Source organism: Capricornis sumatraensis, chromosome 3 (genome assembly GCF_032405125.1).
Source record: "Capricornis sumatraensis isolate serow.1 chromosome 3, serow.2, whole genome shotgun sequence".
In the NCBI taxonomy this organism is placed as follows: Eukaryota; Metazoa; Chordata; class Mammalia; order Artiodactyla; family Bovidae; genus Capricornis; species Capricornis sumatraensis.
The window spans coordinates 40,514,857-40,784,441 of NC_091071.1; the positions used below are offsets into that span (position 1 = coordinate 40,514,857).

Here is a 269,585-nt window from a genome sequence, read left to right on the forward strand (position 1 = left end):
TTTATCTGATTTAATATGATTTCGCTACTAGAACTGACATGCTTCAAGAAGACAACAATTTTTTGTCTTTTCTTTTACCACTGAATCCTCAGACACAAGAGTAGGGCCAGCATGTGGTAGTCAGTCAGCAAATACTGAATGGATAAATAAATAAATTCAAGGGCCGGCAATTTTTGCAGGAATGCAGTCAGAACAGCCATAACTGTGAGGAGACTAAACGCTCGGGATAGCACCAAGTTCCTTCCCTTTTCAGTCTGTGTTTCCCAAGTGTAACATAAGCTTTACCTTTTAGATACGACCACAATGAGGTTTTCTTTTTCAGAAAAATATTTTTCATTGAGGGAAGAAAATGTGTATTTTTCCTTCAGTTAAAGTACCTCTGATGTTGCACATTAGAAGGTAAAGAAACTGGGGACTCCCCTAGTGGTCCAGTGGTTATGACTCTGCTCCCAACGCAGGGGGCGCGGGTTCAATCCCTGATCAGAGAACTAAGATCCCACACTGCCCCACCACATGGCCAAAAAGAGAAAAGACATTAAAGCAACAGCATTGTTTAAATTGTACAATTTAAAATGGCTAATTATGTGCTATGTGAATCTCCCCTTGATGAAAAATAATAGTGAATGAAGTGACTCATTTATTTAAGTCAGCTACTGCTGCCATAACCTTACATGACTAACTCCACACCAGAACTCAGTGACCAAGAGCAACAGGCATCATTTACTTCCTGCCTATGGGTCTGCTGGAGATTTGTGGCTGTCCTGGCCTCTTGGGGCTGGCTGGACCTGTCTACAGGTCTGTCATGGGCTGTATGGTGTCCCCTCAGATTCATATGTTGAAGTCCTAACTACAGTATCCCAGAATGTGACTGGATTGGGAGTTTGGCCCTTTACAGAGGTGAGTCAATTACAATGAGGTTGTTAGGGTGGGCCCTAATCCAATCCGACTAGTGTTCTTAGAAGAGGATGAAGTCTGAATACACCAAGAGGCATCAGGGATGCACAGCACAGAGGAAAGACCACGTAGGACACAGCCAGAAGACAGCCGTATGCAAGTCGAAGAGAAAGGTCTCAGAAGAAACTAAACCTACTGACACCTTGATCTCATACTCCCAGCCTCCAGAACTGTGAGAAAATAAATTTCTGTTCTTTAAGTCCCCCCGTCTATGGTATTTTGCTACGGCAGCCCGAAATAATACCAGCTTGTTCTGCGTCTCCTCAACCAGTCACCCACTGGAGCATGTTGTTCTAGTGGCAAGAGGCCAAGACAAACCACATAGGTACATGGAAAGCCTGTGCTCACACAACACTTGCTAAGCATCCTACCAGCCAAAGGAAACCCCACCCCAAGCCCAGTGTCAGCACCACAGGGGAAGAAACCAGCTCCTCCGGGGAGGGCACTGCAGCATCACATGGTGAAGGGCATGCATGTGAAAGTTCACACAAGCAAAGAGTGAGGAGCTGGGAATAGCACCATCTACCAAATGTCCTGCATTTAAGTCTTTAAAAATTGCCATTAGAGTCTGCCAACCTAAACCCTCACCACTGAAAAAAGGAAACATTTTGGCTCATTACTGGCCCAACACAAAAGGTAACAGCCAGAGACAATGAGAATGCATGGCTTTCTCTGATCACAGTTCCAGTTCAATGGAATGGGACAGCAAAATAGTAAGAGCAGATGGAGGTTTTCATATCTTTTAAAATGTGTGATAATACAGGTAGACTATTTCTTTTGAAAGAACATCTGGACTTCCCTGATGGTCCAGTGGTTAAGACGCCAGGCTCCCAGTACAGGGAGCACAGGTTCAATTCCTTGCCTGGTTAAGTTTCGCATGCTGCCAGAAACGGCCAAAATTTTATAAAAATAAAAGAGCGTTTATTTAGATGCTTGTAATATACAACAGGGTTTCCCTGGTGTCTCAGTGATAAAGAATCTGCCTGCAATGCAGGAGTCCCAGGAGATGTGGGTTGAAACCCTGGATCGGGAAGATCCCCTGGAGGAGGAATGGCTACCCACTCTAGTATTCCTGCCTGAGAAATCCCATGGACACAGAAGCCGGGGGGGCTACAGTCCAAAAGGGTCACAAAGAGTTGGACACGACTGAGCAACTGAGGACGCAGGAGGGCATGTACAACAACCAGCAATCACGTATTGAGGGCACTATCTCTTGGCAAAATGATACCATAAAAAGACTGATCAGTAATGGAGCTCATCTTCATGGAACCCAGTGAAGAAAAAAAGCCTAGGGAAGAAAAAGAATACGTACAAAGGAAAACAGTACAGCACAAGTGCGAAGTGGGAATCAACAGAGATGCACTTCAGGGTAAACAAGCTGACCAACGAAACAGAACACAAGTCTAGAAAGACCTCACAGGTATACAGGCCCTAGTTTCTAACAAAGCTGTCACTACAGGACACAGAGTTCAAAAAACTGCTCGGAGTCAACTGGGCCTCCACCATATACAAAATAGCAACTTCAGATGAAATGTAGCTCAAAACGTGAAAGATAAAACAACGAAGCTTTCAGGGGGAAAGCAGAACATAAGTCTTGACCCTACAGTAGGCAAGCATTTCTTAAGTATGACTCCAAACCACTAAATACAGAGAAAAATGATAAGTGGAATTATATCAAAATTAAGAATTTCTATTCTACAAAAGACGTTATCTATAATACATTTGTTGTTATTGTTGTTGTTGTTCAGCCGCTCAGTCGTGTCCGACTCTTTGCGACCCCATGGGCTGCAGCACGCCAGGCTTCCCTGTCCTTCACCATCTCCCGGGGTTTGCTCAAACTCATGTCCATTGAGTCGGTGATGCCATCCAACCATCTTGCCCTCTGTTGTCCCCTCCTCTTCCCACCTTCAATCTTTTCCAAATGACTGGTATACAGAATATTTAAAGAGTTCCTAAAAGTCACTAAGCAAAAGACAGACATCCCAGTACAAACTCAGGCAAGAAATCTGAACAGATGATTTCCAAATGAGGTACCAAATGGCCAGTAAGCATGAAAAAGTGCTCAACCTATCTGGTCATCAGGGAAGTGCATTTTAAAACCACATAGCTGACACTGAGATGGTGATCTCTGCACAAGAAGTTTATTGAAAAGCACTCTCGAAATCAGTGCTTCGGAGAGTAAAGGAAGCAGGCCTGAGCAGAGAGAAGCCAGGCCTCAGTGGAGTCAGGATGAAGGCCTCAGTCACTTCCGCAGGCTCACAGCATCACAACAGAACACAAAATGTGAATTATCAGCCTCATGCCCAATTATGAGGACTCCAGGATTCAAACAGGTCCCATAAAAGCAGGGAAGGGATTAAGGAAACTCCGTTTATGCTATATTTGGGGAAACAGATGGCTGAGACAAAGAAAAAAGGGCTGAAAATAAGCAACACAACAACTTTTCAGAATTTCTACACGAACACATTGCTAGTCCTTTGACCCACCAATCCCACTTCTAGGAATCTATTCTACAGACACAGCTGCACAAACATGAAATGATGTATGTATCAGGTTATTCACTGCAGCAGTGTTCGTAACAGCAAAGAACTGTAAACAGCCCATGAGCAGGGGATATAAAGTTATATAAACTGGTGTTTATCTAAACAATGAAATGATATGCAATCTTTAAAAGGGTGGGGGAGAGTTCTATGTACTAGCAGAAATCGGGGATCTGCAAGATACATATGAGAAAATATATTTTCTTATTTATAACAAATGTGAGAAAATATATGAGAAAAAGAATAGAGACAAAAGAAAGAGACAAGACTATAGACATAAAAGATGAGAAGATGAGAAAGACGCAGATAATTAATGTCCCTGAGCACAGAATCATGTGCTGGTGCTCTTGGGTGCCATAACAGACAGCACAGACTCCATGGCTTGGGCAACAGAAGTTTATTTTCATACAGTTCTGGGGGCTAGCGGTCTGAGATCAGGATGCCAGCACAGTCCGGTCCCCCCAGTGAGGGCTGACCTCTCAGCTCGCAGACGGCCACCTTCCCGCTGCACCCTCATACGACGGAGAGAGACCTCCCTCTCCCTCCCTCTTCTCACGGGACCAGTCTGTCAGAGTAGGGCGCTACTCTCACAGCCTCATTTAACCTCCATTACCTGAAGACTCCGTCTCCAGGTGAGTCACACTGGGGGTGAGTGCTTCAACACATGAATTTTAGGGGAACACAATTCAATCTGTAGCCCATGGCATAATTAGAACAGAAAATATAACAAAACAGAAACAGACTCAAAGACATAGAGAACAGACTTGCTGCCAAGGAGGAGGGGAAAGGGAAGAGGATGGACTGGGAGTTTGTGGTTGGCAGATGCAAACAATCATATTTAGCATGAATAAACAGCAAGGTCCTAATGTACAGCATAAGGAGGTATATTCCATACCCGCTGATAAACCATAATGGAAAAGAATATGAAAAAGATTGTATTTTTTTAAAAAAGAACAGAAATATATATAGATACACATTTGTATTAAGAGAAAACATGCTTTAAATGATGGAAGAGCTGAATTTGAAAAAAAATTTTTTTTTAAGATCTTCGTGTTCCAGTAAAAACCTAAATAGAACTATAAAAATAGAGACCATCCTGGTGAATCACTGAACATCATGGATAAAGATTCCTACAAGCATCCAGGCAAAAAAAACCCAAAAAATATCAACTCACATCACTGACCAGAAGGGAGAAAATCAGTCCAGCCTCCCTCAGTCCTCTCCCCAGAGACTGTCAGCAAACAGTGCAGGAATCTCCTTGGAAGATGGAGGCAAACAGCACAATTCTAAGACCTTATATCAGCTGAGTTAATAGGCAGATATTTTTAAGCATGCAAACATCAATGGACCCATAAATACCCTGGGGAAAAAGCAAGGATGAAATCAATCAATGCTCAAATAACTCCAAAAAACTCAGAAATGGGTCAACTTTCACAAGAAAAGTACTTTTACTGGGCAGTGAATCTAAAGGGCATCTCAAATTTGAAGTGTCCACAAAGGTACTCTTGATTTTATTCTCTCTGCCTTGTCTACTATCCAGCTCAGTAAACGGTAAGTTTATACCAGATGCTTATGACAAAATCTAGGTTTGAACCTTAATCTCTTTCCCTCACCTCTCATATCAAATCCATCGGTAAGTCCTAATGATTCTGTCTCTGAAAAATATCTCAATATCGTCCACTTCTTTGTTTGTATTTTTCATTTATAAGTATCAGAAGTCCAACTCAACCTAACTTAAGCACTCCCCCCAAAAAGAATTCATTACTCACGTAACTGGAAGTCCAAAGTGGAATAAGCCAGAGAACACAGCTGAATCCAAACGGTCAAATAACATAATCAGAGTTTTTTCTCTCTCCATTCTACTTTCCTCATGTCTTCTTGTCAGTTCAGTTCAGTTCAGTTCAGTCGCTCAGTCGTGTCCGACTCTTTGCGACCCCATGAATCGCAGCACACCAAGCCTCCCTGTCCAACACCAACTCCCAGAGTTTACCCAAACTCATGTCCATCGAGTCGGTGATGCCATCCAGCCATCTCATCCTTTGTCGTCCCCTTCTCCTCCTGCCCCCAATCCTTCGCTGCATCAGGGTTTTTTCCAATGAGTCAAATCTTCACATGAGGTGGCCTAAGTACTGGAGTTTCAGCTTCAACATCAGTCCTTCCAAAGAACACCCAGGACTGATCTCCTTTAGGATGGACTGGTTGGATCTCCTTGCAGTCCAAGGGACTCTCAAGAGTCTTCTCCAACACCACAGTTCAAAAGCATCAATTCTTCAGTGCTCAGCTTTCTTCACAGTCCAACTCTCACATCCATACACGACCACTGGAAAAACCATAGCCTTGACTAGACAGACCTTTGTTGGCAAAGTAATGTCTCTGCTTTTGAATATGCTGTCTAGGTTGGTCATAACTTTCCTTCCAAGGAGTAAGCATCTTTTAATTTCATGGCTGCAATCACCATCTGCAGTGATTTTGGAGCCCCAAAAAATAAAGTCTGACACTGTTTCCATTGTTTCCCCATCTATTTCCCATGAAGTGATGGGACCGGATGCCATGATCTTCGTTTTCTGAATGTTGAGCTTTAAGCCAACTTTTTCACTCTCCTCTTTCACTTTCATCAAGAGGCTTTTTAGTTCCTCTTCACTTTCTGCCATACGGGTGGTGTCATCTGCATATCTGAGGTTATTGATATTTCTCCCAGAAATCTTGATTCCAGCTTGTGCTTTCTCCAGCCCAGCATTTCTCATGATGTACTCTGCATATAAGTTAAATAAGCAGGATGACAATATACAGCCTTGACATACTCCTTTTCCGATTTGGAACCAGTCTGTTGTTCCATGTCCAGTTCTAACTGTTGCTTCCTGACCTGCATACAGGTTTCTCAGGAGGCAGGTCAGGTGGTCTGGTATTCCCATCTCTTTCAGAATTTTCCAGTTTATTGTGATCCACACAGTCAAAGGCTTTGGCATAGTCAATAAAGCAGAAATAGATGTTTTTCTGGAACTCTCTTGCTTTTTCGATGATCAACGGATGTTGGCAATTTGATCTCTAGTTCCTCTACGTTTTCTAAAACCAGCTTGAACATCTGGAAGGTCACGGTTCACATATCGGTGAAGCCTGGCTTGGAGAATTTTGAGCATTACTTTACTAGCATGTGAGATGAGTGCAATTGTGCAGTAGTTTGAGTATTCTTTGGCACTGCCTTTCTTCTTGTCAGGCGGGCTCTAAATACATGGGGCTGTGGGGAGATGGCCCCCAGGAGCTCTAGGCTTATATCAAAACCCCAGAGAGAAGAGAGTCTCCATCCTAGCGGTTTCCAAGAGGACTCTTAATGGGTTAGCTTGAGTCCCAGCAGGGTGGCAGATAGAAGGAGGGTAGGGAAAAGTGGTGGAGAAGAGGTCAGCATCTCCTGAACCATATGGAACAGTTACCCCTTTACACACCCACTTATACACAGACAAAGAAGGTTTCTGTTACCAGCAGAAATGGCGGGGGGGCAATTTCTGTTTTCATCCTGCATACACAATTTCTAACCTTCTCTACCTGATATAAAAAACCATCTACATACAACATAAAACACACTCGCTCCCCTTCCAAAAAGAAGGTCTGCTAGGTTTTGTGCAGTTTCTGCATATAGAATCAAGGTTAGGCTGTCGGGCAACGAGCATTCCTCTGGTCCCGGTGTGCATGTGACTCCCCAGGGTATAGCAATTCATGCTAAAAGATGAGAATATGATCACCCAAGTCACCCAGCGGATATTGAAAAGGGGAAAACTGGTTGAATCTGCGATCCTTCATGACCCTTCACAAGTAGGGAATAGGAGGCAATTTCCCTTCTGAGGTCACAGAACCTTAGTAGCTCACTTCCTACTGGTGTGATTTTGAGAAGCACCTACCTAGAGATTACCTTAGGGTTTGAGAGATTACAGAATTTTATTTATTAACCATTTCCCCCACTTCCAAAAATAAAAGTTCAGCAAAATATCAGTCTTTGCCAGTCGACTTACATTATGTTGGCTCCCTAAGATAGGAATTAAAACCAGATACTCTGCCCAACTACAGTGCTTGAGTCTGAATGGCAGCCATGGAGTTCTGTTTCTTTCCACAGATAAGGTCTCTCAGGTTCTCGGTTTACTTTTAGAAGGCATAGCCCCTGACTCTGAAAGGACTGAGATATTGATGTGGTTCCCTGAAATTAGTTTAGTGGAGTTCTTGTTGAAAATACTTTCAAGATGAAAATTCATCATTGTTGGTATAATTCTACCTTAAAAGTGTACACACAAATCATCCTTGGGATCAAAATGTCCACTATATGAAAACAGGGTTAACATAAGTGAGTCAAAAGAGTTCATACACCTCCACGGACTATTTATGAAAACCCAGTTGTGTAACCATAAAAAAGTCAAAATTCTAAAATGCTGAATAATATTGAACTTATTCCTAGATCAGAATCCACTGAAAATAAATATTAATAAGATAAAAACACTAAGAACAGGAAAAATAAACAAAAAGCCCCACAAACCTTTGAAAATTAAAAACTCTTTCCTAAACCACAAAATACTATATAGACCAAGAAAATGAGAGGCTACAGGCCACAGGCTGGCAGAAAACATTTACCAAAAAACATATGTGATAAAGGACTGTTATTCAAAATATACAAAGAACTCATGTAACTAAACAGTAAGAAGATGAAAAACCAGACTTAAAAATGAGGAAAAAAATTAATGAACTAATGAGATAACAAATAAGTACATGAAAAGAGGCTCAACATCATTGATTATAGGGAACTGCAAATAAAAGCAATGAGATAGCACCACACACCTTCTAGAATGGCCAGACTTTCCTAGTGGTCCAGTGGTTACAAATCTGCCTGCCAATGCAGGGGACATGGATTCCACTCCTGGCTGAGGAAGATTCCACATGTTGTGGGCAACTAAGCCACTGAGTGCCACTGAGCCTGCACACTCCAGAGCCTGTGCTCCACAACAGGGGCAGCCGCCGCAATGAGAACCCCACGCACCGCAACTAGAGTGGTCCTCGTTCTGTGCAGCTAGAGAGGGCCCCCACCCAGCAACGAAGACCCAGTGCAGCCAAAAATAAATAAGTAAATGAATGAATAAATAAAATTATTTTTTTAAAAGGCAATAGGGTATTAGCTGAAGCACAAGCAGGCAAACTATGGCCCATGGACCAAATCCAGCCCACTACCCATTTTTCTACAGCCTGTAAACTAAGAATGGTTTTGACACATTTTAATGGTTAGAAAAGCTGTCCTCAACTACTATTATTCAACACTAAATAGCTTTTGAAGATTAGCTTTTACAGTCCTTTTATGTGAAACTTCTACTGTGGTGCAGCCATTTTTATAACAACCAATGTTGTTTGGTTGTCACAAGCAACCACAAGGTGATCTAAGCACTTCCAATGCTGTCAGAACACAAGAAGTGCAATCTCCATCCCCAGACAAATTTGCAGCAGGTAGATTTTCCAAGGTCAGACTACATTTCAGAAGCATGTTTTCAGACCTTAACAAAAATGCAAAGGAAATCTTCATATTTCAAAATCAATTTAACTGTGCAATAGAGGAGCTTGCACCTAACTTTCTACTGAATGTGATTAATCTGGAATGTAAGAACAAGCTAAAAGGAAAGAATTTAATAGAATTTGATCAATGCCTTTCAAAGTCATGAATGCATTCAAAATCATATGTTCATGATGAAATATGCAAATATCATTACAGATTAACATTTACAGTCAATTTTGATGGTAGGGGACACTATCTTTGAACACAGCTACACAGCAGGCTATTCCATAAAAAAGAATTCCATTCTTCTCACTAGTAGATATATGTTTTGAAAAAACCACATTCAACTATTATATTGAATCCCACTAATAAAAACTTTATGGAAATTTGGTTTGTCTCACGTAACAGGTAGCTATATGATATTTTCAACTCTGCCTCTTGGCATTAAAAGTCAAAAATATTTGCTATCTCACCCTTTGCAGAAAAATTTTCCAAATTCTGGGCTAAAATATCATATACACACAGATCAACGGAACAGAAGAGTCCAGAAATAGACCTACACAACTAAGGTCAATTTTTTTACAAAGGACCAATTCAATGAAAAAAAAGTAATCTTTTTAACAAGTGGTGGAGCAAGTGGAATCCATACAGGAAAAAATAAACCCACTTTGATCTATACTTCAATCCATTAAATGAAATTAATTTCAAATAGAACACAAACCTAAACTCAAAACCTAATAGAAAAAAACAGAACATCTTTGTGACCTTGGATTAAGGAAAAGAGTCTTAGCTATGACACCAAAATCATAAAAGAAAAACTAATAAACTGGACTTCACCAAAATTAAAAACTTCTTCTCTACAAAAGACTGTAAACAGAATAGAAAGACAAATCACAGACTGGGGAGAGAATGTGTGTGAATTGCTTACTGACAAAGGAGCTGTATCCAGAATACATAAAACTCTCAAAACTCAATAATAAGAAAACAAACAACCCAATTTTTTTAAATGGGCAAAAACATTGAAGATGCTTCACCCCAGAAAAGATGTATGTATGGCAAACAATGGAGAAGGAAATGCCAACCCACTCCAGTATTCTTGTCTAGAGAATCCCATGGTCAGAGGAGCCTGGTGGGCTGCTGTCCATAGGGTCGCACAGAGTCGGACACAACTGAAGTGACTTAGCATGCATGCATGGCAAACAAGCCCATGAAAAGATGCCAACATCATCAGTCATGAGGGAAATGCAAATTTAAACCATAATAAAATACTACTACACAGCTACTAAAATGGCTAAAAAAATTTAAGAGCTGGCAAAGTCACAGAACAACTGAACTCTTATACAGAGCCAGTGTCAATGCAAATTGGTAGAGCCACTTGGGAAAATACTTTGGTGTTTTTTTTTTATAAAGCTAAACATACACTTCCATGCAATCCAATAATCCCATTCTTAAGTTTTTACCCCCCAAACTGACAATTTTTATTTTCAAATGTAAAAATTTTCTTTTTACACAAGAATCTGTCACAAATGATTATAAAAGGCTTTACTCATAATCTCCCCAAAATTTAAAACTGACCTGAAAAGCACTTTTTAAAGTATTTTATATGTTTTGATACATTGAATACTCATAACAATCCTATGAAGTGGGTACTGTATCATCCTCATTTTATACATGGAAATCAAGGCAGAGAAGAGTTAAGACATTAAGATCCGGGCTTCATTTCAACACTGTGTGGCCAGAGCCCATGACCAGTTTTAACCACTACAAATTAATGCCTCTCAATCACTGAATGAAGGAGTACCTGTACAGCCCTTGTACATGTATAATTGAGAAGGCATCCCTCAATTATAACATAGTCCTCTGGAAACAACTGGAGAAGCCCTATTCTAAAATTCTGCATTGAATGTCAGTAACTACTGCATACACTAGTAAAGTGATGCTCAAAATTCTCCAAGCCAGGCTTCAGCAGTACGTGATCCCTGAACGTCCAGATGTTCAAGCTGGTTTTAGAAAAGGCAGAGGAACTCAAATTGTCAACATCCGCTGATCATCGAAAAAGAGAGTTCCAGAAAAACATCTATTTCTGCTTTATTGACTATGCCAAAGCCTTTGACTGTGTGGATCACAATAAACTGGAAAATTCTGAAAGAGATGGGAATACCAGACCACCTGACCTGCCTCCTGAGAAACTTGTATGCAGGTCAGGAAGCAACAGTTAGAACTGGACATGGAACAACAGACTGGTTCCAAATCGGAAAAGGAGTATGTCAAGGCTGTATATTGTCACCCTGCTTATTTAACTTATATGCAGGGTACATCATGAGAAAGCACAAGCTGGAATCAAGATTGCCAGGAGAAATATCAATAATCTCAGATATGCAGATGACACCACCCGTATGGCAGAAAGTGAAGAGGAACTAAAAAGCCTCTTGATGAAAGTGAAAGAGGAGAGTGAAAAAGTTGGCTTAAAGCTCAACATTCAGAAAACAAAGATCATGGCATCTGGTCCCATCACTTCATGGCAAATAGACAGGGAAACAGTGAAAAGAGTGGCTGACTTTATATTTCTGGGCTCCAAGATCACTGCAGATGGTGATTGCAGCCATGAAATTAAAAGACGCTTACTCCTTGGAAGGAAAGTTATGACCAACCTAGATAGCATATTCAAAAGCAGAGTTATTACTTTGCCAACAAAGGTCCATCTAGTCAAGGCTATGGTTTTTCCAGTGGTCATGTATGGATGTGAGAGTTGGACTATAAAGCAAGCTGAGTGCCGAAGAATTGATGCTTTTGAACTGTGGTGTTGGAGAAGACTCTTGAGAGTCCCTTGGACTGCAAGGAGATCCAACCAGTCCATCCTAAAGGAGATCAGTCCTGGGTGTTCTTTGGAAGGACTGATGTTGAAGCTGAAACTCCAGTACTTTGGCCACCTGATGCAAAGAGCTGACTCATTTGAAAAGACCCTGATGCTGGGAAAGATTGAGGGCAGGAGGAGAAGGGGATGGACAGAGGATGAGATAGTTGGATGGCATCACCGACTCAATGGACATGCGTTTGGGTGGATTCCGGGTGTTTGTGATGGACAGAGAGGCCTGAACCAAATTGAACTGAACTACTGTATAAAAAGACACATATGTAAGCATATGTAGATATATAGATACTATTTGTGCCCCTCAAATGAAATAGAGCTACAATACTACTTTCATTTTGAAAATGTATATAGTATATATACATATATTACTATATATGTCCTGCGTGTATGCTCAGTCACACAGTCCTGTCCGACTCTTTGCAACTCTATGAACTATAGCCTGCCAGGCTCCTCTGTTCATGGGATTTTCCAGGGGAGAATACTGGAGTGGGTTGCCATTTCTTCCTCCAAGGGATCTTCCCGACTCAAGGATCAAATTTGCATCTCTGTGTCTCCTGCACTGGCAGGCAAATTATTTTCCACTGAGCCACCTGGGAAGCCCCACTATATGTCAGCCAGCTATTATGATGACTAGGCTTACTGATGCTTGTAAAGCCACTCGATGATTATGAGTGTCACTATCCACTTTAGGATTTTCCATCAATCTTGAGCAATGTCTGAGCCATACGAACCCAAAGAAGTTTATCATATAACTTTTAGGCATATATCCATGGTATATGAATGTGACTAATTCACATACCAGAGTGTATTAAAGAGCTCAAGAACTTGAACACCTGGGTTCTGGTCTCAGCTCTATTGTGTACTTTGAGGACCATTATATGGATCTCCCAATAGACGAAGACTAGATGGAGCATTTAGGTTTGCCTTGCTTCTTTAGTGGGCCTTCAGCAGAAGGTTGGTGGAATTTTCAGTGATTGGGGGATATGTGTGTGTGTGTGCGCACACATGCATGTTTAGTTATGTCCAACTCTGTGACTCCATAGACTGTAGCCCTCCAGGTTCCACTGTACCTGGAATTTTCCAGGCAAGAATACTGGAGTGGTTGCCAATATTTCCTCCTCTGGGGGATCTTCCCAACCCAGGAATTGAGTCCTGGTCTCCTGGGTCTCCCGCATTAGCAGATGGATTCTTTACCACTAGCGCCACCTGGGAAGCCCTTAGTGATAGTTGAAGTGAGTCAAGAGTCCAGTTTACTGTTGGCAGCTGCTTGCAAACTGGGAGTCCAGAGCCTGGAATCTTTACATGTGACAATTTGCCTTTGCCAGTGACCTTCACACTCTCCCAGTTCATGATTATGAAAATTGATAATAATTACAATAGCAGGCACCCTAACATGATTAAGAACAAAGATATAGAACTCTCTGCAGTTTTCTGCCTTGATCCGCAAGATCATTCTTCTTCTTGTAGCCCCAACCATAAAAGGGAAATTCTGAGTCAGCCAGTTCTGTTTCTGGACTTGGTTATGCAGAACTGTGATCAGGTTTAGAAAGGGGTTGAAAAAACTCATGGAGTAACCAACTTAAGTTAGAAATGGGAAGGATTGGTTCTTGCAATAAAAAAAGATTAAGGAAGAGAAGCAGGGTGAAGAGAAGGACCAGTCATCCAGGTTCACAGAGCTTTTCCCAATACTTTCATTGTGAGGGAAGGGGCCCAGTATACAAGGTAAGATGGGAGAGACAATTTTTAAGATGTTTGTGACATTAATAATCCACTCATTCAGTAATTGCGTTCAATTTTTTTTTTGAATACTCATTACAGAGACCAGTACAGATTAAATCTCTAGTTATATTCTGCTTGTAGATCCCAGGGCATTGCAATCAGCACTTATGGTTTTTCCCATTTCATTTTGAAATACTAAATACCTTTGAGTTTGGTATTAACATTTTAATTGCAGGAATAGGAAATTGAGGTTCACGAACTTTAAGTGCCAGGCCTGCACTAGTTAGGGAATCCGGGCAAGATCTGAAGCCAGGTCGTTGTGGCTTTTTCATTCAATAAATATTTATCAAATGCCTCCTCTGTGCCAGGACCCTAGGATGTCGCCGTGAACTATAAACAACGTCCCTCTTGGAGCCCACCTTCTGGTGAGAGAGACAGAAGAACAGCAAACAAGTAAATAACACCATTTCAGAGAGTGAAATAAGTTCCGAAGTAAAGACGCGGGGCTCTGTGATGCTCCATCGCTAATCCATTAGGAGTCTGGGGGCAGAAGTAAGCTCCCACCACGGGTCATTACTTTACGGTTCAGAGGGTCGTGTCCGCATCCCAGGGGCGCACTCGGAATAGGCAGGAGCCCGGCTGGTCAGCAGACGGCGTCCGGGCTCAGCGACCTCCACCAGGAGCCGCCCGAGACCCAGCCAAGGGCAGCCAGGCAGCCGGCGGCAGGCGGACGTTGGGCCGCGGGAGGATCCCCGGAATCGACGCGCCGCTGGCCGCGCTCACGACTCGGGCAGTCAGGAGCCGAGTAGCCAGCCTCCGGCGACTGTTGGCCCCGCGCCGTCCCCTCCTCGAGCCCCTCCGCCCCCAGTGACCCCGGCCGGGCCTCGGGACCCTCCCGTCCAAGGTGACCCCTAACCCATCCTCACGACTCTCTCGGCTTCCCTCCTGAGGTGACCCTGGCTCTGACTCTCGACCCTCCTGCCTGAGGTAACCCTCGAGGCCTCGCTACCCCATTAATTGCCCCTGGCACTAACGCCACACCCGGGGAGTCTGGGCCGTCCTACCGACCCCACGGCCGTTTTCTAGAAATTTCCACGCCCTCCATGTTCCCCAGGGCCTCGTCTGCGTAGCCGTCTCCTCGCCAGGCCCATGGTGGCAAAGCACCCTTCTAGCGTCGGGAGAAGAGGCCCAGAGCTCAACGAAAGACCGTGCTGGAGAAGAAATGGAGGATGGCCAGGAAAGCCAGAAGTCGGGCAACGAATACTTCAGCTGCCTGGAAATGCATGTGGACCACGCGGTTCTCCTCACCGGTGGACCCCGCACCCAGGCTCCCGCGTCGCGCGCCCCCTGCCGACCGTGTCGCGGTCGCGCGGAACACTGCGCAGGCGCGAACTGAGCGGGGCCGGGGCGGGCCGAGGCGGGTCCGACACCCGCAGGGGCGACCTGCTGCGCATGCGCGAGCCGGCCGGCGCGCCCCCTGCAGGACCCGGGGCGGCCAGGTCCTCAGCCAGACTCTGGTCGCAGGCGCCCCCTCCCCGCCGCGGCGGCCCGGCAGCTGTCAGCAGCGATCGCCGCCGCGAGGCAAGAGCGGAGCCGGGAGCCGAGGCCGGGGACCCCGCGAGAGGGTAGCGCCGGCCGCCGTCGCCCGGGCGCTGAGGGTCGGTGAGTGCAGCCAGGACCCGCATCTCGCGCGAGCTGGCTCGCTGCGCTCTTGGCTTGGGGGCCACTTCCCCGCCCGGGACGCCCTTCGTCCCGCCGGCCGTCCCCGTCCAGGGCCGGGCACCCGGCCGCTCCTGCGAGCCCGCCGCGCCCCTGCCCTGCCTCCGGCCTCCGGCGCCGGGCCAGCAGGTGCATCTCCCCGCAATGCCAGGCCGCCCTGACTCAGGCTGCCCCTCGGCGAGAGCTTTGGGCGTGTCCCCATCCCCGCAGGCAGCTGCCCAAAGCCGCTCCCCTAGGAGAAACTTAACCTTCCCGGAACTAGAACCTCTGCGGAATCCATTGTGCCGAGCCAAGGAGGGTGGACAGACATTTCCTACCTTAAGAGCCGCTGGCCTTCACCCGGCAGACAGTTTGAGCACTTGCTGCGAAAGCCATGCAGCATCCCTGGCCGGGGAGCCGAGGCAGGGCCGCCAAGGATGCTGCTGGCTCATCTCTCGGTGCAGAGATTCCCAGTGTGGGTGGGAATGCATTCTCGTATCGGAGTCCGCCCTGCTCTCCAACCCTCCTTCTCATGAGCCTCGGGGTGGGCGTCCAGTGGTCCACTGTTAGTGGTGGGAGTTGTGTGGGGAACCGAAGGAAGAGGACCTCCTGGTCTAGGTGGAAGGGCCTTCAATAGCCTCGGTGCCCACGGTCAGTCTGTATTTGGCATGAATTTTGTGTTTACCGCACAGAGTCGGACACGACTGAAGTGACTTAGCAGCAGCAGCAGGTATCCTCTCTTTCCTGAAGTAGACTGTAAGCTTCATGAGGGCAGGGGCTGTCTCCTAAAAGAAGGCTTAGGTTGCATGCCTGGTGCATATTTGTCCCTCGAATGAATGCCCCTCCCCACTTCCTGGGACTTTGCCTGATTAAAGACAATTACCTGCTAGGGTTATTTCTGTTTGCTTGCCTCTCTGCCTCCTGAGCTGTGAGCTCCCTGAAGGCACAGAATGGCTCTTGTTGGGGCTTGCGCTCCTAGCACATAGCCAGCACTTTGGCACATGTCAGGCACTCCAGGAACGCTTGTTCAAAGAGTGGATGAGACCTTGGAGCAGTGTGGAGACCCAGGCAGGCGAGGTGCAGGTGGAAGAGTTAGGCTCTTTTTCACCTGAGCACATGCATCACTTGATTCAAAACACTTTGGTGCTGCTTTTTTTAAGATTAAGAATGTTTTCCTTTAAAAAGTTAAGGTCGTTGGAAAAGTAAAAGAAAGGGAAAACAGGTAAAAACTGATGCCATGGGAATCTGCTCCACCTAACTTTTCAGGGTGTTGTTTTTTTTTAATTGAACAGTTGCTTACTTCGTTCAACAAACAGGATGACATCAACCCTTCGCTAAGGTTATCGATCACCATTCTGATGAAACAGCATTTTGGAACAAGACAGGGAGTTCACATTGTTTTATTTTTTTAAGTCACTAGCTTTCCACAGTGTATATGCCAGGAAGTCTCATGGGAACCTGTTTTCAGTTAGTCTCAACTGGGAAGGCCCAGGTAAGACTCCCTAATTGGCAGTTTCTTCTCCAGCCCTACTTCCTGAAATAACAGTAGACTCCTCTGCTCTTGAGGCTTTTTGGGGTGTGGGGGGAGCAGAGCAGTCTAGAACTCTGGGGAGGGTGATAGGTAAGACGCTGTGCACGACTGGGGACCTTGGGATAGAGCTAAAGAAATTAGTTATTCCCAAGTAACTGACCTCAGACAGAATGAGATAAGTGCCACACAGGACATCCAGAAAAGCTGCTGCAAGTGTGCAGAGGTGAAGGGATGGCTTTTGACAAGAACAGAAAGTCTCAACCCTGGCTGCAGGTTAGAATCGCCCAGGAAAGAGTCCCAGGCCCAAACCACAGCACAGAATCTCCAGGGGTGGGCCTCAGGTACTAGTTTCTATCTTAAAGCACTCCAGAAAATTCCGTCATGCAGCCAAGATGAACCCCCAAACCAGTCAGGGTTGTCAGTGGTGGCTGCATGAAGGGGCGAGGACTAGTCTGGGAAATAATAGGAAGGATTTCGGAAAGCAGAGGCTGGAATAGTGGATGATACTCCAAGCCGACAAAAATCACAGAAGGCCTGTGTCCCAGCCCCAGGAAAGCGTTAGGCGATGTCCGTCCCTGTCCTGGGAGACTTGGGCAGTGCCTGTCCCCCTGCCTCGCTGAGTCGTCCGCCACATTTGGAGAGATCTGGAGTCAATGGGCAGAGAGGCACTGTTGCAGGAGCTAATGAGCTTGCTGCCTTGCTTGTTACAGAAAATCCATGGTTGCCTCTCTCGGGATGCTCAGTTGCCTCGTTACCTCGTTTCCTGCACCTCCAGAGGCAGAAGGCTAGTGGGACGGCAAAGCGGACCGAGGCTGCAGCCAAGGTTAAGAGAGTAGGTGATGGCACAGACTTTGTGGAACTCTCTCCTTGTAGCCTCCTCTGGGCCACACCTTTGGTTTAAAAATATACCCCATCACCTGTTGCTGGGAGCTTCAGTGCAAACTCAGAGCCATGTGGTTCTGAGGAGCCCACCACCACAGATCATGGCACTGAGTGTGAGACTCACCAACTAAGACTCCATTCCAGCCACCACATGACCGTGCCCTTGAAGCATGGCCTTGAACCTGGCCTTACAGGGCCCTGGGGCCGTGACCACGCCTTGTAGATTTGTTCCTACCTTATCCGCAGAAGGGCCAATTGTGTGAATAAGTTCTCCAGAAACTCTTTTCCGGGGCACTGCTATATGTAAAAGAGCTGGATCATGCACCACCATATATTTTATTTGCTTATTAGAAAAGAGAGCCATGTGGGCACTTCCCCGGTGATTCAGTGGTTAAGACTCCACAGGGTCATGAGTTTGATCCCTTGTCAAGGAACTGAGATCCCACATGCCATGCAGTGGCAGAGCCAAAAAATAGGTGAATACATTAAAATTTTAAAGATAGCCATATGCTACTGTCCTGAATATCATGGACGTAGAAGCACGTACAAATACAGACCTATTAAATGGATGAGAGGCAAAGTGAACATGATTAATTTTTTCAGTAGTGCGAAATCTATTGCACAAATGTGTGCTGTTCCTAAAAGAGAGCCAGGTGATCAAGTCTACATCCCGTTTATGAACTCTTGGTGAGGCCTGAGCCCAGCGTCTGCAAGTCTGGTTCTGAGTTCCCTGTATGTCAGTTCCTGGTTTTCTAGCGGTCCACAGTGAACTTCAGGAAGGCACGCAGACTGTGCTGTGCGCCTGATACTTACTTGTCAATCCCAGCCACCAGTTGTGCCAGAGCTCTTGATGAATCTGGGCTGGTGAGTGTTCAGGGGCTCTCAGGTGTGGGGTAGACATTCTGGCTCCCAAAGCTTTTGCTGTTCGGGTACAAGTGTTCATGTGACGGTGCTCTTTCCGCATCTGTGGCAATACTGTCACGCGCTGGGGTAAACATCCCCAGACTCTGTGCTCATAAATGCTGTGTTCTCGGCACAGGTTATTCTGAAAAGCTGTAACTCACGCATCTTCACCTTTTCCTTGAAGGGATAGATTTGAGCACATTGGCTTAAAACCGGTAAGCTGACTGACAGTCTGCTGCACTCCTTTGTCACTAGAGAAAAAAGAAAGAGATTTCCAGGTCTGAAACTTCTCATGAAAGAAAACGTATATTTCCTTTTTAAGTTCTAAGTGCTCACAATAGATGCTCACCAAATCACTGCAAAGTATCATCGAGCTTTGGCTCTTTAAGGGTCTGCTTAAAGCCACGATATCCCGAAGTGTGTAAACTCTAACACACCTGAGAGACGTCAAGTAAGCCAGCAGGCAAGGGCCCATTATCACCCACATGTCACAGAGTGATGACAGAGCCCCTCTTCCATCAGGGAGCCACAGCCATTGACACGCAGACCAGCAAGAGTGCCAGGGTGCATCCATGGATTAAATATTAGTAAAACCAAATTTTTCCTCATTTCTTAAGTAGGATTTCTCACCATTCCTTTACTCCAGATTGTCTTTCCCATCGAGCTTGAAGACCAGCAGTGGGGCTCACTGGTGGGAACCATCCTCTATACATATGCCTACTGTTTTCAGCCTGATTTTTTTATGTTGCTTGTTGGTATTGGGACATTCACCTGTGGAATCCACTGAGTCAGATATTTTCACAATTGAAAGATCACTTAAAAGATCTTTTACTGGGTAAAAGATTAAGCGAAATAGAACACCCTCGAGCGGAATTACAGCACTTCTGGATACCTTTCTACCCACTCTCGGCCCCTACCCAGGTTCCACCCCAGTGCCCTTCCTGGCAGAGAGTCCCAAGGCCTTGGTTGACTGCCCTTCCTGGTTCAGTCCCTGCCACTCTTCCCCCGCCACTCAGAGTTACTTTCTGTTCCCCACTGCTGCTGCTGCTGCTAAGTCACTTCAGTCGTGTCCGACTCTGTGCTACCCCATAGACAGCAGCCCACCAGGCTCCTCCGTCCCTGGGATTCTCCAGGCAAGAACACTGGAGTGGGTTGCCATTTCCTTCTCCAATGCATGAAAGTGGAAAGTGAAAGAGAAGTCACTCAGTCGTGTCTGACTCCTAGTGACTCCATGGACTGCAGCCCACCAGGCTCCTCCGTCCACGGGATTTTCCAGGCAAGAGTACTGGAGTGGGGTGCCATTGCCTTCTCTGTCTGTTCCCTACACACACTGTTTAATTTCTCCAGAATCCTATAATGCCCTCCCCACCCCAAGGAAACTGGTCTCCTGTGTAACCTCCTGTGAGCCTTCCCAGAGCCACACACTCACAAACACACACACACACACACACAAACACACACACAGAATCCAGAGCTCCTCCAGAATCACCGTGATGCTTCATTTGGCTTTAGCTGTAGCGATCACAGGTGGCGCTAGTGGTAAAGAAGCTGCCTGCCAATGCAGGAGACACAAGAGACGTGGGTTCTGTCCCTGGGTTGGGAAGAACCCCTGGAGGAGGGCATGGCAACCCACTCCAATATTCTTGCCTGGAAAATTCCATGGACAGAGGAACCTGGCGGGCTATACATAGTCCATGGGGGCTGCAAAAGAGTTGAACACAACTTTTCAGAACACAATCTGAAGCAACTCAGCACGTAGCGATTACAGTCCATGCGAGCATTTGCAGACTGTGAACTCCTTGGGTTAAGAACACTGAGTTTCATTTCCGAATCCTTAGTACCTGGTATAAGTGCCCACCACACATAAGCACTTAGCAAATGTTTGCTGGATGAGTAAATGTTTTTTTGCTTTGTATATCCTGCAAGGCTGCAGGGTCTGCCAGCATACAATTAAGTACTCTCATGCCTTCTTCAGTGGGTACACACATAGGCTTAAAACCACTGACTGTTGTGGGCTCCCTGTGTCCATCAGGAAATGCTTTCCCAGCTGGGATGGGTCCTTGCCCACCTTGGTCCTCAGGAAAAGTGCCAAGACCCAGCCAATATCACCAACAAGGCCACCTCTCTCTGTTCTGCGTCTGAGTTCAAGAGGGCAGAGCCGTGACTGTCTGCTCTCCATAACGGGGGGGATCTCACACTTTGGCCTTGATGAGACCCCTCCCACCCAGCCATGCCTCCCTCCACGCCTGTGCAGACTTGGCTTCCGTGGAAGGAGAGGTGCCAAGCTTGGGACATACCAGAACATGAGATGGAACGCTATGTGCCTGGCCCCAGGGGCCTGTCCACTTCTTGCTGGCCTTGATGCCTGCTTGGCAGCGACCTTCTCCAGAAGTGTTTTGTTGTTGTTTAGTGGCTAAGTTGTGTCCGACTCTTCATGACTCCATGGACTGTAGCCCGCCAGGCTCCGCCATGGAATTTCCCAGGCAAGAATACTTCCCACCATTCTGTTCTGTGTATGCAGAGATAACAGCTTCTTTTGCTTGGATGCATAGAAACTGGAGGACATATTCAAGCCCATAATGAAAAAGTCCCCAAAGCAGGAAGGGAGGTGTTGGGACTTAGCACGTGCTGGCATGCACCCGACACGGTGCTCCCAAACTGGGACATGGTTTTCAGAGGGACCTGGTACACCCTCGAGAGCATGCTCAGGAGTGAGCAGCCCACGGCTGTACTCACTCTGAACCAGCTCAATTGCTCACCTGAAAAGCAAACACTGAAATAGTCAATGATTTGTGTAATGTTTAATGTTTTAACAGTAAGCAAACAAGCCTTTCCGTGGTAAAAAGAGCTTTCCCTTCCTTCGCTGGCTCCGTCCTGGGAGGTGTGAGGTGAGCCCAGTGAGAAGTTCTCAGATGCTCTTGAGGGGCTCTGCGGGCAGAGCCTGGAGTGGACCCACCTGGCCTGGTTCTGGATCCCAGCGCTGCCCCCACCCCCACCCCCCAGCCACTTCTGGGAGACTCTGAGTGCCGTGGCCTCAAGTGTTTTGAGGAACTTGAACTTCCTTTCCTCGTGTACATTTACTTTCATAACCAGAAAGCTTCCCAGATTTTGTAATTCTGGGAATCTCCTCCTTTAAATTCCTTTTCCACTCAGACAGAGCAGACCACTGGTATGGCACTCAGGGAGACTTCAGATGGAGCCAGGCCAGCGCAGAGCCATGTGGGGAGACAGAAATACATACGATGGGACTCCCCTGGTGGTCTAGTGGCTAGGACTCTGCACTCCCAATGCAGGGGGACCAGGGTCAGTACCTGATCAGGGAGCTAGATCCCACAGCTGAAACTGAAAAAGATCCCGCGTGCTGCAACTAAGACCCGGTACAGCCAAATATATTAATTAAAAAAAGAAATACATATGATGTCTGTTATGGTAGTGAGGCTCCAGGGATATGCTTTCTTTTTGATTTCCAGTGTTAGGTTCTGGGAGAAATGTGTACAGATTTTACAGTGGTGTTTGCTGCTTTTAGGGTACATAAGATTGTAGGGGTTTCCATGGTAAAAACAGACCAGGAGGGTGGGATCCTGGGACAGTCGCTTCCTCCTCATCTGAGAAAGGAGGAGGGTACCAGAGCCAGGGCTGGGTTAGGAAGTTCTGAAATATAAAAGAATAGGAAAGGAAAGTCTCTCATGGTTTGGCACTAGGAGAGAGAACACAGTGCCTCGCCAGAGTTCTCGGTTTCCGCGAATCCAAGTTTCTTTGATAGTATTTGGTTCTGCTGAAGTAAACCTGCTTGTGATCTCTTTTGCACTTTGATTTTCTAACTCAGTGAAAGGTGTTTTATGATTATTTTTTTATTTTTTGAATTATGCCCTGGCGCCCACCCCTCCATTTGCCCAAAGGTGCCGGAGCGTCATGCCAGCAAGCCCCAGGCCCCTCCCGATGTCCCATGAGGTATCCGTGCTCCCGAGCTCCAAGGTCAGCCCTCTGCACTTAAGAGGCCTGCCAGCCCCACCCCAGAGCCGTCCACGCGGGGCCACCTCCTCCCAGCCAGACCTCCCGTAGCCCCAGAGGACAGCCTCAGCCAGGAGCCGCTGCCGGGACTCAGGTCAGTTCCCTGGCGCCACTGTCCGGGGTTGTTCTCATGGGAAGCTAGACGGGCTGTCTCTCTGCCTTCCCAGCCCCCTGCGCCTGGAGAGGTGGAATTAGGCCTGGGGACGTGTCCTTTCTTGGCCAGACCTTTCCAGAAAAGGAAGTCGTCGACTCCTCTGTCCAGAAGACGTCTTTGAACTGTGACCTTTTCACCCTCCGCTCTTGGTCGAGGAGCGATCGTCTTGGCCACACCAGGCGCCCGTCAGCCAGCCGTGCGGATGACCAGCCTCCCTGGAGGCACTCCTTCCCCAGCTTAGCCTGAACCAATTCTTGAAACTGATCACAGACCGCAGGCCTTCGTGGGTAACGCTACACAACTACTCTATTATCAATGGTCTACGATTTCTCTTAAGACAGGTTTTGCAGCTTGTTAATTCTAAAAGAATTCGGATGACTTACTAAGTTGCTGCTTAATAGGACTTCGTACTATTTTAGCTTTTATCGCTTAGCGTATTTTTTAAGTTAATTTGTAAATAACTTCTTACAGTTGTGTTTTCTATTAATATTTATTGAGTGCCCTTTAAAGCATACATTTTGAGGAACTACCATTAGACAGATACGGACAGCCACATTTTTTTTTTTTAAGCAAGAGTTTAATTTTAAAAAGAGCTTTCCTGAAAATGATTTTCAACTAACTGGAGACAAAAGTAAAACTGGCTGTTTCAGAAAACAAACGAGCTCTCGCTCCGTGAGCACTGGGTCTGGAGGTGGGTTACCTGGGCTGTAGTGCTGAAGGGGGTTAACTAGGGAAGGATTTTCCAGCCATTTGTCCGAGTCTCCCTTGCGTCCTGAGCCCCCTGATGGACGGTGTTGGGTCTGTATGAGTGTGGAGCTGGCTGGTCGCACGCAGGACTCTTCCTGTGAGTCATGGGGGCTTCTCCCCACAGGCAGGACCAGGAGCTGTGAAGGGCCCCTCTGTGCTCGAGCTGCGTCCTTGGCGTGGACAGTGACCAGGAGCTCTCGGGTCGCCCTCCTCTGCTGCCCTCACCACCCACCTTAGGTCCAGCCTCAGCCTTCAGGCCCGCGGCTTCTGGAACCACGTGCTTCTAGCCACAGGCATCCTGGGGCCTTCCTGAACTCCTCCGACCCCCTCCTTCTCTAGAGGTTAGTGTGCTCTGTGTCTCTGCTTCTCACACTGCAGTCTCAGAAGGCGAATTTCCCTCAATCCAGGGAGAGCTTGATAAGCCTCTGTTCTTGTTTCTGCTGTCACTGTGTTTGGTGATCCATCTCGCATCAGATTCTCCCAGTTCCATGTGCTGGATTTAAATTAGAACATTCGGAGTGGGATGGGTTGGAGTGGGAGGAGGTTTGAGAGGGAGAAGGAGAGGACATAGGTATACTTACGGCCGATTGACGTTTTTGTTCAGCAGAAAGCACCATGACACTGTAAGGCAGTTATCCTCCAGTTAAAAAAATGTCAACTTTCACAAGTGACTGAGAGTAGTTCTCTCTAGAGGAAAGTGGTCAGTGTTGTCAGGAGGAGGCCCGCAGGCCACTACTCACAGTTAAGGCAGGAAAAACTGGTCCTTGGGGCTCCAGGCGGGAGAGCACGCGCCCTCCGGCCACCTGTGTGTCCTGCGGTGTCTGCTCCCGGATCAGGGCCCTCACCGCTCCCCCACAGCCCTCTCCAGCTCTCAGACATCAGCCCACAGCCAGGACTCTGAGCTGACTTTGCTTTTACTGTCCTAGGATGGTGGAGAGTAAAGCATCAGGGCTGGGATTGCGTCGGCCTGAGTTTCGGCCAAGAAACTGCACATTCAGGGACTTCCTTGGTGGTCCAGTGGCTAAGACTCTGCGTTCTGAATGCAGGGGGCCCAGGTTCAATCCCCGGTTAGGAAACTAGATCCCGTATGCCACAACTGAGACCTGGCATATCCCTATAAATTTTTAAAAAAAGAAAAAAGAAACAGCACATTCATATCAACTGCAGAGAACGTATGAATAGCGTTCATCACAATTGCCACTCTGGTGGTCACGGTGCATCTGGTTCCAAAAGAAACTAAGTCAGCTTCCTAACAGGATGTGTGTTCCTGGAACTCACAGAATAGGACAGAACAGACCTGGTGCCCTCTTCTCCAGGAGCTGGTCTGAGTCAGGCTGGGACACAAACAGGTGCTGAGGGCCTGTGTCTCATGACCGACTGTCCCCCCACCTCCCACCTTCCACCAACACCATTCTCGTCTCACCAGCACCCTGACCCTGTCTTTGATCCATGACTAGTGGCCCCTCCAGCAAGGATGGCGGTGCTCAGGCAGCTGGCGCTGCTGCTCTGGAAGAACTATACGCTGCAGGTGGGCCCGGCTCTGTGGGTGCTGTGCGGGGCAAGGGGCCCAGTGGAGGGGCATCGGTGGGAGGGGCTGTGGGGCCCTCCACCTCCAGCCGAGGGGGTGGTGAGGGGCCCGGTGGAGGGGCATCGGTGGGAGGGGCTGTGGGGCCCTCCACCTCCAGCTGAGGGGGTGGTGAGAGGCCTGGTGGAGGGACATCGGTGGGAGGGGCTCTGGTGCTCCCTCACCCCGCGGTCCCGTCTCTCCCCAGAAGCGGAAGGTCCTGGTGACCCTCTTGGAGCTCTTTCTGCCCCTTCTGTTCTCTGGGATCCTGATCTGGCTCCGCCTGAAGATACAGTCAGAGAACGTGCCCAATGCCACCCTCTACCCCAGCCAGTCCATCCAAGAGCTACCCCTCTTCTTCAGCTTTCCTCCCCCGGGGGCCACCTGGGAGCTGGCCTACATCCCATCCCAAAGTGAGGCGGTGCGCACGGTGGTGGAGAACGTGCAGAGGGCGCTGGTGATCAACCTGCGAGGTGCGGTGTCCGGGTCGCAGTGGGCGGGGGTCCATAGCGCGGCTAGGCTTGGGCCTCAGGGCAGGCCTGGTGGTGCAGGAGCCGGGCAGCGGCTGGGTGGACCCCGCCACCCCCACTGTGGCCGCACTGCCCGAATCCCTCGGCCGTGTGGAGTCTCAGTGTAGCAGGAACCAGGGTTGTGAGGGTCACGCAAAGGAAAGTGCGTGACGATTTGCAGCCCCCAGCTGTTCGAGTGGGTATGGCGTCCACGTACCCCAGCGAAGTTCTTTATCACGAGGGTGAGGCGTGTTTCCAGTGCCCAGTGCCAGGGACCTCTCCTGGGATGTGGTTTTGCGAGGGCGGCTCTGACAAAGGTCAGCAGGAAGCCCACTAAGGAACATCCCCAGGAAACGTGCAGCCACCCTCGTTAGGTCTGTGCTCTCAGAACAGAGAGTATCTCCCCTTTTCTCTTGCCCTTGGTTTGGGCACCACTTTCCCTTGATCTGTACAGGCCAGTGCAGCCAGGACTTAGGGGAAGGTTTTGCTTCCTCCCTGGGGGATTAAGAGTCAAACCCTTCATGTGAAATGGGGTCCCTGAACAGACTATACGTCCACACCCCCTTGGATTTTTAAAGCCCACCGTTATGGTTCTAAGAGAGAGACTGATGCGGGCTGCAGAATCCAGGGCAGGGCAGCCACCCCCAGAGAGAGGCCAGTAACCACTCAACGCTGCTGCTGGCCCAGCTCTGGTTCTCAGCTTCCAGAAGCCCAGGACCCTCTTGGATGGTGAGGTTCTGCCGGTCTTCACTACGGCCCATCTCTGCCAGAAACAAAAGCCTCCTAGAGTCTTAGGAGAGGTTTATAAAGCACTAGAGAAACTTGGGGGTTTTAGTCCTTGATCTGAAGGTGAAGTTTTTTCAAGCAGAGCAGGTGATTGGGCAACTCCAGGTGCCCCTTCTCCCCATAGCTCGCGGCTTCGCCTCCGAGAAGGACTTCGAGGACTACATCAGATACGACAACCGCTCCTCCAACGTGCTGGCCGCCCTGGTGTTCGAGCACAGCTTCAACCACAGCCGGGACCCCCTGCCGCTGGCGGTGAGGACCCCAGCCCCAAGGAGACCAGCTGCTTCTCCAGGAGCCAGGCCGCCGGTGGTCACTGCAGACACTCTGCCTGCCTGGGAACAAACGTGACTGTCCCCTGCATCCAGAAGTTTTAGAGGCCTCGCCTGGCTGAGGACAGTGGCTGTAGACTGTCGCTGTGGCCCCTCTGTCCCGTTGTTCTGTAAAAGGCATTACTGATCTCCCTGGACAGAATCAAATAGGACAAGTAGGAAAGCCACAGATACTTGGAACTTGGTGCCACATGGCATTAAAACTTCAGTCACACATTTAAACAAACAGAAAGAAAGGTTTTCTGGTTCTCCCGCCGGCATTAAGGCTGGGAAGCCGTCGGATCCCCAGCCGTACGCTGGAGGCCTATTGGTCAGTGGTGGTGCGTCACAGGTGGAGTTCCCGTTGGTGACGCAGAGGAGGGTGGTGATGGGTGATGCAGAGATACCCCCGGCTCCCTGTGCCCCAGCCGGACTACTCCATCCCACATCCTGAGACCCAGACCTTGGGGGGCGGGGTAGAGCTGAGGTCACAGGAACAAGGATACCCCAGGCCCCCAACACTGGACACGGACATTTGCTCCTCCGACCAGACCCCTCACGATGCCTGGTTTTCTGTTTACTTCTGCAGGTGAAATACCACTTACGCTTCAGTTACACGCGAAGAAACTACATGTGGACTCAGACAGGCTCCTTTTTCCTGAAAGAGACAGAGGGATGGCACACCACTTCCCTTTTTCCACTGTTCCCGAACCCAGGACCCAGGGAGCCCACATCCCCTGATGGCGGAGAACCTGGTGAGGAGCACTTTCAAGGGGCCTCCTTCCCTCCCTGGGTGCTGGCTGGTGATAGTCACATGGGGGAACCCACTCTGCATTTCTTTGGAGGAAGGTTTTTTTAATAATGTTACTTATTTACTTGTTGATGGCTGTGCTGGGTCTTCGTTGACGTGTGGTCCTTCCTCTAGTTGCGGCTATCAGGGGCCACTCTGGTGCCCAGGCTTCTCGTCACGGTGGCTTCTCTTGTTGCGGACTACGGGCTCTAGACTCACAGGCTTCAGTAGTTGTGTCTTCTGGGCTCAATGGCTGTGGTGCCCGGGCTCAGTAGCTCCGTGGCCTGTGGGATCTTCCCGGATCAGGGATCGAACCTGTGTCTCCTGCATTGGCAGGTGGATTCTTTACCACTGAGCCACCAGGGAAGCCCTGGAAGAAGATTTTTTTATGAATATTAGATCTTCTTTGCAGAAGAACGGGAGCTTCCCAGGTGGCACTAGGGGTAAAGAACCCGCCTGCCAAAGCAAGTAACATAAGAGACACGGGTTCCATCCCTGGGTTGGGAAGATCCCCTGGAGGAGGGCACAGCAACCCACTCCAGTGTTCTTGCCTGGAGAACCCCGTGGACAGAGGAGTCTGGCGGGCTACAGTCCATGGGGTCACAGAGAGTCAGACAAGACTGAAGTGACTTTGCACGCACGCAGTAGAAGGAAGACATCCAGTAAGCCTGGATTCTGAGAGACCAAAATAATCTTTAAAAACACCTAAGGCTGTCTGTTTCCAGGAGACGTGGGCTTTCATGTTTCTGTTTTTAAGGAGCTTCGATTTGCACGGGGTCTTTAGGGGCTGGTTCTGCATTTCCCTTCTCTCCTGCCCATCTCTGTGTACAGTTTTATAGGCTTTGTAAGCTCTGTGGTCCTTGTGTAATTGTCCGCGATTTCACTGAGTCAGTGGAGTGTTTGCAGAAGTCAAATCTCGGCTCGTTGTCCGTCACGGCATGCGTAGGTCTGTCCAGTGTAACGCTGGCGCGTAGTTGGCTTGTTTGTCTCCTCTGACCGTGGTCCTGTCTTAAAACTGAGTTTCTGGGCTCCAGGACTAGGCTTTGCCCTCAGGCCAAGACCTTCAGGCAGCATCCTGGGTGTTTCAAAGAATGTAGAATTCCTAGGTCTGCAAGAGGCAGAACTTGTTAGAGAGTCTGATGAAAAGACCCCAGGAATGTCCCTAGACGGAGCCGGGACTGCAGGAGGCGGCCAGCCTCTGGAGATGCATTTCAGAGGCCAGGGCCCTGTCACCAGGCTAAAGTTCCAGGGGAAAGGTTTAAATCAGAAAGTGGAGCTGGGATAAGCATGGCAGGGTGAAGCGCATAAGGCCCCACAGTGGAACCCCGGGCAGGTCCCCAAGTGGGGAGGAGAAACCACGTCAGCTGCCACGCCCACTGCCTATGGCCAGCGACAGGAAACCCTGGCCATGGTGATCCAGGGCAGCGCTGTCCTTCCTGTTTGTGGGGACAATTTCCTAAGCTTGGAAGCAATAGAGGAAGCAGTTCCCCAAGGAAAGGCGTGACAGATTTCACTGTGTACAAACTTGAAATTTGCTTAAAAAAAAAAAAGAAAGGAAAAGATAGAACAATGATTTTAAAACAAGAGATGGGGAAAACTTTGCAGCAAATGATGAAGAGTGAATGTTTCCTGTGTCATAAAGGACTCCTTAGTCCAAATCAGCTTTAAAAACCCACAAAGACCGGAGAGGCGTGGAAAGGACGTGAACCTGGCACACAGCACCGCGCCCCCCGCCATGAATGAGGCCAGGGTTGTCCCCAAGCCCCCCCACCAAGGGTCCATACCTTAGACCCCTGATCCCTGATAAAGACACAGCCCCTGGAATAGCCTGAAAGAAGGAGAAAATCCAGACACACAAAGATGTTTCCCACAGCATTATTTACGATCATTAAAATTTCAGCTGTGGGGCCATGATTGACCACAGAGGGTAGCCGCTCGTCGGTGTTGAGCAACCGCAGAGGTTGTGGTGGTGAAGACCGTGCAGCAGCATGCGTGGCCTCATAGGGGAACCACATGTGAGCAGGAGGCAGGCAGGGTGTTTCCTGGGGGAGGTGGCGTGCAGCCAGACAGACGTTGGCTTTCAAGCCGGGAGACCAGGGTCCATCTTGGATGCGGCCCCTCCTGCTGTGCGGGGGCTCCACACCTGGGCCTCGGTGGCCCTGTGTGTCCCATGAGGACAGTGTTGCCTATTCTGCAAGGCCTTTGTGAAGACGAGAACTAAACCGCCACCCTGCACAGCGAGGGGTACCGTTCACTGGGCGCCTGCTGTTATCACAGCCATTGAAACCACTTACTTTCAAGGGAGATGGCAGACGTGACGGCCTTGTGCGGGGGTTGGGCATAGAATTGCTTTTCTGTTTTCTAGAGGCAGCTCACAGTTCAGTGTCAGAGGACATTAGGTGTTCCAAACATCACTCACTATTTTAGGGATAAGGGTACCCACGCCACCCAGGCCTGCACCCCACATCCCCTGGGCCTCGGACCTTAAGGACCCAGGCTGCCCTTCTGAGGCTGTGCCTGCGCTTCCGTAGGCTCAGCCCCTAGCAGGCCTTGCTCTGGACTGGAATATGTATCGTCCCTCTCTTTTTCACTGTAAAAGTTTTATCACGGACGCCTGTGAGGAGTCAAACAGGGCTGGCAGAGAGGGATCACCGAGCTCACAGAGGTGTGTAGTGCTGGCCTCTGGTCTATGGATCCTGCCTCCCTGTAAGACGGGAATGAACGTTGCTGATCAGCTGGTCTCAAGGGAGCAAGACTATTGTCGATTATCTCAGTAGGTCCTTAAAAGGAGGCAAGGGAGGCAGAAGAGAGACAGAGAAAGAAGTGATGACATGGAGGCCGGTCAGAGAGATGCTGCCTGGCCGGCTGGGAAGGTTGAGAGGGCTCAGGAGCCAGAGAGGAGTGAGCGGCCCCTGAAAATGGCAGGCCTCCAGGAGACCTCAGCCCGCCACCAGCTTGGTGCCCGCAGCACTCCAAGTGCCCGCACCGGGTTGTGACGTCCCCCGTGCGTGTCGCTCCCACGAGCCAGAACACCCTCTGCCCCCACACGCAGGTTACATCCGTGAGGGCTTCCTGGCCATGCAGCACGCGGTGGACAGGGCCATCATGCATTACCATGCCAATGCCTCCGCGCACCAGCTGTTCGAGAAGCTCATGGTGATCGCCAAGCGGTTCCCTTACCCACCTTTCATCTCCGACCCCTTCCTGGTCGCCATCCAGTACCAGCTTCCACTGCTGCTCATGCTGAGCTTCACCTACACCTCCCTCAGCATCATCCGGGCCATCGTGCAGGAGAAGGAGAAGAAGCTGAAGGTAACCCTTCTGTGTCTGCCTGGAGGGACCCTGGGCTTTGGTTCTGTGCAGCCACAGGCAGTCCTGTCCTGAGTCCTGCTGTCCAGCCTGGGCAGCTGCTGGGCACTGAGATCACCGGGGCAGCTGGACATGGGGCTGACGCCCACGAGGTTCAGCCCATCTTGGGCTTCTCTGAAATCAAGCCTGGTCCATCCAGATTTTTACCACCCTGATAAAGCACCGTGGTTCATATGCTGTACACTAAAGACCTAACCTGGTGGCTCAGACAAGAAAGAATCTGCCTGCAGTGTAGGAGACCTGGGTTCGATCCCTGGGTTGGGAAGATCCTCTGGAGAAGGGAATGGCTACCCACTCCAGTATTCTTGCCTGGAGAATCCCGTCGACAGAAGAGTCTGGCGGGCTATCGTCTATGGGGTTGCAAAGAGTCAGACATGACTGAAGAACTAACACTTTTTTACTTTTCATGTTAAAGACTGAACATTGAAAAGACAGTGTTCTGAATGCATCAGGTTAAGTGAAACACATCATTGAAACTGATCTTACTTTTTGCTTTAAACTTTTTTTTGGCCATGCCGTGCAGCTTGCAGGGTCTTAGTTTCCTGACCAGGGATTGAACACAGTCCCTCCGCAGTGAGAGCACAGAGTCTGAGCCACTGGGCTTCCAGGAAACCCTCCCTTTAAACTTTTTTGATGCAGCTGCTAAAATTCCGAATTATGTGTGTGGCCTGCATCCTCTTTCTGTTGAGAATGTAGGTCAACGGGAGGTAAACGTTCCCCTACGTGGCAAGCAGGAAGCTAACTATAGGGCTAATCAAGGGCGGCCGGAGTGTCTGGCTGCCAGGCAGATGTGTGGGGGCCTGGGAGGTGTGTGAGGTGCACCTCACTGATGTTACGTAGCTGCAGACACCTGGACGCAGCTGCGTCTCCTGCGAGCTCCCAGCACTGACTCTGCCAGAGTCATCAGAATTTACGTGAGGTTCTCCCTCTAGCAGGGCTTCCTTGTTAGCTCAGCTGGTAAAGAATCCGCCTGCAATGTAGGAGACCCCAGTTCGATTCCTGGGTCGGGAAGATCCCCTGGAGAAGGGTAGGCTACCCACTCCAGTATTCTTGGACTTCCCTGGTGGCTGAAGGTAAAGAATCCGCCTGCAGTGCAGGAGACCTGGGTTCAGTCCCTGGGTCAGGAAGATCCCCTGGAGCAGAGCATGGCTACCCACTCCAGTATACTGGCCTGGAGAATCCCCATGGACAGAGGAGCCTGGCGGGCTACACTCCATGGGGTTGCAAAGAGTCAGACACGACTGAGCAACTAAGCACAGCACAGCACTCCCTTTAGCAATGTCTGCAGTGCCAGTGGAAGGGCATTTAGAGTATTCTCAGCAGCGCCAACTCTGTGATTATTGGAGCTTTTAAACTTGCAAATAAGGTGCTCAGGGAACTCATGAAGTGGGTCCTGTTCTCTTAGCGCCTAAATAACTTTAAGATAATGGTGCAGTGTTGAAGCAGTCAGCTGTGGACGAGGACACAGTTCAGGAGAAGGTGTTTGCATGTGTACACACCCCCAGATAACATAGATGGACCCAGCATGACCAGATGCTGAATGATTACAGAGCCCAAGGGGTGGGGGTGTGGATGGCCACTGTTCCAATCGTCCCATTTTTCAGGCCATTTGAAATTGTGAGTAGAAAGCCGGGAAATCAGCCTTGCTCGGTTGCCGGCCCAGGAGGGCCCAGGAGAGACACTTCATCGGCCCTGGTCCCACCTCCCCCAGAGCAGCAAGACCTGGGTCCGCCCCCTCTGCAGGTCCACTGGGCACCTGCAGCAGGCAGGGCTGAGGAGCAAGATTTTTAATCTTAGTTAGTTTCAGCCAAATCAGCCCCAGGTGGCCGCGGGCACAGATGTATGGGCCAGGGCAGGCATGGTGTGGCATGGTGGGGGCACGCTGGGCCCCGGGGAGGCAGTGTGGATCGAGTGCAGCAGCGCCCGTGCACCCCCAGGAGTACGTGCGTATGATGGGGCTCAGCAGCTGGCTGCTCTGGACCGCGTGGTTCCTCCTCTTCTTCCTCCTCCTCCTTGTCGCCGTCTCCTTCATGACCCTCCTCTTCTGCATCAAGGTGAGCGCGGCCCCGGAAGGGAGTCTGACGTGAAAAGCAAGGCATCCAGGGTTGGGGGTGGGGGCAGAGACAGCCGTGGCACCCCCAGGGCGACCCCCAAGACTCCACCCTGGTGGGAGGGAGCATCGTGTGGCGCCTCCTCCTGCCGGTCCCAGCTCCAACGATGGAGACTGCCTGCCCAGAGGGCACGGAGGTGGCCCTGTGTCCCTGTCCCCGCCACCAGCTGCCCCTGCCGCGCAGGTGAAGAAGGGCGTGGCGGTGCTGGCGCACAGCGACCCCACGCTGGTGCTGGTCTTCCTGGCCTGCTTTGCCGTCTCCTCCATCTCCTTCAGCTTCATGGTCAGCACCTTCTTCAGCAAAGGTGAGTTGTCCTGTCTTAGGGGATCCCCAGCTCAGAAGACGGCAGTGTTTCTCTCGGGATGAATGAGGCTCAGGGGTCTGAGGGCATCTGAGCAGAAACGACCCGGGGCCGACGTGTTCTTTACTCTGCGCGTCCTCCACATTCAGCTCTCTAAGTGTTGGTGTACATCCTAGAACAGTTCTTTCAGTGAAGTTCAGCAAGGGGTTAATTCTCCGTGACTTTCTGTGTCCTGTGAAGGCTCTGTTTTGCCCTCACTTCCGAAGGCTGTTTTAGCTGGAGTGTAAGCGTCTCCTTGGCACTTTGATAACATTAGCTTGTGGCCACGGGGCTTCCCTTATTGCTGGGAAGAAGGCTGCTGATGGTCTAGGTCTGGTTTTTCTGTGTGGATGTTTGGATCTGAGGATCTCAGACCTTCATTTCAGTTTGTCATCTGTCAGACTGTGCCCTGTTACTCCCGCGTCTCTCCTATTAAACCTGACTCGGAGCCTCAGTCTGGGGGCAGCCTCAGTCTGCCCTTCGTGTCTTGTAACTAACTTCTTTTTTTGTGTGTGTGGTCGTAAAATACATATAAATTTACCACTGTAACCAGTTTTGTTTATTTGTTTGGTTTTGGTTGCACTGGGTTTTTTGCTGCTCCACGGGGGCTTTCTCTAGTTGTGAGCAGGCTTCTCCTTGTGGCGACTTCTCTTGCTGTGGCTCGCGGGCTCCAGAGCTCAGGTTCAGTCGCTGTGATGGCCGGGGTTAGTTATCTCAAGGCATGTGGGATCTTCCTGAGCCAGGGTTCAAACCCGCGTCCCCTGCACTGGCAGGCAGATTCCTAACTACTGGACCACCAGGGAAGCCCCTGATGTCCTCAACAGATTTTTAGGGCATAAAGAAGTCTTAAGGCCGGAGCCTGTGGTGGTCACTGCATGGACTAAAGCCCCACCCAGCACCCGTGGACACTTGCCTCTTTCACGTCTTTCCCACGTGTCACCTTCCCATCCAGGCCTCCCTTGGCCACCCGGTTACAGTTACAGCGCCCAGCCCAGGGTGCATCTTGTCCCTGATCAGCAGCTTGCTGCCCCTCGCAGGCTGTGCCCACCCAGCATCCCTGCCTTGTTGGCTTTCTTGTCCACCAGCTATGTACACGCTGGTCCTAAGCTCCTCCAGTTCCACCAGCTATGTACGCACTGGTCCTAAGCTCCCCAAATGGAGGGCTTTGCCTCCCTGGTGCCTGGACCAGGGCCTGGCACTGAGCGGGTCCATCGGGTCTCTGTGGGCCGAATGAGTGAACGAGATGGGGCAGGGCTGGGGGTGCGCGGTGGGCGGTCAGGGCTCAGTGCTGGTCACATCAGGTGAAGGCAGCTGGAGGTGGGTCTGTGGGAGAGGGTGGAGCAGTCACGGTGGGGCAGCAGACACGTGCCGCCCCAGGTGGGGTGGTGTTCCCTGTGGCATAGGCATCCCGACAAGGGAGGAGGCTGTGGAGTGAGTGGGGGCCCCCCAGCACTAAACTTCAGTCCCCAGCCAACATCAGGCTGGGGTCGGGCGGCTCGCCCGAGGGACGGTCCTTGGTGCCCCAGGGGGTGCTGGAGGTGCACACACGCGTCTTACCCTCTCTCCATCCACAGCCAACATGGCAGCGGCCATTGGCGGCTTCCTCTACTTCTTCTCCTACATCCCCTACTTCTTCGTCGCTCCTCGGTACAACTGGATGACGCTGAGCCAGAAGCTCTTTTCCTGCCTCCTGTCCAATGTCGCCATGGCGATGGGAGCCCAGCTCATAGGGAAATTTGAAGCCAAAGGTGAGTAGTCTCCTTTTCCACAGCTGCCCTTGCTGGTTCAGTTGCCCCGAGAGGGTCTGAGCAGAGGGCCCTCCAGCCCCAAGGCGCTCGCTCCAGCCACGTCAGCGCAGCTCCATGAGCCAAACACCCGGAAGGCAGGTCCTCACGACGGGGAGAAGGGGCCAGAGCCACAAGGGAGGCAGGTGAGAGACACGTAGTAGACTGGACAGAGAGTCAGTGTGTCCACCGCGACATCGGCCACCCCTGTCCTTGCTCTGAGCTCCCCACGAAGCCCTGCCTGCGACCAGCTGTCACTGCCGGAAGACACCGGACGTGAGAGTCTGCCTCTGCCGGTCGTGGAGCTCGGGCTGGGCACCTCTGAGTCTCCGCCTGCCTCATGGGCTGGGTCCCTAGGCCTGGGGTCTCAGTCTGCGGGCTCCATAGCTCCCAGCTCTCGGTAAAGCGGTGGGATTAGTGTCTCCCCTCCCTCTGTTTCCCTGATACCTCCCACAGGGATTGGCAATGAAGACAGGGAGCCTGAGAGAGGAACAAGGGGTGCACCGGGACATGGCTTTCTCTGGTTTTGTGACATTTCCTAACTTGTAAAATGTCATGTGTTAGTCGCTCAGTCATGTCTGACTCAGCGACCCCATGGACTGTAGCCTGCTAGGCTCCTCTGTCCATGGGATTCTCTAGGCAAGAATACTGGAGCGGGTTGCCATTTCCTTCTCCAGGGGACCTTCCTGACCTAGGGATAGAACTCTGGCCTCCTGCATTGCAGGCAGATTCTTTACACTCTGTGCCACTAGGCTTAGGTGTGAAATGTCTTGGCAGTCAAATTAACGCTACTGGGCTGATGCTGGCCTGGGGACTCTCGTTTTTGCTCAGATTTCACTTGATGATGGAGTCAAGGCTCCTCTGAAGGGCTGAAAGTGCACCTGGTCTTACCCTTCACCCCACACCTGCTGGGAAATCTCCAGTGGCAGAGCACTCACCTCTCAGGAGAAAGCCCTGATCATTCCCATCACTCAGACCCTCTCAGGGAAGGGCTTGAAGAGGCGAGTGGACCCAGACGTGGCCCACCTTCCCGCTTCCTTGGCTCTAAGCAGAGGCAGGAGGGACAGGATGGGTTTCCACGTGGCCCATGTTGTGCTGGCATCCATCCTGGGATAGCTGGCGTTGCTCTGCTCCCAGGAGGGGAAATACAACCCCGCTTCTCAGCCCCACCCCACGCAGACATCCTTTTTCAGGAGCAAAGCCTGCGTTTCTTCCAGGCCTCAATTCCTACTTCTCATGGCTTCCTGTCTGTGGTCTAAGGAGGGAGGGCGTGGATGTCCACAAGAACATTCAGTGTGGCTTTATCCTTCATTAGAATATTTTTCTTCAGCTAATACTGGGACTTTTAAATATATGTGTCTCTCTGTGTTCAGCAGTGTGTGATAAACTGTGAATTTTTTTTTTTAATGCACAGTACCTTCCAGGGCTCAGATGCTCTTTAAAATAGACATTTACAAAGAGAAGTCAAACTAGATGGCACTGTTTTTAAAATTCTATACTGAATTTTCCTAAAACAGACAAATCTGTAGTTGTTTGGAAGTTAACAGAGCACAAGGCTGGAGACCAGCCATTTCCACCAGGGGCCCTGGAGTCAGCCACACGGAAATCCCCAGGCATGCTTTGGACGGTGATGCCACAAACCAGTGAGAAGACAGGATACCACTAGCACTGCTAAACAGAGCTTTATGTGCACTGACATGTTTCCCTTCTCTGAAAAGACCTGTATTAAATGCACCTCATACGTGTATGTGTACATGTATCCGTGTGTCTGTGTACAGGTGTGTTGTGTAGATGGACACATTTGCACACTTATATGTCGCAAACCAAACATGAGCCCCTCTTGTCAGTTCATGAGCTTTGCTGGTTCTGTGACACCGATCTGGTGACCTGCTCTGGTCTGAAAGGCTTGGGGAGAGCTGTCGGATTTGCTAGGAGCGGGGGGCTGCCACGCTGACTCTGCCCTGTGGGTCCGCATCAGGCCCATCTCCTGGCATGTCTTCCAGGCACAGGCATCCAGTGGCGAGACCTCCTGAGTCCCGTCAATGTGGACGACAACTTTACCTTCGGGCAGGTGCTGGGCATGCTGCTGCTGGACTCTGTCCTCTACGGACTGGTGACCTGGTACGTGGAGGCCGTCCTCCCGGGCCAGTTTGGCGTGCCCCAGCCCTGGTACTTCTTCATCCTGGTGAGTTCTGATGGCCACCTGCGTGCCCCAAGCCCTTCCAGCCCCTGACCTACAATGCCCAGGTTCGAGAGGAGGAGCTGGCACTGGCAGGCTGGCCACAGGGCCTGCACGCAGCCCCACCCAAGCCACCTTCCTCAAAAAATATCTGGTTGGGTTTTCTGCACGCAAAGTAACAGAGCTTCTTGCAAAACTGATCATGTTGCTGGAGTGAACAGCACAATCCCACCACCCAGAGAGGAACGCCACTGACACTCTGAGTGAGTTCTTCAGATGGTTTCCTGTGCGTGTGCGGCACACGTGATGTTATCTGACATCTATATGTTTGTTCTTAGAAAAGGGGATGATGTAAAAATGCTTGACACTTGCTCTTTTTTCCTAGGTACATTTTATAAAGTATTAGTCGCTCAGTCGTGTCCAACTCTTTGTGACCCTATGGACTTTAGCCCCCCAGGCTCCTCTGTCCATGGGATTCTCCAGGCCCAAATACTGGAGTGGGCAGCCATTCCCTTCTCCAGGGGAGCTTCCCAACCCAGGGATCAAACCCGGGTCTCCTGCATTACAGGTGGATACTTTACCATTTAAGCCACCAGGGAAGCCCAGGTATTTTAAGTACATATACACATGGGTCTATTTACAAATACACTTTTTGATTTTATCTGTGCATATTTATAATTTTTTTAAATGTATTTGTAAATATATTTCTATTTAAACATGCATTTTTCTCAACCAGCTTCACTTTTTAACAGCTACACAGTATTCATGCGTGCACCACCAAATTGTTAACAAATTCCCTGTTGATTAGCTAGGTTAGCCAGGAGCCACTTTATTGTTTATCTTTGGTTCAACTAATATTTATCAAGGGTCCATTCACTTTGTTCTTGCTGTTCAGTCACTAAGTCGTGTCCGGCTCTTTGTGACCCCACGGACTGCAGCACGCCAGGCTTCCCTATCCTTCACTATCTCCTAGAGTTTGTCCAAGTTCATGTCCATTGAATCAGTGATGCTATCCAACCATCTATCCTCTGCCGCCCTCTTCTCCTTTTGCCTTCAGTCTTTCCCAGCATCAGGGTCTGCTCATTATTTCATCAAATCTAAGATGGTCCTGATTCTTAGAGGCACCATCACTTTGTCACCAAGAAAGAAAACTACTGGCCATTGTTCTGTGTGGTGGTTTCTGTAATTCATAAGACACACTCTAATTTCAAAGTCACTTAAAATGGGAGACAGGTGTCCCCCCAAACCAATGGAATGTGATGCGTTGGAACCGCCCCATTGGCTGTGGGGTACACGGGGAGCAGGGCTGGAGCTGTGGATGACATATTCTCCCCCAGCAGGGCTTCCCCTGGGGGGCTTCTCCCAGAGCCCTGTGGTAACCTCTCCTGTGACCCTGCCCACACCACTGTGCCAACCGTGTGCCACCCTCGAGTGACCCCTGCAATGCGGGAGCCAGACCATTGGGAGAGAGGCCGGCCCGCGGGCGTCTCTTGTTTGTTTCACGAGCACTTGGGAGAGAATGCAGCCAGCAGCCGGGCCTCCCCACGTTGCCCTGGGCAGCAAGCTTTGTGACCTGGCTTTGTATTCAGTTTCTTGGTTCACTTTCCCTCGTATCACCTCTGAGCTCTGTGCCCGGTGAGCCCTTGTGGCAGAGCAAGGAAGACTCCGCACTTCCCAGGGCAGTGGGTGCGGAGCTGCGCGGGGTCTCCGTCGGACCCCAGGACTCTCAGCAGCGCGTTCTCTGCAGCAGTGCCTCATGGGGGAGGCTGGGGCTGGCAGGCTCGCAGCTCCAGCGTGTCAGTCAGCGGTTGCTCTGTTTGTGGCAAAGAAAAAATGAGCTGACGTGACTGGGCCGATCGCGATTTCTGTTCTAGCCCTCGTACTGGTGCGGACGCCCGAGGACGGTGCTTGGGAAAGAGGAGGAGGACGACGACCCTGAGAAGGTGCTCAGGACTGAGTACTTTGAAGCTGAGCCCGAGGACCTGGTGGCCGGGATCAAGATCAAGCACGTGTCCAAGGTGCCACGCCTGTGGGGACTAGACTGTGGCGTCACGGGGCAGGGACCATCCTCTGGGCCTCGCTTCTCCTGGGTTCCTGGGGCTGCCCTCTGACCGGCTCTCCCAGGCACCGGCCACCCCGGCTGTGCCCCAGGGCCCAGTGTGGAGGCTCAGGATCGAGTCAGAACCCGCTGTTGCCCCCCTTAACCTCTGACCAGCTTGGCAGTGGACACTGTCTGGGCTAGCTGTATGCAGTGCCTGGGTCTTCCAGACCTTCTAGTCCTGCCGAGACGCTGGGTTCTAGGGGCCTGGGGACGGGCAGATGGCAAGCCACAGGAAGGAAGGGGCCTTCCATCAGCACTCTGGCCTCGCGGTGCACTGGGCATGATCTCCACCCGACACCCTCGGGTGGACAGGGATTCCTGGGGGAGTAGGATGGAGGGCCTCTGCAGCGAGGGCCCCGGGGCTCCTGATGCCCAGGGCCACCCCTGCCTCTCCCACAGGTGTTCAGAGTGGGGAACAAGGGCAAGGCGGCCGTCAGAGACCTGAACCTGAACCTGTACGAGGGCCAGATCACCGTCCTGCTGGGCCACAATGGCGCGGGGAAGACCACCACCCTCTCCATGCTCACGGGTGAGGACCCGGCCTCCATGCCCCCTCCCCACCCCTGACCGCCAGGCCACTTGCCCTCAGGTGGCCTGTCTGTGCTGAGAGCTGCGGAGGCACAGGGGCCCTGGGACAGGGCAGAAGCCCCTTAGGCCACATTTACGGGAGTCCTGCGCCCACTCTCCTAAAAGCCATCCTGGACACGTCGGCCCAGCTCTGGCAGTAACCCCGTCCTTCATGAGCGCAGGCTTGAGTTGGGACCTGGGCTCCAAGGGTGTGGGGGCATGCCACCTCATCCCTAAGAAGCTGAGGTGGCCGGGATCAAGATCAAGCACGTGTCCAAGGTGCCATTCCTGTGGGGACCGGACCACAGGATCAGGAGGTCATGGGGCAGGGACCATCCTCTGTGCTTTGCTTCTCCTGGGTTCCTGGGACTGCCCTCCGACCTGCTCCCCCAGGTACCAGCCACCCCATCTCTGCCCGAGGGCTCAGGGTCGCGTCAGCACCCAGGGCTGATGACCCTCCTCTGTCTCTGGAGGCCCACTCGGTGGGGCGGGGTGCTCACCACGCGAACCAGGGAGACTCAGCCCTCCTCCTGCTCCTGGAGGGTGTTTGCATTGACCTCAGGCCCTGGGGTCTTCTGCTCGGCCCTAGGTCTCTTCCCCCCGACCAGCGGACGAGCATACATCAGTGGGTATGAAGTCTCCCAGAACATGGATCAGATCCGGAAGAGCCTAGGCCTGTGCCCACAGCACGACGTCTTGTTTGACAACCTGACCGTTGCCGAGCACCTCTACTTCTACGCTCAGGTGAGCCAGCAGGGGACAGGATTTGCGAGCTGCCGTGGAGGTCCCATCACCCGCGAGGCAGCCTCGGGAGCCCTTAGCCTCGCAGCAAACCAAACCTGCCCCAGGGAGCCGTCAGCAGACTGTGGGGTGCGGGGTGGTCAGGGCATGAGGTCCAGCACGGGGAGGGACAGGGACAGCACCAAGGCTGGTGCCGCCTGGACGGGCTGGATCTCCATCCCTGCCGTTTCAGCTGAAGGGCTTGCCGCGTCAGAAGTGCCCTGAGGAGGTCAAACGCATGCTGCACGTGCTCGGGCTGGAGGAGAAGCGGGACTCCCGGAGCAGGTTTCTGAGCGGCGGGATGCGGCGCAAGCTCTCCATCGGCATCGCCCTCATCGCGGGCTCCAAGGTAGGCCCGGGGGGCCTGCGGCATGACCTGCAGCCCAGGCCGGGGCTCTGCCGTCCTCACGGGGGCCGCCCCTCCGCCCTCCAGGTGCTGATGCTGGACGAGCCCACCGCAGGCGTGGACGCCGTCTCCAGGAGGGCCATCTGGGACCTTCTGCAGCAGCACAAGAGCGACCGCACCATCCTGCTGACCACGCACTTCATGGACGAGGCCGACCTGCTGGGGGACCGCATCGCCATCATGGCCAAGGGGGAGCTGCAGTGCTGCGGGTCGCCGCTGTTCCTCAAGGAGAAATACGGTGGGCGGGGCCGGGGGGCAGCCGGAAGTCCGTTCGGCACGGGGTCCGCGTGGCTGGCCCAGGAGCGGGAGAAAGTGTCCACCAATCATGTTCCCCAAGGGCCCCTGAGGTCAGGTGAGGAGCGGCCTTCTCTAGGCGGCCTGTCTGCTCCCTGTGGGTGGAGACCCGAGGCCCAGGTGGAGGGGCTGTGAGAATGATGAGGAGATCAGAAAGTCTTAATTTGGAACATTGTTTGGCCTTGACTGGTGGACTAGCAGTCAATGCCGAGTCTGCCAAGAGCAGGGGTGCCATTGGAGGAGCCAAGTCTGCTCGCCAGCATCACAGCTCCCGAACAGGCGGGGGTCCCTCAGCACTGCCCACGGCGGATGGGCAGTGGGTGCAATCAGCCCCCTCTTTGGTATGTGAGTGCAGTTTCCCTGCTGGAGGACTGCTCACCATCCGACGTGTCCTGGCAGGCCAGGTCTGCTCACGTCCCACCGGCAGAGGAAGCAAAGGCAGAGAAACAGCACCCCTCCCCCAGACAGCCCAGGAGGTGCACCCTGGACTCCCACGGCTTCCCCTGGCCAACACACAGCCCTGCAAGTGGCAGGCGACCCGAGTGCTCACCATCAGGCTGGGGGGAGGCTGGAGAGTACGGCCTTTGTCCTGAGGCTCTGTTACCAAGGAAGCAGGGAGAAGAGGTCTTGGGGACAGTTTGGACCCAGCCTCTGCCACTTGCAGTCTGAAGTCCAGCTTGCTCTCACCTCCTTGTGCTCAGTACCGCGGGTCCTCCAGCATCTCTCCCCAGCGAGGGTGAGGGGAGGGGAGCTGAGCCCCTCATGACAGCCCTGAGGCACCCTGAGGGGCATCGATTCCACTTCACTTGCCCCCACTCTGCAGCCCCTTCCCTAGGAGCCTGCCCCCTCCCCAGGGAGCCTGGGGCCCTGGGTGAACCTCACTGGGTCACTGGGTGAGCACTGAACACTCTGGGGTGTTCAGGCGCAGGCTACCACATGACGCTGGTGAAGGAGCCTCACTGCAACCCCGAGGGCATCTCCCGGCTGGTCCAGCACCACGTCCCCAATGCCACCCTGGAGAGCAGCGCCGGGGCAGAGCTGTCGTTCATTCTTCCCAAGGAGAGCACGCACAGGTACATACATGTGCCCCAGATCACACAGAGATACATACGTGTCCCAGAGCATGCACGGGCTCGTCTATGTCCCAGAACACACACGGGTATATATGTGTCCCAGAGCACACACGGGCGCATCTGCGTCCCAGAACGTGCACAGGTATATACGTGTCCCAGAGCACACATGGGCACGTGTGTGTCCCAGGGCATGCACAGGTACATGTGTGTCTTAGAGCACGCTTAGGCACACATCCTAGAGAGAGCACACAGAGGTACATACATGTCCCAGAACACACATAGGCGCAGATCTGAGAAGGGGGCTCAGTGGGACTTAAAGGGGCCTGTGTGTGAGACACGCACCCTGCACCTGTGGGCTTGGCCAGGGTCCCTCTCAGCTCCCGGGCCAGTGATGGTTGGTACCTGGTGAGTCTACTTGCTGGGCCCGGGGTGCCAGGCCTCCCTGTGCGTCAGGGCTGTACCCGAGGAGAAGGGTGGTCATCACAGGGTGCTGGGTGCACTGGCGCTCTCCATGCGTGGCTTGCTCCTCACGCTGTAGCCACTCAGGGTTGTTGTGCAGCTGTGAACTCACATATGTTCTTGGTCTTGTAGTCTGAGCCGTGGACACATGCCTCATAAACAGAGCAGACTCCCCATGTGGGCAGGTAAAAACGAAACTTCTGATTCACATGCAGAAACTTTGCAATAGAAAACTTACAAGTGCATTAATCTTGCTACAGGCCTGACTGAGCAATGTGGTTTTAATCACGGCAGCATTCCCTGACTTAGATGTACTATAATTTAACACCCACTCTGTCATCACATATTCATGTTTTACAGACACACGCACACAAATATGCTAATGCACATCTTTCTAGAAAACTCTGTTGAGGTCTCCAGTGGCCCTTTGGGGTAGATCCCCAGGAACGGGGTACGTGTTACCAGACTCCCCCCGGACAGGTGTTGAGTTTGACTTCCCCAGCAGCAGGACGGGGAGGGTCCATTTTAGGGACGCCAGCTTTGAGTCAGACTTCTCTTCATTACTTGTGTATCTCATGGGTGGGAATGGCCACACTGCGTCCTGATCATCTTGTGTTTCTTCCACTCCTGCTGGCAGGAGATTGACCACTTCCGGTGCTTACTGGGTGCTAAGCGTAGCTTCTTCTGGCTGTTGCCTGTCTCAGTCCTGTGTATACAGTATTAACATCAACCATTTCTGTTGTTTTTCCAATTCATTGCTACCTTCTAATTTTGTGAGAGGTTTTTCCCTCACAGATATTTTACGTCAAATGGGTTCTATCTTTTCCTTTGTGATTTCTCCTTAGAAAGGACTTCTGTGTCCTACAAGTCCATGAATATTCCCCAACTTCTTTTGGTTTGGTCTGTGACTTCATGTATGTGTGTGCTATCAAAGAGTGCTTTACAGGCCCAAGTACCCCAAAGAGGTTGTGTGGGGACTTACCTGGCAATTTGACAGTTGGGATTCAACGCTTTCACTGCCGGGTTCAATCCCTGGTCAGAAAACTGAGATCCCACAAGCCACACAGCATGGCTGGCCAAAATAAAAAGATTATTCTAAAAACTGCTATATTGGGGGAGGAAGGGGGACAGGGAAAGACAAAGCTGAACTTTTTTACTGAGACACCATCTCCAGGAGCTCACCTTCCTTTGCCCCTCCCCCCACTGCACAGAGGTGATTATTTAGGAACAGATCATCTAGAAAGTCACTGAGAAGCAACTTATCAGCCTGGTCTCTTTTTTTTTCAGGTTTGAAAGTCTTTTTGCTAAACTGGAGAAGAAGCAGAAGGAGCTGGGCATCGCCAGCTTCGGGGCCTCCGTCACCACCATGGAGGAGGTTTTCCTCCGGTCAGTACCCGTGCATCCGTCAGGGTCTCAGCCCTGCGGGTGGCTTTTCTAAAGTGTGATGATAAAGCAGTGCCCTTGACTGTCATCTGGAACACCCATCCGAGGTGGACCCGCATGCTGGGGTGGCAGGAGGGCAGCGGGCCGGCCCTCAGGGCCTGAGCTCACATCCGCAGGGCCCTGTTAGTAACACCGGCACAGACTCAGCCAGGTGACTCAGACCAGACCGCAGAGCAGTGGAACTCTGATACCAGGACACTCCACCCCCACCTTGTGTGTCGGCCCCTCCCCTGGGCCCCTCCCGGGAGCTCTTCTAGAGTTCAGGTGATCATCCTCAGGCATGCTTCTGTAGTGAAGATGTGAAATTTAGCCTTCACTCCTCAGAACTGGGGCAAGGGCTCCAGACAGTTAACACATTGGTCAAGCATTTCCTGAATGCTTTATTCAGCAGATACAGTGCTAAAAACAAGAAATACAAAAATAAATGTTATGCAGATTTTTTCCCTTGGGGCTCACGCAGCCTAGAGGCGGCAACACCATCAGCAAATATAAATACACATGTGCACAGGTTGGGTGGCTTCTAGCCTCAGTGCAGCCCCCCACGCAGCCCAAGGCCGTGACTCCGAGCTCTGCCACCCGAGGACCTGCCAGCTTTGCCCCAACCCACCTCCCACATGTACTTCTGAGTCACTCAGTTGGTAAAGAATCTGCCTGCAATGCTGGAGACCCAGGTTTGATCCCTGGGTCGGGAAGTATGCTGGAGAAGGAAATGGCAACCCACTCCAGTACTCTTGCCTGGAGAATGCCCTGGACAGAGGAACCTGGCGGGCTACAGTCCATGGGATCGCCCCCCACATGCACCGTCATGCCTGCCCTAAGGCGGCCCCTCCCAAGCTGCATTCTTCTGCCTCCTGGTCTCGGCATACAGTGAGCCCCGACCCACAGGTCTCCACACTGTGGCAAGCCCTCTCCACACTGCCACTGTGCCCTGTGCCCCGTCCTGTCCCTCTGGACAGTCTGGGGCATAAATGCTGACCGTAGTCAGTCTCCCCAGGAGACCAGGGTCCTCAGGATCAGGGCCTGCCTGGTTGTCTCTCTCTCTCCTGGGCTTTGCCTGGTCTTCGCAGCTGGCATCCTGGAGATAGGCAGGGATGAGTGTGTGAATGGGCACACGACGGCACAGCTGGCAGAACAGATGGCCATCTGCCTTAGTGCCCCTGACAGTCACTGGCTTTCCTCCTCTGCTGCCCCCTCCCTCCCTGAGGAGCCTGTTCTGACCCAGCCTTCGTGTCTCGGCCAGGGTTGGCAAGCTGGTGGACACCAGCATGGACATCCAGGCCATCCAGCTCCCTGCCCTGCAGTACCAGCATGAGCGGCGGGCCAGCGACTGGGCCGTGGACGGCCACCTGTGCGGGACCATGGACCCGACCGACGGCGTCGGTGCACTGATTGAGGAGGAGTGCACTGCCATCAGGCTCAACACCGGGGTGAGGGCGTGAGAGCATCAGAGGCTGTGAGGGCAGACGCGGGCATCCAGAGGGTCTGGGCCCCCGGGAAGAGGGCAGGTCACAGCTCATGCTCCTGAAGGCTGGCCCAGAGAAGGAAAACCCGGAGCGTTTTAACTGAGCACCGCCACTTCTCGTTGTTCTAACTTGCCCACTCACGAATAAGGGCAAATGCCGTTCATAAGGCTGACAGTGCCCCGTGTACATGTGCCCTGTACCCAGCAAGACAGAGGCAGCCGTGGGCCCGTTTTACAGACAGGAAGCTGAGGCCTGGGCCAAGGTCGCCTGGGCAGCTCACAGCGGAGCTGGGCTCTGGTCCCTGCCAGCCTGACTTGCACAGTGAAGGACTGAGCGTGGGGAATACAGGCAGCGGGAGGTTTGTCCACCTGCTCTGCTGTGAGCGCGGCTGGAGTCTTCCAACCAGCAGGGATGGAAGGCCGAGGCCTTGGCTCCTCTCTGGGGTATCACAGAGTCCCCTAACATCCTTGGATGGTGGAATAGCACCTGCCCTGGCGCCACAGCTGGTGTGAGGCCCCAAGGCCCAGGGGGTGCCTACAAGGAGGTGCTCTCATGGATCCTCCATGTCAGGGGAGGACCTGGGGGAAGGCCCAGGACCCAGCACGCCACTGTCAGCTAGAGGCCCCAGGCCCACTCGTGCTGCCGGGGGCAGGGGCAGGGCCGGCTCGGGCCAATGGCCGTGTCACCCCGGTGCCCCTCTGTTGCAGCTGGCCCTCCACTGCCAGCAGTTCTGGGCCATGTTCCTGAAGAAGGCCGCCTACAGCTGGCGCGAGTGGAAGGTGGTGGCGGCCCAGGTCCTGGTGCCTGTGACGTGCCTCACCCTGGCCCTCCTGGCCATCAACTACTCCTCCGAGATCTTCGACGACCCCCTCCTGAAGCTGACCCTGGGCGAGTACGGCCGCACCGTCGTGCCCTTCTCAGTCCCCGGGACCTCTCGGCTGGATCAGCAGCTGTCGGAGCATCTGAAAGACATGCTGCAGGCCGAGGGCCAGGAGCCTCGAGAGGTGCTGGGTAAGGGGCGTCTCGGAGCTGTCCCAGGGAGCTCGGGGGCGTGGCTGGTGCTGGCAGAGCCCCCTTCTCACCCACGTGAGGGTGCAAAAGGAAGAGCTTGTGGCTATGGGGGTGCCCCCCCAGGCCTGCAGCCTTGGGTCCAGTGGCTCCCACCCCGTGGCCCTTCAGCCCCTGGACAACGTGCGGGTGAAAGGTGATGTGTCCTTTCTGTGGTTCCTGTGGCCCTTCAGGACAGGCACTCAGAGCAGGGCCTTGGCGGGCTGCCAGCCTTGAGCCGGTCATCCACGCCACTGACCCTGCCATTGCCCCTGCCGCCACCACACAGGTGACCTGGAGGAGTTCCTGATTTTCAGGGCCTCAATGGAGGGGGGCGGCTTCAACGAGCGGTGCCTGGTGGCAGCATCCTTCAGAGACACAGGCGAACACACGGTCGTCACCACCCTGTTCAACAACCAAGCGTACCACTCTCCAGCCACCGCACTAGCCGTCGTGGACAACCTCCTGTTCAAGCTGCTATGCGGCCCCCGAGCCTCCATCACAGTGTCCAACTTCCCCCAGCCCCGGAGCACCCTGCAGGCTGCCAAGGACCAGTTTAATGAGTATGTGCCCCGTCCCACCTCCCCAGGACTCCGTCCCCAAGTGCTCAGGACCTGCTCCTAGCACCAGGACTGACCGCCTCCACACCCGAGGCACTGCTGGGCTCCCCCCCACGGGGACCCCAACCCCACACCCTCCTCAGCCTTCCACATACAACCTTTCCTGGGACAGCAGAGACTTTGGGGAGACCCCAGCCCACACACACCTAGGCCCCACCAGAGACTCCTGTAGATTTGGAGGGTGCTGCACCCTCTTCCCAAATCTGCACCCAGCTCTTGCCGACCTATGTCCTGGGGGTGCGGCCTTCAGTGCCCTGCGTGTGTGTGTGTGTCACTGCCCCCCAGTGGCCTCAAGTCTGGGACCACCTCAGGCATCTCTGTCCTCGGCCTTGTCACCTTCATGGTGTAGGACTCTCCTCTTCCCGGTTGCAGAGAGAGCCCCTAAAACTCTGGGGACCGTCCAGATGAAACCAGAAAAGTCTGTTTATTGCAGAACAGTCACCCCACCTCAGGGCAGTTCATTGATGGGGCTTTCATCGCCACCTCCCACTTTAGACTGCCTCCTGGCCCTTCGGTGTCCTCCGCCCCCTCTCGACCCCACTGTGAAAGCAGAGACTGGGTGGCAGTCCTCTGTTCTCGCTGCACCAGGGATCAGGCTAGGGAGTTGGGCTTAGCATGGTGAAACTGGGTGAGAACAGGAGTTTTTCTTTTCCTAGAACAGCTCTAGGAGATATGACCCACCTGCCATATGGTTCTCCTGTTCACGGTGCACAATCGAACAGTTTCTAGTACACTGAGTCATGGAGCCATCACCACAATATAGTTTTATCGAATGTTTTCATTATCTTCAAGGAACCGCGGCACTGTGGCAGTTCCTCTTCCCTCCACCTCTAAGCAGCCGGGGGTCCGCTCTCTGTCCCCGTGGTTTGCCTGTCCTGGACATTTCCCATAGGTGGAATCAGACACCGTGTGGCCTTGAGTGACTGGCTTTCACTCTCGAGACTCATCCACGTGTGCCAGCACTTCATCAGTTCAGAGCATTCCCCACCCCAGCACCGTGTGTTGAGACGCTCAGGGGGTGGGAAGGGGGCAGTTTAAGCTACAGAATGATGCTGTCAGCGCTGGTCTCTGATAGGTGTTGCTGGCACTTGAAGGTCTTGCCCACTCGAGAACGAGAGTGGGGAGACTGCCACTACCCTGATGCCATGCCCAATAGCGGGTCTGACCTGGGCCACCACAGAGCCAGGTGGAAGTGTCAGATACACACCTGAGTGTCTGTGGGGAGTAGGTACACAGGAAACAGATGGAAGGTCACTGGGAGGGCGGCAGTGCCATCACTGCGGACCGGATGCCCGGAAGGGGAGCTGTTCCTGGGCAGGGTAGGGGGATGCAGTTTTCCTGGTGCAGACCCCCCCGAGGCTCTGGATTCTTCCTTAACCCTCTTTAGTGGCTGAGTCACTGCATCACCTGCTTTGGACAGTAGTGAGCCAACACTGAATGGTCCAGCTGCCGGGATGTGCTGTGCTCTATCCCTGACCTGTCTTGTGCCCTCCCCGCTTCCCACCACAGGGGCCGGAAAGGATTCGACATCGCCCTCAACTTGCTGTTCGCCATGGCATTCCTGGCCAGCACATTCTCCATCCTAGCAGTCAGCGAGAGGGCCGTCCAGGCCAAGCATGTGCAGTTCGTGAGCGGTGTCCACGTGGCTACTTTCTGGCTCTCGGCTCTGCTGTGGGACCTCCTATCCTTCCTCGTCCCCAGTCTGCTGCTGCTGGTGAGCTGCGTGGCCCTGGGGCCTTTCCCCGCGCGTCTGGGGTTGGGGGGAGCCTGCAGAATCACCCTGGGCTCCCAGCAGGTGCTGGCGGCTCCACCCCTGCTGCGGGAGGAGGGTGGGAAGGCCCTGGCAGCCCCGCCCTTCTTCAGCCCCGCCCCCCTCCCGTCTTCACCTTCCGCCCCCACCTGTCTTCGCGCCCCCCACCCGATCCTGGCTTCACCCCCCCGGACCCCGCCCTTCTTAAGCCCCGCCCCCTCCTGTCTTCACGCCCCAACCCCTCCCTTCTTTGCGCCCCACCTCCCGTCTTCGCGCCCCACCCCTCCACTCTTCACGCCCCGCTCCTTTGGGAGATGGGGCCTGGGGGCTGCTGGGCCAGGACTCACGCACCCTGTCTGTGCCGCTGCAGGTGGTATTCAAGGCCTTCGACGTGCACGCCTTCACGCGGGACGGGCACGTGGCTGACGCCCTGCTGCTGCTCACGCTCTACGGCTGGGCCATCATCCCCCTCATGTACCTGATGAGCTTCTTTTTCTCTGGGGCAGCCACCGCCTATACGCGGCTGACCATATTCAACATCCTGTCGGGCATCGCCACCTTCCTGGTTGTCACCATCATGCGCATCCCAGGTGGGCGCCACGAGCCCACCCCCTCACCCACTCCGTGACCCGCAGAGCTGCTCAACCAGCTGGCACCCTGGCCAGCCGTGCTGCAGCCGCTGTGCCCAGCGGCCCTGCCCCACGGCACCCGCACCAGCAGGAGAGCAGGCCCGGTGCCGGATCACTGGGGCAGGCGCAGCTGGGCTGCATGGGGAACTCCGGACACCAGCTCTTCCTGCACCGCCCATGCAGGTGCAGTGTGTCTTCCCACGCTGACTGGCCTGTGCTTCCTCCTCACAGCGGTCAAGTTAGAAGAACTTTCCAGAACCCTGGACCGCGTGTTCCTGGTGCTTCCCAACCACTGCTTGGGGATGGCGGTGAGCAACTTCTATGAGAACTACGAGACCAGACGGTACTGCACCTCCTCCGACGTGGCGGCCCACTACTGCCGGAAATACAGTGAGTGTCCAGGCCTTACTCCGGACAGCTGAACCCCTTGCAACCACAAGGGCCACCTCAAAGGTGAAGCCACCGAAACGCAGGCAGTGCTTGGGTCCCCATGTGGCTGTGACACGCCCTTAGAGGCCCAGTGGGCCCCACCTGTGCAGCCTTCACCCAGGGGTTGTACACAGGCACTTCGGAGTCGCAGAGAGAGGGCTGGAGGGGCTGGGACCCCCGGAGGGGAGGGGCGCTCCAGGCCACGGGTGCAGCACCCTGTCCTGTGTTGCACAGACATCCAGTACCAAGAGAACTTCTACGCCTGGAGCACCCCTGGGGTCGGCAGGTTCGTGACCTCCATGGCTGCCTCAGGGTTTGCCTACCTCACCCTGCTCTTCCTCGTGGAGGCAGACCTGCTTTGGAGGCTGAAGACCTGCCTGTGTGCCTTCCAGAGGAGGCGGGCACTGGTGAGTGGCCTGTCAGGCTCTGCAGGGGGGCACCCTACCACTGAGGTCAGCCTTCCTTGGGGCCACTGCGCAGGGAGTCCACCGGCAGCGCTCACAGCATCCCCTGGGGCTCTCTGAAGCCATGGGTCGAGGGAGCCTGGGGCCTTGGGGATCTGAGTCTCCCCGGAGACCTGGGGACCCTGGCGCCCTCGTGTTTGTCATATACGTTTCCTCCCCAAACAAAACCTGCCAAGACAGTACTTGTAGGGCAGGTGGCCCCAGGACTAATGGGGCGAAGACACTAAGCTTTTCTAAGGAAAGGGGTGTGTGTCTCCTCGGGGCCAGTGTCAGCCCTGATGGCCGCCCAGCTCTCCTTGTGAGAGACCTGAGTTGGCCCGCGTGGGGCTGAACTGGACTGAGCGGCCTGGGAGCCCTCGAGGGAGCTCATCCCGGCGGTCTCTTTTCCAAACAACTAGACAGAATTGTACCCCCGGACGGCGGCGCTACCTGAAGACCAGGACGTGACGGACGAAAGGAACCGCATCCTGTCCCCCAACCTGGACTCCCTGCTGGACACGCCTCTGATCATCAAGGAGCTCTCCAAGGTGAGGCGGCCCGCCCTGGATAGCCCCGCCCCCGGATGGCTCCACCCAGACTGCTCTGCTCCGCCCCACCCCGGCTGGCCCTGCCCCCGGCCAGCTGCCCCCGCCTCCTCATGGCTGTGTTCTCCGCGCACGCGCAGGTGTACGAGCAGCGGGCGCCGCTCCTCGCCGTGGACAAGGTGTCCCTCGCAGTGCAGAAAGGGGAGTGCTTCGGCTTGCTGGGCTTCAACGGAGCCGGGAAAACCACGACTTTCAAAATGCTGACCGGGGAGGAAACCATCACCTCTGGGGACGCCTTTGTTGGGGGCTACAGCATCAGCTCTGACATCGGGAAGGTGGGTGCGGCCAGGGAGGCAGGGATGAGGCTGGCCTCTGGCTCGAGGCTCAGGGACAGCAGGACGAGGCAGTGGCCACGGCCAGAGCTAAGCAAGTGATGGAGAGAGGGGTGAGGCTATATCAGAGCGCCCGGGGCCGGAGGGGACGAGGCGCGGCAGGCGGACAGGCTGAGACTGGGTCCCCCCCAACCCCGGACTGGTGACATCTCTGGACCTGGGCACAGAGCAGCACCCACAGAACTCTGCCCTCTCAAAAGGACTCCAGTCTGTGTACACAGTGATGGCAGTGGTGCCCTGGGCCATTCAAACCAAGAACCAAAAGCTGGATGAAAGGTTAACCTTAAACCACGTGGTTGAGATCATGGAAGAGTGAGAGGCTTAGTGGCGACCCCCAGCTGGAGTCTGCAAGCAGGGGCCACCCCTGCACAGAGGCCACTCTGGCCCCTGAGACTTGGGCGTATGTTAAGGACCTTATTGTGTGTAGGGGGCAGAAACGAAGAGCCACCCCTCTGGGTTAGCATGAAGCAGGCCATCCTGCTCCCGGGGACTGTGGACAGTTCCACGTGTGCTGAGCATGGCAACGGAAGGAGCAGAGAAGGGCCTGTGCCTGGGAGTAACAGCTTGTACTGAACCGGCATCAGGGGCTCCCAGTCAGCCATGCCCCGACTGCAGCACGCAGAGCACCCGCTCTGCAGGAAGGGTTTCATCCTGGACCTCCGAGAACCCCTCACGTAGTACTTCAAGGCCTGAACAGCACACAAGCAAAGCAAACAGAGGAGACCCCATGCTGTGGCTGGAGCCCACAGACACCAGGGCTCTGTAGGGGGTCAGGCCCACCACTTTGGATTTGCAGTTACCAGACCCAGATTATAAAACAACTGTGTTTCCTGTGTTCAGAGAAATCAACAAGATTAAAAAGGCATGCAAGGAAGAGAGATCTATAAATATGGTCCAGGAAACGCAGGCCAGGGTGAGGAGTCTGAAACACGTTTACTCTGCGCTCCAGTTGGAAGGGAGAGAATAGGGAAGAGATAGTAACTGCCACGGTCACAGCCAAGAAGGTCTCCAAACCAGTTAAGACCAGATCCTGGAAGCCTGAGAACCCAGAAGAGGTTAAAGAAAAAGAAATCCCATCTCTGGAATCCACAGAACCGAGGCATGCTTGTGCCCACCAGCTGCCGAACGTGGCTGGAGCTGGAGGCCAGCCATGCGGCGTTCTGGCTTTGCCAAACGTGTCCACTCACCTGAGACCAGCTCTCATGCCGTCTTCTTAGGCTACATCCTGCCCCAAAGGTGTCGCCAACAAACATCTCTTAACAGAGGGAGAAAAGGAAGGTCCCAGCACACGTTAGGTGTTTGTTAAACATCCGATGAACTACAGAGTGCATATCTCTCAGCTGTAAAGCATTGCATAGACACGGTCACTTTGTACAATCAATGTATTCCTGTAGCCGTCTGCCCCCTTGCTGCCCAGGGTAGACCAGGCTTTGGCCAGTCTCTGACCCCTGGTTGGGGGGTAGTCTGGGTCCTAGTGCTCCCAGCCCTCACTGAACCAGGCAAACCTCTCTTAGTGTCCCCACCGAAGTGCCCCTTGGCAAGTTCTGGCGGAGAGTAGCCACCAGGGCCAGTGCACCAGCTGAGGGACCACCTTGGGGAGATCTCCTGAGAGTAGGCTTCTGACCTGCCAACTCCCTGCTATGCTCCAACCCCAGGTGCGGCAGCTAATCGGCTACTGTCCCCAGTTCGATGCCCTGCTGGACCACATGACGGGCCGGGAGACACTAGTCATGTTCGCCCGGCTCCGGGGCATCCCTGAGCGCCACATCGGCGCGTGCGTGGAGAACACGCTGCGGGGTCTGCTCCTGGAGCCGCACGCCAACAAGCTGGTCAGGACGTACAGGTGTGCCTCAGTCCCAGTGACCCTAGACCTTCCCAGGGTGGGGTTGGGGTATCCCTTACCATAGAGCAGGGGGCACATGGGTCAGGGACTCCCACCCATTGTTTCATGATCCACAGGGATATGGCAGCAAGGCCCAGGCAGTGCTAGATGAGAAGGGCTACCCTGCAAGTACTCCCCACTGGAGGCACTGCCGGGCCCCCAGTCAGGCCCCCTTGGGTGCAGACAGGCAGTGGTACCGCTCTCTGTGGGTTGCAGGACGACCCCCTAGGCACAGCTCTTAAGGGCCTCCTGCTTCCACCTTGTTCTCCTTCCCGGGGGCTCTGCCATCCCTGGGCTCCGTCCTCTGCTGGGACCTGGGACCCCACACTAACTGTCAGCCTCGCCTTCTCCCACGTCCCTTCGGCCTTAGCGGTGGCAACAAGCGCAAGCTCAGCACCGGCATTGCCCTGCTGGGAGAGCCCGCGGTCATCTTCCTGGACGAGCCATCCACTGGCATGGACCCTGTGGCCCGGCGTCTGCTCTGGGACACTGTGGCACGGGCCCGAGAGTCTGGCAAGGCCATCGTCATCACCTCCCACAGGTTCAGCCAGGACGGGGGCTGTGGGCCAGGTGGGCCGGGAGAGGGTGGGTGGACAGAAGATCTGTCAGCCTCTGGTGAAGAGTCTGTGAGGCGAGTGGGCCACACCCTGAGCATGGGAATCAGGAACAGCTTGATCTGGGCATCAGCACTTTCCCAGGTGCACGGTTTTGGCGTGGAGGGCGGGCATCAGCATTCCCCGCTGCTATATCAGGCTCTGCCCCCTCTCCCCAGCATGGAGGAGTGTGAAGCCCTGTGCACCCGGCTGGCCATCATGGTGCAGGGTCAGTTCAAGTGCCTGGGCAGCCCACAGCACCTCAAGAGCAAGTTTGGCAGTGGCTACTCCCTGCGGGCCAAGATCCGGAGTGACGGGCAGCAGGAGGCCCTGGAGGAGTTCAAGGCGTTCGTGGGCCTGACCTTCCCAGGTATGTGCCGCAGAGGGCGCCATGCGTCTGTGCATCCCTGAGCACTGGGCTGGGAGTCATGATTCCGGGGCCAACTCCACCCTCCCCCGGCCGTCCAGCCTGGCCCTCAGGGGGACATGGTCTCTGCTTTGTGCAGGCAGCGTCCTGGAGGATGAGCACCAAGGGATGGTTCATTACCACCTGCCCGGCGATGACCTCAGCTGGGCGAAGGTGAGCTTGGGCCCCAGCAGGCCCCCAGCAGTCACTCCTTCTCCAGTCAGCTCTTTCCAAGGAACAATCACTTTCAGTTTCTGCTCTAACACTCACCCCAATACTTACTAGGTTTGGGGTGTTTATAGCCAAAATATCTGAGATGGGGGAAAAAATTGGATGAAAAAGGGAACTTGCAGAGGGACCACAGCTGGGATGAGTCAGGGTGGGGAGTAGCGCCCAGGCCCGCTCACCCCAGGCAGGGGTGGGATTTCTGGTGCCCTTCCCACCCACTATGGCCAGAGGACTCCCAGACCCACCGAGGTGCCGGGCCCTGCCTGGCTGGCCTGGCTGACAGCGGCTTCTCCACTCCCCCAGGTGTTTGGCGTTCTGGAGAAGGCCAAAGAGAAGTACGGAGTGGATGACTACTCCGTGAGCCAGACCTCACTGGAGCAGGTCTTCCTGAGCTTCGCCCACCTGCAGCCACCCACCGAGGACGCGGGTCCATGAGGAGCCAAGCGCTCGGTGGGCGTCCTCTCCCTCCACGCCCACCCCGCCCCACACCTCTCTTCTGATCGCTGTTCTCTACGATGGAGATGAGAATCAAGGCACAGCATGGACCGGGTGTGTCGCTGCCCTCAAGCCGAGAAGCAGCCCAGGTGGGCCTTCGTCTCAGGTGGTCCCAAGCCTGCTCTCCAGAATGTCGATCGTCTGTGCAGGCAGGCCGCAGGTCTGGGCGGAGGGCACAGCCACACCCCCACGTTCGCACCTGGTGAAGCGGGTGGCCAGCAGGCTGGGGCAGCCGGCTTATGGGCTGCCTGGGTATGGACAGTGGGGTGCCCGTCGCATCCCCAAGGGCCACGTGGCCGGATTAGGTGCTGAGGTCTTGGCTCCCAACACGGCTGCGTGTCCTGGGAGCCCCTCTCCAGAGAGCGTGGACGCTGCACCAGACAGAGCCAGCCCTGCACCCGGCATCATCCCACCGGTGTCTTCCAGGGGGACGCCACGGGCCGGGAAGCCAGTCGGGGACCACCTGGGGCCCAGCGGCCGTCCGTGGAGGGCGCACCTAAGGCACAGTGATTGTCTGGGAAATAAAGGCTGGGAGGGAAGGCAACCGTGGTCTGTGAGTCACGAGATGGGCCCGCAGCCCCAGCACCACCCAGCCCCAGACAAGCCTCCTGTATCAAGTTCTGGATGAGAGCAGGGGGAATCCTGGTGGTCCAGCAGTTAAGACTCCACACTCCCAATGCAGGGGGGCTCAGGTTTGATCCCTGGTCAGGAAACAAAGATCCCGCATGCTGCAAGGCATGGCAAAAAAAAAAAACAAAAACGAAAGCAAGAGCTCGTTTTTCTTAATTTGCAGTAAATTTACAGAACTCACTCCTGTGGAAGAAGCCTAAACTACAAGTACAAAAGCAGGTTGGATAAATGGCCACTCGACAGACCCTCCATCCAGGGTGAGGAATGAGGAAGGCAGGGTTTGTGGAGGAGGGTGCGGATCTGGGTGAGCCAGGGGCCTCTGGCTCCAGGGCTGCTCGTAGCCTCAACACCATTTTCCAGAAGTGTCTTCTTCAGCGTCAGCTCCTTTTTGGTGGGTGCATCCTTATTTCTTACAGCTTTCTAAATTCCTGTGATTTGAATCTCTGAGCCTTTTACAGTCCATTAGAATTCATGGGCTTAGAAAAGATTTGGTTTTGTTTCATCTGGTACAGTTTCAACTTTGCATTTTTATTAGTCTCTCAAAGTTTATGAATGCTGAAAATAATTTCCAGTAGCTGTCACTCCCTTTAAGGATCTTCAGAACATTCTCATTTAGTTACATGTTATAAAGAAAATACACACAGGGGTCGTTGTGGCCCTGAACGTTGCCCAGCAGCAAACGTCCGAGAGGTGGGCTGCAGCCTTGTCTGCAGGTGTGTGGCTGCTGCAGCCTGGTTGGGTTTGCCAGCCCTGAGCAGAGGACAGAGGCCAGCAGGGCATCCTGGCCTTGTTTTTAACCTTAACCCCTACACTAAAAATTCAGAAATTCATCATTTTTCCCTCACACAAAACACAGTGTGAGGAAAGGTGCTCAGGACTGAAGGACAGCGTGTGTGAGGCACATACACTGAGATCAGACGGCACAGGCCCGGGAAGAGGTGAGTTTGCTGATGGGAGATGAGGTGGAGACGCGCAGAGGAGACTGGCAGGGTGAAAGCGGGGCTCTGGTGATCCGAAACCCCGTCAGCAGGTGTGGAAGGGAGGGTGTAGGCACAGCCTAGCTGCAGCAGCGGGGACCAGAGGGGAGGCACACGGCAGGTGGGAGACGAACCACGCTGCACAGAGCTCTGGCAACTGTAGGGGAGTCGCTTAGGAGACACCCCAAGAGCCACAGATGGGTGCCACTGTTAGGGTCCACATGGCACCCCCGGGTCATCTGCGAGGCTGCTGGGAAACCAGCATTGGAGCCACGTGTCCTCGAAGAACCAGGATTAGGGCCTCAGAAGCCCCCACCACAGCCTTGGTGGTTTGCTTTGAGCTGTGGCAGCTCCAAGCCCAGGGTTGGGGGCAGGACCCGCAGGCTCCCCAACAGGAGGGTCAGCCTGTTCCCCCCACCCCCACCCCCAGCATTGTCCACTCTACTCATACCTCCCAGTCCAGACAGTCCTAGAGACACTGACCCCAAACGGCTGCCACATCCGCCAGGGCCGAGGTCATGCCTTCCTTCCCTGCACGGCCTGGTCTGAGCTCCCAAGGGCTAGAAATCGCCACAGGGCTGACAGCCAGGGCTGTGGAAGAGTCCTGCCCACAGTGTGGCTCAGCTGAGACCGTCAGTGGACACAGGGGCCGTCCTTCAGCCTGACGGCCGCACCCAGAACCGAGGGCCCTCAGGAAGGAAGGGGGGCCGATCGTGCCTGGGGTCGGCGAGTGGGCCTGAGGCCGAGCCCCTCCTCTGCCTTCACCATGGGGAAGGGCTGCCAGGCAGACGGTCACCAGAGCAGCCCCTGTAGAATGAGACTGCACTGGGCCTGCTGCACACACCAGAAAACCACACCACAGGGGTTTACGAAGAACAAGAGTTTATTTCTCTGCTGAGTACAAAGTTCAGAGAAGGCAGGTGTTCCGTCACCGGTGGTCAAGGTCTCAGGGAGCCAGACTCCCCTGCCTGCTCCAGCAAGGTATAAGCCTCCCTCCTCAAGGTCACTTTCCAGGGCCCAAGGTGCCACCGAAATCTGGGATGAGTGAGCAGGAAGCAGGGGGCCGAGCAGAAGGGCAGAGCTCCTGACTTACATGCTTTGTCCCTGTCATCGTCTAGAGCGCAGGTCCATGACCGCACCAGATGCAGGAAGCTGGGAGACACAGTCTTTTATTTAGCCAGGCACCCTCCGCCAAAAGAACCCCCGATACCAGGAGACAACCACAGTCTCCACAGTGACAGTGCTGGGCAGGCTGCCTCATAGAGGAAGTGACCCCCCCCCCCACCATGACTTCACTGTCTACCTGGGCTGATGAGACCCCGGCTCAAGCCAGGAAGACCCGGGTGTGGACACTCTGCTGGTCTGTGGCCAAACGCCAGGGTCCACTTCCCCATCCCACCCCTACCAGAGGGCCCTAGCCCTGGGGCTGCAAGGGCTCGGAAAAGCAAAACAAACTGGACAGTTTCTGGGCAAATTCCAACCCCAAATCTTTAGCCCGGCACTTGAGAGGAAGCCAAGGTAACCCCAGTCAGGTGACCTTGGGGGACCCCTGTGCCCAGACTCACAAAGCAGCAGAAAGACTGAGGCAGAGAAAGCCCAGCAAAATGGGGGAGGGCGCCAAGGTCAGCACCTCTAGGGGAAGGCTGGAAGGCAGGTCCCAGGCACTCCGAGACTGGGAACGACCACACAGGCAGGTGGAGGAGGGGCCACCCCTGCCTGCCTGGGCTGGACTCACCCCCAGCCCAGCTGAACTCAGTCCGGTCCTCGAGCAAAGAGGTGGTGGCATCCTAAGGCCCCAGGGCACTCAGACTTGACCTTTGTGGGGCCAGAGCCTGGGAACACGGCGGGGGGTGGGGGATGGGGGTGGAGGGTTCCAAAAGTCCAGACCACAACTAGACTGCCAGCTGCAGCAGTCAACTCCTGCGGCTCCATCTGAGGGACACCCCACACCAGCTGCTGTTCAGTTCACCTCTGGGGACCAGCGCAATGCTCATGGCATGAGCTAGCAAGGCCCCCGGGACCCCCACACCCACACAGATCGGTCAGTGTGAAGGTGAGTGCCACCCACCCTCATCAACACCCCGCTGCCCGGGCTAGGGGTCCAAGCTGCACCTGCAGAAGGCCCATCCTGGCTTGAGAGAGGCTAAACTCCACCCATTTCTGCATCAAGGAGAAGACCCACAGGGGCGCCACGAGGTATCCCCAACACCAAGGTCAGGGTTAGGTTGTTCACCTGACTCCGCAGCTGAGGCCAGCAGGCCAAGTATACAGTGTCCACTCTCCAGAGACAACGCCCCATTCCCTGAACCCTAGCTCAGGCCCGACCCCAAGCTCCTGAAGTCCCTCTCCCTTCCCCAGGAGAGGGCAGGGCACTCAAAGGAGGGTTCAGAGTAAAGGTGGGCCAGGAGGCTGCCTAAGGAGAGGCATCAGGATGGCAGATCCCCGCAGGAAAGACAGCCAGGAGGCAGCACAGCACCGGGCCCAGAGTCCCATCACGCCTGACGGGCACACATGGCCTGGGCTCCAAGCCGGCGGCACTGAAGCTGGGGTCGGGTCTGGGGAGCGGGGGCCCTGCCTTCCTTCCTCAACACACAGGGCTGCCCAGGCCCCACTCCTGGGGCCCAGCCCACACCCCACGGGTGCCAGCATGAGAGGCCTCCAAGGTCGGAGAAGCCCCAAGTCCACTGGCTGCAGATGGCCAGAGCAGGCCTGGAGCCACAGCGGCTCACCCAGTGATGGGGCACACCCGCTCCCTTCTCTGGCCGTGCCCTCCCTGTGCCCTGCCCCAGGGTAGGCAGCTCAGATATAGTGATACCTGGTGCACCTGACCTCCCTGGGGCAGAAATGGACATGGGGTTCCAGGCATGAAAACCAGCACAAGCCCCCAAGCCCATCACTCAGCGGCCCCCGGCCCCGCAGCCCCTCCTTTGGGCAGTCTGTCTCTTGCGGTTGGGGGTGCTCAGGATCTGAAACCCCCATACCATGGAAACACAGAGCCAGGGAGGCCTCCCCACAACTACAGACCCTCACAGCTGGCTGGCTCTTTCAGATCCAGCCTGGCTCCCGAGACGGATAGGCCGGCACCTCCCCCTCCAAGGCTCCTTTGGGGGTTGCAGGCATTCACCCCTACAGACAGGAGTTAGTCCCCCTTGACCCACCCCCTCCTCTGATGGCTCTCCCAGGGTCACCAATACAACTGCCCTGACCCCACCCAAACCTCTTTCTTCTGCTTGGCTGGACCATGCCTGCCCTTGGCACAGAGTCTGTCAGCAGTGGGCAGACATGCTTCCTTGACGTGCTTTACAAGTGGATGTAAATGCCTGCTCAAAGCTCCTGTGTGGCCCTTGTGACCTCCAACACAGCCCAGGCACTCCCTGGCCCTTTCAGTGTGCAGGGTACCAGCCTGGAAGGGCAGACACTGCAGAGGCCGCCAGACTCACAGCAGATAAAGGGAGGGGGACAGTATGCCTTGATGGGGGCATGCTCCTCAAAGTGAGTGAAGCCCTATGTTATCAGCAGGTGGGCCTTGACCCCGGGGGTTAAGGGAGAGGGGCTCAGGATACTGGCCAGGGCCACAGGATGCCTATGGTCTGGAGCTCCAGGCCTGGGGCTAGCTGCCCAGGGCCCTGACCAGGGAAGCCCTGCCCACCCCATCCATTAAACCTACACCAACCACCTCCTGAGGTCCCCAAAGGCCACAGCTCCCAGGCCTTCAATCTCCGCGGCCTCAGCAAGTTGGCACTGGGGGCTGGGTGGAAAGGAACCCAGGACTCCTGGAAGGCTGGGGTTGGGGGACCTCCAGAGTTTTATTTTCTCATGTTGCTTCCGAACACATCCTGCTGAGTCTCAAAATGGCAAAAGCCAAGATGCTCAAAATTTTAAAGCTCAACAGCTGATAACACACTTGATAATGAAATCAACAATATTTAGAAACAAATTGGATTAAATTCGTAAGTGAATAAATCACGCTTTTACATTTAATATAAAATGTGTTAAAAAAAATTTACTTGCATGCCGAATTCTATTACTCTAGAGCATTAACAACAACAACAACAAAAACCCAGATTGCAGATGGCTGTGTCTCCACCCTCCTTCCACCATGGTGATCACTGGCTTGCCCTGTCCCCACTTTGGGTGTCACTGTGTCCCTGGGCAAAGGCTCTGGATTCCAAGCCTTCCCAGACCCCCCTCCCCAAACCTAAATGCAGAGGGGAACAGGGACCCGGACTGACCGCCAAACCCCACCACCCAGGGATACTGGTGCCAAGGCAGAGGACACAAAAGGCAGGCTGCCCACCCCCCCACCCCTGGAACTGTCTTCCATCCCCAACTCCTCAGATGCCCCTCAGCCCAGGCTAGTTTTAGGGGCACACTTGACACCTTGGACAGGGCCAGAGGAACTGGATAAAGGGAAGGGGCCACCATCCACTGGCTGGGAAAACTACATGGAGAAAAAAGCAATGACTTGATTTCAATCACAGATCAATCCATCCATCCGGAGCCACCAAGCCCCATGTTGGTCTGTCTTGTCTTTTCCCCTGATATTTGATCCATCTCCAAGCTACACTGGTTCCTTCCCCCACGAAGGCCTTGAATCTGATCCCTTCTTTTCCTTGTGGGACCTACCTGTTCACATGCCCATCAAGAGTGGGAGCGCACCTTCTCTCCTCCCACTGCTGCTGCTGCTAAGTCGCTTCAGTCATGTCCGATTCTGTGCAGCCCCATAGACGGCAGCCCACCAGGCTCCCCCATCGCTGGGATTCTCCAGGCAAGAACACTGGAGTGGGTTGCCATTTCCTTCTCCAATGCATGAAAGAGAAAAGTGAAAGTGAAGTAGCTCAGTGGTGTCTGACTCTTAGCAACCCCATGGACTGCAGCCCACCAGGCTCCTCTGTCCATGGGATTTTCCAGGCAAGAGTACTGGAGTGGGGTGCCACTGCCTTCTCCGCTCCCCCCACTAACACTCACGAAACGTTGACTGCCTGCCAGGCGCTGCTCGGAGAGGGGAGGGACACAGCGGTAAACACATCCGCAAGCCCTAGCCCCCTCAGCGCCGGGTTTTACTCCGACAGCCTCCTGCCTGGTCCTGGGCCTCTAACTCAGCTTCCTGCCTTTGCCAGGAAGGCTCTGACAGTGCAGGATGAAGCCTTGGCGCCGTATGTTGCACAGGTTCTCTGTTCCTCCAAACGCTAGACTCCACCTTCCTAGCCCCGGTTTCTTCCAAGGAGCCTTCGCACCATTTGTTCCTTCTGCCGGACATGCCCTTCTACTGCAGGCCTCAGCGGCAGGGTCAGCGCCTCGGAGGCGCGTTCCCTTTTGCACACTGTCTTCCACCCTGCCTTCTGCAGCCCGCTCGTTCTGGCTGCACTACCCGCTGCCTTGTCCTCCTGGTACAATTCCGCCAGCACAGAATCTGCGCCTGCAGGATCACCCCTCACGCCATGAGCGGTAACTGCAAGAACACATTCCCGCAACTGCCCTGCTCGCGAAGACACCTCCGCCCTACAGGTGCCCACGGCAAGCCGCCAGAGCGTGCAGCACCTGTGCACCCTTCCTCCAAGCCCGCCGCCGGGCCGCCCGGGACCTTCCACGTCGCAGCGGGGTCCGGAGCCCAGCGACCTGGGACGCCACCAGGCCCGCAGCCCGCCCGGTGCGCACGCGCACGGAGAGGGGCGGGCCCGCGGCCGCCTTAACCCTCTCCGTGCCAGCCAGCAAACTGCTCGCACGAAGTAGCCCTCCCAGCCCCAAAGAGCTGCCAGCTTGATGGCCCCACGAGGCGTGCAGCCCGCCCGGGGCAGCCCCGGTCGACCCTCCAGAGTAAGCGCCCCGACGCGTCTCTTCCTAAACAGGCCTTGGCCCTTTAACACTCTCGCTCGCGCCCATTGGCCGAGGGGCTCGACGTCATCGCTGCGCGCCGGACGACCGCTCCTTCCCGCTCCCTAATCCTGACGCCAGAGCCGCGCCGCCCTCTGAGGCTGAGAAGAGCGGGAGGAGGTCGCGGCGGCGGGAAGATGTAAGTACCGGGAATCCGACCCCATCCGAGCTTTGGGGCCCGCCCGCCATGTTCGGCGGGGCGCATCGTGGAGCCGGCCTGCTCCTTGGCCACGTGGTGGTGACGGTGGGGCCTGGGGCGTCGCTCCGGGTTTGAGAAGAGAGAATGTGGCCCGGGGCGGTCTGAGTGGGAGGCGCCGAAGCTGCGGCCCGGAAGTGGTCGGGGCCGCGGCGGGCGGAAGGGCGCCCTCGTTTCCTCGGCTCTGCAGCGGGACCAGTGAGGCCCGCGGGATTTGGAGCGGCCGGGAACTCGGCCTCCGCCGTCCGGGCCCTCTCACCGGGCTGGAGACCCAGGCCTGCAACGCCGGGCCCTGCCCTGGAAGCGCCCGCGGCCCGGCTCCTGGACTGGGGAGTTGTGAGTGAACGCGGACGCGGGGCGCCGAGGTCGCGTGCGGGGCCGGGGCCGGGGCCGGGGCCGGTGGGTACGAGATGCGTTTTGGGATCCCCTGGGTGACCGACTGACCCTCCCTTCGAAGCCATTAATTTCAAACATCGACTCCACGAACGTCTGCGGGGTTCCTGTGTGTCGTTCCCGGTGCTAGCCCTTGGGGATACGGCCCCTAATGTCTTGGAGCCCAGTTTGACGGTAACCCCAAAAGAGAGGATACGGAAAGGTTAAATCGACGGAGCAGAGGCGTGGCCTTTTCCAATCTTTCATGAATTGTGCCTGAAATGTACTTGTAAATGGAGAAGGTGCTCCGAAGATGTGAGCTGAAACGCCATGTACTCGAGATATGACTAATTGTTCTCTCCTATTTTTGGCTGTTGGACGCGCACCTTTCCAGAGGATGGGGGAGGTAACCACGGTCCTGTTACCTGCACTTGTGTAAACATAATCAACCTTTGCTTTCTAGCCCTCTGGCCACACCCAGAAAAGCCTTCCTTTACTCTGTGGTCTTAATTGAGTTTTAAGAATAAACGCTGGTGCTTGTTTTCACAAACTACAAAGAGCAGATCTTTAGGACTGGGATGGGGCCCTGGAATATGTATTCTAGGTCAGCTGTGTAATAAGGTAGCTTCTGGCCACACGTGGCTACTGAGTACTTGAAATGTACCTAGTTCAAATTGATGTGTTTAACACGCTTAGCATGGGGAAGCATGGATATTTTATTAATCATTTTGTATGCTGACTGGTGAAAAGATTATGTGTGGGGTGTAGTGTGTCAGATAAATACGTTACTCAAAGTTAACTTCATCTGTTAACTAATGCTTTTTTGGAACTTTGCTCCAAGAAAATTTTAGAGTACTCTTGTAGCTGGCTCTCTTTCTATTGGACAGTGCTACTCTTGGTGATCGTAATGGGGGCAGTCCAGGGACCCCTGCTGAGCATTCAGAGGCTGTGTGACTTAAGAGCCAAGAGTTTGCCTCAGAGAAAAACCTCCAAAGCCTTTCTCCTAATATTAGCTAACATCTGTTGAGCCTTAACTAGGTCCCCAAGACTCTTTTATCGGTTACTTTGGTTTATATTCTTGACCGCTATGAAGTGTAGGAACTGTCTGTCTCTCCTTAATGCTGATGAGAAATTGAGGCTCGGAATGATTAAGGGATTGATACAAAGACACAACAAAGCTTTGAATCAGACTCCAAGCAGGGGAACTTCAGACTCTTAAGCACTGAATTATACTGATTGTCCAAGCAAGCCCGCTAACCGTTACAATGTTGCTTAGTGTTACAGACACCTTACTGAGTGTCTGTAGTGCCTTTTTTCTTTTTTAATTTTGGCTTATTTTTTTGTGTATGCCCTCTCATTTTAAGACATAATGTCTAAAAAGACTTTATAGCCCTGGAAAAGAACAGTGCACTCTTATTTGTTTGTCCACAGCTGGGCACTCTTTCTTGAGTCAGAAATTTATCCAGCATTTTGGCAGCACTGCGCACATGGAAACAGGATTCTGATTGGTGGGCTGTGTCCAGGTTACTTACAGGAAGGTGAGATAGGAGTAGTTGAGGCCAACATCCCGAGATCTTTGCTTCTACAACTCAAGCAAATTGCGCAAGACCTCACTGGAAATACTTAAAGGCAACAGCCCCAGGAAACAGAGCACATAATGAATGAATAGTTTGTTCTTGAGTAGTGTTTACTGATGACCTTTTACTGAGTACATGCTGCAGCTCTGGAACTTAGCTAAACCCTTACATGTGAATGCATCCATTTCCAAAAATGGGAGCATACAGAAAAGCTGAAAAAATTTACTGCACCAAATAGTCACAGAACCACCACCTAGATTCTACAGGCTACATTTCTGTTATGTTTTGTCTCACTTTACTACTTTTGAAATGTTCATGGGGGACGTTTCATTTGTTTGGTTATTAAATGTTTTGATACTGGTACCAGTCACTTGAAATGGTTTTTGCTTCCAGTCATAATATCTATCCAATGTATCCTGCAAAGATTCCAGCAGTGAAGCGAGGTCGAATCCTGTCACTTAGGGTTTGCTCTGCCTGCCAGTGTGCTCCTGTAGTGTCTCTAAAGGACTGTAGAGGGCTTACCGCAAAACTGGTGAGAAACGGGCATTGTACTACCTGTCAAAGAACAGGACCCCACCACCCACACCATTGCTTAAGAAAAAGACAAGCTGAGCCGACAGTTCTTCACGTGCGTCCTGTGGGGGCAGGATCCCCTGAGGAAATGGACCCGGCCCAAGTGTTCCTGGCTTGGTAGATGCACACTGCTGACTGTGTTCCTTGTTGCTTGCTCCTATGCTCAGCTTTTGACTGCAAAGTAGATTTGTTGCCTTGCCAATTTACTCTGTGAATCCTTTTATCTTGTTATTAGGCTGCACTTTGGCGTAAATTGCAATCGATTAGGGATCGTTTCTCAGACTCAAGTTAGACGTGAGAGTTCAGATAAGTGAGGCCACCATTGCTGCTTTGAACACCTCAGAAGGGGAGAATGGATTTATCAGGAGTGAAAAAGAAGAGCTTGCTAGGAGTCAAAGAAAATAATAAAAAGTCCAGCACTAGGTAATCCTTCTGTCAGATTTTTCTAGTGCTACTTTCGGGGTGCTCGTTGTTAGGGACCCTCAGAAAGGGGGACATTGGAAATATCTTGAATTTTATAGTGAAAGTGTCCTAAGCCACAGACCCTTTTGCTCTGTGGTGGTCTGGGGTTTCTGTAGCCCTTTGCATCCGCTTTTGGGTTGTGCTGTGGTTTCAGGGTTCAGCCCAAGGGGCATGTCATCTCACACTCTCCCTCACTGTCCAGGGCGCCTTCTCCCACCAAACGCAAAGACCGCTCTGATGAGAAGTCCAAGGACCGCTCTAAAGATAAAGGGGCCACCAAGGAGTCGAGCGAGAAGGATCGTGGCAGGGATAAGACTCGGAAGAGGCGCAGTGCTTCCAGCGGGAGCAGCAGCACCAGGTGGGGCTGGCAGGTCAGGGCCTTGCCAGGGCCTTATTTCCAAGGCCATGGCCCTCTTCTTTCCCAAAGAGCCTGCAGAGTGTTCTTTCTTTTTATTGATAAAGAAAGCACTCAGATTACTAATTTATGGCAGACTGGTTTGGGCTTTGCTCTGATCATACAGAGGACTGTGTTGGTATGTTTGTTTGTTTTCTTTTTTGGAGGTATTAGGAATGCAACATCTTGAGTTATGCTTTTCTCTCGCGTGCTTTTGATTTGGAGTTGTGGTTGGATCATCCTAGCCTGGCTCTTTCCTTTTCCTTTTGTTGAAAACCAGCCTGTGTCAGTCAGTAGCTGCCTTCCAAGCTGAGCCGGGGGCTCTGATTTCCCAGACTGCTCCTTTTCCTCCCAGTAGGCAAGGCTTCTGTGTAGGTAGGAAGCAGTCCTGTCACTGCATGGTACATATGCTGTTTCTGTCCCTGCAAGGGCTTTGTTAGGATGGGGCTGGAGGGTGTCCGTGGGTGCTGGGGAAAGCCTTGAGGCTTGAGAATACGAGCCCAGTGGTTCCCCTTGACTTGTCTGCGGTGAGGCAGCACTGCTTCCACCGGTGACCCCTCCCTCTCGGCCCTCAGGTCCCGGTCCAGCTCTACCTCCAGCTCAGGCTCCAGCACCAGCACGGGCTCCAGCAGCGGCTCCAGCTCGTCTTCGGCTTCGAGCCGCTCGGGAAGTTCCAGCACGTCGCGCAGCTCCAGCTCCAGCAGCTCCTCCGGCTCCCCAAGCCCTTCTCGGCGCAGACACGACAACAGGCGGCGTTCCCGCTCCAAGTGAGCCCCCTTCCAGCCCCTCTTCTCCACGGGGGACTGGTCAGTTCAGGGGATTACCTCCAAAACTCATGAATTATCTGGGACCTAAATTTACAGACTGGGGCTAAAAGATTACCATTAGTTATTACCAAAGTAGACCAGAAAAGGAGTTTCACTGTCTTAATAGGATTTTGTATTTTTCAATTAGGTCCAAACCACCCAAAAGAGATGAAAAGGAAAGGAAAAGGCGGAGCCCTTCCCCTAAACCCACCAAAGTACACATTGGGCGGCTCACCAGGAATGTGACCAAGGTGAGGAATCTGCTTCTGTCCAGTGGACATTGGGGTGATTCTTGCAGATGTTTAAAATGGAAAACGAGAAGCCCGCCTCTGCCAGAAGGTGAACGTAGAATGCAGCATTTCTTAGGGCTGAGTTGGTGGCATGTGACCAAGTAGAGCACTGGTTACTTCCTTTTAACAGAATGTATTTTGTGTGTGTGCTTAGGGTGCTGAGGGTGTGGTCATTGCGTGGCGAGTTCTCTGACTTCTACACGAGTGATGGGAGGGTGAGCCTAAGTGACCCTTCTTCCTCCCTAGGATCACATCATGGAGATATTCTCTACCTATGGGAAAATTAAAATGATTGACATGCCTGTAGAAAGGATGCACCCCCATTTGTCTAAAGGCTACGCCTATGTGGAGTTTGAGAATCCAGACGAGGCCGAGAAGGCGCTGAAGCACATGGACGGAGGTAAGTCCAGCCTTGCTCTGACCTGTCCCAGACCAGCTGCCCACCATACCTGGTGTGATGAGAACCGATTTCCAGTCTGGCTGCATGTGAGAATTTCCTTGGAGCTCTGTCAAGATTCCAGTTCTTACTCAGTGGGTGTGTCTTTACCAAAAACATGTTTTACAGAGCATTATTCTTGAAAAAGTATTCATCAAATATGAATATATTAGCATTTTAAGAATATTTCAATCTGTTAAAACTTAAGGATCAAATGAACGACTTTTTTTTTCTTCACAAAGTATTTGACTATAATGAAACATTTTTATATGGGAATGTTTTCTTTAATCCTGAGTTACTTTCTGTTTTGCTAAAACTTAGCATTTTTAAGATAACTTTCTAAATCCACAGATTTTACCTCTTCCTAAAATGCATCCTAACTGTTGATGACGTTTACAGCCACTTTGTATTGGCTTTGACAACCTTTGAAGGACTGAACATTTGCCAGTCGTTTTGCGTCTCGAATAGGCAGCATTTTAAGGAGTGTAGGTTTGGACGCTTGGTGCTTCTGTCCTCCAGGCAGCTGGAGCTGAGCCAGGAGTGCCCGAGCCCCACGTGGGCTGCCAGGCCGAGTGGGGGGAAGAGTCTGAACCCCTGAGAACCTTGGCATCCTTGGAGGCCCTCTTACATGTTTGAAAGATAATTGCCCTTGAACCCTGGTAGAGTTTGTATAGTACAGAATTTTCCTTGGTACTCCTAAGTCTTTCAATCTCCTTAAATCCCCCTGGAGTGTTTTTAGGAGTTCAGCATAAACTGGGATCTGTCACTGTGCAGGCATCAGCTCTTATTGAGTCATGCCTTTGTTTTAGAGATTGTCAGTCTTGTGTTTGATGGAGTCTGAGCACTTGCTAAAAATTTAAGAGGCTTAGATACATTCAGGACGTGTGTGATGATAAACATTCCACCTTGTCTTAAGATTCTGGTAGGACTTTTTCTCTGTCTCTTTGTATTGTGCTGAATGGAACCGCTCAGTCTCCAGAAAGAAATGGAAGGGCTTGGTTTTTACTGGCAGGTAGCTAGAGGATGAGAGAAGACAATGGCACCCTACTGCAGTACTCTTGCCTGGAAAATCCCATGGACAGAGGAGGCTGGTGGGCTGCAATCCATGGGCTCACGACTGAGCGACTTCACTTTCACTTTTTACTTTCATGCATTGGAGAAGGAAATGGCAACCCACTCTAGTGTTCTTGCCTGGGGAATCCCAGGGGTGGGGGAGCCTGGTGGGCTGCCGTCTGTGGGGTCGCACAGAGTCAGACATGACTGAAGCGATTTAGCAGCAGCAGGTAGAGGATGACCTTTCTCCTTTTTTTCCCTTTTTTTTTTTCTTTGTTGTTACATAGTCAGTGCCCATGCAATACCTTAACCAGGAATAACTTTTGGCCTGGGCTTCCCTGGTGGCTCAGATGGTAAAGCGTCTCTCTGCAAAGCAGGATACCCGGGTTCGATCCCTGGTTTGGAAAGATCCCCTGGAGAAGGAAATGGCAGCCCACTCCAGTATTCTTGCCTGGAAAATCCCATGGATGGCGGAGCCTGGTAGGCTACCGTCCATGGGGTCGCAAAGAGTCCTATGCGACTGAGCGACTTCCCTTTCACTTTCATGGGCCAGGGCCACCTTAGGCTGTATCTACTTAAGCCTTTCAAGTATGTTCCGTGAAAGCAGAAACTGAGAAGGTAGAAGAGCCTGCCACCCACCCTTGGGAACACACTGGCTGTGCTTGGTGCCCTGGGATTGTTGGGTTTCTGCCTCAGTTTCCTTCATACTTTCTCTCCCTGAGACCCTGCAGTTTCCTCATGCCCCATTCTGAGCTGCCTCCCCTCGCAGTTCTGCAGTTTCATTCACTTGCGTGGCTTTAGTACTGACTGTACACAGACTCCCCTCCCTGAGGCACTTTTTGCATACTTCCTTTAGACAGACTTGAAGTCTCCTGAATATCCTGTCCTTTGTTTCTTACCCCCGAATTACTTCCTTCTTTGTCTGATGCAACCCTTCCCCCCTCCCCTCCACCCGCAAATCACAGCTCATCCGGACACCTGGTGCCAATCATCCTTTACCTGACCCATTAGCGGGCTCCCAGGATTGTCCCTCCGTCATCCCTTGAGTTCTTATAATTTCACCCCATCTCTGTCCTGCTGAAGCCCAACTGGTCTCCCTGCTCCTCTCTTCTGCCCCCTTCCCGTTGCTTGCAAGGACGACGTCCGGGGCAGCACCCGCTTCCAGCTCAGGGTGGGGGCACAGCCCTCCCCTCGCTAAGCAGGCTCCAGCCTGTTCTTTAGGTGCCAACCTGAGTGGGCTTCCCCAGAAGGCTATCCAGCACACCGAGATGGAGTCCTGGGTTGGGGTCCTGCCCCATGGGTCTCCTGATGAGACCTCCAGTGAGAGTGATCATGAGCTGCTTTTTCTCTATGACCAGAGTGCGTTGTCCTTGTTCCCTCAGACTCCTTTCTGTCTTGCCCACCAGGGTAGGTGCTTGTTAGATAGGGATTTTGTGACTCTACCCTTTTTTCAATAGGACAAATCGATGGCCAGGAGATCACTGCCACCGCTGTGCTAGCTCCCTGGCCCCGGCCACCGCCCCGGAGGTTCAGTCCTCCCAGGAGGATGCTGCCGCCGCCTCCTATGTGGCGCAGGTCACCCCCGCGGATAAGGAGAAGGTGGGTCACTCTGGAGTTTCATAGGGGGCTGATTAGGACCAGTTTCCCTGTATTTATTGACAAAACAAAGTGAGGGGGCAGTGACTTCGGGGCCTTGTCCAGCCCTGCCTGCCCCCTGATGGGGGTGGGGAAGCAGCATGGGTACTGGTAGCCTTGGAGGTCTCGAGTTCCTTCCAGCCCGGGAAGGGAAGAGCTGCCCAACTGAGGGACCCACAGAGGTGCGGCCCCTCCCTGCCCTCTGTGAGAAGACCCGAAGGGTCAGAGGAGTAGGGAACAGCCTTGGCAGAGGCCGGGGTTGAGCTGTCCCTCCTCTGCTAACGCTGGCCAGCTGCACCGCACAGCCCGCGGAGACAGAACCCTTAGTCTCCGGAACGGTTCCGGCTTCCCCAGGGCTTCTGTCGGCGCCACCCAGAGGGATCTAGCTTGTGTGACTGGCAAGTTAGAGCCATGCCGCTCTGTGTGAAGGCGGCTGCAACCCTGTGGTCATGGGCGTGGGTTTCCGGGTTTCCCCATCTGACACTGTGTCTCCTCTCCCCACAGGTCACGCTCCCCACGCCGTCGCTCACCCGCGCGCCGTCGCTCCCGCTCGCCTGGCCGCCGCCGCCACCGCAGCCGCTCCAGCTCCAACTCCTCCCGATAGGCGGGGCCCGGAGCTCCGCCCCTGCGACTCCCTCCCACCGCTCTTGTTGGTTTCCAGAGGGGTCACAGGGAAGAAATCCCTCCCTCGGGGCAGGCTTCAAGGTGGAGGCAGCGATCAGACGTCTCCCCAGCGGCAGGGTTCCAGCGGCAGGAGTGTTGTGGGTCTGGGGTCGTGCTTGTAAAGATGCTCTCCAGTTTTCTAGCTAGAGCAATTCCACGTTTCTAGTTCCTGAGAGTCAGTTTAGTGGCAGAGCCAGCAGGGGTGAGCTGGGGACTCCAAGTGGGGGGATAGCCCCAGCCTGGGAGCCCATTTTCCCATTCCACAGATGACCTGGGGCCGGTCTCAGGGCCCCACAGGAAACGCGTGCTTTTAGGCAACTGCTGTTCCTGTTAGCTTGGCCCAGCCTGAGTCCTCTTCTAACCTCTAGAGTCAAATACCACCCCCACCCCCGTCATCTGCCCAGAACGGTTCTTTACACACGTAGCCGTGTGCAGGGACACACACAGAGACCCCCTCTTTCTGAAATTGTTGAGAGCCAGCTCTGCCAGGTCATCACAGAACCCCACCCTCACCCCAACTCTGCTGTGTTGGTTTTCTTGGTGGTCTTCCTGGTTACCTTGGCAACGTGTACATTGCTTTTTCAGCTTTTATTGTACAGTCAGTACTATAAATTTTGTTTTGAGTTTTGTAACTTTGTAGCATTTTAGATGATGTTGTGTTTGTACTTCGTTGTGTAGATTAAAAGAACTGTGTTGAATAAACCTAGGATTAGAGTGCAATGTCTGCTGGGTTCACTGCCTCCTTCCTGCCCCTTGCCCCCAAAGGCCGCGTCAGTTGTGAGGGAATTAAACACAATTGCCTAAAATAAATGTTTGGTTTCATTTCCAAAGTCATAGCTGCAAAACACTTTAACCAGGAAAACTTTGACAGTGTTTATCTTAGTTCCCTGGCCAGGATCCTGCCTCCTGCCTTGGGAGCACAGTCTTGACCACTGGACCACCAGGGGAGTTACCAACTGTGTGTTCCAGGAGCCTTGAATTCTGCCCGACCAAAAAGCTGGATCTCATTCACTGCTGTGTTAGATGGCCATGGAAAAACTTCCCCACCTCAAAAACGGGTTTGTTCCAGACGGAAGAACGCTTAAGACATAATCCCTTGGCCCTTACTGTGTCCAGCGTTTTCAAACTGAATGCCAGCACAGTGTGTGCTCAGCAGGATTGAGGGCAAAGGGAAGCTGTCGCCTCCTCCACCCCCAGGAGGAGCCCGGGTGAAATGAGCTGCCTCTTGAGAAGGTGAAAGGTCAGTTCTCTCTCACCAGGCTGTTCTGCCCCCGGCTAAGCTAGCAGCTGCAAATCTGGTCGCCAGCAGGAAGTGGCGCTCTAGTGCCCACGCTCTGCGGGGTGGCCGGAGCCAGGTCCCCGCAGCCCCTGGCCACCGCTGAGCGCAAACCTCTGGCTCCGTGATTTACGTGCAGTCGGATCTGCCCAGACGTCCTGCTCCGCGGAGCCCGAGGCTCCGCCCTGGAAGAGCGGCCCGGGCCCTGGGGGCGGTGCAGACGGCAAGATCACACCCCCGCGCCGCCACCTGCCCATTCTCGGCCAAGATGGCGCTGGCTTCGGGAGTGCGCTTCCCCGCGCGCGCCCTGCTCCGTCCGTGTGCGTGACCGGCGCGGGGGCGCGGGGGCGCGGGGGCGCGGGGGCGCGGGGGCGCGGGGGCGCGGGGGCGCGGGGGCGCGGGGGCGCGGGGGCGCGGGGGCGCGGGGGCGCGGGGGCGCGGGGGCGCGGGGGCGCGGGGGCGCGGGGGCGCGGGGGCGCGGGGGCGCGGGGGCGCGGGGGCGCGGGGGCGCGGGGGCGCGGGGGCGCGGGATAACCGATCTCTCGCCGACCTCCGCAGGGTTGCTGCTCCGAGACACGACCCTTGGGCGCTCGGAGCCGATGGCCGGCGGCGGCGGCGGCGGCTGGGACGGCGCGCGGCTCTTCGGAAGCCAGAGAGTGCTGGTGGAGCCGGACGCGGCCTCAGGTAAGCGACCCCGAGCGCCCGGCATCCCCACGGTGGGGCCCGGCTCCGCGGGGCCCCCGGCTCCGGACCCAGACCTAGAATCCGGACCCGGGAAAGCGCTCGAATTTCTAAAGATCCCGAGATAAAGCCTGATTTTGAAGTAAGTTTCTGTTGAGTTCAAAGCTAAGGGTCATCTCCAGTCGAGTTGTTTCACCACGACCACCACCACCACCACCAGCGCCCGCCCCAGTTCATTATGAAGATAAACATGTTTCTGTTTTTAACGTTTGGAGTATGTGCTCCTTATATAAGCTATTAACTTGGGAAGTGAAAATAATTGGAAGCATCATGGAATAACATTTTTAACTTTTTGTTAATACTCCCAGGTGGCACAGAACCCAGCAGATATTTTTTAATTACAGCCAGGAGCCACAAGTAAAATCACTCCTACCCACCCCCATCAGAACACCTCTTAACAGTCTCCAAGGTGGGTAAAAAAAGAGGTAGAAAGAGCACTTTTGAAAGAGAAAGCTGTGTTTTCTCCACCAGAGAGCCCTTCAGAGCTAGGTCCTGAGCGTGCTTGGGGGCAGAGACAGACAGATTCACATTTTAAGACAAGCTGTCTTGTGGCCTCCCACCTCCGAGCCTCCTAAACATTGCCAGCTTATCCTGGTAGGAGGTTGAGTTTGAGGTCAAAGCCAAGCATGGTCTTGTCCTCATTGCCAGACCCAGGTGGCCTTCAGGCATGTTGAGACTTGGAGGAATTAATGGAGTAAAAGTGCGTTATAAAATGTTTTCATTTAAGTGCCAAAGTGCTATCATGTTGATGTATGGCAGAAACCAACACAATATTGTAAAGCAATTATCCCCCCATTAAAAATAATATTTTTTTAAAAAGCTGATTTTGGATTCTGTTCAACATTCAAGAAACATTTATTTTGTACCCACCCCATGCCAGGGATGTGATTATTTACCTGGTGATGTCCAAGTCCATCTGTTCACCTTTGGTCTCTACCTTTCCCCCAAACTCTTAGATATTGTCTTACTAAACAACAAAGATCCAGAGTCAGCTTCAGAAACTTAGCTCCGCACCACGTTTGGGGAGCTCACTTCTGAAAGTTCTGATTGATTCTTCTGCGTAGGATGACATTTCTGAAGCCCCTAGGGTCTGCCCTTGGGCCAGACAGTGGGAACAGACGGCCTCACCCAAGCCAGTAGCCACACTGTCCACAGGGGCAGGCCCTTCACTCCCGCTTTTCCTGTTGCTGGCAGAATGAGTGTATAAACGGAGAGTTTTAAGAACATCCGGCCCCTGATATTCTTACTCTTGATCCTTAAACAAGTATGAACCAGAACCCCCAACTGGAGTTCCTCCTCACACGTCTAGTTCTTAGAGTTGCTCACTTACAATAAGGCTGTCTGCTCCCATGAGGATGTCAGACTTGGTATCTCGGAGAAAATTGGACTGATATCATCGTGAGCTCTTCATTTGTTTTGAACATTGATTTATTTGGAGCGGAGGCATTGTTTGTGAGGGAAAAAAACGTGTCATGTAGGTTGTCTAAAAGTAAAATGCTTTTAAACCCCCCAAAAAAGATCAACAAAAATGTGTATGTGAGTGCTCCCAGCAGCATTACTCTCAATAGCCAAAAGGTAGAACTAACTCAAGTATCCACTGGCCAGTGAATGGATAAGCAGAACATGCTGTACACAGACCATGGAAAGTTATTTGACCTTGAGAAGGAATGAACCACTGACACCTGCTACTTCGTGGATGAACCTTGAAAACATTCAATGAAAGCAAGCAGACACAAAAGGTCACATATTTTCTATGATTCCGCTTCCATAAAATGTCCACAGTTGGCAAGTCCTTAGGAACAAGAAGGAGATCAGTGATTAGTGATCCCTGGGTCAGAAAGATCCCTGGAGGAGGGCATGGCAACCCATTGCCTGAAGAATCCTATGGACAGAGGAGCCTGGAGGGCTTTGGTCCGTAGGGTCTCAAAGAGCCGGACATGCCTGAAGTGACTTAGTACACAGGCATAGGGGCTGGGATGGAAGGAATGGTAACTGCCGATGTGTACAGGGTTCCCTTTATTATAAGATACGTGAATCTCACCTCAATTTAAAAAACCCATCAGCTGTATGTCTTCCCATGGCCTTCCCATAGGTGACTGGGGGCACCCTTCTTGTGCTGGCACAGGCTTTGTCCTCTTTGTTTTCAAATTAGGGGTAGCCGTGATGAAGTTCAGGAATCCCCCCGTAAACTCCCTCAGCCTGGAGCTGCTGACGGAGCTGGTCATCAGCCTGGAGAAGCTGGAGAACGACAAGACCTTCCGCGGCGTCATCCTAACTTCCGTGAGTGCTCCTCAGCTTCCCACAAGGCCCCAAGCTCAGAAAGGCCTCCACACACATCACAGGCTGGAGAAAACCCAGGCGGCCCAAGTGCAGGTGTGATCGCAGGCCTTCCAGGGGTCATAGCCCTGGGTGTGACTTGAAGGAGCCAGGATGTGGGCAGCTGGTTCGCCCGCAGGCAACTGATGCCTCTGTCCCTGGCTGCCTCCCAGGCCCACGTGGTTGTGGGGCCAGGCCCCGGGGCAGGCCTTGGTGCTCCATACCCGGGCCTGGATATAGGTGAGAGTGGGTTCCTTTGGGCAGGGGTGACCTTGAAACCACGTGACTTCACAAAGTCTGGACCCTGTGCGGACTTGGTTTTCAGCAGCTTCCTGGCGCCCAGGCTGGCCCCCAAGACTGTGCTTGTTCCAAGAGCAGTGCTCCCCATCCCTCTGCAGGCAGGTCCTAGAGCTGAGGTCTCAGAGGGCAGGCTTTTTCCTTCTGGATCCTCCTTGGACCCAACAGTCTTAGTCGCAGGTTTACATCAGGCAGACAGCAGCGCACCAGACAAAATGCAGCATAAACCATATGCCTGACAAAGGCTATGAGAAAATGAAAACCTCCTGGCAGAAGACTTTTTATGCCTGCGACATCCAAGAGAACAAGCTAGAGAGCCAGTTTTCATTTCCTTGCCCACACTGAATGGCAAGGATTAGTAGGTAACTACCTGTGGAAGTCAAATGGCTTGTTGACAGATTTTCTTGGCATGGGTTTCTACCTGGAAGGAGGTGTTAACTTCATATGTGACAAAAAGTATTGACAGTTGCACAAACCACTCCTTTTCTGCTCAACATTCAGAAAACTAAGATCATGGTATCCAGTCCCATCATTCATGGCAAATAGATGGGGGAAAAATGGAAACAGTGAGAGACTTTATTTTGGGGGGCTCCAAAATCACTGCAGATGGTGACTGCAGCCGTGAAATTAAAAGACACTTGCTCCTTGGAAGCTATGACCAACCTAGACAGCATATTAAAAAGCAGAGACATCACTTTGCCAACAAAAGTCCGTCTGGTCAAAGCTATGGTTTTTCCAGTAGTTGTGTATGGATGTAAGAGTTGGACCATAAAGAAAGCTGAGTGCCGAAGAATTGCTGCTTTTGAACTGTGGTGTTGGAGAAGACTCTTGAGAGTCCCTTGGACTGCAAGGAGATCAAACCAGTCAGTACTAAAGGAAATCAGTCCTGATTATTCATTGGAAGGATTGATGCTGAAGCTGAAACTCCAAAACTTTGGCCACCTCATGTGAAGAGTTGACTCATTGGAAAAGATCCTGACGCTGGGAGGGATTGGGGATAGGAGAAGGGGATGACAGAGGATGAGATGGCTGGATGGCATCACTGACTCGATGCACGTGAATTTGGGTAAACTCTGGGAGTTGGTGATGGGGAAGGCTGGCATGCTGCAATTCATGAGGTTGCAAAGAGTCAGACACGACTGAGCGACTGAACTGAGTCAACCCCTATCAGGTACAATCTTGGCCAGGTAATCTAGCCTCATTTAGGGTTTTGCTTCTATGAGATGTAAATCTCGGCCCCAAGTCCTCTTTCTTAAAAAGTACGATAAAAGTGTCCTTTCTTTCCAGATAGCTGCATGGGCATGTAAAAGAAGGAGGGCGTATTTTGAGTGTGTACATATGTTTATAATTCTTCCCTCACAATTTTTCTCCATCCCCCCAACTTACATAAAGGCCAGGCAGTGTTAGAGTACAGTTTAAGTTTTTCCCTTTTCAGCCCATCTGTTTTTTCAGATTTCCAGTTTTTAAGGATACAGTCCAGAGGTGTTTCTTCTGGCTTAGAAGAGGATCCTCCCATGTTGAAAACCCTTCGGCCGAGAGCGCTCCTAGAAATGAAGTCCCGGGTCCCAGAGGCATTTCACCAGGAGGCTTTTGTCAGAAGGGGTTCGAGGGTCCTCCAAATGCCTTCTCACCTTCTGGGGTTTTGAGTGTCCTCTGCTCTCCTGTCGATTCCTAGCCAGCCATCTCTGGTCATTGGTCCCTCACACGAGGGGTTCCCCAGAGGGGCCCTCCCAGCCAGTGCCAGCGTGCTGCCAGGTCTCTCCGGAGGGGGATCTGCTGTCTCTGACGTTCATGCCTTATGATATATGTAACAGTGTCCCTGATGTGGGGGTGACCTGCTTGAGATTGTGCATGTGAAAAGGCAGAGGAACCAGAGATCAAATTGTCAACATCCGCTGATCATCGAAAAAGAGAGTTCCAGAAAAACATCTATTTCTGCTTTATTGACTATGCCAAAGCCTTTGACTGTGTGGATCACAATAAACTGTGGAAAATTCTGAAAGAGATGGGAATGCCAGACCACCTGACCTGCCTCTTGAGAAACCTGTATGCAGGTCAGGAAGCAACAGTTAGAACTGGACATGGAACAACAGACTGGTTCCAAATCGGAAAAGGAGTATGTCAAGGCTGTATATTGTCACCCTGCTCATTAACTTATATGCAGAGTACATCATGAGAAACGCTGGGCTGGAGAAAGCACAAGCTGGAATCAAGATTGCTGGGAGAAATATCAATAACCTCAGATATGCAGATGACACCACCCTTATGGCAGAAAGTAAAGAGGAACTAAAGAGCCTCTTGATGAAAGTGAAAGAGGAGAGTGAAAAAGTTGGCTTAAAGCTCAACATTCAGAAAACGAAGATCATGGCATCTGGTCCCATCACTTCATGGGAAATAGATGGAGAAACAGTGGAAACAGTGTCAGACTTAATTTTTTTGGGCTCCAAAGTCACTGCAGATGGTGATTGCAGCCATGAAATTAAAAGACGCTTACTCCTTGGAAGGAAAGTTATGACCAACCTAGACAGCATATTCAAAAGCAGAGACATTACTTTGCCAACAAAGGTCCGTCTAGTCAAGGCTATGGTTTTTCCTGTGGTCATGTATGGATGTTAGAGTTGGACTGTGAAGAAGGCTGAGTGCTGAAGAATTGATGCTTTTGAACTGTGGTGTTGGAGAAGACTCTTGAGAGTCCCTTGGACTGCAAGGAGGTGCAACCAGTCCATTCTAAAGGAGATCAGTCTTGGGTGTTCATTGGAAGGACTGATGCTAAAGCTGAAACTCCAATACTTTGGCCACCTCATGAGAAGAGTTGACTCATTGGAAAAGACTCTGATGCTGGGAGGGTTTGGGGGCAGGAGGAGAAGGGGATGACAGAGGATGAGATGGCTGGATGGCATCGCTGACTCGATGGACATGAATTTGAGTGAACTCTGGGAGTTGGTGATGGAGAGGGAGGCCTGGCGTGCTGTGATTCATGGGGTCGCAAAGACTCAGATACGACTGAGCGACTGAACGGAACTGAACTGAACTGAAAGCCTAGGAAGTGGGCTGCTTGGACGTGGCCAGCCCAGTGGGTAGTCACAGTGTCTGGGCTGCCGGGCCCTGGAGGGAAGGAGATCCTGGAGGAACTGGAGCTGGGCGCAGTGGGAAATGTCATGGGGCCAGGACCTGAGGGCCTCGAGCTGGGAGTGTTCCCACGGGGCTTTTGGACGTAGAGTAAGGGGAGAGACTGGACAGCGGAAGCATCCCAAGCCCCCTCCACATCTGTTATGGTGGTCGCGATAAAACTGGGGAGAGCCCGATGGTCCCATCTGAGACCAGCAACAGTGAGTTTGGACAGTGTTTCCCACGGAATTTAACACACCCAGTGAACCCATTTAGCTTTGGTTCTCTCTTTGGGGACGTCAGTTTCAAAGTTAACCTGGACATCAAAAGAACTGTAATTTCAATTTGATATTTGGAAAGTCCACCCAAAATCTCACAATGTTTTAGATAGAATAGATAGATAGAATCGTAGGTTGATAGAATCGAGGTCACTGTGAAACAGTTATTTCTTGATCTAAGGTGGAAAACAAAAAGATTTCAAAGGTCGTTAGAGATCACTTAAAGGCACAGAAACTCACACAATCTGATGTCAAACGCGGCATTCCAGGAAAACTTTGTTCTCTTATGAGAGACAGAAACCAAATCACGTCTTGCATCAGCCTGCCCTGAATAAAACCCATTTACCCAATTAAATTGATTTCAACCTTGGAAAGGCAGGACTACATAAAAACTCGGATCTCCATATTTCTCTTCCGGAGACCTTTTGCAGCTTTCATCAGCCATACTTTGTCCCTTGCTCTTTCCGTTGAGAAATAACCAGCTTTAGGACAGAATCATTCTTTTTCCTTTAACAAACAAAATGTATCTCTGCTCCTCATACACCCTTCTGAAAACACACACCCAACTTTCCTTAAGCCGCCATGAAGGGCCTTCTGCACTGGCATTCTGTAGTTTGGCAGAGGCCATCTCAAGGTAGCACCAAACGGCTTCTTTTCTCTTTCACAAGAAGACAAAAGTAGGTCAGCTTACACATGCTTAGCCAGCAGTGTTCTCATTGTTTCATCTTATTTGAAATGGTCCTTGAACCCAATGAATTCCTTTCATTTTACTTAGTTTTAGTTTTTAAGTTACCAGCATTGGGAGGGACTGCTTTAGATGGATGCTTTCAACACAAAACTATTCCTCTAGAGTTTACCAAAAAGCTCTAACCCCACTTACATTTACTTAAAAATTTAATCATGTCAGGTTGTTTCCCTGGTGACAAATTTTATAACAGGAACAGTATGCACTTCCTTTCAGTAACCCTGGTGCTGGTGCTACTGCTAAGTCACTTCAGTCGTGTCCGACTCTGTGTGACCCCATAGACGGCAGCCCACCAGCCTCCCCCATCCCTGGGATTCTCCAGGCAAGAACACTGGATTGGGTTGCCATTTCCTTCTCCAATGCATGAAAGTGAAAAGTGAAAGGGAAGTCACTCAGTCGTGTCCGACTCTTCACGACCCCATGGATCGCAGCCTACCAGGCTCCTCTGTCCATGGGATTTTCCAGGCAAGAGTACTGGAGTGGGGTGCCATTGCCTTCTCCATCAGTAACCCTAGGTACAATGAAAGTGTTATACTTAATGTGAGTGACTCTGAAGTACAGGTCTGTGTTAATTAAACCCACAAGCTTAAGCCAGCACTAATACCAGATATTAATTAAATATTGACTATTTTCCCAGATCACAGGAGCCCAAAATGTATTCTGATGAGCCTCTTCTGTGTTTCTGAGAATATATAAGGGCTCAATTGCCTTTAAGCTAATTGAAGACAGCCCATTTACAAGTTAATTTTTACATAAAGACAGAACCAGAGGCCTGATAGTTTTCCCACTTGAATTTAAAATGCCTTCCCCGCACCCCCACCCCCCCGGCTTTTTCCCTTCATTCTGAGAGACTACAGATGAATCAGGTGGTTCCTGAGCATGCAGTCAGAGCAGTTCCATTGCAGAGGCAGAGGGGGGAGAAACGAAAGCTCCTTTCTTTCTGTTCTTTAAAATCCCACCAAGTAACCCAAGGTTGGAGTCTCAAGCATTGTTTGAGATATACAATACAAGGGCTGCTTTTGTATTTCAAGGCTTACGTCCTCCACCGCGCCCACATCAGCAGGGCAGCTGGACAGACTAAACGACCTAAGGTGAAGATAGCAATGACAAAAGCTTATAGACACGGGCAAGTTTTCCAGATTGAAAAAGGGTGGGAGTGCAGGTATGAGGACCAAGGGAGAGGTGAAACGGGAGGGACAGAAGACTGAAAGAGAGAGAGCGGGGCCTTCCAGCCGCTGCCCAACGTGAGGACTGAGCCTGTCACTCTCGCGACTCTCTGGGCAGGGATGGCCCGCTAGGTCAGGGTCTGCACGGGTGAGGCTAGCCTCTCCGGCCTCTGCTGGCCGCAGGTCGAGGTGCACCGTGGGCGGCCAGAGGTCTCGCCAGCCGAGAGGAGTGTGGCTGTGGCTGCCTGGCATGCACTCTCGAAAGCAGGACAGAGAAGAGAAGCAGAGAAACAGCAGGAGAGGGGGAAGGACGAGGAGGCGGGGACAGTGTTGCCTATGAGGGACCTGAGCCCCCAGGGTCAGGAAGGCAGGGTTCAGGTGGCCACTTGCTGCCCACTGGGAAGCTGCATTCAGGGGCCCCAGAGGTGCCCAGATCCCCTCCGCAGAAAGGGATGAGCCACAAACTGGGGGCCATAAATCTGATACCAACCAGGGTTCTTGGCCTTGCTCATCCAATAGAAATTGACTAGAGGCTCGACAAGAAATTCAGGCAAGGCTTTATTAGAGCCCCTGCTACAGTGGAGTCGGGGGAGGGAGCGAGAACAGACAGCAGGTTCCCTTGCTCGCTCGCTCCTGACCTCAACCCGCTGCAGAAGAATCACTGAGGTCGGAAGTCACAGAAACAGGCCAGCCCCCATGCCTTCTGTCTGGCAGAAGTCGCCCCGGCGGGCATCGATGCAGTTGCTTCGCTCGCATCCAGAATAGAATTGTTTGCCTTTGCTTCCCTCCAGTGCCAGGACCATGGGCCGCACCGTTGGCCCGTCCACTTCGGTGCTGAGAACATGTGTTGAATTTGGGGGGCAGCGGGGAGGAGGAGCCAGGGGCCCGCGGTGGGAAGAGGTTAAGGAGGAAGGCTGGAAAGCTAGTCCTGCCACATCCTCGGAGCAGGGCGGCTCACCACCACCCCCCAAGATTCTGGCTGGTGACGGCCCAGCTTCCCATCCCCAGGGGTGCTTTTTAGAGGCAAGAGTGGCACGCGTTCCACGCAAACAAGGCCAGCCTGCAGGTGCCGTGCACACACGGGCACCGTGTATATGAGAGGCTCGGGGCACATTTACAGCTGCCCTGCGTTTGGCTGCAGTCAGTTTGTATGAGGATGTAGGGGATGTTGAGTGTGGCCGCCCCTCCTCATGGACACTGGGGGGCGGGGGGGAGGGGGGCTGTCGTCTGCAGCAGCCCATGGTGACCGTAGCCAGCTCTGCTTAGCGATCAGCAACCTCACAGCAGCCTCAGGCGCCGGACACGCTCCAGCGAGGGCTTGCGGGAAACCCAGGCGCGGGGTCCCCGTGTGACAGCCGGGGGTCCCCTCCTGCCCCGGCCTACATTCTTCACTGAGTGCCCTGAACCTGGTGTCCACACTGGGAGCACTGGTCCCCTCTGTCTTGGTCTGCACCCCCACCCCAGCCTTCAGTCTTACGAGTTATGGCCCGTGGCAGAGGGGAGGGGTGTCTTCTTGACCGCTCGCTGCTCCCTCCTTCTCTGGCGGGTTTGTGGTTTGCTGGCCCTTTGGGGTTAGCCAGAATGCTTGTCCTCTCTGATGTCAGGAGCCTCCCCGACCTCTGACTCCTTTGCCTGGGCCGTGCTCATGGGTACACAGAGCCTGCATTTTAGGTCCCTGGGGAGCACCTGGCCCTGCTGCCTGCCCGTCCTGTTTGAAGCTAGAAGGGGAAGAATATGGCAGTTCAGGGGGTCCCAGCTGAGTCCCCGGAGCCCCCAGCTCAGGGCATCTGGGGGCGGCATCCTGCTGCTGAGCGTGACCTCAGTTCCTCTGGCCCTCAAGTGCCTGTACACCCCCTGGGCCCCTGGGACAGACTCTGACAGTGCCCCCGCCCCCCCAGGACTGCCCCAGGGTCTTCTCCGCCGGCCTGGACCTGACGGAGATGTGCGGGAGGAACCCAGCTCACTATGCCGAGTACTGGAAGGCCGTGCAGGAGCTGTGGCTGCGGACGTACCTGTCCAGCCTGGTGCTGGTTGCTGCCATCAACGTGCGTGTTCCTCCTGGGGGGCCACCTGGGTTGCTGATTGTGGGCCAGCCCTTGGGGTGGGTGGACGTGGCCCTCCCTTAGAAAGCCCTCAGGGAGGAAGGGGGCAGTCAGGGAGGCCTGCAGATGTTGTCAGCTTACCATTACAGACCAAGTGAGAAGAGGGGGTCATGTGGTGGTGGTGAGTGTGGGGACAGGAGCCAGGGCCCATGGTCACCTCTGGGGAGCATCGCTTTGGCCTAACCTAAGGCAAGGGTGGGGCGGAGGCCGGGGCCCTGAGCCAGCTGGAGAGGAGGGGCTGGGCAGCCAGCCACCTCCTCGTGGACAGTGGGTGCGAGAGATGAGGAGAGTGGTGGCCCCGGGCCATCTGGGGCAGGAGTGAGGTGACAGCCCAGGCCCGAAGTGCATTTGGCGTCTGAGGGACCGGACAAGAGCAGAGAGGAGAAGCCGCTCGCAGCCCCAACGTGAGCCTGAGGGAAGAGGGGTGTGCGGGCTGATGGGTGAGCAAGTCCTGCTGTGCACACCCCCAGATGGGGTTGGTGCAGCACGGGGAGTGGGAGGGAAGGGGGCTGGAGGCACCCAGGAGCTCACCACCGCTGGGAGCGTGCTCAGAGGTCTGGCTCTCCCTGCAGGGAGCCTGCCCCGCGGGGGGCTGTGTCATCGCCCTCGCCTGTGACTGCCGGGTCCTGGCTGACAACCCCAAGTACCACATAGGGTTGAACGAGACCCTGCTGGGCATCACCGCCCCCTTCTGGTAAGGCCAGGGGCCAGGCCCACCACCCCCACCCCCTGGCCAGGAACCCCAAGCCCCCACTCCAAGTCGGGTGTCTGTTTCCAGGCTCAAAGACACATACGTGAACACCATCGGGCACCGCGCCTCGGAGCAGGCCCTGCAGCTGGGGTCACTCTTCCCGCCGTCAGAGGCCCTCCAGGTGGGCCTGGTGGACCAGGTGGTGCCGGAGGACCAAGTGCTGAGCACGGCACTCTCAGAGATGGCCCGGTGGCTGGCCGTCCCAGGTGAGGTGCGGGTGGGGGTGCCCGTGGGCCGGCAGAGCCCCCTCCTCTCTCAGCCTGAGGCTCCTCGTAAGCCCAGGAGTTCTCAAGCCATACACAGATGAGCCGCTCACAGTAGCAGACTGACTTTGTGTCCTGAGGCTGGTATAACAAGTGACAAGACAGGGAACTGAGGGGTGAGGGTGCTTAGGTGCTTAAAACAAGAGAAATGCATTCTCGCACAGTCTGGAGGCCAGAGTCTAAAATCAGGGTGTGAGCAGGGCCTTGCTCCCTGCAGAGGCCCTGGGGCGGCGCCTTCCTGCCTCTTTCGTCTTTAGGGGCTCCAGAGACTCCTGGGCTGAGGCTGCATCACTCCAGCCTCTGTCTGTGTCTTCACACACCTTCTCTACATGTTTATCTATCTCAGACCTCCAGTTCCTTCTAAGGACACTCGTCCCTGGATTCAGGCAGTGGTTATGGTGGTTTAGTCGCTAAGTCATGCCCGACTCTCTGCAACTCCACAGACCGTAGCCCACACAGCTCCTCTGTCCATGGGATTTCCCAGTCAAGAATACTGGAGTGGGTTGCCATTTTCTTCTCCAGGGGATCTTCCTAGGTCTCCTAGGGTCCTGCATTGTGGGCGGATTCTTTACCAACTGAGCCACCAGGGAAGCCCTCCCTGGATTTAGGGCCCGCCCTAAATCCAAGATGATCTCATCTCAGTTACCTCTGCAAAAACCTTTTTCCTAATCAGGCTACTTACACATGCCTTTCCAGGGTCCACTGTTCAACCCACTACACAGACAACTGGAAACGGCTCTTAGGTTCCACATCTGGTGATAAGAGTGCTTATGTCAGTGACAGTAGAAACCAGGGGTCACCTGTCTGTAAAGGGCCAGGGAGATGCCCGGCTTTGCTGGTCACACGGTCACTGCCATAACCACAGCACCGGAGTGAGGCCTATGGGTGTGTGAACTAGGAAGTATATCTAGTGTTACTGGAACACCACGCCACTGAATTCTGAATTTCAGATGATTTTTACATGTCACAAAATACTAGCCTTTAAAATGTTTTTCCCACCATACATAAAAATGCAACCACCGTTCTTAGCTCTTGAGCTTTGGGGGGCCAGGTTTGCTGATGCCTGAATACCACATAGCCAGCCGTTAATGACGTGGTAAAGAATAGTTAGCGACATAGAAGATATTCCTGAAGCTATAGCTGAGGGAAAATAATGGGCTGACAAGGCAGTTTTCACAGTATCATCCTGTATGTTTTTAAAAGCAGTCGGCGGACAGCAGGGGACGGGTGGTTTTCCTTTTCTTCCCTTTGCTCCCTTGAGTTTTCTGCTGGCGTTTCGGCTGGAACCTTCTGGGGCAGCTCGGCAATACTGCTGTCCCGGCGCAGAGCCCAGGTCCTCACAGGGGGGCCCCATCTTCTTCAGATCACGCACGCCAGCTGACCAAGAACATGATGCGAAAGGCCACCGCAGACCGCCTGCTGAGGCAGCGCGACGCTGACATCCAGAACTTTGTCAGCTTCATCTGCAGAGACTCCATCCAGAAGTCGTTGCAGGTGTACCTGGAGAAGCTCCGACAGAGGAAAGGCTGAGGGCAGGGCTGCCTGCCGGGGTTTTGGCTGAACCCACCCTTCTGGGCACTGTGGCTCTAGAGGACTTAAGTCCGGTCTTTGCCCATTTAAAATTACTTCCAGCTCTTTGTTTGGCCCATCTCCCTAGAAGGCCCTGATCCTCACAGCCACAGTCCCAAGACCTGCTGCCACTCCCAGGTGCCCTTTGTGCCTGGCGGGTAGGCAGGGGTACAGCTGGCAAGCAGTGTCTTGACTGGGAATAATAAACTGGCAGGCGGGCCCCTCCTGGACCTTGGCAACGTCACCACTGAGCGTGCGTGCTGTTTTTTCCCAGAGCAAAGCCCTCGAGCTTCCCGTTCTTGGCTGTGGGATGCCTCATTGCTAGAGGCATAAGGCCAGGTAGTTGGTGCTGATGAGCCCCACGAGAGAAGGAAATGGGAAAAGACCTTGGGCCACCATGTTTGGATGGAAAACCTGTACAAATTTCCGAGAAACTGGGTAACTTGGAGAGGAAGAAGGGAGGCATTTTACATTGCAAGTGTCCTAAATGTTATTTCAGAAAGATCTAACAAGAAAAGGTTGTCCAAACTCTTTTGAAACAAAAGTTTTACTCTCCAGTATAATTCAGGCCAATTAAGTCTTGCCAAAGGTGAGATGCTTCAAAAACCAGCAACCTCATCGGGTCCCTGTCAGTTACACTGTGTACCCCAGTCTGCTTGTCCCCCACCCTTGGGATGGGCTTATCCCAAGTGCAGGCCTCCCTGGCGAGCCTCTGCCCAGTGAAGGGCTCCTGAGGAGGAAGCTACCAGGAAGGCACTTTTGAAGGGGTTGTACCAGTGAGTTGCTGGGGTTCTATGGGCGGGACCCTAACCCAGCCTGCCTGCTCCACCAGTGAGGGGGCTCTCCACAAGTCCCAGGGCCCCCAACCAGGTGGGGGCAGGGGGACAACCTTCCTGACCTCCCCCCGCCAACTGCAGTGCTGGGTGGGACAGGACCCTCGTACCCACAAGTGCTGCTAGAGGCCTGCAGACCTGGGAACCGGGGCTGGAGGAGGGTCACTGAGGATTGAGAGGTTGACCTTGCACATTCACACGACGTGTGTGAGAGCACTTACCCCATGTGCACTCAGTTCAGGTGCTTGGAAGCACTTAGTTTACACAAGCACTGTCTTCTGGAGCCAGCCAGGTCTGGAAGTGGTCGGTTCCCAGCAGAAAAATGTGGTATGGGCAGGCCACGCTGTCCTTGTCCCCTAGGTGGGCTGGGACCAGGGATCTGCTGGGTGGCAGGACAAAGGTCTGTGTCCCAGAAGTCCTGAGCCCTAAGAAGGAACCTGGAGGAGTCAGAGCCCACATGTGTGTGGGGCCCTGGCTGAGTGTGTGCTGTTTATCGAGCTCAGCTGCGTGCCCAGCATGCTGGAAGATGTTTCTCATAACCTTATGAGGTAGGTGGTGGCAGCCCATTTCACAGATAGGGAAATGGGGTCCGAGTGGTCCCATCACTTGTCCAGGCCCAGCTGCCTCTGCCCTGCAGACTCGCTGGGGGTTGGCTGGCCACGCTGGAGGAGATCTGTGGGGCTTGCTCCTTGTGGCCAGAGTCTGCAGGCAGTGTGCCCCAGCCAGGCCCCAGGGCTGTCAGTGGGACTTGAGGGTCACCTCCACAGGAAAATGGTCACTGATGGTCAGGGCCTGGAGGGTGAAGGGGCCAAGCCTGAGACCCTGGTGAGCAGCCAGTCCCTCAAGCACCACCCCGGAAAACTGCCCCCCATCCAGGAAGGGGCCCACTGGGTGTCCAAACAAACCGCTGCATCTGGGGGGAGGTGTTGACGTATACGCCAGGTGTGGCCTGTGGGTGGGCTGGGAGCACAGTCTCAGGACCCCACTCCAGGGACGAAAGAGCTTCCTGCACTGCTACCCCAGGTTTGTTCCATTTGGCCAGACCTGAACCTCTAAGGGCCTTTTCTAGAAACGCTAGTGCAAGGAGGGGAGTGCCTGATCCCCTGAGGTTGGGATCCGGGTCCAGCACTGCCCTCGCCCCCTGTCCCGCCCCGGCCCCAGCACTTGCCTGAGTCTGGTCCAGGCCGAATTCCTCCTGGAAGTCGTGCACGGTGGCTGACTGATGCTTCAGGGTCTTGCGCAGGTGGGAGCCGCAGACCACGATGCGGTCGTAAGCGCAGTCCGAGTTGCCCACCGTGGTGTCGGCGCTGTCCGGTATGAGCCACTTGAAGACCTCGCTGCTGCGCAGGCGGATGGCCGGCCAGTCCTGCGCCCTCACGTATTTGCAGTCGGCGTTGAAGTCGCCCAGAAACAGGATGTCCTGCGGGGCACGGCGGGAGCCGGGTCTGAGACTCTGTGGCCAACCCAGGAGCACGACTCCCTCCCGGGTGGGGTCGTGGGGGCGAGGCGGGGCCTTGCGGACGCGGGGCGCTTACGTCGGTCCCCCACTTGTCGATCACGTCCAGGTACACGTCGTAGAGCGCGTCGATCTCGGCCACGGCATGGTGCGGAGCCGCGTGCAGCGGAATCAACACGAACTCCTTGGCGGCTGCAGGAGGAGCTGGGTGTCAGGGGCCGGAGGAGGGGCGGGGCCTGCGGGGGCGGGGCGGGGCGGGGCGGGGCGGGGCCGGCGGCGGCGGGGGGGGCGGGGCCTCACCGGAGCTGGGTGCCGAGAACTTGACCACGAACGGCTCCCGGCTGAAGGCGTCCTCGGCGTCCGGGTACTGGTACGTGTCCACGACAGACACCGTGTCCTTCCTGGGGGCAGGGGGTAAAGGACGGGTGGGCGACGTGAGGGGGACCCCCGCTCCGCACGCCCCGCGGCCCCTCCCCTCACCTGTAGACAAACAGGTACATTTCCTTATACTGGTCCCGACCCAGGGGCTCACTGCTCACGAAGCTGTACTCGTGCTTGGACACGCTGCGGAGATAGGATTCGGGTCGGGGGTCAAGGCATCGCTCCGAGACCTGGGGTCTGGGCCGGGGCTTGCCACACTGGGCCCTGCCCGCCGCACCTGTTGATCTGCTCTATGAGAGCGGACACGGCGCTCAAGTCGGGGTCTCGCACCTCCTGCACGAGCATGACGTCATAGCCAGCCAGGATCTGGGGGAGGAGCCAGCAGGTGCAGGGTCAGGCGCCCCGCAGATCAGCCCGAGGAGCCCAGCCGGGACCCCGCCACAGGCCCCCAGCCTCACTTGCGCGATGACGCCGCCGCAGCCCGGGTCCGACACTTTGCTGTCTCCGAAGCTCTGGATGTTGAAAGCTCCTATGCGCAGCGCCTGGGCTCTGGCAGCCTCCAACGCCCAGAGCGCGGCCAGTAAGGTCAGGGGCCCGCCCATGGGCGGTCTTAGAGGGACAGACACGGCCGGGTGTGAGCGCAGACCTGGAGTGGGACACACCAGCCCACTCTTCATCTTGTCCCTGTGAGCCGGGGCAGGCAGGTTCTACTGCCTACAGTCCGCCGGCAGGAAGGCATCTCCACCGGGTGCTTCTTTCCAGGTCTCCCCAGGGTGCTGCTGGGCTCACAGCCTTGTCCATTCTCCTCCTCCATGGGGAAACTGAGGCCCAAATATTGGGAGTCCATTCCCATCCAGCCCCCGCTCAGCACTCCCACACCGCACTCACCTGAGGGCTGTGGATAGACTCAGGATCTGGGTCCCAGTAGAGGTCTGAGGTTCAGGCTAGGGGTGTGTCTGTGGCATAAGACAGACTGCACGGGCTGGTGCAACAGCAGCGCTGGTGCCCGGGCTCCAGGGGTATTTGTAGCCCTGGCCCAGGGAGGGGCCAGACTGCCTGTGTCCCGCCCCCTCCATGAAGCTGGTGGCTGTACTCCTGGTTCTCGCCTCTCATTCTACAGAGGACTGCCCCCCCACACACAGGGGGAGGTGGGGACAGCGAGGCAGGACATCCACCCTGAGACTGATCTGGGGCCCCCACATCAGAACAGGGGCTTAGATGGCTCTGCCAGCCCAAGAGCTGCATCGGGACTGGAAAAGAGGGCCAGCCATGCCCACAGTCCAGGGCTTCCTCTTGTCCCCACCCCCGAGAAACTAGGTCGCCCAGAATCTCCTTCAAGCTGCATCCCCGCAGGGAAACGAAGGCCACCCAATCAGGAAAGACCAGCCCTGTTTACAGCCCCGCATCTTCTGCTGCTTCTCCATGTCATCACTTCAGGGATAAAGCCAAGACTCCTGGCTCTCCCGGCCTCATTCCCCAGCAAGCAGCATCCCCACCCACCCACTTTGATGGGCCACAGGAAGTGGGGGTCACGGCTCCAGCTGAGCAGGGCAGAGGCAAGAGGCTGCCTGTCCACATGCCAATGACACCCACACATCGCCAAGGTGCCGCCAGCCCCATGGGAACCCTGGGTGGACTGGCCAGGCACCAGAGCCTTGAGGGTGGCCTGGGCAGGCAGGGACTGCCCTGGGGGGAACTGCCAGACACCAGCCCCTGAGGCTGCTAATGCCACAACATCACAAGCGGTGGATTTTCACATTTTATTGTAAAGCAACCAAAAACTCTATTTACACTCCCGTATCGCCTCTCAAAGTCTGAGTTCTAAGCCCCTCTTGCCTGTACTCAGCCAGGCAAGTACGGGCAGGGAACCCAAGGTCCTCAGCTCCTGCCCCAGACCGGCCCGCCAGCCCCTGCAGGTGCCCGTGCTTAGACAATGACCGTCTGCACCTCAAGCTGGCCCTCTGGGGAGGCGATAACTAGCTCGCCAGCATGCTCCAGGATCTCAATGTCCTCGGACGAAACCATGGTCACAGTGGCCTGCTCGGCGCCACTGGTGCCCGAGCGGGCCGTGAGCACAGTGCCCTCGCTGATGGCCGAGGCCAGCGTCATGGCCACCTGCTCCGTCAGGCTTTCGGGGGTGGCGATGGTGATGGTGTCGGCAGCGGCCGCCTCCGGGCCCAGCCGCGCCTCCTGGTCCATGGTCACGTTCTGCACGATGATCTGGTGCCCAGCGCTGGCCTGGTGCACTATCTGCTGCACCACCTTCATGATGTGACTGTCCACCTGTGGTGGCCCATGGCTCAGCCCGAGTCCGAGGAGCGTGCCAGGCTGCCCCTCCGCCCGTCCCCCAGCCCCTCACCTCCGTCTGGGTGCCCTCGATGATCTCTGTGGCTTCGCTGGTCTCTGCATCATCTGCGGTGGCCTGGATGGGGGTCAGAGGTCAGCCCTGCCCTCCCCAGGCCTCACCCCAGCCCGGCGGGCCCCCGCCCACCTCAATGATGTACTCCTGCGTGTCGGCTACCACGGATGAGAACTCAACCAACACAGTGTGTGGGTCGTCGGTCAGGACGGCGGCGGCCGCAGTGGGGCTCTCCTCGGACACCAGCAGCTCCTCCACCTCTAGCAGGCAGCCCCCTGTGGCGGAGAACTCAGTCAGTCAGTGCTGGTTGTGGGCATCCCCCCAAACCCCGCCTGCCAGCTCCCGGCCCTACCTTTGGTCCGCAGGTGCCGGTTGAGCGTGCCATGCTCGGCGAAGCCACGGCCACACTTGTAGCACTTGAAAGGCTTCTCCCCTGTGTGATGCCGCACGTGCCGCACCAGCGAGCCCTTCTCCCGGAAGCCGCGGCTGCAGAACGGGCACACATGCGGCTTCTCCTCCAGGTGTGTCCGGAAATGCACCTGCTGGGCATTCTGCGGAGACTGCCCCCCATCAGGGCCGGCCTGGCCTTGGCTCAGCCAGCCCCCTCTGAGGACCCAGGCCAGGGCGAGGGGGCAGGGAACCAGGGACAGAGCGGGCTCAGGGAGTGGACAGCCATGGGCAGGGGGCCAGGACCCACCTTGGTCTTGTAGCGCTTGCCGCACTCAGGACAGGGATAGGGCCGCTCATCTGAGTGGACGCGCCGGTGGCCACGGACGTGGGCGATGGTCTTGTAGAGCTTCCCGCAGTCGCCGCAGCGGAAGCGGCGCTCGTGCACGTGGACCTCCTGGTGCTTCTTGAGCAGGTAGGCCTTGGGGAAGGACTTGCCACACTGCGGGCACGTGAAGGGCCTCGGCCCTGCGGGCATGCTCCACGTCAGGCTGGGACCATCACCCGAGGGCCCCACACTAGCCACTGGCCACCCTGCGCCCGCAGCTGTCCAGGACAGTCACCCCGCCACCCACCTGCATGGCCTCTTTTGTGGGCCTCCAAGGTGGCTGCCGTTGGGAAGGTCTCACTGCACTGAGGGCACGGGTGGGTCCTGGGCACAGACAAGGCCTCGCCAGCCACCTGCTGGGGGACCACAGCACCCCTCCAGCACCCATGGCTGCACCCCATCAGCAGGGCCGGAGTCACACCGAGGCACCCCCACCCTGGGAGGTGGTAAGCAGTTCAGGGGACGAGTCACTGCACACGGTGAGGAGCTTCCCACCGCCAGGATGGCCAGGGAGCCAGCAGTGGCCGGGCTAGCGTGTGACTTGGCACCCCAGGTCCAGCCCCCCTAGAAGCAGCCCACCATGGGGCAGGGACCTACTGTCTCCGCCTGCTCCACCTCTAGCAGCGGCAGTTCCGGGGCAGCGTCTCCTGGCGACTGGGGATTGGATACGGTGGGGGTGGCTGGCCCCAAGGTCCCCTCCTCCCCTGGGGCCCGCTCGAGGACAATGCCGGAGTTCTGCATGGCTTGGTGCAGAAGGTTCTCTCGGCCACCCTCACTGGAGCAGGGAAGCTCCTGGGGGCTGGTGGGCTGCAGGGGAGGCAGAGGGAGGGGGCTGGCCAGGCAGTCCAGCACTCGGCACCTCCTGCCAGCTCCACGGAGGGCCACCCCAGGGCCCCATGCACACCTAGCGCCTTCACGTGGGAAGGCTCCCTGCACCTGCCCTGGCCCCCAGCCCACTCCCCCTCACCACTCCCGGCCACAACCTTGGTCTCTCATCTCCCTTCCCCTGCAACCAGACCGAGTGCCAGGAAGGCAGCCCCAGGTCAGTCCCATTCCTAGCGGAGCTGGTGCCCAGAACAGGGCCCGGACTGAGCAGACAAGGGCTGCCCCTGACCTGCCCCCACCTCCGGGGTGAGGGCCTTCATGCCCAGGGGAAGCTCTTGCATCTGGACGTGGACTTCATGGATGACGGTGCCCTTGGCATCTGTCACCAGGTGAATCACCGGCGACGTCTCCATGGGCTCACCTGCCACCGACGATGGGGTGACAGCCCCCACAGTGGAGGCACCGGACCCTTTAAGGCAGAATCAAGAGAGCCCATGAGGACACATGGAGCAGGGTGTACCGAGAGCAACCAGGGCCGGCCGCAGAGGCCCCCAGGCTGACCTGCGGGCACGTCCTCTTTGCCGACGACCACGTCTTTGCTCATGCTGAAGCGGATTTTCTCTGTACACGGGGTGAGAGACTTCAGGTGCCGGGTCAGTGCCCCCGACTCCCGGAAGCTCTTCCCACACTTGGCACACTTATAGGGGCGCTCGTCTGCGGAGAGAGCGGTGTCAGCCCCGGCCTCACATCTCCAGGAGTCAGGGGCCACAAAGCCCAGGAGCCGAGCCCCCGGGGCCAGCGTCAGCGAGCTGAGGCTGGCTCACCTGTGTGCCTCCGGTGATGCCGGATGAGCGAGCCTTTGGTCCGGAAGGAAGCCCCACACAGTTTGCATTCATGGTCCTTGCGGCTGCTGTGCGTGACCATGTGGGCCTTGAGGATACTGCCCTGTGTGGGAGGGGTGGCAAGGCTCAGGCACCGCTCAGAGAGGGAGGGGCCGGAGGCCCGGCTCCCCACTGGCGCCCGTGGCCCCGGGGCCTCACCGTCTTGAAGGTCTTGTGGCAAAGCATGCACACGTAGCGGCCATCTTTGTTCACCAGCAGTTTGACCTGGGTCTGCTCGCCCTCTGCAGCGAGCCCGGGCCCCCGCCGGCTGGGGCTGCCTGGGCCCTCGGCCACCTCGCTGTCCCCCGGCTCCGCCTCTGAGGCCACGATGACCTCTTTGATGTGTCCACCTCCTGAGGAGAGGGAGAGTGCCCTGAGCCCCGGGATCCACCAGCCCTGCCGCCCTCGGATGGAGCCTGAGGACCCTGCTGGGGTCAGGGGGTTCGTCTCAACTGACTCCAGCCCAGCACACGTCACCTGCTTGGCCAGAAGGGATGGCGGGAAGGGATGCTCAGACTCCATGGGGCAGCCCAGAGGAGCTCCAGGCCTCTGGAACACAGTTAGCCAAGATGTGAACACAGATGCCCTGCCCCCAGCAAAGAGGCACACAGGACAAGACATGCACAGGCTTCCTGCTGTCCCCAAGGGCAGCCGAGCACCGGTGCAGAGGCAGTGAACAGGCCAGCCTACCTCCCTGGTTCCTGCTAACGTGAAGAGGAAACACCCCTGAGACTGCCCACCAGCATGGGTTTCAAGGCAGGTGGGCCAGGGACCCGCCTGGAGAGTGATCACTCCGGACACACCTGGGACAGTCAGGGCAAGGAAGCTGGGCCTTTGCAGTTGGGCCTTTCAGCTCTCGTGGGTGTTGAAGAAATATGACAATGTTCAAAACTAAGCTGTAAACATACTTCATTTCTGCTCAGGAAGATGACGTGTGGAAAACGGCTATGAAGCCGCTTCTTAGAAACCATCTCACTCAGGCCGGCGTCGTGTTTTGACAAGCCATTCTTCCAAAACAGAACGGAAGCTCCGTGACTCAGAAACAATTAGGGCATCTGGCACTCCTGCGGGGCTGACAGCCTCCCTCCACCCCAGAGGCGAATTCCTAAAAGAACAGGGCCTTCCGCCAGGCTCAGACCTGAGTCTGAGTGTCACACAGCAGATGGAAGGGTTGGAGAAGGGCAATCGTGGTTGCCCCGGGGCCAGAGATGAAAAGCAAGTTTGGTCCCAAGGAAGAGGCAGGGGACCTGGAGTGAGTATCTGAAACCTGTGTGGTCCCCGTGAACCATGCGCCGGTCCTGCGAGGGCTGGGAACCATCCTAGGATGATGCCAGCAGCTGGCGGTTCAGGACTCTGGCCTGGGCTCCAGATCATTGAGCCAGGGGGACATCTGGGCCACCCAGGACGTCTGCAGAAGGGAAACTCCCGGGGGCAAGAGAGGCAGAGGGTGCCCGGAGAGGAGCCCCTGGAGTGTAGGGTTGGGCCAGCTGGAGGCTGGGTGGCAGGCAGGGCTTCCAGGGTGCCAGAGCCTGGAGGTGCTACCTGAATCTAGGGCATGCGTTTCCCCACATGACACCCTCCCACCCAGAAACCAAATGCCACATCAGGGCTGGAGCCCAGCCCTGCCCCACACGTCCACACTCCTGTCCTGGAGGAGCGGCAGGCAACCGTCCTCGTCCACAGGAATGTTGGGGGAAAGGCGGCATGGAAACAGGGACAGGTCCCACGGCCTCCCTGGAGAGAGGGAGGCTGCCTGCTCTGAGGTCCCCGTCCCCCAGGCCACCTCCACCCCTCTTCCTGCCCCAGCTGGTCCCCAGGGCCTCCCAAGGCCAAGTTCTCCTCATCACCCAAACCTTCCTGTCCAGCTACCGACTCGCGTACCTTCCACAGCCCCTGCCCATTTCCTTCCCCACCTCCAGTGGCATCAGGCCAACCCAGCCTCTCTGCTGCCACGCTCACACCCAGCCACCGGGCCCCTCAGGCTGCCCTTTGAATGGCCCAGCGGCACGCTCCCTGTCCCCTGTAAAGGAGCACGTGACCCCACCCAGACCTCCCAATGGCCCCTCCCCTCCTGCACATCAATGAGACACTTCGGCTTTAAAAAAGCCATCAAAGATCGTGACTTGGCGTTGCACGCTCTTAACAGCCAAAGCCGTGTGGGAAGCAGGGTGGGAACTGCTGGAGGGAGGAAGCGCCAGGGAGGTGACGGCCAGGGCCAGGCAGCAGGTTGGGGCTGAGCCAGGGCGCCCACGCACACCCCAGCCTGACCCTCCAGAGCTGACGGTGGGTCGGGAGCAGGCACCGGGGCCAGGGTGAGGGCTGGCAGAAAAGTGGGGAAGATTCTGGAAGGACCAGGGCAGAGAGTCTGGGGACACAGCAGGGGAGAGCAGCCAGCTCGTGGTCTGTGCACAAAGCGAAGCTGCCCCAAGGCCCAGCATTCCCTCGGGGCTGCCAGTCTCTGGCTCCCCTTTCAGGGCAGGGCGGGGCCTGGTGCGCAATGCTCGCTCCTCCGGCAGGCCCTACCCTGAGAAGGCGCACACAGGGCCCAAGCCCCTCCTCAGCCAGGCCCCGCTCCCAGGACAACAGACGGGCATGGGCAGCAGAGGTCCCAGCCCTGCCCACAGACGACTACTGGATCAGTGCTGAGAAAGCCGCGCGTGGACAGCCACGGTGGGGCCAGACCGGCTTACCAACTATGTCAGGCGAGTGGTTGATGTCTCCTGCGAGTGTGGCCGCCTCCACCACGATGTGGGCCACGGTGATGGGCTCCTCTGAGCCGGCCGCTCCTGGCGCCACCTGCCATGGGACGGAGGGATGGAGGAGACCCGTCTTCAGGCTCTAGGGCTCAGGTGTGCGTCCACCTGGGGGCTCGCATCTCCCCTCCAAAGCACTGCTACCAGTCTGCTCCCAGCCTGAACCCCTCACCCCGGGCCCAGAGGTCAGCCCCATCACTCCAATGCCTCTGGCCAACGAGGGCTCCACGCGAAGCCCTGAGCAGCCCGGGAAGGACTCCAGGATGAAGTGACCAGAAGCTCCAGCAGAGCCTCTACAGAGAGGAAAGGAGGACTCCCACCCACCGGCCCAGCCAGTAGGTCAGGAGAAAGGGCCCCCAGAGGAAAGGGGCTGGGGACCCTCCCGAAGAAGAAGACACCCCGGGGAGGGGTAGGAAAGACCACAGGGCAGAGCAAGATGACTCTGGGCCCCGTCCTCGGGCCCTCCCAGGGTGACCGGAGGCACTGACTTCTCTCGGACTGTCCTCGCCCACTCCGGTAGGCTTAGGATGTCAAAAGCGCGCAGCCCACGAGGGCGCCACGGACCTCGTAAGACTGTGCACAGCTCCGGTACACACGGCGTGCAAACAAAGGTGGCCGTTTTCACGACAGAGCCACGCTTCGTTTGTGGGATCCCCAGAAACCACATGTATAGGCCAGGAGGGCAGACAGAAGGACAAAAGCCATCGTGATGTCCCTGAGTCAGGATGGGCCTCAAGGAAGGAGAGACCCCAGTCCCCAAAGCGCGGGCTCCACACAGAGGCTGCTGAGCAGGCCAGTATCCCAGGCCGACCAGGGGAGCCCAGAGCACCCCCAAGCCACGACCGGATGCCACCCTCTGCCCGCCCTCATGTCACAGGGACCCAGCTGCATGGGTGTGTCCTGCCACGCCACCACCTCCTCATCTTGCTCTCAGATGAGGGGCAGGGACGTGTGTGCACACCTGTGTGCGATGGTGGGGGGGGCTCACCTCCCGACCCAGCAGCGCAGCCGCCGGGGTGGCGGGCAGGGCCTCCTGAGGCGCCCGCTGGCAGGCCTTCTGGAGCTTGTGCTGAACGAAGTTCTCCAGGGCGGTGAACTCTGCCTGGCAGCGGCCGCATCTGTGTACGTCGTCCTCATCTGCAAGGTGCCCACGGTCAGGGGGACTGGGGGGGTTCCAGTCCTAGGCACACCCATCCAGGGGTGGCATTAGAACAGGGGCCCACCCCAGGGAGAGTTGCATATGGGAGGAGGCAGCCCTGACCATCCACTTGGGCATCAGGGTCCAAAGCCCCTACTTCAGAGAAGAGGGCAGAGAGGCCCAGGGAGCAGCTGGGAAGCAGGGGGATTCAGCCATGCTGGTTTGGGAACGGGGGAGGACCCGGGGTTCACATGTGCCCTCGGGCAGCTCAGCAGCCATGTCTGGGTCTGTTTCATCATCTGTAAAATCGGCCTACTTGGTGTGTGTGCAATTCCAGCTGAGAGGCCAGCACCCAGCAAACACGGGACAGATGAGGCGCCCTGACCCACACCCACTCTTTTCTCACTCTGACCTGACGCTTCACTGGTTCCAAGCGGGCAACACCTCCCTACCCTGGTGAAGACGCCTAGGGGGTGCTTCCCAGAGGGGCTCCACACTCCAGGGCCAGGGGCCATTGCCCCTGAGCCGCTCACCATTGAGGCTTACCAGCCAGTCCCCGCCCCAGGTTCTGCAGGAGGACTTCTGGCTCACTGAGTTCCCTACAGTGTGCCAGGCACCTCCCTGGGGATATCACCCAATCCGACCAGCACCCTGAAGAAATGGAAATGACTATTCCCACTCCAGAAAAACAACTTGAGATCAAGGGTACCCTGCTGTTGAGTGTTGGGGCCAGAACCTAAACTTGAAGGTCCACCCCAGACACCCTGCTGTTTGCACCACAGGATGGGAGATGTTCCTTCTGCTTTTGTAAGAGTCTATCCATTCCCACCGCCTCATGTGCAATCCCACTTCAAGGTCAAACCCAGGCTGGAGCACAGAAGGAGCCCAGATGATGCCTACTGGATTAATGAACAAAGGGCCAAACCACAGCTGAGACTCGCCCACAGAAGGCCACCTGGCAAGGGCGGTCACCCCTCAGATGGCACACAGTCACCGGCCAAGCACTGAGGTGCCTCCACCCTCCTAATCCTCCCAGCCCACTCACCGAGTCTGACTCGGCACCAGCATGTTGCCATTAAAGGAATCCTCGCCGCAGAGGGGAACACTCCCAGCCCTGTAACCCTGAGAGAAAGCCCTGGGCAAGCCCAGCAGGGCATAGCAAGCTCCAAAGAGACCCCTTGGTAGGTGGTACTGCCCCTATGCAAGCTGGAATAAGAAGGAGCAAGGAAAGACGTACCGAGAATACAAACCCTGTGGGAACAAAGACCACCATCCCAGGATCACCAGCCAACCCCTGCCTGCCTGGCCCAGTCTAGAGTCTCCTGGGACAGGCTCAGAGGGCAGAGACCAGAATTCTGGCTCCAAAAGTCATCAGCGCCCCTGTGAATGCAGCCCTCAAGGGTCCCCAGAACTGCTCTCAGAGATGCACGTGCATGCTCTCCTTTGAGTCTCACCACCATCCTACCAGAGACAGAGCCCCAGAAGTTAAGGGAGTGTGTTGAGGGGTCACACAATCCTGGCATCCAAATAATACGTGGTATTAAATAACTGGGTGACCTGATCACTTTCACATCTTTGAAGCTCAATTTTCCTCATCCACGAAATGGGAACAACAACAATAACAATAATGGCATCTAGGGCTGGCTTGAGAATGAAAAAGGCTGAGGCAGGATGAGTGCTCCGTACATTATCGTCAACACCGGTGTCTCCATTCTGTAAGCGGAAATGGAAGTATGTGGTCACCTGCGCAAGATCAAACAGCTAGAACGTGGCAGGTCTGGGGCTGGGCGGCCTGCACCTTTGCAGCACTGGGCTCTGCCACCTCCCTGTGGGTGCGGGAGAGACCCGAGGCCCCGCCCACCCGGAGCCTCAGCCACACCCCGGCTAGGGCCCTGGTGGCCTGTCAGGTGAGGTGGGAGGGGGCGCAGAGGAGGGCCGGGCCCTGTCTAGACGGCCCCAGCGGGGCCGGCAGGCGGCAGAGCCTATTACCAAAGTCTCCACGGACAGCCCGTGTGGCTTGGACATCAGTGAATATCCGCGGTGGGCGCTGGAGCCCACACCGGTAGTGATCGGCGCCCCGCAGGGTGAGGCCCGAGGGCCTCCGGAAACCAGAGGGCTCGTGGAAATCTCTGAGGCGTCCCGCGGAGACCCACGAGGTCTGCAGGGAAGCTGGCCCGGGAGGGTGTGTCGCGCCCGCAGCTCAGGCCGTCGGGGCCTCCACCAGCCAGGCTGAGCCGCCCCCAACCCGGCCGCGCCCGGCCCCGTGCGGCCCTGTTACCTTCCTCGCTGAAGGGCGCCGGGAGGCCGAGAAAGCCACCAGGGGCCAAGGCCGCCGCCGCCGCGACCCCGCCCTCGCCCGCTTCCCGCCCGGCTTCGGCCCGGGCTTCTGCCGTATGCGCGGCCGTCACCCGCACTGCCATCGCGCCCTCCATGTCGCAACGCGCCGCAGGAAGATGGCGGATTTACGACCGTGTCGTCATAACAACGGGCCGCGCCAAGGCGAGCGAGCGAGAAGAGAGTAGGACGACGGGGCGGGGCCAGGGCGGGTTTGACGGGCAGGCGGCGGGGCACCTTGCGAGGGTGTGGCCTGGAGGCGCAGAGGCCCGACCAAGCGTTGAGACATAACATCGGGCGGAACTGCCAGGAGAGGTGTGATTAGGGTGCAGAGGACTGACAGGCGGGGGGGCGGAGCCAAGGGGCGAGAGGGGCGGGGCCACGCCTGAATTGAAATGCTGGGGCTGCCGTGCACAAGTGGCATTTAGGCACTAGAGCCTGAGGAGACGGCCAGGTCTCCTGGCGGCGCCTCCTGCTCGGCCCTGAGCGCGTTCAGCTGCCGGGATTCGAGCTCTAGAGGGCCGCTGCCGGGACACTGCCCCAGATCGGACCGGTAGAGTAGTGCTCGCTGCCCGCCTCTGACCCCCTCGGATGCCAGAGCCTCCCTTACTGGTTGACACAGTCCAAGGACAAAACCCGAATTGGGGATGGCTTCACTAACTCTTTCATTCTTTTGTATAGTTTTCAAGTTGTGATAAGTACACATAAAATTTACCGTTAGTGACAGTGCCTTCACAATGTTGTACAACTATCACCACATGTAGTTCCAGAACGTTGTCTTTATTCCAAAAGAAAATCTGTACCCACTGGCAGTCACCCCTCATTGTCCCCTCCCTCAGCCCCTAGCAAACCTCTTTCTCTGTGGATTTGCATTTTCTGGACACTTCGTATAATCAGAATTTTACATATGGTAATGTTTTGCATCCCGTGTCCTTTACTTGGGAGAAGGCAATGGCACCCCACTCCAGTGCTCTTGCCTGGAAAATCCCATGGACGGGGTAGCCTGGTGGGCTGCAGCCCATGGGGTTTCGAAGAGTCGGACACAACTGAGCGACTTCGCTTTCACTTTTCACCTTCATGCACTGGAGAAGGAAATGGCAACCCACTCCAGTGTTCTTGCCTGGACTGAAGAGACTTAGCAGCAGCAGTAGCAGCAGCAGTCCTTTACTTAGCGTGATGTTTTTGAGGTTCATTCAGGTTGTAGCATACAGCAGTACTTCATTTCTTTTGATGGGTGAATAATATTCAATTATATGAATAGACCAATTTTCCCTTTGCCTATTTGGGTTGTTTCCACCTTTTCTATGATTGTAAATGGTGCTGCTATGAACATGAGCATACAAATTTTTTTAATTCTTTTTAAGGTAGTATTTAAGTAGTTTTTTGAAGCTAAGTGTTTTACAGGATTTTCTCATTGAAGATACCAATCATCCCCATTTTGAAAATGAAGAAACTTCAAGAACTGATGGAACACTTGCCCAAGTGCTGGCCAGAGGTCTGTCCAGAGTCTTGGGCTAGAAAGTCAGAGGGTGTGCTCTCTCAGCTTAGTTATTCTCCGTGGCTCAGCTCAGTGCTGGAGACTCAGGTGAGTCCGACCCCATCCCTCCAGAATGGACAGTCTCTGGGGGAAACCAAGCAGGGATACAAGGGCCCGGGCAGAGAGTGGGCAGCTCTGCCCCAGGAAGGGCACCAGCAGAGACATCCCCATTCTGAGGCTGCCCAGCTCAGGAACCCAGGACCCTTCTGCACCTGGCAGGAGCTGGGATGTGTGAGACACAGGTTAGATCCCCAGAGGTCAGGCCAGGGTAACAATGGGGCTGCTTTCTGCAAGGGGTTTGCTCACCGTTGCAGGGGTTTAAGCAGAGGGAGTGACAGTGTTTTAGAAGGATCCTTCTGACAAGCTGGGCAAGGAAGACAGTCTCTGAGAGGGACAAACAGGAGGAGGAGCAGGTGGGTGCTTCTGCTGCAGGAGGCATCTGGGAAGCACCTGAGAAGAAAGGACCAGGACACCTCTCTTGAGGATGTTCTTGGGAGTGATGGGAGAGCCAGCAGCAGAGAGGTAGAGGGAAACCCCCAGAGAAATGGAATGGGGGCAGACTTCAAAGACAGAGCACAGCCTGGGTGTGGGTGGACAGGAGGAGGAGGTGGCCCAGAGGAGACCGACAGCCTGCCCTGCTCCGTGCTCCAGAACCTGTGTGACAGAGTTCTCAGCAACAGGTCAGGGCTCCTGCCTAGTTACTCTCTAGGGGTCAGAAAAGGAAATCCCGATCCGGGAAGCTCTGGGCCCCACTTCAGCTGAAGCCTAGGCAGACAATAGACACAGGAGTTGATAGGCCTGAAGTCCCTGGAAGGCAGAGTGGCCAGGGCAGTCCCTTCCCCAAAGTCTCCCTTCCCCCAGGTGGCCTCCTCTCCCACCCTGCCCTCACATGGGCTCCAGCTGCACACTGTGTGTTTGACTGTTGACACTAGCCTATCTATGGCCAAAGCCTGACAAAAACTCCATCACCCTCCAAAGTGAAAGTGAAAGTGTTCGTTGCTAAGTCCTGTCTGACTCTTTGCAATCCCATGCACTGTAGCCCACCAGGCTCCTCTGTCCATGGAATTCTCCAGGCAAGAATACTTGAATGGGTTGCCATTTCCTTCTCCAGGGGATCTTCCTGACCTAGGGATCGATCCTGCATCTCCTATATTGGCAGACAGATCTTTTTCCGAGAGCCACCAGGGAAACCCATCACCCTCTGTGATCGTGGCTAATCTCCAATCCTCGGATGTACTTATATTTACTCAACCAATCCCACGTTGAGAAGTATTTAAGTTGCATTCTCCCCCCCACCTTTTTTTTTTTTTTTTTTTTTTTGCCACTTCAGTCCCTTTTCTTTGTTTTAAAGAGTTTTTGTTTGTTTTGTTTTGGCCGCAGGTGCATACTGTGGGATCTTTGCTCCCCAACCAGGGATTAAACCCACACCCTTGGCAACGAAGTCTTGTAGTTTTAACCGCTAGACTGCCAGGGAATTCCCTTCAGTCCTTTTTCAATGGCTTCCCCCCCCCCTTTTTTTTTTTGCTTAGCTCATTAGAAAGGAGAACATCTGTGAAAACACAGATTTAATGGCTATTGGTAGTTTCAAATATAATTTAGATCATTTATTTACTTTTGGCTATGCTGGGTCTTCATTTCTGCATGCAGACTTTCTCTAGTTGCAAAGAGCTGGGATTACTCTCTAGCAGCAGTGTGCAGGTGTCTCATTGTGGTGGCTTCGCTTGTTGCAGAGCACGGGCTCCATGGTGCACGGGCTTCCATAGTTGCGGCTCTCAGGCCCTAGAGCGTGGGCTCAGTAGTTGTGGCATGTGGGCTTAGTTGCCCCGCAGCATGTAGAATCGTCCTGGACCAGGGATCAAACCTGTTTCCTGCATTGGCATGCGGATTCCTAACTACTGGGCCACCAGGGAAGTTCTCTAATACAATTTAAATGCATGGACTGCTATGAAGATTACTGTATGTCCTTGAACCATCTAAGTCCATGCCCCACTCTGCTTGTGGTCCAGCTTCCTCACTTGGGAGGACCCTGGCACTGTCCATTGGCAGGTATACACTGAGCACCTACTGTGTGTCAGGGACACAAAGCCATCATGCTGTGCACCTCTCCCATCCAGACGTATCGCCACTCTTCCAGGGACAGTCCTCCCCACTAAAGGGTGCCATCCCTTCCAGCCTCCTTCAGGACCTTGTCCATAACCATCCCCTCTCTTGATACTGGCCATTCCACCTCTCCTGCCATGCCAACTCAGACCCTACAACCTACAGGGGATGTTAAAGCAGAGCTCAGTTTTGGGGTCAACTGAGTTTAATCCCAACTTTGCACTGTCCAGTTGGTGACTGTCTGTGGCTCACGTTCCTCATCTATAAATGGGGACATTAATCATCCCCGCCTCTGGGAGTTGTCCTGTGATTCTGACAAGGTAGTGCAGCGCTCAGTGCCTAGATACTTACTGACTGCCAGTAAACCAAGGCAGCCAGCAAGTACTGCGCCAGCCAGCCCTGGCGAGACAGAGCGGTGTCTCCCACTCCTGCCAGTGAGCCACACACACTGCCTCTGGGTGGCAAAGCGGGATTTGTGACCTCCTGTCAAATCAATTCTTCCCATGGCCAGATCCACCAATGAAACTGAACGGGAAGACACAGAAGGAAGGTGCTAGTGGGTACTAGCTACTCCTAGCTAGTGGGTACACCAGGCAGGAACACTGTATACCATGCCCTTACGGCCCATGGTCCCTGTCCTCAAGCGGTTCCCAGACCAGCCAAGACCAAACAACAGGCCATAGGGGAACAAGCAGGGCCTTAAGGGTACTGAGGTTACTGGCTTTACCTCATGGGTTTGGGGGTGAGGCAGAGTAGACTATGGAGATTAGGGACCCAAGAGAGGAGCAGAGATTTGACACACTGGAGGTCTGGATCGCCTGGCACAGGGTGAGTGCTTGGGAAGCTGGGACCTGCTGGTCTGCTCCCTGGGCCTAGTGAAAGTAATGAGAAAACTACACCGACTGTATGAACTGGCAATTCCACGTCTAAGTGTCTACCCAAGAGAAATGAGGGCCTGTGTCTGGAAATGAACATGTAGGAAGAACCTTCATAGGGGCATTACTTACAATGGCCCCAAACTGAAGCCACCCAAATGCCCATCAAGTGAGGAACAGGGGAGTAAATTCTTACAATGACCCATGTGGCAATTAAAAAAAAAAAAAAAAAAAACACTGAGAAGAATGGATTTCATTGATACTATGTTGATCCAAAAAAAGGAATAACCAGGAGTACACAGGGCAAGCTCCTGCAAAATAGTCCAGGACAGGCAAAGCAGGCTGTGACTCACTCTTTGGTGACAGAAGTCAGAAAAGCAACTGGAGGGGTAACCTCTAGGGACACCTAGCAACTTGAGAGAACTTTCTGGAGTGATGGAAATATTCTATACCTTGATCTCGGCTGTTTACACAGGCCTGTTCAGTTGCCCAGTTGTGTCCAACTCTTTAAAATCCTATGAGGCTGCACACTTAAGATTTATGCACTTTATGTTTTGTGTGTGTCCGACTCTGCAACCCCATGGACTGCAGCACGCCAGGTTTCCCTGTCCTTCACTATGTCCCAGAGTTTGCTCAAATTCACATCCATTGAATCGGTGATACCACCTAACCATCTCATCTTTTGTCGCCCCCTTCTCGTCCTGCCCTCAATTTTTCCCAGCACCAGAGTCTTTTCCAATGAATCAGGTCTTCTCATCAGGTGGCCAAACTTTTGGAGCATCAGCTTCAGCAACAGTCCTTCCAATGAATATTCAGGATTGATCTGTATGTTTTATGCCTCCATAAAAGTTAGTAATACGTAGTAATGATGAGAGCGACCAGTTACTGAGTGCTGTGTTCTAGGCACTAACGTCCTTCTCTTAGACCCTGATCCCACTGCCCTGTAAATTATTCGTCCACATGACCACCAAGCACAGGGAAAGCGGTTTTGCAAAGGCCTGGAAACGCCTTTCCAGAACGCAAGGCTTGTTAGGAAGGAGCCTGGGCCTGCCTCTCAGGAAAGGCCATAATCGGCCAATGTGCAGACCCAGCGCCGACCCAGCAAAGGTGCGGACGTGACTCCGGCCCAAAGGGGAGAGCGGACCCCTCCCGCCGCAATCCCGCGGAGCGCGCAGCCTGCAAGATCGGAGACAAGCCAGCCATTCACAGCCGGCCCGGCGCGGGGGTCACTCGATTCAGGGCCTCCGTCACCTAGGCTGACCAAGCGCCTCCAATGGGCGAGCTGTCCCCCAGCAGCCAATGAACAGCAGCCTTACGTCCTGCGCCGGCGCTCCGGTTCCTCGGCCGAATTTCCGCAGTGAGCGCTCCACGCAGAATGCCGGTTGGCTTCCAGCCAGCCAATCATCGCAGCGCCTAGGCGCTCCAGCCAATGGCCACCCGCCTGCCCGCGGCGGACCGTGACGGTTGGCCCGGCGCTCCCGCAGCCCGCGGGAAGCGGGGGCGGATTGGCGCAGGCGGGGCCCAATGGGCCGCACGCGCGAGGCGCGGGGCCTATGAGCGCGCCGGGGGCGGGGTGGGCCCGGCAGCAGGCGGCTGCGAGGAAGAGCGGGCGGCCGGTGGCGGTGGCGGCGGCGGCGGCGGCGTCGGCGGCCGGTGGCGGCGGCGGGCGGCCATGGCGGAGGCGGAGGGGGAGGCCGGCGGCGACGACGGCCGCTGCGTGCGGCTGAACGCCGAGCGGGCCCAGGCGCTGCTGGCCGACGTGGACACGCTGCTGTTCGACTGCGACGGCGTGCTGTGGCGCGGCGAGACGGCGGTGCCCGGTGCGCCCGAGACCCTGACGGCGCTGCGGGCCCGCGGCAAGCGCCTCGGCTTCATCACCAACAACAGCAGCAAGACCCGCGAGGCCTACGCTGAAAAGCTGCGGTGCCTGGGCTTTGGCGGCCCGGCGGGGCCCGACGCTGGCCGCGAGGTCTTCGGCACGGCCTACTGCACCGCGCTCTACCTGCGCCAGCGCCTGGCCGGCCCGCCGGCCCCCAAGGCCTACGTGCTGGGCAGCGTGGCCCTGGCCGCCGAGCTGGAGGCCGTGGGCGTCTCCTGCGTGGGCGTGGGCCCCGAGCCGCTGCGGGGCGACGGCCCCGGCGACTGGCTGGACGCGCCCCTGGAGCCCGATGTGCGCGCCGTCGTGGTGGGCTTCGATCCGCACTTCAGCTACATGAAGCTCACCAAGGCCGTGCGCTACCTGCAACAGCCCGACTGCCTGCTTGTGGGCACCAACATGGACAACCGACTCCCCCTGGAGAACGGCCGCTTCATCGCGGGTCCGTGCGCCCCGGGTGGAGGGAGGCTGGAGGGCGGGCAGCGAGCCCCTCCCGGCCTCTGACCCCCGGCACGCGTCCCCTCCCTCTCCACCCCCGCAGGTACCGGCTGTCTGGTCCGAGCCGTGGAGATGGCCGCCCAGCGCCAAGCCGACATCATAGGGAAGCCCAGCCGCTTCATCTTCGACTGCGTGTCCCAGGAGTACGGCATCCACCCAGAGCGCACCGTCATGGTGGGCGACCGCCTGGACACAGACATCCTCCTGGGCGTGACCTGTGGTCTGAAGACTATCCTCACCCTCACGGGCGTCTCCAGTCTGCGAGACGTGAAAAGTAATCAGGAAAGTGACTGCAAGGCTAAGAAGAAAATGGTCCCTGACTTCTATGTTGACAGCATAGCCGACCTTTTGCCTGCCCTTCAAGGTTAAAGATTTAGTGTCTTTAATCTCCAGAATAAAAAAGAAAATTGAAAATCACTTACCCAAATTAATAGGTGGGGCTTCAGCATCGCTCAGCTAGGTGGCTTCAAGTTTGCTTACTTGGAGTTAAGCAGAGGCGCTAGTTGTTAACCTTGTAAGTAAATGTTTGGGGCACGACTTTGTTTACAGATACTTACATTTTAAAATGCACTTTTAAGCTTGGAGGGCATTGTGGGGATCCTGGGCCTTAGGTGCCAGTGGGCCTTGCTGTTGGGTTCAGTGTGTGTCCAGGATTCAGGTAACCTCAGGGCCTACTGGTGAGACTGAGGTGGGTCTAGGGGTGTCATGTATTTATTGAAAGTTTCAGGAATCAGTGGGGAGGAGGAACTGATCATTTCCACTGTTGTGAGCAACTTGTGCAAACCAAGCCAGGGCCCCATCGGTGTGGTCCTCAGAGGAACCTGCTGCCGCCTCAGGTCTTCACCTGCAGGGTGGAAGCGAAGGAAGGGGCTGGTCTCGGGTGGAGCCTCCCTGTCCATGGGGTCTGGGGTGCTGCCCTCACCACCCCACACTTCTTCAAAACCACTCCGATGTCACAACTGAGTGGCTGTTCCGTTTTAGAGACGAGGGCTGCCACCCACGTGCAGTCGTGCATTTCTGTAAACTCAGCCCGGCTGAGCCTGGTCCTTTCCAAACGTGCATGTAAACCCAGGTGGTCTGGACTGAGCCTGTTGCTTGGCGAGCAGCCAGGAAAGCATGAATGCGGTCGTTGAACTCAGGGCTGCCGTTCAGGGAGCTCAGAGCAGCATTGGTACCAAAAGTTTTTGTTTTTTAGCTTTCTAACAATTTTGTCAGGTGGTGGACTTGAAGCGTAAGCGTATGATTAATAGCTGTGCTCTGTCTTATAGGGAAAATCCCACTGAAGAAATCTGCGGGCCCGATAGCCAGCAGTTGGGCCAAAGGCATGTGCTGGCCAAAGAATGCTTATCACCCAAGGCTCCCTCTGGGCAGGGGAGGAAAGAGGTGTCCCCCAAAACAGGAATTGAATCTCTTCCTGTCTTCCCAGACACTTGGTTGGGATAGGTGTCATATGCCAGGGGTCCCTGAGGCCATGTGTTTTGACCCTGAGGTACCTTGTCATTTGCCAGTGGGAGAACTGGCTGGGTCCACTGACTAGCCAAGGGTTCTTGGCAGAGGGCCGTGGCCTTTTCTGCCTGCTCCCTGAGTTGCTGACCTTTGAGGATGGGCCACTGGCTGCACTTGTAGGGGAGTGCCTGGGAAGCTGTTCCTTTTGGCCGACTACTTCCTGGTGCCTCGCCACACACCCAGCAGCTTCTGCTCAGAGCCCATGGTTCTCTCCTAGCCTCAAGATCACCTTGCTCCTTCACCCACCCTCTTAAGAGTTCTCAGAGCAATAAGGCGTGTCCTGAGCCTTGGCTCCTCCCAGGCCTCAGCGTCTGGGGTTCAGACTCTGCCAGGGGCGACGTGAGGGCAGCGGCGCCTGTGAGCTTGGTGGTGCTGACGTTGGCTCTGCGAGGTCGGCTCAAGGTGGGTCTGGATGTTGAGCAGGCCTGTCAGGGCGTTGTCACCCACACCAGGAGCATGCGGCAGCCGGCGACACCTCCCTCTTGCCTGGGCAGCGGCCCAGGAGCCTGTGCATCCTATCCCCCCACCTCTGTTGCACTGTGTGAACCCAAAGGTGTATTAAACTCTCGACTGAAGCTGACTCTGGTGTTCCTTGCTCTCGCCTGGACAGCAGCCTCTGCGTGGAGGGTGCAGCTGTCTCGGCCACAGCCAGATGGCCAGGGAGCGGGAGGGGGTACCCTCAGGACAAGGCCATTCTGGGACTCCAATTCAATTTGGGACTCTGAGCACAGGAACTCCGCCCTGTCTGAGGCCCACTACAGAGAGGCGGGTTCTGAAGAATGAGGAAAAACAAGGCACACAAAAAATAACCAGAGAAGGAAGAGATCATGGGGTAAAGCTGGTGAAGGACACGCACTTCCTGAAACCTGCCAGTCCTGGGAGCTACTGGGTTTTGGGATCCATAGCCCAAAGCGGCTGGAAACGCATGGCACCGGTCAGTTAGGGACAGCCATGCTGGGCCAGGCAGGGGTCTGTGGGCATGAGGCTGGCCTCACCATCCTGGAGTATGCAGGCAATCTAGGAGGCTGCCCCTCCAGCAGTGGAACCTCCTAGAAGCTGCCCTGGTCTTGGGCAGGCACCTGCAGGCTGCTGTGCATTGGTGGGGACTGGGAAGCAGCTGGGGTGCATGGGAGGAAAGGGAAGTGGCAGAGTCCTATGAAACAGCCACTTGCTGATGGCCTGCTGTATGCCAGGCCCCGTGCCCAGAGTGTAGAGGTAACCTGAGAGACTGGGAACAGGCATCTACAGGAAAATGAAATCAGCCCCCAGCCAGACTTTGTATTATAAAGTCCTGGGCAACCTGGGCTGCCCTCTGCGCCAGCCACTGGGTCTCCACTTCCACAACGGCTCTTGCACTGCCAGGCCTATGTGCGCTCTGGTCTGCGCAGACCAGGCATCAGGAGAGCCAGGCAGCGATGAGCAGCCCCTCCAGGCGTCTCTGAGCGGGATATCAGGTGGCTGGGCCGGGGAGGAAGCAGGGGGGTTAGACGGGGAGGGGGCCAGAAGGACTGGCTCATCGGAGGTGTCCTGAGGTTTCCCAGCTGACTCGGGAGCAGCAGACAATCCCGCATTGTCCCCTGGCTGCAGCATGGGGCAGGGGAGCCACTGGGCCCAGCACCCCACACCTGCGAGGGTGAGCGCTTCCCCCACTCACACCCTCTTGGGGACAGAGGCCCAGGGCTGCCTGGCAGGGCAGGAAGAGCATCTGTCTCCTGAACTTCCTCAGCCTCCACCTCCCCTGAAGCAGCCCACTGCCTGGCCTCCACTCTGGGCCCTATTGACTCCGATGTGCCTCCAGGTGGAGACCAAGCCCTGCCACGGGCGCTGGAGAGCTCCTGGCTTGCTGCTGCTGCTGCTGCTGGCGCTGGCCACCGCCGCTGCTGTGGTTGGAGGGCTCCTTGGTTTCAGCCACAGCCCTCCTCAGGTGAGGCCCTTCTCAGGACCCAGGCAGAGGCTCAGACAGTCGGGAGGAGGAGGAGACCAGCCCTCCAGTGGGGCCAGGGCAGGGAGCAGACATCAGAAACCCAGAGGAGTGGTGGGTCAGAGCCCTGCAGCTGGGCTGGGGGTGTGTTGAGGCAGCCCCAGCCTGGCCAGCGACCTCCCGCCTCCCACTCAGGCCCCTCTGCAGACGCTCCGCCTGAGCCTCCCGAGCCCAGGCATGCCCCGGTCCAACCAAACCGAGCAGGTGGATGTGGCTCAGAACGTGGCAACCATCTGGGTGACTCCAGCCCAGAGTAACCGCAGCTCGGCAGTGCTATTCGATGGGCAGAGCGTGAGTGGACTGGCAGGGCGGGGTGCGGGGGCGGGGGGGGGCGGTTCAGATGGCCCTGCCTCACCTGCCTGCCTGCCCAGGGCTGCGTCTGTTACCGGCCCTTGGAGCACCAGGCCTGCTTCCTGCGCCTGATGGAACCCCAAGACCGTGAGACTCTGCAGCTGCTGATGAACACCTCTCAGGTGAGGAGCCTCCGGCCAGGGGCCGGACAAAGGGTCCTGTGTGCAGCCTGGGGCCAGGGCGGGCTAGGGCTCCAGTTTCAGGGGAACAGAAGCTCTGTCTTCCTGTGGACGAGGGTGCTGACAAGAGCCGGGGCAGGGCTGGCACGCCACCAGCATGTCCTGGGGTGCATGGGCCCCACCCCACCAGAAGCAGCGCGAGCATCCTTCTCCGCAGTTCCAAGCAACGCAAAGCCCCAGCCAGGACACCCACTACGCCCAGGAGCTGCTGGCAGTGCTTGGGAGCCAAGAGGTGGACCCTGCCCAGGTCGGGGCTCCCGTGCAGCACCTTTGTGCCAAGACTCCCATTTACTGGGCCCGACGTGCAGAGGGTAAGTTGGGGCAGGCTGTGCGGAGGGGCCTGGGCTCCCTTAGGACAGTCTGGGGACGGAGCGGGAAGGGTCCTTTGGGGTTCACAGAGACCCCTCCTCCAGAGCCCCAGAGGCAGCGGCTGATCTACCTATGTATCGACATCTGCTTCCCGAGCAACATCTGTGTGTCCGTCTGCTTTTATTACCTCCCGGACTGAGCCCCCAGTCTGGTCCCACAGGCCGGTCACCTGGCCGACCCTGTCACCAGTCCACAGAGGGCGGACAGGGATAATAAACCACTCCACCTGGCTGTGACGGTATTCTCTGTGGCCTTGGGGACACAAAACAGGGCTGGCGGGGGCAGGGGGGGGGCGGCTGAGGAGGCCCCAGCTGGGGGTAAGCGCCAGCCTTGGACGCCCTTGGTGGCTCTAGGTCCCATGGGTCAAGAGTTTCTGAAGGAATGAGCCCTGCTGCGTCCACATAAGCAGCCAGGGCTGAGAAAGTCCCGGAGTGGACTGGCCTGGCCGGGGGGGCCAGGGTCACTCAGTCCAGTCCGGCGAGCCTCGGATGAAGCAGCCAGCCCATGGGTGTCACATTGACCTGGGCAGCTGGACAGACACACCCGGCTGGTGCCGCCTGGACGGCTGCCTGCAGTGCCCAGGAACGAGGCTAGCCCAGCACGCTGTCATTGAAGGCCAAGCACACGACGGCTTTCTGGTGGCCGCCGTACTCTCTCTTGATCTCGCCTGTCTCCACGCACCAGAGCCGGGCCAGGTTGTCAGAGGAAGCTGCAGGGAGGGAGGGAGAGCACGGATGGGGTTCGGGGAGCAGCCCCGGGCCAGGCCAGTGGGGAGGGGCAGGGCAGCGGGGCCCACCGGTGACGATGTACTGCGAGTCCCCCGAGAAGGCGCAACCCCACATCCAGCCCCGAGATGATTCTCCGGGGTTGCTGCTCTTGATGCTCAGCTCCGTCATCAGGGAGAAGTTGGACGTCCTCCAGATCTTGCATGTCTGGTCAGCCGAGCAGGTGGCGAGGAGCCTGGGGGCGGGGGTGAGTGCGGCAGGGATGCCATCAGCAGCCGCTCCCATCCCGCACTCCTGTGCTGTCCTCCAAGCAGACCCCAAAGCATCAGGCCCCCAGCCCCAGGCACACCACCTCCTGCCCCCCAGCCCTGCACACACGTGGAGTCGGGGCTGAAGCGGCACTGCAGGGCATAGCGGGTGTGCGCCGGGATCTTGGTCTTGGGGATGAGCTGTGTCACCTCATCGCCAATGCCTCCGGTCAGGTTCCAGACATAGCAGTTCCCCTGCCGGGGAGGAGGGAAGTCACAGGAGGCCGGGCCTCCAGTCTGATGGGTCAGGGAGGATACCCAGCAGCAAGGCCTAGATCCAGGGGCTGCCACCCAGCACTGCGGCTACGCACAAGGACCTGGGGCGCGGGGATACGTGACAAGGAGCACCTGGGAGACCTGGCCCTGAGCAAGGGCCACACCTGATGGGCTGAGGGCAGGAGGTCATGCCTGGCCTTCCTGAAGGATGCGCCTGGCCAACAGGAATGTGCAGAACAAGACGGGATGAGGGCAGCCAGACACAGGGAACTGCAGGGCAAAGGCTTGGGAGTGGACAGTTTGGAGATGTCGAAGGATAACTGATTCGCTGAGATCGAATGGACATTAAAGGGAGAAAAGGAGGCTGGATAGGAGTCCAGGGGTCAGATGGCAGGGTCCTGAGGCCCTGGTAAGGAGCCCGGGGCATCTCAGTGTTAACCTAGGAGAAGGAGGTGGTCAGGCTGCTCCTGCTGAAGGATGCTCTGCATTGGGACAGGGAGATGTCACAGGGGAAGGACGTCAGAGAGGCTCCAGCCACTGTCAGGAGAGAGGAGGGAAACTGGGACCAGGAGGAGAGAGGGAAGTGGACAACTGGAAAGAATGGAGGTGGAGAGGCCCCGTCTGCCGCATGGGCCATGACCGGCGGCGAGAGGCTGCATCGGGCGTGACCCCCAGGGTTCTGGCTCTGAGGGCTAGGTCAGAGCTGGAGCCCCGGTTGGGGAAGCAGGACTCGGGAGGAGAGGGGAGAGGCCACAGGGACACATGGGGCATGAGCCCACCTGCAGGAACAGGGTTCTAAAGAACAGGGCACCGAACTGCACCCTCTCCCCGGGACTCACAGTGCTATTGACAGCAGCCATGTAGCTGGCGTCTGGGTCAATGTGGGCGGATGTGATGGAGACCTCTGGCTCCGGGATCAGCTGCTCATTGTGGTCGGTTTTCAAGTCCCAGATGTGGATGGCGCCACTTTGGTCACCCACGATGAGCTCCGCCTGAGGAGGTGCCGGGGAGGTGAGGCCGGGCAGCACCCCTGCCCTCCAGAGCCCCAGGGTGCCCAGCCCCAGGCGGCCCCCTCACCTGGTTGGGGTGCAGGCACACACAGTTAATCGGCGCATTCACCTGGAAGATTCGCTGACACTGCAGGTTCCGGGACCTTCGAGATGGGGGGACACACCCCGTCCGTGGTGCGTGGCCGTCGGTGCCCCCCTCCTCCCCGAGAGACCCTTTCCTTTGCTCTTTGGTACAGCTCATTCCAGACCCCTCTGTGGGATCAGGCTAGGGATCTGCTCGGGGCGGGGGTGGGGGGGGGGTCTTTGTGGGTCTGCCTCCCTGCCCTACCTGCTTTCCTCACCTGCCTTCAAGAAGTCACCTGCATAGACAGTCTCCTGGGCTGGCCCTCACCCTACCCACCTGGGCAGCAAGCTGCTCCCCACCCACCCACCCCCCGCGCCCACACCTGAGGTCCCAGATGCGGGCGGTGCAGTCCTCCCCGCCCGTGTACATCCAGCGCCCGTCCTCGTGGAAGCCCACCGACGCGACGTTCTTGTTGACCCCATCATAACTGATGATGGGGTTGGGGTTATTGGAGTTGAGGTCATACATGCGAATGTGCTGGTAACCTAGGAGAAGAGGCCAAACAAGTGAGGCTGTGCCGACGGACCTAGGAGAAATCAGGGGTTGGGGTGGAGGGCAGGGTACCTGCAGCTGCAATCATGGTGCGGTCGGGTGTGATCTCCAGCGCGTTCACCTGCTGGGTCTGTTAAGGAGGGTGACCAACAGGGGCCTCCGAGGCCTCCACCCCGGCGGGTTCAGGGCCGCGTCCTTCCCACCGGGCATCCTGTCCGGCACCACCCGCCCCATCGCCCCAGCGGAGGATACGGAGTCCTGGTGCTGCACAGTTCGCGTACAGATCCCGCTGTGGGCCTGCCAGAACCGCACCGTGTGGTCATAGCCTGCAGTGGCCAAGATGACGGGGTCACTGCCCACTGTGCCTGGAGACGTATTCATGGTGTGGCTGCCGGAAGGGCTCCTAGCGACACAGGGCACTAGGTCTGACCCGCAGGGGCCAGAGATCAGAGCATCTAGAGCAGAGATAGGGAGTGCAGTGTTTAGAGAATACCCTACGTCCTAAGTACGTTACAGCAGATTACTCGGTGCTGGGGAATAATGAAATCATCCCCATTTTAGACACGGAGAAAACCGAGGCGCGGAGAGGTTCAGGGCAACCGGCAAGGGACAGCTCCGCGCTCCGAGCCGCGGCCTCCGTCCCCCGCCCCGAGAGCCGCCGCCGGAAAGCCCTCCCACCAGCGGCCTGCAGGGGGCAGTCGCGCCGCGGTACCGCAGGGGCGGGCCGCGCATGCGCAGCGCTGCGCACTGGCCAGCGAGCGAAGCCTGAGCGCGGCGACCGCGCGTGCGTAGTGGGCCTGCGGCGGGCCCTGTGGGGCGGCGTGGGGGAGCTCCCTGGCTGGACCCTCGAGCTTCCCTGCGCTCCGCCGACCGCCCTGACTCTGTCCCGCGGAGCCAGCGCCCCCCGGGCCCGCTCTCCCGGCCCCTGGATATCTCCTTCCAGCCCTCGTCCCGCGCCCCCCGTACCTTTCATGCGGCTCCGCGCTCCGCCGCGGCCCAGGACGGCTAGCGGAGCCGGACCAGGTCGATAAAGGCAGAGCATCGAGTTATCGATGGGCTAGTAGGGCGACACCAAGGGGCGCGAGGGAAGGGGGTGGCGGGGACGAGACTGAAGCCCTGGGGTAGAAGGCTCCTGTCTCCTGGGAAGAAGCGGTACAGGCCCCGAGACGAAAGCACCGACCCCAGCCTTTTCCTCTCTCGGGGACCCCACCCTCCCGAGAGCGGTTCCCTAGGCCGGGTGGTACGATCCACCCCCCACCCCCCATCCGTCTGGTGCCCACTAGGATTCCCAGGTAATTTGCAGGACATCCAGTTGCATTTGATTTCAGGTAAGCAACGTGTTTTGTTGAGTACAGCCTAAATATTGTACGGGATATACTTATACTAAAAAGTTCTACGTTGCTTGCCTAAAATTCAAGTGTGGTTAGGTGTCCTGTAGTTTTATTTGCTACATCAGGCAACCCCTAGTCTGGGCCCTGTCAGGCCTGTGCAGACCCATCGGACCCTCAGGTCCCTTCACTAATCCTAGTGACCCGTCCATTACTGGGGTCCCTCGCGGCTTCTCTTCCATCCAGCCTTCCCACATTCTACACACGTGGCCTCAGAAAAATAATAAAAAGAATCTTGCGACAGCCTCTCCCAGGGCGTCTTCCCACCAGGCTTCTAAATTGAGCTGCACCCCTTTTCCTTCCTCTGGCCCCTTGACCAAGGCCATGTCCGCTGCCTATCCACCCAGGCCCTGGTCCCGGCAACCTTCCTCCCTGAATCTTCCCTCTTTCCTTCCTGTCAGCGTTTCTTTTTCTTGTCTTTCTTTGTTTAATTTTTTGTCTGTGCACCATGTGGCTTGCGGGATCATGTGGTTCCCCGACCAGGGATTGAACCTGTGTCCACTGCAGTGGAAGCACCAAGCCTGAACCCCTGGACTGCCAGGGAAGTCCCTCCCTCAGCATTTCCACACCATCCTTCCAGACGGCACCCTTTCAGAAATCCAGCCTCACTTCTCACTAGCAGCTTGACTCGCTGTCAGCTGTCATGTTTTACTCCCAGCTCTCCAGTGAGAGTTTCACAAGGTCACTGGCCATCTCACACTGCCAAACGCAGCGCATACTTTTCTCATGCATCTTGCTACGTCTGTCTACACAGTGGCTGACAGCACTGCTCCTAGAAAGCTCCTGTGACTTGCTAGCTTCTTGCCCCCCGCTTTCATTCTCTTTCTCTGTCTTCCCCTCGAGGCTGGCAGCCTCCAGAGATCCTGTGTCCACCCTGTCCCTGGGGCTCCTGCCCACTCTCCAGGGATTTCAGTACCTTCCTTGCTCCGGGTCCTTCCTTCCCTGTCTCCAGCTCACAGCCAGCTCCCTGTTTGATATTGTTCATCAAGGGCCCCACAGACCCCTCTGCTTCCCATGGCCAAGACAGTTCATGATAGACCTGCCCCTAAAGGCTTTCTCTTCTGTGTGTGGTGCCCACCCATAATTGACAGCCAGACGGGATCCCGTGGACCACCACCCCCTCTCAGGAGCAGCTTCCCCATCACCCTTCTCCTGCCCCCTCCAAGCTGTCCTTCACATTATAGAGTGGTCTTCTGTAAACCTAAGACTGAGGACTTCCCTGGTGATTCAGTGGTTAAGAATCTACCGTCTAATGCAGGGGCTGCTCCTGCTGCTAAGTCGCTTCAGTCGTGTCTGACTCTGTGCGACCCCAGAGATGGCAGCCCACCAGGCTTCGCCATCCCTGGGATTCTTCAGGCAAGAACACTAGAGTGGGTTGCCATTTCCTTCTCCAGTGCAGGAAAGTGAAAAGCGAAAGTGAAGTCGCTCAGTCCTGTCCAACTTTGCGACCCCATGGTCTGCAGCCCGCCAGGCTCCTCTGTCCATGGGGTTTTCCAGGCAAGAGTACTGGAGTGGGTTGCCATTGCCTTCTCCCTAATGCAGGGGGTGTGAGTTCAATCCCTGGTCGGGGAGCCAAGATCCCACATGCTGCAGGGCAACTAAGCCCACGCATTGCAGGTACTAAGCTTACAGCTAGTGAGCTTACATGCCACAACTAAGACCTGATGCAGCCAAACATAAATAAATATTTTTTAACTAAAAAAAAATCCTAAGCCTAAACCTTGTAAGAATCCTGCAAAGTGTCACCCATCACCCTTCAGACTCCTGGGCCCAGCCCCTGCCAGGGGAGGCTGGGCCCAGGAGTCTGGGAGAAAGCAGGGGAGAAAGCCCCTGCAGCTTTCTCCTCTCCACTGCACAAGCCACGAGTGAATGGCAGTCTCAGAATTCACTGCACCCTCTCTTTGAACCCTTGCCCACACCTAGGATGTGTCATCTCTGCCTCTTTACCTGCTGAACTGATTTTTTTAACACCTTTCATAGCTTTGAGAGCTTATTCTGTATGAAGGGGCTATACCGAATGTTTTGTTTGAATTGAGGTGAAATTCACATTACATGAATGTTGCCATTTTTAAGTGAACAATTCAGTGGCACTTAATGTTGTGCAACCACCACTTCTGTCTAGTTCCAGAACATTCCCATCATTCCAAAAGAACCCCTCCTCCACCACCACCCGTTAGGCACTCACTCCACATCCCCCACCCCACCTCTCCTCAGCCCCTGGCAGCCAGTGATCCGCTTCCTGACTCCATGGATTTACCTCTTCTGGACAGTTCATAGAAATGAAGTCATACAATATATGGCCTTTTGTGTTTGGTTTCTTTCACTGGGCATAACATTTTCTAGGTTCATCCAGGTTGTAGCCTGTGTCAGTGAAAGTGAAAGTCGCTCAGTTGTGACCGACTCTTTGCAACCCCATGGACTGTATAGTCCATGGAATTCTCCAGGCCAGAATACTGGAGTGGGTAGCCTTCCCCTTCTCCAGGGGATCTTCCCAACCCAGGGACTGAACCCAAGTCTCCTGCATTGTAGGTGGTGCTTTACCAGCTGAGTCACAAGGGAAGCCTGTATTAGTACTTCATTCCTTTTTATGGCTGAACAATATTTCATTCTATGGATGGACCATATTTCATTTATCCATTTCTCCATTCATTGATGGACACTTGATGAGATGGTTTCCACGTTTTAGCTAGGACAAATAATGCTTGCAATGAACGTTTCTGTTCAAGTACTTCTGAGTACCTGTTTTGATTTTTCTCGAGTATATAGTAGCAGTGGGGCTGCTGCGTCTTGTCATTCCACGTTTCAGTTTTTGAGGAACCACCAAACTGGGCTGAGCCTTTTACCCACATTCTGCATTGGGTCTTCGCAATAACCCTGCCAAGGAGGAACCACTCCCATTTTGTAGGTGAGAAAACTGAGGCTTGGGACTTCCTTGGTAGCTCAGTGGTAATCCACCTGCCAACGCAGGAGACGTGAGTTTCGATCCCGATCCAGGAAGATCCCACATGCCACGGAGCAACAAAACTACTGAGCCCACATACCCTAGAGCCCATGCTCTTCAACAGAAGAAGCCACTGCAATGAGAAGCCCGGAACTGTAACTAGAGAGTAGCCCCCGCTCGCTGCAACTAGAGAAAGCCTGCTCTGCAATGAAGACCCAACACAGCCAAAAATAAATTAAATTGAAAACCCCCGAGGCTCACAGATGTAGAGTCACACATCCCAGGGCACGTGGTTAGAACGCGGCAAAACCCACCCCACTGGGCTCAGCTACGCCCTGACCTTGCCCCTTCTGGCTGGGCGACTGCATGCGGGCACACCCACCCCACAAACATGCTCATCTTCCTCTTGAAGTACAGGTGCTCCCCAGGGCCGCTCCGGGGAGTGGCAGATGGATATGCAGGCCTGGGAATACCTGAAGGATATCCAGAGCAGCATAAAGCCTGAGAGCCTGAGTGTGGGAGAGAGGCAGGCTCGGGAGAGGGCTAGGGGACACAGCCAGGTGTCTGAGTCCTGAGCATTTTTGTGAGGACTCGGTGGGGGGCTTCCCAGGTGACACCAGGGGTAAAGAAGCCCCTTGCCAATGCAGGAGGCATAAGAGACACGAGTTCGATCCCTGGGTCAGGAAGATCCCCTGGAGGAGGTCATGGCAACCTACTCCAGTCTTCTTGCCTGGAGAATCCCATGGGCAGAGGAGCCTGGCAGGCTACAGTCCACGGGGTCACACAGAGTTGGACATGACTCAAGTGACTTGGCACTGGGGGGAGGGCTGCATATGTCCCATGCCTAGGGGGTAACTGAGACCCGGCCAGGCTCCCTGTCCCGCCTGAATAGCTCCAGCATCCCTGCTGGGTGGAAAAGGGAGACTCGACCCATAGCTGAGGATCCCTTCCATGTACTAAGCATCAGCTGAGCACTGTACAGAGGCGGCATCTTTGAGAATGATAGAAACCGTGGTAGCTCTCAGACTTCACGCTCCCAGCAGTCCACCGGGAGGGGACGTTCACCATCACCATTTTTTACATAAGGGGCTGGACCTCAGGGCCCTGGAGGGCTGGGGCGCACCAGGGAGCCCCAGGCAGGGCATACAGTTGGTGGGCAGGAGCAGGGCTTGTGCTGCGGCCAGGGGAGGGGAGAGGTTGCTGTGCAGCTGGGCAGGGGGCCAGCCCAGGCTGCGGTGAGGCAGCCGCTTCACTCCAGGCTGAGCCTCGGCAATTCTGCTGGTTCAGCGGCCCCTCCTCCTGGGATCGTCCTCCCAGGCCCGACTTCCTGGAGGGCTGCCCAGGTCCCACGCCTCTGTATCCTCATATCCCTGGCCAAAGCGGATGGCCCGCTCTGTCGCCCCCATCCCTGGGATGGGGGGACCCCAGGAAGGTTCACATCTCTGTTTCCAGGTGGACCCTCCCATCAGCTGTGGACTGTGGGCAGAACTGCTGGCCCATTTTACAGATGGGAAAGCTGAGAGTAGGGAGCTTGTCCTGGGTTCTCTGGGCTGGTTGGTAGCGGATCTAGAATGCCTGATTCCTCCTAGGGCATTAGCCTCACCTATCAGAACGAATCTAGCAGAATCTGTCAGCTCTCTTCCCAGGTCTGTCCTGAAAGGATGATGGGCCACACAGCAAGCTGCCCACTCCCAGGTCTATCAGCTACCTGTTAGTTGTCTAGAGTGGAGGTGGGCAGAGACTGGAGGCGAGGCAGCTAGAGGCAGGGCCAGTTCATTTTCCAGAGCTATGTGATCATTCTAAACTAGGACTTGGCCTTTCAGGTATGATGAAGGTGTATTTGTCAAGGTAGGATGATAGAACATATTTTATTTAACATCTTATTAGCACGACTTATAATGTTTAAATTCTTAGACATTTGGTGTGTGGGCCTCTGCTCATACTCCTGCCCCAGGCCCTGAAAATCTTAGGCTCAGACCAGAGTGGTTTGCTACAGACTCTGCAACCCCATGAACTGCAGTACGCCGGGTTTCCCTACGCTTTACCATCTCCCGGAGTTTGCTCAAACTCAGCTCACATTCATAGAGTTGATGTGCCATCTAACCATCTTATCTCTTCTTTGTCACTCTCTCCTCCTGCCTTCAATCTTTCCCAGCATCATCATCTTTTCCAATGAGTCGGCTCTTCGCATCAGGTGGCCAATGTGTTGAAGCTTCAGCTTCAGCATCAGTCCTTCCAGTGAATATTTGGGGCTGATTTCCTTTAGGATTGACTGGTTTGATCTCCTTGCTGTCCAAGGAATTCTCAAGAACCTTCTCCAACACCACAGTTCATGGTTTGTCTCAGCCAGCCAAAACATAAAAATAATGGTAAGGACGCTAACTAACTTTTTTGGGGTTTTTTGGTACTGTTTCCTGTGTGCTAGGCACACTGTTAAGCTCTGCAGATGAATAAAATGCAATTGCTACCCAGATGGGGAATTCACAATACCCACAGAAGCGATTTGCTGAGCACTTACTAAGTTCTACGGCAAAGTGCTTTATAGGTAGCATCACAGTTAATCCTCAAATAATCTACAGGGAGGTATCACTCCCTATTTTACCGAGGGGGAATCAAGATGCAGAAAGACAAAGTGACTGGAAAAGCAAATCTGGTAAGAGGGAGAACTGGGACAAATGCAGAGGTGGTTGTAGGTTCAGATATCAGACTCATGAACTGGAAACTCTGGGACCTCAGGTGAGTCACTTGGCTTTTCTGAGCCTCACTTGAATCTTCATCTGTGAAAAGGATACAGTAAGTCCAGGTTCACCTAGGAAGTGACCAGCATGGTGCCTGACGCAGCAGGTGCCCAGGAATTGGTAACCATAAAGGGTCGGGGGAAAGGCCCTTGTGTTTAGGGACCCCCATGGATGTAAGACATCGGCTTGCTCTCTAGCTTCATGGGAGACCCTACGGGGGGACTGACCAGCTGCCCAGATCAGGGAATCCCAGTGCCTGCTGCTCACCCTCCTCCACCCTCTGGCTGCCTCTTCCTGGACCAGCTTGATGATCTGGGTGGGAGAGGGGTGTCCCGCCATCATGTGTGTGAACCTTCCCAAAGCTGCGTGGAGGAGGGATCATCTGCCCATCCTTGCAAATGAGGAGAGTCTGAGCAGCTCTGTCTCTCGAATGCTGCAGCCATGCCAAACAAGGTGAGGCCTCGAGGAGGCTGAGGTCGGAAGGATGAGACCTGTGTGTATAGGGGGAGTGGCGGAGCTGTCAGAAGCTGTGGCTGGAGGCTGGGGGGGTAAGCAGGCTTGTGTGGGGGGCCAGGTTGCTGCTGGGCAGGGCTGTGACCCCACTGGTGCTGGGGGTGGGGGTATTGAAGCCCCCTTACAGGCCCCCCCACTCCCTCCCTGCTCGCTTGTGGATCTGAAGAGTTACCTCCCACTCGGTGCTGGGGATGAAGTAACCCAGTCCCTCTTAGTGGAAGGCATAGGGGGCTAAACCCCAGCTGGTGATGGGCAGGTGCACTGAGGTCGGGGTTCAGATTGAGGCGGGGGTGGGGGTCGCGGAGCATTGTTTATGGAGAAAGCTGGAGACAGCAGGGCGTGAAGGTGCAGTTGCGGGGCCGGGGCGGGGGGGGGGGGGGTGTGCGGGTTCCCTGACACCGAATTCATTACTGGGAGATTCCTCTTCACAGTCCCTCGACACCTCCCACGGGAGCCACGGGCCAGAAATGTCTGACAGCCTCTGGCGGCCCGGCTCCCGCGCCCGGTGCCCGGGTCTCTCGGTGCCCGGGTCCCCGCCCGCCCACTGCCAGAGTCCCTCCCCCCGTGGGTCCCGCAGCCTCTGGAAGGCTCTCGGGCTCTGCCTGGCGTCGCCGCCGAGTCGGGGCTCAGCGTCCAGTCCCCCGGCCATCGCCCGGGCTGCGGGGTGTCCGCAGAGGCCAGGCCGGAGCCGCGCGGCCGGCACGTGGGGAGGGGGCGTCTCGGGAGGACGGAGCCAGAGGTAGGGGCGGAGCCAAGGAGCCGGGCGCGCGGCTGGCGCGGGCGCACCGAGGTCAGCGGCCGCAGGAGGGGGACCCAGGCGTCCGGGAGGCGGCGCCAGGTGCCGCGCCCCCGCCTCGCGCCCGCCGCCGCCGGCCCCCGCCCCCGGGCCGCCCCCCGCCCGTGACGCGCTCCCCGCCCCCTCCGCGCCGGGAGCCCGATCCCTAGCCGGAGCCCGAGGACGGCGAGGGGAGCGGGCGGCGGAGGAGGCGGGGGAGGGCGGAGGAGGCGGCCGGTGCCGCGGGGCCGCCGCCGCCGCCGCCGCCTCGGAGTCGCGCCGAGAGCACGGAGCGCAGCCGCGTCGCTGCGGCCCCGGCCGCGCCATGGGGAAGGAGCAGGAGCTGGTGCAGGCAGTGAAGGCGGAGGACGTGGGGACCGCGCAGAGGCTGCTGCAGAGGCCGCGGCCCGGGAAGGCCAGTGAGTCCGGGGGGCGCGGGGGCGCGGGGGGCGGGCGGGAGCGGCGGCGCGCCCGGGAGCCGTCTCCGGCGCCGAGCCCCCCACCCCGCCCGGCGCCGGCCGCGGAGGGGGATGCTCTCGGGTCCCGGGGGGCGGGGCGGGGCCAGCAGCGCCCGGACCCTCGGTCCGCGCCCCCTGCGGCCAGCGCTGAAGGAGGGGCGGCCTCGAGCGTCCGGCCGTCACCCCGAGCCCCGCAGCGGGCACCTGGCGGCATCCGCCTCCCTGGCCGCAGGCGTTCGCAAACGTCTCTCCCGCCTGCGATCCCCTCCCTTCCCGGGCTGCGGGCTGACAGCTGGAGGTCTCTGCTGGGCCTTTAAAGGGCGAGGCGGCTCCCCCCCACCACCACAACGCCATGGAGAGAAGGAGGGGCGCCTTGCGGTGAGGGGCGACTACAGGGCCGACAGTCTCTGTCAGACCCCTCCCCGCCCCGTGTTTAATAACAGGTTTGGCAGGGAGGTGGGGAAGGACCACGCTGGGGGTGTGGCTGCCCAGGCATGGCCGGCGGGGGGCCGTTTACCGGAGGGGGAGCCGAGGCCCAAGGTCGCCCAGCCCCAGGCAGGCTGAGTTGCAGGCAGGTGCCATCCTGGCCCTCTCTGGCTTCCCTGCTGGGAAAGGGGGCTGGGAGGGGAGGGGGTCTCCCCACTGGCCTTCCTGAACTGGGGCTGTGGGTGCCCCAGGGGACGCTTAGAAGCTTGGAGCCCTGATCCTAGCACTCATCCCAGCTCAGCTCAGAGCCTCCCCGGGGACGCTGGGGATGGACGGAAGGGCGTGTGCGGCTGCGCGTGTATGGCCGTGTCAGTGTGTCAGGGCACCTGTGAGGGCACCGGCCGGCCTCCTGTGGGTCGCAGGTAGGGTCTGAGTGGCCGACGCCCCATGCCGTCCCCTGGGATGGTGTGTAAGCAGGGGAAGCCCCCTCCCCTCTCTCCAGGCGAGATGCTGAGAACTAAGAGGGCCCCTGGAGCAGCTGGGGAGCAGCTCCTTGAGCCCCAGGAGGACCCCTCCCACCACAGCCCTGCCTGGCTGCTCCTTGTCTGCCCTGTGCAGTTAGAGAGCTGCACTTGTGTGCTTCACAGGCACAGGCCGGCCCTGCCTTCCGTACCCGGGGCCCAGGGACGGGCTGCCACTGAGGACCAGCTTCAGGGCCTCAGGGCCCAGAAAGGCAGGGCTTTCAGGCAGAGGCCGCCTCAGCTGAGCCTCAAAAGCAGGAGCAGGGATGAGAGGTGAAAGCAAGGCAAAGACTTCCACCTAGTGGCCAGCCAACCTTGGGTGCAGACAGCTCGGGTCTCCTCATCTGTGGGATGGGACCCTGGTGGTCCCTGCCCCACAGCCTTGTTTTTTTTTTTTTTTTTTAGCCTCGTTTTAAGAACAGTGAGAGTGTGCAGGGAGCCCAGGCCTTCGTGTGTTCTCAGGAAGGGCTAGTAGTGATAGTGGTGGTCACTCAGTCGTGTCAGACTCTTTGCAGCCCATGGACTGTAGCCCCCCCAGGCTTCTCTGGAAGGCTTCTCTGGAATCCATGGGATTCTCCACGCAAGAATACTGGAATGAGTTGCCATTCCCCTCTCCAGGGGATTCTCCCGACCCAGGGATCAAACCTGAGTCTCCGGCATTGTAGGCGGATTCTTTACTGTCTGAGCCACCGTGGCCATTTCCTAGACAGCCCAGGGTGGGTGCGTGGAGGAAGTGGGGGCGTCAGGTTTGGGGACTCCTCTCTTCCACTCTGGCCCCTGGGGGGATGTGTGGGGCTTTTACTTCCACCCATGTCCCCACGTGGATCTTTGCATTTGCCCCTGTGTGGCTTGGTTCCCCGGGTAGGAGAGACACCTGCCTGCCCTGGCCCCTGAATCTGGGCTCTCTGACTCACAGGGGCGGGCGTAATAAATCAGATGGAGAAATCCCTCCATGAATTAGCTCAGTTGTCATGGCAACACTGGCCTGCTTTGGAGTAAGATGTATTTTGATTCAGCAAAGTACAGCTGGAGTTTGGGCCATGGGACGGGGGACATCCAGCCGTGTTCCCTGGGGCCCCCCAACTCTAAAGGTGTTCCCACAACCCTTGTTTCTGCAGTCCCTTCCTGGCACTGACACCTTCACTTCAGCCCACCCCCCACCCAGCATCACCCTGGGCTCTGGCGGCTCCCCCATCCTGCCTGAAGGGAGCCTCCGCTCACATGCACGGGCTGCCACCCTTAGCAGTTGTCCTTGGAGGGAAGAAGAGACCGCTCTGCTTGGAAGGGAAGCTACTGGAGTGGGGGCTGGCCTTCTGGGGTGCAGTGACGCCCTGTCTTTCCTCCAGGCCCCGCCTCCCCTTTCTTCAGATTCACTGGAGACCACAGGCCGGTGCTCCCGTGCTCGCGCACCTTAGCCCCCGAGAGCTGCCCTCCAGCGCCTGGCTTGGTGCTGCCTGCTCTGGGGGTGTAGGGGGGCCTCGCCCTGCTGGAGGCTGCGGGGTGCAGCCAGGCTGACACAGGAGTAGAGGAGGCCGAGGCCCCTCCCTGGAGGGCACGGATGTGGCCTGTGCGTGGCTTCCGTGGCTGGAGGAGCCCCGGGCAGAGGGGTGGAGGGAGGCTACGAGGACAGGGCAGAAGAGGGTCTGGGGTCGTCTCCCCGGAGGCCTCTGCAGCTGGAGTTTGCAACTGGCCTCCCAGGTTGGGGTGGTCAGAGGAGAACAATTAGAGGTGGGAGCCACAGGAGAGCCCGAGTTCTGGGGGTCAGGGGCCAGGTGCGTGCCCTGTGACTGGCGGTGAGCCGTAGGACTCCGTGCCTCGTGGGAAGGGTGAGGAGCTCCTGGGACCTTCCGCTCTGTGCCCACCGCCCCCAGGCCCGGGCAGCCCTGCTCTGCACCAGCTTCACTCAGGACACCTGTCTCCGCAAGGTGCAGCCCCCAGCCCCAGGCAGGCTGCCGCTGTAGGGGCTTCCTGGATGCCCAGTTTCCCCATGGGGGTGCTCCAAGGCGTCAAGCCCGCCTACATCCAGTTCCAGCACTTTGAGGAGACCAGCCCAGGGAGGGGCGAGATCACCTTACAAGAAGCCTCCTCCTCCTGTTGGGGGTGGTCCCCTTCCAGATGCAGACGCCCCCTCCCCACTAGCATGTGTCACTTCCAGGCCTTGACCTCCACCCCCTCTGAGACCTCAGCATCTGCGGGCATGGCCGGGCCTCCGCCTCTGCTCGGAGCTCCTGGAGCTGCTGCCTGGGTACCCGCTGCTGGAGAGAGAGTGAGCTGGCCCGGGGAGGCTCTGGGGAGAAGCTGAGCCTGGCTACACTGGAACTAAGGGCATGGGGGCAGCAACATTAGAGTCAGGTAGAGCCTTCTGGAGCGAGAAGGTGCTGAGCATGGCCCTGAGTACGGCGGGGTCCCTAGTGGGCCACCAACACCTGGGCTCTGTTCAGCTATGCAGCAGGGTTTGCGGCCTACCTGGCCGCATAGTTCACAGAGCCCAGTGCCGGACGAAAAGAGGGGCTGCCTTGTCCAAAAGATAACAGTTTCTAGACGGCGGCGGCAGAGCATCCACCCAGTGCAGGGCTCCTCTTGAGTGGCCACATGGGTCTCATGCTTGAAGCTGGGCCTGGCAGGTGGACAGAGTATGTGGGATGAGGGTTCAGTTCAGTCACCAGGCACTGAACTCCTCGTTTGTGCCCGGCACTGTGTTAGCTGAAAGGATAGGGCAGTGGGCAAAGTAGATAAAGACCATTGCATTCTTGGAGCTTGTAATGTAGTGATGGAGGTGGATAATAAAAAAGATAAATGGGAGTTAAAGAGAAAAAGACAACAGACACGGGATGGGATGGGGGGGTTACCATTTTATTTATTCATTGGAAAAGACCCGGATGCTGGGAAAGACTGAGGGCAGGAAGAGAAGGGGGCAACAGAGGATGAGATGGTTGGATGGCATCACCATCTCAAAGGACATGAGTTTGAGCAAACTCCAGGAGATAGCAAAGGACAGAGAAGCCTGGTGTGCTGCAGTCCATGGGGTTGCAAAGAGTAGGACATGACTGAGCAACTGAACACGAACAGTTTTTTAAATTATTTGACCATGCTTCGTGGCTTGCAGAATCCTTAGTTCCCCAACCAAGGACTGGACCTGGGCCTGAATCCTAACCACTGGACTCCCAAAGACCTCCCAGATAATTACCATTTTAGATGGGAGTGAGGAGGCTTTGACAAGCAGGTCTTGAATACAGGCCTGGAGGATATGAAGAGGGAGTCATGGGAAGAGGGAAGAATAATGCCTGCCCCCTCCACATACACAGCTTGTGCAAAGGCCCTGTGGCGGCAGAGGCAGGTGTGCTGGAGTGCCGTCAAGGAGGCTCAGGTGACTGGAGCAGGGGTGAGGGGGAGCGTGTCTGGCTTCGGCCTCTAACCCCAGTGAGACGGGAGCAGTGGGATCGGACGCATGTCCTCAGGGGGCCCCACCGACCTCAGCGGGTGTGGAGGCGGCACTGGAGGAGGCAGGCTGGAAGCGGGGAGGCCAGTGGCGAGGAGGTGGCTGTGGTCCTTCGAGAGATGCTGACCTGGTCCGGGATGGGGATGTTGGTACTGAGAAAGGATAGGATTCCAGGTGTGCTTTAAAAGGGTTCTAAAGGCAGAGCCCACAGGATTTACCGATGAAGACGTAAGGACCCAGGGCTGCCTCCAAAGTTTTGCCCTGGACCACCAATGGCTGCACTGGTGCAAACTTAGACAGACTTCAGCATCAGCCACATGTCTGAGCAGGGGCAGGGGCGGGGGTGGAGACACCGCTGGTCCTGGGGCCTCTGCTCTTAGGCTATTGGCTGGAGAAGCCCCTCCCTGGGGAGGGTGGGGAGGATCCCTGTGGAGCTGTGTCAGCAACGGCCACGTGTTGAGCCCTTGGACCTGCGAGGTTGGCCCGTTAGACCTTCCGAGCTCATGGCCCAGGCCACAGGGCTAGTAAGGGGCAGAGGCCCGTCTGACTCTGCGGGCCTTGTGGGCCACCAGAGGCTTCACACCCCACGTCCAGCAGCTGAGAACCAAGGCCGGGGGTGGCTGGGGCTGCCGTGGGTCACTAAGCGGGCCCTGCAGCAGCCCCTCTGGGCCCCGATTCCCTCAGGCTTCCGCCCCCCATCCCTGTCCTGGGCCTGGACAAAGGGACTTCTGTCCTGCCAGCCCCTCCCTCACAGAGTGACTGACCCACAAATGGGTTATGTAACCACGGCCCAGACAGGCAGGGGATTGGCCCAAGTCCTGCTGGACCTGAGCCCATGGGGAGGGCATCGGTGGGCTCCGCTCCTCTGGCCGGCGCCCAGTGGAGGCCAGGACTGTGGAGGAGACCGGGGCGTCCGAGGGAGGGCCGGAGCCCCGAGGGCTTCAGGCAGGCCGATGAGGGGGTCACTATCGCGTGGCTGCCCAGAGGCATGGGCCCACTTGTCGGCCTCCCCTTCCCGCCTGGCTGGATGGGGCACATCCACACTGGCCAGGCCTGCAGCTAGAGCTGGGGGAGGCTGCACCCTGGAAGTGTGGCTCTCCCCCAGAGATACCCCGGTTTCCGGGTGTGGCAGGCCGCCCCCAGGCCCATCTGGGCCCTTCTGAGAGACAGATTGGGCTGGCTCTCTCCCTCCCACCATTGGCAGGGGCTCAGCCGGTGTCCCCAGGGAGGGCTTCGTGTGCACGTGTGCGCCTGTGTGGGCGCCCAGCCCTGGCCTCGCAGACAGGGCCTGGCCTGGGGAAACCTCCCAGTGTCTCAGTTCAGTCAGAAACCGAGCTCCGAAAGCTGGTACCTGGTGCTGGGTTATGGGAGCAGAGCTGAATGAATGAACGCTTCTAGACTGAAGACCTAGATAGCTTTGGCTCTAAGCCAGGGAGCTAGCCAGCTGCTCTTGGGCCGCCTAGAGGGGGCTGGGCCCCAGGTGGGCCTCCTTCACCATGTCTCCTCCCCCCGGCAGAGCTCCTGGGTTCCACCAAGAAGATCAATGTCAATTTCCAAGACCCTGATGGGTGAGTTCTCAGCCCCAGGAGGCATCCCCCCGTGTGGGGGTCAGGGACTCCTAGGGCAGGGGGGTGTCTGGCACCTGCCCACATGTGTCCATCACCCGTCGCAGCTTTTCAGCCCTGCACCACGCGGCCCTGAATGGCAACACAGAGCTGATCACCTTGCTGCTGGAGGCCCAGGCTGCTGTGGACATCAAGGACAACAAAGGCAAGGCCTGACAGGCAGGACATGGCAGTGAGCGAAGTGGATAAAAACCACTGTCCTCTTGGAGCTTGTAATTTAGTCATGGAGGTAGACAGTAAAGACCAGGGATCTTGGAGCCAAGGGCAGGGGGGTTAAGATCAGAGCTTAACCCTGGAGGGACCCTGGAGGCCTCAATGTTCCCTCATCTGAGGTCAGCCCGGGGTCCTGGTCTGGGTCAAGGCAGCTTCTCGTGGGGTCAGCATCCTGGAGGTCAGGGTTGGGGTCAGGGTCAGGGTCTAGCTCCAGCTCCCAACTTCCCCCGTCCACCCCCCAGGCATGCGGCCTCTGCACTACGCGGCCTGGCAGGGCCGGAAGGAGCCCATGAAGCTGGTGCTGAAGGCGGGCTCGGCGGTGAACATCCCATCTGACGAGGGCCACATCCCCCTGCACTTGGCGGCCCAGCACGGTCACTATGATGTGGTAAGGACTGCCCCTGGGGGTTACAGGGCGCCTGGGGCAGCAGGAGCCTGATGGACACCCCCAGGCCTGACCGCGCCTGTGGTCCCTGCAGTCCGAAATGCTGCTGCAGCACCAGTCCAACCCCTGCATGGTGGACAACTCAGGCAAGACGCCCCTGGACCTGGCCTGTGAGTTTGGCCGCGTCGGGGTAAGTCTCCCCGGGGAGCTGAGTGAGACTCCATCTGCTCTGTCTTCTCCTGGGGCCCCCCACCCCATTTCTTGGGCCCCCTACTCTTCACCCCTCCCTCCAGGTGGTCCAGCTGCTGCTAAGCAGCAACATGTGTACGGCCTTGCTGGAGCCCCGGCCGGGGGACACCACTGACCCCAACGGCACCAGCCCCCTGCACCTGGCAGCCAAGAATGGCCACATTGATATCATCAGGTATGGCCGGGGTGGGGGTGGGGTGACGGGCTCCCCGCCTCGGGGTGCCTGCTCCTGGCTTGGCAGTAAGACCAGAGCAGCCGGGGAGCCATGGGGATGTGGTCAGGTCTCCAGTACAAGGGATGCCTCCAGCCGCCCCTGTAGAGGATGCCCCAGTGGGGGTTGGGGGCTTCTACAGCCCCTCAGCCTGTGCCACCTGCCGGGTGGCCCTGTGGCGACTCTCAGCGTCTCTGAGCCTCTGTTTCCCCATGTTCAAAGTGCGCATCACAGCACTGCTTGTCCTGGGATGAGACGAGACCAGAATGTGAAGGATTTGCACCGGGAGGGGGACTCCCACAAGTTCCTGGTCACTGGCGGAGGCCATCCTGTTGGGGAGGTGGGGTCGGGTTGGCTCATTCTGGGCCCCCAGGAGTCAGAGGCCGACTCGGGATGCCAGGCCAGTGGACTCCCGTGCAAGGCCCTGCCTGCTTCCCCTGCCGCCCCGCCAGACTGCTGCTCCAAGCCGGCATCGACATTAACCGCCAGACCAAGTCTGGCACCGCCCTGCATGAAGCTGCGCTCTGTGGGAAGACGGAGGTGGTTCGGCTACTGCTGGATGTGAGTTGGGGCAGGGGTGGGGGGCACGGGGGTCAGGCGAGGGCGGAGGGGGCTCCTGACAAGCCTCGCTCTCTGGCACGCTCAGAATGGGATCAATGCCCACGTGAGGAACACCTACAGCCAGACCGCCCTGGACATTGTGCATCAGTTCACCACCTCCCAGGCCAGCAAGGAGATCAAGCAGCTGCTGCGAGGTGGGCTTGGGCGGGGCTGGGGGGCCGGGGCAGGGCCGGGGCGGGGCCGGCTCACAGGACCGGGGGGTCTGCCACCTCCTGTGTCCCCAGAGGCCTCGGCGGCCCTGCAGGTCCGGGCGACCAAGGATTACTGCAACAACTACGACCTGACCAGCCTCAACGTGAAAGCTGGGGACATCATCACAGTAAGGACGGTCTGGGGCTGCTGGAGCAGGGCTGAGAGGGGCCTGGGATGCTGCCCCCAATGCCTGGCAAGAACTGGGGGGGCCCAGGCCACCCATCCATTTGACCCAGAGGGGAGTCCCCCCGAGCGTGCTCCCCTCACCTTATCCGGCCAGGTCCTTGAGCAGCACCCAGATGGCCGCTGGAAGGGCTGTATCCATGACAACAGGACAGGCAATGACCGTGTGGGCTACTTCCCATCTTCCCTGGGCGAGGCCATCGTCAAGCGAGCAGGCAAGTCCAGCCCAGGCCAGGGGCTCGTGGCCAGACGGGAGCATGTGCATGGTGTGCTGCAGGGTGGGCTGGGGCCGTGAGCTCCCGCCATCGCTGGGTGTGAGGTCCGGGGTTTGTCCTGCCAGCTCTTATCCGGGTCTGCAGGTCCCCAGACCTGGTCCTCCATTGATTCAGCAGACACTGCATGCCAGGCTCGAGGAATAGACGGTCACCCAAATGGCCTTGTTCCTGCTCTCAAGGAGCTTGCCCTGGGGGAAGGGGAGCACAGGACAGTGAAGTCAGCATGGAGGGAAAAGTGCCGACCAGTGACCCAGACATTGCAGACAGACACACGCTTCAGACAGTTGTCGGACAAGGCCCTGAGAAGGGGGAGGGGGCAGGCTGCAGGCGGTGCCTTCGGGGCAACGGGAACCACACATGCAGAGACGCTCAGGCAGGGCAGAGTGTGACCTGTGCGAGGGTCCAGAGCCCAGGGCGGCTGACTTGGTGACAGAGCGAGGGGTGTAGGAGGAGGCCACAGGGCTGTGGAATGGCTTCAGGTGGGTTATGGGTGTGATGGGCTTACCCTGTGCAGAGGACATGGAGGTTGATAGGCTGAGGAGAGGGCAGAGAGGCGCCAGCTAGGAGGTGTGGTCAGTCCACCCAAGGTCATCGAGTGCCCTGGCCCCAGGCTCCTGGGGACCTCCTCCCCCTGCTCCCCTGTCAGAGGGGTTTGTACCCTCCTGTGAACCCCACCCCCACATACAGGACCCCTGGCAGAATAGCCTGGCCTGCACCCCGCTCTGCCCTGCTCTCCTGCTCACCAGTGTCCAGGGTTGGGAAGGGTCTTCTGACGGTCTCAGCTCCTCGGAGACAGCCGGGGAGGAGGAGGTGGCGCTGAGCCTCCCGGCCTGTGTGCGCATATGTGCACACATGCGTGTGTCTCTGTGTGTGCATGTGCACACGTGTGTATGCGTGTGTGCACACGTGTCTCTGCACGCATGCGTGTCTCTGCACGCATGCGTGTGTGTGTCTGTGTGAGCGTGTGAGTGTATATACTCACACGTGTGTGCATGTGTGTGTGCGCATTTGGCCTCTGCTCTACGCAGGCCCTGGAGCTGGTCCAGGGCTCAGGGCAGATGTGCTCGGCCTGCAGGTCCCCGAGCAGGTGCCGAACCAAGTCCACCCCAGGGAGGCAGCTCCGCGGGGCCTGCTGCGCCCCCCGAGGAGATCTGGGTGCTGAGGAAGCCTTTTGCAGGTGGGTGGGGGGCCTCAGGGGGAGGCGGTGGGGCGGGGCGGGGTGGGCGGCGGCTGACCTTGTTCTGTCCTGTGGGCAGGTGGGGACCGCAGTGGCAGCTTGAGCAGCGCGGCTGGGGGCCGGAGCAGCGGGGGCCACGCCCTGCACGCTGGCTCTGAAGGGGTCAAGGTAGGTGGGGCGGCGGCAAGGCAAGGGTTCCTGGGTCTGGGGCAGCACTGGCCAGCCAGTCTGTCTGGGTTCCAGCTCCTGGCAACGGTGCTCTCCCAGAAGCCAGTGTCCGACTCCAGCCCTGGGGACAGCCCAGTCAAGCCTCTGGAAAGCCCTGCAGGTAAGGGCAAGGACACAGCGCTGCTGGCTGGGCACGGAGGTAGCCCCCGGGCAGCCCTCGCCCCTTCTCACCCTCTCGTCCTTAGGTGCGACCCGGGCCCAGCCTCCAGTGGCCCACGCGGGTCCTGGCTATGGGGAGCAGCCACCCAAGAAGCTGGAGGCGGCGTCCGAGGGCAAGGTACAGGGCCAGGGCGGCTTCAGGGGCGGGGGCCGGGGAAGCCCGCCTGGCTGGGCCACAGCACGGCCAGCGCCGTGGGCAGGTCCGTCCTTCTGTCGGTCAGTCTGTGTGTGTAGCTGTTGTCTCCTGTGCAGGCTGTGTGTGTAAGCCAGTGTGTCTAAAAGTGTGACACAGCGTGAGGCAAGTGGGGGGGTGTGTTTGTGTGTGGCTAGTGTGACTGTGGTCTGGGCATGGGTGCACCTGTGTGTGCGTGTGGAGGGCGTGGGTGCGAGATGAGTGGAAACGTGTGTTGGGGTGAGACTGGTCCATGTGCGTGCACCTGCGTGGTAGGGCAGGCGTGACCTGCTGGCTGAGTCCTCCTGCGTCCCCTTGGGCATTGCCCACCTCCCACATTGGGGGGCAGCAGTCAGTGGCCCCTCCTGAGGCCCCGTTCCCAGAGCCCCTGTCACCGGCCACACGGCAGGGTGGCCCTGGTCCAGGAAAGGGGGGCGGTGGGGGAGGCCTGTGATATGGACAGCGGCAGGACCCTCCTGGTGGAGATCACAGCAGGCAGCCGAGACATGTGGGACGACGCGGACACAGCGGAGCCCCGGACTCAGAGGGAGGAGCACCCGGCCAGGCTGACGGGAGCCTGGTGGCTGCAGACGGCCCAGCAGACGGCAGCTTGCGCCGCGTGGTCTTCGGCTGAGCAGAGAAGGAGGCGCTGCAGTGGCTGGGTGCACGCCTGGCCAGGGGGCGGGTAGGCGAGCCTGCAGTGGGTGCCTTGTGTCTTCCAGGGCGCCGAGGCTGTCAGCCAGTGGCTTGCCACGTTCCAGCTGCAGCTCTATGCCCCCAACTTCATCAGCGCCGGCTATGACCTGCCCACCATCAGCCGCATGACCCCCGAGGTGAGCTGCCCAGAAGGTTGCCCACCAGCTGGCCTGGAGATGGGCCCCCAGCCTCTGGCTAACAGGCATCTCCACCACCTAGGACCTCACTGCCATCGGGGTCACCAAGCCCGGCCACCGGAAGAAAATCACTGCGGAGATCAGTGGTCTGAGCCTCCCTGACTGGCTGCCCGAGCACAAACCTGTAAGGGCCCCTGCACCCTGGTGGCCAGGCCCAGGAGGGGCAGACCGACAGACGGACAGATAGCCACAGCCCTCCCTGCCTTCTGGGGAGCCCAGGGAGAGGACAGCGGAGGGTGGTCTCTGTTTGTCTGTCAGGGGCCCCGGGGCCAGGATCCCTGGGCAGGGGCCGGGATGACCTCCTCTGAGGGCTGTTCGGGCAAGGGGAGCCTGGAGCCCGGAGCATCCCCATCTCTACTACCCACTTGCCACTCAGGGATGTTGGCACCACCCGGCACCCTGCAGTGCTGCCTGATGCATGCCCACCCGACACCGCAGGGGGCTGCCACGCACCCAGGCACACACCCAGGCACGTGCACAGGGAGGGCGTGTGTGAGCACAGGCCTCAGCATGCAGACCACACGTGTGCGCTGAACACATGCCCAGTGCCCACCGATGGCCACAGCGGCCTCAGCCTGTGCTGTCATGCACAGGTGCCCTGCGGAGGCACAGGCCCTGGGATGGGAGAGGGGGCCTGGGGCCTGTCCCATCTGCACCGCCTCTCTGGGCCTCGGGCTGCCACCGTCCAGGAGGGAGATGCTGCAGCCACCAAGGGCCCCTGGGGTGCGACAGGCGGGTGCACGCTCACCCATGCTGCCTGTCTCGCCCCACTCAGTCCATGGCTCAGGGGTCCTTCCAGCCAGCTTGCCCAGGTCCCGGGGGCTTCACTCTGCTTGCTCACCCAGGCGGTGACTGAGTGTGCTGAGTTGGTGCGTGAGTGACATCCAGCTGGGAGTGTGGACAGGTGGATCCCAGTCAGGGCTCCACCGGCTGGTTCTGGGTGAACACCATTACGGATACTTGCACACGCATGTGACAAGGCTGTGTGATGTGTGCCTGAGGATGGTGGGGAAATGGTGAGAGGGTGTGAGTGTGACTCAGGGGTGTCAGTGCCATGGATGACTGGGATGCAGGCTATGCGTATGCCTGTTGCTGGTCGGTGGTGCTGTGTGTCTGCGTCCGTGACTTGTGAGGAGTGTCCATGTGGGTGCTGTCCCTAGGGCTGCCTGGCCTGCCTGGCAGGTGAGGAAGTGCCTTCCTCCCCCGCCCCGCAAGGGCATCCCGTGGAGAGGGTCGCGCCTCTGTGTGTGTCTGCCCGTGTCCGCACGTGTGTGTGCGCTGGCCTTAGCTGTGCTGACCCCTCCGGCCTGTCCATTTGTCCTTCCGTCTCTCTGTGCCAGGCTGGCCCAGCGCCCACCCCTCCACCAGCTCCAAGCAGCAGGCAGGGTGTGGGCAGCCAGCTTGGGCTGCCCTCTGTGTCCCCCGCCCCGTAGGCGAACCTGGCCGTGTGGCTGTCCATGATTGGCCTGGCGCAGTACTACAAGGTGCTGGTGGACAACGGCTACGAGAACATTGACTTCATCACTGACATCACCTGGGAGGATCTGCAGGAGATCGGCATCACCAAGCTGGGTGAGGCCCCGCCCCGCCCCGCCCCACCCCGCCCCGCCCCACCCCACCCCACCCCGCCCTCAGTGTGCTCCCGGGCCTGACCTGCGCCCCGCCCCCACTCAGGCCACCAGAAGAAGCTGATGCTGGCCGTGCGGAAACTGGCGGAGCTGCAGAAGGCAGAATACGCCAAGTACGAGGGGGGACCCCTGCGCCGGAAGGCACCGCAGTCGCTGGAGGTGATGGCCATCGAGTCGCCACCCCCACCGGAGCCTGCCCCGGCTGACTGCCAGTCTCCGAAGATGACCACCTTCCAGGACAGCGAGCTCAGCGGGGAGCTGCAGGCAGCTTTGACCGGCCCGGCCGAAGGGGCTGCTGCTGCCACCGCCCCAGCTGAAAAGCCCGCCAACCACCTGCCGCCCGCCCCTAGGGCCTCGGGGAGGCCGGAGCCCAGCCTGGGGGGGAGGGCGCGGCACATGAGCAGCTCCCAGGAGCTGCTGGGCGACGGGCCCCCGGGGCCCAGCAGCCCCATGTCACGGAGCCAGGAGTACCTGCTTGATGTGGGGCCGGCCCCCGGAACTCCCCCGAAGGAGGCCCGGCCCAGCCGCCACGGCCACAGTGTCAAGCGGGCCAGTGTGCCCCCCGTGCCTGGCAAGCCTCGGCAGGTCCTGCCGCCAGGGGCCAGCCACTTCACGCCCCCCCAGACACCCACGAAACCCCGGCCAAGCTCCCCGCAGGCCCTGGGGGGGCCTCATGGCCCAGCGCCAGCCACAGCCAAGGTGAAGCCCACCCCTCAGCTGCTGCCGCCTACAGAACGACCCATGTCCCCCCGCTCGCTGCCTCAGTCACCCACTCACCGCGGCTTCGCCTATGTGCTGCCCCAACCAGTGGAGAGCGAGGCTGGGCCGGCTGCCCCAGGGCCCGCACCTGCAGCCGCACCCACGCCGGTGCCAACGCTGTGCCTGCCGCCCGAGGCTGATGCAGAGCCAGGGAGGCCCAAGAAGCGCGCCCACAGCCTGAATCGGTATGCAGCATCGGACAGCGAGCCAGAGCGGGACGAGTTGCTGGTGCCGGCCGCCGCTGGGCCCTACGCCACGGTCCAGCGGCGCGTGGGCCGCAGCCACTCGGTGCGGGCGCCCACTGGTGCAGACAAGAACGTCAACCGCAGTCAGTCATTTGCCGTGCGGCCGCGGAAGAAGGGGCCGCCCCCACCCCCGCCCAAGCGCTCCAGCTCCGCCATGGCCAGCGCCAACCTGGCCGATGAGCCAGCGCCAGACGCGGAGACCGAGGGGGCCGGGGCTGAGGACGGCCGGCTGGGGGTCCGGGCGCAGCGCCGGCGGGCCAGTGACCTGGCTGGCAGTGTGGACACAGGAAGTGCCGGCAGCGTGAAGAGCATCGCAGCCATGCTTGAGCTGTCATCCATCGGGGGTGGGGGCCGGGCAGCCCGTAGGCCCCCTGAGGGCCACCCCATGCCTCACCCTGCCAGCCCGGAGCCAGGCCGGGTGGCCACGGTGCTGGCCTCGGTGAAGCACAAGGAGGCCATTGGACCTGACGGAGAGGTGGTGAACCGGCGTCGCACGCTAAGCGGACCTGTCACGGGACTCCTGGCCACTGCTCGCCGGGGTCCTGGAGAGCCAGCGGGGCCTGCAGACCACGGCCAGTTGGTAGAAGAGGGTGCTGCCCGGCAGCGGCCCCGAGGTCCAGTCAAGGGCGAGGCAGGTGCAGAGGGCCCGCCCCTAGCCAGGGTGGAGGCCAGTGCCACCCTCAAGAGGCGCATCCGGGCCAAGCAGAGCCAGCAAGAGAACGTCAAGTTCATCCTAACTGAGTCTGACACAGTCAAGCGCCGGCCCAAGGTCAAGCAGCGGGAGGCGGGTCCCGAGCCTCCCCCACCGCCGCTGTCTGTGTACCAGAACGGAACAGGCACTGTGCGCCGCCGGCCAGCCTCTGAGCAGGCTGGGCCCCCAGAGCTGCCCCCGCCACCCCCGCCTGCTGAGCCCCCGCCCTCTGACCTCATGCACCTGCCCCCACTGCCCCTGCCAGACAGCGATGCCCGGAAGCTGGCCAAGCCACCTGTCTCTCCCAAGCCTGTTCTGGCTCAGTCCATACCCAAGATCCAGGGCTCGCCCACACCTGCCTCCAAGAAGGTGCCACTGCCAGGTCCCGGCAGCCCAGGTAGGTGCAGGAAGCCAGCTGGGGAGGGGCCCCACACCACGGTCTGCAGGGTTTTCTGCTTCTTGGATCTGATGAAGGCCAGGGGGAGTGGGGTGGGAAGGTATAGTCAGACTCCCTCATCCAGCCGCCCCTGGACTACCCCATCAGCCCAGAGCTGGGACAGTTGTGGTCTTTAGGTCCTCAGTGGAGGAGGCACAGGTGCATAAATAGCAGCACCTGTGGAAGGAGGACAGGCCCAGGAGGCCGGAGGGCTCATGGGGGGACTCTGACATGGCTGTAGAGTGATCCCAGCACGGGAGAGAGGGGAGAGGCTTCCAGACAGGAAGGTCAGAGGTGCAAAGGCCCTATGACATTCAAGCAACAGAAGGGCCAGTGGCTACAACAGGCCACACCTGGAAGGGGATGGAGGTGGAGGGCGGATGGGTTGGGGTTTGGAAGCAGTGACCCAAACAGGTGTGCACAGGGAAGCGCCCCCCCCCCCCCCCCGCCCCGACAGCCTCAGGGAGACCCAGGGCGGAGGGGCACTGAGGGCTAGAGCTAAAGCCGGGCTTGCAGTGCAGAGGGCGTTATTTTCGCTCCCGGTTGCGAAGCAGAGCCCTTGAGCAGTGTTTCGGCAGGGCTTGGGTCGGGACGGGCAGCGCGCGCTGCGCGACCTCCCACCCCGGTGCGAGTCTCCTCCTCCCCGCAGAGATGAAGCGTGCGCACGGCACGCCTCCGCCCGTGTCTCCCAAGCCGCCGCCACCGCCCACGGCGCCAAAGCCGGCCAAGGCCGCGGCGGCGCTGCAGTCGGGCAGTGCCAGCCCGTCGCCCGCGCCCTCGCCGGCGCGCCAGCAACCTGCCGCCCTCGCCAAGCCGGTCAGCACGTCGCCCGCGCTGAGCGCCAGCCCCGCCAGCCCCGCCAGGCCACCGTCGCCCGGTGCGCCCGCGCTGCACGTGCCCGCCAAGCCGCCGCGCGCTGCCGCCGCGGCTACAGGGCCCCCAGCTGCTCCAGACGGCGCCTCGCCGGGGGACAGCGCCCGGCAGAAGCTGGAGGAGACGAGCGCGTGCCTGGCGGCGGCGCTGCAAGCCGTAGAAGAGAAGATCCGGCAGGAGGACGCGCAGGGCTCGCGGTAGGTGCGGGACCCGATGCGGTCTGCTCGAGGCCTAGGCTGCCGCTCACCTGTAGGATGCCCTGTGAGGGAGGGATCGAGTCACGCCGGAGGGGCATGGCCTTTGAACTAGCCCCGCCCCACACTGCGGGGCGGGGCCCGGCATGGGCGGGGTCTCTGAGAGGCGCCCGGTCCCCCCGAGGCGGCCGCGCGTGGGGCGGGGCCGGAACTGGCAGATGTCGTGGGGGCGTGGCCTTGAACTAGCCCTGCCCTACGCTGCGGGGCGGGGGCAGCATGGGCGGAGAGGGGGCTGGTCGTGCGTGGGGCGGGGCAGCCGTCGTGGGCGGGGTCGGGCGCGGAGCAGCCGCCCTGGGGCGTGGCCTACCCGGCCCCTCCCCGCAGGCGGGCCGTGGTGTCCGCGAGCGGGTGGCCTTCGCGCGGAGGGGCGGGACGCCCTGCCCCGGGCCCTCCTGCTTACGCCGCGCCTGCCCGCAGCCCCTCGGCCGCGGAGGAGAAGAGCACTGGCAGCATCCTTGACGACATTGGCAGCATGTTTGACGACCTGGCCGACCAGCTGGACGCCATGCTGGAGTGACGCGGCCGCCCACGTCGGGCCCGCACGCTGACCTTTACCTCAGGATGGGCACCTCTGGGCGCGGCGTGAGCAGGCAGGCGGGCGGGGCCGCGAGGGCGGGGCGCAGGGGGCCGGGCGCGAGGCTCCTGCACAAGCACAACTCCTGCCGCCGGGCCCAGCCCGGACGACTGCCTGGCCGGGGGACCCAAGGGCTCTGGTCAGATGCTGCTGCCCCCTCCCCCTGCAATAACTGCTGGGCCGCCTGCCCCCACCGCCAGGCTCTGCCCGCCGTGGTGCGGGAGGGGCGGCTCCTGAACCCCTGCCCCGAGCCTGGGTTGGGCCCACCCTGGGGGGCAGCTTCTGTAGCCCCCTCCCCATTCTGGGGCAGAGCACAGGCCTATGCCCAGCACAGAACTGCCCGATGGGGACCTCCGCCAGCCGCTCCTGCGCAGCACAAGGGGCTGGGTTGGGCCCCCTGCCCCAAAGCACCCCCCCTCCCCAGAATATAAGCTATCGAAGAGTATTAATTTATTGGGAATGAGCTAAGGCAGATTTCCCCAGAGATACAAAAAGGTATAACTTTAACAAATATATATTTAAAGAAAAAAAATATTATTGATTCTATAGAAAACCATTTACCAACTGTAAGGACGCTGGAGTCTAGTTCAAGACAAAAGCTGTCAAGAGGCCCTGGCCATCTGTCTGTCTATCCGTTCTTCCCTTGGTCCCAGAGTGGCCAGATCCCTGGCCCAGTAGCACAAACAGGAGGCTGGGGTCCAAGGAGGGGTCCATGCTCCACCAGGGCCTCCCCTCTGATCTCTCTCCTAACTTCTCTGCGTCTGAAGAACCTGAAGGATGTGCCTTGCTCGCCGCTGGGCTGTGTCCTCTGTGTGGTGGAGACAGTGGGCAGGGCTCCGTCTCTCTCTGGGGTGCTGGTGTGAGGGTGCCCCTGGGTTCCAAGGGAGCTGTGTGCACAGCGTGGGTGTGTCAGCCGGGTGACAGCAGTGGGTTGCAGGGCGTGCATGCCAGGCTGTGTGTGGTGTGTGTGAGGGTGTGCCCGACCCTCCCTCCCGGGGGCCCCAGCTGGCCCCATGCAGCCAGCCAGCCCCGCCCCTGCTCCCAGACGCTCTGCTCGTGGGCCGAGGCCGTGTCATGTGGCCCTTCTCGCCTTCTCTCTCCCCCCCACTCCAAAAAAGTACTGACTGGCCTCCTCTGTCGTGTTTGCTGATCCACGTGTGTTGGGCCCAACTTTGACATTTCTTAAAAAAGAGAATTAAAAAACGCCGAAAACCAGCGACTGTGATTCGGGTGGGTGGAAGGGTTCTGCCTAGGTGGTGTCTGGGCATGTGGGTCCCCTCCCAGCAGTCACATGCTAACACGTCCCCAGGTGGGTGGACCTGGGCATCCGCCTGGCCTCTCTGCAGTGGGTGGCCCGGACCAGGGCTAGCAGGTGGGGAGGGGGGTCCGGGCAGGGAGCTACTGTCAGCTGTCAATAAACAGCAGAAAACGGAGCTGCCTGGCTTGTTTTTTGGTGGGGGGCTGCATATTGGGGTGGGGGGCTTGCCTGTTCCTGGCAGGGGGAAGCAGCCACCAAGAGGACCACATCCTGGGGTTGTCAACAGGCACCTCTATGGTCCCTGCCCAGCTTCCCTCCCGCTGGCCAGTGCCTATGCCCCCGCAGCATGCTCAGGTGTCCCCCATCCCCGAGGACCATCCCCACTCAGAACCACAGTCTGTGCAACTTTTATTTCAATCAAGAAGTAATCAAATCTATGTACAGTCTAAAAACAGTGTAGAAAAGGTGAGTAAAAAGGCCCACAGTCCATCTGGAGTGAGGATGGAGGTGGGGCTGGCGAGCGTCGTACCTGGCACCCAGACGGGCTGGGCACTGTCCTGGCAGTGACGGTGCCAGGGCCAAGCAGAGGGAGGCTCACTGGGCACAGGGCAAGGAGGGTACTGCCTGCCTGGCTGAGTCCCCACAGGGCAGGCAGAGACCCCAAGACCAGTCACGCAGCCCACTGGACTTAGACAGGCCTAGGTCAGGCCCAGAGGAAGCCGAGAGCCGGCATGGATTCTGTTAGCAAGTCCACACCTGCAGGGGGAAGACTCCATTTCAAGTGCCACTTTGGCCATGCAGCCCCCAAGCCAGCTGCCATCCAGACCCGCCCCCAGCTGCCCGGGCTGCCAGCTCCCACCCGCCTCCCTCGCTCCCACTTCCCCACGCAGCCCCTGTGGATGGCCTGAGCCATGGTGCTGACCTTCACAGTGCTGTCCACGGCTCCGGAAAAGAGCCGGCCCCGGGACACGGCCAGTGCGGTCACACTGCCCTGGTGACGCAGCAGAGTCTGCGTGCAGATCATGTTGTCCATACTCCAGACCTGGGGACACACGGGACATGAGGACCGCCCAGGCATGGCACCCGCCCTGAGCTGCCCCCTCCAGGCACTCGGCCATCTCGTACCCTGAGAGACCGGTCATAGGATGCGCTGAAGACTTTGGTCTGGTCTGGCGTCGAGATGACTGCCAGGGCGTACACGGTACCAACATGGCCCGTCAGGGTCCGCACCTGCTCCTTAGACTCGATGTCCCATACCTGGGGGGCGGCACCGGCAGGTCAGAGGCACAGATGGGGGCAGACAGGGACCCAGAGTCAGATGCCAACCCCTGCGTTTGCTCTTACATGGATGAGGTTCTCGTAGGTGCCACAGACGATGTGGTGATTGGTCACGGCAATAGAGTAGACACTGCCGCCAGACGTCTGCAGGACGTGGATGCAGTCAAGGGTCCGGATGTCCCAGATCTACGGGCAAGCGCGGGCCACTTGGTCCCCGGCCAGGCCGCCCACTCACGACCCAGAGTGCATGTGAGGGTCTCCCTGTGCCAGCCCGGTGGGGGCAGGGCAGACAGAGCTGGTTCGGGGTCGGGGGGCCCACCTTGATTGTCTGGTAGGAGCCGCTGTACAGGTAGCTCTGGGCGGCCACCAGGGCTCGCACCCAGTGGTTGAGACCGGTGAGCTCCTTCTTCAGCTTCAACTCGGTGCCCACGATGTCCCAGACCTGTGGGAGTGGCCGTGAGCGCAGGCCAGAGGGGCACGCACTGGCACCGGCATGCACACACACTGCCCGGCCTGACCTTGATGGCCTTCAGGGAGCCGCTGAAGAGCATGTTGTGTGATGACACCAGTGTGCACACCGGGTTGTCGTGGGCCCGGATCGTGTTCACTTTCTGTAGGTTCTGGATGTCCCATACCTGGTGGGAGACAGGCGCGAAGCCTGAGGCCCTGCTGAGCCCAGGCCCCAGTGGCACAGAGTGCCTGGGGCTCTCAGGCACGCGTGGGGCCCGAGCCCGCCAGCCCGCTGGCCCCACTCACAATGATGGTGCAGTCGGCCGAGCCACTGTACAGCTTGCATCTGGGGAAGCAAAGCCAGGGTGTCAGAGTGCAAGACAGCAACCCTGCTAACACCGCCCTGGCCGGGCCAAGAGAGCACTGGCCACCGGAAACCAGAGGCCTGGGCTGTTGCTAGGACCACTACAGCTTCCTTGAGCCCAGCGTCGGTCTTCCCACCTCAGCGAGAGGACCTTGGACACGCCTGCCTGGCAAGCGTCTGACAGCTGAGCCGGGAGGTAATTACCCTCGTTAGCATTGCTGGGAGTCAAGCTGTTGCTTCCTGTGCGCCAGCATCTCACACGCACACACACACACGCCCACAGCACACAGCCTCATGACACGTGCCAGGAAGGACGGTCTACAAGGGGCACTCTGGGCTAGGGGGTGGCTGGGCCTGCCTCCCCTCCAGTCCTGCCTATCCTTGGCCACCTGAGGCTCTCCGGGGTCAGGGCTCTGCTCAGGGAACACACAGCGTCAGAGACAGAGGCCCCACGTACTGCCACCCATGACTCGGCCCTGCTCAGGGTCCCAGGAGTGGCAGACAAAGTCACGCTACGACACATGCAGCCACAGTCCACGTGGGCCCTGTGCTCAGTGGATACACAAGCGCCCTGGACTCACCCCTGGATGCAAAGGGCTAGCACGATGCCGTCATGGCCCTCCAGAGTCTTCTGGCACTTGTAGGTGGTACACGTGTCCCACACCTGCAGAAACCAGGGTCAGGCCAGATCCCAGCAGGACCAGCCCAGTGGCAAGGGACACTATGGCACGAATGATGTGAGCATGGGGGAGCAGAGAAAGCCCTGTCCATGGGCAGGCCTGGAGCTGGCAGAGTTTGGCGTGCCGTGCCCAGCCCTGCTGCTCCAGGCTGCCCGGGCCCTGGACAGGCCCCTACCCACCTTGATGGTCTTGTCAGAGGAGCCGCTGAAGAGCAAGTCCCCCATGGAGTAGACGCAGAGACACCAGACGGGGCCCTGGTGGCCCACAAATGTTCCCTTGCATTTGAAGATCTGCTGTGGGTCATAGGCTGCAGAGACAGAAGGTATGAGGGGTCTGGGGGCCTGGGGACAACGGGGCGGGTGGCAGGGGGCCCACACTCACAGCCAAGGATGCCCATGTTCAGCCGCGCGTTGATGTGGGACAGCTCGTCCTGCGGGGCCAAGAGCAGAGCAGAGTGTGGGGTGGGTGGGGCCCCAGTGGCCTTTCCTACCCAGGCAAGGGCCCCCAGCACAGACATCTAATCCTGAGTGGGAACAGGCCTCCTGCTGGGACCCACCCCACCTGCTCCCAGTACCCGGCCCCGCCCGTGGCCCCTGCCCGCTCACGTTCAACATGGACGCATCCCTCCGGAACTCCATGAGGTCCTCGCTGAGCTTGCTCTGGTTTTCGTCCAGGACATCTGAGCAGCAGGGCAGGGGGTGTCAGGGACCCAAAGGGAGGGCTGAACCCCTGCGCCCCCTGGGCCGGGCTCTTACCAAACTTGAGCTCTAGGCTCTTCTCCAGCTGGTCGATCTTCTCCGAGAGCTTGCCCAGCATGGAGCGCAGGAAGGCGATCTCCTGGTCCTTCTGGGCCAGCGCCACATGCATCTCATGGAAGCGGTCATCTGTCTGCTGCAGGAACTCCTTCAGGCCCTCAAAGCGGCACGTCTCCAAGTGCGTCTCGTACGTGTCCTGGTTCCCGATGAACGTGCACCTGGAAGGACGGGACAGCTGTCCTGCCCACCTGCCCGCCAGGTGGGCCCTTCCCTCTGCCTCTCCAGCCCAAAGAGTCTCCCACAAATCCCACTTCTATGCTGGGCCACTGCCCTGAGCATAGCCACTCGCCCACCACCTGTCCTGCCTCCCCCAGCAATCCAGCCACTGCACTCCGGCCCAGAGCTCCTCCAGGGCCCACTCCCCCTCACTGGCTTCCGCCCCGAAGAGCCAGCTGCCGCCTCCTCTGCCGGCCCCTCTCCCCTCTGCCCTCAACTCGCTGCTGCTGGTCCACCTGCCGGAAGCCCTCTCCCAAGTCCAGGCCGGGCTTGTGCCCTCACATGCATCAGTCCCCAGCTCCCCGGGCGCTGTGTCCCCATGGGGCTCGGGTCTCTTCCTCGGCACCTGTACCTCAGTTTGTAATTACAGAGTCGACGGTGTGGCTCCCGCTAAGGCCGTCTCCCCAGTGCCCGGTACTCAGGCGGATCTCAGCCAAGGTTTGCTGAAGGAGGGACCGTGAATGCCAGCCCAGGCCTGCCGCCCCCCGCCCGCACGCCCCCATCCAGGGTGGCCCCTTGCACCCACCCCCGCCCACTCACCCGTACTTGGAGTGGGGACACTTGATGTGCTCGCACTCCTTGAGGTGAGCCTCCAGGTTCATCTTGAGGAGGGGTGGACAGCTGGGGTTGTTGGGGCAGCGCACAGGCCTGTAGTCACAGCTGCCCTCGTGGTCCCTGGAGGGGCGGCCGGGCGGCACGGCATGGGGGCTGAGTCCCCAGAGGCCCCAGCTCTCGGGGGCCCCAGGGGGGCGGGGACTGGGGGCGGACGGGGGCCCTTACTTTCGAGCACTAAGCTTGATGGTGAAGGGGCACCCTCGGGGATCCACCTCGAAGATGGAGGGCTTCCCGCCCCCTGCCGCCCGACAGCCGTGCCTGCAGTGGATGAAGAGCTCGCCGATCTGCTCGGCCACCGCGATGTTGTTCACCACCACCGTCAGCTTGGCGTTGTCCACGGGGCACTTCTCTGGGGGGGAGGGCACGCTGACCCCACAGCCTGCCCAGCCAGCCCCGCCCCGGGGAGAGCATGCCCTGGTGGGTGGCGGGCCTGGAGCCTGCTCCCCTGCCGGGTGGGCTGAGCCTACACCGGGGGCCTCATCCCCTCGTCTACCTTCCCCTCTGGGGCTCCCAGAACAGGAAGGGACGCTTGGCTGGGCCACCAGGGATGACCACTGGGTGAGCGGTGGCAACAGAGGCCTTTTAGTGGACCCAGGAGTCTGGAGGAGTGCCGGGGCGCTTGGGACAGAGCGTGGAAAGGGCCAGCGGCTAAGGCCTGAGTCCGCAAGGCCGGCAGCCCTGACAGCGGGCGCTGCACCCAGGGGTCTCGCCCACGCCTGCTGCGGGGAGGCCCTGAGACTGGCCTGAGCGCTGACCCGGGAACTGCCGGTGGCAGAGGACTAGGGGGCTCCATCAGAGCTGGGCCCCGGGCGGACCTCCCCAGAGGGACCTCCCCACCGCTGGGGACCTGGGTGGCCAGGCCTGGGCTGAGAGGGTCCTACCTGACTTCAAGGCGCATCTTCGGCAGAAGGTGTGCTGTGGGGACAACGGGCAGGTGGGGGCGCGGCCACAGGGACCCCACCCCTCGCCCACTGCAGAGGGCACGTGCTGGGCGGCCAGACCGGGCGCCCCACGGTTCGGGGCTCCCGCAGCACACAGGCTGGGAGGGCAGCTCACCCCACACGTGGTGATCACGGGGTCCTTGAACACACTGCAGCAGAGCTGGCAGCACAGCTTCACCGAGGGCTGCTCGGCGAACACCAGCGGCTCCTGGGGCCAAGCAGGGCGGGGTGAGGGGCACCGGGGCTGCGGGCACCCAGCTCCCCGTCCCGCCGGCCAGGCTGCCCTCCTGGGGCGAGAGCACCTCGGCCGCGGTGTGTCCTGAGGAGAGCCTGCTGAGGCCTAGGGCTCGAGGGGACTCACATGTGGAGAGGCCCTCCAGCTGTGCCCACCCTCACCCTAGGACGCAGACCAGAAGGGGCCCCAGGTGAGCCCTCCCTTTCCTGCCAAAAGCTGGTCCTTGGGCAGCCCCCGGAACTGGGAGTGAGAAGAACGTGCCTGGGGGACCCAGCCTGGGCCCCCGAGTCCCCGATGTGGATCTGTGTGGATGGGGGCCTGAGGGGAAGGGGCCCCCACTGCCCAGCCCAGGGAGGGGCCCCCACCGGCCACACCTACCGGCTCCTCCTCCTCCTCTGGCAGTGAGAACGTGGAGCGGAGGGACATGCTAGACTCGGAGTGCAGGGAGCGCACGGAGATGGCCGAGTCGGAGCGGCGAGGCGTGCTGATGGGGGGCTGCGGGCAGGGGGGCGACCATCAGCTGGTGAGAGGGCCGGGCCCGGACCCCCAGCCCAGCGGGCGCCCGCCCAGTCCCCAGCGTGCCGAGGGCGCAAAGCTGGCCCCGCAGTCCTGGCCCTGCAGTCGGGACTGCCGCTCACATCTGCCAACTTTCTTTGTGTAAATGGAGAGACTTCCTGCTATTCAATTCTACGAGGACACGCTCGGCCTGCTTCCTGCTTCCCGTGAGGGAATGTGGGCCACAGAGGGGGCACCTCCACCAGCCAATCCTGGGGTGGGGGCGGCCACAGCCCCCAGACTGCCAGAGGGAGGGGCTGGAAGGCTGGCTGTGGGGCTCCAGGGGCCCAGGGGCCGTACTGCCTGGGGACAGTAGCCCAGGCCAGGGAGGCTCCCAGGGGAGGGTGGACACCCCCACCAAACCCCAGCCCAGCTTCTGAGAGCAGGGGGAGGGGCACAGGTGCTGGACTCTGCCTGAGCCCCCAGAGACACAGAGAGGGGTGTGCCAGGACAAGGGGCACTGTCTCTTCTTTCCCTCAGGGCCCAGAATTCTCCAGGAGAGATCCTACGAGAGCAACTGCTCCAGTCACTCCCATGCTCCTCTCTCACTCTCCTGAAGCCTCATCAAGAGCCATAAACCGCCTGCCTCCACGCCCAGCCCACCGGCCCCTCTGGGCCCAGCCCCCTCTAGGCCGAGCTGCCTCCTTCCGAGCCGCGGGGGGTGCTCGGACTGTTGGAAGGGTCCCCTCCCCACCAGCCCGAGGCACGAGACCCCTGTGGGCCCAGGGAGGCTGGCCGGGTAGTGCCAGGGCCCGGCTTCCTGGCGTGCGGGCGGCAGAGATCCATGTGCCCAGCGAGCCCACAGACAGGCACCTCCCTGACCAGGGCAGCACCCAGCAGCCCAAGTGGCACGTTTGCATGGAAACGCCACGTGAGGAGCGAGAGGGGAAAGTCAGAGGAAGTGAGTCAAACCATCCCCAGGGCAGCAATGGAAACCAGAGGGCAAGAACAGGTCCAGGCGGGAGCGGGGCCAAGCGCACGGGCTGGCTGGGCTCTCTCTCCCTGGCCACCTGCCCGCTGTGGGGACCCCACTCCGCCTGAGTGCAGGGGCAGCTGCAGGCCTGGGCCAGGGGCAGGGCCTGGGAAGGCCTGGCTCCTCAGGGCCAGCAGCGGGCGTGGCCGGGGGCCTGGCAGCCGAAGACTTGGCATCCAGGTGGCCGTGGCTCAGGGCCCTCACAGCACGCGCCCACATCCCGAAGCTGCCGAAACCCAAGGATTTCAGACACCACAGGGGATCCACTGTCCTCACGGCCCAGCTGAGCAAGCGGGCCTACTGCTTCCAGCCTTGCTCCATGAACACATCATGGGCCCTGGGCATGTCACAGGCCCTGGACACGTCACAGGCGCCAGACACATCACAGAACCCAGGCATGTCACAGGCCTCAAGACACATCACAGGAGCCAGACATATCACAGGTCCCGGGCACATCACAGGCCCTGGGCACGTCATGGACCCCAGATACAGAGGCAGGCAGAGCCCAGGGGAGGGGGTGAGTGCTTGGGGAGGGCCTAGTGCTGTTCTGGGCACATGAGTGTGTTTTTTGAATAATTAGAAATACTTTTTTTCTCTCTATTAAACAGAAAACAAAGGCTGGCCACTGAGGAGTAAGCTTGGGTGCTGGGGGGCTAGCAGGGCTGGCCAGCTGGCCAGAGGGACGTCCAAGAGAAAGCAGAGGCAGCCCAGAGAAGTGGGCGAGGGTGAGGGCCTGAGGCTGACTGTGCCCCATGCCCGCTACCCGGGCCCACCTTTGCTTCCCCCTGCAGCCCCAGAGCCTAGCGAGGGGCCAGTGGGCAGACTGGCAGGGAATGGCCACTGTGACCCTGGCCCCACTGCCTGGGCTCCAGCCAGCTCCAACTCTGCCCCAAACCCCTAAATCAGTAACCCCCACCAGGGCCTGTCCACACTTCCCTACCTGCTGATTCCTGTCTCTGGTCAGGACCCCCAGGCTCAGGGCCCCTGCCTGCACCCGGCAACCCCCACACACAGCCTCCACTCAGTAGAAGAGAAAGCTTCAAAGATGGGGATCAGACCTGGTCACGCTCCTGAATGAACCTTCCGTGGCTCCCACCACCCCAACACGACGGAGTCAAACACCCAGACCTGCGGACGCTGCACCCCCCAGCCCGGCTGCCCCTTGCCCCTCTGGAAACCCAGCCATAGGGGCCCAAGTCTCGGGGTGTCACTGCGCTGGACCCCTGCCTCACCACTCTCTCCACCCTCACCCCTGAGCTCAAGGCACTCCCTGCAGCTCCTCCCGGCCCCTGGGAGGGAGGGCCTGGCGAGAGTGAGGCCCACTCCCAAGGGCAGAGAGAAGCATGGCGCAGACCTACCATGCTGTCCTCCTCGTCCCGCGGGGAGTAGGCCAGGGAGCTGGAGGAAGAGGGTGTCCTGCGGTGCTGTTTGTATGTGCTGGTCCCATCGGCTGCAAAGAGAAAGGACCACGGTGGGCCGTACAGGGAGGCCGGACCGCCAGGGCGGGCTGCGGACGCCCCTGCTCTTGGGCCAGGCAGGGGCTGCCCCGGACAGCCCCAGCACTGAGCCTAGAAGCCCCCTGCCCCCGCCCTGCCGCACCCAGGCAGAAAGGTCTGCAGCCCCTCAGCTGGTACAGCAGCCTGGTGGTCCAGGCCCCTCTCCGCCCACCTCCTCCTGCCTGTCACCCCAGCTACCCAGAGAAGGCACTGGTCAGGGGTCCACGTGGGAACAGGGGTTCCCCTCTGAGTTGCTGCAGGCAGCAGCCGGAGGCACACAGTGGCCCCCACTGGTCTCTGGCCCAGCCGTGCCCAGACGTCACAACAGCCCCCAAGGCATGGGGTGCACAATCCAGGCTTCAGTGGGCTGCCCTGTGAGTGGCCGTGGGTCCCTGCCTGTAATCAGACGGCCTGGGCAGGGCAGCTGGTCAGGCCTGGTCGCTGACTCTGCCCCACCTCGACACTGAGGGGGTACTGGGTGGAACAGGCCCCGTCTGCCTCTGCCCGGGAGCTCTCCTCCACCAGGGCAGTGTGCCCTGCAGCTTCTAAAGGCAGATGAGAAATCAGGGACCCAAGAGACGCGGGTAGGGGGGGATGCGTATTTGCTTTTCCCTTAGAAAGGAACATCTGAGGAAAAAAAGAGGGCTCTTTCAGAGCCCCCCGGGGCAGGGGGTCACTCGGCAGGAGAAAGGAGCCTGGGTGAGCAGACGTATGCAGCGGGCTGGGGGCCCCGCCACCAAGTGTATCCAGAGAAAACCCTGGAGAAGCAGCTAAAACACTACTTTAATTAGCAGCTGGTGCACCCTGAGGTGGGGCTTCCCACCGGCTCAGTGGTAAAGAACCTGCCTACACGCAGGAGCCATAGTAGACATGGGTTCAAACTCTGGGTGGGGAAGACTCCATGGAGGAGGGCACCACAACCTGCTCCAGTGCTCTTGCCTGGAGAATCCCAAGGACAGAGGAGCCTGGTGGGCTACAGTCCATGGGGTCATGGAGTCGGACATGGCTGAGGCGACTTAGCACGCACGCGTGTACTTCGAGGAGGGCAGAGCCCTGAAGAGGCAGAAGGACGAGCAGTCCTGCCCGGAGGGGCCACGTGCAGTCCCCAGGGAGGAGGCTGCGCCTTTGTGTGCTGGCTCCTCCCCACCTGCCGGACACATCACGCTGGGGGCTCCCCAAGAGACCGGACTCCAGGAAGGAGCCCAGGAGTCTGTCCTGCCACTGTCCCCGAGCTTGACCCTAAGAGCCTGGGCTGGGATGAGTCAGGGAACACTTGATCAGGGATGGGGTGTGACGTGGCACCCACTCAGAGAGGCGGCAGGCAGGGCTTCGCGAGGAGGTGCAGGGGGACCTGAGGGCAGGCAGCGGGATGGCGGACTGCTTCCCCGGCCCAGGCTGGTCTGGGCTCCCGGGCTCACCTTTAGTGATGGTGGTGACAGCTGAAAAGGCGGGCCCAAAGGTGGTTTCCATTCTGGTCTGGAGAGAGAATGAATGTGACTCGTCCCCGACCCCACAGAGGATGTGGACACACACGTGGATATGGGCTGACACACTGTCCCACTAAGGACCCCGCGTGCACACACACTTGCAGACACACCAATCACACACATGGCACGGCCCACCCGAGGGACCTCCAGGGACGGACTGGGTGTTCTGGAAAGCCCCCCGGGGCCCTGGGTGTGTGGGATGGGCACGGGGCGTGCCCAGAGGCGACCCTCCTCGGGGTTGGCCCTCACCCCCACGGTGTCTGGGGTGGGAAGGTTGCTCGGCCCCCCGGAGAAGCGGTTGTAGCGGGCGCCCTTGCCCGAGCTCATGCTCTAGAGCGGCATCCAGGCTCCTCGGGTGGCGTCCCCTGTGGGCAGAACACAGACACGGGGCTCCAGACGGCGGCCCAGGCCCCGCTCGTTGGCAGGGCTGCTCCAGCTGGCCTGGCTCGACCACCAATCCCAACAAGGGTGGGCTCCTGCGGTTGAGGCCCTCTCCCCTCCTGCCCGCCCCAGGTGTGGACAGGCCGGAGGAAAGGAGGCGGCCGGGGGGTGGGCGGCAGGAGCTGGTGCTCAGTCCCACCTTGCTCCAAGGCTTAGCCCTTGGGAAAAGCCTGCCAGCTCTGCCCCCCAACCCGCCCCCTCACTCCTGCTCTGTCTGCTCCTCGGGGGCCAAGGTCAGGATGCCGCTGGGACCAAGGCTGGGCCAGCCTCAGGCTGTTTATCCACCAGGGCAGGTGTGGCCACGCCCCAGGAGACCTGTTGGGTGGTGCCCCACCCCTCACCAGCCGCACCACACATAGAAAGCCCCTTCAGACAGGAGAGGAGCGCAGAGCTTGGGCTCTTGATAGTGTACAGGTCACCCACCCCAGGAACAGAGCGTGACTCTGCTCGCCCCCCAGGGTAACTCAGTCTCAAGGGCTGGGGTAAGCAGGTAGCAGGGAGACAGTGCTGTGGGCATCACCCCCGGTTTCTGGGGACTCCCACCCGATAAGAGAGGAGCTAGGGTGGGCCCAGGGAGAGCTAGCCAGGCCTGGGTGTAAGCAGACCCCGTCAGCCGCCCACAGAGGATGTGCCCTCCGGGAGGGCATCTCCACTCCTAAGATAGTGCCCACCCTGATGGGGCCATCTGATGTGAAGAACTGACTCACTGGAAAAGACTCTAATGCTGGAAAAAATAGAAGGCAGGAGGAGAAAGGGGCGACAGAGGATGATGGTTGGATGGGATCACCGACTCCATGGATGTGAGTTTGAGTAAGCTCCGGGAGTTGGTGATGGACAGGGAGGCCTGGCCTGCTGCAGTCCATGGGGTTGCAAAGAGTCAGACACGACTGACTGAACTGAACTGAACTGAGGTGGCCATATCAGCAGACCCCACCCCCCCCAGAGCGGTGTGCCTGATGTCAGGACCTGCTGAGTCTGCAGCCAGGAACACCACGTCCCCCACGGCGGTCAGCTGTGTTGAGAGCCCTGCACAGGGAGGAAGGCCACACGCCCAGGCCCTATCACCAGGCCCGCATGAGCTCTGCACCTTGGGAGACCTCCAGCAGCCTCCCCTGGACACGAACCACGGGCTCATCACCCGGCGCCCGGCCCAGGCATCACACCGGCATCAGGAACTGCTCTTCCCACGCTGCGGGGCAGGCAGGGGCCCACCCGGTGGTCTGGGGGTCTTGCAGGACCCTGAGGCTCCAGGGGGAAGGACAACCCAGCCCCCCACGAGAAGGTGGGAAATGCTCTATGCCCCCCATGTGAGTCCAGCAGACAGCAAGGCACAGTCCAGTTGGTTCTGGCACTTTCCACGCCAGGCCCCCCTGACCTGGCCCATCCAGCGACAACCACGCCCCCCACAACGGCCAAGCAGTGTGTCCTGGGGCCCAACCCGGCAGGACAGCAGGGAGGGGTTGGCTCTAAAGCTCTCCTTACTTCTCCCCAGCTGCACCCCTCCCAAGACCACCTCTCACCACTGGCCCAAGTTTTGAGACTCAGGCCTTGACACGGGGGCTCTCAGCCCCCACAGGTGGCACTGCCATGAGGCACCTCGCCCGCCTGCAGGGCTCTGAGTGCCTGAGAGGGTTCCCCAGAGCTTGGCCAAAGCCTCCCCCTCCTGCCTGCTGCTGGCCCTGCTGTGACTCAAAGTGCTTGCCCCCCCATCCAACGCCCCTCTCTGTGGCTTGTTCTCTAGGGTTAACAGGGGCTCTGGAAGCCCACCTCCAGCGCCCCTGTGGGTCTCCCTGTTAAGAAGGAAGTCCTGGGGGCTGCCCTGCTAGGAGTAAGGCCACTGGGCCGTGGCTGCGTGAGGCCCAGCCAGCGCCAGCAGTCAACCCATCCGCGCGAAGCGCTCCACCCCTTTGGGGAAACCCGCGGCTGGCTCTGGGAGGCCGCCGGCTGACACTGACCTGGATTTTACAATCATCTGCTCCCTCCGCTGCAAGCTCTCCGGGGCCACGAGGCCAGCTGCTGGCTGCAGAGAGCAGCGCCCACGGTCCGGGCGGCCGTGACCCTGGCAGGCGCTTCCCCCCGGGCCGCAGCCAGCCTGCCCGCCCCCTCCGGGCTGCCGGTTGCCTGAGCGCCTGCTGCGGCGGCTGTCTGGCTGTCCCGCTCCGAAAGTGAAGTAAACAGAAAGGCACGCAGGACTCGCAGGCAACATGCAAATCAGCCGGAAAGTCCCCAGACAGCCAATAGGGTCAGGCGGGGCGAAGACACAGGACCCGGCAGGGGACGGACGGGACAGGACTGGCCCCGTGAGCCGGGCTGAGAGAGGGAAGGACGGAGGGAATCACTTCCCGGTTCACGGGGTTCAGTGCACCGCCCCGGCCCTGGATGATGGGGGACCTTGGTCGTCCCGCCCACCCGTGCACCCTGGACGGTGGGGGTACTCTGGCCACCTGGCCCACCCGTGCGCCCTGGATAGTGGGAGGACCCTGTCTGTTCCGTCCACCCACGCGCCCTGGATGGTGGGGGGAACCCTTCCGCCCCACCCACTCACGCACCCTGGAAGGTGTGCGGGGGCGGGAGGGAGGGGACTGTTGCCCCGCCCACCCTGCTCCCCCCGCCCACCAGGAACGCTGAGATTGCATCCAGAGCTTCTTGGAATTGAGCGAGATGCCACCCGGCCCGCCCTCAGACTGGCCCCCCAGGGGCTGCATTTCGTAATAACAGTCCTCCCTAGTATCCTCTTCCTGGAGGCCAAAACCCCAGGAACGCAAGAGCACAGCTCAGCACTCCGCGGGCTGGGGCTCCCTGGAGGCCAGCCCGGGGTGTGTGCCCTGGCCCTGGGGCAGGAGGCCCCTTCCCCACCCCACAGTCAGCCTGAGGCTCATACACAGGCAGGACGTTGTTAACAGAGAATGAAACAGACTCCTCACCCACGCCAGAACCTGGCCCTTGATAAACTGGGAAAAGCTGTGGGCTGGCAGACCAAGGAGACCCCACCCGGTGTGGGGGAGGGCCAGAAGCGTTCCCCCTCACCCTTCCTCCTTCCCGGCCAAGGCACCTCAGCACAGTCTGGGGGCTGGATTCAGAGATCTTATCCCTGAGAAAGGCCCCAGTCCTGGTGGAAATGGGGTGTCCACCTGGGGTGAGGCTGGAGGGCCGGGAGACCAAGAACAGCCCCGCCCCTGCCTTGCCTGAGCTGAGGTCAACGCCCAGGGGTCCCTGGCCACCCACACCCATGTCTAAGGGTCTCCTGGGGCCTGGGGTGCACTTACTGCCCAATGAGGAACTAGAAGTTCGCCCCAAATGCGCCAGCGCCTGAACTTCTCCATCCACCCGGCTTCAGGAAAGCCCCCCGCCCACTCCTCTGATCAGCCCCCTTGGGAGGGAGCCCAAAGGGATCTGATGGGGCGTCCCCTTCAGGAGTGTGGGACATGATGCCCCTTCCCCTCGGGAAATACCCAGAGGGCTGTGGGGGCAGCCATGGTCAGCGGGGTGGCCAGACGAGGCCGAGATCTGCCTCCAGACAGCTGCTCTGACAGCCCGAGCAGGGGGTGTGCTCGGGTCCCCCGAACAGCACCTGCTGAGCCAGCAGGGGGTGGACTGGCCTCTAAACGCCATCAAGCCACACACTTGATGCTGACTGCCCCAGGGAGGGGAGTGGGTGGCTCCGAGGAGCTCTGTGTGCAGCCTTGGCCTCACCTGTAGATCACACAGCCCCAGGTAAGTCCTGCCCCGGGGCCCCCTGGCCCAAGCCCAGGCCAGGCTGCCAAGTCCTATGGAGACAGGCCCGGTTGCCATAGCAAAGCTACACACACTTCCCATCACTGTTCCCTGTGTCTCCTTAATATGCTTTTTCCATCCCAGACAGGCAGGCTGTGACTGTCAGGGGTCTCGGACCCCAGCGCACCCTGGTCTGGGGCCTGCCCAGCTACCTTCCCTCCCAGCGCTCAGCCCAGGCCTTTGCCCTCTCCTCTCCATCCTGCCCCTGGCACCCACAGCCCAGACTCTGGAGGTTTCAGAGCTGCCGAAGACACCTGCTGTGGCCTGCCCTCCCCAGGGCTCTGCCCCCTTGCCTCCTCCACCCAGCCTCCTGGCCTTTCCTGTCCAGGGGCAGCCTCTCCAGCCTGGCCATCCCTCCTGCACCACAGCCCAGCCTTAACCTCTACTTGGCAATGGAAATGCCTTCCCATCCCCACCTGCCCTGGGGGGGCCAGCCTTATCCTCCCAATCCTTTCTTCCCCATATCTGAGGACCATGTATGAAGTCAGGGCCTGGCCCAGCCTGGGGGACAGCGCAGGGAAAGAATGTGCTGGAAAGAGGTGGGATTCATCCTCCTCTCTCAGTGTCCAGCTGCAGGGCCGCTTTTTCCGGCCCACACCCTCCCTCCACCTCAGGGCCCAGCCAAGCCCCAATGGCTGTCCTAAATCAGGGGGTCTAAACTCGTGGAGACAGGCCCGGGGCCTCGACCTAAGAGCCAAGTGGCTGGTAGTCCCTGGGCCCCATGTGCACCTTCAGGCTCCCCTGGACGTTGTCTCATTGCTCCCTGTGTGGGTTCTGTCTCCTGGGTTTCCTCCTTCTTGCTTCCCAGTGGAAGTCGGGAAGGGCATGCAGGCCCTGGGCCAGATCTGGGTCTGGAGGTGACCAGCTCAGCCCTCGGGCACACCCCTCCAGTCCTGGTTTCTGCTGGGCTGCTCCTCCTTGCTCCTGGGGGCTGCTGGAAATGTCCATCCCCCAAAAGACTTTCAGACAGCCCACTTCCTCCTGCCCAGGCGGCTAAGGGCTAGGTGTGCACAGTGACGTCAGCACCAGCCCCACCTGACTCGACACTCCCCTGGGGAGTGACCATCTCTTCTGACTCAGGGCTAGCACACGGGGACACTGAGGACACCAGCTGAGAGGGATTGGTGGGTCCGTCTTCATGAGTCCCCCCGCATGAGCCAGCTAGAGGCCTGAAATGCTGGGTGCCCACCCACGAGTGCCAGGCTCGGGGAGACCTGAGTTCAAACCCCACCTCTGCCACTTGGCAAGTGTGCAACTTCGGGCAAGTTGTGTGCCTGCCTAGTCCTCAGGTTTCTTCACCCGTTAAATGGACTGGCTACACCCAAGCCTGGAAAGAACTGTGAGAGATGCATGTGAGTTAGCAACGAAGGCTCCACTGACATCAGCTCCTTCTTGAGAACTGAAAACAGAAGCTGCAAGGTCACCACAGGCACAGCCAGCCAGCAAGAGGTCAGGGCCGAGGCTGACCAAAGTCCTATTCCTTCTGCTTCCTCTGTGGTGGCCAGCAAACCAAGGGGCCCCACCTTGCAGGTAAACCAGCCCCTCCCCAAGCCAGCAAGAGGCTGGATCATCGTGTCTGGGCAGCCAAAGCCTCCAAAGTGGCTCAGGCCCTTCAGCCACATCCTCCTCCATTTCCCAAACTGCCTATTCCTTTGTCCAGCCAACTGGCCAAGATTCACACCCGACTCTGGAGAAGCCAGGAGCCGGGGTGGGGGGAGCAGGCGGAGAGGAGGCAGAGGGTCAGAAGTACCACTGAGCTGCTCAACCTGCCAGAGGCACTTTTCTGGGGGTTCCTGTCCGCCCTTAGGCAATACTGAAGACTGTGATCTTTTCCATTTGTTTCCAGAGAGGTCATGACACACAACCATAGTGGAGTCACTCCACAGAGAACCTCAGCTCAAGCTCCTCTTTCCTGGCTGGGCTCTTATCAGCCAGGTAGCCCATGGCCTGGCTCTCCCTGCTCCGAGGGAGGAGGGTCTGGGTTCCTGGAGGCAGTGCTGTTATAGCATGCAGACACCTTGAGACACAGGGACTAGGGTTTCCATAGAGAAGCTTGGATGCCCAGAGCAGTACAAGGGGGGGATTTATGACAAAGAGAAGAAGAGGTGTGGGAAGGGAGAGGCCCAAAGAAATGAAATGTGGAAGAGAGATGCCACATGCTTCCCAAAGGCTGGGGGTGGGCAGCCCCCAGGAGAGGGGGCCTGCGTGTAGATGAGGAGAGGTCTGAGGGATGGGAGAAGGGGACACTGATGAGCAGTGCAAAGCTCTAAAGCAAGGGACATAGCACAGGGGGGTGGAAACCCTCCCCCTGCAAGAGCAGGACCCCAGACTCAGCCCCAGCTGACCGTCCTGACCTGGTTCAAGACAACCTGGCCCAGGCAGCCAAACCCAGGTGAGGATTAGAAGAGGAACCGCTCCCCCCCACCCCCTGCACACAATCCTACCTGACGCCTACTCTCCTGTGCTCCGAGTTCCCCAACAGCCTCCCTTGTGAGCACCACGCAGCCTCCATCCTGCACTCTGGCCTGGCCTTACCACTTCACCTCTCACCCCATCGCCAGAACCCGCTGGCATCCTCTGAGCTTTCTCATCCTGGGCCTTTGCAGTCCTTTTTCTCTGCCCAGCACGCTTTTCCAGCAACTTCCCAGGACAGGCTGCATGCTGGAGGTGCCCCTCCTCAAGCCTGTCTCTTTCTCAACGCCCTGCTTCTTTCCGTTTTTCATAGCACCTGTCACAGATCCCCATGACTATGTCTGTGTATTGTGGGGGACTCCCGATCACCGGTTCTGAAAAGAGGGGACGCTTGGAAATGGCTGGAGACATTTTTGGTTGTCACACCGGGGGCGAGGGAGGCTACTGGCATCTGGTGGGTGGAGCCCAGAGATAGTGATCAACACACTACAAGGCACAGCGGGCAATGACGATGGGCACGAAGTGCCAAGAGGGGCGAGGCTGAAAAATCCTCGAGAAGAGTACAGGAGAACTGGGATCTCGCTCTCCGCAGTCTCCCCGCGCCTGTTACAGTGCTGGGCACCCGACGGCGAACCGTAAACGGAGGAAGAAGCGAATAAAGAATGGAGGACAGGAGCAAGCGATGGCCCAGCTGACAGACAGACAAACGCACGGACGAGGGAAACCCCGGCGCGCCTGAGCCCCGCCCCCCAGGCCCGAACCCTTCCCGGGGCCCCAAACGCCGGGCCCCTCGATCCACCGCGCGGACCGAAGGCGCGAGCTCCGGACCCGGCACGCCGCGCGGACACTCACCCGCCCGTGGACGCTCGAGAACAGGAGCACCACTCTCTCGCCTCATCGTGGCCCCTCGGCCGCCGGCCGGGGAAGGGACGGGCCGCTCGAGCCGGAAGCGAGCCGGCGCGCTGCCCGCCGGGAATTGTAGTTCCCCAGCTCTCGGGGCCCCAGGCGGCCGCCTTCCCCTCGGCTCTTCAGGAACTACGACTTCCGGCGGCTTCTACGTCGCAGGGATGGATTGGTGGCTTCGGAATCACTCTATGTTGCAGATCGGGCTCTGATTGGCTGGGTGTATTCGTCAGTCACAGCTAGGTTCAATGGCCTCTGCAAAAGGGTGGGGCTTAAGGGGTCGGGCGCTGGAGCCCGCTCTCGAAAAAGATGCCAGGGCTCGGTTGGTGGAGACAGGAAGAGTAGAAAGAAGAGCGTATCAGCGGTGACGGGGGCGGATACTTCCTCCGGGATTGCCCAATCGCAGAATTGGGACAGTTTCTATAAATGCTTGAGTTTCGCGGACCCGCTGTCTTTTAGGACCAGGCACGCGGTGGTTGATGTTGCTCTAAGTTCCCAGTGCTGCATTTTGGAGGGAGGGATCCTGGCCCGGCGGAGCCTGGGGGGGTGCCCCAAACTCGTTGGCCAACCTGGCCTCCGGGCTCCTCCGTCAGCTCGAGTCCCCACGTTGGTCTTTAGCTCTCTACGCCCGTCTACTTCCCGCTCGCCCCAGTTCCGTCGGAATTCCGAATTGTTTCTGCTTCCCAGAGGTAAGACTGGACTGAGCCTGGCTTCCCAAATCCAATTCCGAGCCTGTGATGAATTGCTTTAATTTCTGACACCTCGTATGAAAACTGCATGTGCAGTCTGATTATATTGCAAGACTGAGGCTTTAGGGTGCCCCCACCGTGGAAGGGCCTGGGGGTGAAAACACGTCTTGCAGGATAGAGCATGGGCTCTTTCTGACTTTCAGGACCGTCAGTGACCCGGCTGGAGACCTTGAGTTTAGCGTCTTTCTAAGGGGCCTTGGTGCCCTGACGGGGATCCTTGGATTCCAGGTAAATCCAGGGCCTTTGCCAGCTGCGGCTGGGAAATGTCTGGCTTCTCCTCCTCTTCCCCCTTTCTGCCTCGCTTTTTTTCTAAGACTTCCCTCTTGAGAGGAAGGCTGGTGTTTCGTGCCTTTTGGGAAGATAATTTCTTGAACCTCACTCGCAAACTGTGCCTTGGTCAAACTCAATGCTATGTCGGGTAGAATTCATACGTCCCTTTAGGCATCATCAGGATCACAGGGTGAATGACTTGGGACCCTCCTGTTGCTCCCACCTCAGCCTCTGCCTTCGTGCCACCTTCTGTTACTCCAATTCCAGTTCCTCCAAGTTATTTTCATTCCCTCTGGGACCCCCTTCTCTTCCAGCCTGTGCAGTGTATTCCCACCTGCAAGTACCCTATTGCCTGGTCAGGTCCATGCAGCCCAGTCCCTGGGGGATATACTCAAGTATAGGAAGGTTTTCTAAAAATCCTTCACAGGCTGTCCCTGAAAGAGAACAGGGTTTTCTTCCTCTTCGATCACTTCCTTGATCTTTTTCAGTGTTAACTGGCTTTCAAATACTTTCTCATTCCTTCTAACAGGTTGACCTTTCTGCTCCCTAGGGTTAGTCCCCCTGAAACTAGGCAAAAACTCAGTTACAATTAGACCTACGAATACAAATGCCATAACTCCTAGAGGTGGCCTTCGAAGTATTTAGTGATGGAGAAGGAAAGGACTCACCATGAAAAAGCTAGGCCAAGGCTCAAACTAAATAGATAGCCTTTGCTCTCAGCGGCCATGCTTCATACATAACCTCAGGGCAACCCAAAGTGGGCAGGAGGGGTCAACGATCAGTCTGGAGGTGAGACCAACAAAATGGGTTTAAGTGTAAGCCAACCAGCCATTGGCCAGTGAGTACCAGGAGCTCCCAGGCCATCCCCAGTCTACACACAGGCCAGTCACTGGGGATGGGACTGCCCTTGGTCGCTAAGGAGGGGGGCCCTTCTCCTGGGATAGCCATGCTGGAAGCCCAGGGATTCTGGTTGCTCCCCCGCCACAAGATGTCTGTATCCATCGAGGAACCCCTGATGGCAGGTAAGAATTTTTTTAATACAGGAGCCACTTTGTCAAGATTTCTCATGCTGGGCCTTCTTCCTGGTGGCTAGCTGATGGAAGTCCTTGCCCCCTTCATGAGCCTCTCACATGCCTTTTGAGTTGAGTGTCCTACCCCACTATCAAGGAGAGACTTGGGCTCCCTCAGGGCCACATGGCGGTTAGGAGGCCTTAAGCAGCCTCTAACCTTGACCCTGGCTAAAGCTGATCAAGAAGAGCAAGGGCCTGTTCCCAACCAGAGTCTACAAGCTGTGAACCCTGCAGTTTGAGACAGAGGAGTCCTTGGAAGGCCATAAACGGCCAACCGGCAGAAACTCGCCTTAAGCCAAAAGCTGCTTACCCTAACTGACAATAGCCATAAGATTAGAGGGGAAAGGTTACAACCCTAAACAGATGCATTCTTAAAACATAGGCTCTTGCTGTCCGAATCCAAGAGTCCCATTCTGTCGCTTAGCCAAATGAGGGATACAGGATGGTGTGAGACCTCAGCAGGAAGATGCAGTGGTCCCTATACACCCCCTGTGGCCAATCCTTATAGAAGTCCCTGAAGATGCTATGAGGTTCACTCTGTGACCTTAAATCCCAGTCGATCCCTCACAATATCAGATTGCCTTTGAGTGGATTAACCCCAACTTGGACCAGATGCAACAATGCACTTGGTGGACAGGAGTACCCACCATAGGGGTGTTGGGACATCCCAAACCCTAAGAAAGGAACTAAAGAAGATATGCTAAAAGGGACTGTCCTACAGTCTGTAGATAACATGTTGATATGGAGGCTCAGATGAGAACGACATTGAAGTTTTTAATTTCCTTCAAGCCCGGGGTTACTGGTTCTTCCAGAAAAAGGCACAAATTTCATAGCAACAAGTTCAATACATGGAGTATATTATAACCCCTGGAAATAGACAGCTGTCCCAAGAGAGAAGAGCTATATTAGGCTTGAGTGCCCCTAAAGATGTTTTTTTGTACTTAAAAAATTTGCCCTCACTAAAGCTCCTGCTCAGGGTCTCTTTAAAAAGCCATTTTGTATCTGGCCGGAAAGGGAGGAACTACTCTGGAGGGTAGGGTTCTAATACAGAAGCTGGGAGACGTTCCTCAGCCAACAGGCTATTTTTCCAAGCAACTGGATTAAGTGGCTCCAGGTTGGCCTGGCAGTAGCTGCTGCCAATTTGATTACTGGAGGAGGCTAACAAATTTAACCTTTGGAAAGTGAAAGTCACTCAGTCTTTGCGATTCTTTGCGACCCTATGGACTATACAGTTCATGGAATTCTCCAGGCCAGAATACTGGAGTGGGTAGCTGTTCCCTTCTCCAGGGGATCTTCCCAGTCCAGCCCAGATCCCCCGCATTGCAGATGGATGCTTTACCAGCTGAGCCACCAGGGAAGCCCTAACCTTATCACTGTTGAGAATGTAAATTAGTGGGAGTTCCTCCAACTCCAGCAGTCCAACTCCTGGGCGCATACCCAGACAAAACAGTTATTCAAAAAGATAACATGCACTCCTGTGTTCATAGTGAAGAGAAAAAAAACAGTTGCTTAAGTTTATTGCTATGCTCACCACCTCTGCTTCTGTGAACCAGCCTACTTACTGGGTCAGCCAAACTGCTTAGTGGGGAAAGTCGCTAGGACCCAGAATCCCATGCCATATAAAAGATAGCCAGAAAAAAGCCTGTGCACTCAGCCTCTGGAGGCAACTCTGCGGAGTCCAGACAGGTGCTAAATAAACTGCTGTTCTGCATCTCCGAGTGTCACTTGTCTCTTTCCCTGCCATGGTTTCTGTAACAAGACATGGAAGCAACCTAAGTGTCCATCGACAGACGTGGTACATATATACAGTGGAACTAAGTCCTGTCCAACTTTTAGGGACCCCATTAACTGCAGCTCACCAGGCTCCATGAGATTTCCCTGGCAAGATGACTGGAGTGAGTTGCCATTTCCTTCTCTGTAATGAGTTCTAAGCCAGCCTTTTCACCCCCAAGTGGCAAGTTCCTCTTCATTTTCTGCCATTAGGGTAGTATCTGCGTATTTGAGGTTATTTCTCCTGGCAATCTTGCTTTCTCCATGATCCAGTGATGGTTGGCAGTTCTGTTCTGCCTCTTTGAAACCCAGCTTGTATATTTGGAAGTTGTTGGTTCCCGTACTGGTTTTGAGCATACCTTAGCTAGCATGCTTATTTCACGTGCTACATGGTTATGAGCAAAATCCTTCATCTCACAATGGAATACTGTGTGCTCATTCGTGACCACATGAAGTGTGTAGCCCATGGGATATTCAGTCCTGTCCAACACGTCCTGTCTCCCAACTCTTTCAATGTTACTTGGCCATAAAGCATGAAACGCTGTTTACAGCAACGTGGATGGACCTAGAGATAGATGTATGATGGGATCACTGTGCTGTACTTGAGTAAAAATTTTAAAGAACTTGCCACACCTTCAACCCTCCTAAACCCCAAATAACAGTAACACATTAGGCTTGACTCAGCTTGACAACAAAATCTGACCATGGACTGTCCATGGAATTCTCCCAGCTGAGCCACAAAGAAGCCCAAGAATACTGTGAGTGGGTAGCCTATTCCTTCTCCAAGGGATCTTCTGACCCAGGATTCAAAACGGGGTCTCCTGCATTGCAGGTGGATTCTTTACCAACTGAGCTATCAGCGAAGCTCAGAGGAAGGAAACATTCAAAGTGCCATGCAGCTGTAGAGCATGTAAGAATCCCCTATAAAGTATGGAGCTGAGATATTGCGGCCTGAAAACAAGCAGCCACGATTCACTGCCGTGGACTCCAAAAGGTCCCAAGTTAGGCAAGGGAGCAGCAGGGCAGATGGTCCAGCAGAGGAAGCTGTCCTGACACGCACAGCAGATGATGCTGACCCCATCCCTTTTACTTCTGACAGCCCCTGAGGAAACCCCGGGCCCAGAAGTGAGGGTCAAATAGGGATGGATAGTGGCACTTCCATCACAAATTGCTTTCTGACCAATGGAAATTTACTAGTGGGCTGTGAGAAGGAACAATGCAAAGAAATACTAGGGAACAATGGAATGGGTAAGACTTAAGAGATCTCATCAAGAAATTGGAGTTAACAAGGGAATGTTCCATGCAAGGATGGGGAGGATAAAGAAGAGAAATGGTAAGAATCTAACAGGCAGAAGAGGTGGCAAGAATACACAACTATACCAGAAAGGTCTAGTTAACTGGATAGCCAGGATGGTATTGCCACTCACCTAGAACCAGACATCCTGGAATCAAGTGGCGTATAGGCATTACTACAAAGCTAGTAGAGGTGATAGAATTCCAGTGAGCGATTTCAAATCCTAAAAGAATGCTGTGAAAGTGCTGCTCTGAATGTCAAGAAATCTGGGAAACAGGTGGCCACAGGACTGGGAATGGTCAGTTTTCATTCCAATCCCTGTGAAAGTTGCTCAGTCATGTCCCACTCTTTGTGACCCCATGGACTATACAATCCATGGAATTCTCCAGGGGATCTTCCCAACCCAGGAATCGAACCCAGGTCTCCTGCATTGCAGGTGGATTCTTTACCAGCTGAGCCACAAGGGAAGCCCAAAAGTAGTGCTAAAGAATGTTCAAACTGCAGCACAACTGCACTCATTTCACCTGATAGCAAGGTTTCAGCAGTACATGAACTGAAGACCTGGACAACCTGGGTTTCGGAAAGGCAGAGCAACCAGAGATGAAACTGCCGATAGTGGTGCCCCCCAGGTCAGCTGGCCCAATGGGATCTGTATCTCCTGGGTAGGCTTGGCACCAAGCACCTAGTACAGTTTTTGCCTCCACCAAAGCCTTTGGAAAGGCTTATACAACCATATTCAGTGGTGGGATCTCAAACTGCACCAGAACCCCCGCCCAGGTGGACTGCTGAAGTGGCTTAATTCCACAGCAGTGCCCCAGGCCTGTACCCCTCCCAGACATCTATTTGTAGTCTGGATATAAACCAACTGCCCTCTTTAACAGACCACAACCCCTCTTTCCCAGGGTTAGCTGTGGCATTTGCTTGTATGGACCATGATCTGTTTATGAGACAATGTATACTAGGCCAACTGAGTAACCAAACGAACCTAGTATCACTGTCTATAACATCACCCACCCTGGGGGAGAAGGGCAGTTGGCCTCGTTTCAGCAGGGGTTGGAACTGTCTGTGGTGAGGCCACCCGAGATGTCCTGTCTGCCATGAGTGAACCACCTGGAACTCCCTGCAGACTGTCATTGTCTCAAGTTCCTGGGCTGATAAAGTGACTGATAATAGACTGGCCTTGTTCTTCCTCCTGGCTGAACAAAGGAGGTGTGTTACATCATGACACTGGGGTAGTAAAAGAAAATACACGACCATGCCAAGTGGCCTCATCCTTTCTGACGGGGTAACCCAAGTGCTGACTGTCTAGACTGTACTTTAAAGGGATGTCACTGAGTATTGTCTGGTTTTTAACCTCCATTTGGGCCTCTAGTTGCCATAATCCTTTTACTAGCATTTGGTCCCTGCCTTTTTAACCTGTTGAGTTTGTTTCTTCCAGTTTGCAACAATTCCATGTCAAGGTGATGGTGAGGCAGGGGCTCCAGCAGAAGTCACCCTAGACGAGGCAGGGATAGAGTTCCATGGCCCTGGTTAGGTAGGGGCCGTGAGCCTAGCACTAGGCTGAAGAAGCTGCAGAAGACCTTTACCTCTCAACCTCTCAGTAAAGATTTCTTGGGGTCCAGCATGTGTGTGTGTTTTCACACCTGTTAGCAACCCCAGAGGACTCCCTAGGATGACAGCTCATCCCCGGGCAGTCTTGGAGCAACATGAAAATGGAAGTGCATGCCAGTGATTTTCCACCTACTAGGACAACCTTCTCTAGGTTTTGGGGTTGTCTTTGCCTTGGGGTAGTTTGTGAACTCTTAATTCCCTATGGATGGTCCCAGAGCTTGTGGATGTCTTTCAATGGACGAGGCAGGCACTCCAGAAAACAAACTTTTATTCACCAGGACTGGAAACAAAAGCTTTTGATCAAAAGACTGACTTGGAGGTTTTTCTTTAGTACAAGGTGGAATGCCCTGCCCACCCCTGTGACTTGACCTCACTGAGCCCAGGCTGTGTGTCAGCCTGCTAAAGTGGTACCCTGGTCCACAGGCAAGGCTGGTGGTCCTGGTTTCCCTGACATTTCTGTAACTTCCCATGGCCTGAACACTGCGTTACAAAGCCATAGCCTTGGCATCCTCCAGGGGAATCTGAAAGACCCTGTTGATGTGGAACTGGGGCCTCCCATTGGGGGGCTGGCAGCAGGCAGTTGTGGTCCTTGGGGTGCAGTGCAGGATGGGATTGGCGGTGAAGCCCTCTGCCCCGGGTTTGGGCCTCCTTCCCGGGCAGCGAGTGCAGCTGAAGACATGGCTTTCTAGGCAGTTAGGCACTGTACATAATGGTGTGGGTGCTGCAGCCCAGCCTGAAAGTTGGGTGCCCATGGGGGGATGGAGGCGGCAGAGCCCCGTGGCCAGAGGGCCAGGTCCCTGGCAGTCTACCCTTCGGTGTCCCTCCTGTACAGAAGACAGTTGCCTTGGGGCAGCAGCCAGTGAAGGACTGCAGATGCTCTGGCTTTGTGCAGCCTGTTCGTTGGGACCTCAGCTCTGGATTGCTGCCCAGATGAGGGGTGGGTGAGGCTCAGCCTGGAACTGACTGCTGTAGACTGTCCAGTCTTCCAGGAGGATGCCCGGTGGCCGGGCCCCACAGGCTCAGGGTCTGCAGCAGGAAGACCCCTGGCCCTCCCTCTTGATGTAGTCGTGCAGCCGGAAGCGGGGCTCGCTGGGGGCCTTGGTGGAGCGCTGTTTCAGCTCCCTGTGGGGCAGGGATGACTGTGGGATGGGGCAGCCTGGACCCCCAAGGAGGGGGTGCAGAACCCTGGGTCTGGGGCCCCTGGTGACCACGAGGACTCACTTGGCTATGGCTGTGAAGGCCAAGTCCACATTGAGGCCTGTCTTGGCGCTGGTCTCCATGAACGGCAGCCCGTAGTCCTACAAACAGCCGTGGACAGCCTGGCAGGGGCGGCTCAGGTGCCATAGCCCTGGGGCACTTGCCCGCCACCCACCCCACCCCAGCTCACCTTGGCAAGCTTCTCCGCATCCTCCCGCTTCACCGCACGCTCTTGGGCAGAGTCCACCTGGCGTAGGAACCTTGGTGAGAGCTGGCCCCGTCACCCCCCACCCCCACCCCCGGCTCCCCTGCGAGGCTAGAGTGCCCACCTTGTTCCCCAGCAGCATGAGAACCACATCGTCCTGGGCGTGCTCCTGGATCTCGGTCAGCCAGGCCTGCAGGGGCGGAGCTGAGGCCAGGCTGGAGGCCGGTGCTCCGGGCCCCCTGGCCCCTCCAGGACGCACCCCCAGAGTGCCTGATGGTGCCTGACCAGCCGAGGGGCCCCGGAGCTCATGCTCCCTGGGCACCATGCACAGGCAGCCCAACAGCTCCCTTTTCTAAGCTGTTGGACTGGAAAGTCCCCCAGGACCCCCACTTTGGCTCGTTCAACATGCACCTTGGCGGGGCAGTCTTTCCCCCTCCCCTGCTGTCAGGAGGGTCCTCAGGAGTCTGGGACCCTGAGGCCGTCTGTGACCGAGGGGGTTGGGACCCCATCCCGGCCTTTCTCCCCACCGCCGACCCCTGGAAGGAAGCCTCTGACCTGGATGCTGTCGAAGGAGGCCTTGTTGGTGACGTCATAGAGCAGCAACAGTGCTGGGGGGAAGGGCAGTGAGGACCTCCTGAGCCCACAGCGTCCGCCCTTTCCCTCCGCCCGCGGGTCAGGCTCTTCCCGCTCCTGCCCCCGTCACACCCCGGGTGCCCTCCTGGGGCAGAAGCCTGGGGGCCGTGGCCCTGTGCTCACCATGGGCGTCGCGGTAGTAGGCGTGGGTGACGCTGCGGAACCTCTCCTGGCCTGCCGTGTCCCAGATCTATGGCCGGGGTGCGTGCAGCCATCAGCGCTGCCCGGGCCTTCCCGGGGGCCCCCTGCCCTCACCCCCTCCCTCACATCACCCCTCACCTGCAGCTTCACCTTCATGCCGTCCACGTCCACAACTTTGTTCTGAAACACAACCAGCTAGCTCCAGCAAGGGCCTGTCCTAGGTGGTGGTGCCCCTAGGGTCCGAGGACCTGTGCCCCTCTGGCGGGGTTGGGGGTCGGGGGGTAGTGGATGGGGTGGGGGGACAGGCAGCGCCAGGCCAGGGCTGAACCTGAGATGAAGAGCTCCAGTGTGCCCCGAGCCCACTGCCCCACACCTCCGCTCGCCAAGCTCTGCCCTCAGGCCCACCTCCTGCCCTCTACCTGCAGATAACACGTCCCCTTAAATCTGAGTCCCCTCTTGGTGGCCCAAGCACAGCAGGTACCCAGGCCACTCCTGCCCAGATGGCCATCCTGATGGACTTGGAGGTTGCCCCCCTCCATGGCCAGCTGTGTCCAACTCTGGGCCAGGTGTTTCTTCCTCTGCCCAGCCTGGAGGCCTGGCACACAGCCCCGCCAGCTCCCCTGCCCTCCAGGGACCCTGGTGGCCAGTCACTGAGGCCTGTTGACCTGCACCCCCAGCCCATCCCCTCTCCTTCACCCCAGCTGGTGCCAGCCTCAGCTGGCTTCCCTGTGCCCACTTGCCGTTTCAGCTTCGCCCTGTATTCCTCTCCCCTGTGCTCTACTCCTAGCCGCCGGGCCCCCAGCACCTCTCTTGCAGGGCTTATTTGAAGTTCCCCACGGTGAGACTCCAGGCCTATCACCCACACTATGCCTCAGTTTCCCCATCTACAAATGGGGATAGCCAGGGTGTCCATTAAACGGTTGCCCCGATTACTCTATGAGCTCTGTGTGCAAAGCACAGAGAGAGAACTGAGTCTGGCCCAGAGCAGGGCTAAAGTGGTCACTTAAAAGCCTCTTTTCTGCAGGCCCCTGGGGATGGGCTCCAAGCAATAAGCGGAGAGCCCAGGACCTGGCCCAGTACCCAGTGGGCGCTCCCTGTGGGCTAGCTGGCGACGCGCCCTTGCAGAGCCCTCCCAGTTCAGGACTAGGGCAGGAAGTGGCTCAACTCCGGCTCCCATCTGCCGAGGTGGGGGCAGGGGCTGCCAGTCACCAGCTGAGGCTCCAGGAACAGCACTTCCTCCCTCTACACCAGCTCCTGCTGTCAGGGTGTTTCTGGGTCTACAGGGAACGGGTGCAGCCATCTGCCCAGCTGCAGGGACATCCCACCTTCCCTGGCGCCCCGAACAGGGTGTGAACCAAACCACCTCACCTCCCTCCACACCTGCCCTGGAGCCAAGAGGTGACAAGAGGGAGGTGAGGCCAGGGCCACCTCCGCTTCTGGTGCCTCAACCCTTACTTCATCCCAGAGCACATGAGGGGCTCTGCCCCCCCAAAATGGGATAGAGAGCGGCTCCCCAGACTGGAGGGAGCTGCCCCCTCTGCCCCCGTCCCCAGAATGGGCCTCCCTCCCCACCTTCTGCAGACTCGGTCTTAATTAAAGGGTGAGAAAAACGCAAATCTGGGATTTGCTGAGAACACATCAGTACCCCAGGACATGGAGTTCAGACGGGTGCCAGAGCCCAGCAGGCCCAAGGTTGTGGTCCCCCATGACCCTGCAGGCTGCTTGGGGTGCTCGAGGGCTCTTGGGGAGCCGAGTTGAGGGCCATCCCCAAGAAGGACCCCAGGACACAGCCCTGGCAGGGGTTGAGGTGGTGAGGGGGTTCTAGCAGGGGAAAGCAGTCAGGGCTGGGGGGCCGGGGATCATTTCCCAAAAGCCTCCCTGCCCAAGGGCACGGACTTCTCCCTGGCTCTGGGACCGAGGGTGTGCTTAAGCGCCACAGCCATCTGTCTAGTAGGACCTAGCACCTCAGGGCCCCTCTGGGCAGTGGGCAGTGACGCTGGCCTCCCCAGTGGCCATGGGTTTTGAGTTCCCATGGGGGCACCAGGACGCACCTCCTTCAAGGCACAAGATCCAGGCCCCAGGGTCGTGCCAGCCCGGGATGCAGGGGTACCATCTCTGCTTCAATCATATGCAGCTGCCACCTGTCCCCAGAACCCTTGAGGTGTCGGGAAGCAGGCAGCTTAGTGGTGAAGGTGTCCCAGCTTAACTACCTTGACTGTGGGAACCAGGTGGGCCAGCCGGGGGCTTCACCTCATGAGGCCACCGGTCCCACAGGGATAATGGAGAACCAGCTACCAGGGGTGTTTCAAGAAGCCATGAGCTGGTGTTGGGGGCCCAGGGCATGGCTGGGCCCAGTTGGTGCTTGGGATGTCAGCCCCCTCTCTTACCCGGAAGTCGATGCCCACGGTGGAGATAAAGGTCCCCGCCAAGAAAGCCCCATCCTTGAAGCGCACGAGCAGGCAGGTCTTCCCCACGCCTGAGTCCCCCACCAGCATGACCTGGGGCACGGGGAAAGGGCAGAGGGCACCTGGGTATCTGGGAACCCCTCCAGGGGAGGGGCCAGTCTCCCCTGAGCTGGCCTGGCCAGAGGGTGCCCGTGGGTGAGGGGCAGAAGTGGAGGAGGTTTGCAGGTGCACCAGGGCCTGGGGAGACATAGGGCCTGGACTTCTAACTGCCTCCTCTAGAAGGTTCTGTCTCCTCTTCATCAGTGGAGGGACAGGAGCTGCTGTCTTCATGCAGGGCACTACCTGGACACCATGCTTAGTCTGGAAGGGGAGCAACTGGAGTTTCATGGGGAGCAGAACTGGAGTGTTGGTCACTGGGGGCCTCCTGAGAGGCCTGGGGTGCTGGGGGTGGGGGCTCTGCACCAGAGGGCTTCTTCCAGTCCTAGCAAGACTCTAGAGGAGTCTGCCAAGTGAGGGTCAGATCTTGGCGTGAGGAGGGGCTCAGGCTAAGTTTGTGGGCCAGGAGGGCATTCAAGCCCTTCTCCCCTCCCCCACTCTGTTAACCAAAGGTTCCCAAACCCAAGGATGGGCCTGCCACCCCCACCCCCCAGCTTCTGCCTTGGCCTGAAGGAGGCCCCAGCGTGCCTCACTCAACCTGTGAACCTCGTCCTAGTCTCTCCCCCTAGAAGGAGACTAGAAGACCCTGTGGGCCAGAGAAGGCAACATATGGGAAGATGAGGCTGGGGCCTTTGTAGGGGCAGGAGCATCAGGGAACAAGGAGAAGACACCTGCCAGGCTCTGACTTCCGCAGGACCGCTTGTTCGGCCCTGCCCGCCGGGTGGGGGTCGCGGAGGGGGAGGGGGGCAGCCTTGCCATATGTTGGGTATCCAAAATCCGGGTTTGACAGCTGTGTGTGTGTGTGTGTGTGTGTGTGTGTGTGCGGAGGGGGAGGGGGGCAGCCTTGCCATATGTTGGGTATCCAAAATCCGGGTTTGACAGCTGTGTGTGTGTGTGTGTGTGTGCGGAGGGGGAGGGGGACAGCCTTGCCATATGTTGGGTATCCAAAATCCGGGTTTGACAGCTGTGTGTGTGTGTGTGTGTGTGTGTGTGTGTGTGTGCGCGCGCGCACGGTGCACCGCGCCAGCCTTGCCAGCTGCGGGGTGCCGCTCGGGGAGCCAGCTCGGTGCTGAAGCTCCGCAGGGCCCTGCACCGTTTCCCCGGATCCCCTCCCCGCTCAGCTCGGGCCGGACGCCACCTGCTGCACTCGCATCACCTGGGGCTGGGGGTGCCCGGCTCACCTTGAAGGCGACGTCGTAGAAGTCGCCGCCGCCGCCGATCGAAGACCAGCCGTGCTGCGGGGTCCCGTTGGGCGGTGCCTCGGGGCAAGGGCGAGCAGTCCCGGGTCGCACCGGCCGGGGCCCATTGGCGGCGGGCAGGGCAGAGGTAGCGGGTGCGCTGCCCGCCTTGCTCTTGGAGGTCTTTTTCCTGGACATGGCGGGCGAGCTGGCGGGAGCTCAGTGCTCTCCCGCCGCAGCTGCCGCGCCCCAGGAGGCCCTGCTCCCCTCGCCGTCGGAGCCAGACCCGGAGCAGAAGCCGAAGCTGCCCCGCGGCGGCGACATCCCGGGCGCCAGGCTCCGCGCCGCCCCGCCCCCGACGCCCCGCGGCCGCGCAGCCACTCTGGCCCGGCCTCCTGCCGCCGCCGCCACCAATGGCCGCCAAGGGGCGGGGTCATGCAAATGAGGCGGCCGCCCTGGGGCCGGGGTCCGGGTCCAGGAGCCCCGTATCCCGGCGCCTCTGCGCCTGGGGGGCCGTTACCACCCTGTCCTGCGCCCAAAGGCCCCTCTCCGTAACTGCAGCCGGGCTTCGGTGCGGGTGCGGGGCGGTGAGCGTGGGTGACCGAGCACTCGGCGTCCTGTCGCTCCTCTGCTGTGCACCGCCCTGCCCGGCGCTGCCCCCTGCCCGGTGACCCCCGCCCTCGGATTACCTCCAGGCCCGGGACGAGAAGAGAGGGCGGCACTAAGGCAGCGGGCCTGCGTGGGATGGGCACCTGGGACTCGATCCCTTCTCAGCCGGAGGTGCCACCTGGCCTGCTGTGGCACCGCCCCCTCCCTTCCAGGGCAGGCAGATCCAGGAAGCTCCAACACTCCGTGTTTGGCAAACAAACCGGGCTGCGCCCGGCCACCTGGGGCTCAGCTGACAGCTGGTTATCAGAGGCAGGACGTAGGGGCCAGGCTGAGCGGCAGGGCCGAGGTGGCCAGGTGCTCTCCCCTGGAGCGTCTGTCTGCTGGGCTCAAGCTTCAGGATCTCTGGGAAAGGGGAAGTCAGTGTCACAGCCAGTGGCAGGCCCTCTGAGCATCCACTCTCCTAGGGCTCTCCCCTTAGGGACCCGGGAGGTGAAGAAGGTGGGAGGCCAGGCTGTGCCTGGCTCCTGGGCTTTCCAGTGCTTTCAAGTGCTGACAGTCAAAACCCCCCGCTGGGTCCTGGCAGACCCCTCTGCAGGGCCTGGCACCTCTGTCCCAGAACTGCCACCCAAGATGCTCCAAGTTTTGAGGATGAGGCTGAGTTGGTCCTGGAATCCTGGGAGTGGTGAGCCGACATGCCCTTCTCCCAGGGCTTGCAGGCAGCAGGTGCAGACAAAAGGCAGCTCCTTGCTCTGCACTTCTCTGTCCTGAGACGTGACCACTGTCACTGGGACCCTGGGCCCTACAGAGGCCTGAGCCCTCTCAGCTGGCAACGCCCAGAGTCCAAAAAATCACAACGGGCAGACGCTGCCTCTGGGGCTCAGAGGTCTGGGCAAACACAGATGGAAGGATGCCACCCAGCCAAGCGATTCCTCGAGAGACCTGGCAGGGCCCTGCATGAGAGGGTTGGGGCAAAGCTGCCCTGCACTGAGTGCCATCATGTGCTAGGTTCAGGTGGGTGCTGCTCTGGTGCCCTGACGATCAGATGGGAAACAAAGGCTGGGGGTTGGCAGGAGGGGTGGGGGGAGAAGGACCAGGAAGGGAGCGGTCTAGTCACCAGGCAGGAAGCTGCAGAGCTAGGATATCTATGTGGGAACTGGCTCCTGAGAGCATAAAGCGGGGCTTGCCTAGAGGTTCCCTGGAGAAAGACCCATCCCTCAGGGCCCCGTCAGAGCTGGGGACCCACCTGAGGGCCCCCTGACCTTCTTGCCTGTCTTGCTCCTCTGGTTCCCCAGTTCTTCCAGGTCAGTGCCCAGACGTGTGGTTGGTGAGACCTGAGTTTGGGGTGTTGGGTTCCCACAGCTGTGGCCCTGGGGACTCCAGGTATCTCACTCCCATGAGGCTGGCCCAGGGTCTCAGCATGGCGGTGCCCACTGACCCTGGCATCCTAGTCCATGGGCTCTCTGCCTCTTCCTGCCAGCTGCTGCCAAGGCATAGGAAGCACCAGAGGTTTGAGTGCCTTAGGGCTGGGGCTACAGATGAGGTGTCCTGAGTTGGGGAGAGAGAGGTGGCTGCTGGCAGGGTAAACAGAAGAGAGGAGGCTGGCAATCCAGAAAGAGTGGGAAGCTAGGGGCGGAGGGGACTGAAAGCAGTGGAGAAAGACTTGACCCTGCGACCTTTAAAATTGAGAGAGTATGTGAAAATTCAGGTCTCTGGTTTCTCTTGGAAAGAGGGAATTCTGAGTCCCTGGGTTGCAGGCCCCCTCTGCCTTCCCTGCCTTCCTGCAGTTCTCCTAATCTTTGATCATCGTGTCTTTTGGTTCCTGTTTGCCATCTGTCTCACTCTCTGGGATGTAAGCTCTCTGGGCACAGGAAGCAGCTTGTCTTGGTCACTGTCATATCCCTGGCAGCCAGCTCCAGGCCTCAATAAACAGTTATGAAATTGGTGAAAGAAGTATGAGCTAGAAATGTGGGCCCCATTTCAAGAGGACACGTCGTTGGCAACATGGATTTGAGGGAGAACATGCCTCCAAAGGCAAGAAGAGTAACTCTAGTGTGTTGCGTAGTGAGAGCAAGACCTTGTGAGAGCAAGAGCTTGTGGAGGTGGGGCATTTGCACTGGGCTTTGAAGATTGAGCAGGAGTCCAATACTAGTGGAGACAGAGAAACTTGCCAGGTGGAGGGAGTATGTGTAGATTCAGAGAGCCGGGAGGTGGGCACTTTGAGCAGAAGAGGCCGAAGTGTGGTCCAATTGCTTGGAAGAAATGAGAGCTGATTCGATAGGTGACAAAGGAGGGGGCTAGATTGGAAGGTGAGTTTAAATGTTTTTCCTAGGAGCTTGGAAGTTGTTCGGTGGGAAGTAGGGAGCCATGGGTGGTTTCTGAGAGCAACAGAAAGAGGGTGCTGCTAAAGGAATAGTGGGTGTGTCCAGGGGGAGCTGGGTGGCGCAGCGTGCGGACAGGGAGGTGAGTTTGAGGGGATTGCAGGAGCCCAGGGAGGGCTAATGAGGACAGAGGGGAGACAGAGTCTGAAGGCCTGGAGGGGAGGCAAGAAAGAATTCAAGACCCTGCGGGGTGCCCGGCTAGACTCAAGAGGACAAGCCCTTTGCTGCTCTTCCCAGTGAGGGGAGGGTCTATGGCAGCTGTCTGTGACTGCGGTGACCAATGCAAGTGACCCTGAGCCTGTTTCTGGACCATGCCCTCCAGGCTGGCAGCTCTCCTTTCCTGTCTCCTCACACACACTTTCTTGGGACCCAGCTGCCCCCCTGTGAGAAAACTCGAGTGACCTGGCAGAGAAGCCCAGGTGGAGGGGACCTCACTTGCCAGCCTTGTGAGCCAAGAAGACACTCTGGCAGGTCCCAGGGAGAGGAGGTGAGCCCGCCCTCGCTGCAGACGCTGAGCACATGGAGTTGTCTGTCACACAGCCCTGGACTTGGGCACCCAGCAACGGGAGAAGTGGGCCCTGTGGTGGGAAAGGTCAGCAGGGTGGCTCTGGCTGAAGCTGGGGATCTTCAGACCTGGAGAGACCTCCCCAAGGCAGGCTAGGTCCCCGAGGTGGGGGTTGGAGCTGAAATGAGCTCTGGGGCTGAGGTAGAGGTGAGGATGAGGGCTGTGTCTCCCTGGAGAGGGGACACCTACCAGCGCTCGGCACTTCTGGCTTAGGGCTGGCCCTGCCTGATACAGAATCCGCCTGCAATGCAGGAGACCCCAGTTCGATTCCTGGGTTGGGAAGAGCTGCTGGAGAAGGGATAGGCTACCCACTCCAGTATTCTTGGGCTTCCCTTGCGACTCAGCTGGTAAAGAATCCGCCTGCAATGCGGGAGACCTGGGTTGGATCCCTGGGTTGGAAGATCCCCTGGAGAAGGGAAAGGCTACCCACTCCAGTATTCTGGCCTGGAGAATTCCATGGACTGTATAGTCCATAGGGTTGCAAAGAGTCGGACACGGCTGAGCAACTTTCACTTTCACTGCTGGGCGGGAGGGGCTGCACAGTTCCACATCCCAGCAAATGGATGGAACCACCCCAGGCGCCTCTCCTGGACCCTCTCTCCAGCACCCTCTGCCAGCCTGGACCCCTGTCTGGGGACTTCAGCTCCTGCATTCTGCCTTCTGACTTGCCCATCCACATGTCTGACCCCCTAGTCCTGGAGTGATGTGCGCTGTGGCTGCCCAGCCATGAGAACCCTCTGGAACCGATGGCTTCGAGCAGTCTTTCTCTGGTCCCTGATTTTCCAAGCACTCCGGCTTACTGTTCAGCTACAGGGTGTGGCCCTCAAGCCAGGTAGCCTTAGGCAGGAATGAGAGTCCTTCCTGACCTTTCCAGGCTCTGCTTGGATCCTCCTTCTCCCAGCAGACTTCCTGGGCTTCTCCCACCCCCAGTCTTGTACAGGCACAGAGACACTCACATTTGCTCTCCAGTGGTTCCTGGGGGACTATGCTGCCCCCGCACCAGTCAGTGAGGTTCCTGAGGACAGTGTCTGTCCTGCCCACTCCTGCCCTCACCACACACTGGGGGGGTCAGCCCAGGACTGAGCAGAACAGAGGGAGGCTGGACTTCATGCTCCTTTAGCCAGAGGGGAGGGGCAGAGCCCCCAGAATACCTCTCAAGAAGACAGTCCTGCAGAATTCAACGGTTTGCAATCTCAGGGAGAGGGACCCTGGCTGGGAGTGGTGCCCGAAGGCAGGGGCCCTGCTGGGTGTGTGGCACCCACTGACCGCCCCCCTCAGGTGAGTGGCGCACACTCTCTGAGCCCCCCCTCCTCTCTGTGAGCTGAGGAGGTGGGAGGAGCTGGTCTTCGAGGTCCCTTCCAGCTCAGACACCTTATGTTCCATGAGATCCGCGTGAATGTTGCCATGGAGACGTCGGAGAGGAGCTGCAACAGCACAGATGTGACTGAGGAGTCACCTAAGGAAGCGGCTGGTGTCAGAGGAGCCCTGCCCACCCCCTGCCGCCCCCGAAGCCCTGGTGCACAGGGGCCACACTGCGTGACCCGTGCCAAGAAGACACGCCATGTGCCCTGCCATGTGCTTCCATGAGGCCCAACGGGTATAAGGAGTGCATGTCCATCCCTGCCTGCGGGGAGAAGGACCGACTGGCACGGGGGCGGGGGGGGGGGGGCGGTGTTTGGAACACAGCATTGTTCCCTTGCAGGTGTGGCTGTGAGGTCCGCCCCCTGTCCTTGCTTCCCACGGCTGCTCAGGAACTGGCATCTGGCTGCCCTTGGCAGTCTCAAGACAAAAAGCATGCCAGTCACAGTGTGGAGAGTGTGGGGGAGGCCTCGCTCTGATCCAGCCCCTGCACTGAGGCCCCAGGTGGGTGAGACCTCTGGGCTCAGAGCACCCCCAGCTGTCGCGTGGCTCCTGAGTGCCACACATGGCCTCCTGGCAGGGGAGGCCTCAGTGTCGGTGGGAATGACTAAAATGAACCCCGTGTAACCATGACAACCACTGAAGTCTGCAGCTGGCTGCCCCTGGAGTGGGCCAAGCTCTTCACTTGCCTCATCTCTTCTTTTTTCTTAATTATAAAAATAATATATATATGAGTTTTGCAGGCACGTCAGCCGCACAAAAGGGAAAGGCAAGAGTAAAAGTCCTTGCTCTAGGACTTCCCTGGTGGGCCAGTGGTTAAGAATCTGCCTTCCAATGCAGGGGACTCAGGTTTGATTCCTGGTCATGGAAGTAAGATCCCACATGCCTCGGGGCAACTAAACCTGTGTGCCACAGTGAAGACCCAGCTGCTGCTGCTGCTGCTAAGCCGCTTCAGTTGTGTCTGACTCTGTGCAACCCCAAGAATGGCAGCCCACCAGGCTCTTCCGTCCCTGGGATTCTCCAGGCAAGAACACTGGAGTGGGTTGCCATTTCCTTCTCCAATGCATGAAAGTGAAAAGTGAAAGTGAAGTCGCTCAGTCCTGTCCGACTCTTCGCAACCCCATGGACTGCAGCCCACCAGGCTCCTCCATCCATGGGATTTTCCAGGCAAGAGTACTGGAGTGGGGTGCCATTGCCTTCTCCGGAAGACCCAGCACAGCCCCTCTAAAAATGTCTCTCCCCCCAACAGATTATGTCCTTCAGGGTTAACTACTGTAGCTTTGGTAACGGCTCCTGGGTGAGTTCCTTACAGTGGCTGTAACAAATTCCCACAGACACACCAGCACAAAGCAACTCAGCTTGGCCATCCTGTGCTTTGGAGGCCAGAAGTGTGAAATGAGCCTCGTGGGACTGAAGTCAAGGTGTCAGCAAGGCGGGTTCCTCTGGGGGCTCCAGGGCAGAGTCCCTGACTCTTCAGCTTCTGGTGGTCTCCAGCTTTTCTTGGCTTGTGGCCACATCACTCCAGTTTCCACTTCCACAGGCACCTGGCCTTCTCTTCTGCCATCGAAACTTCTTACAAGGACATTTGTGATTACAATACATTTAAGTTCCACCTGGATAGTCCAGGGTCATTCCCCATCTCGATCGTTCATTTAGTCACATCTGCGTTAACTTTTGTCCTATGAGGTGGTCTTCATACCTTCTGGGGATTAGGACCTTGATGTCTTTGGGATCCTTCATTCAGCTGAAACAGGGCCATTCAAGTTTTTATTTTGGGACTTTGAAACAAGGTTTCTGTGACTGAGCAAACCTAAAAAAAAGTCACTGGATTACAGATTTCTTTTTCTATCTTATCTTTGTCCCAGTTTTTTTAGGTATCCAAATTATGTTTACTAAGTACATTTCATATTTATGCATAAGCATGCATAAATTACATTGAGATGTGATCCTTGTTCTCTAAGAGTATAAATAAAATCACGACTACCTGATCTTTCCACATTTGATAGGACTTTCCCATTAAAAGAGCTGGACAAGGAACTGCCCTGTGTAGGAGTTCCATCTGGAAACTAAAATCCCACATACTGCAGGGTGTGGCCAAAAAATGTTTTTTTAATTAAGGAAAAAAAAAAAGATCTAAGTGTCTTTTTCTGGCAAGGCTCTGATATATTTTCAATTTCTTACTTGGATGTTAATTTTTTATTTTTTCTTGAGTCAGTTTTTATAGTTTATATTATTTCAACATGTTTTTAGGCAAAACGTTTTTAGATAAAAAAAATTGCACATAATCTCATAATTTTTCATTCTTTATTTCTGTGAATAAACCTTCATTCTTAATCTTAACGTGCTGTATTTTATTTTCATCTTTCGGCTATACTTGCCAGGAGGTTTAAAAAAGAACCTTAATAGCCTTGCTTATTAAACATAGCTCTTGATGTTATTAATCAATTCGACTTTCTTTTATTTTGCTGCTTGACTTTTGGGTGTCCTGGGTGTTTATTGCCGCGCAAGGGTTTTCTCTAGTTGTGGCAAGTGGGGGCTACCCTTTGTCGAGGTGCATGGGCTTCTCGTAGCAGCGGCTTCCCCTGTGGAGCACAGGCTCTAGGCAAAGGCGCTACCAGTTGTGGCGCACAGGCTTGGTTGCCCTGCAGCAGAGACAGAACCTGTGTCTTGCGCGTTGGCATGCAGATTCTTACCCACTGTACCACCAGGGAAGTCCCTCTACTTTCGTTATTTTTTTTAAGATTTTTTTATATGGACCATTTTTTTAAAGTCTTTATTGAATTTGTTACATTATTGCTTCTTCTTCTTTTTTTTTTTTTAATGTTTTGGGTTTTTTTTTTTTTTGGCCAAGAGGCATGTAAGATCCTAACTCCCTGACTAAGGATCAAACCCATACACCCTGCACTGGAAGGCAAAGTCTTAACCACAGGATCACCAGGGCAGTCTCTACTTTTTCTTTTTAAAATAGCTGACTGATACTCTTAAGTTTCTAATTTCCTTCCTTCTACTTTGCTTTGGTTTATTTTATAGTTGTTTTTCTAGAATGTTGACAAGGATGTTTAACTTATATACTAGTTTGATATTCCATGATCATCAATTTAAAAAAGTAATGTTATCAGTTTCTCTCCATATATAACTGCGTACCACAGATTTGGTAAGATGTGTGCTCATTACTAGTCATGTCTATAGATAATCTGATTTTAATCTTGATTTTAAATTACTAAAAGTTAAAAGATTGAAAAGAGGGTATTTCAATTTCTAAATGGTAAGATTTTTAAATATCAGGTTTATTGGGGCATAATTTATGTACACCTGTTGGTTTAGTTCCTCAGCCATGTCTGACTCTTGTGATCCCATGGACTGTAGCCCGCCAAGTCCCTCTGTCCATGGGATTTTCCAGGCAACTCACAGGAGTGGGTTACCATTTCTTTCTCCAAGGGATTTTCCTGACCCAGGGATTGAACCCATGTCTCCTGCACTGGCAAGTGGATTTTCTACCACTGAGCCACCAGAGAAGCCCTTCTGTATACCGACATTCATCAATTTTAATTAAACAGTCCGGTGAGTTTTGACAAATATCATTTAAGCATCATCATACTCCTGATATAAAACATTTTTGTCACCTCCAAAATTTCCTCATGTCCCTTTGCAGTAATGCCCTCCTTCCACCTCTAGCTCCTGGCCACCACTGACCTGCTTTCTGTCACTGTGAGCGTTTAAATATGTAAGAAACAACTTTATGAATGTCTAACACATCCAATAACTGCACATTTTCAAAGTGTGCAGTTTGATTAGTTTTGACATAAGTGTACACCCATGAAACCATCACTGCAATTAATATTAATGGACATATCCACCCCTTCCACATTTACCTTTCAATTGCCTGAGTCATCAGGATGTCCACCCTTGTCCCAGACCCTCAGTGAATGGCTCTTCAGGTGTTTACCCAGGTGAGCATCCCTGGGTTAAGGTGGGTTTGGGGAAGCCCCAGCTGTGAGCTAGACTCATGATGTGGTTAGCAGATGAAAGGACCCAGAGCACCTCTAGGGGGCAGTGTTTCCTAAGGCCACTTAATTGCGTAATCTTTTCCAGATCCTTGGCAAAAGTCCTGTTACATAAACTAGAACCTATTAACTGTGTGGTTCAAACTCTCCATATTGTTAATGAACTTAAAAAAATTGTTCACTTGATTTGTACAGTTCAACGGAAGGTGTAAAAAGTCTTCCACAATGATTTTGTGAATTTTTAAGTTTAGCTGTGTTTGCTGATGTTCTTTTTTCAGGAACACAACGGTTCATTGTATGTTCTACATAGATTGTATCTTTAATTAGTGCAAAAAAAATTGGACTCATTTCTCATTTACTGTCTTTCACTTTAGGTTTTATTTTCCTAGTATTAATCCTGCCACTCCACCCTCTTTGTGTCTTCATTTTCTATTTCTTCACTCTCAGCCTTCTAGGTTGTTTGTCTTAGCTGTGTCTCTGTAAACAACATTTACCTGACTGAGTGTGTCTTCTTATGAAAATCTTTGCTCTTTATCAAGGGAATTTAACTCATTTATATTTGTAATGTTCACCCATATGCTTGGTCTTCTTTTGTGTTCTGGTTAATACACTAATCCACTGTTTCCTTTTTTAATTCTTTCCTTCCTGCACCAATCAGGTTTTCTTGTTTCTTTCCCCTCACTTCTAGTTTCCCCCTTTATTTTAAACTAATAGTTATCATTAACTATTAATAAAAAGCATTTAAATCTATATTTTATCAAGAATTAGACATTTCTTGGACTTCTCTGGTGGCACAGTGGATAAGAATTCGCCTGGTAATGGGTTTGATCCCTGGTCCGGGAATATTCCACATTCCAAGGAGCAACTAAGCCTGTGGGCCGCAACTACTGAAGCCTGAGTACCTAGAGCCTGTGCTCCACACAAGAGAAACCACCACAATAAGCTGGTATACCACGACAAAGAGTAGTCCCCGCTCGCAGCAGCTAGAGAAAGTTTGCTTGCCGCAGTGAAGACGCAATGCAGCCATAATTAATTAATTTTAAAAAAGAAACATTTCTCCAATGTCCCCCTCCCTGAATCAGGGAGGATCTTTGGCACATTTCATTTCCTCTGACTCACCAAGTGTTTTGTTGAAATAGTGTAGAATTTCATCTCCAGATAATTAATTTTCTTCTTTATACATGCCTTTCCAGGGAACTTCCCTGGTAATCTAGCAGTTAAGACTCTGCTCTTCCAAGGCAGGGGGCCCAGGATTGATCTCTGGTCAGGGCACTAGATCCCACATGCGTGGGGCAACTAAGAAGTGCAGTGAAGATCCTGTAAGCCACAAATAAGACCCAGCCCAGCCTGAATAAATAAAGTTTAAATAAGGACTCCCTGCTTCCAATGCAGGGGTTTCAAATTCGATCCCTGGTCAGGGAACTAAAATACCACATGCCCTGGTGGCAAAAAATCAACCGGACTATATATATATATGGGCTTCCCTGGTGGCTCAGATGGTAAAGAATCTGCCTGTAATGTGGGAGACCTGGGTTCAATCCCTGGGTTGGGAAGATTCCCCAGGAGCAGGGAACAGCTACCCACTTCTTGCCTGGAGAATTCCATAGACAGAGGAGCCTGGCAATCTACAGTCCAAGGGGTCGCAAAGAGAGTCAGACACGAGTGAGAGACTTTCACACACACAAACGTATATATATATAATTTTTTTTCTCTTTCAGAAATCCTTTTCCATCAATTGCATATATTCCACAATGACATTTAAGCAGTTCTTTAGACTTGGTTAATCTGTTTTGCTTATTTTGCATCACTCTTTCTTATGGGTGTATCTTCCCTCATCTTGAGTCCTTGAATCTTAACTGTTGCTCATTTGACTGGAATTTAAAAACTTTGAAACGTTTGAAAAGTAATCTCAGTCCTTCCACTTACTTGCTGTGTGACTGGGCAAATTTCTTAACCTCTCTGTGTCTTAGTTACCTCATTTAATAAGAGGAATAGTAATAGAACCCAACTCCTAGAGTCCTGAAGAGGTGACAGAATAAGGCCGTCAGTGAGTGGGTGGAGAGGTGAAAGATGTGGGTTTCCTCCCTCCAGTCTCTCAGGAAGTTCTCGCCACTAACCCTTCCATTTCCTGTGCACACACACTCTCTCTTTCTCTGCGGTGTATTGCTCCTGCTCTGTTGGTACTCTCCCCTTAGCTTGGAAATTGGTTCAAGTCTCTCCCGCATTAAGAGAAAACCTTGGATCTCGCTCTGTGTCCTTCTCCTGTTCCTTGCCTCCCTCTCCTTTCATATCTAAGCTTCTAGAAACAGGGAAACAAGCCATGTCTACACCCGCTCACTTGCTAACATCCTGCGTCTCCCTTCCTGCCGTCCCCTTCACTCAGAGTGCCCTCAGCAAAGGTCACGGTGAACACAGCACCTTCAGTTTCCTGCAGCAACACAGCAAGGTGGAGGAAGCATCGGGTGACCCTGGGGAGGTCTGTCCTGTAGGATAAGCTCGGAGACAAATGCTTGTGGCCCCTGAATGGCTGTGTGATGTGAGTGAGCATGAGATGGGGGCTGGGGAGGCTTCCTGGAGGAGGAGTCACCTCCACTGAGTCTGCAAGGGGGTGGGACAGAAACGCATTCCAAGCCAAGGGAAGAACATGGGGCAAGGCCAGGAAGTGCGAGGCTGCAGAGGGTCCTGGAAGCCCCACGTGGAGGTGCAGGGGGAACAGCGAGGGACTGACAGCTGCACCCACCCAGCCCGGCTCTGTTTCTGCAGCACAAGCCCCTGTTAGCTTCTCCCCTGGAGCTCTTCCCCCAGCTTCCTCACAGGGGGCCTCAGTTTCCTTCTGCTTCTCTGGCTCTCTCACTTAGACTCCCTCCGAGGTTTCCCCGTCTCCAACTCCAGGTTGGGGTTCTCTGCCTCTGGATTCTCCCACCTGCCCCAGGTGTGCTCACCACCCCTCTTCCAGCTTCACACCCCACCTCCAGCTGCACTCAGGACACCTTCTCCAGTGGCCCCAGCCCCATCTGTCCAGAAGCCCCTCCTCACCTTTCCCCCTACATCTCTTCTCCCTGCCCACCCCGACACCAGGCCCCAGACAACAGTCTCTCCACCCATTCCGACACTTGCCCCCAGGTAGGGCACCATCTGAGCCTCCTCCTCCTCCCCTGCCCCCAGCCAGACCTGAGACTGTTCCCCACTTGGGCCTCCTCCCCTCACCTTGCTTCGTATCATCGAGCCCACCGTGGCTCAGCCTCCATGCCAGTGCTTCCAAGTGCGATCACCAAGCACTCCCTCTGTGACTCTATGTCAAAAGGTCCGCAAGGCCCAAGAGGTCTGTTGGCTTCACGATCCCTCCCTGTTAGGATTGAAGCTCCTCCTTGGGTCTAACTTAAGCCCCTCCCCAAAACTGCTCTAAGGTACTGATTTGGGGACAAAGTGGGTTGTGAGAACTGTCTTGAGAATGGACCCCACTGCTGGAGCAGGACCATCTGCTTCCCCTACCCTCCAGAGCCTCTGCCTGCTCCTGGGTCGTGGGCCTGTGAGGCTGGCAGGCTGTGCCCTGTTCATCTCCAGCTGGGGCCTGAGCCGGGAACCTGTTCTTCCTTGTGTCTTTCCTGGGTGTGATCCTCTGCCAGTCTTAAAACAGGTTTGCTATGCCATGGCCCACTTGAGAAAGGGAGGTACCTGTGCCATTTCACCTCCCAGGGAATAGCAGAGTTTCAGTGTGCCCACACGGTGGTCTTACCGGGACTTCCCCAGAAAGTGGCCTCAGGACCTGGGCCTAGCACCTGTGGACTCAGTTGAGGCTGCCAGCTAGCTTAAGACGGAGCAGACGGAGGGAGCTGGGAAGTCTCCAGACACAGCCTGACCCCAAGTCTCAGGACAGTGGGACAGGGGCTTAAGTGGGACAGAGGCCTTGCCCCCAGGGCAGTCTGGGGACTCCCTCCCTGTGTCTACTCTGTCCAGGCTGTGGTGGAGGGACTTAATTGACCAGCTTGGGTCAGGTATCCACTCATGACCGAATGGTCCAGCAATTTTATTTTTTATTTTAAAAGTTGATTCACATACCATAAAATTCACCCTTTTAAGAGCACAGTTCAGTGATTTTAGTGAATTTGCAAGGCTCTGCAACCATCACCACTAGCTAACTCCAGAACCTCTTATCATCTCCAAAAGGAACCCCATAGTCATTAGCAGTCGCTCCCCATTTCCTCTCCCTCCAGTCCAGGGAGCCACTAATCTACTTCTTTTCTTTATGGATTTGCCTATTTTGAACATTTTTAAATAAATGGAATCGTATAATATGTTGTCCTTTGTGTCTGACTTCTAACATATTTTCAGGATTCATCCACGATGCTCGGTTTGGATTCATCCCACCAAGTGCGTTAGTTTCATAATTATGTCCTGAGCACAGAGAGGAACAAAAGCTCCCTTGGCAGAGTCACAGCACCGAAAAGCGATGCGCATTTATTGAGTGCCTACTGTGTGCCAAGCCCTCGGGAAACCGCAGTGGTGGAGGGGGACAGAGGCGCTGGGAGCGGATGAGCGCGCATAGCCGGGCCTCTGAGGTGCAGGCTGCTGTTTTCAGTGCTGCTGTAACTGCTCCCGGGCCCTGAGGGCTGGGAGGCGCACGCAGCGAGGAGACCCGAGAGCCGGGAGCAGCGGCTTGCGCTCCTTGGGGACCAGAGCCGGGGGCCGGGCCTAAGGCCTGGAGCGAAGAGCGGAGCTCAAGACGCCAGGCCCACCTAGCACCGCCCATCGCCCACTACCCCGCGAGGGGCGGAGCCTCCAGAAGCCCCGCCCCGGCACCCTCCCCGAGCCGCTCCCGACTCTACGGCGTGGGGGCGTGGCCTGAGGGCGCCCCGCCCCGCGCCGCGCCGGGAGGAGGAGGAGCCCGCGGCCGGGCCGCACTGCAGCGCCAGCGCGCGAGCGGGCGGCAGAGGACCCGGCCGACCCCGAGCGCCGAGAGGCTGTCGCGCAGGCAGACAGGCCGCGGCCGCCGCCGGATACAGTCCCGCTGCAAGCCATGCCGTGCGGGGGCTCCGCCTGAGCCGCGGCCGCCGGGGCCGGGGGCCCTCGGGAGCGGGCCGGGGCCATGCTTGCGCTGCCCTGAGGATGCCGCCCGCAGCGCCCGCCCGCCTGGTGCTCGCCTTGGGCCTGGGCCTGTGGCTCGGGGCGCTGGCGGGGGTCCCCGGGCGCGGCTGCGGGCCGTGCGCGCCCCCCTGCCTCTGCGGCCCGGCGCCCGGCGCCGCCTGCCTCGTCAACTGCTCAGGCCAGGGGCTGCGGACGCTCGGGCCCGCGCTGCGCATCCCCGCGGACGCCACCGCGCTGTGAGTAACGCGCGCCCGCCGCGCGGGCCCGGTGGTTGCCATGGCGCCCGGCGGCCTGTCGGGGCGCGGAGCGCCTGCACCCTCCGGGGAGAGGCCGGCCGGGCAGGTCGCCGGCCTGGCGGCCTTCGCAGGGCGTGGGCGCATCCCCGGCCTCCAGAAGGGGAAACGGGGTGCGGGCCAGGCCTCTCCCAGGGCGAGGCTCCAGCGTAGTGAGGGCGGCCCGACTAAATAAGGAAAACCTGGGCCCACGGCCGGCTCTCAGCCCGCCTGGCCTCAGCCAGAGGGAAATAGGAAAATACCGGATTTTGTGCAGGCGGAGACCGCGCGCCCGGAGGGGCCCGGCGAACGCCAGCGGACCGGGGCCCGTGGGCTGGGACGGGGCGGGGCTGTCTCCCGCACGAACTTAACATTGCTGCTGCTGCTGCTAAGCCACTTCAGTCGTGTCCGACTCTGTGCGACATCATAGACGGAAGCCCACCAGGCTTCCCCGTCCCTGGGATTCTCCAGGCAAGAACACTGGAGTGGGTTGCCATTTCCTTCTCCAATGCATGAAAGTGAAAAGTGAAAGTGAAGTCGCTCAGTCGTGTCCGACCCTCAGCGACCCCGTGGACTGCAGCCCTCCGGGCTCCTCCATCCATGGGATTCTCCAGACAAGAGTACTGGATTAGAGACTAATAGGATGCGGCTTGGCCTGGGGCGATACCCAGCACCTGGGAGTCCAGGAGGAGGAAGCTGGGCTTGGCCGGGCCGTGGAGAGCTCTTGATGGATGCTTAGAATTGGCCTGATGCTTGAAGTGGAAGGGGAAGACCAAGGGGGTGGACTTCGTCGAGCACGGGTGTAGGGTACACCCCCATTGTGGCCGCTGTAGGGGGACTGAGGGCAGGATGGGAAGTGGGTTAGGGTCCTCGCGGGCCTCATTTGCCCTGTTCAGCGCTCTGATGTTATCCTGGGAACAGTGAGTGACTGATTGCCGTGGAGGGGTTTAAAACGCTGAAAAGTCATCCTCAGGTTTGCATTTTGGAGGAAATAATAACACGCAGTCTTTATGGAGAGCTCACCTCCAGCCTCGGCCTGTGCCAAGGTGCGATTGTGAATTGTCACGCTTAACCCTCAGCCTGCCCTCTGAGGTGAGGTGCAGCAGAGATGCCCATTGTACAGATGGGAACACAGGCCGGAGGTGACAATGATGTGCTTTGTCCAAGCACAAGTGACCAGTAACAGCCGATGCCTGGCAGAGGCAGCATTGGATTGAAAAGGGTGTGGGGAACTGAGATTTTCAGACAGTTGACCCCAGAGCTGGGGACAGTCTCCCAGCCTGTGATACACATCCTCACGACCCCGTCTGGGTGTTTCCAGACATCTCAGCCAGGACTCCTCGGCTCCCTGGCTGCACGCTGGAATCCCTTGGGCAGGGGGGCGGGTGGGTTCAACCTCCCCAGGCTTATTAAACCTTGAATTTGGTTTTGTAACAATCCCTGGGTGACTCCAGTGTGTGGCTGCCTCTTTTTAGGGGGACCCGTGTGGTCTGTGTTCAGGCGAGTTTGGATGTTGAAGGCAGAGCAGGGGCGGGTGCTTCTCCTGGAGGGCTCCTCCTTGGGGCTCTGCTGGGTGTTGTGGGGGAACTGGTTCTCCAGGGGCAGCGGCTGGGAGCCTTGGGGCCATGCTGTTGTCTTGCTCCCTGACAGCTGGTGTTTGCCGTCACGGCTGTCTCTGGGGAGATGGGCTTCCTGTCTGTGGCCAGTGCCCACGTAATCGTTTTGGATCCACCCCTGGCCCTTGTTTCTGGATGTTGTGAGTGAAGTTGCCTCCATCTCTGTTGGGCCAAGAGCTCCTGGGGGTCAGGCCCCAGCTCCTGCGGGTTATTCCTGCTTCCTCGTCACCTGGCAGCAGGCTGGCCTCCAGGAGCTGTCCAGGAAATAAACGGTACTGGTAGGTTGGCCAGAGGCCTGCAGCAAGGAGCAGGCTCCTGGGCACAGCAGTGGAGCCTGAGCCTTGCATGTGTCCACTTAGCCTCTGGACATCCAGGGAGCTGGCGGCCTGGCCTGAGCCAGCAGGATTCCAGGGCTGCTGGCCCTGCAGCCCGGGAGGAGAGGTTCGGGGAACCGAGGAGACTTCACGTTCCACTCGACACTCTGAAGCTGCCTCAGAGATTTCTGCAGGGCTCAGTGTGAGGAACCCATGGGAAACCAGACCCTTGACTGCAGATGCTAAGGCCTGCCCCCACCCAACCACCCCCCCTCGCCACCATCTGTTCTCTGTGGGCTGCCCCAGACATCATCCTTGTCTGTCCACTCTGCAAACCGTGCCCCCCTCAGAGAGAGGGAGGCAGGTGACCCTTCTCTGAGGGCGCAGGAATGAGGTCTAAGATGCCAGGGAGCCCCCTGTGGGAGGGTGTACACGTCCAGGGGCCCTGCCTCCTGGGTGTCACCCCTAGCTTGAGCCTAGGGGACTCGGGCCCAGCGTCTCTGTCATCAGCATTGGGCAGGCACCCCTCCACTTGAGACTCCTTGGCCAGCCTGAGGTGCCGCAGGACAGCTGTGTCCTGACTTGGGAGGGGACAAGGGCTGGCTGGTGGGGGATTCGGGGCTTGCAGGATGGCCCAGGGTTTTGAGACCCCAGCCTCCTTGGGTTAAATGATGCTTGCTGCTGGGAGGTGGCAGCCTGAACAGGATGACGTCACTCAGTAAAAGCTGGTTGCGCTCCTGTTTTTAAAGCTTTTATCCTGGAGAGTTTGAACTTACACAGAAGTGGGCGGAAGAGCGTGATGAACCTCACAGACCCACTGCCCTGTGGTCTAGCCTGCTGCTCCACCCTCACCCCACCCCTTTTGGAAGCAAACTCCAGCCATTCTACTTTTGATCTGGTAGCATTTGGAAATGCATGGCGACCCCTCGATCACACCCAGAACAGTGCACAGTTCCCTGGTCCCTTCATGTCTAGTGTGCTCAAATTTGCGGTTGTCTGTGTTTTCACTGGAGCCAATTAGGATCCAAACAAGGCCCACGCGGCAGCAGTGGACTCACTGAAGAGACCGGCTCCCACGGCACCTGGTGTGCGGTCGTGTCTCTGTGTGTCCCTCTGCCCTTGCCGTCCTTCCCCACACTGCTGGTCGGGCGCAGAGCTGTGCTGGGTGGGGAGCCACGTTTCACGTGCTCGAGCCACAGGACCGGCGGCTGCTGTGTTGGCCAGGTTGGCGCAGAGAGTTCTAGATGGGGCAGTGCTGCCCCAGGTGCTGTCGATCATGTCCAGTGTGGCTGACTTTAGCCGGCCGCTTCTCGGGTGAGGGCCAGGGGCTCACCACCAAGTGGGCCTTGTACTGTCTCACGGATGTCGGGTCTAGGACCAGGCTCGGAGCAGGGACTCAGTAGGGATTTGCTTTGCTGACTAGGTAGGATATTGGGGCCTTGGGGTCTGCCATTGGCTGGGGGCACCCAGGGCCTTGCCCTTCCTCACATGTCCCCCTAACTGATAGGGGGTGTGGGGGGCTCTGGGAGATGCAGCCCCCAGGGAGCTGCATGGGTGTCAGGGAAGGTGGGCGTTGGGGAGGGGACCCCTGGGCTCGGCGTGAACCTGGCCTGTGTATAACGCCAGGCACCACGTAGGCAGCCATGCATGTGGCTTCCTACACATGCATGCATGTAACGCCAGTGATAGAGAGGAGGCCGTTTTGCAGGGGCCCCTGGAGGGATCTCCAACACAGGTGACACTGAAGCCAGTGCTCAGCGCTTGTGCAGGTGTCACCCAGCGCCGGGAGAGAGCATCCCACATAGAGTGGACAGCCTAGCAGAGTCTCAGAGGTTCCAGGTGATGGGGGGCGGCAGATGGGGCCTCTGGAGAGAGGGCAGTGGGGGCAGCATTGAAGGACCCTGGAGAGAAGCGTTGTGATTGGCGTCTTCCAGAAAGACCGCTGGCTGGGGTGCAGAGGCGCCTTGCGTGCTGAGCTGGTCTCCCCCTCAGGGTCCCTGAGCCACCCGCACTGGGAGAAGCAGACTGCAAGTGCATGTCCCAGAAGCTGCCTGGCGAGGGCCGGACGGCAGGGCTGTGCATGCCGGGGGCCACATACACACCGCTCCTGTCTGTGGCCCTTGGCAGGGCGGCAGGTGAATGGGGAGGCTTCAGCTACAGCTGTGACACGGCGGACCTGAAGGGACGGACAGCAGAGCGCTCCCAGTGCCGGGAGCAGTGAGGACAGCCACCAGCCTGGAGAAGGGCGGGGAACACGCGTCATGTCGTGTCTGATGAAGGACTCGTAGCTAGAATAAGGAAAAACTCAGTGACTCAAAGCTAAAAAGCGGGCAGAGGATCTGAACAGACCAATCTGCAAAGAGGCACACCAGTGACCAATAAGCACGTGAAAAGACGCTGTGTCTAGCTTTCAGGGAAACGCAAATCGAAACTCCAGGGAGATACCATTTCACACCCACTGGGCTGGCTGTCCCCAAAAGACAGACAGTACCGGGTGTTGATGAGAATCCTCGTCCGCGGCTGGCAGGGATGGGGCACACCTGGAAGACAGTCCAGCAGCTCCTCGGAAAAGTAAACATAGAGGGCCCGGCCATTCTGCCCCTCGGTGTAGACCCGGGAGAAACGAAACCTACGTCCACACAAAAACTTGAACGCAAATGTCCACAGCAGCTCTGTTCAGAAGATGTAAGAGGTGGAAACAGCCCCAGGGTGTATTGGAGATGGGTATGTGCACAGAGTGCGGCCTGTCTGTAAAATACTGTTTGGCCATGGGAAGAATGCGGTGCTAAGGCTTGCTGCAACATGGGTGAGCCTTGAAAATGTGTTCCGTGACAGAACTCAGATGCAGAAAACCACGTGTTGTGTGATTGTGCTGATGTGAAACGTCCAGAATGGGCAAGGCCATGGAGCCGCAAGTGGACGAGTGTCTGCAGCTAGGGTGGGGCTGGGGCTGAGGGTGGTGGCCAAGCGCGCTGGTTTTCCCCCCGGGGGGGGGTGAAATGGTCTTGGAATTACGGGTGGTGGTTGCCCAGCCCTGAGAGTATACGGAAAACCACTGAACTGTATGCTCTGGAAGGGTGACCTGTATAGTTGGTGGATTAAAAAACAGATCCCTGAAGAAAGCACCCAGGGGGGCACACCCCCTCCTGCTGCTGCCTGGCCTCCCTGCCTGGCCTCCCTGCCTGGCCGCGGTGAGCAGGACTCTGCTGAGCTCTCCGTCCAGCAGTGTGGTGCCGTGGCCTGGGAACCGCACTCGACTCCATTTTACAGACCAGGAAACTGAGGTTGAGTCGCTTCCTGGGGTTGCCTGGCTGGTGGGCTGTGGCAGAGAGATGGTCTGGGTGTGCTCAGGGCCTCTCCCTGGAGCTGCACTTGGGGGCCTGGGGTTTGGGGGCAGTGAGGGTGTCCCCAAGGGGGGCGGGGTGTGTTCGAAGGGGACCAGGTGGGCTCTGACTCAGCCCCAGCTGCTCAGCTGGCCCTGCCCACCAGCCTCCTCCTCCCAGTTCCCTTGGCTGTCCCTGCTCTGGTCCGTCCCAGCGACCCCCCAGGAGGAGCATGGGCAGACCTGGCTCCCACTGCAGCCCCTCTGCTCCCTGTGTGGCCGTGCCCAGGTCGCTCAGCCTCTCTGAGTTCTGGTTGCCTGCCCTGCGTTTGGGCACTGTGAGTGGATGCGACGTGTGGTTGTGGGCCTCAGAGGTGAGGGGGTGTGGTGTCCCCACAGCACTTGGTTGATGGTGGCCGCGTAATCCTAGCTGCTGCCAGAGTGGCCCCCCAGGCCCTTCTGAATGAGCTCAGAGTCCACCACTGGTCCCCAAGTGCTGGCCGGGAGTTGGGCCCCAGGACCTGTCCTGCTGCAGAGCACACAGGCCTGAGGAGGGGCACCCTTGCTGGCGCACGTGTGACTGTGCTGCTCAGACCAGACACACAGGTGCACCTTGGGCAGGCAGGCTCCTACGCACTCTTCAGCACCCAATCCTGGAGGCCCCGTGTCCAGAGGCCTCCTGCCTCTGGTCTGGCCTCAGAGGTGCCTTTACTACAAAGCCAGGCGGCCAGTGGGATGCATCATGCCAGGCACGCTTCTCTAGTGGTTTCATCTCAGTTTTACATGTTTGTGTGTCCCACACCTTCCCGTGTGGATGTGTAGCGTGGTGAAGGTATGAGGCATCTTATGACAGCTGGCCAGTGGCAGTGCCACCTGTGAGTGGGCATGTGGGGACCCTGGCTCCTGAGGGGGACCTCGACTGGGGTTTGGTTTCAAGTGAGGAAGCCATTTTGGACGAGACGTGCATTTTCCTTTCCGGAACATTCTGCTGTGCCAGCGCCACAGTGGGAACCCAGTCGGGCCCAGCCCGCTGAGCGCTGGGGTGAAAACAGCCCACTCCTGCCGCGCTGTCTGGGGAGGCAGCAGCCCCGGGCCCGGCGCTGGGCTGACCGGCGGGCTGGGTGCCGGCAGTCTCGCTGGAAAATGTGGCTCACGTACGTCCTTTATTCCCGGAACACCTTGTTCCTCGTGGCTTGGCAGCCGCCTGTGCTGAGGGGCCCAGCCATGCCCAGGCCCGGTTGGGGGGCTGCGTTTGGGGGCCTTCTCCCCAACTGAGGCGCCCACGGGCCCAGGCCAGGCAGAGCATGTCCCCAGTTCTGAACCCCTGGGCCCTGGAGCCCACCCTGGGGTCCTGCAGGGCCGCCCTGGAAAGAGCTGTGCCCTGTGGTGGAGGCCAGCCTTACCCATGCCCTGGGCGAGGCTCGCAGACCCTGTGCCCACAGGCCAAGCCCTGGAGCTCCCTGGGCGACAGCACTGCCCCCCGCCAAGCGGGGGAGACCCTGAGGACCGAAGCGTGGCCCTCAGTCCCCAGCTAGGGGGCTCCTCTTCCTCGGCCCCTCGCCCCATCCTGGCCTGGTTAGTGCCCTGATGGAGGCCACCTCTGGTGGGCTGCCCTGGGAAGGCCCCTCCTCGGGACTCCCTTCCCCACCTCGGCCTACGGGTCCAGGGGCTTCCCGGGTAGGGCAGGGCAGCCCCGCCCCGGACGCCTGTGCCTCGTCCTGCTGACAGCTGAGCTGCGGGCTGGCCACGCCCCACAGGGAGCCTCTCCACGCGCCCTGGAGACGAGGCCCCTCCTTGTCTGACGCCCGAGACGGGCGCCTCTCCCCTGTTAGAGGCCCGGACCCCCCTCTCACTGGTCCCCGGGCCTCGTCAGGAGCCAGATGGGGGTGGGTGGCTCCAGCCAGGCCTCCTGGGCCCCTTGCCTGCCTCTCACCCTCTCTGCATGTTTTTCTTCAGATCAGCTCTCTCCCCAAAACTTGAATTCATTAATTTAAACATCATTTCCGGCCCTGGAAGCCAGCCTCGCTCAGCATAAATAGAAGTGCATGAAGACAGAGCTAGGTTACCAGACTCAGACTGACCCACCCCATCCTGCTGCCAAAGGGAGCCGTTACTGCCGTGTCAAGTGGGAGCACTGGGTCTGGACCGGCCTGCAGGGTCCCTGGGGCCGGCCTGCGGCCTCTTGCCCCTTCCACCTGGGCCTGGCCCCTGAGGGGCCGTGGTGGGGGTCCCTGTTTCCCTGGAGCCCTGGAGCTGCCGTGGAGAGGACGGGGCAGCGGGGGCAGGGCCGTCCCATCCCGTCCCGCCAGGGGGGAGGCGGCCGCTGGCCCACCGCGCGGTTACGTAGCGTGCAGGCGGCCCCTCCGGAGCCCTGTTTCCAGCGTGGCGGCCAGCGCTGCAGGGTGGAGTGTGGGCTGGGGCCTGGCGCCCGCCTCCACTGCTGACCACACGCGTCTGGAATGTGCAGATGTTTCCTCGGGGGCTCTGGCTGGCCCCCAGACCCCGCCGGGCATCTCGACTGGGGAGTGGGCACCCGCCCCCCACCCCCGCCTGGGCAGAGGGGGAAACTGAGGCTGCCGGGGGCGGTAGGGCTGGTACCTCCATGACCCCAGCTCCAAGAGGCAATGCCCTGGGAGCCACCCGGGCTCAAGAAGGACCCTGTCCTTGGGCTCTGCATCGGGCACCTCTTCCCTCAGTGTTGCCCCGTGGCCCTCCCCATCTCTCCTCTGGGCCCTGAGGCATCCCTTCCCCTCTGCAAGGCCTGGGGCTGGAGGCATGGGCTGGGCCCTGTGGGGGGAGACTGAGCCGCCAGCGTCCACAGGGTGGGGGGTCAGTGCCTTACCCCGACCCCCCCGGCTGGTGGGAGCAGGGATCCCTGCCCCAGCTGCTGCTACAGCAGGAGAGATCGGGCTGGGAAGGACATACTCCCCCAGGAAGGCTGGGTGTGTGACTCGGGAGATGGGGAGTTGGGCCTGCCCCAAGGCGGGGTGCGGGGCAGACAGGACTCTCCAGTGACTACTAGGCGCTGGGGGGAGGAGGGGAAGGCCGGGGCCTAGGGGTCGAACAGGGGTCTTCCTCCCCAACACCCCCACCTGTCCTCAGTCAGGAGAGGGAACAGCGTGGTGGTTAAGAAGCCTCCTTCCAGTGCAGGGGACGCAGGTTTGATCCCCAGTCAGGGAGCTGAGATCCCACATCCTCTGGGGCAGCTGAGCCCGCACACCACCACGAAGAGTCTGATGCAGCCAAATAAATACACAAGTAAATAAAGAGAGGGAACAGCAGGGGAGGGGCTGTGTGTGAGGACACCGTCGTCTCAGTCCAGGGCTGTGGGCAGTTGGGGGCCAGCCTTGTGGCCTGGTCCCTGGTGCCCAGGGAGCTGACTTGGCTCGTGCTGGTGCGGGTGTGTGGGCCACAGGTCACCCTTTCCCCTCCTGCCGTGGGGTCCCTGAAAGTGGCTGGTCTGGGCCTGGGAGGTCCGGATGACCCAGAGGGTTGACGCCACGTGGCCTAGCCCCTCTCAGATGTGAGCTCTTCTCCCCGTGGGGACGGCTGCCCAGAGTGGCGCTTGGCCAGCCGCCCTGCTGGGCTCCTGTGGGTGGCTCCCTGGGCTGGCCGTGTTCCTCATCCCAGACTTGGTAAGACGGGAAACCCGAGTGGGGGCAGGGCGCAGAGGAAACCCGAGGGGCTGGAGCAGAGTGGGGCTGGCCCTCGGCAGCCGTGGCGTTCTCCGAGAACGGTGACGACAAAAGCAGATGGGGATGTGGAGAGGTGGCCATTCAGGGCTGGGAGGCCTCAGCAGAGTCCGCCTCCAGGGTCCCCCCTGCCCAGCATCCCCAGCTCGCCCTGTTGCCCTTCCGCGTGCCCCCAGGCATCTCTGGCCGTGGTGGTGTGCCCGGCTTTGTGCTGGCCCTGCTTTCCGGCTGCAGGGTCTTTTTCTGCACCTGGGCCCTGGGCAGGCCCAGGGGAGTCCTGGGCGAGGGACTCCCTGGGGCGGGGAGCATGTGGCTGCGCCCCTCAGGTGGGGGAAGCCTCCTGGGGGCAGCTGGGCAGGACTGGGTGGAGGACTGAGCTGGGCCGTGGGTCAGTGGGGCCAGGGCGGCGTCCTGGGGGTGGTGATGGCCGAGTGGCCGGGATGCCAGGGTCGCCCTGCCCCCCTCCTGCCCTGGTTTTCTGGCACCACGGTGATCGGGAGCCAACCACAGATGGCTCCCAGGAGCTGCCACTAATGATGGATTTTCCAGAAAACGGGATGTGGAAAAACACTGCAGGGCTTGTCCTCCTTTCCCTTCCGCTTGAGGCCCTGGTTGGGACGCTGGCCCTCGTGCCCCTGGTGGGGGCCTCAGGCCTGCACGCCCCCTTGAGCCCCACTGTCCCCAAGGCCCACCTCTGGGTTCTCCGACAGCCCGGGGCTGAGGCTTCTCCACCCCCACCCCAGAGGCTCAGGCTCCACAGCTGTGTCCCCTTCAGCCCCCGCGTGGGTCTAACTGAAGTTTCTCTTAGCCTGCCCTCCCCCACTCGGGGATGCCGAACTTGACTTCAGGTGGAGCCTGGCCGCGTCCGCTGGTCTCCCGGCCTGTCCCTTCCCACCCCGGGGACGGCCTGGGAGCCCCAGCAGCCTAGTGTGGGCTTGTGTGCAGTGGTGTGGGAGGCACCGTGTCTCCCTGTTTTTTTAAGTAGATGTGACTGTCCCCAGCTGTTCATAGTGGACACTGCTTCCGTCAGCAGCGTCAGTGGTGCGGGGGAGCCTTCCCCAGGCCATCCGGTGAGAGCCTGGCGTGCTCCGGCAATCCTCTGGGTGTTAGGACTCCTCCCGGTAGCTTTGTGGGACAGATCAACAGGATAAACTCAGAATCTGCCTGTGGAATCTTCACCAGCCATTAAGAGTCTAGGGTTCAGTGGCCATGCAGTGGCATCCAGCTCGCTCCTCAGCAGCAGGCTGGAGGCTTGGCGAGAACTTCAGCAGCTTAAAGTGATGATGGGCAGGCCAGGGGCTCCTTCAGGCCCGCGCGGCTGCAGCCGGGCCGCATGTGCGTTGCAGCGTCTCGCCCAGTGTCTCTCCGCCACCAGCTCCCGCCGCGTCTCCAGGCGGGCGTGCGGTTGTGCGCCGTTCCTGGGTGGCCTGTGCTGTGCCATTGGAGCTTGTCGCCAGGAAAGAACCTTTGCCAAGTCCAGCGTCCCCCTGCCCTGCGCGATCAGGTCACTGGCAGAGCCGCGGTAGGGTTGCTGAGCCTCCGGGTTGACGCCTCCACCCTGTCCGATCCCAGCAGGAGCTCTAGCCCCAAGCCTGGGGACCCCCGTCCAGGTTCAGGGGTCCCACTGCCCGGAGGACCCAGCCCCGGGTTATGCAGCCCTCTTGATGGTGCCTGAGGCTCTCTGCTCACAGCCCCTCTTGACGCCCCCAATTCAGTAGAGGCTTCGGTCCTGCCCACCTGCTGCTGTGGGCCCCTCCCTGGGGCCTGCGCCCCCCCATCCCAGGCAGGCTGCAGCCAGCATCGGTGGAGCACATCATGTCCACGTGCTGTCCGCTCAGCGCCCAGTCTCCTGATGGCTGCCCACGATGCCAAGGACGAGACCTGGCTCCCAGGGGTTAGCAGAGTGCCTCCAGTCCGCCTTCCCTCACCCCGTTGGTGGGGCCTGAGGGGGATGGGAGCTCCCTTCTTTGGCCCGAGCTCCCTTTGTTAGTCACCTGCAGGCCCGCTGGTGACATGAAGGTCAGAAGCCCCCCAGGCCATGTTGGGAGCCAGGGTCATGTGGGTGTCCCGGCTGAGACCCGGCCCCCAGCCCTTGGTGCATAGCCAGTTTCTGGGCAGAAGTGGCCACAAGGCCCTGCGTGGACAGCCAGGCTCCAGGAGGAGCAGTGGTCAGGACCGGGGTGGGGGTCGCTTCCTGAGCCTCGTTCCTGGAGGTCGTGAGCAGGGGTGAGGGGTGGCCCTAGGTACCCCAGCACCGCCTGAGGCATGCGCTTGGGGTGCGGGCTGCCCTCGGCCTCGACTCCCAGGAGGGCCTTGTCTCAACGCCAGCCAGTTCTTACTAAGCTCTGTTGTGCGTGGTCTGGGGGAGGCGATGGAGCTGCACTCGGGACACCCCCCAGCCGCTGAGGGAGCTGGGACAGCAGGGCTGGGGGGCATCTGGAGTGGGGGTCTGGACTGGGCTGTGGCCGGGGTCACTGGGCTGGCGGGACCTGGAGACAGACAGGCCTGGCGGAGGCACTGGCGGGCCCGTGGCCTGTGGTCATCACTGGGAGGGCTGGGCTGGCGAGCGGCATTCTGGGACATCAGAGGGCCAGCGTGACACCTGGACGCACAGAGGCTCAGAGGGCGGGAGGCCCAGGCCACGCCAGTGTGGAGACTGGCGTCCCCATCCTAGGAGCTGGACCCGTGGGGCGACTGGCTTCCGTCTCCAGACCAGGAGGGGAGGTGGCACCGGTGGTTGGAGAGTGTCCCCGGAGGGACTCGCGAGGGGCTGGGGTCGCGTCGCCACTGTGTCACCACGTCGCCAGCGCTGTGGGTGATGGCAGGTCAGGGGGCTGTTGTGCTGTTTTCTTGGTGTTTCTCCAGGTGTTACGAGAATGGCCGTTTTCTTGTACATCTGTGACATTTGTATTTCTTGTCCTATTCTCATTTCTGGCCTTTTTAAAATTTTCTTTCCTGGAGTAGCTTGCTTTCTTCACGGTTTGTTAACAGCATATATGGAAAGAGTATTATGAGCCTTTATGGCATCACCGACTCCATGGACATGAGTGTGAGAAAGCTCCAGGAGATGCTGATGGACAGGGAGGCCTGGCGAGCCGCAGTCCACGGGGTCGCAGTCAGACACGACCGAGTGACTGAATGACAATCCGTGGTCTTCACTGCTAGTGCTTTTCCCGGCTGGTAGTTTGTTTTCCGATATATTGTGTGGATGTTGCGTGCTTTGATGCAATGGTATCTTCTGGCTTTGAGATTTTCCTTCTGCTCATAGTTTCTGCTTTGAGAACCTGATTCCTCTCCTGTGCTTGCGCTGGGGTTGGTTCTTTGACACGGTTCTGTTGACCTTGAGTGCCTGGGTTTATGGGAGTCCGGCTCTACGCAGTGCCCTGACCCTGGAGGGTTAACACAGGCTGTTACTGTTGCTGTGCTGCGGGGTCCTCCACCAGGGTCCCTCCCCCTTGGTCTGGTCTGTGCCCCCATTGCGTCTCAGGACACCCCCCACCTCCCCAGCAGCATCTGGATGCCCGGCCCTGGAGACCCCGGGGCTGCCTTGTGTGTTCTGACCCCGTGTGGAAGGGTGAAGCCTGCCCCCCACAATGCACCCAACCCTGCTGGGCAGGAGGGGCAGTGGAGGGCGTGGACACAGTGCTGAGGCCAGCTCCTCCTGCCTCGGGTTTCCAGGATGGGCAGCAGCATTGACCTGTGCAAACGGAGCTCCGGGTGGGTGGCCGTGGGCAGAGGGCGTCTGGGCCGCCCTGTGCTGACCTCTGTCTGTCGCACTCTGCAGGGATATCTCCCACAACCTGCTTCGGGCGCTGGACATCGGGCTACTGGTGAACCTCTCGGTGTTGACAGAGCTGTGAGTGTCCACCAGGGGTGGCTGCGGGCTTCCATGCTGCAGGCGGGCGGCAGCTTGTCCCCGTGGTGGTTCAGGGGGCTCATGTCAAACCACGTTGAACCCCTCCTTTCTTACAGGGACATAAGCAACAACAAGATTTCTACATTAGAAGAAGGAATATTTGATAATTTATTTAATTTAAGTGAAATGTAAGTGTCGATGGTTTTGGTGGCTCTGGGTGGCTGGGCCAGGGGCCCCGCACTGCCTGCTCAGCCTGCCCCATACCCTACAGAAATCTGGGCGGGAACCCGCTCGAGTGTGACTGCGGTCTGGCCTGGCTGCCGCGCTGGGCGGAGGGGCAGCGGGTCCACGTGGTACGGCCCGAGGCAGCCACGTGCGCCGGGCCTGGCCCCCTGGCTGGCCAGCCGCTGCTTGGCGGAGCGCTGCTGGACGGAGCCTGTGGTGAGTGTGCCAGGCAGCACGGCTGAGTGGCCAGGCGGGACCCCTGCAGGTCCTCTCGGGTGGGGGAAGTTACTGACTGGGGAGGGGTCGGGAGGGCCCTCCAGCCCAGGGGACGGTGTGCGCGGGCTTGGAGGTGATGCAGTCTGGGATGGGGTGGGGTGAGGGGCGCACCCTTGCAACCGGCCTGCCCGCCCTTGCAGGTGAGGAGTATGTTGCCTGTGTCCCTGACGACAGCTCGGGAGCCGTGGCACTGGTGGCCTTTTCGGCTGCCCCCGAGGGCCCGCTGGCCCCTGAGGCCTGTGGCGCCCTCTGCTTCGCAGCTGGCCAGGCCCTCGCGGCCCTCTCGGAGCAGGGCCGGTGCCTATGCGGGGCGGCCCAGCCCCACAACTCCTCTTCCGCCTGCCTGCCCTCCTGCTCTGGCCCCTCCCTGCCCCCTGCCCCCGCCTGCCGGGGGCCCAGCCTCCTCCAGCACGTCTTCCCTGCCTCCCCGGAGGCCGCCCTGCTGGGGCCCCAAGGACCCCTGGCCTCTGGCCAGCCCGCAGCCTTCCACGTCACCGCCTCGCTGCCGGTCAGCTCCACGCACTGGGACTTTGGCGATGGCTCCCCAGAGGTGGATGTTGCGGGCCCCGATGCCACTCACCGCTATGTGCTGCCCGGCCGCTACCCCGTGACGGCTGTGCTGGCCCTAGGGGCGGGCTCTGCCCGGCTGGGGGCAGAGGTGCGGGTGGAGGCGGCCCCGGCTGACCTGGAGCTCGTCTGTGTGGCCTCGGTGCACAGCGATGAGACCCTGCAGCTCGGTGTCCGAAACCGCGGCGGCTCGGGCCTGGAGGCCGCCTACAGCATCGTGGCCCTGGGCGAGGAGCCAGCCCAAGGTGGGGCCTGCCCCAGCCACGTCGGGTGGGCGGACCGCCTGGGCTGGGCACACGCCGATGCCTGTCTCTGCCCTCTGCCCCCAGTGGTGCACCCGCTCTGCCCCTCGGACACGGAGATCTTCCCCGGCAACGGGCACTGCTACAGCCTGCGGGCAGAGAAGGCGTCCTGGGCGCAGGCGCAGGAGCAGTGCCGGGCTTGGGCCGGGGCCGCCCTGGCCATGGTGGACAGCCCTGCCGTGCAGCACTTCCTGGTCTCCCGCGTCACCAGGTGCCTGCCTGGGCATGGGGTGTCTGCAGGGGCTGCGTCTGGCCGGCCGGTGGGCTCCAGGCAGCAGCCGTTCCTGTCGGCTCTCCTGATGCAGCCGTGGCTTCAGGGGTGCCCGCTGTGGTAGTTGCCCGCCCCCGGCCCTGTGTCCTCCCTGTCTGCCCGAGCTGGGCCCCTCCTGCAGAGGGCGGGGCAGGTCTGGTGTGGTCAGTGCCTCCTGCACCCTAGGAGCCTCTTGGGCACTCTGACCGTCCAGGCCTGTGGGGGACTCTGCTCTGCAGCGGTCACCAGGGGTGGCCCTCAGAGCCTGCCGTGGCCAGGGGTGGGATGGGGTGGAGGCTGGCCCCCTGCTCCCCTGGGTCCCTGTGGGAAGGGGCTGATGGGCTGTGGGTCCTGCTGAACATCCTGTGTCCCGAGGGGAGATCGAGGCTCAGAGCGGTCACAGCCCTTGCCCTGGGTCCTGGGGTCCCCGGGTAGTAACGCAGCCCCAGCACCTGGCTCTGACCCCACCACCCGCCCCCACGCCCTGCCTCCAGGAGGGTCTCTGCCTGCAGAGCTGTGAGGCTGGCCCATCTGGGGGCCAGTGTGTGGGTGTCTCGGTACCTCCCCTGGAGGCCTGCTCCTTCGCTGGACGCACGTGGGTCCTGTGGCCGGGCCAGAGTGAGGTGGAGCCCCCTGTGGGTCTCAGCTGGACCCCGGCCCCGTGGGATGGGGCTGGGCGGGTGCTGGCCTGGGCCTTGCTTGCCAGGTCCAGTCTCTGAGCCTCAGTGTCCCTGTCTGGAAGTGGGGGTAGAGGCGGAGCCCCTGACGGGCTGCTGCAAGGCGAGTGCCCATCCCTGGGGAGCCCCTGAGCGCTGGCCCTTCGCTGTCTGCCACAGGAGCCTGGACGTGTGGATTGGCTTCTCGGCTGTGGAGGGGGTGGCAGCGGGCCCTGCGCCCCAGGGCGGCGCCTTCAGCCTGGAGAGCTGCCAGAACTGGCTGCCCGGGGAGCCGCATCCTGCCACAGCTGAGCGCTGCGTGCGCCTGGGGCCCGCTGGGCAGTGCAACACGGACCTGTGCTCAGCGCCGCACAGCTACGTCTGTGAGCTGCGGCCCGGAGGTGCGCGGGGCCCAGGGTGGGAGGGTGGGAGCACCTGCTGCCCTGGCCAGGAACCCGGGAGTCCTCCTCACCTGGCCAGCACAGCTGCTCCTAGCGCCGGTTCAGTGCTCGTCACATGTCTGCTGGGCATCCCCTGTCTGGACTGGGCCCGCAGCCGGTGCGGCTCAGTCCCAGGTCCCTCAACCCCTGGGCCCTCAACACTCTCCTCCCGCCTGGGCCCAGCATCTCATTGCATGCTTGCACCCCAGGCCCCGTGTGGGATGCAGAGAACTTCCTCGTGGGAGCGCCCAGTGGGGACCTGCAGGGGTCTTTGAGCCCCCTGGAACAGCAGGAGGCCCTCCTGGCTCCCCAGGAGCCCGTCGAGGTAGGCGGGCCCTTTAGGCTTCTTGCTTCTAAAAAGCAGGAAGACTGGGACTGCCCTGGGGGTCCAGTGGCTGGTACTGCACACTCCCAGCACATGGGACCAGGTTTGATCCCTGGCGGGGGAACTAGATCCCGCAGGCCGCACGGAGGATTGATCCCACATGCGCAGCGGAGACCCAGTGTGGCCAAATAAGTTAGTTTGAAAAGCAAGACAGTCCCTCCACAAAAACCCCAAGAAGCCTTTTTATGGGCCTTATTAACATCCTGTGACCAGTGGGGAGAATTTAGAAAACCCACCGCAGGGCAGAGGAGAGGAGCACCCTGGCTGGCACCCGAGAGAGCCCCGAATCTCCCAAGCTTTCTCTCTCCATCTGGGTGTATTTTTTACAATTGAAGGTGGGATTCCTATTGCTCAGAGATGGTTTTGGCCTGATGTTTTTCTCCTGAGCAATGTGGTCTCCCGCTGTGTGAGACGAGGCCCCTGGGGGGCTCCTCCCCTCTGACTGGAGGATGTTAGGGTGTCGGGGTGGGGTCAGGCTGAGGGTCGGGGCCTGCAGAGCTGAGTGGCCCCCTGCCCTGCCAGGTGATGGCGTTTCCTGGCCTGAGCCCGAGCCGCGAAGGCTTCCTCACCACTGCCGAGTTTGGGACGCAGGAACTGGGCCGGCCCGCCCAACTGCGGCTGCAGGTGTACCGGGCGGGGCGCAGAGCAGGTGGGACCCCGTCCTGGCAGCAGGACTCAGGGGGCATGAGTGGCCTCTCTGGTCTGTCACGTCTTGTCGGTTTGTTGCCCACTGGGCTGGTATCCAGCCTCAGGGTGGACAGTGGGGCCAGGAGACACCAGTTCATGCTGGGCATGCCAAGGACGGTGGCTCTGGAGGGGAGCTTGCTGGGGCCGGGGTCAGAGGGGGAGAGGAGAGGCGCTGGGGGCTGGGGACACTGGCTGGCGGGACCCCGTCTCCTAGCGAGGTGTCCCTGTGGTCTGTAAGCACGCTGGGGCCCCCGACACCCCTCCTTTCCTTGTAGGGTCCCCAGAAAACAGCAGTGAGCCCCAGGGTAGGTCCCTTGAAAACAAGACTGAGCTGGCCCCTGTGTGCACACCAGAAGGGCCCCTGCGCCCCCGAGCCAACGTCTGCCTGCCTCTGGACACCCCCTGCCACCCTGGGGCCTGCGCCAATGGATCTGTGCCAGGGCCGGGCCTCCCTGGGGTCTCCTACACACTGTGGAAAGAGTTCCTCTTCTCCGTGCCTGCGGGCCCCCCTGCCCAGTACTCGGTGCGTGCCTCTGGCTCCTGCTTCCTGCCTCCCTCCACCCCCGAGGCCCTGGCTTCCCGTCACACAGATCAAATACAGACCCTTCGGCCAAGCCATCCAGTCCCCTGCCTCGGTAGTGCCCTCCTCCCCTGCCTCCACCCCAAGGCCTTTGCACTTGCTCTCTGGGCATAGCTAGCCAGCGTCTGGCAGAGGCCCTGCCCCTGTCCAGGCAGCCCACCCGTCCTGCGTCCTCTCTGCCCGTGTCCCATCCGTCCCTGCCCTGAACACCTCGGAGGCCCCTGGGAAGCTGGGTGCCCCGAGTGACCAAGGAACATGGAGGCCCCTGTGGGGAGTGACTTAGTGCCCCTTCCCATGTTGAGGACGCGACCCGGCCCTGCCGCCCTCTCCCACAGGTCCCCTTCCACGGCCAGGACGTCACCCTGCTCCCTGGCGACCTCATCAGTTTGCAGCACGACGCGGGGCCGGGCGCCCTCCTGCGCTGCCCCCCAGCACTCAGCTTCCCAGGCTCTGAGGCTCCGTACTTCTCTGCCAACGCCTCAGTCTGGCTTGCCCGCCTGCCTGCCCAGCTGGAGGCGGCCCCAGCTGGCCCCGCCTGCGCCCTGCGGTTGCTGGCCGCCACGGAGCGGCTCACTCCTCTGCTGGGCCTGGGCCCCAACCCGGGGCTGCGGCGGCCAGGGCGCTATGAGGTCAGGGCCACGGTGGGCAATGGTGTATCCAGGCACAACCTGACCTGCAGCTTCGACGTCCTCTCCCCAGTGGCCGGGCTTCGGGCCATCTACCCGGCCCCCCAGGATGGCCGCCTCTATGTGCCCACCAGCGGCTCTGCCCTGGTGCTGCAGGTGGACTCGGGCGCCAACGCCACCGCCGAGGCCCGCTGGCCTGGGGGCAATGCCAGCGCGCCTTTCAAGGCTGCCTGCCCGGCCGCTGTGGCCGCCCTGGCACCTGTCTGCACCCAGACCAACGGCAGCCTGTTTTCCATGCTGATGCTGTCTGGGCTCCGTGAGGGTGAGCACGAGGTGGAGGTGGTGGTGGAGAACGGTGCCGGCCGGGCCAACCTCAGCCTGCTGGTGACGGTGGAGGAACCCATCCGCGGGCTCCGCGCCACACCCAGCCCCGAGGCCCGCGTGCTGCAGGGCGTCCTGGTGGTGAGTTGGGTCCCTGCCCCCCTGAGATGCGGCTCCCCGTGGAGGGCCACCCGTCCCCAGCCTGGAGCGTGCCTGGCTGCTGGGACACTGGGCCCGGTGTTGGGTCCTGGGTAGGCTCCTGTGGGTGGCCCTGTGCGCAGATGGCTCGTCCATCCCCAAGTGACGGGAGAGTCACCTCTGGAACAGTTGTTCTGAAAATGCTTCTTTCTCCCATGCTTCCTGAGCCTGCTGTTGAGCTCTTCACCTGCCTCTGACCTCCCTCTTCCTGGGTGTGTTTTGAGACCCCCACTGGGGTCTCACCAGACGAAGTGAACCCTTTCTAAGGCTGGGGCACTGCCACCCGGCCAATGTCAGGCCACTCCCGTCCTCTGGGTGCCCGTCTCGCACACAGGCCATTGCACAGTTGTGCCCCATCTTCCTTGCTTACACCTGTCAGGTGACGCAGGGGAGCATCCAGAACCACGAGGCCGTGGAGACACGTGTGCCTCCCAAGTGGGAGCCCGGGATGGGGGTGCAGGCCATGGTGGGTTGGCCTCTAGTCTTGGGCACTGGGCCTCTGAGGTACAGAGAGGTTGGTGTGTGGCCAGGCCTGGGCTCAGCCCTGCACAATGTGACCTCCATGACCAAAAGGGAAGCCCACAGACAGCCTTGTCCAGGCGGGTGAACCTGGGCTGGGGGCAGCATCCATCCCCCAGGGACCCTGGCCTGGGGCAGGTCACGGCCAGCTCACATGATGCCCTTCTGCAGAGGTATAGTCCCGTGGTGGAGGCCGGCTCAGATGTGGTCTTCCGCTGGACCATTGACGACAAACAGTCCCTGACCTTCCACAACGTGGTCTTCAATGTCATCTACCAGAGCGCAGCCGTCTTCAAGCTCTCGGTGGGCGGGGGTCTCGGGCGCAGGGGTGGGCGGGGCGCGGGGCGGAGCTGTGTGTTGCTCACCTATGCCTTCTGCTCCCGAGGACCTCGTGGCCCGGGTGGGTGAGGGCGGGCCTTGGGGGACTCTGTCCATAGCGCCTCGCGGCTGGCAGGCAGCCTGCTTACTGCTGCCTGTGTCCACAGCTGACAGCCTCCAACCATGTGAGCAGCGCCAGCGCGCACTTCAACGTCACCGTGGAGCCGATGCACCGGATGCGGGGCCTGCGCGTGTCAGCAGTGCCGCCGGTTCTGGCCCCCAACGCAGCGCTGGCGCTGGCCGCCCACGTGCTGGTGGACTCGGCAGTAGAGGTGGCCTTCCTGTGAGTGCGGCATCTCCCCCAGCCCCACCTCCCTTCCAGAATGTGCTGGGGACGCGGGCCCTTCGGAGGGGGCCGCAGCAGGGTGGTGGTTCCCGGGAAGGGGGCTGCAGCCAGGGCAGCGGGCGCTGCAGGGGCTCAGCGGGCCCTCCCCAGGCTGCTCACTGCCTGCTCCCTGCCCCGGCAGATGGATGTTCGGGGATGGGGAGCAGGCAGTCGGCCAGTTCAAGCCTCCGTACGAGTCCTTCGAGGTCCCAGACCCCACGGTGGCCCAGGTGCTGGTGGAGCACAACACCTCGCACGTCTACACCACCCCAGGTGAGGGCCGGCGGCTCGGGCGCTCTGCCTGGGGCAGCACCTTCCCTGTGGGGTGCTCCCCGGGTCCTGCCTCCAGAGCACAGCTGGGGCTGATGGCCTGGGGCCCCTACTAGCATGGAGAATGGAGGTGAGGGGGGACTGGGCCTCAGAGACCCGTGATGCGAGTCTGCTGGCCAGAAACAGACCCTTTCCATCCCTCCCGCCCCATCCCTGAGCCTTTTCTGGGGGAGAAGGGGAGATCCTTGTAAGTCGTTTCTGAAGTCCCAGAAGCCTCACAAGGAAGTGTAAACAGCCCTGTGATCCTGGCCCTGCACCAGCCTGTCACCCAAGGGCATTTGCACCTGAGTTCCCCTTCACCTCCTTCTGCCTCACCCCATGTGGAGAGCACGTGGCCGAGGGCCACCTATATTCACACTTTGCCTGGGGCCCTTTCGCCCCACGGCCGCGCCCACAGCCTGGGGCCAGGGGTGGGTTGCGAGCAGGGTGGCAGCGCTGGCTCGGCCACACTCTCGCTTGGGGCCTGTCCACCAGGTGAGTACAGCCTGACCCTCCTTGTGTCCACCGCCTTCGAGAACCTGACGCAGCAGGTGCCTGTCAGTGTGCGTGCCGCCCTGCCCGCCGTGGCCGTGGCCGTGGGCAGCCAGGTCCTGGTGGCTGGCCAGCCCATTGCCTTCTTCCCACGCCCGCTTCCGTCGCCGGGCGGTGTCCTCTACACGTGGGACTTCGGGGACGGCTCCCCAGCTGTCACCCAGCCCCAGCCAGAGGTCAACCACACGTTTGCCTCGAGGGGCATGTACCATGTCCGCCTGGAGGTCAACAACACAGTAAGCCACGTGATGGCAGGCATCAGCGTCCGTGTCTTCGAGGAGCTCCGAGGCCTGACGGTGAGTCTGAGCTCCGCCGTGGAGCAGGGTGTGCCTGTGGTGGTCAGCGCTGCCCTGGATTCCGGCGACAACGTCACATGGACTTTCGACATGGGGGACGGCACGGTGCTCATGGGCCCCGAGGCCACGGTAGAGCATGTGTACCGGCGGGCGCAGAACTGCACGGTGACGGTGGGCGCATCCAGCCCCGCCGGCCGCCTGGCCCGCAGCCTGCCCGTGCACGTGTTCGTCCTGGAGGTGCTGTGGATTGACCCGGTGGCCTGCATCGCCTCCCAGCTGCATGCCCGGCTCACAGCCCATGTCACCGGGGACCCTGCCCACTACGTCTTTGACTGGACCTTCGGGGACGGCTCACCCAACATCAGCATCCAGGGGGACCCGACCGTGATGCATAGCTTTACGCACAGTGGCACGTTCCCGCTGGCGCTGGTGCTGTCAAGCCGCGTGAACAGAGCACACTACTTCAGCAGCGTCTGTGTGGAGCCCGTGCTGGGCAACGTCACCCTGCAGCCAGAGAGGCAGTTCGTGCGGCTCGGGGATGAGGCCCGCTTGGTGGCCCACGCCTGGCCCCCCTTCCCCTACCGCTACACCTGGGACTTCGGCACTGAGGATGCTGCTGCCCGCGTCGGGGGCCCCGAGGCCACGTTCACCTACCAGCTCGCTGGCTCCTACCTCGTGACGGCCACCGCGGCCAACAACATCTCGGCCGCCAATGACTCGGCGCTGGTGGAGGTGCAGGAGCCCGTGGAGGTCACAGGCATCAGTGTCAACAGCTCCCACGCTCTGGAGCTGCAGCAGCCCTACCTGTTCTCCGCTGTGGGCCGCGGGCACCCCGCCAGCTTCCTGTGGGAGCTGGGGGACGGCGGGCAGCTGCAAGGCCCCACAGTCATTCATGCCTACAGCAGCACAGGCTGCTTCCGAGTCAGGGTGGCCGGCTGGAACGAGGTGAGCCGGGGCGAGGCCCAGCTGGACGTGACAGTGCAGCAGCGTGTGCGGGGGCTCAGCGTGAACGCCAGCCGCACGGTGGTGCCCCTCAATGGCAGCGTGAGCTTCAGCACCGCGCTGGAGGCCGGCAGCGACGTGCGCTACTGCTGGGTCCTCTGCGACCGCTGCACGCCCATCCCTGGGGGTCCCACCATCTCTTACACCTTCCGCTCTGTGGGCACCTTTAACATCATCGTCACAGCCGAGAACGAGGTGGGCGCCGCCCAAGACAGCATCTTCGTCTACGTCCTGCAGCACATCGAGGGGCTACAGGTGGTGGGCGGCGGCTGCTGCTTCCCCACCAACCGCACACTGCAATTGCAGGCTGTGGTGCGGGATGGCACCAACATCTCCTACAGCTGGGCCGCTCAGCGCGATGGTGGCCCCTCCTTGGCCGGCAGCGGCAAAGCCTTCTCGCTCACAGTGCTTGAGGCCGGCACCTACCATGTCCAGCTGCGGGCCACCAACATGCTGGGCAGCGCCTCAGCCAACTGCACGGTGGACTTCGTGGAGCCCGTGGGGTGGCTGGCCGTCACCGCCTCCCCGAACCCAGCTGCTGTCAACACAAGCGTCACCCTCTGGGCCGAGTTGGCTGGGGGCAGCAGTGTCAGTTACAGCTGGTCCCTGGAGGAGGGGCTGCGCTGGGAGACCCAGGAGCCATCTACCACCCTCAGCTTCCCCAGCCCCGGCCTGTGCCTGGTCACAGTCGTGGCCGAGAACCAGCTGGGCTCAGCCAATGCCAGCGTGGAGGTGGTCGTGCAGGTGCCCGTCAGTGGCCTCAGTATCCATGCCAGGGAATTGGACGGTGGCTTTGTGGTGGCCGGTTCCACGGTGCCCTTCTGGGGGCAGCTGGCCGCAGGCACCGAGGTGAGCTGGCGCTGGGCTGTGCCAGGTGGCAGCAGGCAGGGCCAGCATGTCACCTTGGTCCTCCCTGATGCTGGCCCAGTCTCGGTCCAGCTCAATGCCTCCAACGCGGTCAGCTGGGTTATGGCCACGCACAACCTCACGGTGCAGGAGCCCATTGTGAGCCTGGTGCTGTGGGCCAGCAGGAAGGTGGTGGAGCCCGGGCAGCTGGTGCACTTTCAGATCTTGCTGGCCGCTGGCTCGGCCGTCCGCTTCTTCCTGCAGGTCAGTGGGGGCAGCCTCGAGGTGCTGCCCATGCCCCACTTCTCCCGCAGCTTCCCCCGGGTCGGGGACTACACAGTGAGTGTGCACGCTGAGAACTGCGTGAGCCGGGCACAGGCCCAGGTGCGCGTCTCGGTGCTGGAGGCCGTGGGTGGGCTGCAGGTGCCCGACTGCTGCGGGCCGGCCATCGCCACGGGCGCAGAGCGGAACTTCAGCGCCCGCGTGCAGCGGGGCTCCCGCGTCGCCTACGCCTGGTACTTTTCGCTGCAGAAGGTGCAGGGAGACTCGCTGGTCATCCTGTCGGGCCGCGATGTCGCCTACACTCCCGTGGCCGCAGGGTTGCTGGAGATCCATGTGCGCGCCTTCAACGAGCTGGGCGGCGTGAACCGCACGCTGCTGGTGGAGGTGCAAGACGCCATCCAGCATGTGGTGCTGCGCGGCCCCCGCTGCTTCGCCAACCGCTCTGCCCACTTCGAGGCGGCCACCAGCCCCAGTGCCCGGCGCGTATCCTACCGCTGGGACTTCGGGGACGGGGCCCCAGCAGAGGACACAGAGGCGCCCTGGGCGGCACACTCCTACCTGCAGCCCGGGGACTACCCCGTGCAGGTGAACGCCTCCAACCTGGTGAGCTTCTTCGTGGCGCAGGCCACGGTCACTGTCCACGTGCTGGCCTGCAGGGAGCCCGCAGTGGACGTGGCCCTGCCCCCGCAGGTGCTCATGCGGCGTTCCCAGCGCAACTACCTGGAGGCCCACGTGGACCTGCGGGACTGCGTCACCTACCAGACCGAGTATCGCTGGGAGGTGTACCGCGCCGCCAGCTGCCAGCGTTCTGGGCGCGCGGCCCGGGTGGCCCTGCCTGGTGTGGACATGAGCCGGCCCCAGCTGGTGGTGCCACGGCTCGCACTGCCCGTGGGCCACTACTGCTTTGTGTTCGTGGTGTCGTTTGGGGACACCCCGCTGGCCCGGAGCATCCAGGCCAACGTAACGGTGGCCCCCGAACGTCTAGTGCCCATCGTGGAGGGTGGCTCCTCCCGCGTGTGGTCAGACTCTCAGGACCTGGTGCTGGACGGGAGCAAGTCCTACGACCCCAACCTGGAGGATGGCGACCAGACGCCCCTCAGCTTCCACTGGGCCTGTGTGGCCGCGACGCAGGTCAGCCATGGGGGCACGCGCCCTGCCCGCCCTGCTCGGGTCTGCATGATGAGCCCGGCAGGCCTGGGCTCCAAGTGCCAGGGGGGTGTTGGACCGCGGTCGGGGGTAGGGGGTCTTGCTGCTGCAGGCCAGAGTGGCTCTGAGGTCTCACGTCCCACCCTGCCCCGTTATGGGCTGCAGAGCGAGACCGGCGGGTGTGTGCTGAACTTTGGGCCCCGCGGGAGCAGCGTGGTCACCATCCCTCGGGAGCGTCTGCGCGCCGGTGTGGAGTACACCTTCAACCTGACCGTGTGGAAGGCTGGCCGCAAGGAGGAGGTCACCAGCCAGACGGTGGGTGCTGCCGTGGCCCAGCCTTGAAGAGCCCTTGGCCCTGGGATGGGCGTGGCCGGTGAGGCAGAGCCCACACAGTGCCCAGCTCCCGTTCCTAAGGGGTTTTTTTACGTTTCGGGGGTTTTTGGAAGACATCGGTCCTGAGTTACCACTCCTTTCGATGCTGTTTCTGTTTAATGAGACGGCCGTCGGCTTGGCTTCCCCCCAGAAAGGCCATAGAGGAGTAGGAAGCCTCGAGGCACAGTCCTAGGCCGTCTCCTCCCGGCACGTGGGGGCCCCTCCCGGAACGGGGAGGCCTGGCCTCGCGTGCGTGGCGTGCTCTCCCTCCCTGAGCGTGGCGCCCTCCCTCCCTGAGCGTGGCGCCCTCGCCCTCCCTCCCTGAGCGCGGCGCTCTCCCTCCCTGAGCGCAGCACCCCACCGGCTGTGACAGCAGCCAGTGCACCAGGCCCTGCTGGTGCCCGGGATGGGGTGCATCCCCCATGCCAGGGGGGTGCCAGGCCTCTGCCCGGAGGGGTTCCTGCCTAGAGGGGCCATCTGGGGTTGTGTGCCAGGGACCCCCCAGGGTGCACAGCAGCAGGGGGCTCAGACGGAGCCACACCTGGCTTGCTGTCGTCCCCGCACAGATGCGTGCACTCGCTCACGCCTTCTTGCCTCTGCTTCTCCATCCACTTGTGTCTGCGCCCCTGTCAGGGGCCCTGGGGGCTGCAGAAAACAAGCCCTCGTGATCTGTTCTCCTCGAATCCCCTCCCCCAGCCTGGGAGTCACAAAACCACACAGAGTCCTGGGTGAGAGCTGGGCCTGAGAGGAGCCTTGGCAGGTGGAGCTGGCAGGGGCGGAGGCACAGGAGGGCTGGGGCATGACAGGGTCTGCTGCTGCCCTCCGCCCGGGCAGATGGGAGGGTCTGGCATCGCAAGCAGAGCCCATGCGGGTGGCAGGCCCCCTCACCCCACCGGCTTCCAGGTGCTGGTCCGCAGCGGCCGGGTGCCCATTGTGTCCCTGGAATGCGTGTCCTGCAAGGCGCAGGCGGTGTACGCAGTGAGCCGCAGCTCCTATGTGTACCTGGAGGGCCGCTGTGACAACTGCGACGGGGACCCGGAGCGCGGGGTGAGTGGGAACGGGCTGGGGGCGCTGGGTGGTCCTGGGGAGACCCTCCCCTGAGCCCGTGGCCTCCGTTCCCCCTCAGTTGTGGGCTGCGCGCAGCTTCAGCAACGAGACACTGGTGCTGGATGCAACAACCACGTCCACGGGTGGTACGGGCATGCGGCTGGTGGTGCGGCGGGGCGTGCTGCGTGACGGCGAGGGCTACACCTTCACGCTGACTGTGCTGGGCCGCTCGGGCCAGGAGCAGGGCTGCGCCTCCATCCGCCTGGCGCCCAACCGCCCGCCACGGGGCGGCTCCTGCCGCCTCTTCCCGTTGGAGGACGTGCGCGCACTCACCACCAAGCTGCACTTTGAGTGCATGGGTGAGTACGGCTGGCCGCGGGGCGGGTGGGCTGGGTGGGGAACCCGCTGACGCCCTGGGCCCACAGGCTGGCAGGACGCAGAGGACGCAGGTGCACCGCTGGTGTACGCCCTGCAGCTGCGGCGCTGCCACCAGGGCCACTGCGAGGAGTTCTGCGTCTACAAGGGCAGCCTTGCCTCCTACGGGGCCGTGCTGCCGCCCGGCTTCGCGCCCCACTTCATGGTGGGCCTGGCTGTGCTGGTGCAGGACCAGCTGGGGGCCGCCGTGGTCGCCCTCAACAGGTGAGCCCGTGCCCACACAGCCAGCCAGCCAGCCAAGGGGCAGGAGAGGGCCCAGCCCTGTTCACGCCCCGCCTCTGCCCCTAGGTCTCTGACCATCACCCTGCCAGACCCCCCCGGGGACCCTGCCGACGGCCCCCCAGACCTCACAGACTGGCTGCATAGCCTGGCGGGGAGCACGCTGCCGGGGCTGCTGCGGCAGGCTGACCCCCAGCATGTCATGGAGTACTCGCTGGCGCTCATCGCTGTGCTCAATGAGGTGGGCACGATCCCCACAGGTCCCGGGAAGCCCCCTTTGCTGGTGTCCGGCCAGCACTGCCCGCTGACAGCCCTGTGCCCGCAGTACGAGCAGGCCCTGCCCGTACTGGCGGAGCCGGACCCCAGGCAGGAGCTGCGCGCCCAGATACGCAAGAACATCACGGAGACATTGGTGTCCCTGCGGGTCAACACAGTGGACGACATCCAGCAGGTGGCAGCCGCGCTGGCCCAGTGCACGGTAGGGTGGACCCAGCCCCACGGCAGCCTGGCCCCCCACACCCCAAGAACTCCCTCCTCGGCCAAGCCTGCACGGCTGCATGCCCCCCAGGGCGGCCCCCAGGGCTCTGGGCACAAGGAGCACCAGGGTGGGGTGCGGAGTGGAGATGCTGTTCTGTGCCCCCCCCGGGCCTGTGGTCCCCTCCCCGTTGCCCAGGAGTCGGCGGCCAGGCTGGGCTGGGCTCCATTCTGATGGGGGCATGGTGCCAGGGGAGGCCAGTGGCTGCTGCTGAGGCCTCAGGAGGGCAGTGCAGGGTCTCTGCATTGGCTGTGACTACCATCTGCTCTGTAGCTGGCTCAGCCGTGTGAGGGGCCAGGATGGCTAGTGGGGCCACGTTACCTTGAACTTGGCCTACATGTGAGGAAGGGTCACTGAGGGGCTCCCAGGAGAGAGACTGGGGGCAGAGGTGTGTTCAGCGTGGATTCTGCAGAATGCAGCGGGAAGGGTGCTTTGAATCAGCCGGAGGAGGCGGGGAGGCCCCTGCAGTGGCTGCGCTAGGGGCAGCGGGGTGAGCCCCACCTGGCCTGGCCAGCTGGCTGGACGCGGTGCGGGCGCCCTGCAGGTGTCCAGCCGGGAGCTTGTGTGCCGCTCGTGCCTGAAGAAGACGCTGCACAGGCTGGAGGACATGATGCGCATCCTGCAGGCGGAGACCGCCACGGGTGCGGGGACGCCCACCTCCATCGCAGACAGCATCCTCAACATCACAGGTGCACCGCCCCTGCCGACCTCTGACCCCTCCCACACCCCTCCCCTCACTTGCTTCCCCCGACTTGCCTCCCCTCACTTGCCTCCCCCCACCTCCTCTCCCGCCCACAGGTGACCTCATCCACGTGGCCAGCTCGGACGTGCAGGGCCCACAGCCCTCGGAGCTGGGGGCGGAGCCGCCCTCATTGCTGGTGGCGTCCAGGGCCTACCAGCTCTCGTCCGCCCTCGTGGGCATTCTCACACGCTCCCGCGTGCTCAACGAGGAGCCCCTAACGCTGGCGGGCGAGGAGATCCTGGCGCAGGGCAAGCGCTCGGACCCGCGGAGCCTGCTGTGCCAGGGTGACGCCCCAGGCCCTGGCTGCCACTTTTCCATCCCCGAGGCCTTTAGCGCGGCCCTGCCCAACCTCAGCGATGTGGTGCAGCTCATCCTGCTCGTGGACTCCAACCCCTTCCCCTTTGGCTACATCAGCAACTACACCGTCTCCACCAAGGTGGCCTCCATGGCCTTTCAGACGCAGGCCGGCGCCCAGATCCCCATCAGGCAGCTCGCCTCAGAGCGCGCCATCACTGTGAAGGTGCCCAATAACTCGGACCAGGCCGCCCAGGGCCAGCGCGTCTCTGCCGGTTCCGCCGTCATCCAGCCCCGGGCCTCGGTCAGCGTCGTGGTCACTCCTGAGAACAGCAACCCCGAGGCGGGGCTGCACCTGCAGCTCACCTTCACGGTGCTGGATGGTGCGTGGCTGGCGGGGCCCTTGGTGGGCAGCCGCCTCCTCTCTCGGCCCAGCCCGTGTGGGGCTGCAGGGTGGCCAGCTAAACCGGCGTTTCTCACGGGCACCCCCAACTTGCGGTCTATGTCCTGCTTCATGAGGCTCTAGGGGCCCGGCCGGAGGGCCATGGGTGGGCTCCCAGGGCGTGTGGGCTGCCTGGGCAGGGGTCTGAGCCTGCCTGTGCCGCCGCCCACAGAACAGTACTTGCCGGACGAGCCCGAGCCCTTCCTGGCCGCCTACCTGCACTCGGAGCCCTGGCCCAACGAGCACAACTGCTCAGCCAGCAAGAGGATCAGCCTGGAGGCCCTGGCGGGCGGCGACCACAGGCCCTACACCTTCTTCCTCGCCCCGGGGTGCGCGCGCAACGGGCCTCAGAGGGTGGGCTCCCCGCGGTGGGAGTGGCCGGGTGGGTGGGGCAGGGCCTGGCTGTGACATGCTCCCCTCCAGGTCCCGAGACTTGGGCGCGAGCTACCACCTGAACCTGAGCAGCCACTTCCGCTGGTCGGCGCTGGCGGTGTCCGTGGGTCTGTACACGTCGCTCTGCCAGTACTTCAGCGAGGAGCACATGGCGTGGCGCACAGAGGGGCTGGCGCCCCTGGAAGAGACCTCGCCCCGCGAGGCCGTCTGCCTCACCCGCCACCTCACCGCCTTCGGCGCCAGCCTTTTCGTGCCCGCCAGCCGCATCGAGTTCACCTTCCCTGTGAGTGGCGCCGCACCCAGACGGAGGGGAGCCCGGCGCCATGGTGCGCGGCCTCGGGGCTGACGGGCCTGTCTCCCTAGGAGTCGGCCTCCGGCGTCAACCACGTTGTCCTGCTGACCTGCGCCGTGTGCCTGCTGACCTACGCAGTCATGGCCGTGATCCTGCGGAAGCTGGACCAGCTGGACATCCGCCGGGTCCGCGCCATCCCGTTCTGCGGGAAGGGGGGCCGCTTCAAGTACGAGATCCTGGTCAAGACTGGCTGGGGCCGGGGCTCAGGTGAGGGGCTTCCAGCAGGCCAGGTCCACATGCAGTGGCCTGTGGGCATGCAGTCCCACTGGCACGCACAGGCGGGCAGGACCAGCCGAACCATCAACTGTGTGGTGGTTTAGTCACTAAGTGGCCCCACAGTCTGTAGCCCGCCATGGGATTCTCCAGGCAAGAATACTGGAGTGGGTTGCCATTCCCTTCTCCTGGGGATCTTCCCCACCCAGGGATAGACCTGGGTCTCCTACATTGCAGGCAGATTCTTTACCGTTTGAGCCCCCAGGGAAGTGCATCTATCGGTATGGGAGGTGATTACTAAACGGTAGCAGGTGGTCTGGGTGAAAAAATTGTTTTCACAACGTCGCTAGCTCTCTGACCATCAGTTACAGCCATCAGAGAAGCAGGTTGGCGTGGGATCAGTACTGCGTGTTGGACGCTGAGATCAGGCATCTTGTTTCTTTGTGGGAAACTGAGCAAGTAGTCTGAGCGGTGTTCCCGTCAGTGAGCGCTGCCTTAGGGGCGTCCTTGTGTTTTGGCCAGAGGTCATTTTACTGCCCACGTCGTCCTTGCTCCTGCTGTGAAGCACCTCTGAGAGCTCGTCTCACGTGAAGAAGCATTTTCCGTATTGGTTGCTCTGTGGTGTCTTCATCCTTTTTGTTGCAACCAATGTCCTCACTCGTGTCGGCCACTCATTGCCACTGGCGGCGTTTTTAGGGCCTGGGGCGGCAGCAGGAGCCGCACAGTTGGCTGGGTCTTCAGTTGGGTGTTTGCCTTTGATTCAAAGTGCACTTTTTCGGTACCAGTTTTCATCTCTTTGTTGTGCTTTCATCTTTATCACCAGGTCCCCTCTCTTATTAGGAAAGTGCTTGTTTTCTTAAGGTTTTGTGTGTTTATCCTGAAGCTGCCCCAGGTATCAGTTGCTGTGTGGGCTTTCTCTAGAGGCGCGGGCGCTCCTCTCTGGCTGTGGAGCACGGGCTCCCTGGTGCTGACTCAACAATGCGGCTCACGGGCTCTAGAGCCCAGGCTTCGTCACTGAGGCGCCCGGGCCAAGTTGTCCCACCGCATAGTGGAATCTTCTGGGACCAGAGATCAAACTTATGTCCCCTTCATTGCAAGGCAGATTTTTACCACTGGACTGCCAAGGAAATCCAGGGAAATTTTCATTTTTGACGTTTTTTTCTGTTCCTCTCTATGACATTCATAAAGCGTCATGTGGGTTTATTGTGGCCGACACAGGGCGAGACCACTGTGTGCTTGGTGGTTGGAGTGAGACGGGGGCTCGATGGCTGGTCAGCAGCAGGCTCTGGAAGGGGCGGTGCCAGCAGTCGCCACTTGGTGGTTGGTGTGAGACAGGTGGGCGGTGGCTGGTCAGCAGCAGGCTCTGGAAGGGGCGGTGCCACCAGTGGCCACTTGGTGGTTGGTGTGAGACAGGTGGGCGGTAACTGGTCAGCAGCAGGCTCTGGAAGAGGCGGTGCCACCAGTCACCACCAGGACGCGGGTCCCTTACGCAGCAGACTGCAGGCTGGCAGCCGTGCTTCTGGTCCATGTGGCCACTCACAGTTAATGCTCCGCTGCTACCGGGGCCGTCTGTGGAACAGTTTGAGGGCCTGAGATCATCTGTGTCAGAGCCATGGGGCGAGGGCCATGCCTGTTGAAGGGACATCGACAGGCAGATGCACCCGGGGTCAGTGTCCATGGACAGAAACCCAGAGTTGCACCCATGTCTGCCCCTGATCCAGGGACCACGGCTCACGTGGGCATCATGCTGTATGGGGCAGACGGCCGCAGCGGCCACCGACACCTGGATGGGGATGGAGCCTTCCAGCGCAACAGCCTGGATGTCTTCCAGATTGCCACCCCACACAGCCTGGGCCGCCTGTGGAAGATCCGCGTGTGGCATGACAACAAAGGTGGGGCCCGCTGCCCGCTCACTGCCTGCCCCACCCGCCCACCGCCCACTGGCCCTGACTGCCTGCCGCCCCTGAACACCCGCTCGCTCTCGCAGGGCTGAGCCCCGCTTGGTTCCTGCAGCACGTCATTGTCCAGGACCTGCAGAGCGCCCGCAGCACCTTCTTCCTGGTCAACGACTGGCTGTCGGTGGAGACAGAGGCCAACGGGGGCCTGGTGGAGAAGGAGGTGCTGGCTGCAAGTAAGATCCCTCCTGGCGGCCTCCACGAAACAAACCAATGCCTGGCCTGGGGTCTCCTGAAGCCCGCCTGTCCCCCCTAGGCGATGCAGCGCTGCAGCAGTTCCAGCGCCTCCTGGTGGCCGAGCTGCAGCGTGGCTTCTTCGACAAGCACGTCTGGCTCTCCATGTGGGACCGGCCGCCTCGGAGCCGCTTCACACGTGTACAGCGTGCCACGTGCTGCGTCCTCCTCCTCGGCCTCTTCCTGGGTGCTAATGCCGTGTGGTACGGGACTGTGGGGGACAGCGCCCACAGGTGCGTGCTGCGGGGCCCACCCGCCCGCCTCGGCCCCCCCCATCGCCTCCCCGCAAGCCAGCCCATGTGTCCTCTCCCGCAGCCAGGGCCCCACATCCAGCCTGGCCCCGCTGAGCCTGGACACCGTCGCCGTCGGCTTGGTGTCTAGCCTGGTCGTCTACCCGGTCTACCTGGCCATCCTGTTCCTCTTCCGCATGTCCCGGAGCAAGGTGGGTGCGTGGGGCTCCTGAGCATGGCCAGGCTGTCCAGGGGGGTCAGGAGGGGTCAGCACCCAGAGCACATCAGAGCCAGGCGTGAATGGGCCCCGTGAGCTGCCAATGCCCGCGCCTCAGGTCACTGGGCAGGCAGGGATGGGTTGCCCAGACGACGGGCCACAGGTTCTGAGAAAAACTGACCCAAGGACAAAGTCTGAGCAGACCCTGGGCCAGCGCGGCAGTGGGAGGTCACTTAAAAGCTCCAAGAACAACCCAGGTGGCCTCACTGGCAAGTCCCCCGAGCGGTCATGGAACGACCAGCACCAGTCCCAGACGGGCTTGAAAAAACCTGGCCAGAGCCAGCCAGAGACCTCACGCAGTGCTCAGCAAAGGCCACACGCCTCAGCTAAGGGTTGTCCTTAGCTCTGTGTGGCCATCCACAGCTACACTGATTCAAGTTAGATAAACTTCAGCTTCTCGGTCACAGGAGTCACTCCTGGCGCTCCGTGGCGGCACATGGCAAGTGGCTCCTGTGATGGAGTCCGTAGGTGTAGAGTACACGTGTGGTTCTAAATGATGGAGTCTGTGGGTGTAGAGCATACGTGTGGTTCTAGAAGGTTCTCAAGACAGCACTGCCGCAGACTCTGCTTGCCAGGGCGGGCATGCCTCCCCAAGCGGGGCCCCGAGCTGTGTCCCGCTGACCACCTGCCTCTCCTGCAGGTGGCAGGGGGCCCGAGCCCCACCCCCGCAGGCCCACAGGCACTGGACGTGGACAGCTGCCTGGACTCATCCATGCTGGACAGCTCCGTGCTCGCCTTCCCGGGACTCGGTGCCGAGGTGCGGGCTCCCCGGGGCCTGCCCAGGTGGGGCTGCTGCCTGGGCACTCTGGGATCAGGCTCTCTGTGTCCTCAACAGGCCTTTGCTGGACAAATGAAACAGGACTTAACTCTGGAGGATTCTAAAAGGTGGGGTCTCTAAAGAAAGCACGAGCTGTTTCCTGTGTCGGTCAGCTATGCCTTGCGAGGGTCGCGTTGCACGTCCTCGTCTGTGTGTCGTGGGCGTTGCGTGTCCTCCTCCACGTGTTGTGTGGGTCACTTGTCCTCATCCGTGTGTCGTGGGCATCACGTGTCTCCATTCGTGTGTCGTGGGCGTCGCGTATCCTCTTCCGTGTGTCATGTGGGTCACATGTACTCATCCGTGTGTTACACGCCTGTCCTGGGAGCGTTTGTTTAGAGCCCTGCGTGTCTGCCTGTGACTTGGGTTGGGTGTGTGTGCAATCACATGCCCCGGCACCCCTTGCTGACTGTTACCTGCAGCCTAGTGTGCTGGCCATCCAGCGAAGGTGCCCTCAGCTGGCCAGACTTGCTGAGTGACCCGTCTGTCATGGGCAGCGCCCTGCAGCGTCTGGCTCGGGGCCGGATAGGCCTCACGCCAGGCCCAGAGGAGGACAGTCTCTCCCTGGTCAGCCCCTCCTCGCCTGCCAAGTACTTCTCTGCTTCAGGTGCGCAGGGTGGGGAGGTGCTGCCTGGCCCCCCAGGAGGGCTCTGGGGTGACCTATCTTGCCCCCTCCAGATGAGGACCTGATCCGGCAGATCCTGGCTGAAGGGGCCGGCAGCCTGGCCCCCACCCAGAATACGCAGGGAGAAACAGACCTGCTCGCTGGCCTGTGAGTGCCGGGTTCCAGGGGTGGCGGTAGGGAGGTATGGTGCTGTGGGGCAACAGCTGCTGGAGCAGTGGCAGGAAGGATGGGCATCGGGTCCCAGTACTGCAAGGCGAGCACCCCCGAGCAGCCAGCAGGCCCAGCACCGTCTGCCTGGCCTGGGGCGGCGTCCTCTTTCCACAGAGGCCAGAGGGGGCTGGCCGCGCCCCTGAGCAGTGTGCCACTGACGGGCAAGTGCCCCCATCTTGCCTCAGGTGCAGCGCCCCTGGCGAGAAGACCCAGCCCGTGGTGCTGCAGAGCCTGGGGGACACGGGGCTGCCCAGCCCAGGCCTGACTTGGGAACAGCCCTCGCCGGCCAGGCTCCCCAGGACAGGTGCGTGCCCAAGTCCCAGGACAGCCTCCCACTCCTCTAAGCCACTGCTGACCCATCTGTCTGCCTTCCCAGGGCTGGTGGAGGGTCTGCGGAAGCGGCTGCTGCCAGCCTGGTGTGCACCCCTGGCCCACGGGCTCAGCCTGCTCCTGGTGGCTGTGGCCATGGGAGTGTCGGGGTGGGTCGGCGCCAGCTTCCCCCCCAGTGTGTCTGTCATGTGGCTCCTCTCAAGCGGCTCCAGCTTCCTGGCCTCATTCCTCTGCTGGGAGCCACTCAAGGTGACAAGGGTGTGGGGGGCCAGCCCACCAGCCTCTGGCTGCCAGGGTCCCCTCTGACGCCAGCCCTGGCCCAGGTCCTGCTGGAGGCGCTGTACTTCTCCCTGGTGGCCAAGCGGCTGCACCCAGATGAGGATGACACCCTGGTGGAGAGCCCGGCCGTGACACCCGTGAGTGAGCGTGTGCCCCGCGTGCGGCCGCCCCACGGCTTCGCGCTCTTTCTGGCGAAGGAGGAAGCCCGGAAGGTCAAGAGGCTGCACGGGATGCTGCGGGTGAGCTCGGTCCCCGCGCTGGTGCCTGGCCTCCCTTCCCGACCTCAATGCACCCTCCTCCTGAGCACAGAAGGCCCTTCCGCAGGTGGTCTAGGGCTCTGTGGGCTCCACCCCTCCTGTGACCTTTTCCTGCCCAGCCTCGTGGGTGCGGCTTCTTGGCCTTCGCAGACCTTGTGTGCCCACAGGCCTGGCTCTCAGCACCAGCCTCCCTGGCTGTGGGCACTTTGCTGCCCAGTGTGTGAAAGCCACGCTCTGTCACAGGCTGTACCCATGGGGCACCAGGCTGGGTTTGGCTGACCCCAGGGCCATCCCTGCTCCCCAGGGCCTCCTGCTTTACATGTTTTTCCTGCTGGTGACACTGCTGGCCAACTACGGGGATACCTCGTGCCACAACCATGCCTACCGCCTGCAGAGTGCCATCAAGCAGGAGCTGGACAGCCAGGCCTTCCTGGCCATCACCCGGTACGGAGGTCCTGTGTGCAGGCACAAGTCTGTCCTCTGGGCCAGGGCGGTGCTGATGCCGGCCAGGGTCCACCTCAGCCCTGCGCTTGGCGCAACACAGCCCCTTAGGGGTGTTGGGAAGCGTCTCGATCCATTTCTGGTCATCAGAACTGGAGTGGGTGCTGCTGGCCGTGGGGAGAGGACACAGGACAGGCCCAGCACAGCTTCATCGGCCCTGAGTGTCAGGAAGCCCAGGCCACACCTCCTCCCCTGGGCAGCACTGGCCACCTCCTGCTGGCCGGGTCGGGACTGGTAGCAGTGTTCCCTGGGCCTCTCACCCCAGGAGGCTGGGCCGTGAGGGACGGCCATGTGACCGACTCTGGGTCTGGGGTGGGCAGGTCTGACGAGTTCTGGCCATGGATGTCCCATGTTCTGCTCCCCTACATCCATGGGAACCAGTCGAGGCCGGAGCTGGGGCCCCCACGGCTGCGGCAGGTGCGGCTGCAGGAAGGTGAGTAACCAAGGGGCGCCCTGGCACTTAGCCTAACTTGTTTCCAAAGGGAACCCTTTGCCGGGGTCTGGATCCAACGCCCCCAGCTGGGTGACAGCCTGCCTGGGTCTCCTGATGTGCAGACAGTGACACCTACTTCCAGGGGTGCTGGGCGGGTTCAGTGAGGCCCTGCCGAGCTTGGCTGGAGGCTGGTAAACAGGCAGGGCCCTGGACCCTCTGCTTTCAGCGCTCTGCCCGCACCCGCCTGGCTCCAGGGACCCCGCGTGCTCAGCAGCCTCAGGCGGTTTCAGCACCAGCGACTATGGTGTTGGCTGGGGGAGCGCTGCTCTCAACAGCTCCGAGATCTGGGCCTACTCAGCGCCAGACCTGCTGGGGTGAGCCCGGAGGGCGGCCGGGGGGGCGTGGGGGGGACGCAGGAACAGCCCTTCGGAGGAGCTTGCCGGGGCACTGGCGCTGACGCCGCCCCTCCTTGCAGCGTGTGGTCCTGGGGCTCCTGCGCGGTGTACGACAGCGGGGGCTACGTGCAGGAGCTGGGACCCAGCCTGGAGGAGAGCCGCGCACAGCTGGGATTCCTGCAGCTGCACAACTGGATCGACAACAGGTGGGCCCCACGCTCGGCCCCTCCGCCCGCTCCCCCCGCTCCCCGCACGCGCTGTCCCGTCCGCAAAACACCCGCTGCCCGACCCCCTTTGGAGAGCACCGGCCCCTCGCAGCGCTGCCCCCTCCGACTCCCGGCCCCTGCCCGTGCCCTCCGCGCAGAAGCCGTGCCGTGTTTGTGGAGCTGACGCGCTACAGCCCGGCCGTGGGGCTGCACGCCGCCGTCACGCTGCGCCTGGAGTTCCCGGCGGCCGGACACGCAGTGGCAGCGCTTAGCGTCCGCCCATTCGCGCTGCGGCGGCTCAGCGCCGGCCTCTCTCTGCCGCTGCTCACCTCGGTAGGCCCCGCCCCCGAGACAGTGGCCCCGCCCCAGCCTCCTTCCTTGGACCTGACCCCGCCCTCCCGGGCCCGCCCCAGGGCCATGGCCCCGCCCTCCACAGGCCTGACCCCGCCTCGGCTCCGCCCCGCCCCACCAGGTGAGCCTGCTCCTGTTCGCCGTGTACTTCTCGGCGGCCGAGGTGCGCGCCTGGCGCAGGGAGGGGCGCGCGCGCGCCACGAGGGCTGGAACCTGGGCGCGGTGGCTGCTGGTGGCGCTGACGGCTGCCGCGGCGCTGGTGCGCTTGGCCCAGCTGGGCGCCGCCGACCGCCAGTGGACCCGCTTCCTGCGCCGCCGCCCACGCCGCTTCACCAGCTTCGAACAGGTGGCCCAGCTGAGCGCCGCGGCTCGCGGCCTGGCCGCCTCGCTGCTCTTCCTGCTCTTGGTCAAGGTGAGGGCTGAGCCGGTGGGTCGGGGCGGCTTGGCAGGGTTAGTCGGCTGACGCCCTTTGTCCGCAGGCCGCCCAGCAGCTGCGCTTTGTGCGCCAGTGGTCGGTTTTCGGCAAGACGCTGTGCCGGGCGCTGCCGGAGCTCGCGGGGGCAGCCTTAGGCCTGGTGGTACTCGCCGCAGCCTACGCGCAGCTTGCTGTCCTGGTAGGTCCGGACGGGGCCGTGGGAGGGTGGCTGAGCCCGGGCCCGCCCCTCACTTGTGCTCCCTCTCCCGCAGTTGGTTTCCTCCTGTGTGGACTCGTTTCGGAGCGCTGCCCAGGCCCTCCTGGTGCTGTGCCCCGGGACCGGGGTTCCTGCCCTGTGCCCTGCGGAGTCCTGGCGCCTGTCCCCCATGCTGTGCACGGGGCTCTGGGCTCTGCGTCTGTTGGGGGCCCTGAGGCTGGGGTCTGTTCTTCTGCGGTGGCGGTACCACACTCTGCGTGGGGAGCTGTACCGCCCTGCCTGGGAGCCGCAGGACTACGAGATGGTGGAGCTGTTCCTGCGCCGCCTGCGCCTCTGGATGGGCTTCAGCAAGGTCAAGGAGGTGGGTACGGCCCAGGGGGGGAGAGGGACGCACCCTGGGCCCAGCGGAGCCCAGGGCGCAGCCGGACTGACCGAGCCCCTGTGCCGCCCCCAGTTTCGCCACAAAGTCCGCTTTGAAGGGATGGAGCCGCTGCCCTCCCGCTCATCCCGGGGCTCCAAGGCTTCTCCAGACGTTCCCCCACCCAGCGGCGACTCTGACGCCTCCCGTCTCTCCACCTCCTCCAGCCAGCTGGAGGGGCTGAGCTTGGGCCTGGGCCGGCCGGGACCTCGAGAGCTGGAGCCCGAGCCTTCCCGCCTCCATGCTGTATTTGAGGCCCTACTCACCCAGTTTGATCGGCTCAACCAGGCCACAGAGGACGTCTACCAGCTGGAGCGGCGGCTGCAGCGCCTGCACGGCCGCAGGAGCAGTGCGCCTCTGGCCTCCCCGCCCCCCAGCCCTCCACCAGGCCTGCAGCCCATCCTGCCCAGCCGCCTTGCCCGGGCCAGTCGAGGCATCGGCCTGGCTACAGGCCCCAGCAGAGCATCACTGAGGGCCAAAAACAAGATCCATCCCAGCAGCTCTTAGTGCCAGGGCCTCTGGGCTCCCCTCTCCCCAGGGCGCACCTGTGGCTCCCCTCTGGCCCCTCGGAGCCAGAGCAGACACCGCTCAGTATTATCACTTTCTGCCACCCTCAGTCACGGGCCAGGCAGAACAGCTGCACGCAGGTCCCCAGAGAGCAGGCAGGCTCTGTGGGCTTCAGCACTTTACAGAGGCCACGTGGCCAGCTTGGACCCAGGGTCCCCTCTCATTCCTGTGGGAGGACACAGCAGTGCTGGACGAGTGCCCGGCCTCAGACGCTATTTATTTCCCGATTCCTCAGGTACAGCGGGCTGTGCCCGGCCCCCCTCCTGGCTGATGTCTCCCCTGCCAAGCCCCCAGGCTCTGGGGAGGGGCCCGCACTCCTGTCGTCCTCCCCTAAGTTATTACCTTCTCCGTCCCTACTCAGTGCACTTGCCTTCAGCTGCCGCCATGTGTCTGTTGTAATTTATGTGGGGTTAAAATGTATATATTTTTGTACGTCGCTTTATCTTTCAATACAGCCAAGGGATCTGGTGGCTGAAGCAGCCTGTGCCCACTGTCACCTACATTGAAGGGGAGCTGGGACCACCAGTGCTGTCCTTCCCTCCCCAGACACCTGCCTGCCCAGCGAGAGGAGCAGCAGCTGCTTCTCAGATCCAAGTCTGGCCTTGGCAGGTGCTGGGCAGAAAGGGCTGTTGGAGGGGAAACCCCCCCTAGGCCGGCCTCGCCACCACCGTGGCCTTAGCCTCCTGTCTAGGCCTGCTGGTGTCGGGTCTGGGTGAGGGCTGGGACCCTAGAGCTGGTAGGGGAAGATCTCTGCCCGGGGGCTGGCTCCCGGGCTCGGGGAGGTGAGTGTGATCACATATATGTGAGGCTGTCCCAAGGGCAAGGCCCCAGCAGCAGCCTGGCAGGCCCCCTCCCCACTCTATTGGACATGGCCGAAGCTACAGCCTAGATCCCACCCCCCCAACAGACGAAGTCAAATAAATGAGTTGACTGACTGTTCCGTGTCTGTGTCCACTCTTGGGTCTGTGTCTGAGTGCACAGGCCTGGGCCATGCCAGCACTTTATTTGCACAGATAAATATCACCTAGTGCTGTGGGGGCAGGGAAGGTCTGGCAGCACAGCTGCTCAAACAGCTGGAGCCCAGGATGTGTCCAGGTCAGAAAAGCCCCACGGGTCAGAGTACCCACCCTGCACAGCCTCACACAAACTCAGTGAAATCGTCCACAGAGGAGACCAGGCGCTTCCGCTGGCCCGTCTCATAGGCAGGCGTGGACTCGGCTGGGGCCTGTGCCGGAACCTTGGCATGACCAGGAGGGTGTGTCTGCATCAGGGGCAGGCTGGCGCTTGAGTAGTGGGCTTCCTCACGGATCTGGGGGCAGGGGGGCGGTGGGCTTCAGCAGCAAGTGCAGAGGGGGTGGCACATGCTCCCCAGGCTGGCCACCCCATCTCTGTGGAACACCCCCCCAGCAGCCCAGCCTCCTACCCGCTGGCGCAGCCGCTTGATGTGGCGGAGCCTGGCGATCCACTTGGAGGGGTAGATGTCGGTGGGGTTGGAGCGGCTATGGTGCACCTGCGAGGCCATCTGGGGTGGGGAGGGCGGGACGGTGAGCCCCCTACACGGGGGCACCTGCGGGCCTGACCCCCACCTCCTAGGGGCCACCTCCACTCACGTTTGCGTGCAGGGCCATCTGGCGGGCCACGAAGGGCAGGTTTCGGTCAGACACGATCTTGGCCATGCTGGTGTCCACAAGGCCCTCCATGTCTGGGGAGACACGGCGCTCATGTGGGGCTCAGCCCTGGAGCCTCTCCCCACACCCCTGCCCCCGCCCTGCCTCACCTTTCCTGCACTGCAGAGACACCAGGTTGCACTCATAATCCAGGGGCGTGATAATCACGTGGACGAAGTTGAACTGGCCCTGCTCACACGAAAGCAGGCTCACCATGGTGCCGAGGGCCTCTTTCTGCGACCCCCTCCACACTCAGCCTGGGGCCCAGACCTGCACCCGCTGCCCCGAGGCCCCCAAGCACACCTTGATGGTGCCCAACTTGAAATCCTCGCCAGAGTCATTGTAGACGATGGACACGAAGTCGTTGCCCAGGTGGCGCTTCTTGTCACAGCGGTGCTTGTCCACGTCCTTGGTGGGCATCAGGGTGGCGATGTGGAAGACCGCTGTGGGGAGGGCAGAGCTGAGCGGGGTGGGCCGGGTGGGGGTTCCCGAGGAGCGGGCCGGCGGACAGGGAGGGCACACCTTGCATGATGTCGTCATGCCAGCAGTAGGTGAACTGGCCGTCCTCACCACACACGTCCAGGCCGCCCAGGTACACCTTGTCCGGCTGGCAGTCCTTGAGCTCGATGAGCTTGCCCAGCCCTGTGAGGAACTCTGTGTACCTGTAGGAGCCGTGCTCATTGGACAGGATGGCGAGCTCGCTATTGCTCTGTGGGGAGATGAAGGCACGGTAGTACCAGTTCCCAGGCCGCCCCCAGCCACCCCCCGTCCCGGGCCCACAGGACCCCAAGGGCCTGATGCTGCTGGGGGCCAGGGGCAGGCTGACTAGTGTGCCTTGGCACAGCCCCCCTTCTGCCGTTCACCTGACCAAAAGGCAATGCAGATTCACACCCACTCTCCAGGGTGTCACCTCCCCCCACCCCTGCCCCGCTGCTCCCAATCTGCCACTGACCTGGGCCGGCTCTGTCCTCAGAAAAACCCAGAGTCCTTGGCTGCCCAATCCCCCTCACCTCCCGCCAGGCCAGCCCTTGGCCCACGGCAGCCAGGGCGCTTCTGAGACTCCGGTCGAGTCAATGCAAACCCTGTGCTGGGAACTGCCCGCCTCGAGGGGTGCCACTGCGCCCCCCATCACGTCCTGTCCCCTCGCCACCCCTGCCTGGCACTCTTCGAGTCCTCATTTCCGTTCAGAGCCACCTCCCTGGGGTCAGCGACAACCCACCCCCAAGTGCTCTGTGCTCACACCCAGCTGGTCAACCTCACTCCTGAGTCCTGTAGGGAAGAGAGCTCCATGTACACCTAACACTCTAGCAGCTCCTACAGAACCCCGCTCTGCGGAGGACAAGATTCCCACCCACAGCAGAGCGGCCACCCTCTCTGCCCAGCACCCAGGCCGCCCCTGCTAGCCCGGCAGCCTCACCTGGCCTTCTCCCACGTACAGGACCGCGATCTTGTGCGTGTCGTATGACGGGATCTGGTCAAGGAGCTGCACTGACCGTTCGAAAGACTGTAGCCACAGAGCCCAGTCTGAGCCCAGGGCAGAAAAGTCCCCTCCTCCAGCCCTGCCCAGCCAGATGCAGCCCAGTGCCTGTCCGGGAGAAGCCTCTCCTCTCGCTGGCCTCTGGGAGCTGGGCTGCAGCCCCCACTGCCCAGCTGGGGGCTCAGCCCACTGGGCACCTGCAGCCGGGCTCCAGGGGGCCCTGCAGGGGAGAGGGGACCCACCTACCTCATTAGGCAAAAGGATTGGCTTGTTGGACTCGTCACCGAAGAACGGTGAGTGGTAGAGCTGCAGGAACACAAAGCTGCGGTGGGGAGAAGACGGGTGAGGTCTCAGCCAGCAATCATAGCCCAAGGGTGAGGGGGCCAGAGCGCGGTCACCAAGGACCCTGGTCTTTGCGGCCAGCCTGCCCTGCTCAGGCCCTGCCGGTACCAGGCCCCCACGGGGGCACCAGGAGGGCGGGGCTCACCTGGGGTTGATGCCCGGCACCTTCTCGGTGTTGGAGGTCCCTGCCCGGCTCTTGAAGGCATCCCTCTCCACCCTCTTGCCCCTGCGTGACGGGGCCGAATCCGAGATGGTGTAGCCTCGGGGCCGCAGCCCACTGGGGGAGCGGGGACAGCTGGAAGGCAGGGGGCCCTCTGGCTGGGAGGGGCCCCGGCCCCGGCGTTCCTCACCCGGGGCTGACCAGGGAGCACCTTCCCCATCCAGGATCCCTGACTGCGACCGAGCCTTGGCCTCAGGGCTCAGCCGGCCAACCTCAGCCTTGTCCCCGGGGTCCCCCAGGATGTCCTGCAGGGTCTGCAGTTCAGGCGACGAGCTGGACTTGCTCAGGGGCTGAGAGGGCTGGAAGGCGAGGTCCACGGAGGCCCGGGAGCCCTCCGAGGAGACCACCCGCTCGATGGGGATGCCCCCAGGAGGCAACTCCTCGGCATGGAATGACTTCTCCTCCTGGCTGGAGGTGGAAGATGACTGGGAAGAATGGATCCAAAGGAAACACTCACCAGGAGGCACTGCAGAGCCCACCCAGGTTTACCTAGAGAAATAAGGCCCCACCCATCCCCAGCCAGGGCCTCAGAGCGGCCAGCACGGAGCTAGTGGTTCCCCTTCCCCAAAAGCACTTCTCGTGCCCTTCGCTCAGCAGCTGAGCCAAGGCCCCAGGCTACAGGATGCTGGCGTGGAGGGGCTACAGCCCCGGGCAGACCACTGCAGGGAACCCCAAGCTGCCCCACAACAGGGATATGCACAGGGATGGGGGGGGTGGTGGAAGTGCAGAGCAAACCAGCCTATAGCGGCTCAGCCCCACCATACCCCCAGCAGGGGGTGACACCTACAGGCCCCTCAGGCGGTTCCCCCGACTGCACTCACCCTGCTGAAAGCGTCGCTGCGCCCACAGCGCCCATCGGAGCCCAGTGTTGCCTCAAAGTCTTCCAACTCAGGAGGCTCTGCAGACAAACTGGCCTCGCCTGGACCTCCCTCCTCCAGGACTACCGCGGAATCTGGAAGGACACAGACGTGCTGCTGGGTGTGGCCCGTCCAGGACTCACGTGGCCTCAGGGCACCGGGTTTCCCCATGAGAGGGCACAGTGGCTCCCCAGCAGGGCCTGGCCCAAGGCTCTCCTGCTGGGGGCTCTGAGCCACCCCCTCCCATCGAGCCAGCTGGAGAAGGACACTTGAGTGCCCTGCACAAGGGGTCTCTTCATGGGCTCCCAGGGGTCAAGATGGGGGGCACCTGGCCCCTTGGGGTGGATCCCAGCATCCACAGAAGCTGTCCCTGTAGCTCTCCCGGGGAGCTCCCCAGGCAAGGCAGGTGGGAAAGGACAGATGGGACCCCTTTGCAGAAGCCCCTGCCTGAGACAGGCCCCGGCCCAGAGGAGGGGCCTCGAACAGCCCTCAGGAGCCGGGAGAATTCCGAGCTCCTCCCTGCCAGGCCCAAGGGAGAGACAAGTGAGGGGCCCCGTGTGCACATGGGCTCTGAAGTGTTCCGGAGGGTGGAGGCTGGCCTGCTGAGTCCATACCGACCCAGAGCCAGGCAGCTGAGGGAGCATGACCCCAAGCCAGGTTTCCTGTGCCAGCACCAGGGCGAGGGACTGAGAAGAAGCGACCGAGTCAGCGCAGCCCCGCACTGTGCAGTGTGTTTGCCGCCTCGAGAAGCCCTGCCGTGCCCGCCCCGAGCCAGTCCTGCCCATGTGGGGGACCAGGGCGGCTGGAGCGCCTGGCCAGCCACACCCTCCGGTCGGGGCCTGGGAGCAACGGGCTGCAAGCCAGCCTGCAGGGCCCTCGGGCAGCCCGTGTGTACGGCAGACACACCCCATTTGTGGGCTCACAAGGCCCGTCAGCACCAGAGCCAGGGCAGGGGAGCTCTGTCCTCCGCTGGCCTCTGGGGTGCAGTCGCCCAGGTCACCCCCTCAAGCTGAAGACGGGGTTGAGAGGGCCTGACAGGCTTGGGAACAACTCAGGCACAAAGGGCACAAGGCAGTGGGGGTTCCCGCTGACAAAGCACAGGCATCCTGCACCGATGTTCTCCTGCGAGTCGGGGATGGCTCCCTGAGGCGATGAGAGGCTCAGACGGGGTCGGGGAGGGGTGACCGGAGGAAGGACGATGACACAGCATCTACGAGGCAGAGCGGCGCTCTGCAGCAAATACCGCTTTCCTTAAAGAGCGTATGAATACCTGCCCAGGAAATGCTCCTGTGCAGCTTTCCTTGGCACCTGGACTGGCACAGGGAGGAGAAAGAGGCCACTGCAAGGGAAACCGTGAGCGGCCCGTCAGCAGGAAGAAGGCCACGCACAGCCGAGCAGAGAGGACAGGCACCGCCGGTCCTGCAAGGACCCGAGCCTGGGGAGAGAGAGGGGCGGCCAGCAGCCGGCGCGCACGCCAGCGCTCCCAGCTGCTCAGGCACACGCCGGGGACAGGAGTGCGCCTCTCCTCCTTACGAGCGGTCACCCGGCCACAGGGAAGTGGGGAGGAGGGCAGCGCAGGCGCAGACAGGCACAGGTGAGCTTGGCGCGTCCACACCCACACCCCAGCAGCAGGAGCGCCGGGTGCCCGAGGAGAGTGCAGAGCAAGACCCGTGTCCACCCCACGAGCAGGGCCAGCTGAGCGGGGCCTCGAGCCACCGATTCATGGCACGTCTCCAAAGGAAGTTCCCCCAGGAGCAGGCCCTGCTCTCAAGAGCCAGGTCTGCAAATTAGTGTGCCCTGCGTGCAGCCGACCTCCTCAGCACCCAAGGCTGGCAGTGCCAAGACGGCCTGGGACCCCACACGGGCATCCGCCCTCAGACGGGGCGCACAGGCAGACGGGGGCCAGCGCTCACCTGTGTTGGAGCGTGGGGGCGGGGATGGCTTGGCCGAGCCGGCCGCCGGCACTGACAGCGACTTGTACAGGGCTGTGTCGCGGCGTTCCTTGAAGCGCTCGGCAGCCATGAGGGCATTGGACAGCTCCTGCAGCGGCATGCTGTTGATGTCCGAGGAGAAGGGGCTGAGCGGGTTCTCCAGGCTCATCAGCCAGCTGGTGTTCCCTGCGGGGCGGGCTCAGGGCTCAGCACAGCACCCCCAGCAGCCCTGCCCTCTGCCCTCCCTGGGCAGCCCTGGCTGTGCCCTCCTCTGCTCTGACCAGAATCCATACGACAAAGGACGACTAAGACATAGAGGGATGACTGTGTAAGGACCCGGCGAGAAGACAGCCACAGGAGAAACAAGCCCGTCCACAGCCCTGACGCTCGGCTCGCAGGCCAGGAGGCAGGAGATCCTGTGGTTACAGCCGCCCAGCTGGCAGGGCTTTGCTGTGGCATCCTGAGCAGACCAGCCGCCACCCGGCCCTCATGTCCACCCCTGGGGACTCAGCTCAAGGTGACCTCCCGACTGGCCGCCACCAGCTCCCGCGTGTCCAGAGCGCTGCGTCACTGTGCACGCCACATGCTGACAGCAGCCCAGGCCGGCAGAGCGTGGGCCCACCCCTGGGTACCTGTGGGCCTGCGGACCAGGATCTCCGCCCAGCCCTGGGTCAGCAGGGGCACGTAAGCAGCCAGGTTTGTCTTCTCCTTCTGCGCTGGGAGCGGGCTGCCAGCTGAGGCCTTCTCGGGCTGGCCGGCTGGAGCAGTCTGGGAGCCCAGGGATGTAGGGCTGCCAGGGAAGTGGCAGGCTGGAGCGTCCAAGGCACCCACACGAAGGCCATGGCCCCCTGAGGAGGAGGAGAGGCGAGGGCTGGTGACCACCACCGCTTGGCCCAACAGGCCTGGCTGCTCCAGCGGGGGCCCAGGCTGCCAAACTCCAAGCTGGGGCCCAGGCAGCCTGGCCCTCCCCAGGCATGGCCCTTGGACAGTGTCGAGTTAGCCTTGGTAGACCCAGGACAGCAGGCAAGGGCCCCAGAATCCCCTAGTCAGACCATGGATCATTTAAATGACACCAGAGAAAGCCCCAGGGGTGGGCTGGACTGATGGCTCATAGCTGCGCAGAAGCAGCGGCCCCTCCTCGCCCGGTGGGGAGGGCTTGCAGACAGCAGGAGTTCCTCAGAGTCGGGGTCAGGTCTGAACAGACTGCCCTGCGCCGCGGCTCCCGGGCCTTTCTGGGCCTCGCAGAGACCCTGTGGGGGAGGCAGGGTGGGGCGGAGGCTCACCGGACATGGAACGGACCCGGTCCCGGGCTCCGTGGTACACCTGCTGCCCAGCTTGGGACTCCAGCTTGGCGGGGGCCTCCTTTGTCTGTCTCACGTGCACGCTGGGGTCAGAGCTGAGGACAGAAGGTCCCCAGAGTGTGACTGAGGTAGTTCATGGGCTCAGGTGATCTGACACTCTCACGCAGGCGTGGGCTCAGGATGGAGGCCAGGCAGACAGAGGCAGAAAGCAGTGGTCACCTCAACTCCGGGCCGCCCTGGAGCTCTCCCGAGTCCAGGCCTAGCAGTGACCGGGTCCCGGTCCCCACGCTCGTCGTCACGGTGACAAGCTTGTTCCCAACCAGCCAGGTTTTGGTCCTGCCACCAGCCAGGAGGAACTCTCCTACAGGGGACCTGAAAGCACAGGAGTCGGTCAACACCTCACTGGGTGGGCGCCCTGAACGGCCAAGGCGCCCCCATATCACTCCTGAGGCCGCTCAGACCGAATGCAGTCACAGAAGAGTACAGCCCCGCCCCGTCCTGGAGCTGACTCACACCTCTTGGGGACTGCCGTGAAATTGGAGAACACGTATCTGGCCATCATGTCCAGACACGTCTCTGTGAGCTCCAGGTGGAGGTTTTTCAAGTTGTCGTCGGCCTGGGCCATCGAGTTCTCATCTGCAGACCCCAAGCTGGCGCTCGTGAGAGAGGTCTGAATCCTGCTGGAAGAGGAGCCATGGCAAGGTCAGGTGCCGGCAGGGGCCTAGCTGTCTACCACAGGGGCCAAAGCTCAAGGCATGCAGGTGCGGAGAGGGCCACGCTCAGAAAGACCCCGCAGGGCATGTGGCCCATCGAACTACAGCTTGGCAAAGACTGGACACACCGCCCTGGGGGCAGGCAGACAGGGGCTCATGGAGAGACCCAGGCCAGCTCGTCGGAGCAGAGTCCTCAGAGACGGGGAGAGAGGCTGGCCCCTCACCGAAACACAGGAGAATTAGGTGACCCCTTTGTGGCAGAACAGTGGAGTCATGCACAGACGCGGAGACCACGGGACACAGACAAAGACTGCATTCTGCCCCCAGGCCCTCCCATGGAGGACGGGCAGGGTCTGGGTCCCATGTGAGGCTCTGCATTCACCCCCACACTTGGCCACCGAACCCTGCCCCGTGACCAGGAGGAGGGGTATGTGCAGGTCTCACTCCAATACAAATTTCACACCCCCATGGCTCAGTTTTGCTTGTAAGTTATTGAAAACAGGGCTCCGCAGCCCTGACTCCCATCCAGGTCAAACCCCACTCAGGGAAGCCAGGCTCAGGCTGGGGCCCGAGCCAGGCATCAGCGAGGGGCTGGGTCTCCGAGCTGTGGGATGCTGAGGCCTGAGGGGGCTTCCAGGTGAGAAGACAGTATAGCCTGGCCCATGGGCATGAAGCAGTGAACCCAACCCCTTAAGAGCCCCAAGACACAGCAGGGGAAGTGACAAGGCCGCACCCCTGGGGAGGTCAGGCCTTCCGCGCCTGGCCCCTTGCAGGCTGGCCCCCGGCCCACTGCCCTACACAGAAGCCCCCGTTCCCTCTCACCTGCTACAGAAAACAGACCTTTCCCAAAGGAAAAAGTCAAGAAGAAAGCCCACTCAAGAGAATGTGAGAGAAAAGCCAAACCCTGGAGTGTGTCCTCAGGTGACCGGCATGGGTGTGGCTTTAGTTTACAAAAGCCCCTGACCTCCAGGACAGGCCTATGGGCGCTGCCACTGGACACCAGCTGCCTCACAAAGGTCATCCCGCTTCGGGCCCCCAGGCCAGCCTCTGAGGACGCCGTGCAGCTAGCCCACGCTAGTTTGAGGCCAGGTGACAGAATGCAACCTTTCCAGCCCTCTCCACCAGGCTCCCCGCCCCAGAGCCCCGGGCACACGGCCCAAGGGCTGCCAGGCGGGCTCTCCTCCACTCTGGCCGGGGAGGGCATGGGCAGGTGATGAGGTCATGCAAGCAGCCCCATGCACCACCACCCGGGTGCTCCCGCCTGGCAGCGCCACTCACAGGCCCAGCTCCAGGGTCCGAGCCCCCCGCCCGACAGAGCCCACTACCTGCGGACCACATGTTCAGACACACTGATGCTGCGGCACCGGAAGGCATCGGCTGCAGAGCTCTCCTTGAGTTCTTTCACGGGTGGAGAGTTATTCAAGCCTTGTTTGGGGGGTCTGGCTATCCTCAAACTACCAGGTGAGGAAGGAAGGCCCAAGCCCCAGAGAGCCCAGCTCCCGGCAGGGAGGACAAGCCATTGGAGGGATGAGGAGGAAAGGTCACAGGCCACAGGGTCAGGATGGAGAGCCCGCGGGTGAGATGAACAAAAAACCATGCCAGAGGCCAGTTAGCAGGGGGAGAAACAGAAAACAAAAACGCATGAAAATACATTGCGTAAACATGACGGCAAAAAAGTAAGGTTTCACGCATGATACTAAAACAAAGAACATCAGTGCAAATTAAACGTGTGTGGACCACACCGCACGGCAGATTCCAGGCTGTGCTGACCAGGTGTCCCGCCCCCCTGCTCGGGACCAGCTGCTGGGGCCCTGAGGGGCATAGCTCCAGAAAAGGCCAGTTCTAACCGCAGGCCCAGCCCCAGCCGCTGGGACCCTGAGAGAACAGCCTCTGACTCAGGTCACACTGACTTCTGGAAAATGCCGTATTCCCACCAGGAAGAGCCAGGAAAGCTGGACCGGAAGGAGGGGGGGCGGGACGGGGGCGGGCAGCCGTTCAAATGGAATGCAAAACAAGAACACGAGGCCTAGCACGGCTCTTCTCAGATTTGGCGAAAGCAGCTGAGATGAAGAGCGTGTCCCTGGTTGGCAGTGGGCTGGGAGAGAGCTTGGGGGAGCAGGCCACCGCGGTCTGAGGCTCCAGGCTGGGTGTGGGCTTCTCAGGAGTCAACCCTGGGCTCATTCGGTGGAGTCAGCCCCAAATCCAGATGCCCTAGAACTACCTGGCACCCCAATCTCCAGCTCGGCGAGTCTGTACTCGCCCACCATCCAGGCAGGACCAGCCAGGATCCAGCATGCAGGCTCAGCCACACTGAGGCCCCAGGGGGCAAAGGCCTCTCCAGCCTTCTGGGGCCGCCTGCCTCCCGAGCCCAGGGCACCTGGCGCTCAGCACGGCTGCAGAGGGCTCGCCCTCAGCCACAGCCTGTCTCCATTCTGTGGCCTGGGGCAGCCAGGCAGCCCCGGCCTCCTCACCATGCGGCCCCACTGGCAGGCCTGCCCTGCTCACACAGGCCCCGCACCTCTTGGGCCTCTCGTTGAGACTGGTGCTCCGCGCTCTGAAGCTGTCCTTCTCGGGAGTGTCATCAAAAGACAGGAGGACGTTGGAGCGCAGACCCTGACAGAGAGGAGTGGAGCTGAGCCACAGGCCAGGAGGCGCCCACAGGTTTTCTCCCGCTGCCCCTGCCAGGGCCACCCAGGGACCCCGTGAGCCTGGGGCAAGCCACAGGCCCAGGACATGGGCGGCCACAAGTTGTGCCCCAGAGGTGCCCACCTCCCCTCCCACTGGTCACCCTGCTCCAGCCGTGGATGGCCAACAGCCTCGCCGGCTCACCTTGGTGATGTAAGGAACAAAGTCCTTCCGGAAGGGCAGGCGGCACCTGATGAACCACATGGCTATGACGTGATGGGCCAGGCACACGATATACTGATTGAACCTGCCGAGGAGAAAAGGAGGTGCTGGCAGCCCGGGGAGGGACCCAGGGAAATGTGCCGGACAGAGGGCGGCAGGTCAGAGGCGCCAAGACCAAGCAGGCCTTCTCTGCCCAAAGGCCTGGCCTCCGGTGAGCAGAGGCCTCCAGCTGGCCTGGGCCACACCGAGGAGGAGGAGGCCTGCAGGGACATATGGCCAGCACTTACTTGGAGGGGTTGGTATATGGCAGGGAGATGGCAAACACGCTGGCATACTGCTCTGCTGCGAAGTTCCTGTAGAGGTGAGGCAGCCTGGCCAGAGCTGCAACAAGCAGAGCCAGTGAGAGGCCCGGTGGCTGGGCAGACACGCGCACAGCCACAGCAGGGCTGGGCACCAGTGCCCTGTGCCGTGTATCCAGAGCCAGCCTCACTGCTCGGACCCGAGAGGGCAGCCAAGGAGCGAAAGCGGGCGCCCGGACATGGCCCTGGGTCTTGGTTCCAAGGGCTGCAAACAACGGGCCCCTGGCTCCATACAGACTCACTTTATGTCCTGTGAGCTACAAATGCTTTCCATCTTTACAAAACGTTGTAAACAAACAGAACATGCAGTCATGGCTGGTCCCAGGTGGCCTTTTACAGAAGCAAAGCCCTGCCCTGCTCCTGCTGTCCACATGGCCAAGGCCTGCTAAGGGCCAGATACCCAGGGACACTGGGAAGGAAGGGGCGACCCAGGCACCCCCAGCTCCTGGACACCCCAGCCTGAGAGGCGAGAGGCTCTCCGAGCTGTGGCTGTGCTGAGGGGACAAAGGGAAGGCTGAGAGCCGGGCAAGCACAGGGCCCAGGGCCAGCCAACGGGCAGCTTCTGGCCACTGACCCTGAGGGGCCAGGAGGGAAAGCCCTCAAGCATGGGGGGTGGAGGATGCAAAGGCCCTGAGGCAGCAGAGGGGGTCAATGGGGCACAGCACACCTACCTGCAGCAAGGGGAGGTGAGAGTTGGGAAAGGTTATTTCAGGCAAGGCGCAGCCCCAGACTCGAGAGCCCACCCTGCTGACACCCATCCCAGCACACACGGGCGCGGGCACAGACACATACTGGACAGGAACTCGAGGAGCGGGATGGCCATGCTGGCCGTGGCTGAGATGTGTGTGAGCTTCACGACCAGGACAGGCAGCGCCTTGAGGATGACGTCAGGCATCTCCACGCTGCATACAGCCAGGGCCACCACACACTGGCTGGCACAGCGGTAGATGAGGCCTTGCTCCAGGCAGTACACCATCTCCCGCTGTGGACGGCACGATGACTCACACCAGGCCCATCACAGGCTGGCCCGCGCCCCTGCCCCGTCCAGAGAGCCCCTCTGGGTAGCCAGGGCCCAGTCTCTCCGCCTCCACCCTAGAGGGGAAAGCCAAGGGCCTATCCCAGGTCTCAGGGCCCCCAAGCGGCAGCACCACCAGCAGCTAAGCCCCCCAAGCCCAGTGGACAGCGAGGCCTCCCTGACACCTCCCCATGTGCCCCCAGCCCAATCCAGAGCCAGGACACGCTGGGCTCAACTCCCTGGGCTCTCGAATCCCCAGCTGTCTGCCACGGCGAGGTGGCTGGGCCCACATCCACCCTGGGCCGAGTTCCCAGGAGACAAGTGCCGGCTCAGGCCACAGCCTCAGGGCAAACCATCTGGGCCCTGAGTGCTTCTGACATCCCACAGCCAGCTCCCCGACCCCCAGTAACACTCTGGGCCTCATGGGTCCTTGGGAAACCTTCAGCCCAGTATGGCCAGCTACCCCAGGAGTGCAGCCATGAAAACCAGGCCAGGCCACACAGGAGGAGCTGAGGCTCACGATCCCCAGGAGTGCGAGTGGGCAGTGAGCCCCCGGCAGCGCTGACCGGGAGCGTGGGCTCAGGGCCCACACGGTCCTTGTCCAGCGCCGCGCCTCGCCTTGCCCTGACTTCCAAGCACTTCTGCTCCCTGCTCAATAAGGGCAGGGTGACAAAGACAAGTGTCGGGAGCTTAAAGAATGAGGCTCCTTGCAGGCCTTGTACCCAGCAGTGTGGAACTGAGGAGACAAGCTTTACCATGCGTGCTTGTTGCTCCTGATGACAGATATGGAAACAGAGAGAAGCAGGGGCCCTCAGCCTGGCCACCCTGCCTCTCCACACACGCCCAGGTCAGTAAAGAGGCTGAGCACCTACCCTAAAGCTGGAGCAAGGGCAAGCCAAGCGATGCTCCTTAAAAAGAAAACGGGGCTGCATTGGCAGAGCATATTTAAGCACTGCATAAGCCCACACCCGGAGAGAACTCGGGAGCACCAGGGAGTCCAAACGTCCGTGGTTCTAGGCTGGGTCAGCCCTTGCCTGCAGTGGCCCCAGAGGGAACAAAACCAGCTGCCCTCGCCCTGGCCCAGCACCAGGTTATAAGGAAGACACTGGCCCACTCTGACTGAGGCCAGCGTCCTGTCCCTCTCCCGCCTGGTACCTGTCTGGTTTTGTCCAAGTAGTTATGATAAGAGATCAGGGCTGTCAGCACGGGAACCACAGCAAGATGCAGGTCGGTCCTGGAGAAGCCTTCTGGGGTGCCTCGGAGCCGCTCCAGGGTCTTGGGACCTGAAAGCTAACAGCCACGGCCCAGATGTGAAGCTCTGTCGACAGAGAGATCAGGCCAGGTGGCCAGGGACCCAGGCAGGCCCCTGAGAATGGAGGCCCAGCGGGAGGATGGGCCAAAGGCCTGGGACCCTCCTATTGCCCTTTCTAACCAGCAGTCTGCTTTCTCAGAGCAGCGGGAGGACACCTGCGGACCTGCTAGGGAGACAGGAAATGGGATGCCTATATCACGGAGCTCCTTGGAGGAGCAGGGAGGAGTCAGGACCCCATCTGGGCCTGCGAGCTCGGCCCTTCACTGAGGCCCCTGATCCCCCACCGGTGAGCAGGGACGGGACGATGGGGTCCTGGAGGCCCCTGCTGCGCTCCAGCCAGGGACGAGTCTCTGAGGCAAACTTGTTTGTGCTACATGTGGCCCCGCCCACCTCCCAGGCTCCGTGGACCAGGGGGAGGGCCAGAGTGGAAGGCGCACCATGGAGCAGAGGGCGGCGGACAGCTGGTCGACGCTGCACGGGGAGGTGAAGATGAGGACCTTATAGCGCAGCGACTCGGGCAGCTTGCTGAGCACCAGCTTCAGCACCTTCCAGTCGGTCTCCTGCAGCAACAGGAGACGGGTCTCAGGGCTGGGAGCTCCGTCTGGGCAGCAGCAGGGCTCGGACCTGCTCTCCTGCATGACCTGGCCCTGTGTCCCTGCAGCTCGCACTTGGAGGGTCAGTCCTGGACCGTGGGCACTGCCTCCAGACGCCAAGTGGGCGGGAGGCCCGGCTACACCTCCAGTGCAGGCAACTTACCCACCGCACCGCCAGGCCTGGCTCCCTCCTGCTGCTGGAATCTCCCGCCTTCCAAGACTGCCCTCACCCACTCCCTCACACCTCACAACATAAAATGCCTCCAGCCCCACTGGCTAGTCAGAGCCTCCATGGAGGCACGCCCCACCCTACAATCCAGCTGTTTGTCCACACCTTTCACTCTTGTACCACAACCACTTCCCAGAGGCAGAAGGTCTCCTGGGCTCCACACCCAGCTTCCAGGGACACACTGCCCACGGCAGGCACTCAGCACTCCGCTATGGAACCACTGAGGGCCCTCAGACTTGAGCACCCGCCATGGTCACCACGGGGAAGAGCTGAGTGCCTGGGGAGAACCCAGAAAGCTCGGTCTGACCCAGTGTCGCTGGGAGCCCAGCCTCTCACCTGCTTCAGACACTGCAGCAGAACACGGAAGAGCAGGGAGTAGGGCAGGGAGCCGAGGCGCGCAGCAGGGCCCGCGGGGGCGGGGCCAGGGGGCCCGGCAGGCGGGGACAGCGGCCCCCCGGCCTTCTTCTCGGAGCTCCTCTCTGTCTCCCTGTGGGAGTGAGCGGGAGATGCGCTGAGGCCAGAGCTCCCTCTCCAGCAGGCTAAGGATGGACGCAGGCCCCGAGCTGCAACCAGGGCTACCTGCCAAGCCCTCTGGAGCCATCCCCTGCCCCAGAGCCAGCCGCCACCCCGCCCCGGGCCCTGGACGTACAGGTAGTCACAGACGCAGTAGGGGCTGAACCTCACGAGCCCGTCTTTGCTGGGCAGGCCCAGGCGGTGCAGTGAGTCGGCCCGCAGCTGCAGCAGGAAGTCGAAGGCCTGCGGAAAGCGGGCGGCGTGGTCCAACAGAGCAGGACACGGCCGCCCGACCACGCAGACTCTCGGCAGGGGAGGCCACCCCAACAGCAAACCCACCCCAATGTCACAGCACCCGCGGCCTCCCCATAGGGCTGGTGATCCCCACAAGAGCTGGGCAACACCTGCCTCTCACCCGGGGCAGTGGGTCAGGGAACGGATGCCTGGCATCTGGCCAGGCAGCAACATATGGCCCGGGGTACTGACAGCAGAGCTCTGCTCAGGACACCCTCGCCCCCCAAACACAGAAGGCCGTCTCCTCAGGCGGATGCTCCATGAGGGACAGGGCTCCCATCCCAGCGACCTCTGCTCACCCTGCCGCCAGCTCCCCAGGCAGAAGCTCGAGCCAGGGTGCCCCGCCCTGCCCTCCAGCACCAGGCTCTGGGGCACCAGGCCCCCCTGGAAGTCAGGGCAACTCCCGCTCTCCACCCCCATCTCAGAACCCCACGTGACTGAGAGGCGCACAGACCACAGGCTAGGGAAGCAGCAGCCTCAGCTGGCGCGAGGGGGGGGGGGTCTGCTGCAGACCCCCAGGGCCCGCCACCCCTCCAGCCAGTGGGTGCTGGGCGCCCCGGCACACACCTGCAGACGGATGCTGCTGGCAATGGGCAGGGTGTAGCTGTGCTTGTAGTGGAGCTGAATGTGGCTGACCAGCGTCTCATACACACGTGTGGCATGGCTGGCGGGCAGGGCATAGAGCTTGGTCTGCAGAGAGAGTGCCGGTCACAGCGAGGGCAGGAGGCTGAGATGCAGCCAGGGAGCCAGCACCGTGGTGTCCGGGGGAGCAGCCCGGCAGGCACCAAGATAACTGGCCACACCCACCGCCCTTTAAAACGGAAAAACCCTGCGAGCCACCAACGCCACTCAGGGGCTTCCTTCCACAGGTACTGCCCCTCATGTCCCCCCCTTGGTGAAGGCGAAACATCAGAGACAAGTCATGTGTCTGTGTTGTCAAAGGGAATCAGATAGGAAATGAGGGAAACTGCCCGATGGCACAGCCACGTGCGGCAGGACCCATGTGCACTGACAGCACCTTCTCAACACCACGAGGTGAAGCAGGAGGACCTGGGGGTGGGGGCCACCCTGCATGGCAGGAGGTGTGTGTGCCCAGTGCGGCCCATGAAGGGGGCTGTCCCCTCGCGGTGGGACGGTCGTCCCCACCCCCTCCACAAGGTCAAGGAAACCTCCCTAAGAGGCGAGACCTGAGGGGGTGGGCAGGCAGATGGCGCTCAGGGCTGCCAGCAGCCTGGTTTGGGGGAAGGGGTCAGGGGTTACGGGGAGGGGGCTGCGGTCCCCTCTGTGGTACTCTAAGTCTTGGAGAAGACTTAAAACATATATCACTGTACAGACACACACACACACACATACACACACAGACACACATACACACAGAGACACACACACGCATGCACACACACACACACTTGACAGCCCCAGGTCTCCAGGCTGGATTTCCAAGTGAGAGCAAGACCGTCTCTCCCTCCTTCCCGGGTTCTGGTCCATCCAGACCACAGGGCTCCCCATGACCCCTCAAGCCAGGACACAGGGAGCATAAGGCTCCTGCCAACAAGATGCTCAGGAGGTGCTGTTCAGTATTTGTATCAAATACATTTTGAACTTCCACGCCAGATAATAAAACTCCACCAGGGGTAAACTTTACGGGGAACTGTCCTACCATCAATGTTTTACAAAGCAGTTGATGAACCAACTGACTCAAACATTTCATTTTACACAATACAGATCCTGGCAGGTGACCTTAAGTAGCACCGCGGTGCCTTGCCTGTCAGCGATGGAGGGTGGTGGCCAGCAGAGGCGCCTATCACTGCCCTGCTGGGATGTGAAGGGCCAGCCACAGCACCAGCAACCCCAGGGACGCCTGAAGCACACGAGGACAGCCACCACCTGGAGAGCGGGCGCAAGACGGCAAGAGCCGGGGGCAGAGGACATGCACAAGTGGGCTACTGGACAAAGGGCCCATACCCAGAGGGTGTGAAGACCCCGACAGCTCAAGAAAGACCACCCAGCTTAACAATGGGCAAAGGGCCTGAATAGACGCTTCCCCAAAGAAGACACACACACAACCAACCAGCATGTGGAAAGATGCTCAACATCATTAGTCACTAGGAAAACGCACGACAAAACCACAATGAGACTTCACTTCCTACCCATGAGAACAGTGACAATCAAAAACAAACAGAAAATCAGGAGTGAGCGTGAGGGTGTGGCAAAGATGGAGCCCTCACCCACTGCTGCTCGGAATGCAAACGAGAGTGGCCCCTAAAGAAAGCAGCCTGGCAGCTTCTCTGATGACTGACTGCCCAGAGTTACTGGCTGCCTCAGCAAGTCCACTCCTAGGCGGATACCCAAGAGAAATGAAACATGGGTCCACACAAAAACTCGTATGAGTGTTCACTGCAGCCAAAAGTGGAAATGACCCGAGTGACCACCAACTGATGAACGGATACCCACACAATGACCATTACTCACCAGGACAAAAGACGAAGTACTAACACACGCCCTGACATGGGAGAAACATGAAAGGCGTCACACTCCATGGAACACACCAGACAGAACAGGCCACACGCTGTGTGACTCCTGCCTATGCAACGCCCAGGGTGAGCGAATTCAGAGAGAAAGCAAGCGTGTCAGTGACTGCTAAGGGCTGGGGTGCTGCGGGGAGAATGAGGAGGGACCGCTAATGGGTGTGGAGCTGTTTTGGGGTGAATGTCTGTAACAACAGTGCACAACTCTATGAACATGACAAAAACCACTGAACCACACACTCTAATGGATGAGCTGTGTGGTACACGCATTACCTCTCGATAAAGCTACTTTAAAGAAAGCCACACAACCGGGGGGCCAGACAGACGGCAGCCCTCCCCGCCTCCCTGGCCGCGGGGACAGCTAAGACAGTTCTGCACTGACGCGGGGCCTCGTCCACCCCGCCGTGATGACTCTGACCTGGCCCCATGGCACCGAGGAGGCAGGACCACCCCTGGGAGCGCGCAGGTCCCCAGGGAGCATCACCCTCGGGGCAGAGCCCACCTGAAGGATGACCAGGAGCCCCAGGACCGCAGTCTTCACATCCTCCAAGGAGGCTGAGTGCGCGGCCACATCCCTCTCCTCCAGCTCAGGGGGCGGAGAGAGGGAGCGGGCAATTACCTGCAGAGAGAAGACCTCCGCTAAACCCCAGCTCTGGGCTCACTCATGCAGCAACCGTCACCTCCGAAGTTCTCTACCAGCGACTACTTTCTCCTCTATTTCTCAGAAGGAAAGGCGCCATCCACCCCGCCAAGGCACAGATCAGAAACTGTAATGCATTTTAAAACTAAAACAAAAGGGTGCTGGTTGTACAGAAGAGCAATAGACCCAAGCCTGCCACAGCCAGCCCTTTCTAAAGCCACAGAGACACGTTCCAGGACCCCAGGCAGCAGGGCAGCAGCAGGCCCGGCCAGGCCTCCCAACCCTGGGAGGGAACCTGTCTCAGGGAGACTCAGGCAGTCACTCTGCAGAGAACAGACGCGGGTCTAGGGAACGCTGCTGCCTGCCAGGTTCCGCCACTGAGAGGGGTCCCAGTGGCCACCTGGGCCCCCCAGGTTCGTGCGGCTCTCACTTTCTCAATGATGTCCAGTAGGCTGTTGAAGTGGTGGGTGTGGCAGCCTTCAGCCAGATCTACCAGCAGCTGAGTGGCCAGCTTCCGGACCTGGTGGTCTCTATCCTCAGGGATGTGGGAGAGCTGCGAGATGACCACTGAGTTGATAAGCTCTTCCTGCAGCAAGCACAGGAGCAACCAGGTGAGCCTCTGGCCGTGGCCGAGACACACCAACACGTCGTTCCAAACTCGGGACGACCCACGGCAGCAGTGTGCAAGAACCGGAGGGCCTCTACCAGGGCGCTTGGCACAGCCCCTCAGCTCAGGACAATGACAGGTACACAGTGGCCCAGCGTGGGCAGAGCCCGCAGGTGCAGGCTCAGACGTGAACACGGCAGGGACGGCGTCTCCGCTCCCTCAGTGTCACAATTTGAAGGACCCCAAGCGGAGGGCCCTCTGCGTGTGCACTGATACCACGGACCCACTGTCATGGGGCTGTAGGAGGCGCTTTCACAGAGGCAGGTACAAGGCACTACAGGAGCGGAGAACAAGACAAGATGACCCCAACACGAGGGACCCGGGAGCCCAGAGGGCTTCCTGAAAGAGGCAGTGCTGAGCCGGACTCTGCAGAGTGAATTCCAGCAGACGGAGATGCAGAGAAAGGGGAGGCTGAGAGGGCAGGCGGGGCCGACAGGTCCCAGGAGCAGCAGGCGCTGCAGCGAGACCGCCGTGAGGAAGGTGCTGGAAAAGGGGACACACCCGGCGCCTGAGCACCCCTCCGGAAGGCAGCCCGGTGGGCGGGGCTATGGCTGTTCTGGAAAGAAGGGCAGGTTCTGGCCCCAAACCTAGAGAAGGATAGACCGGAAAGGGAAACAACGCGGCAGAGAGGCAGGCAGGGCCTGGCAGCCGGTGACCCATCCAGAGTCCAGAGGGTGAGTGTGATCACAAAATGAAAAGAAAACGTCCCCATACAAGTCTGTTTTCCTGAAGGCAGAGGCTGTGCCCTCCTGGCCTCTCAGCCACAGGCCTGGTGGGAGGGAGGGAGGGAGGGGTCAACGAGGAAGCAAAGCCTGCCACTTAGGGGCCCCAGCAAGGGCCACAGGCTGCTTCTGAGGCCAGCAGTGCCCTGCACAGCCCTCGGAGGTCACCCTGCCCCCGCCACCCCAGGGCCCCCACGGCGGCCCAGACACGCACCTCATAGAACTGCCTGTTGATGAGCAGCACGAAGGACAGGACGTCTAGCACCTTGATGCGCACAGCGCTACGTGACTCATTCCTGGGGGGGGGGGGCACACTGCTGGGACTGGGCAGCTGCGCCAGCCTGAAGTCCGAGGATTTCCCTCTGGGCACCCCACACCCACCCGCCTCGGTGGCAGGCAAGACTGAGGCCAGATTCTTGCCACATGGACCCAGCACAGCAACATGCAGACCCAGAATGGGTGAAAGGCAGAGCACCTGGCCCTCAGAGACAGCCTCTTTCCAGACAACCACCCAACGGGAGGAGCAAACACAGCAGCCTCAGAGGACTGTCTGTCTTACTGGAAGACAAAGCCTCTCCTGCGCAGTGAGAACCGTCACATTAAAGAACCAGAGAGGAAGGTGCTAACTGCCCTGGTCACACGCCCACCTGAAGAACCTCTCCATCAGCAGCTGCAGGTTGTGGATCCAGCCGTCCTTCGCTGGATGGATGGACTGAGCCCTGTAGGTTATTAAGTTTAAGACGGACGACTCCTGTCGAGAGAAGACAGACCTGGGGTTAAGGAGCCACTTGGCCCTTCCCGAGATTTTCTCATAAACCCAGCCCCATGCTGCTGGCCCAGGAGAACAGCCACTCCAGGACACAAGGAGGGAGCCGATTCGATAGAGGCTCCGCTGGCCTCGGTAAGGACTCACTGAAAACCCATGTGAAAGCATTGCATCAGGCTAGCCTCTCTGTGCCAGGACGGCCTGCGGCTCAGGGAGCAGACACGCCGAGTGCGGAAACGCCAGGCGTCTCCCTCTGCGCTGGTGAGCGGAGATGGAGTCGGGCTGTGTGGAGCGCCTAGGCCCGCACACCTCCAGCCTGCTGGTGCCTGCAGACATCAGCGCTGGGGCACAAACCCCGGGGGAAGAGGAGCCTGTCCGGGCCTTTACTTCAAACTCACTGAGAACCTCCCCCAGACCCACACAGCATCCCCACCAACCACCTGACCTAAACCCCGGCCCCCACCGTGGTGAGGAGAGAAGTGGTCTTACAGGCCTCTGGTCCGCACACCTCTCCACGAGCTCAAAGTATCTCTCCTGCAAGCCGTGAAACTCGTTCTGGTCGCACAGCTCCTCCACTGTGCTGAGCAGGTCGTGCACGATGGCGCTCAGCTCTGGACTGTCCAGGCTCTGCAACACGAGGACGCCGGCACTCAGGAAGGAGCCCAGATCCCTGCCAAGACTCGGCATTGGAGTCCTCAGCTCAAGGCAGCTGGGTCCAGACTCCAACCCTCTAGCCGGGCAGGGGCCATGACTGCCCCCTGCTGGGTATGCCAGGCCCTGTGCCGCTCCTGCCCAATGGGAACGGCAGGTGCCATGGAGCGCGGGCGCTGGCTGCACAGTGGGCTTCCCCCAGGCTCTTGCACCTTCTGGGGGCCCTGTGGCGTGGTCTTCCAACCCATCCCTCCAAGATTAAGCACTGCCTGAACAGTCAGCACCCACCCCTGAGGGACGGGAGCCCAGGCCCTGCTGAGTTCTGGTCCTTCCTCCCATGGGTCTGGCTGCCTGCCCAGTGGCCCAGGCCTGAGCCTGCGGTGCGTGTGGCCGCCTCTCCTCACAGCCCCTGCTCGAGCACATCCTCCCTCCTGCTACCGGCAATGCCTTCCTCCAAAGTTCCACCAAAGCGGCGGGCAGGAACTGTCTTCAGGGTCCACTTGTGGCCGTGGAGGTGACCTGGCAGGTTACTCTGTCCATCCTGACTGACATGGCCCCCCACCCCCTGCTCACCTATGACACAGTCCTGCTCCAGCTGACGGAGCATGTTTGGGAGAAACAGCCATCTTCAGTGGACCATGAGCCGACAGCCCTGAAAACCATCAGGGGACACGGCGCAGCGGGATCTGAAGAAGGGCCCTCCTGGCCAACCAGTCCACAGCCCCAGTCCTCCCAGTGCCAGCCTTCCTGCCCACCTCACCTGGAGCTGCTGGAGCAGGCGCTCGATGATGTTCAGCAGGATGTCCCAGGTCACGGCCTGGAGCTCCCTCCTGTACTTCTTGATAAGTCTGGTTATGGAGAGGACAATCTCATAGGATACCACCTCATTCGGACAGGTCATGGCCTGGAACACAGGGCACGTGGCAGTCAGCTCCTGCTAGTTCTCTCAAAGGAAGCCCCGGCATGCAGCCCTCCCTCGGAACCTAGCCTGAGACCCCTCGCTTCCACATGTCTCACGGGCCACAGAAACACCACCTCAGGAGCCTGGAAGTATGTGTTCCATGCTGGCTCCAAATGGTCTGATGGAGCCAGACTGTTCACTTCAAATTCTGGGCCAACTGACTGGCCTCATGAATCGCAAGCCATGCACAGAGAGCATGCCCTCCCCACCCAGGACAACCCTGATGAAGACACAGTGCAAGCATCCATTCATCTGTTAAGCTGAGAAGAGTGTGATCACCCCAGCCCACCAGAATGCTGTGACAACTACGTGAAAACACAAAACAAAGTGCTCCAGGTTCCACCAGGCACTGCGGAGACACGCGCTACCATCTCTGGCCTCATTCTAGAACAAGAGCGAGGCTGCCACTTGACCAAGGGAACTGTCAAAAGCAAGCATGCGGCTATCCCCAAGGGTATCTTGAGCAGTCCTGACGCTAATTGACAAGATGAAATTCATAAATTGGAACATCTGCTTGCGAATGAACCTCTCAAAGGTCCCACATCTCATTTCTACATGGAAAACCCCATCCCTGCAGCAGACTCCAGTCTGATGAGCCTGGCCCAGCTAAGGGGAGCCCCCCAACCCTCGCCAGCTTACCATGGTACAGAAACTAAGTTACCTCATAAAACGATGGCAACACAGATGTTGGAGAGTTCTTGAGAGAATAGAGCCGGTGGGCACCCCAGAGAGCCATGCCAACAAAGAACACGGCTCCTCTCAGCAGCGGTGCATCCTCCATGTAGGCTCTGAAAGCGTCCCAGGAAGATAGGATATGAACAGAGGGCAGCCCGGTGTCTGCCAGGCTCCAGCAGTTTCTCCAGAGGTCCCTATGCTTCCGAGGTGGGAGCCGAGCAGGGCAAGGGGCTGCGCAGGGTGCCTGGGGCAGCACAGCCATGCGGCCTGCTCTCACGCGTGCTCAACAGTCATCACGCTGACTGGCTGAGGGGCCACGCGAGCTGCCAGGACACAAAGGCCCTCGGCCTCGTGGTGCTGACAGCCTCGGAGACACAGGTGTGAACCGAATGATCGCGTAAACTAACGCTGGGGACGCCCTCAGCTTACAGCTGAGGAGGAGCCGTGGGACGTGACAGCAGACTGCTTGGGCCACCGGGGAATCCAGGCACAACACTGAGATGTCGAGGACACTCAGAGAAACAGCCCAGGCAGCAGGGCATTCCAGCAAGGCGCACAGTAGTGCAAGGCCCAGGGTAGCGGCAGAAAGGCAAGTTGGAGGAAGAAGAGGCTCGCAGGCTGAGCGCACTGGGAGCCACTGCGGCTTCGGGCAGAGGACACCGTCAGATCTGCGTTGCTGCGTGTGGAGGACTGGACTCGGGAGGCCAAGAGTGGATGCAGGAGAGCAGTGAGCAAGTGAGAGCTGAGGGTGGGGGTGGGGGCCGGGGAGTGGGCCAATGAGCCATCTTGGGGCAGAAATGATGGGCCCTGCGATGGGCCGGCTGTGGGAGGTGAGGTGGGCCTGGGGACACGGCCCCACTGGAGGAGGTCCGCATGTAGAGGGAGGCCAGGAGCTCAGGCTGACTATCCTGACTTCACCAGCAGGAGGAGGACGGAAGCAGAAGCCGTGCGCCCCGGCTCAGGGCTCCCTGATGGAGCAGCCCTCCCACCAGGGCTGCCTCCCAGGAGGCTCCCGTCAGCCTGTGCTGGGCCAGAGCCCGCATGGGGAGTCTCTTCAGGGGCCCCATGGCCCCCAGCTGCCCGCACCCTCACCCCCAGAGCCCGGGCGGCCTGCACTCGCCTGTCTTCCATGATACGGCACATGTGGTGGATGGCGCTGTGGCCCAGGTGGGTGCCCAGGAGGTTGCGCATCAGCTGGGAAGGAACACGTGCCATCAGATGGGCAGACACGAGCCCCAGGCCTCGAACAGCCACACCCTGCAGCCCTCCATGCCCAGCTGCTCTCCGCCACCTCCTCCCAGACACAGGTACCCAAGTTTGCCCTCAAAATTCCACCAAACCTTGGCCTCCGCTCGGCCACTGGGAAAGTGCGCTGGCTTCCCTCAGCACACCACTGTCTGGGCACTCTGGGAGTCAGAGGCCATTCACTGCATGCCAGAGGGCCCTTGTTCTGTCCTCAGGCTGACTCATCACCTCCCCTGGGAAGTCCCTGTGGGATGGCAGGGGAGACCCTACCTTCCAGCAAGGTTCACAGAGCTCCTTGACGTTGATGGTGCGGCAGAGGGTGATGATGAACAGGGGGAGGCTCTCGGCTGGCAGACAATTGTAGCAAACCACAGCATCCAGCACCTGCAGAGACACCTGGGGGGCGGAGAGAGGGTCAGGCCAGCCTGCCTCCTGCCTGCAGGGATGGCACACCTCCACCGGTTCCCACCGATGACACTCTGGTCAGGGATGACTGCCTTCCCTCTGCCAAAGTGGCCCTCCTGGGACCCTCAGAGTCAGTGTGTGTCTGGGAAGCCCTGTTCCATCCTAGTCACAGCGGGTCATCTCATCATAAACAATGACCCCAGAACAGATGTCACCCAACCGTCCTTCCTTAGAGAATCCTGAGGCTCAGAGAGGCCAAGCAGCATGCCCGAGGCCACCCAGCTGGTAAGTGGCAGCACAGGGCTTGACCCCAGGGCCCAGGGTCTCAGTTACAACACCACCTGGCCTGCCCAGGAGGGTGGAAGGGACTGTCCCTGGGTGGAAGGGGGCCTTAGGGGGGTTACTGACCTCTATGTCCACGGAGGACACGGTCTGGACACAGAGCAGGCAGACCATGCTGGGGAAGAAGCACAACACAGTTGAAAGGACACTGTCCAGAGGCTGGGTGGCTCCACTCTACTTCCTGCTTCCTCGACAAAGTCACTTAAAAAGGGGCTTCCCCTCCCTCAGGGCTCCCACCACGCAACCACTGCACAGCTTTGCTGGAGCAGCACCAACACCACGCCCCTGCCTGCAGGCTGCAGTGTTCTCAACAGGACAAGTACGGTGAACCAGTCACCAAGCGACATCACACATGTCACAACAGCATGTGGAAAATGGCTCTGGCCATTCCCAACAGCTCATTTAATGGTTTCAACAGCTTTATTCACCCTGCAGAGCTGAACTGCAGACATGAGACAGTGAGACTGTCATCAGGCCAAAGTGATTGAAAGGCTTTCTTACTGGACCATGGAGGCGATGTATTCATCAAGGTAACAGCTGTTGAATTTGACTAAGTTCACGAGCACCAGGAGGAATTCGGAGGACAGGCCAACGTCCATCCACTGCAGGACAAAGTCCGCTGGGGAGAAGAGAGCAACGTTCATACAACTCACTCCCTCCCCAGGAAAACTGTGTCCCCCTCCCATTCACTGCTGGAAACCACATCAACGGTCCCCATGGAATGACAGGCAGGCCACCAGGGTGCTGAGGGAGGCTGAGCTGGAGCTCTGGGAGGCCAGTGAGTCACAGGAACTTACCAGCACCCAGGTGCGTGAAGGGTCTGGGCTGGGGGAGGGGCAGCCTTTGTGCATCTGATGCTCACAGCCCTGACCCTTGATGCTGGGGGTGCAAACAGGGGGTAAGAGTCTAGGAGGGCCTCCCCTACAAAAGCCACAAGCAAGGCTCAGTTCCTAGCCAAAGAAACCTGGACAGAAGACCTGACCACTGCTGCAGCACCAGCACCTGCGCTGGAGGAGACTGACAGCTGAGGCCCGTTTACTAAGTGACAGAACAGCAAGGGTCAAGTCACATTCACTTCTTCCTCTGCCCCTCTCTCCCCCCACAGCAGTGACATGAACTCTAAAGATCATGGAAACTCACACCATAAGGACAACTGGGAGGATGGTCAGCTAAGGGAAGGACTAGGAGGCCAGACTGGCACGAAGGGGAAGGAGGAAGACAGGCAAGGTGGCCCAGGCCCTGGAAACCTCAGGACACTCTGGCCAAGACCCAGCCTTAGGCCTGGGTTGACACCATGCTCTCCAACAATAAAACTCAGACCACCTCCTGCCTGCCCAAAAGACATGTCCAGGCCCTAGTCCCCAGGGGTTCAGAGCCAGCAGGTCTGGAGCGAAGCCCAGAACTCTGCATTTTTAACAAGCTCCCCAGGAGCTCTGGGCAGCTGAAGCAGGCTGCACACAGGTAAGCAGACCTGGGTGCTGCAACGCCCCCTTCAGGCCGCCCTTGTGAACTGCAGCTCTCCCTCTGGACCTTGGGTACCCCAGATTGTATCTGATCACCAAAGCCAGAGAAACCTCACACCCAACATGGCACCCACCCAGCTCTTCTTCCAAGTAGGTGATGTGTCTCCCATTGTCTGTGAGGGCCTTGAAAACTTCCAGTCTCTCGTGGAGGTCTTCATTAGAGGGGTAATCCTTGATGACCTTGAAGAAGAGGGCCCTGAGAACGCCCAGGCGGTCCCCCTGAAGACAAAACAATGGGGTCAGCAGTCAGAATCCCCTGGCTTTCCCGGGCAGCTGTGAGAAGTCCTAGAAGTGCTGCGGGCCCCAAGACTCCCAGCCCTGGGGCTCTGTCTCCTTCCCCTAGGAAGTGGCTGTGAGGGACCAGCTGGGGAAGGGATCAGGCATGCCGGCCATCAGCTGACCCGTGTGTGGAGCACCTACCGGGCGCCCAGGTCTGGACACGGGGGCGGGCTCTCAGCAGGGGCCGATTCAGCCCCACCCTCGAGGGGTGCTCACGGAATGACAACAGTGGCCTAGCCAAGCTGAGGTGGGGGCTTCTCGGGGCAGGGGGCTGTGAAGGCGTGGAGGAAACCAGGCAGGAGGAGAGGGAACCTCCCAGGAAGGAATGGCCTGGGTGTTCCAGCAGGGCCGGACCTCAGTGAGCAGGGTCGGGAGGTCAGTGAGAGCAAGACAACAACGGAGCACTCGGGCCAGTACCACTCCGCATGCGGCACGGACTGCTTCGCTTACACCCCAGAGAAAAAGGAGGGACAAGCACCCTCACTGGACAGGAGAGGTGGCAGTGGCTTGTGCGGGTCACAGAGATAGGAGAGGGTGACACCACGTGCCCACACAAGCAGTGCAGCTGCAGGGCCCTGGGCACCAGCCAAGCCGTGCAGGGTGCCACCACCAGATGCAAGTCCGGCGTGCTTAGCACGTGGCCGCCCTTACCTGTCCCTGCACAATGGCCTTCAGCAGAGCCAGCACCGCATGCCGGGCCTCGGGTGGCCGCTCTGGCTGCAGCAGGTCCGAGACAGCCTTCCAGAGTGCTTCCACCGCGTGCTGCCCGGCAGAGGGGATGGTGATTGGCGTGCTGGCCCCTCAGCTCAGGGGTCAGTCTCAGGGGACAGTCTCATGGGCAAAAGACAGAGCAGAACAACGTGCTCTTCTGACTTAAACTCGCTTCTCTAAAGTCCTCGTGTATACGTCACAGCCCGCAGCGAGCATGAGCCTGACCAGGGGAACGGCTCCAAGCTCTTTCAAACCCTAGCTGGTCCTTTAACCCTCACCAGGCCATAGGCTGAGGGCAGGGAGGAGGGCAGGTGGGCCAGGAGGGCTGTCCTGGAGGCCCCCGGAAATTAGCAGGGAGTTCCCAGAGCTTGCTCAGCCTCTCTGGGCAAGGTCACCAGAAGATGCTCTGAACCAGCAGTGCCAGAGCAATCCCCGGGCCTGCAGCCTGACCCAGGAGCCCCGCGCTCTGGCTCCCCCTTGTGTGAACAAGCCAGCTTCGGGCTACTTAGCACCCTACCCCGACTCTGCCTCTGCTAAGTGCTCTGTGCAGGTTCTAGAATCTGCCTTCTAAGTCCACCCAGCCCACGAGGGAACTGAGCCCTTTCCCCAAAGCTCTTCGAATCAGCCTCTCACATAACCTTCCTTTCCCTTCAGCCAAGGTTTCCAGACCACTCACCCTTTCCTGTGCTCACTTCTCTTAAGAGGGGGGCTAAAATGTCTTTTAGATGCAGTCTGACCAACACTCCAACCGACTCCAGACGCCCTGGAACCTCCCCTCCTCCCCCACTCCCTGTACTCCTCCCGATGCCACCTGAGCCCCCAGACTACCCAGGCCTCTGAGGCCAAGCCGCGGCATTCACTAGATGGCACCCTAGCCATGGCTCCCCTTTCTGCACTCACACCAACTCTGAGAATTCTGATGCCTATCCTCACATTTATCCCTGGTGAAGTGCAGCCTGCACGTTTCAGATGATCTGCAGAGGACACAGGGGTCACTCTCCCCCAAGCAGATCTGAACCCGCCAGGTATGAGACCCACATCTAGTCCTGTGTTACTCGCACAAAAGTGGGGCGGCAAGGCGAGGGTACAGCCCTTGAGGAACTCTAACGGCAGCATCCCCCTCTGTCCACAGGACACGGGAAGAGCCTGAAAGCATCTGTCAGAAATAAATATGCCTACATCTGTGAGGCTGCTTAATATGACCCAAATGCCTCTCCCCAAAAGACAGAGTCTGGCATGCCTGGACTTGTTCTACATCAAGGTACACTCTCTGCTGAACAAAACAGACATTCCCCTATTGTTTTTTCCTGCAAGTTTGTGAGAGAACATTGAGCATGCATTTCTGTAAGCCACCTCAAAACCTCTCCCAGATTTGCTAAAAGAGCCTAACCCCTTGCTCTGCATCTCCACACGTAACTGGCCTCTCCAAGCTGTGCTCAGGACATTTCCAGAAGCTTCCCTATCACTAAGCGAAAGAAGTCTCTCAGTCGTGTCCAACTCTTTGCGACCCCATGGACTCTATAGTCCATGGGATTCTCCAGGCCAGAATACTGGAGTGGGTAGCTTTTCCCTTTTCCAGCAGATATTCCCAACCCAGAGATCGAACCCAGGTGTCCTGCATGGCAGGAGGATTTTTTACCAGCTGAGCCACCAGGGAAGCTCTCCCCATCACTAAGACAAGACTAAATTTCTCAAATGGTGTGCAACAGTTCCTTAGCGAAGTCAGCTGTCAGCCCTGCTCCTAGAAAAGCCAAATCAGGCTCTAGTGCAGCTCACATGAATCTGTCCAGTCACCCACCCGAGACACACCTACCTCTTCGAATTTCTTCGTTCTGGCAACCTCACAGATCTGCCCTATCACCCGGATGCGATTATTGAGGCCACATTCAACACTCAGCTCCTGGAGAGATAAAGAAGGAAAAGGGGTCCGGGCTCAGGCACCAGGTCTCCTTACCTGCGTATCACAGGGCACTCTAAGAACTGCCCTGTCTTACCAACACTGGAAACCTACAGCAGACCTCTTGAAACCAGGAATCATCAGTTGACCACTCCCACCTTAAGGGAGCGAGAACTTTTTTTCATAGCTACCCTTTTTTCACTTAAAAAAACTCACATATAAAACTCACCATTGTAATAACTTTAAACTGTACACTTCAGCTTTTAGTATATTCAGTACTTGCAACCAGGCCCACTAATTCCAGAACATTTTCATCACCTCAAAAGGAAGTTTCACTTCCCAACCCCTCCTCACCCACCCCAAGCCCTGGCAAAGGCTAATCTACTTTGTTTCTATGGGTTTGCTTATTCAAGACACTTCGTATATACGGAATCATACATTAACGTGAGCCTTTGTGATTGGCTTCTTTCACTTAGAATGTTTCCAAAGTTCATCCATGCTTTTGCATGTTATCAGTGCTTCATTCCTTTTTTTTTTGGCAGTCTCTCCGTCCTATGGATGTATCTATCACATTTTGCTGACACCTTCACCAACGGATGAGCGTTTTGGTTGTTTCTGGACTGCTGCTGCTGCTAAGCTGCTTCAGTCGTGTCCGACTCTGTGCGACCCCAGAGACAGCAGCCCACCAAGCTCCCTCATCCCTGGGATTCTCCAGGCAAGAACAATGGAGTGGGTTGCCATTTCCTTCTCCAATGCATGAAAGTGAAAAGTGAAAGTGAAGTCGCTCAGTCGTGTCTGACTCTTAGGGACCCCATGGACTGCAGCCCACCAGGCTCCTCCATCCAAGGGATTTTCCAGGCAAGAATACTGGAGTGGGGTGCCACTGCCTTCTCCATGTTTCTGGACAGGAAACTTAAAAAGCGCAAAAATTCAACATTATTTATGGGCAAAGCACTGAGTAGGCATGTGCTGGGAGATTCCAACACACACACAAGAGTGAAGGCTTATTTCTCCCAGGAACTCTCAAAGTATCAGTTATACCTGGACATAATCCTAATCACCTGAGGAGACCATGGTGTTCTGGTTACATCTAGTGAAATAGATTTTCTTAACATCAACATCTGAATACTAACTCCAGTGTGCTGGACCAAGTCCCCAAGATTTTGACTTCCTGAATCTCCAGAGCAAAACCATCACCACCATGGTGCTGGGGACAGCAGTCCCACAGAACGGGGTAACAGGACAAACTCAGCCTTCCCTGCACCTCCCATTCAGCAGAGAAGACCCAGGCAGCTCACTCACTCTCAGGATTTCCGCGGTGATGATAAACTCAGTCTGCTTGCCCTCTGCAGACCTGGGGTTTGGCCGTGGAGTCCCCAGTCCCAACAGAATCTTGAACTTCTCCTTCAAGCCTGAATCTTTGCTTGTTGGCTTAGCCATGCTGGGCAAGGACGCACCAGAGGACTCCTCTGTGCAGAGAATCAGGCAGAGACCTCAGGGACGGCTCTGCTCGCCCTCCCCGCAGCGGACCGCCGGCCGCCCGCGAACCCTAGGTTCCCGGTGGGCAAGACCTTTCTTCCTCCCACAGCCCCCGGGAGACCTCCACCACAGCCAGGCGGTCCCGGCCGGAAATAAAACCCGTGAAGGGCCCGGCCGTCCGCCCGCGCCTCCTGACTCAGTGCGTGCGGTGAGGGAGGGGCCCCGGGGGCGGCCGCGACGGGGTCCAGGGAGCCCCGACGTCTGACGTCTCTCTTCTCCCCGTGTCGGGGAGGACTGTCGGGGGGACGCCAGGAGCACGGACCACGCCCCCGCACCCGCCCTGGACTTAAAGCCAAGGAATGCCTGGAGCTCCAGGGTCAGCCTGAGGTGGGTGCTCCTGAGGGCCGGGCGCGACACCGCGGGGTCCGCCCCCGCCGCCTCAGCGCGGAGCAGGCCTGGAGGGGCAAGCGTCCCCCGCCGCCCAGTCGGGGCTGGCCACCCCGCAGGCCGAGCCGGCGCCAGCGGCCCGGACGCCGCCAGCCACTCACCACTCGCCCCTCGCCCCGCCCGCCGCGCGCCGGGCTGTCCCGGGGCGGAGAACCCAACACATCCCCGGCCCCAGGCCGCCGCCGGAAGCGCGACCCGCACTTCCGACCGTGGGAGGGCGCCGAGGGCCGCCGCAGCGCTTGCTGGGAGACGTAGTCCTGGGCCGCTCTCTGGCCGGAAGGCCGGGCGAGGGTCTGGTCACGTGGGAGTGGCGCAGGGGCAGCCGGGAGGTGTAGTCCGCAGAAGTCCGCCATGAACGCGGCGGGAGTGAGGATGGTGGTGACCCGCGCCCGGAGCCAGGGGACTGGGGCCAGTCTGAGGCCGGGTGGGGAGAAGGCCGCGCCGCTCCGGAGCGGAGAGGCGGCTGCAGGTAGCGCCGCGCCCGAGGTGGGGCACAGGAGGAGAGGCGGGGAAGGGAACCTGCAAGGGACTGGAGGCTGGGGTCCCGGTCGCACACGAGGGCTCCGCGCCGCGAGGGCTGGTACCCAGCAGCCTCGAGCAAGCTCCTGGGCTGCACGTCGGGGGACAGCGGGGCGGGCCGTGAGTTCCCGCTTGAGCTCGGTTCCCAGCAGACGGGCTGAGTTCGTACATTCCCACCTCCTCCGCCTACATCCTGTTCAAGAAAGTCCTCCCAGCCCCACTAGCATGCCCTAGGGTACGCCACTTGCGCCAGGCTGACTGTGAGGCGCACTGGCCCTGTCCTGAGAACTGCTTCCAACTCAGAGGTCCCAGCCAGATGTTTTCTCCCCCCGCTAGAGGATTGGTTCCTCTGAGAGAAAATGGGAAACGGTGTGACTTTTCTTACCATTTACGTCTGTATTAGGGGACCTACATGTTTCCTTGTTGAGGGCTTACTTTGGGACTCAGCGATAAGTTAGGATGATGGGGCCCCTGCCCCTTGTCCTGCCTGGATGTCTGCAGGTTTGGCCAGAGGAGGATTCCCACAGACACCCAAAGCCCCCAGGGGTAAGCCCAGACAGACAGGATGACACACTGGGCAAGAAGCATGGCGGGGGGACAGGCACATTGTGCAGGAGCTTTGATGCCAGGGCAGTTTGGAGCTCTTCACGAGTAAAGAGGAAAACCAATGAAAGGTTTCCAACAGGAAGTCACACGACTTAATCTAGATTTTTAGAAAGCTGTCTCTGACAGCGTCGAGACTGGAGCAGGGGATGCCCTGGTGGAGGCCATCAATAGCGTCCTCATGTGCGGCAGTGGGCTTAGCCAGAGGGGCAGCGCCATAAGGAAGGCTGACGTGGCCCGGAACATGTGCCGCAGAGGCCAGAGCACCCCCGGCTATAGTAGGTGTTTGTTGGGTGATTGTTGAACAAACGATATGGGATGAGATAGCAGGTAGGGCAGCGCCCACACCTAGTGGCACTTTTTGCAGAAGGGAGGAAAAGCTACAGTCCCGTGAAGCGTAGGCGGAAGGCACGAAGACTGAGCGTGGCCTACGAGACCTCAGAAGGTGAAGAAGGCGAGGGGGCCGAGCGTCTCCAGGCACCATCCTGGCAGCCTCAGGACTGGCGGCGGCAGCTGGACAACATCCGGACCATGAGGAGCGGGAAGGATGCGCCCGTGGACCAGCTGGGGGCTGAGCACTGCTTTGACCCCAGCGCATCCCCAAAGGTAGACAGGGACCCATCTGCTGATGACCTCTTCTGAACAAGACACTCGCTTCTTCTCAGGTCTCTAGCAGGGACAGCTGGCACATCAGGGGTGTTGAGTAACATTGGCTCAGAGAGGGAGTTCCTTATACTCACTGCCCCAGAGCCTGGTCCTAAGACCAACCTGATTCCAATCCCAAGTCTGCTACCTTGTGGCTTGGGCCTTAGTTTGCTTGTCTGTGAAGTGAACCACAGCATCCTTTGCGAAGTGATAACGATAACAAGCGTAACCGAGCAGTGCCGAGCACTGGCGTCGCGCCAGGTGCGGTTCTGTAAGCCTCACAGTGATCTTACAAAGCAGGTGCAGTTATTTTCTTCCTAAGTGGAAAAACAGACCTAAGCCAGACACCACACACGCCTCCTTGGCCAGGCCCGGGGTGACACGTGGAGATGAGTAAAGGGCTTGGCTGGGGCCTGGCCCACGGTGAGCACTCAGGACCCGCCACCACCCTGGTGGCTGTCCCTGTGCAAGCAGGTGCAGAGGTACCAGGTGCTGCTGTCCCTGATGCTCTCTAGCCAGACCAAGGACCAGGTGACAGCGGGCGCCATGCAGCGGCTACGGGCCCGGGGCCTGACGGTGGACAGCATCCTGCAAACGGACGACAGCACACTGGGAGCGCTCATCTATCCTGTGGGCTTCTGGAGGGTGAGCCAGCCTGTGGCCAGCAGGCCTGGGGGCACCACTGGCTTGCAGAAGGTGTCAAAGAAGCTGAACAGTTGCGGGGGGCGGGGGCAGTCGCTGGAGCAGGCATCCCTGGCTGTGAGTTTCCCCTGGAGCCCCATCCTGCCCTTGCCTCTCTGACCAGCCCACAGAGGGCTGGGCGGTGGGGCCTCAGTCCAGACCCCAGAGCTCCTCGGCCTTTCCTGTTTGCAGCCCACCCCTTCCTTCCTCCCCCTCCCCGCCCAGCCTCCTGGCCCTTCCCTTCCTCGATAAGGCTGCCCACCCACTTAGCCCTTTGTTGACTTGGAGCCTCCCTGGAGTGCACGGCCCCTCCCCTCCCCTCCCCTCCCCTCCCCTCCCCTCGGGAGCAGCAGCTGGGAGTGCAGGGTGGCGGGTGGGCGGGGCTGTTTCCCCTTGGCACTGGCTTGGGCTGCAGTTTGTCAGATGGGTTTTAAATAGCCCTGTCCACTCAGGCCCAGGGTAGGAACTGTCCTGCTGGCCTGGCGGCAGCGGGGTAGCCCCAGTCTCCAGCCTTCCTTCCTGAAGGCCCAGGTGCTGTCAAGCCCAGCTGCTGATATGGCCGGCCCTTCTTAGCCTGCTTGGTCTCCCGTGGAGAGTGATGGGGCAGGGGGACTCAAACCAGACTCCACACACTTGTCCTGGGGCCCAGGCAGGTGGGAGGTAGGCCTGTGCTGGGCCTCCCTTGGTCTTCCTGCTGGCCTTGGCAAGCAGGTGCCTCTGACTGTGTCCTGGACCGGTGATGGGTAGCTCTGGGCACCTGGGGGTCTTCTCTGCGCCTTGTTCTCCCCAGTCGGGTAATACCCCTGACCTCCAGGGCTCACCCCCCGCAATCTTTCAGAGCAAGGTGAAGTACATCAAACAGACCACTGCAATCCTGCAGCAGCGTTACGGTGGAGACATCCCAGCCTCTGTGGCAGAGCTGGTGGCGCTGCCCGGTGTCGGGCCCAAGATGGCGCACTTGGCCATGGTGGTGGCCTGGGGCACTGTGTCAGGCATTGGTGAGTGGAGCGCAAGCAAGGTGGGAGTGGCCGGCTCCAGGCTTGCTGGCTGCTGTCGAGGTTCCCCATGTCCCCAGCTCAGGTCTCCTCGTTCACAACTCAGCCCAAAGGGTCAGGAGCGAGGATGCCCCACCCAGAGACGGGTACTGATGGGAGGAGCTCCTGTTCGCCAAGCACGTGTGGTGGGCTGAGCCCCGGGAGAGGCCCACGGCCGACTCGGGACTGTGCCGCGTGAGCGAGAGAGACATCAGACAGCTCCTCACTCGAGGGTAGGAACGCTGATGGGGCATGCAGGGCGCCGCTGGAGCCAGCCTGGTCTGGGGCGTCTGGAGGACTTCCTAAGAAGGTGACAAATTGTCCAAGAGCCGAGTGGCGAGGTGGGCTGGCTGGGCCAAGAGGAGGGAGTGGGGTCCGGGCAGAAGGAACAGCATCTGCAGGGCCACGGGCCGGGAGAGGCCAGAGCGGGAGCTCGGGAGATGGAGCCCCGGGGGTGGGGGCGGCCCTTCCTGGAGTCCTCTCCCGGGTCCTTGTGGTGCATCCTGGCCCTGGAGGAGCTCCAAGTGGAGAGAGACCCTGGCATCTGTCAGGGTGGGCCGGCCTCCTCAGATCTTTGCCCAGTGGGTTGGGGCTTCCGAGGCCTCACGGCACAGGCACAGTCAGCCTGGGAACCAGGCCTTGACCCATGACCCGTTGTGTGCCCCCACCCTGGCACTTCTCAGGGACTTGTCCAGAGGAGCCAGGAGAGGCGGTCGGGAATGTCCCAGGGCTCCTGTGGCTGGTGCAGCCCACCCCTGGGCTGGGGACCCCTTCCCGGCACTGCCCATGGGAGGAGGAGGGCCCCGCCCCCACACACACCCCCGCCCCCCGGCAGGCGCTCAGAAGCCCTGACGTGCAGGAGCCCGGCCAGGGCAGAGTCCCCCACCCCCACTGGGCTCCCGCGGCTGGCAGCCACTCAGCAGACACTCGAGCTTCTCCTGGCTTCTGTCCTCAGCTGCCCGTGTCCAGGAGCGGGCGGGCGGGTCTGTGGGGAAGGGCCCGCTCTCAGCTGGACTGGTGGAGTGTGAGAACCGTGTGCTTCATGGTTGTCTGTGGACCCAGCCAGCTGCAGGGTGACCCTGGCGGGGGCTGGGCACCCTCCCAGCCTGGTGACCCTGGGCGAGGCACTTGGCCTCTCTGAACTGGGCCACTAAGTGGGGGAAGCATTTGCTCCCATTAGCGGCCCAGAGGTGCAGAGCCCTCTTGGACCAGCCCCCCAGGGGGCTCACAGTTTGGTGCAGCCCTGGGTAACTTAAGGGAGCGGTCACTTCCATGTTACAGAGAAAAAAGCTGAGCCTTGGTGACCCCAGGGTGTGACTTCTCCATTCACCTGCTCTCCCTGAGCCCCAGGGATGCCCATCACAGCTGTTGGGGGAGGGCTGAGTCTTTTTCCAGGCAGCTAGCAGCAGGGAAGTGAGCTGCTGCAGGAACACACTTTCTCGCTTTCTCTTGGGCAGACACAACGCGGGGAGGAGGCAGGGATCGCATCTGGTGAGGGGAGGGGGCCCCACCGAGCAGGTGCTCTGGCCGAGCCCCCAGGTGGCCGGTCAGGGGAGCAGGGGCTGCGGCCAGGTGGACGACAGCTGCAGCTGTCCTGGCCACGCTCGCTGCTCCGTCGCTGATGGTGCAGTGGCAGGTGCTGTCTCTGCGGGCCGAGCTGCTGCCATCCAGCCTGGCACCACAGCCAGTGCCAGTAGGCACTGCTGCCTGCACCCTGTCTAAAAGGCCAAGACTTCTGGGTCTGGCTTCAGCCCCTGCCCAGCCACAGGCCCAGGCAACCCTCTGTCAGGCCTTTGCAGTTCTGGGCCCTCCTCAGAAGCTGGGGGGGTCAGGGGAGGGGCCACGGGCAGGGATGGGCAGTCTGTCCCAGTGAGCCTGCTGAGTGTTCACCCTGCCCCATTTCTAAGCAGCAGTGGACACACATGTGCACAGAATCGCCAACCGACTCAGGTGGACCAAGGAGGCAACCAGGTCCCCAGAGGAAACCCGAAGGGCTCTGGAGGAGTGGCTGCCCAGGTGTGCCCACCCCCAGGATGGGGTGGAGCGGGCTCCCTCCGGTGGGCTCCCTCCCTCCCTCCACACTGATGACTCCCACCCCCACAGGGAACTGTGGAGAGAAATCAACGGCCTGCTGGTGGGCTTTGGCCAACAGACTTGCCTGCCCGTCCACCCACGCTGCCAGGCCTGCCTCAACCGGGCCCTGTGCCCAGCTGCACAGGGACTCTGAGGGCCTGGGGCCTCTGCCCGGCGCCACCCTGGCCACTGTCTGTCTGTGCCTTTGCTGGGGAGCCGTAGCCTGTTTATAATAAAGCTTGGGGGTTGTTTGCAGTTAGGGTCTGGCTGAGTTGTACTGGGGCGGGGGCGGGGGGCAGGCTGGAAAGCACACGCGTGAGCTGTGTGCACACCCATGCTTACATGTGTCTGGAACAGGGCGGCCTGGGAGGCTGGGATGGGGACGTGACGATCTGGGCTGCGTGCTGGGGCGGGGGTCGTGGGAGCCAGCTGCAGCCAGCTGTCTGGAAGCCCGCAGGGGATACCAGCTGCTTCCCTCAGCAGCTGGCTGGGGACCTGGGAACACGCCCCCTCCTGAACTTGTGCCCCAAGAGCCTGGCTCCCGCCTCGAGGCCCCGCCCCCGGTATTTACACAGCCACCTGGCCTCATCCTAGGATGCCAGCAGGTCCAGGCAGGCCAACACAGGGCAGAGGCCTGACCTGCATGCTCCTGCAGGGGGCCGGGGCCCAGTCTGGTAACAGGAGGGCAGGGCTCCGAGGCACAGGGGTCGCCAGTGCACTGGGAGGGGCCAGGCAGATGGATCTGGGGAGCGGAGGCTTAGGAAGGGGGCTGTGTGCCTCAGCTGGGTCTTGGGCCGTTGCGGGCTGCCGCCTCCCTGCCTGGACCATGGCCCCCCAGCCCCCCACACGCAGACTCAGGAAGGACAGACAGCCAGGGTCTAAGGAAGGCCTGTTTATTCTGAGGGCGCGCATGCGCTATGGCTTGTAGGGCAGACAGCGATGTTGGTTGGTGGGTCAGGATCTGGGCAGAGGGAAGGCAGATTGGGGCTCCTCCGGGGAGGCTCCCGGCAGAGGCCAAGCCCAGAGCCTGGGATCCTTCCTGGGGGCTTCCCTGCAGGCATGAGGGGCCTGTCCAGAGGTGCCCTCCTCAGGGGCACGGGGCCTCCATCCTCAGACCGCCCACCCCAGGACAGGGCAGAGGGCATCTCTCACAGCCCCTGCCCTGAAGCCTGGGAGCCCCCAGCCCTGTCCCTGGGACTCCCACTTGGAATGGCTGCTGCTGAGGGGGTTGGGGGGGAATGGTGTGCAGAGAAAGGTTTGTTTTATTGCAAGTATTTAGAGAGCACGTCCTGAGGGGGTGGGAGCGGGGCTCTGCTATTAAGTGGAAACATATGTGGAGCTAGAGATCCTTCTGGAAAAAAAAAAAGCAAAAACACAAATTCCTGTAAGTCAGCAAGCCCAGGCAGTCAGCACGGCGGCCAGCCTGCGGGTCACCACCGCCCCTCCCCCCTGGCCCTTGCCCCTCCTTTCTCCCCCTGCCCCTCTGTCTCTCTGGGTCTCTCACATCTCAGGGGCTCCCTCTGCCCATCTTGTGGCCACACACCCCTAACACCCTGCAGGTGGTGGTGGGACCACCCCAGCTTAGGGGTAAGGATGCCCCCTCCAGTCCACCGGGGCATGGGGAGCTCTGGGCAGTCCGAAGGGCGAGGCCCAGGCCCGTGGGGAAGAGCTGGTGGAAAGCAGGCAGGGGGCTCAGAAGTTGCTGAAGATCTCGCGCTTCCGGTTCCAGTCCATCTGTGGTGCCCGCTTGTTGACCCTGGTGGCTCTCGCCTTCTCCTTGGCCTCAGCTGCTGTGGGGCTCAGGTGAAGTCCGCTCTCCTGAAAAGGGTCTCGCTTCCACGTGCTGCCATCCTAGGGGTGGACACGGTGGGCAGGTGGCCAGTGAGCCCTGGACCCCAGCCCCCAGGCAGGTGGCCCTCCCCAGGGAGCTGGCGCCAGAGGCCACCTGGCAGCAGGCCCAGGAAGGCTTCCTAGAGGTGGCGGCCTCATGGCTCAGGCTGACAGCTCCACAGATGCCCACCCCCAAGGCCTCAGGCCCCCCAGCATGTGAGCAGCAGCACTGGAGGTGGAGGGGCACCCACTACCTCAGTGTCCTTGTCTAAGCCGGGCAGGTCACTTCGGGACGAGCACACGGAGCCACCATTGAGCTGGGAAACCAAGGGTAAGGTGTGGCTTCAGGGGCCCACCCAGGAGACTGTGCACACATACGTGCACACGTGGACACAAGTGTGTGTACACACATGCACACACCAGAGCTGCACTTACTCCTGCATCTGGCAGTGGCACTGAGCCTCGACTGCAACCTGGAGGTGCCCGAGTGCCCTGTGGGGTGGGGTGCGACTGGGCCCGGACAGGACCCAAAGGGCCTTAAAGCTGGGAGTGACAGAGCCGGGCTCAGTGTCACGACCACGTGACACCAGGACTGAGGTCTCAGGAGGGGCTCCCAGAAGTGCCCCTGAGGTCCCCGAGCCCACCCTGTCTGCTCCCACCCTCTCACCTGGGCCGAGCTGGTCCCGTTGGTGACCGGCGATGGCAGTGGACCTGTGGGGACAGTGTGTAACTGACCACTCGGGCCCCCGATGCTTCACCCCAGCCCTGGGCCCCAAAGCAGCCGCTCACCTTCCACATGCTCCTCGGTGGGTGTGACCCGCAGCCGCTTGAAGTGTTCATCCGTCTCGGGGTCCACCACCAGCAGCTGGGCCTCGTCCTCCCGTGCCTTGATGCTAGCCACCACCTCTGCATGGCGCAGCCCCTCCACATTCTGCCCGTTCACCTGCCACCAGCACAGGGTCAGTGCTGCCTGGGGACTGGTCCCCACCAGCCCCCCAAGCCACCCGGACAGGTGTGGCATCAAATATTCATCAGTGCTGTCACCAGCTGCAGCAGCAAGAGGAGTACCAGCTCAGGTTCCCGGAATCTTCCTCCTGCAGAGGACCTGGGGCCCAGACACACAGACGTGGATAGATACACACAGACACACCTACAGGCACACAGATGCAGACAAACACACAGATAGATACACGCGGACACATACAGATGCACAGGCACACACACGGACACACCTACAGGCACGCAGGTGCAGACACACACAGATAACACAGACACATACAGGCGCACAGACACAGATAAACGGACACACTACAGGCACGCAAGTGCAGACACACAGATACACACAGACACAGGCGCACAGATGCACACGCACAGATAGACACGGACACACCTACAGTCATGCAGTTGCAGACAGATACACTCGAACATGCAGAGGTGCGCGCGCACACATATGGACACACCTACAGGCATGCAGGTGCAGACACACACAGATACACACAGACACAGGCGCACAGATGCACGCACACAGATAGACACAGACACACCTACAGGCACGCAGGTGCAGACACACACAAATAGATACACACGGACATACAGGCGCACAGACACAGACACACCTACAGGCATGCAGGTGCACACACAAAAGTACACACAGACACACAGGCCTGCAGGCGCACACACATAGATACACATGGACACACCTACAGGCACACAGGTGCAGACACACAGATACACATGGACACAGGTGCACAGGCGCACGTGCACATACACGGACACACCTACAGGCATGCAGGTGCAGACAGATACGGACACACCTACAGGCACACAGGTGCAGACAGATAACACAGGGACACACCTACAGACACGCAGGTGCAGACATACACAGGGACACATACAGGTGCACAGACATGCACGCACACACACATAGACACGGACACACCTACAGGCATGCAAGGGCAGACACACACACAGAGATAGATACACATGGACACACAGCACGCAGGCACAGACACATATACACACGGACACGGATAGGCAGACACATAGGCATACACACACATACAGGCACAGACACACAGAGGCACGCACAGCAGGACACAGGTACACATGGGGCAGGCCGCTCCCCGCAGCCCCAGTGGCGGGTACCTCTATGAGTCGGTCCTGGGCACGGAGACCAGAGTGGGCAGCAGGGGAGCCGGGGTCCACTGAGCGGATGTACTGTCCGGGCCGGGACTTGTCGCTGTGCAGGTTAAACCCGTAGCCCTGGGGGCCCTTCCGTAGGTGGCAGAGCCTTGGGCGCAGCTCCCTCAGGGGCCCGTTGGCATCCTGCAGGCATCAGGGACACCTGGTGAGGTTCCAGCTCTGACCTCCTCCCACCTGAGAGATGCTGACACCCGAGGCCTCCAGCCCACACCCACCCCACACCCCGCTGGGTGCCAAGGCAGCACTTGGCCTCATACCCCCACCTGACCGTAGCCCCTCGTCTCAGAGACCCATCCTGGGGCATGGTGGGGGCTTAGGCCACCTACAATGATCCAACTTTGGGATCTTGGACAAAGGCTTGGTTTCCAAACCCCCAGTGGACCTGTGACGCGATCAAAGGCCTTACAGCGGGATTGGGAGAATCCACTGGGTCGAGGCTAGGGCTGGACGGAGACCCGAGCCGAGGAGGGAGCAAGCGAGGTGAGCTGCCCCGCGTCTCTGTTCCAGGAGGGCAGCCCCGCCTGTTGTTTACTCCGAGTGTGTGGGTCTGCTGGGGTAGGGCTCCAGCTTTGTTTACACTCCCACAGGTCTCCCTGGGGCTGGTGGCAGCGGCTGCAGCTGTATTTGCCTTCACATTCCAGAGCAGCTAGAGTGGCCCCCATCCCCACACGCTGGAGCCCAGTGAGCAAGCAGAGGGGCCAGCCTCCCACCTGCCCCTCTGGCCCCGGGGGCTCCTGGTGCCCTGAGGATGCCCACCCACACCCAAGGGCCCTGCCTCCGTTTACCTCTGGCATCCTGCAGTAGGGCTCTGGGCCAGGGGGTGCAGGGGGCCGTGCAGGCAGGGGCCAGACCCCAGGACCCCACCGGGGCCTGAGGCAATGACCAGTGCTGAGTGGCCAGCGGCTGCGACGCTCAGTCTAACATGGTGGTGGCCGGAGGGAGCAGGCGGCCAGCAGCTCAGGTTTCCCCAGCGCTTAGGGCTCAAATGTGCGTGCAGGGGCGGGGGTGCTCACCGGGGCCTGGCCTTCCACCTCCCTGTGTGTGGCCAGGGACACTGGGCCAGGTGGGGGGCCACACTTGGGAGAGCCAGCCTCCAGGCCTCCAAGCTCACCCCAAATCCCCCAAATCTGACTGTGGCCACCCTGCTGTGGAACCAAGAGTGCCCTTCCTTACAGGATGGTACCTTGCCCCAGCATCTGGGCCTTCCTACCGGTGGGGAACACCTTCCAGTCCAGCCTGGGCCCCTCCTCCAGGGGCCCGTTCCTGATCCCCAAAGAGTCCCTGATCTCCAAAGCCCCCCCAGGAACCCCTGCTGCAGGCCACCATCTGCCCCAGAAATTCCAGGGGCTGGGGCTGCTGCTCCTCCATCCTCCAGGGGATCGGCCGGGCAGACACCCAGGTTCTCCAGGACCCCACAGACTGGGCCCTCTCCAAACACAGCTGCAAGCACAGGTGTGTGGCTCTGAGGCGACTCTCAGGCTCGGGCTGTCAGACCACAGGTTCCGAGGCCGGCCAGGGCTGTGTGGGACCCTGGACGTGTGACATGACCACACCTGGTAGGTGGACCCGGGCCCAGATGGCCGAGGCACCTCACACAGTCACAGAGACCAGACATCCAAACACAGGCGTGCAAACAGGCTCCACAGACCCCTCCGGTGACCTGTGGTGTGAGAGACAGCCCTCCCCTGAGGCTCTTCCCACGCCCTCCACAATGGTTCCAGGCCGAGGTCTTTCAAGGCCCCCAAACAGGAAGCAGGACTAGGGGGCATCCGGGGCCATGAGGCCAGACTGAATGCAGTCACTTCCGGTTCGAGACCACACTGGCCATCTCCCTAGCTAGATCCAGGACAGCCATCTCCCTCCACTAACATTTGGCCCACCTCCCTCGCATTAGGATCAGGGTCCAAGGAGCACCAGACTTGGCACTGGACCCTCGGGCTGGGGGGCTGCAGTGGCCGAAGAGTGAGGCCAGTGGCCTGGGGACCCAGAGGGAGGCCCCAGGAGAGGCCCAGCGCAGCAGGCTGGGAGGGGGTGCAGGCTGGCCCAGCGCATTGCTCGCATTCCTCTCTCCAGCCTGGCTCAGAGCTCTTCCTGCAGCCTCTCAGCTGGGCCCTTGGGCTTCCAGGGGCTTCCAAGCCCCAGTTCCAAACAGACTGCCCCTGAGCTGGACAAGCGCTTGACTCCCAGCCCTGCCTGTGACCAGTCCAAGAGGCTGGCATGGGGGTAACTCTTGGAGCCAGGCTCTACACCCCCCCATATGGTGACTCACCAGCCCGGGCAGAGAAAGGCCCCCATTGTTGCTCAGGGTCTAGCCTGCTCACACCAGGGTGCCCAGGGTCCCCTCTGCCAAGCCTGGGTGCCAGAGACTTAAGCTGGGTGCTGTTGACCTCACTGCCCACCCCGCCCCCAACCCACCTGACCTGCACAAGCCCCCGAGATGGGCTCTGTGGAGGGACTCCCGGGGCCGGGGCGGATGGCACGGCATTCCCAGAGCGGGCCATGGGAGTTGGGACAGAAGCGTCGGGCAGGGCGTCCAGCTGGAGTGGCCTGAGCTCTCGGGCCAGCACGGCCTGCCACCCCATTTATCCACCTCCCACTGTGGCCCAGGCTCCCCAGGGACGGGTGGGGACACAGGGCTGAGTCACTTTGGGGAACAGGGTGGTGACTGAGTCCCCCTCCCTTGCTCAGGCTCCAGCCCGGCGCCCCCTACCAGCCAAGTTTCCGTCCCAAGAAAGGAAGGAAGGAAGCTGCTGGGAGGCCCTGCCCTGCTCCCAGGACCCGGGGCTGGGGAGGCCAGGAGGCCACGGAGGGTACCCTGGCCGCCAAACAAGAGGCAGTCCTGCTGCAGCTCCAGGTGGGGGGCAGGGACCAGGAACCAGGGGCCCCCCCAAAGCCTAACTGTAAGCCCTGCACGCCCTGCAGGACCCTGTCCCCTCACTCCCCCAAAGGCCTCCAGAACTGGGTGTGAGGGGAGGTGCGCCTGGGGCCTGTCACACCCCCACGGCTGGCACCGCCCGCTGCCCCATCTCTGATGGAGGCGGGCCCCCATCACTGCCGTCAGGATCAGCTGCACCGCAGCTGCAGCCACCCCAGCACAGCCTGAAGCAGGGCTGAGTCACCACTGACAGTCCTGGCAGCCCCCCGTGGGGAGGGCCCGCCGCACCAGCGTCCCCCCACCCCCCCTCCCGGACCCCTGCCCAGGACGGGGGGAAACTGAGGCTGCGAGAGCCAGAGGGGCCCTCCCTCCCACAGGGCAAACCACCATCTTGGTCCTGCAAGCCACGCCATCCATCTCTCCATGGTTCTCCGATCCCACTGCCATCGGGGCCCCACCAGGGCAGCCCTGTATACGAGCGCTGTCCAGGCAGGCTCCCTGACGGCCCACAGGGGCAGAAGCTAAGCCTGGTTTGTGGAGGTTGAAGAGCCCCCGCCCCTCCTTCCCATGCTCTGAACTCTGCCAATTAAATCACAGCTCGCTGGTTGGGGGGGTGGAAACCAAGAGACCCTGTCCTCAGGGACTCCCGTGAACTGAAGCCCCATCCCCAGGCCAGCCCCCACCATGGAGGGACCTGCCAGACGGGCCCCACTTTGTTCCTCTAAAAATACATCCAGAGGAAGACCCCTCCTAGGGCTTCCTGCAGCCCCCAGAGCCTGAAATAGTGGAGGGGAAAGGTCCCACCCAAGGACAAGGTGCCTCCCCATCCTCCAGATAAGGCCTGAGGGCAGCTTTTTCCACAGGAAGGTGAACTCAGCCATTTGTGTCTAAGTCAATGGATAAACGCCCAGGGCGCTTCCTCCTGGGGGTGAGGTGCCCTGGGAAGGAGGGAGGCTCCAGCTCTTAGGTGGGGGGGGGGGGGGGGCGGCGCTCAGCCAGCACGCTGCACCAGGGCTCCCCTGAAACCACAAACCTAACCCTTAAACCCCTACTGTGGTCTTCAGTGGCCCCAGGGCAAAGTCCAGATTCCAGGACTTGGCACTGTGGCCCTAACCAACTCCCAGCCTGCCCTCGAGCCACAGAGAACAGAAAGGGTGGCAGGGGTTCATGCCCATGCCTGTGCCCAGGCTCCCCCCTTCCCCCCACTGGGGATGCCCTTCCCCCAGGGGAAGCCCAAAGCCCCCCAGCACCCAGGTCACAGGCCCAGCAGCTTGCCATGGAGACAGCCAGGCGAGGGCAGGTGTCAGGACCCTCTGGACACCCAGAAACTGCCCTAGGCCAGTGGTTCTCAAAGTGGGGTCTGGGGAACCCCTTGGCTTGAATCCTCCTGTAAGAGGTTTTTTTTTTCTTTCTTTCTTTTTTTAATAAAATGAGGTGGCAGGACATGAAGGCAGTACCATGGGGCTTCTGGGAGGTCTGGACAAGCAGGCTCAGCAGAGCTCTACATGCTGCCCCAATAGGGCCACCCCTGTCAGGCCTGGCTACCCAGCGAGAGGAAGAACGGGGCTGCCCCCACACAAACCCCCAGCTCCTTCCCAGCTGACTTTTCCAATCTGAAGGGGGCAGCGAGCAAGGGCAGGTGCCCCAGCCCCCACAGACCACCACTGAGCTGAGGACCCTGCCTGGAGAGTCTTCTCAGTCCTACAGAGGAGAGCCAACCCCCTCCACAGCTGTCACAGCACAAGCAGGCTCCTCATATGGACGGACAGAGAGACAGACACCCAACACAGGCACAGAGCTGAGCATGCTCAGTCTTGGGACATCCCAGAAGCCCCTCCCCACGTCCCTCAGCCCCCAGGCCAGGGAGGGGGCAGCTCGTCAGAGTGACCTGTCCTTCCTGGGACAGCAGCTCTGATGAGCATCCCAAGGGAGAGGGCCCAGACAGGGGCGGGGACAAAAGCCAGGCTACTGGACTGCAAGGGCTGAGAGCACAGACTGAGGGCAGAAAGGGTGGCTCCAAGTAGCCAAGTGGGTCGTCAGCAGGAGAGGAGAAGGGGCCCGGGGAGGCAGCGGAGGACAAGACGGTGGTGTGGATGAGGCCAGGGTCGTCGCTGTGAGCAGAGCCCACCGTACCTCCTGGGTGGCCTCGGAGCTGAGGCTGCCCGCTCGTGCCCAGTCTGGCTTCGGCTCCCAGGGGTCATGGGCTGGCGGCAGCCCTCGCCGGGCCATCTCCTCGGTGCAGGTCAGCTGCCGCCGGCGGAGCTCCTCATCTGTCTCCTTGTCCACCACCAGCAGGCGCGTCTGCCCCTCCACGGCCTTGATCCTCTGCACCACCTGGGGTAGGCGAGTGTGGGACCGAGTCACGGCCAGCACTCCAGGCAGCACAGGGCAGCGGCCCCACCCCGGGCTGGCCCAGGGCGGCAGGCAGGCCACGAGCCCAGGCAGCGGTGGGCGGCTGGACTGAGAGGCCCGCTGGCCCCACCCCCCACCCCCGGCTCCAGCAGCTGCCTCCCTCTTCTCCCGGGGCTGCAGGCACCAGGGCCCAGGCTGCAAGGGCCTGGGAAGTGACAATGACCGTGTTCGGCTGGGCTTCAGGTTTTCAGTCTGCGGGTATGTGCCTGTGTATGGCCTGCAGCCTGCAGCCTTCTAGTTCAAGGTGTCTCTAGGTCTGGGTTTGAAGGGGAGAAGTGACTCCCTGGGTCCCAGGCTCGGGGTCTCTGTGCCTATCTCTGTCTTTCCAGGAGTGGAACATGGTCTAAACTTCCGCCTCTAGGCCTTCTGTTCTCTTCCAGACCACGACCTTGAACTTGTTCCTGCTAGAGCAGCAGGGAGACCACCTGGGGTCCTGTGGCAAGGCGCCTACTCAGGTGCACACCCACAACCCAGAAAGCGGGATTCAGAGGCCGTAGGCAGAGGTGGGCAGGGGTAGGTGTCGTTACGCAGTGTCTGTGACG

General features: G+C 59.1%; 15 protein-coding genes and 1 non-coding gene across 35 annotated transcripts in view; 9 read left to right on the top strand and 7 right to left on the bottom strand.

Moving 5' to 3' along the window:
* Window positions 1–15,157: 15,157 nt before the first annotated feature.
* Window positions 15,158–56,377, top strand: ABCA3 (ATP binding cassette subfamily A member 3). Of its 3 annotated transcripts, none has more exons than XM_068968291.1 (34): window positions 15,158–15,268; window positions 22,520–22,725; window positions 22,855–23,072; window positions 23,657–23,873; window positions 24,959–25,060; window positions 25,305–25,569; window positions 26,516–26,643; window positions 27,289–27,454; window positions 30,542–30,801; window positions 32,796–32,912; window positions 33,153–33,273; window positions 34,884–35,057; window positions 37,097–37,278; window positions 39,147–39,290; window positions 39,773–39,902; window positions 40,530–40,684; window positions 40,914–41,069; window positions 41,154–41,364; window positions 42,343–42,493; window positions 44,240–44,338; window positions 45,636–45,822; window positions 46,566–46,869; window positions 47,195–47,468; window positions 49,035–49,239; window positions 49,646–49,865; window positions 50,136–50,294; window positions 50,568–50,740; window positions 51,196–51,324; window positions 51,462–51,656; window positions 53,369–53,556; window positions 53,966–54,136; window positions 54,368–54,558; window positions 54,695–54,768; window positions 55,126–56,377. In XM_068968291.1, the coding sequence occupies exons 5-34, from the start codon at window positions 25,007–25,009 to the stop codon at window positions 55,255–55,257; spliced, it is 5,115 nt and encodes a 1,704-aa protein (XP_068824392.1). In that variant the 5' UTR covers window positions 15,158–15,268; window positions 22,520–22,725; window positions 22,855–23,072; window positions 23,657–23,873; window positions 24,959–25,006; the 3' UTR covers window positions 55,258–56,377. The 3 variants fall into 3 exon arrangements, with proteins under 3 accessions (XP_068824392.1, XP_068824393.1, XP_068824394.1); XM_068968292.1 differs by lacking the exon at window positions 15,158–15,268 and adding an exon at window positions 21,471–21,508; XM_068968293.1 differs by lacking the exon at window positions 15,158–15,268 and adding an exon at window positions 21,471–21,508 and having other exon boundaries at window positions 24,990–25,060.
* A 6,475-nt stretch (window positions 56,378–62,852) lies between these two features.
* On the top strand, window positions 62,853–71,982 carry RNPS1 (RNA binding protein with serine rich domain 1). 3 transcript variants are annotated; one of them, XM_068967535.1, is made up of 8 exons: window positions 62,875–62,937; window positions 65,752–65,939; window positions 66,181–66,336; window positions 66,948–67,139; window positions 67,327–67,429; window positions 67,715–67,868; window positions 70,415–70,556; window positions 71,097–71,981. In XM_068967535.1, the coding sequence occupies exons 2-8, from the start codon at window positions 65,869–65,871 to the stop codon at window positions 71,194–71,196; spliced, it is 918 nt and encodes a 305-aa protein (XP_068823636.1). In that variant the 5' UTR covers window positions 62,875–62,937; window positions 65,752–65,868; the 3' UTR covers window positions 71,197–71,981. The 3 variants fall into 3 exon arrangements, with proteins under 3 accessions (XP_068823639.1, XP_068823636.1, XP_068823637.1); XM_068967536.1 differs by lacking the exon at window positions 62,875–62,937 and adding an exon at window positions 63,203–63,330; XM_068967538.1 differs by lacking the exon at window positions 65,752–65,939 and having other exon boundaries at window positions 62,853–62,937; window positions 71,097–71,982.
* A 647-nt stretch (window positions 71,983–72,629) lies between these two features.
* Window positions 72,630–86,316, top strand: ECI1 (enoyl-CoA delta isomerase 1). Its single transcript, XM_068967435.1, has 7 exons — window positions 72,630–72,851; window positions 73,090–73,215; window positions 75,425–75,552; window positions 83,081–83,227; window positions 83,857–83,978; window positions 84,063–84,241; window positions 85,662–86,316. Exons 1-7 carry the CDS (start codon window positions 72,800–72,802, stop codon window positions 85,826–85,828), a joined length of 921 nt encoding a protein of 306 aa, XP_068823536.1. The 5' UTR covers window positions 72,630–72,799; the 3' UTR covers window positions 85,829–86,316.
* Window positions 86,317–87,438: 1,122 nt separating this feature from the next.
* Window positions 87,439–89,139, bottom strand: DNASE1L2 (deoxyribonuclease 1 like 2). Its single transcript, XM_068968380.1, has 7 exons — window positions 88,996–89,139; window positions 88,815–88,903; window positions 88,637–88,720; window positions 88,457–88,557; window positions 88,236–88,348; window positions 87,869–88,120; window positions 87,439–87,492 (listed from the first exon to the last, which is right to left on the bottom strand). The coding sequence occupies exons 1-7, from the start codon at window positions 89,137–89,139 to the stop codon at window positions 87,439–87,441; spliced, it is 837 nt and encodes a 278-aa protein (XP_068824481.1).
* Window positions 89,140–90,345: 1,206 nt separating this feature from the next.
* Window positions 90,346–99,700, bottom strand: E4F1 (E4F transcription factor 1). Of its 2 annotated transcripts, XM_068967912.1 has the most exons (14): window positions 99,547–99,700; window positions 97,119–97,267; window positions 96,068–96,173; window positions 93,537–93,730; window positions 93,321–93,441; window positions 93,058–93,210; window positions 92,796–92,965; window positions 92,269–92,478; window positions 91,919–92,027; window positions 91,594–91,811; window positions 91,249–91,447; window positions 91,029–91,171; window positions 90,897–90,959; window positions 90,346–90,820 (listed from the first exon to the last, which is right to left on the bottom strand). In XM_068967912.1, the coding sequence occupies exons 1-14, from the start codon at window positions 99,698–99,700 to the stop codon at window positions 90,464–90,466; spliced, it is 2,346 nt and encodes a 781-aa protein (XP_068824013.1). In that variant the 3' UTR covers window positions 90,346–90,463. The 2 variants fall into 2 exon arrangements, with proteins under 2 accessions (XP_068824013.1, XP_068824014.1); XM_068967913.1 differs by lacking the exons at window positions 91,594–91,811; window positions 91,919–92,027 and having other exon boundaries at window positions 91,249–91,391; window positions 92,417–92,478.
* A 5,843-nt stretch (window positions 99,701–105,543) lies between these two features.
* PGP (phosphoglycolate phosphatase) lies at window positions 105,544–108,522 on the top strand. Its single transcript, XM_068968418.1, has 2 exons — window positions 105,544–106,432; window positions 106,532–108,522. The coding sequence occupies exons 1-2, from the start codon at window positions 105,544–105,546 to the stop codon at window positions 106,855–106,857; spliced, it is 1,215 nt and encodes a 404-aa protein (XP_068824519.1). The 3' UTR covers window positions 106,858–108,522.
* Window positions 107,605–111,013, top strand: BRICD5 (BRICHOS domain containing 5). Its single transcript, XM_068968419.1, has 7 exons — window positions 107,605–107,659; window positions 108,296–108,396; window positions 109,793–109,918; window positions 110,111–110,266; window positions 110,347–110,448; window positions 110,663–110,816; window positions 110,919–111,013. The coding sequence occupies exons 1-7, from the start codon at window positions 107,605–107,607 to the stop codon at window positions 111,011–111,013; spliced, it is 789 nt and encodes a 262-aa protein (XP_068824520.1).
* A 5-nt stretch (window positions 111,014–111,018) lies between these two features.
* MLST8 (MTOR associated protein, LST8 homolog) lies at window positions 111,019–114,750 on the bottom strand. Of its 3 annotated transcripts, none has more exons than XM_068967949.1 (9): window positions 114,716–114,750; window positions 114,002–114,204; window positions 113,822–113,870; window positions 113,580–113,742; window positions 113,201–113,276; window positions 112,963–113,115; window positions 111,978–112,102; window positions 111,671–111,834; window positions 111,019–111,583 (listed from the first exon to the last, which is right to left on the bottom strand). In XM_068967949.1, the coding sequence occupies exons 1-9, from the start codon at window positions 114,720–114,722 to the stop codon at window positions 111,465–111,467; spliced, it is 1,059 nt and encodes a 352-aa protein (XP_068824050.1). In that variant the 5' UTR covers window positions 114,723–114,750; the 3' UTR covers window positions 111,019–111,464. The 3 variants fall into 3 exon arrangements, with proteins under 3 accessions (XP_068824050.1, XP_068824049.1, XP_068824048.1); XM_068967948.1 differs by having other exon boundaries at window positions 113,822–113,873; XM_068967947.1 differs by having other exon boundaries at window positions 111,019–111,834; window positions 113,822–113,873.
* Window positions 114,751–122,429: 7,679 nt separating this feature from the next.
* On the top strand, window positions 122,430–138,934 carry CASKIN1 (CASK interacting protein 1). Its single transcript, XM_068969115.1, has 20 exons — window positions 122,430–122,523; window positions 128,465–128,516; window positions 128,621–128,718; window positions 129,029–129,174; window positions 129,266–129,361; window positions 129,465–129,595; window positions 130,084–130,192; window positions 130,278–130,386; window positions 130,477–130,571; window positions 130,725–130,842; window positions 131,978–132,079; window positions 132,159–132,247; window positions 132,323–132,407; window positions 132,493–132,584; window positions 133,361–133,471; window positions 133,554–133,655; window positions 134,965–135,103; window positions 135,206–137,251; window positions 137,940–138,360; window positions 138,835–138,934. The coding sequence occupies exons 1-20, from the start codon at window positions 122,430–122,432 to the stop codon at window positions 138,932–138,934; spliced, it is 4,335 nt and encodes a 1,444-aa protein (XP_068825216.1).
* Window positions 138,935–140,705: 1,771 nt separating this feature from the next.
* On the bottom strand, window positions 140,706–157,949 carry TRAF7 (TNF receptor associated factor 7). Its single transcript, XM_068967754.1, has 21 exons — window positions 157,834–157,949; window positions 150,604–150,719; window positions 150,286–150,343; window positions 148,730–148,821; window positions 146,222–146,338; window positions 145,724–145,816; window positions 145,549–145,582; window positions 144,833–145,016; window positions 144,593–144,727; window positions 143,777–143,994; window positions 143,627–143,700; window positions 143,403–143,451; window positions 143,201–143,328; window positions 142,923–143,005; window positions 142,284–142,323; window positions 142,046–142,162; window positions 141,847–141,969; window positions 141,594–141,713; window positions 141,375–141,506; window positions 141,172–141,291; window positions 140,706–141,005 (listed from the first exon to the last, which is right to left on the bottom strand). The coding sequence occupies exons 2-21, from the start codon at window positions 150,679–150,681 to the stop codon at window positions 140,991–140,993; spliced, it is 2,010 nt and encodes a 669-aa protein (XP_068823855.1). The 5' UTR covers window positions 150,682–150,719; window positions 157,834–157,949; the 3' UTR covers window positions 140,706–140,990.
* A 664-nt stretch (window positions 157,950–158,613) lies between these two features.
* LOC138077303 (small nucleolar RNA SNORD60) lies at window positions 158,614–158,696 on the top strand. Its single transcript, XR_011144751.1, has one exon. It is a non-coding gene; the product is annotated as a small nucleolar RNA SNORD60 (small nucleolar RNA).
* Window positions 158,697–164,978: 6,282 nt separating this feature from the next.
* On the bottom strand, window positions 164,979–170,860 carry RAB26 (RAB26, member RAS oncogene family). The gene is made up of 9 exons (XM_068968102.1): window positions 170,567–170,860; window positions 169,212–169,322; window positions 166,963–167,004; window positions 166,807–166,873; window positions 166,606–166,658; window positions 166,175–166,240; window positions 166,036–166,092; window positions 165,870–165,946; window positions 164,979–165,770 (listed from the first exon to the last, which is right to left on the bottom strand). The coding sequence occupies exons 1-9, from the start codon at window positions 170,759–170,761 to the stop codon at window positions 165,668–165,670; spliced, it is 771 nt and encodes a 256-aa protein (XP_068824203.1). The 5' UTR covers window positions 170,762–170,860; the 3' UTR covers window positions 164,979–165,667.
* A 13,724-nt stretch (window positions 170,861–184,584) lies between these two features.
* PKD1 (polycystin 1, transient receptor potential channel interacting) lies at window positions 184,585–223,455 on the top strand. Its single transcript, XM_068967134.1, has 46 exons — window positions 184,585–184,799; window positions 197,564–197,635; window positions 197,752–197,823; window positions 197,907–198,076; window positions 198,277–198,948; window positions 199,033–199,216; window positions 200,092–200,312; window positions 200,561–200,676; window positions 201,259–201,385; window positions 201,699–201,946; window positions 202,339–203,091; window positions 203,839–203,970; window positions 204,153–204,328; window positions 204,513–204,643; window positions 205,175–208,788; window positions 208,969–209,118; window positions 210,079–210,222; window positions 210,302–210,581; window positions 210,648–210,861; window positions 210,946–211,117; window positions 211,202–211,354; window positions 211,956–212,100; window positions 212,210–212,830; window positions 213,062–213,218; window positions 213,313–213,565; window positions 213,646–213,841; window positions 215,569–215,739; window positions 215,835–215,978; window positions 216,059–216,269; window positions 216,352–216,478; window positions 217,184–217,300; window positions 217,379–217,428; window positions 217,780–217,964; window positions 218,036–218,129; window positions 218,378–218,496; window positions 218,569–218,771; window positions 218,846–219,040; window positions 219,363–219,502; window positions 219,880–219,992; window positions 220,219–220,366; window positions 220,468–220,593; window positions 220,752–220,926; window positions 221,066–221,356; window positions 221,424–221,558; window positions 221,632–221,937; window positions 222,031–223,455. The coding sequence occupies exons 1-46, from the start codon at window positions 184,585–184,587 to the stop codon at window positions 222,499–222,501; spliced, it is 12,909 nt and encodes a 4,302-aa protein (XP_068823235.1). The 3' UTR covers window positions 222,502–223,455.
* Window positions 223,456–223,525: 70 nt separating this feature from the next.
* Window positions 223,526–254,330, bottom strand: TSC2 (TSC complex subunit 2). Of its 6 annotated transcripts, XM_068968688.1 has the most exons (42): window positions 254,271–254,330; window positions 253,546–253,712; window positions 252,160–252,246; window positions 250,287–250,397; window positions 249,431–249,575; window positions 248,335–248,452; window positions 247,900–247,948; window positions 247,357–247,482; window positions 246,962–247,035; window positions 245,828–245,954; window positions 244,966–245,109; window positions 244,044–244,181; window positions 243,436–243,539; window positions 243,003–243,084; window positions 241,830–241,985; window positions 241,262–241,378; window positions 238,799–238,921; window positions 238,074–238,180; window positions 237,761–237,911; window positions 237,040–237,162; window positions 236,446–236,580; window positions 235,068–235,257; window positions 234,204–234,297; window positions 233,899–234,001; window positions 233,588–233,682; window positions 232,395–232,523; window positions 230,872–231,036; window positions 230,576–230,728; window positions 230,339–230,451; window positions 229,688–229,903; window positions 229,038–229,241; window positions 228,395–228,463; window positions 227,089–227,219; window positions 226,193–226,692; window positions 225,952–226,027; window positions 225,646–225,732; window positions 224,751–224,937; window positions 224,532–224,671; window positions 224,339–224,417; window positions 224,172–224,263; window positions 223,985–224,083; window positions 223,526–223,870 (listed from the first exon to the last, which is right to left on the bottom strand). In XM_068968688.1, the coding sequence occupies exons 2-42, from the start codon at window positions 253,681–253,683 to the stop codon at window positions 223,700–223,702; spliced, it is 5,448 nt and encodes a 1,815-aa protein (XP_068824789.1). In that variant the 5' UTR covers window positions 253,684–253,712; window positions 254,271–254,330; the 3' UTR covers window positions 223,526–223,699. The 6 variants fall into 6 exon arrangements, with proteins under 6 accessions (XP_068824789.1, XP_068824790.1, XP_068824791.1 ...); XM_068968689.1 differs by lacking the exon at window positions 228,395–228,463; XM_068968690.1 differs by lacking the exons at window positions 228,395–228,463; window positions 241,262–241,378.
* A 190-nt stretch (window positions 254,331–254,520) lies between these two features.
* NTHL1 (nth like DNA glycosylase 1) lies at window positions 254,521–259,912 on the top strand. 3 transcript variants are annotated; one of them, XM_068968642.1, is made up of 6 exons: window positions 254,521–254,638; window positions 255,659–255,897; window positions 256,411–256,581; window positions 257,456–257,615; window positions 259,562–259,667; window positions 259,755–259,912. In XM_068968642.1, the coding sequence occupies exons 1-6, from the start codon at window positions 254,521–254,523 to the stop codon at window positions 259,876–259,878; spliced, it is 918 nt and encodes a 305-aa protein (XP_068824743.1). In that variant the 3' UTR covers window positions 259,879–259,912. The 3 variants fall into 3 exon arrangements, 2 of the variants coding, with proteins under 2 accessions (XP_068824743.1, XP_068824744.1); XM_068968643.1 differs by having other exon boundaries at window positions 254,534–254,638; window positions 256,408–256,581; XR_011144678.1 differs by lacking the exon at window positions 259,755–259,912 and having other exon boundaries at window positions 254,534–254,638; window positions 256,408–256,581; window positions 257,456–257,961; window positions 259,562–259,668.
* A 712-nt stretch (window positions 259,913–260,624) lies between these two features.
* The window catches only part of NHERF2 (NHERF family PDZ scaffold protein 2), a 10,865-nt gene continuing 1,904 nt past the window's right edge, over window positions 260,625–269,585 (bottom strand). Inside the window, exons 2-8 of one of the 6 annotated variants that reach the window (XR_011144639.1) lie at window positions 268,765–268,965; window positions 263,700–263,879; window positions 262,344–262,497; window positions 262,222–262,265; window positions 261,809–261,871; window positions 260,923–261,575; window positions 260,625–260,770 (exon numbers count right to left, since the gene is read on the bottom strand). Coding sequence is in view for 5 of the 6 variants with exons in the window: in XM_068966959.1 (XP_068823060.1) it covers window positions 261,417–261,575; window positions 261,809–261,871; window positions 262,222–262,265; window positions 262,344–262,497; window positions 263,700–263,879; window positions 268,765–268,965 (801 nt within the window). In the remaining variant the exon portion in view is untranslated. Of the gene's footprint in view, window positions 261,576–261,808; window positions 261,872–262,221; window positions 262,266–262,343; window positions 262,498–263,699; window positions 263,880–266,176; window positions 266,332–268,764; window positions 268,966–269,585 lie in introns of those variants that run through there. The other 5 variants (XM_068966960.1, XM_068966959.1, XM_068966962.1 and 2 more) reach the window with 5 other exon arrangements.

What these genes read in the sequence shown, in the direction of transcription:
- ECI1 (XM_068967435.1), top strand. Translation starts at nt 72,800, where the DNA reads ATGGCGCTGGCTTCGGGAGTGCGCTTCCCCGCGCGCGCCCTGCTCCGT. An exon ending in GGCATCACCGCCCCCTTCTG is followed by an intron (nt 83,979 to 84,062) that starts GTAAGGCCAGGG and finishes GTCTGTTTCCAG; the next exon opens with GCTCAAAGACACATACGTGA. An exon ending in CCGGTGGCTGGCCGTCCCAG is followed by an intron (nt 84,242 to 85,661) that starts GTGAGGTGCGGG and finishes CATCTTCTTCAG; the next exon opens with ATCACGCACGCCAGCTGACC.
- DNASE1L2 (XM_068968380.1), bottom strand. Translation starts at nt 89,139, where the DNA reads ATGGGCGGGCCCCTGACCTTACTGGCCGCGCTCTGGGCGTTGGAGGCT. An exon ending in GCGGCGGCGTCATCGCGCAA is followed by an intron (nt 88,904 to 88,995) that starts GTGAGGCTGGGG and finishes CTCCTCCCCCAG; the next exon opens with ATCCTGGCTGGCTATGACGT. An exon ending in ATGTACCTGTTTGTCTACAG is followed by an intron (nt 88,558 to 88,636) that starts GTGAGGGGAGGG and finishes CCCTGCCCCCAG; the next exon opens with GAAGGACACGGTGTCTGTCG.
- E4F1 (XM_068967912.1), bottom strand. Translation starts at nt 99,700, where the DNA reads ATGGAGGGCGCGATGGCAGTGCGGGTGACGGCCGCGCATACGGCAGAA. An exon ending in GCATCACCGGAGGCACACAG is followed by an intron (nt 93,211 to 93,320) that starts GTGAGCCAGCCT and finishes CTCTCTCCGCAG; the next exon opens with ACGAGCGCCCCTATAAGTGT. An exon ending in CAAAGAGGACGTGCCCGCAG is followed by an intron (nt 92,966 to 93,057) that starts GTCAGCCTGGGG and finishes TCTGCCTTAAAG; the next exon opens with GGTCCGGTGCCTCCACTGTG.
- PKD1 (XM_068967134.1), top strand. Translation starts at nt 184,585, where the DNA reads ATGCCGCCCGCAGCGCCCGCCCGCCTGGTGCTCGCCTTGGGCCTGGGC. An exon ending in GGGCGAGGAGCCAGCCCAAG is followed by an intron (nt 198,949 to 199,032) that starts GTGGGGCCTGCC and finishes CTCTGCCCCCAG; the next exon opens with TGGTGCACCCGCTCTGCCCC. An exon ending in GCAGGTGCGGCTGCAGGAAG is followed by an intron (nt 219,993 to 220,218) that starts GTGAGTAACCAA and finishes CTCTGCTTTCAG; the next exon opens with CGCTCTGCCCGCACCCGCCT.
- TSC2 (XM_068968688.1), bottom strand. Translation starts at nt 253,683, where the DNA reads ATGGCTAAGCCAACAAGCAAAGATTCAGGCTTGAAGGAGAAGTTCAAG. An exon ending in TACATCGCCTCCATGGTCCA is followed by an intron (nt 247,949 to 248,334) that starts GTAAGAAAGCCT and finishes CTTCTTCCCCAG; the next exon opens with CATGGTCTGCCTGCTCTGTG. An exon ending in TCAACAGGCAGTTCTATGAG is followed by an intron (nt 241,986 to 243,002) that starts GTGCGTGTCTGG and finishes TGCTTGCTGCAG; the next exon opens with GAAGAGCTTATCAACTCAGT.
- RAB26 (XM_068968102.1), bottom strand. Translation starts at nt 170,761, where the DNA reads ATGTCCAGGAAAAAGACCTCCAAGAGCAAGGCGGGCAGCGCACCCGCT. An exon ending in TCTACGACGTCGCCTTCAAG is followed by an intron (nt 169,323 to 170,566) that starts GTGAGCCGGGCA and finishes CCCGTGCCCCAG; the next exon opens with GTCATGCTGGTGGGGGACTC. An exon ending in TCATGCTGCTGGGGAACAAG is followed by an intron (nt 166,093 to 166,174) that starts GTGGGCACTCTA and finishes TTCCTACGCCAG; the next exon opens with GTGGACTCTGCCCAAGAGCG.
- PGP (XM_068968418.1), top strand. Translation starts at nt 105,544, where the DNA reads ATGGCCACCCGCCTGCCCGCGGCGGACCGTGACGGTTGGCCCGGCGCT. An exon ending in GAACGGCCGCTTCATCGCGG is followed by an intron (nt 106,433 to 106,531) that starts GTCCGTGCGCCC and finishes CCACCCCCGCAG; the next exon opens with GTACCGGCTGTCTGGTCCGA.
- TRAF7 (XM_068967754.1), bottom strand. Translation starts at nt 150,681, where the DNA reads ATGAGCTCGGGCAAGGGCGCCCGCTACAACCGCTTCTCCGGGGGGCCG. An exon ending in TGTCCCCACTCCAAGTACGG is followed by an intron (nt 143,995 to 144,592) that starts GTGAGTGGGCGG and finishes CCGTCCTTCCAG; the next exon opens with GTGCACGTTCATCGGGAACC. An exon ending in CCTCTGACAAGACCATCAAG is followed by an intron (nt 143,006 to 143,200) that starts GTGGGTAGGGGC and finishes TGGTTTCTGCAG; the next exon opens with GTGTGGGACACGTGTACCAC.
- BRICD5 (XM_068968419.1), top strand. Translation starts at nt 107,605, where the DNA reads ATGAATGCGGTCGTTGAACTCAGGGCTGCCGTTCAGGGAGCTCAGAGC. An exon ending in GGGAGCTCAGAGCAGCATTG is followed by an intron (nt 107,660 to 108,295) that starts GTACCAAAAGTT and finishes GGCTCCTCCCAG; the next exon opens with GCCTCAGCGTCTGGGGTTCA. An exon ending in CTCTGCGAGGTCGGCTCAAG is followed by an intron (nt 108,397 to 109,792) that starts GTGGGTCTGGAT and finishes ATGTGCCTCCAG; the next exon opens with GTGGAGACCAAGCCCTGCCA.
- MLST8 (XM_068967947.1), bottom strand. An exon ending in CACCATGATTGCAGCTGCAG is followed by an intron (nt 113,743 to 113,821) that starts GTACCCTGCCCT and finishes CTCTTCTCCTAG; the next exon opens with GTTACCAGCACATTCGCATG. An exon ending in GCCCGCATCTGGGACCTCAG is followed by an intron (nt 113,277 to 113,579) that starts GTGTGGGCGCGG and finishes CCCATCTCGAAG; the next exon opens with GTCCCGGAACCTGCAGTGTC.
- CASKIN1 (XM_068969115.1), top strand. Translation starts at nt 122,430, where the DNA reads ATGGGGAAGGAGCAGGAGCTGGTGCAGGCAGTGAAGGCGGAGGACGTG. An exon ending in GCCGCGGCCCGGGAAGGCCA is followed by an intron (nt 122,524 to 128,464) that starts GTGAGTCCGGGG and finishes TCCCCCCGGCAG; the next exon opens with AGCTCCTGGGTTCCACCAAG. An exon ending in TCAGCCGCATGACCCCCGAG is followed by an intron (nt 133,472 to 133,553) that starts GTGAGCTGCCCA and finishes TCCACCACCTAG; the next exon opens with GACCTCACTGCCATCGGGGT.
- ABCA3 (XM_068968291.1), top strand. Translation starts at nt 25,007, where the DNA reads ATGGCGGTGCTCAGGCAGCTGGCGCTGCTGCTCTGGAAGAACTATACG. An exon ending in CACCATCATGCGCATCCCAG is followed by an intron (nt 49,866 to 50,135) that starts GTGGGCGCCACG and finishes TCCTCCTCACAG; the next exon opens with CGGTCAAGTTAGAAGAACTT. An exon ending in TCATCAAGGAGCTCTCCAAG is followed by an intron (nt 51,325 to 51,461) that starts GTGAGGCGGCCC and finishes GCGCACGCGCAG; the next exon opens with GTGTACGAGCAGCGGGCGCC.
- NTHL1 (XM_068968642.1), top strand. Translation starts at nt 254,521, where the DNA reads ATGAACGCGGCGGGAGTGAGGATGGTGGTGACCCGCGCCCGGAGCCAG. An exon ending in ACCCCAGCGCATCCCCAAAG is followed by an intron (nt 255,898 to 256,410) that starts GTAGACAGGGAC and finishes CTGTGCAAGCAG; the next exon opens with GTGCAGAGGTACCAGGTGCT. An exon ending in GGGCACTGTGTCAGGCATTG is followed by an intron (nt 257,616 to 259,561) that starts GTGAGTGGAGCG and finishes ATTTCTAAGCAG; the next exon opens with CAGTGGACACACATGTGCAC.
- RNPS1 (XM_068967535.1), top strand. Translation starts at nt 65,869, where the DNA reads ATGGATTTATCAGGAGTGAAAAAGAAGAGCTTGCTAGGAGTCAAAGAA. An exon ending in GCTGAAGCACATGGACGGAG is followed by an intron (nt 67,869 to 70,414) that starts GTAAGTCCAGCC and finishes TTTTTTCAATAG; the next exon opens with GACAAATCGATGGCCAGGAG. An exon ending in CCCCCGCGGATAAGGAGAAG is followed by an intron (nt 70,557 to 71,096) that starts GTGGGTCACTCT and finishes CTCTCCCCACAG; the next exon opens with GTCACGCTCCCCACGCCGTC.